The sequence below is a fragment of the Echiichthys vipera genome (genome assembly GCF_963691815.1).
Source record: "Echiichthys vipera genome assembly, chromosome: 21".
Lineage (NCBI taxonomy): Eukaryota > Metazoa > Chordata > Actinopteri > Perciformes > Trachinidae > Echiichthys > Echiichthys vipera.
Window position 1 is genome coordinate 1,760,872 of NC_139846.1, and position 274,406 is coordinate 2,035,277.

At 42.0% G+C, this 274,406-nt stretch overlaps 2 protein-coding genes across 2 annotated transcripts; one reads left to right on the forward strand and one right to left on the reverse strand.

Moving 5' to 3' along the window:
• Positions 1-315: 315 nt before the first annotated feature.
• vopp1b (VOPP1 WW domain binding protein b) lies at positions 316-49,134 on the reverse strand. The gene is made up of 5 exons (XM_083935848.1): positions 48,979-49,134; positions 23,314-23,372; positions 18,340-18,417; positions 8,326-8,459; positions 316-973 (listed from the first exon to the last, which is right to left on the reverse strand). The coding sequence occupies exons 1-5, from the start codon at positions 49,027-49,029 to the stop codon at positions 777-779; spliced, it is 519 nt and encodes a 172-aa protein (XP_083791974.1). The 5' UTR covers positions 49,030-49,134; the 3' UTR covers positions 316-776.
• A 64,048-nt stretch (positions 49,135-113,182) lies between these two features.
• LOC310963283 (dual specificity calcium/calmodulin-dependent 3',5'-cyclic nucleotide phosphodiesterase 1A-like) lies at positions 113,183-218,042 on the forward strand (the record flags this gene model as incomplete). The annotated part of the gene is made up of 17 exons (XM_083936025.1): positions 113,183-113,267; positions 114,138-114,188; positions 120,754-120,913; positions 124,796-124,909; positions 136,144-136,326; positions 140,646-140,712; positions 146,042-146,158; positions 147,832-147,972; positions 153,332-153,432; positions 154,145-154,273; positions 155,961-156,062; positions 177,923-178,043; positions 195,134-195,215; positions 195,424-195,544; positions 208,877-209,040; positions 215,303-215,560; positions 217,882-218,042. The coding sequence occupies 17 exons, from the start codon at positions 113,183-113,185 to the stop codon at positions 218,040-218,042; spliced, it is 2,157 nt and encodes a 718-aa protein (XP_083792151.1).
• Between the last annotated feature and the right edge of the window lie 56,364 nt (positions 218,043-274,406).

Here is a 274,406-nt window from a genome sequence, read left to right on the forward strand (position 1 = left end):
CAGACAGGAGAATGAGCCAGTGACTCCTGGAGCAGCTCATTATATTGTTACATAACTGGAGTACACATGCCGTCATAAAAAATGTATCTCGAACGCATCATTAAATAAAGAGCCAATCTTGCAGTAAAATGCTGAATGGAAGATAAGCCTGTCAGCTTTGAATTGCTTTGAAGAATGGTTTGTACAGAGAAAGTCATTTTCAAAATGTCTTTTTATAATACTGTGTTTCACTTTAATACATTTTCAGCTCTTCAGTTGAAAATATTTCTAAACAATTATTAAAACACTCTCCATTAAGACAAACAGTATCCCGCATTTTAATACATTATGGGTTTGACTGTCATTTTCTGTTCTCTGCTGCACAGTTAGAGGTGTAGTTGCATTGGGAGGGTGGAGGAGACAGGTTCCAGTGGGTGAATCCAAAACCTGAAAAGGTGCATCCTCGCTCATCTTCAGTTCAACAAGGCTGGCATGATCACTGAACACATAGATCCACATAAATCAAGAGTAAATGAAGCACTGCAGAAGAAGCAGTGTATGTGAGTGAATGTGTGTGTGTCTGTTCATCTAGATTCTGGTTACTGTGCCACTTTTGGTCTTTTCCACAGGACAAAAGCTTGTGTGTTTTCCAAGTCTTATATCCACAAGCAGATCTGTTACAAACAATTGGCAGGCTTTCCCCTTCCTCATCTTCATATGAACTTCCTGATAATTTTCCTTAATTCTCCTTCCTTCACTTTTTTCTTGTCAAGTTCCATCTCTTTTAGTTCCTTGCATTACTTCTTGTTGCTGTTTTGGAATATTTGTTCGTATGATGGAGGTGGGTGGTTGCAGTAGGACGGAGGGGGAGGGTAGGAGCCCATCATCATATGGACAGAGCCAGGCTGTGCAGGGTATGCCATGTGTGCCGTTGTAACCCCTGGGTCGCCACTGGTCATCCCGAAGCCCTGCATACTCCCTGGCTGCTGGGAAACTGGAAAGTGGAGGAGAAAACAGTTATTATTTAGTATCAATTTACTTGCTTATAAAATGCAAGGCCTATGGCTTTATACACAACATAGTTCATCGTTTAATTCAACTGCACACAACAGTTCTTCAAAAGAGGCCAATGTTGTTTCGTAGTGGGCAAAATTATAATCCTAAAGATTCTAGTCCTCCTTGATTTGGTGGAACCTGTTGTTACAGATGGTCACAACTCATGCTCTGGCATGTGTAAGTGATTCATTTTGCACTTGCAAATGTCTCAACCACTGGGGCAGGAGACTCACCTTGAGCAGCTACTTGCAAGAAGTGCACAAGAAGAACAGAGGGCTTTCAAGACTTTCTCTGTAAACCAAGAGTGCTATCTAGTGGGGTCAACAAGTATTACTAATGTTTCATGAAGGTTCATTTGGACTTCACTCGTAGCCACCCGCTTCTGGCAGAATTCTAGTTGGATCTTCCATTACCTTTCATGGCCCGTTTGCACATATATGAGCACGAGCGTGTGCACGTGTACGAGCATGAGCACGATGCCTACGCCGGTTCTGACGTCCTTTATGTGCGCCTGTTCGGACATAGAAAATAGAAGGAGGGACCATGCGCGGACATTTAACAACAACAACAATGGCGGCGAAAGGTTAACGTTGGTGTGATGCGGAGGTGGAGTGTTTACTGCAGATTTTGGTCAGATGAAAATATTAAAAAACAGTCGTACAAGACGCACAATAACTCCGAGGTCTATGGAAAGATTTGTAACCAAAGCGACGCATCGCGATGACGTCAATCAATGCGTATGACGTGTTACGGCGTGATGAAGTATGGACAGCAAGAAGCATTTGCGCGAGGCCCAGGCAGTGTGAGTACAAATGGGCCTGGGGCAGGGGGGGGAGGGAGGGGGGACAAGTACCCTAAAGCCCGGGGCGCAGTGCGGAAGGACAGTGTGAGTGCGCCCTTAGTGCTGCTAGTGTGATCAAAATGATCCCCCTCCAGGTCCGACCAGATACGCTGTCAGCCATATCCGAGACATACAGTTTAGCATTTGAGTTCTTCATAGCACCATTAATTGAAAAGGATATACTTAAGAGGACAAACTTAGAGGTGATTCTCATTTATGGGGACAGTTGGAAAGACTTGGTCCACTTGCAAGCCTACATTGAGTTGCTCATTTTGGCAAGAGTGCACAAGTCAAAAGGTGTAGCAACAGCAAGCCTTAGGAATGCTGACAGCATGGTTGGCGATATTTCTTATGTCTCTGAAGACTATCCATGTTTTCTACTTGGCGCCGTACAGTTGTACTCACACTGGTCAAACAAACAAGACTTTAACCGTGATTCACGCTTGGGCACGGTATGAATGGTAAGTGTGAGTAGATACTAAAAAGCACCTTCAGTCCATTTACCATTTAAATGGTAAAGACTCAAAAAAGCAACATGTAGTCCTCTTTTTAAGGATTTATACAATTTTTGAACTAGACATGTTAAAGTAAAAAAATTATGATGCCAATAGAGCAACCACTATCAATGTTTTTTTACCTTCACCTTTGTTTGAGCCTTACAGAGGATGCAACATTGTCAACATGTCCAACATTCTTTTGCATTATGTGAAATACCTGACTGCATTGGTTTAACATGTCCAGTACATTCATTCATAATTTCCAGTAAATTGTACACTATTTCAATCCCATTTATAAATGTAATTAGAAAAGAAATCCACCAGCAACAATCAAAGTATACAATGTAAATACACTGAACGCTTATTGCAGAAAAACATGATGGCCTTACATTGTATCGTTGTTTGTTTTTGTTTTTTTGTTGCGTTTTAAGTTGTCCTTCCGTGATCTGGTACACTCGGGAGGAACTTTTACAGTATGGACAGTCTACCGGACACAATTTTCCAACATTTTTCACCGATTCTGGATACTTTTCGGAACTTCTAGTCGGAGGAGCAGAGGCTGTCTACGGGATGTTCAGGCGACGCAGACGGGGCAAACGGGCCGGCGCGCTCATTAAGCTCCGACAGCGGGGATTCCGAACAGCGCTCCCGTCGATTCACCTGGCGAACGTCCGCTCCCTTAACAACAAGATAGACGAACTGCTGCTCCTCAACAGAAGGAATTCGGACTTCTGCAGATCTGCCGCCCTGTGTTTCACTGAAACTTGGCTCAGTGAACACCCCAGACTCAGGATTACATCTACCTGACTTCCAGCTGTTACGAGCGGACCGGGTAACGGAGCTCTCGGGGAAGAGCAGAGGAGGCGGAATCTGCTTCTATATTAACGAAGGTTGGTGTACAGATGTCACAGTGTTGAAGAAATCATGCAGCCCCCACTTGGAGACATTTTTCATAAACTGTAGACCGTTTTATTCACCGCGGGAGTTCTCCTCGTTCATTCTGGTTGGTGTGTACATCCCACCTCAGGCCTGTGTCACTGAGGCCCTGCAACACCTGGCTGACCAGATAACGGACGAGGAGAGGAAGCATCCAGACTCCCTGCTCATTGTGCTGGGGGACTTTAACAGAGCAAACCTCAGCCGTGACCTACCTAGATACAGACAACAGGTTAAGTGTCCCACCAGGGACAAAAACACTCTGGACCATTGCTACACTGTTTTAAAGGACTCCTATCGCTCTGTTCCCCGTGCAGCTTTGGGGCTCTCTGATCACTGTATGGTCCATCTTGTTCCAAACTACAGGCAGAAACTCAAATCTGCCAAGCCTGTAGGGAGGACTGTGAAGAGATGGACCACAGAGTCAAAGCTGGAGTTACAGGCCTGCTTTGACTGCACTGATTGGACTGTTTTTGAGGCTGCTGCTACAGATCTGGATGAACTGACTGACACTGTGACAAGCTACACCAGCTTTTGTGAGGACATGTGTGTGCCGACCAAAACCTTCTGCACATACAACAACAATAAACCCTGGTTCACTGCAAAACTCAGGACGCTTCGCCAGGCCAAGGAGGAGGCCAACAGGACAGAGTCCTGTACAACACGACCAGGAACACACTGACAAAGGAGATCAAGGTGGCAAAAAGGTGCTGCACTGAGCAGTTTCTCAGCTAACGACCCTGCGTCAGTGTGGAGAGGTCTATAGGACATAACCAACTACAGGAGACCATCCCCCCACACTGCAGTGAACCGTCAACTGGCTGACGACCTGAATGTCTTCTACTGCAGGTTTGAGACGCCAACTTTCACACCCATCACCCACTCCACCATCACACAACCCTCATCACCCCTCCCCCCCCCCCCCTCCACCGTCACTCAGGATCTGTGAAGAGGATGTGTGTCAGCTCTTCAAGAAACTAAAGACTAAGGGCGGACTCACACTGTCCTCCCGGACCGAGACCCGGACTTTAGGGTACTTGTCCCCCCTCCCTCTCCCCCCGCGCCCCAGCCCCGTTTGTACTCACACTACCTGGGCCTCGGCCAATGCTTCTTGCTGTCCATACGCCATCACGCCGTAACACGTCACACGCATTGATCGCGTGTGTGTGGCTTTGTTTACAAATCTTTCCATAGACCTCAGAGTTTTTGTGCGTCTGGTCGACTGTTTTTGAATATTTTCATCCGACCAAATCTGCAGTAAACACTCCACCCCCGCACCACACCAACGTGAACCTTTCACCACCATTGTTGTTGTTGTTAAATGTCCGCGCATGGTCCATCCTTCTATTTACATGCCCGAACAGGCGGACATAACGCTACTGCCGTAGGGCTCGTGCTCGTACACGTGCGCACGCTCGTGCTCGTACATGTGAAAACGGCTCCGCTAAAGCCCACCTATTTCAAGCGGGCCGTGGAGGGCCAGCTGTCCGCAGTTGAGCGCGAAGCGGGTGCGCTCACACTACTTAAAGGTACTAGACTTTAGCTGAAAAAACGGTTTTGGCCACGGCCAAAAGGACAGTGTGATCACGCTGCAAGAAAGCTCCAGGCCCAGACGGTGTGTCACCCTCCTGTCTGAAGGTCTGTGCTGACCAGCTGACCCCCATCTTCACCCAGATCTTCAACAGATCCCTGGAGCTGTGTGAAGTCCCCTCCTGCTTCAAACGCTCCACAATAATCCCGGTCCCCAAGAAACCAGCAATCACAGGACTAAATGACTACAGGCCTGTGGCCCTGACATCTGTGGTCATGAAGTCCTTTGAGAGACTGGTGTTGGGCCACTTGAAGGACATCACAGGACCCCTGCTGGACCCCCTGCAGTTTGCATATCGGGCAACAGGTCAGCGGATGATGCAGTCAACATGGGACTGCACCACATCCTGCAACACCTTGACACCTTATGCAAGGATCCTGTTTGTAGACTTTAGCTCGGCTTTCAACACAATCATCCCGGACATCCTCCACTACAAACTCTCCCAGCTCACCGTCCCAGCCTCCACCTGTCAGTGGATTACTAACTTTTTGACTGACAGGAGACAGCAGGTGAGGCTGGGGCGGATCACATCCAGCACCCAGACCATCAGCACAGGCGCTCCCCAGGGGTGTTTGCTCTCTCCATTGCTCTTCTCCCTTTATACAAATGACTGCACCTCGAGTGACCCATCTGTCAAACTCCTGAAGTTTGCAGACGGCACAACCGTCATCGGTCTCATCCGGGACGGTGACGAGTCTGCTTACAGACGGGAGGTGGGACAGCTGGCCCTCTGGTGCGGTCAGAACCATCTGGAGCTAAACACGCTCAAAACTGTGGAGATGACAGTGGACTTCAGGAGCCGCCCCCCCACACTGCCCCCCATCACCATCCTCAACAACACCGTGTCTGCTGTGGAAACCTTCAGGTTCCTGGGATCCATCCTCTCCCAGGATCTGAAGTGGAGCCACAACGTGGACTCCATAATCAAAAAGGCCAAGCAGAGGATGTACTTCCTTCGTCAGCTGAGGAAGTTCAACCTGCCCCAAGAACTGCTGATCCAGTTCTACACGGCAATAGTTCAGTCTGTTCTCTGCACCTCCATCATTGTTTGGTTTGGATCGGCCACCAAACAGGACAAGAACAGACTGACACGGATAATCAGGACTGCAGTTAGAATCATTGGTGTCAAACTGCCCACTATCCAGGACCTGCACTCATCCAGAGTCAGGAAAAGGGCAGTTCACATCTCTGCAGACCCTTCACACCCTGCACATCACCTCTTTGAACTTCTCCCCTCTGGCAGGCGTTACAGAACTCTGTACACAAAAACAGCCAGACATAAAAACAGTTTCTACCCCCAGGCCGTCACACTGCTGAACAATTGACCCCACCTGACACATCACACACACATGCCAAAGACAAATGCACCTTTTGCACCTTATGTATATCATTGTAAATAACATAACAAAGATATTTATAACAGCCTGGTCACTTTACTTTGCACAATTATTTTATCTTTCTATTTTAAATTTCTCATATTTACTTGTTAACCTATTTTTAATATTACCTCTATTTTTTATCTTAAATTATTGTTCTGTGTTGTTCTGTTATTGTTCTGTAAATGTTATTGTTATTGTTATGTTTAGGTTTGTCCTGTTAAATGTTTGGAAACTGCGAGCAAAGCATAAACCGGAGTCAAATTCTCTGTATGTCCAACATACTTAGCAATAAACCTGATTCTGATTCTGATTCTGATTCTGATCTGGATCTCTGAAGCAGATAGAAACACTGTGGAGACATGAGAGCCAAACAAAGGGACATTTGCCAGAAGTTTATAGCTGATAACAAGCATTCATAACAAGATGACCTTATTTGGAAAACTCGTACAAAGATCAGGAACAAATCTGGAACAAGAAAAGGTGACGTCTATGCATATCTGTAAGATAATTTTAGAACACAATAAAACTGAGAAGAAATGTCACTCGGATCCACTCCAAAATATAATGGGCTCTATCTTGGCCCCCTACAAATGAAAGTCTGGGAGTTTTACACAGAGGTTATTATTGGAGCGCTCCATACAATTTTCCGCTTGGTTGACTAAAATTCACATTTTATAAGGTGCCTTCCTTTCACCCCAAATTTTGAGTTTTAAATGAAGAATCTCGTAGGGCAAAAATGTCAATCACAATGAACAGGATCATATTAGTCTGGGAGATTATTCTGTTAACGCTTTCATCTGAAAATGACCAAACATCACATGCTTTAAGACACTGTCCTCAACATTCAGGACATTGATACAGTAGCCAACAGCTGTGTGCTTTGTAAAGATATGGTGATGTAATGGTGTCCTGAGCAGAGAATGAAGTCACTCTTCCTCTGTGAGAGTTGGAATCTGAGTTTCTCTGTTCTTTGTTCTGTTAGTGCAAGTGAGTTTCGGGAAGGCAACCATTGGTTCTGAACTAGAGAGTTTTTCTCTGTCCAAGCCTGGTCTGTCCCAAGTTCCTTTCACAGGAAGGTTTACGTTGCCACTGTTTACACGTTGCTGTTTCTGATACTGCTGCTATGACTTTGCTCATGCGAGAATAGTTGGGTCTCGGTAAATCAAAGAATGCCGTCTAGACCTACTCTATATGCAAAGTGTTCTTTTGTTATGATTTGACACTATAAATTCAATTTAACTGAAACCGGATAACTTTGAAGCTATTTAAAAAACATGGTATACAGAATTTATACCACAGCTAACAACCCATCAGATTGCTTAATTTGAGCCATCCATTTTATAATGACATGTAATGCTCAAACTCTGACTCGGTGACTGTGTCTATAGAAGCACTTACTTGGCCTTTAAAATCTAGACCCCAAAAATATGAAGACCCCCAGTTTTTCAGGTGGATTTCCAGGAAAAGACACTGTCTTAAATTCCTGGATTTCCAGGAAAAGACACTGTCTTAAATTCCAGAGAATACAGTATGTTATGACTTATTCACTAACTCACAGTTTCTTTCTCATCAATCCACAGGGAACCAAATATTCCACCTTTTGACTATTTCAACACTTTTAGAAATGCTGGTGATCCGATTTTAGTGCACAGTGGCCTTGAAAGAAATGGCAGGTGTAGGACGCTGTATTAACTGTTCCATCAGACGGAGAAGTAAAACATGTCTGCAACATGAGAAACTCTGTTGACATCTGGATCAGGATTTGAACTGAGCAGTTTGAACCTTAATTTTAAACATTGCATACCTGTGGTTCCTGCTTTTCTGAGAAATTGTTTCTTTAAAAGAACTCATCATTATTGTTTTTGCTTTTTTCGTTAATATACCTTACCCAAAACGATGGAACATACCCTGATTAAGATGGTCCAGCTGCCCCAGTCTCACACAATTTTACCTGTAAAACATTTTATTATATATATATATTCTAACCTATTTTAAGGTATTGTGTTTCCCCCCTTTGAATCTGTGTATAGTGTGACTCAAGTGTACCTGGTGTGGTGACAGGGTGCCTGGTGAAGGAAACGTTGAAAGCTGGCTCATCTCTCAGATGGGACGGATACATCCTTCTGCGGACAAAGAAGCCAGCACCGCAGCAAAACAATACTCCCATCATCAGCAGCACCCTGAATGAAAAACATAGGACATCTCAGACCTTTCACCAACCCAACAGTACCACACGCATGCTTGTCCAGCAGAAAGAGTCCAGTAGGTAAGGAGGACGAGACGAGAGGAAAAGACCAGGCATTAGTCTAATGATAACTGAAATGTTTATGTTATTATCTGCAACACAGAAGCAGACACACAGGTACCATCATGACCAGCTTACTGCTACTCTGTTACCTTTGGCTGTAACTAGTAATCAAACAGCCTGTGAATATTCTCATTTGACCAGGTCATTGTTATCACCAAAGCAATTTCAGTCAAAAGCAACTGAACTTGGTTATTTGACTAGGAAGACGTTTCACCTCTCATCCAAGACGCCTCATCAGTTCGTGTACGCATCTGACCAGGCTGGGACTGGTCCGACTAACTGGTGTGGATATCCAGGTATTTAACCTCTCACATGGCCGATGATGTCACTGAAACCCTTTGTGCTCCAAGTGCGATCGTCGTTTAGAGTGAAAGTCGTTGGTGGGAAGTAGGTTTCGGCTTCGTTAGTGTTCTATTGAGTCTTACCAACATTAGTTGGAGTCACAGGAGGCCATTTGTGAACAGTTGTTTTTTGAGGTTAGTTTGTTGAATCCCCTGGGAAGGGGTGAAAGGGCTGCATTGTAAATTGGAGATAAGTGGTGTCTCAGACCTCCTCCTCTGTTTAGCGATGGTTTCTCTACTTTTGCAAAGATGGCTTATTTTACTTCTCTTTCAGACCACCTGTCCTCTCTGCCCAGGATGTGGACATTTTTGTCATCAAAGGAGTGGGCTGTAGGTGCAACCGGCATCCCAAAGATGATTGTTCATTTCTGGATTAACGTGAACCTTCATTTGGATTATGAGAAGGCCTCAGCCTGCTCAGACAAAGGGGAAAGACTAGGCCCGAATGCCTGGGAGCCTTTTTCCCTGAGTGCATGATCACAGCTCTCCCCGACAGGTCACACCCAGGTGTGAATTCTCCAAGGGACCCCCAAACTGTTTATTGGCTGACCTGACCTCTGGTGATGACATCATCAGTGTCTATGAAAACTGTAGTACACTTCCTGCTCTTTCTCTTTCTCTTGGCCACTTTTCCTTGGACTCTCCTCTTGCACTCAACTCGACGCTCTCCTGCTGGATCCAGGTCCCAGCTGCCTGCTGTCCCTCGGCCCTGAAAATGGCCTGTATGGTGTAGGATCACCAGCAAAGGTTAACCAACAGGTAACCAACTCAACTGAGCAGAACAAAGAGTGATCTGAGTCCTCTTTTGCCTTAGAGCAACAACTAAGACAAGAACCTTTCTTCAACCAGCCTCCTTCACAAGGACCAGCCACTGGCATCACACACACACACACACACACACACACACACACACACACACACACACACACACACACACACACACACACACACACACAGACACGCACACACACAAACAAACACATTTGCTGTTAGCTTTAGTTAGTTTATTGTGTTTTGTTTGTTGCATTTATTAATTTGTTAATAAATGTTTGTGTTTACCAAATGTCTGTTTATTTAATATTACACAAAGATGAATGAGCCAGCCTCTATTAAGAAAATAACTTTTAAATCCTACGACTGATTAAACTATTACATTTATTGGTGTTCAACCCTTAATTAGTAGTTTAATATATTTAATAAGACTTTTATATTAGTTGTCACTCCGTCTATGACGGTGGTGCCCCGAGGAACTCTGGTTTAACTAGAGTAATTTTTATTATTATCTTTTATAATTATTGGTGATAACTAATATTTACTTGATTCACGATAAGTTTATTGAGAATACTCAATCTCATAATCTGAACGTTAGTCAAGGCCCTACATTTAATTGGTTCTCTGTGTGAAGTTTTTAATAAATTAAAGTTATTAATTTTTATCAATTTGTCTTTATTAATTTCCTTTTTCAAATATTTCATTTGATAGTCACACTTTTGATCCAATTCATCCTTAAGTACTTACATTGGTGCCCCTTGTGAGGCTTAATTATGTTGGCTGTTGGCAATAATTCATAATTGTGTGATATTAATCTTCATCATATTTTTGGACATTTTACAATTTTTGGATTTTTCATCCAAAATTTTCCAAAGTCGTTTCATTGAACACCACTTGTCTTCCACAGGAGTAGACATTCAGCTGTACTTACAAACAAGTATAAAGTGGTGTTATTTGATTAATTCTCCAAATTTAGCTAAAGCAATTTGAGAATATTGATAACCTCTGTAAGCCTGATACTTACCCTTAAGATTTTGCTATTGCTGCTAGCTATTCAAGTTTGGTTTAGCATTTGGAATATCACATATTCAATGCAATCTAATGAGTCTTGTCATAGGTTGTTGCTAAATTAAGTGCTCCTTCCTGTTAACTCATGGTGTGCCCCCGGCCCTATGAACCAGAGAGCTTGAACTGTTGGAACTGCCTTGCATTTCAACCTGAGTGGAGATAGATAGAGCCACAGTGTGCTACCAGCCCTGTGAAATAAAGTTACATACCCAGCTGTTTCTTCCACGTGTCTCAGCTTCAGTAGTACTTATAGTAGATATTATTCCCTGACTGACTGCCCTGCATCTCAGTTAGTGTAAATTCTGGTCCCAGAATCACATGGTGCTGTTGCTGCCCCTCCCCGTGCAGGAAGCAAGCTACCCACATAGTGTAGGCCAGAGGAACTGTTGTTTTAGGCTAGTGTACTGCCCAAGTCACATCACAAGGTGTCTGCCAAGCAACACCAGAGCCAAAACAATTGCATTGTTGTACTAGACAACAAGTTTTAATCTCACCTTCCATTTTAACACAATGGAGTCCCCACGTGTAGAGAATTTCATTTCTTCCCCAGCACAGAGCCTCGAGCCTGGCTACCCTGAGTTCAGAAACACATTGAAGTTAAGTGAGTGCAGTAAAGAAATAGACTCACGTCTCAGAGACACATCTAAAGGGTCAATGTTGAGATATTTGCTCTTGAACTTTCACCAGCAAACTAACATTGTCTGTCAGAGCAAAACAGCATTAGAAAAGGAGATAGAATCCCTTAAAGCTCAAAATGCTAGTCTCATTAGTGAAGTTCAGATAGCAAATCATAAAGTCCTGTGTTATTTAGAAGATTTGCACTCAGCAGAATCAGAGCTCTTCTCCCACAAAAAGAAATTGTTAGGGCTCGGATCAGAAGCTCTTGCCCCACCAAAGTCATTCAGCCATGCTGATTCTGGCTTTTCAGTTTCAAATTTCTCCCTCAATGAGAGATTGACGCCCTCTCCAGAGTAGACCAGGAAAGTTCAGTCCTGCTCTACCTCCTCACTGCATCACTTTGAGAGTGATGACAGAGCTAGCAGTCTTGCCTTCACAAACGGTGACCTCACAATGACCCCACACGCACACACACGCACACACAAACACATTTGCTGTTAGCTTTAGTTAGTTTATTGTGCTTTGTTTGTTGCATTTATTAATTTGTTAATAAATGTTTGCGTTTACCATATGTCTGTTTATTTAATATTACACAAAGATGGATGAGCCAGCCTCTACTTAGAAAATAACTTTTAAATCCTTCAACTGATTAAACTATTACATTTATCGGTGTTCAACCCTTAATTAGTAGTTTAATATATTTAATGAGACTTTTATATTAGTTGTCACTCCGTCCATGACGGTGGTGCCCCGAGGAACTCTGGTTTAACTAGAGTAATTTTTATTATTATCTTTGATAATTATTGGTGATAACTAATATTTACTTGATTAACGATAAGTTTATTGAGAATACTCAATCTCATAATCTGAACGCGAGTCAAGGCCCTACATTTAATTGGTTCTCCGTGTGAAGTTTTTGATGAATTAAAGTTATTCATTTTTATTATTTTTTCTTTATTAATTTCCTTTTTCAATTATTTAATTTGATAGTCACACTTTTTATCCCAATTAATCCTAAAGTACCTACAGGGCTTTCTCATTGAGATGTAAGTGAACAGCAGAGTCCAGGCCTGAGGAGTTAGCTCTCCTGTGTTGGGCCATGCATTTATGCAGTTGTTGTTTTGTTTCTCCGATGTAGAGATCTTTGCATTCCTGGGGCCTGTTTCACAAAGCAGGTTTAGTAAAAAATCTGAGTCTGTTAACCCTGAAATGAGGGAAACTCTGAGTTTTCGGTTTCACAGAGGGAGGTAACTCAAACTAGAGACAGAGGGGTAACTCTAGCCTGTTTCACAGAGAGAGGTAACTTAACCTCTCGGTCAGTTACCATGGTAACATGCTCTCTGAACCTAACCTGGTCGGGACCAGGTTTTTCTCAGAAAACCTTGAGTTTCTCTCCGTCTCCGCCCTCTTTCAGCCACACACGGTGTTTGATTTCCTCATTCATTCAGTCAGCACGCGAGTTTTGGCGTAGTATAGTTCTGTCGTCAGTTTTTTCAGAAAATCATTGCAAAAATCAGTCAGTAGGCCTACATTAGAAGTTATATTAGGTGGCAACTATTTCACTACCATGGCATGTCCTTTTGATAATGATCCCGTGGATGAAGGTGCAGAATTACTGCACAGAGAATTAAATATTCGTCTGGAGATGATTATCAAACTATTGATTATAGATGTTCTTGCATTTCCAGGCAATTCTCTTTTTGAGCGGTACTGTTTCATATCACAGCAGATATTGTGTGTTGCGCTGCGTTTTTTTGCAAATGGGAGTTTTTTTATACAACATATAAAACAGCCACTTACGGTAATATTTACTTTACCATGTAAAACATTCTCAAAATGAGGCGTCACCATGAGATTGTGCCGATGTTTTACCTGTTTGAACAATGTTTTTATGATTCATCTTAAGCTGCTGCCAAGTGCGCTTCTCCCCCGCGGGGTTGCACCTAAACGAAATAAACTAAAAGGCTCCCACTCAAGCAGTTCCCCCTGTGATATTACTGTGATTGCAACAGGACTACATTTAAACTTATGCACTGACCCGAGCAGCAATGTTCTCCCACGCCGTCTCCCTCTCTTTTGCTGCTGCAGCGGTGTAAACCTGCTCAAACTCACCGTATGAGCGCATTAATATTTCCATTTCCAGTGGTAGCGTAGCCCTCCGCTTCCCCGTTGCTATGGTGACTCGTCGAATCAGGGCTCCATTGATGCTGTCTTTTTTTACTTGTGGTGCACGCGCTTAACTCCAGGTCAAACTACTCCGAGTTGATCAACCTAACGCAAATCTGCTGTTCTGAAACCGAAAACTCAGAGTTTTCTATCTCAGAGTAGATCAACTCAGAGTTCAGGGTTAGACTCAGAGTTTTTTGAACCTGCTTTGTGAAACGGACCCCTGGTTGCATTGGACAGCAAAAACCAGATTGCTTTTGTGGGTGTATGGTGTACGCAGACACTGGAATTAGAACACTCTGCAAAAAGGCAACAAGTGCTTTCATCAGTGGGTTACATGATCAATCACCTTTGTTTTAACTCACTATTTGCTAGATATGAACCTAAAAGGCAACTCAATAAATAGATTATGACTTTAAATGAAGTAAATGGACCGTTACTGAAAGGCTTGTTGCTTCGTTATCATCTCTGCCAGGCGTTAGCACTAACTTTTAAAAGTGCTTGGCTTGGTTGAAAACTGAAAATTTGGAAGTCTTTTTTAATCACCTTATATTTAGGATAATTAAGACACTATGCTGTTATATGTTAGCTTAATAATAAAAACGTGACAACATTTCAGTCTTACAACTGAGTTTGCTTTGCTGTCTTGTCTCAAACAAATGCCTGTTTGCATGCAAGTAAATTAAATGTGCAACATGCTCTGGTTCAGACTGTAGAAGAAATATTTTAATACCACTGACAAATATTTAAGACATTTTTATTTTGGGACGCATGTTTGCTGTCCCTATTTTTTACATATTACATTGTTCTTACAGGTGCTGGAAATCCTTGAAAACACTTGCATTTTAATGTAGTGTTTCCAAGTTTTAAAAAATGTATTTAGAATAGAGTACTTGAAACTGCTTGAAATTTAAGTTATATAGGGTATAACTCTATAAACTCTACTCACAAACGCCCTTTTGTAGTAATTATCACTACACATATTGTGGGTTTTTTATAGCACAATAACATCTGATTAACAGTTTTTTACGATTGTGTTAAAAAAAATTCAATACTTTGAACAATTTTCCTAAACTCTTAACGCACATTAATTTACAAGAGCAACAAAGTCACATGTAAATGTGCCAGATTTAGCCAATCAGGCCAATTTTCATCTGCACTCCCTGGCCGGTTTATATATATATATATATATATGTATAAAGGTCTATACAGCATATGACTTTACATACTACTCTAAACAAATTGGTCAGTGGTTCCCCATGGTCTGTCACAGTAGTGGGGAAAAAAGAAAAGCACTGCTTTGCCTAAGTCACTTCCTCAGAAGTAATTTGGCCAAAGTCACCAGGCTAATAGATTTGATCACTTGAAAAAGAAAATTGAAACACAAAAACTACACTTCGAAGCTGAAAGTTCAGTTTTGATCTTGAACTCAAAAACAAGTGGAGAAAAGGGTTTTTTCACCTGAAATATAATTTTGAATAAATTATTTATTTTCATTTTCACTTTCATATATATTTTAGAAAGGTTTGGTTTAATTTTTTTCAGTTGCATATTTTATGTTTTCAGATTCGTTTTTTTATTTTTTCAGATTCAAATGTTATTAGTAAGTTCCTTTTTTCACTCTCAGATCGTATTTTTTTCACTTTCAGACTTTTAATCTTCATCTGAGATCCTGAATTCTAATGATTGGTCATTTTTGTAACATATGGTCGTATATAAAGAGAAAAGCATCATTAAGTGAGGAACTTCCCAAAGCTGGAAATTAAGAAAAGGGTGATCCTTAACTAGCTTCTAGTGTTTGTAGTTTTAAACTGCTTACAATGTGCAGCTCAAGTTTCTGCTTTTAATGTGTATTGTCTTTGGCAAAAACTGTGTTTGCCATCTGCACAAAGCATTATAAATGTGCTCACACAGAACCTCTCCCTAAATATAATAATAGGTAATAACTTGGTAATGTTATTGTCACCTTTTTATTGTTAGTTTGCATAGCATTACCTTTGCAGTCCTCTTTGATGTTGTGTTCTGATACATTAGTTAGGTTATGGGAAACACTTTCCAAGTTTGTTCACTTTGCTTCATATTTTAAGTTATTGCTCGTTGGTATCATTGTTTAATATGTTTGTGCGTTTTACTTAAATAATTTAATCATGCCAGCAAAATAATGTCAAGTGATGTTTGTTTAATCTAGAAATAAACAAACATTTCCTATAACCTAACTTATGTTAATTATTGCATAATACCATGTGTGACATGGAATGGAGCAGGCAGCCTTCAATGGTGTTGGACAGCAGCTGAGAGGATTGCAGGAGTCCGGTACAGCAGCTCATCTCCAGCTTGACTCCACATCAGGAGGATGATGAAGTGTTGTAGGGAATTTTTTTTTGTAGACTGACCCAGAGTCCGCCCTGGTTCACGCAACAGAAAGACCACAGGACCTTCCTATTGGATTTTGGATTATTGGAAATATGCTCTGTGGCAAACAAAAGTTTATGTTACTTACCTAAAGCATAAATGCAATCAACAGAAGTAAAAAGCTAACGTTGCCCTCAAGATTGTTAACCTCAGTCCTCATTTCTGTGTCAAATTGACTGAAATGAATTATATGGTGATCCTTTTCACCTCCGGGAACCATCACCTTATCATGGTGGAGAGGTTTGTGTGTCCCTGTGAACTTGACGGCTATGTTGTCTAGAGCCGGTGACTCCTGGTAGGGTCTCCCATGGCAAAGTGGTCTCAGGCAAGGGGCTGGACTAAGAACGGTCCACGAAGACTCTATGGACGAACGAGAAAAAAAAGAGACCCTGCCCAGAGGAAGCCTTGGGCCCCCATATGTAGCCAGGCCCAGACGGAGGGCTTGCCTGTGAGCGAATGGTGGCTTACCATGGAGCCCGGCCAGGCACAGCCGAAAAAGTGATGTGGCACCTCCTCCCTCTCCATCCTGTGGCCCCTCACAGGAGGAACCGCTGGGAGAGTGTGAAGACAGTGAAAGTGAGGGGCCTCGACGGACCAGACACGGGCAGCAGAGGCTGGCTCTGGGGACGTGGAATGTCGCCTCTATGTGGGGGAAGGAGTCAGAGCTTGTGCGGGAAGTGGAGCGCTGCCAGTTAGATCTGGTGGGGCTTACCTCCACGCACAGTCTCAGTTCTGGAACGGTACTCCAAGATAGGGGTGGTAGGGGGGAGAACTCTGACGGTTGTTTGTGCATATGCACCGAACAGCAGTTCAGAGTATTCAGCCTTCTTTGAGACCTTAAGTGGAGTCCTGCACGGAGTTTCAGTAGGGCACTCCATAGTTCTGCTGGGAGACTTCAACGCGCACATGGGCAATGATGGAGACACCCGGAGAGGCGTGATTGGGAGGAACGGCCTCCCTGATCTGAATCCGAGCGGTCGTCTGTTATTTGAATTCTTTGCTAGTCATGGATTGTCTATAACAAACAACATGTTCGAACATAAGGATGCTCATAAGTGTACGTGGTACCAGAGCACCCTAGGCCAATGGTCGATGATCGATTTTGTGATCGTATCATCTGATCTCAGGCCGTATGTTTTGGACACTTGAGTGAAGAGAGGGGCAGAACTGTCAACTGATCATCATCTGGTGATGAGTTGGGTCAGAGGATGAGGGAAGATTCTGGACAGACCTGGTAAGCCCAAACGAGTAGTGCGTGTGAACTGGGAACGTCTGGAGGAGGCCCCTGTCCGAGGTTTATAACTCCCACCTCCGGCGGAGCTTTTCTGGCATCTCTGTGGAAGTTGGGGCCATTGAACCGGAGTGGGCAATGTTCACAGCTTCCATTGCTAAAGCTGCTGCGGTGAGCTGTGGCCTTAAGGTCTTAGGTGCCTCAAGGGGTGGTAACCCACGAACACTGTGGTTGTCAGGGAAGCTGTCCGACTGAGGAAGGAATCCTTCCGGGATATGTTATCCCGGAAGACTCTGGAGGCAGTTGCAAGGTACCGATGGGCCAGAAGGGCTGCAGCCTCTGCCGTGTCAGAGGCAAAGCAGAGGGTGTGGGAGAAATTCGGAGAAGTCATAGAGAAGGACTTTCAGGCGGCACCAAGGTGCTTCTGAAAGGAGGGGGAAACGGGGAACTGTCCCAGCTGTTTACAGTAAGGACGGGACGCTGGTGACCTCAGCTGATGAGGTAATCGGGCGGTGGAAGAAGATGAGGGGGCCACTTCTGTGGGCCGGATTTGTTCTGGGTGGGGGTTGGCCTCCGCCAGGGGTGCACTTTGTCACCAATCCTGTAGAAAGAGAGCTGAGCCAGAAGGCAAAGCTCTGGATCTACCGGTCAATTTTCGTTCAGACCCTCACCTATGGTCATGAAAGCTGGGTCATGACCGAAAGAACGAGGTCGTAGAAGCGGGCGAAATGAGTTTTCTCGGGAGGGTGGCTGGAGTCTTGTTTTTTTGGATTTTTTTTGGCAGTTTTCCAAGCCTTTATCATATAGGACAGACAGGAAATAGGATGAGAGAAAGAGAGGGGGAGACATGCAGAAAAGGCCCGCAGGTCGGAGTTGAACCCGCGGCTTCGAGGACCTTCAGCCTTTTTACATGGGGCGACTGCTCTAACCACTGTGCCACAGCCGTCCCATAATACTATACTTTTAACTGTAAACTTAAAGTGATTGCATTTGAAAATGCTCTATTTCCTCAAACAACAATGCATTACTTTAGTGTAGAGCATGAGATTGGATTTACAAACACACCCAATACCAAACAGCCCAACTTCTCATGACATGATGTCATAATCTCAGCGCCCATGGACTCAGGCCAAACTGTAACTCACCAAAAGTACCATAGTCTCTGGATGGACAGGGCTCTCACACAGCAGCGAGTCCCACAACAGTCCTCATAGGAGCGACATCTGCAACATAAAAGCATATAGCATATAGGTCAGCAATCACAGAATTAGCCCTAAAATATATCAAAATGAAGGCTGAGTTCAACGAGCAAGGGAGCCAGGAGTTAGGGGGTAGAAAGTAGGGAAGGGGCCATTGACCCAGCACTTTTCACCTGTCCTGATTTGGTGTTGCAGCTGGCGTGATCCCATCACAAGATAGTCTCCTGTTGGGCTTTGGGTTGTCTTTTCTTTGAGTATGCAACAGCTTCACACCGTATTTTTCATTCACCCTGACACTTCAATACACCACTGATTGGTCACACCGTTTTTTTTTGTTGTTGTTGATAAAACTAGGGCTGAAACAGATAATCGAGGAACTCGAGTTAGTCGATTACAAAATTAATGATTCATTCCTATCTCTGGCGTTATGCGGCCTGTTCAGCGCAGGGATCATTGTTCCACACAGACCATTTTTTCGCATGCACATCACTACATCCACAAAAGGCAGATGATAATTTATATTAGTGCGTCAGGAAAAAAGGGTGAAAAGGGTTAGGAAAAAAAATGGTGAAAATAGCATTCTTTGCTTTGGACACCCGTGAACTAAGAGCATACATTGATATTTACACCTGCATGTAAATAGACTTAAAGCTTTTGTAGAGATATTGTCAATTTTACTTCATGATCACAATGTATAAGGGCCAGTGACATGGCATGCATATTTCTGTGTTCTGCAGTATAACTTTACTTAAAAATAGTTTTAATCAATTCATGACATGCATCAATTTATTATTTAAAACCTATGTAGTCTGACAATATTATCAGTACGTTATAATAATATATATATTTTATGTTTTGGCATCTCAAACCCCCAAAATGTCAGATGGCGCAACCATCCGAGCAAATGTACAGACCAAGAAAAGTGTTACAAATATTGTATAAATTATAATAAATATCAAAAACAAATAATGTGGCATGACTTAGTGATTGAGACCTTTAAAATATATTACATTTAGTAATAATAATGTTTTTAAAGTTGTTGCAAAACTTGAACAAAAAATTGTCCAGGAATTCTCATGTACTCAAATGTCAAGGGTGGCACAACTGCATAAATTACGCTTTTATTCTGAAGGGCACAGGGACCACCGTAAACAAGATATTGCAAAAGCCAGGGGACCCCTACTGATTTTTATGGATGGTTAAAAAGGTTTTTTATATCTCTCTGAACTAAAAATCGCTAGTTTTAACTCATTGGTAAGCTGGTACACTTTACTTGTCAGGTGGTACAACCAAGATTTAACTGGAAACATTTTATTTTAACATTAAACTCTTTATTTTGTTAAAATAATATATGTATTAACTTGCTAGCAACCACTCACTTTTATACCGGTGTCTAAGTAGAAGCCTGTGTAATTTGAAATTAGAAAGTCAGGTGGTGCAACTTCAAGGAATGTCACTGTATGACATAAATGATGGTATCTAAAAAAAAATGTAATTGTTCATTTCTACAGTGTTCATTAGTTGTAAATTTAATCTATTGTAATTTAAAAAAAAAAAAACGTTTTTTATTAAAGTATATTAATACTTTTTCAATCAGTTCATCTCATCTCATCTTCAACCGCTTATCCGTGGTCAGGTCGTAGGGGCAGCAGCTTTAGCAGGGGACCCCAAACTTCCCTTTCCCGGGCCACATTTACCAGCTCTAACTGGGGGGTCCCGAGGCATTCCCAGGCCAGTGTGGAGATATAATGTAACGAGCTTTAGGTGAGCTGCATGCAGCAGTTGGGAATAAAAAATGTGTTTACTTGGCTTCATCCTGCTGACAAAATATTCTGTTGCACAACTGATGTTCTCTAAGTGATCTCAGAACCAGAGCCTCTTAATTCAAGGCACACTAAACTAAGCCAAGCAGACTGGGATTGCTCTACTAGGCACACCTGAAATTAGAAAGTAGCCCTCTACATGTGTTGAACCAGATCCTCTTAATTCAAGGAACAAATGGCTAACCTAAACATACTAGTATTGGGTTAGGATTATGGTTAAATATTGTGTCAAAAGTTGATTGTTGCCAAAACACAAAAGTTTTATTTTGTGTGTAAGTTATAGTTTACATTCCAGTTGCAATGCATTTAATGTTTTAAAACTACTATTAATTAATTAATTTTTATACATTTGAAAGGACATTTTTCAGTGGCCCTAATAAGATGTTTTAAGGGTATCAAATGTATCAATTCATTAATCAATCTTTTACACTGTAGCTGTATTCTATTGAAGTTGCTATGAATTTGAGGTATTTCATAAATGTTACTATTTCAGGTAATGTTTTAAATCAGTTTACTACTTTTGAAATATTGTCATAATTTTTTTTAAATCAATAGTTAATAATTAATAGACCATTGACAAAATAAATGTTTTATTTGTGAAATAAAAGTACAGTTATTGAATGCATTTCCTGTCATTATTTATGCTGTCATCAGGTGCAACTGAATAATCAGGTGGTGTTTAATACTGTTTAAGCCAAAAAATAACAAATTAAAGTGAAAAAAGTTTGGGAACTATAAAGGTGAAAAGGTAACGTATGTCATAGATTTTTTTTTTTAGTTTTTCTGTCTTTTAATTCAAAATTGGATGATAAAAATATTGAATTCCTGGCCAATAGACTGCAATAATCTTAGATTGTTATTAATCCAAAACTCAACTACAAAATAATGATGTGTCAGGCATTGTTGACACATCAAGCTGTACCTGCCATTAATGTAATTTTCAATAAAAAGAAGAAATATAGAGATATTTTTCAAAATTTGTGATTGTGCCTACTGACATTTTTCAAATCAACTTTATTAAAATGCCTTTTTAAAAGCTTTATTTATCATTGACCCATAAATGTTTTGATTTAATGACATTGCCAGTAACATGCTCTTGAGTCGGCGATTTGCCATGCTGGAGAGAGGACATATTGTCACTGTACTGATACAATTGTGTTTGAACCTTTGTCCTACAGTCAGACGTCAAAGAGCCCCCAGTCTTCAGAGGGGATGGATCAGACAAAAACACCGTCTGTGAGTGGCAACAGCTAATGGAAGTGTACTTAAAGAACAAGCTATCCCTCTGAAAGAGCAGTATTCTGATATTATATCTAAACTCATGGGCAAAACTAAAAATATTGTAGGGGGGACTCTGAGAAGCAGTCCATCAGCAAAGCCCTAGGATGATCCTAAAATCATCTACGACATCCTTCGTCAACATTTTAGTGATGTGACATATTCACCCTCCCTCGCTGCTGTTTTCAAGTTTAAAGCCCCTGGTATATGGACAACCAGTGAGATTCAAGAATACATTGATCGCTACATATTGAAGTGAAAGAGCAAGCATCCTCCAAATCTAAGCTCACTCAGTCCATGATGGTTCATGCTCAGTCTTCCTGTTCCCAATCCAGAAACATGTCACCCAAATAAGCCACCTGTGCAATGTGAAAACAGTGCAGCTCCCAGCCCCCCTTGTAATTATGTCAGCTTGAAAGTCTTGATCAGCCCTTTTAATCAAGCACAGTTGCAGAACAGATCCGAGAAATACAATCCAAAGACTCCGGATCAGTTCCAGCATAAATCCTGCAAAGTCTGCCAGTCTCTGGAGCACTTGACTCTCACACACTGTAGGCAGCATCGCCTAGGTTGCTTTAAGCCCAACCACATTAAGAGGGACTGCCCTAAGCGCCACCCAGGCCCAGCATCTGTCCACCCGAGAACACTAAGCCTTTAGACTAGCTGGCCCACATTTGGCGAGGGGATGTGTGGGTACAGGTGAAGGAACCCCTAACAGTTATGATGTCAAGACAGCATTATATTAAATTGTGTGCTGCTGCACCAGCTGGTGCTAAGGTGATTGTTCACAACACACAGCGGGTTGGCCCCATTGATGACCTGTTTTATACCCCTGTCATCATTAACAACACATTTTAAGAGCAGGGGATGCTCGACTCTGGTTCCATGGCCTGCACACTGAGTGAGAGAGCAGAGCTGGAGATGCTCAGTAAAAAGTTAAGCCCATTCTATTCACTCAAGATATGTTGCTATTGGATGTATTGGATGGATCATTGAGCAAACCCAAGTGTATGTATGAGGTGGAAATTAAACTGCATGATGAGAGCTGCGTTGTCCCTGTCCTTTATGTGCCTGGACAGTGCGATGATTCAGTGGCAATCTTCTTCCAGAGTGTGAGCGGCTTCATGACCTCTTGGCAAACTCCTCCTAGTGGAGAGGTGATGAACTTCCTGATTAAATCAGGACTGTTAACCTCCAGCAGTCAGTCACTCTGTTGGCAACACTTGATCTGAAGCTTTGGAGACGCAACTCCAACTCCACAATCTTAAACTGAGCCCTAAAATCTGTTATCTTATGAGGTCCTCAGTTAAATTCTTGGGTCATATCATTGATGCCAATGGAGTGGCTGTAGACCATGCAAAAATCAAGGTCATTTTAAAAATGTCAAAGGAAGATCTTGGAAACAGGAAATGTTGTCAAGACACAAGCAGGCAGGGTCAGTAAAAAAGTAAATCAACTCATTGAATCAATTGCCCAAAAGCCAATCATTTCCAGCAATCTGGCAAGTTCATTTAGAATGAAGGCTCAGTCAATCCTTACACTGTTTTCAATTGGTCTGCTAGCATACATTTGTGTTTTGATATGCGTGTACAATTCACTGTAAATATGGGACAGAGCAGAGGTGGTGTGATGCACTTGGCCTTCTATCTCAAATGTAATGGATGAATTGTGTTTTGGTTCTTCATATATTAGACTGTGTAACCAAACAGTACTGACTCTCAAACTTGTACGTAGTGGCTATAATAATGGACACACAAGGTTTTTGTCTAGATTTTGAAGTTGGTTTAAAGTTGTAGGAGTGGAACATTGTGGTACTTACATGAAGTAGATGGGGTATCTACCTTCAAAATACCAGCAGTACTTTTTGGCTTCTGCACACTGTAAAGAAGAAGAAGAAGAATTCCTTAATTCGTCCCGCAATGGGGAAATTCAATTTTCACTCTATTTTTTCATTTAACACACATACAGGCCTGAAATACACACACATGCTCAAACAGGACCTATATACATGCAACTAATGAAGAGATGTTAGAGCGAGGGGGCTGCCAGTGACCGGCGCCCCGAGCAGTTGGGGGTTCAGTGCCTTGCTCTACAGCACCTCGGCAGTGCCCAGGAGATGAACTGGCTTCTCTCCAGCCACCAGTCCACGCTCCACTCGTGGTCCACACAGGGACGCCAGAGCATTTTCCCCCTATGCCAGAATGATAAGCTGGTGGAGCCAGACCATAGTCTGAAGATCTGTAGGTCTGGCTATGCAAGACAAAATTTTATACTAGTCTTCAATAACATGTAGTGCAGAGCTCAGCACCTTTATGTATGAACCCTCCTTTTCCCAGTACTGGATTCAGTTAAGAGTGCACAGAGAACCGATACTGGCCCACTGGAGAGCGCCTTTAATTAACTCTTTGAAATGATCTCTGTGAAAAAACCGCCTGCTTTGAAGTGGCGTATAGAGGATTTTCCCTGCCATCATTGTATGCCCAGGATAGACTGAGGGTGTTAAGAATAAAGAGAGAAACAGAGAGGGAAGGTGAGATAGGAGAGTAGAGAGTAAAGAGTAGGCTGGAGGCGGAGCGAGGAGAGCGCGCTGTAGTGAAGTGAAGTTAATCAAACTGCAGGGACACGCCTTGCCTCAGGATGGCAGGCAGCATACGCAGCATCACTTTCCATTAAGGTTGAGATAACTTCTCAAAGATATCAAGTACAGAAGTGGAGTCTCAATGCAAATTAAAATGTGCAGTTTTGAGATATGGTTATGAAATTGATATGACATTCACTCATATCATACATTGTTATACACTGAACTCTATTAACTACTGGTAGTTATAAAATAGTACTCTGTAAAAAAAAAAGTAGCACAGTGAAGTGCTATTTTTCTTTTGTAAGGAAATGTAATGTTTCAAGTGTAGGTAAATCATCCTCTCACTCAGTTTCAAGTGTAATTCCGGCGTAAAATCATCCCATGATCTTTTTCAGCACTTACATACATCAAATAAGTGATCAAGACAGTTTTTGAACTATTAACTGAGAAATTCCGGAGAGTCACAGTCGCTAACAGCCGGACGTGGCTAACACTGATTAGCTCGGGGCAGTACGGTGAAAGCATTAAAACGGCTTTTTAACCACAATAGAATAGAATAGAATAGAATTACTTTAATGATCCCAGACTGGAAAATTATTTTGTAACAGAAGTAGTGGGTCAGCAAATAAACACTTTGTACATAACATAAATAGAATATATACATAGTGTATATGTGCACAGTGTGCTATAAACAATAAACAATAATAATCTATACAACAAAATATGCAAAATACACTATAACAATAATAATATATACAAAACAAAAACAAAATCATCAAGGGGCTCCTTCCTTTTGGATTGACTTTGGTAATCCACTTGAAGGGACTTTACTATGAGAGGAGCTGGTACAGGGGCCAGTAGGTAAGTCTTTAAAACACTCTTTTAATAAACTCTGGGTTCACTAACTACGCCGTTGCTGCTTTGTTTTCTGTGTAGGGACTCTTCTCATGCTACTGCAGAGGTTTGCTGTTATTTTGAGCAGTATTAGTGGTTAAAAAAGACGTTTGAATGCCTTCACCGTACTGCTCCGAGCTAATCAGTGTTAGCCAGGTCCGACTGTTAGCAACTCTCCCGGATTTCTCCGTTAATAGTTGTTACGTCTTATTTGTCGTGGGTAAGTGCTGAAAAAGACCATGGGATGATTTTAAACTGGAATTACACTTTAAGCAGCAGTCAGTCTGCAATGCAATAACAAAGTGGTAATTCTCTCACTGCAGCTCTGTCAAAGCACATTCTTCACACAAAGTGTTTAACAGATTATGGATGTCCAGAAGCTTATTATTTTGACATCATTTTGAGTTTGAATTTCATTTGTATTGTTGTTACAATTCTTCATTTTAAGCCATACTAGCAGCAGGAAGCCAATGACGATGGGTCAGACTGTCAGTTTGTCTGGGGGCCCACCACTTTGTCCCAGACTTATATGAAATGACTAAAAGAATTTAAGCGGGTGGATTGCAATAACATTAGGCAGTTACATTGTACGATTGTTTTTTTTTTTCACTTCAGTTTTTAATGTTGTTTTCATTTAACAGACATTGCAAAAACACTACCGACAATACCCCCCCCCCCCCCCCCCCCCAAAAAAAAGGAAAAAAAACAGTAGAGGGTGTCACTCTTGAATATATCAGTCTTCATTTCCCACGTCCTCGTGTCTATCGCTGTTTGAGTTCTTGTATATAGTCCATATCTCCCATTTTTGCTCTCCTTGCACCTCTTGCACAGGAAATGTAATCTTCTCCATTGTGTATATTTCTTTGACAATTGCCATCCACTGATCCTGGTTAGGTGGGTCTACCTTACACCAATTTCTATCTTTACCAAATATCTATCTCCAATATGTATATGTCCTTCATCCAGGTCACACATGTACAGAGTCTCACAGGTCATGGGTATCTTCTGCATGACACTGTGTACCATTCCCCAAAACCTTACAATTTTATTACACTGCCAAAAAATATGGGCATGGCCTGCTTCTAACTCGCCACATTCTCTCCAACACAAGTAATTCGTTTTTGAATATTTATTTTTAATTTTAGGCGTAATAAAGAATCGTATCAGGTTTTTCCATGAGAATTCCCTCCATGACTGTGAGCTGGTGGTTGTTTGGTGTGTTTTCCACATCTCTTGCCATTGTTGATCTGTAATGTCTATGTTGAGTTCCGGTTCCCATTTTTCTTACATATTTGGTTGAATTTTTATGTGCTGTCAATGCTTTGTATAATGCTGATATCGTTCTAAAAGGAGTTCCTGCATATGATTTGATTATAAGTTGAGTTACACCCCACACTTCCATGGAGGGATCTCTTCTGATTTTCTTCTTGTAATAGTCCCATAGCTGTAGATACCTATGAAAATCATGCTTCCCCAGATCGTATTTATCCTTCATATTTTGAAAACTCTCCACCTCCCCCTTCTCCTCTTGGGTGCACCATGCTGTGATTCCCTTAGTTAACCATGTTTTGAATACCCTGTCATATTTGTTTGGTTTGAAACTACTATCAAATGCCAGCCATTTTAGTTGGTTTATATCATTTATCTTGTATTTTTGGACCACTTTGAACTGTGAATGAGGTAATTTGGTCTATTTTTTCCTGTATTTTTTTGTAAGTTTCCTTATCCCCAATGATGCTCTGAATTGGGTACCCAGCAATTTCCTTTTCCATGTCTTTCCACTTAGCCAGGTAGTCCAGCCTACACCAGCACACTATTGATCTAAATTTGGCTGCATGGTAATATTCTTGGGAGACCCATACCTCCACTATCTCTTGGCAGCTGGAGAGTTTTGTACCTTACTCTGGGGCTTTTTCATCCCCAAATAAATCTTGATAAAACTCTATCCCAATTTACAAATTGAGTTTGGGGGACCTCTATAGGTAAAGCTTGGAACAGTGAGCTGAAATCTAATGGTAAAGTAAAACATCTTTCTATGTCCCTTTGAATATCCTGATTGATATTGTTGTAATTTGCCTTATATAATTTGGTTAAACTTTTAGTAATGCAAACCCCCAAGTATTTGATTGTTTTCTGCTTCCAGTTAAGATTGTAAGATTCTTGTATCAGCTTTGATGGGGTATAGTGTAATGTTCAAACCTGTGTTTTTGATATATTAATCTTATAACCTAAGATATATCCGTATGTTTCGAATAAATTCATTAGTGTAGGGAGAGAGTCATCCGGCTGACTGAGGTAGGCCATGATGTCATCAGCAAAGAGCCCTATCTTGTGCTCCATACCATTTATAGTCACACCTTTAATTCCTTCATTCTGTCGGACTGCTTGAGCTAGTGGTTCGATAAAGAGAGCAAATAGAGTCGGCGATGAGCAGCAACCTTGTCTAGTTGATCTTTGTAGATTTAACCTATCCGTCAGGCTGCCATTGATTTTGATTCTGGCACTGGGTTGATGGTAGAGTGCTTTTATACATTGCACTGATTTGCTATTAAATCCGAATCTTTCTATTACTTTGTATAAGAATTTCCAGTTAACAGAATCGAAAGCCTTTTCGGCGTCCACACTTAATAACAACATATTCAGTTTTTTTCTTTTGGGCTTGATCCACAATATGTATAATTCTCCTAATGTTATCCTGTGCTTGTCTATTTCTTATGAATCCCGTTTGATCTTCTTCTATGATGTCTGCTACAAATGTATTGATTCTGTTTGACATAATTGATGTGTATATCTTATAGTCTACGTTCAATAGTGAGATTGGTGTATAATTTCCACATTGTTTTTTGTCCTTCCCAGGTTTTTGGAGTATAGAAATTATCGCTTCATCCCATGAGGGAGGTATTTTATTGTGTCTTAGTGGCAAATTGAATGATGCCAAAAGTAACGGTGCCAGTTCTTCCCTGAGTACCTTGTACCATTCGGCAGGGTAACCGTCACTTCCCGGGCTCTTTTTTATTTTTCAACTTTTTAATTGCATCTGTCACCTTCTCCATTTTAATTTCAGTTGTTAATATTTCATTTTGTGACACTCTCCCACACCGATGAAGAAGTAATCTATCCTTGAATGTGTTTTATGAGCAGCTGAATATGTATATTCCCTTTCCAGTGGATGTAAATTCCTCCACACATCTATCAGGCCCATCTCTTCCAGTAATGTATTGATAAACCTTGATAATTGTTTTCTATTTGTTTTAAGACTCGTTGTATCACTTCTGTGGCATGGCGTCACATTTATATCACCACCACAAATTGTAATTCCCTCTGATTCCTTAGCTATGACATCAAATAAGTACTTGAAAAAGTGCTTATCACTTTCAGGGGGTGCATAAATACTAATCAATGTTATTGTTCCATTCACTATCTTCCCCTTTATTAAAAAAAAACCTTCCTTCTTTGTCTTTAAGTTCTTTCTCACAATCAAACTGGATTGAGTTTGCCAGCAATATTACTACACCTTTTTTACGTCCACCATTATATCTACTATGATATAAATTCTTATAACCAAATTTCCTGTGTTTTTCATGTTCTATCTGTGATAAGTGTGTCTCTTGCATCAGTATAATTTGTGCCCTTTCTTTTCTTAGTTTTGCCATAAACCTTCCTCTTTTTGCCGGTGTACTCAAGCCGTTTACATTCAGCAATATTAATTTAAGGCTATCAGCCATTTTTGCCTTCTTTTAATGTTTTCAGGTGTACTCCCCAACAAGTGTAAACTAAATCACTAAGAACTAAATAACTATGTACATGTAACACACAAACATAAACAAAATCCAGAAACCGGGAGGTTTTCATACTCCGGGGTGATTTTCCTTGTTCCCCAGCGCCCCTGTTGCTGGGTGGAGAGGAAGTCCTCTGGTGAGAGGGCCTCTCCCTAGACCTAACGTTATATTGCCTATTTGGTCTAGACATACGGCTGAACTGCCCAATTAACCCATCCTCCCCTTATGTCGGTCACTATTGCCTTTGGCTATTCCAAGTGGTTTGAAATATTAACACTGAACCCACTGTGGATTAAAAGGGGGAAAGTAGCCCTTTGCATTTTCCCATTTTACACATTTTTTCCTCGCTATTAATCTAACTTAACATTAACCTGGATTTCAATTAGTCCACAGTTGTACTAGGATCTCAATTAGTCCACAGTTGTACCTCTAATTTTGAGAGTCTTATGTTCTTTTAAACTCTTGCAGTCTCTCCTTTATTCGCCTTGCTGTCTGCGGTCAGTCTCTCCTGCCGCCAGCTCGCTGCCACCCCGCTGTTCCATCAGCTCCTCGGTGTTGAGTCGGGTCTCGCTCCAGAGCCGGTGCGCTGCTGCTCCTCCTCGCTACCGGTGCTTCCCCCTCCTCACCAGGATCTTCTATCGTATAGCCCTTCGCTCTCATATCAAGCGCTGCCTCTCTGGCATCTTCATATACTTTAACTCCGTCTTCCCAGTATATTCTTATTTTAGCCAGTGGGGTCTGGAACCTGATTCCTTCTTGTTTTAGTCTCTTTTTAATACTTCCATATGTTTTTTTGATTCTGGATGACTTCGGTCGCATACTCATGATCAAAGAAAACTTGTTTGTCTGCGATATTTATCGTTTTCTGTTCTTTGCCCCATATCTTTTGTAGGATCATTTCTCTAGTGTCGTATTGCAGAAAGTTGGTGATTACTGATCCGGGGGTCGCCTCTGGGCCAGGTTTTGTCACGAGGACTTAGTGACAGCGCTGAATGTGGAGCTCGGTTCCTTCTGGCAGTCCGAGTGCTCCACATAAGTCCGTTAGCTTCTCTTGGAGCCGGCGGGTCTGCTCCGACATCTCCCACGTCAGTGTGCCCGAGTCTCCCTGGCACTCCTTAAGTTCTGCTATGCGTGTCTGTGCTTCCTCTATGCTAGCTGCCTGAACATGCAGCTCTTTTTGATTTTCCGAGCATTTGTGGTCGACCTCCACTCACATTGCGCTTATCTCACCCTTTATCTCTCCTTTGAATGTGGCTAGGTCACTGTGGAACTCCCTTCTGAGCCCTTTTATTTCGTCCTTGGGGGTTAGCCCGGCTCTGAGCTCCTCCGTGCCATTTCAGTTTTCTCGTTAGCTTCTTTGTCTGTGTTGCCGTTTCTAACTTGTTCGGGGTTCATTTCAGATTTTCCCTCTTGTTTATTTCTATTCCTTTGCCTTCTTAGTGCTGTCGCCTTGTTCATATCTTGCCTTTGGCTGTCGAGTTACATATATTATACGTATTTTTCCTGCCAACTCGAGGGAGCTGGTCAAGTGTATGTCCACTCATTCCGCCATCTTGAAAAAAAACCCACTGTTCGATTGATTTAACGCTGACATGCTGACCGGCCTGTAAAGACGTTTGTTGATCATTTTCAAATTTTTTCAATAACAAAGAAAGAATGAAATGTGAACAACAGAAATTCATCATCATACAAATGAAATTTCTCTGTTCTTCAAAAGGATTCCTGTGTTGCTATACTCAGGCCCAAAAGGATACAACAATATCACTGACACCATGTGGAGAGCAAAGCTGCAGGGTGACATAACAGGTCTAGAGGGAAATGGTTTACACACAGCAAGTGTGTAATCAAATCCCAGTGACACATTTGAGCCAGGCCACTCAATCTTTTGTCTCCTCTCATCTTTCTTAGTTTTAAACACATAGCAGCTTTACTGATGGATCTGTTTTTTGTAACATTTAGTACAGAAGTTCTGTTAAAATAATTTCAGCCTAAACCAAAAGAGTCAACCTGAGTCTGTTTTTAGTGATGGGGTAAACATCAAGGAAACATCTAAGTCCTGAGGATTCACGTAGGATCCACTATTTAAAAACTTCTAATCTGGATCTTTTCTCAGTCAAGGATCAAAATGATCTCACTGACATTGAAGTGATCCTGTAATAGGTAGGGATTTCCAAATCTTGAGTCCCAGCGCCTGGATCTGAACAGATAAAACACGGATATAACATTGTATACAAACAAAACATTGTATAAAAAACATATACAAAAGTGATAGCACAGATTTTGTGTCCAATGTTGGTATACTGTTGTCAAATGGCATTTGTAGTTGTAAATTTGGGTGGGAGAAGTGAAGCTATCTTTTTTCCTAAGGAGCACATGTGATCCTAAGCTGAAAATTAAAATGAATCAAATAATGTGTTCTTCTTATATAAAGTGATACAAGCAAACTGATTTAATTTGTTTGGATGCAAAAAGTAGCTACACTAACTTCTTAATGATTTCTGATTCAAACTCTTATTATTATTATTACTATTATTATTATTATTATTAATTTTATAAAACTGATTTAAACTGTGTAACGTTGAAACATAGCCTGTATAATAGAGATGGAAGCAGCTACTGTGATGTCGTCCATTGGTTTGTGGACTACCATTTTGAAGCCTGGAGGTTGGCATTTTGACTGCCACTAGTGTCAGGCTTTTCCCTGCACTACGGCTAAATGCTAAAGAGGGAAACTGATGTTATTTTAGCCAGTTGATGCAATTCATTCAGTGGACTATTGCTGGTGGGTGAGCCCGGAGCTCCAGTCACCTGCATCGTTTACTGCAGTGACAGTTTCCCTTAAGTTACTTCCTAAGTCTAGTACTAGGGAGCTTACATTAGCATTGTTAGCAACTTGCAACCAAACACTGGTCATGACATTTTAAGGTGACCACAATGTTCCAATGAACTGTTTTGAAGTGAAAACACACTAAGATTGTCAAAGTCATCAGAATTTGACACAGACAACGCCTAAAAACAAGTTCACTAAATGGGACCATAATTTACTATAGGAACATTCTGCTGTATTGAAGAAGACTTGTGAAACTAGTGATAGAGACCATAAACTCATTACGAAAATGTTCACTGGGTAATAAATCAAGCTAATTTTCTTATTGACTTCTATAGAATTAGACCTCCTTTTGAAACCAATGGCACACGTTATATAAGCAATTTCCAACAACTACAGTAATGGTAGGACTTTTGTTGGCGAAATATATAATATGCTATGATATCTTTAATATGTGGATTTACATGTGTCAGTGGAGAGATGTCTGTCTCCTCTCTAATGTGTGTAGGGGATGTATATATTATCATATTGGAAAATAAAATTGAAGAATTATATTGTCGGTGAAGAAAACTCAGACTAGAATATCAGTACATCTCTTGATGGCCTACAAAAAAGGGAACAAATAGCATCAAAATATGTCCACTAAAATCCACTAAAGACAGACGGGTGTCTTTTTTCCTAGCCGTCAGTGGAATCTGAAGAGTCAATTGAGATAAAAATGTGAAAATAACATCAAACTAGCTAAATATCCTTGTAAAACAGTTATGTCATGTCTGGCCTGATTCACATCCATATCCTAGCAAAGATAAACTTAAAACAACAATTAATATCTGAAGGTCTATCTTGAGAATAACTTAACAATGAAAGCAGGCTCAAAATGCTGACATTCAGATCCAAAAATTACTGCTAACTCAAAACCTACATCAGCACAGTACATGTAAAGGGAAAGATGTACTGAAAAATACTTTTTTTTAAAAAGAATTCATTGAATAAGAATATTTTTGGGAAATTATTATATCCACAGACTAATATCTAAGGGATAATACAAGTTTTCCATATCACATTCAGATTTCTCCCTGTCCAGTTAAAAGTAAACATTTTTTTTATCATATTTTCAACGTAAATGCACTGCATCAGTAATCCAACTTCCAGCTCTACCTACACCTGCTTTACTCATTGCTACAGCGAGTAATTTATAATAGTATTTAAAAAAAGGAAAGTTTAAGACAAAATAATAAAAAAACAAAGTCCAACACATGCAGAAAAAAGAGGGAAGATCACATTATGAGGTCACAATGGTTTTGTTCAGGGATAACTGCAGTAACACATTTATGGTATATACTGTAGGTGCATCATGTGTTTGCAAAACAACAAAGGTAAAAAAAATAAATAAATCAGACACAAGCCACCTAGTGATAATGTCACCAACATTTTGAGAAAGGTTGCTGGCAGGCAGCTACGGGGGAAGAAAAAAATAAGGCGTAAGCCTAGAAACTTGAATTTAATTACTTGCACAACAATAATAATGCACAATAATAATAATAATAATGATAATAATAAAAAAGAACTTACATGATGTATGACCCCTATATGAACCCTGGGTTGTCCTTGGTTCAGGACAATCCATTTACGAAGCGATTTTGCAGAAATATACATTTTTCAAATACATATCAGGTCTGTTCAATTGGTACTGCTAATACACACATCTTATTTGTGTATTTGAATACAAACTATGTCATCACCCATTGTGGCCGTGAGCCCTAGCTATAAGCTTTATCAAAGAGGAAAGTTTTGAGCGTACTCTTAAAAATGGGGACAGTGTCTGCCTCCCGAATAACACTTGGGAGTCGGTTCCATAGAGAGGAGCTTGGTAGCTGAAGGCTCTGCCTCCCATTCTACTTTTGGAGACTCTAGGAACGACAAGTAGCCCTGCATTCTCAGAGTGCAGGGATCTAGTCGGGTAATACGGTACTTTGAGCTCTTTAAGAAACGACGGAGCCTGACCAATAAAAGCGTTGTAGGTAAGGAGAAGGATTTCAAATTCTATTCCAGATTTTACAGGTAGCCAGTGCAAAGAGGCTAATACAGGAGAAATATGTACTCTTTTATTTTTATTTTAGTTAGTACACGAGCTGCAGCATTTTGGACCAACTGGAGACTCTTACAGACTTATTGGAGCAGTCTGATAATAAGGAGTTGCAATAGTCCAGCCTAGAAGTAACAAATGCATGGACTAGTTTTTCTGCATCTTTCTGCGACACACTGGCCCTAATTTATCAATCTTGCTTGAAAACAGGCGCAGATCTGAGTGCAGAATTGGTCGTACGACAGGACACGTGTGATTTATGAAACATTCGTATCTGACCAATCTCAGCGTACGAATGAACGGGCCTTGATAAATGTGGCGGCTGAATACGATCGTCATTAACATGTTACGCCCTTAAATATTCCTGGTTCGGAGGCCTCGTCCACTGAGGTCAAACAAGGAGAGAAGAAACACTGGTAAGAAAAGAAACTTTTCCGACACAGAGATCGGCATCCTGATATCCGGGATGGAGCAAAATAAAGATGTGCTTTTTGGCAGTCTTAAGAGTGGAATAAAAGGGGCCCATAAAAACGCAGCACGGAATAGAATAACGGAGGCAGTCAACAGCGTTGCCGTAGAGGAACGTACTCCGGCTGAGGTTTGAATACAATTCTCAATAACTTAACCTATGCCTAATGACTTAAATAAATGTTTTCATCCGCAGCCTAAAAGCTTATGCCTGCTAATCGATCAAGACAATTCTTTACATTTAGATCAAGAAATAATGGTCGGATTTAAAGCTGGCCACCAAAAAACATGCAGACTGGAGGAGGCCAACCAGACTCCAGCCTGACCCTGACAGGGACAGAGGAAAAAATTGCCTCATTGATTGGGTCCGAGTCGATGTCTGGCATAAGTGGTGGAGGTGACACAGACGCACTCGTGTCAGACCTAGAGCAGAATGGTAACTATCAACCCCCTTTTGCGTGCATTGGAAAAATCAAACTCCGACTGTACACCATTTCTTACAAACAATTAGGCTTACACATGCTACATGGGTGACATTTTTATTGTCCTTTTGAATGTTTCAGAGCCAGGCACCAGCATGATGTCTGCTAGGTCTCCTCCCCAGAGTGGTCCCACTGCTGCTGAGAGTGAGCGCATGCCTCCCGTGCTGCGCCAAGACTAAAACTCATCATGGTAGAGGTCCTGGAGAGACAAGTGGAGTTATGCAGGTTACTGACCTCAGTTGTCGGCGCACTTGAGGCAATAAATGATTCACTAAAAGAAATAAATGAAACTCTAAAATAGCGGTAATAAAATGTGGAAATGACTAAATGTTCATTGTCTGTGTTTATTATATTATATATTGCCATTAGCCAATTTCACCAACAATACTTCACATTACTGATTAAATACTGCAGAGCATTTGCAAGAGTTCAATGTAGGCTGTACTTTACGTTTTAAAAGCGGTACCGGTTCCGGCGCTGTGTAAAGCGGCAGCCAGCAACAGTTGCTCCCTCTCCTTTCCGCACTTTTTTGCTATTTTATCTTATTTTACTGTCTTTTTATTAGTACTTTTTCCTGTAAGTCGTAGTGCTAACCTTAGCCAACTATGTTCGTGAACTTTCTTACGTGTTTTTTGTCCGTTTGTCTCATTCTTGGGACTATTTTTGCCGACCGCGTCTCCGTCTGGACGCAACAATGCGGCGGCTCCATTGTTTACACCCGTGAACAGCTGTTGTCGCTTACACCAACGGCGCTAATGCGGGAGAGGCCTGAAATCCCCAAAGAACTGAGGAGAAAGTACAGGGGATGTAAGGCTGGACGTAAACAACGGGAAAAGAAGAGGAGATATAAACCATCTCTCCCTTCCATCACCATGGGGAACGTGAGGTCGCTGGCTAATAAGATGGACGAGCTGGCGGGCCTGGTGAAGACTCAGTGGATGTATCGTGTGAGCAGCGTGCTGTGTTTCACGGAGACGTGGCTCCACGAGGACATCCCGGACTCGAACGTAACTGTCGACGGCTTTCAGACTGTTCGGGCGGACAGGAGTCACCGTGAGAGTGGCAAGAGGAGAGGTGGGGGACTTGCTATTCTTATTAACAACAAGTGGTGTCATCCTGGACACGTTACTGTAAAGGAGTGTGTGTGTAGCCCGGACATTGAGCTGCTTGCCGTGAGTCTGCGGCCATACTACCTGCCGAGGGAGTTTTCACACGTGATCGTTCTGGTTGTTTACATTCCTCCGACTGCAAACGCGGCGCGCGCGAGTGACGTCATCCACACCATCGTCGCGGGACTTCAGACACGGCACCCAGACGCATTCATTGCAATATCTGGGGACTTCAACCACATCACTCTGGCTGCAACACTGCCCACTTTCAAGCAGTTTGTGGACTGTCCCACCAGGGAAAACAAGACACTGGACCTGCTGTATGCTAATGTTAAGGAGGCTTACAGCTCCACTGCCCTTCCTCCTCTTGGAAGATCAGATCACAACCTCATCCATCTGCAGCCCCTGTATAAGCCCCCAAGTCCAGCGGCTTCCTGTGACCACCAGGACTGTGAGGAGATGGTCACAGGAGACTGGCGAAGCTTTACAGGGTTGCTTTGAACTCACAGACTGGGATTTGCTCTGTAATTCACATGGGGAGGACCTTGATGATCTCACGGACTGCATAACAGGGTACATCAGTTTCGGTGTGGACAGCGTTGTTCCTACAGAGACTGTACTCTGTTTCCCAAATAACAAGCCGTGGGTCACCAGAGATATCAAGGTCCTGCTGAATGCGAAGAAGAGGGCCTTCAGAGAGGGGGACAGAGAGCAGATGAGGCAGGTCCAGAGGGAGCTGAAGGAGAGGATCCAACAGGGCAAAGACACCTACAGGAGGAAGCTGGAGCACAAACTCCAGCAGAATAACTTAAAGGACGTGTGGAGCGGCATGAGGAGCATCACTGGCTACAAACCATCTGGTAGCCAGACGGGAGGAGGTGGTACTGAACGTGCCAATGAGCTAAATCTGTTCTTCAACAGATTTGATGAAAGGGCTCTGGACCACCTCCCCACGGCTCCTCTACAACCACCCACCTCCAAACCTCCAACCCTGCTGACAACTCCCCCTCAATTCCTTCCTGATTTTGCACTACCTGTCCCCTCCCCCCCGCCATCACCTCTCTCCACCCCCACCAACACACACAGCAGACAGACCTTCACTGCAGAGCAGGTGAGGAAGGAGCTGTGCAGACTCCGCCCAGGCAAAGCAGCGGGTCCCGACGGTGTCAGCCCGAGGGTCCTCAAAACATGTGCGATCCAGCTGTGTGGAGTCCTGCAGTACATCTACAACCTCAGCCTGAGTCTCGAGAAGGTCCCTGTGCTGTGGAAGACATCCTGCCTGGTACCAGTACCAAAGAAGGTGCGTCCCAGCACCTCAGAAGACTACAGACCGGTGGCGCTGACATCGCACCTGATGAAGTCCCTGGAGAGGCTGGTTCTTTCACTTCTTCGGCCCCTGGTCAGCTCATCACTGGACCCTCTACAGTTTGCCTACCAGCCGAGACTAGGAGTGGAGGATGCTATCATCTTCCTGCTCAACCGTGCCTGCGCCCACCTGGACAGAGCGGGGACCACAGTGAGAATCTTGTTCATGGACTTCTCAAGTGCGTTCAACACCATCCGGCCTGCTCTGCTGGGACGGAAGCTGACGGCGATGCAGGTGGACCCTCCCCTGGTTTCCTGGATTACGGATTACTTGACGGGTCGACCACAGTATGTCAGACTGCAGGACGGAGTGTCTGACACCGTGGTCTGCAGCACTGGAGCTCCACAGGGTACTGTTCTTTCCCCATTTCTGTTCACCCTGTACACCTCAGACTTTCAGTTCCTCTCTGAGTCCTGCCACCTGCAGAAGTTTGCTGACGATTCTGCAATTGTTGGCTGTGTCAGTGAGGGGAAGGAGGAGGAGTACAGGGGCGTTGTGGACTCCTTTGTCGACTGGTGTGCAGCTAATCACCTGATTCTAAACGCCACCAAGACTAAGGAGCTAGTGGTGGATTTCCGCAGGAGTAAATCTGCCCCCACACCCATCTCCATCAACGGCGTGACTGTGGATGTTGTCCAGGATTACAAATATCTTGGAGTATACCTGGACAACAAACTGGACTTTTCCAAGAACACTGAGGCTGTCTACAAGAAGGGCCAGAGTCGTCTCTATTTCCTGAGGAGGCTCCGGTCATTCAATGTTTGTAACACCATGCTGAGGATGTTCTACCAGTCAGTGGTAGCCAGTGCCATCTTCTTTGCTGTTGTGTGCTGGGGCAGCAGACTGAGGGCAACAGACGCAAAGAGGATCAGTAAGATCATCAGGAAGGCTGGCTCCGTCCTGGGGGTCAAACTGGACTCTTTGGTGGCGGTGTCTGAGAGGCGGATGCTGTCTAAACTGCACAGCATCCTGGACAATAACTCTCACCCTCTCCACCAGCTGCTGACCTCCAGCAGAAGCACATTCAGCCATAGACTCATTCTCCCACGGTGTAACACTGAACGCCGGAGGAAGTCTTTTCTTCCGGCGGCCATCAAACTTTATAATTCATCTCCCCCCGGTCAGGTAAGGAACAGTGGAGACACTGTATCCTGAAAATGTCACTTTGTCACTTTATACCATCACTGCACCACTTTATTCAGTTGTACTTTATTCAGTTGTACTGTCACTTACTTCAGTAAGTAATGCTGCTATACTACACTGTCACTTTATATCACCACTGCATCACTTTATTTATTTATTAATGGTTTACTGTAACTATCTGCTGATACACTTACTGTGCTTTAGGACATGCTGCTACATTTCACTGTGGTTTACTGTAACTGACTGAAGTACGAAATGCTGCTACACTCCACTGTGCCATACTGTCACTTAGTTCTGTAGGACATGCTGCTACATTTTTAACATTTTTAACACTTATAACTTATCGCTCCTTCTCACTTATCTAGTTTGTACTTATTTTATTTCAATCTGCTGCTAAACTGCACGCTGCGTATTGTTGTATATTGTATATACCTACGCTTAACCACAACGTCTGTTGCACTCTGTCACACTTGGTTCATTGCTTGATTTATCTGACGTTAGCTTTATTTTGATTTGATTTATGTTTATGCTTATTGTTACTCTGATCCTTTTCCGCCTTTGTATCGAAACTGTTGCACAATAATTTCCCTCGGGATAAATAAAGCTTCTTGAATCTTGAATCTTGAAAGAATAACAATAACAGAGAAGAATAATCTTTATTTATATTGTCATATCATTATGTTCTATTTCCTAAGCACTAGCGTGCGATAGAAGAGAAAAATAAAAATACCAGTTGTAACCTATGGTATACTGGAGAACTTCATACTGGAACAAGTAACCGGCCCACACTTCTCCAGAGTTTCTTGATTCTTTTGTTCGGGCTGATGGGCCATTTACCATCATGACATATGTTTCAACAACCCCCACACACCTACAGTAGACTATCACAAGTTTAACAGCAGATCTCAACAAAGGAACAAATCAACGGCTGAGTTCCTCCTGCTCTGTGGCTTCACGTCTTCAGGGCAGATAGACAGGTTCAACCACGGACCTACAGTATAAAATGGACCTACAGTATTAAATGGAGAAAAAAAGAAAAAGAAAATACTAAATAAAACATTATTTCACAATTGTGGCTATTTAAACTGAGATTACACATTGTGCTGTCTGCACAGTCACAGCGTTTTAAGCTTAAAAAAGGACATGCAGGTGTTATATTCTGAGCTGATCAGAGACTTAACATGTGCATGACTGAACAATGACTTTAAAAAAAATTATCCAGTTTTAATCGGGCCTTAAAACAAACGGCCAACTGGACACAAACCAACAGCTGATATAACCTACCAACGGATGATCGTGTGCATTTATCCTCAAACTAGAAATATATTAAATTGGGGTTATCTGTAATTATGAAAATTAAATGTGGACTACTCAGTAAATACACGTATACAGTTGCATCTGGAAATATACTATATTGTTCGGAGAAAAACAGCTGAGCAAATGCATTTAAATCTACTCTGTGACACATTAATGCTAGCTGAAGAGCCCATTTTGGTGGACAAACAGACTGTTTTAAAACATAGTAAACAATGATGAAAATTCCAGACAACAGGACGGTCATGTCTCGCCTTACCGTTGATTCAGCTCCACAGTAGAGAATCGTCTGAATAAATAAGATGAATATCAGTCCACCAGTCAACATCAAGTCCTGTGAGTTTGAGCCACCAGAAACATGGCAAGACACGGTTCCCTCAGAATTGGGTCATTGTTTTCAGCTAACTGTAGCCTCTTTGCTGTAGCTGTCAGTGTCAAGTTCAGCTGCTTATTTTCTTTGGATTCAACGTGCAGAAATACAGACAGTGCCACTCTGTCATTGCAACCCACTTTGTGATCGGAGGGTGTATGTTCCTTCAATCCTGTCAGCAGATTTCAAGCATATTGCTGCCCCCTAGTGTCTACGGTTATCAATTCAATTCAATTCAATTTTATTTATAGTGCCAAATCATAACAAAAGTTATCTCGGGACACTTTACACAGTAGGTATAGACCACACCATATGACTTATTTATGATTTACATAAAGTGCAGTCCCACCTGCTTACCACCGCAACTCACTACTGTGGAGTGACGGGGGCGGCTGGATGAAAGGACAAAACATCTGTATGTGCCCTGTGATAGACTGGCGTCCTGTCCTGGGTGTACCCTGCCTCACGCCTGTCAGGGACAAGCCGTTGCAGATGATGGATGGATGGATTATAATAAAACTATAAACTTGCCTCAATAAAACAGCTGTTCTTTAATATCGACAGTCGGTTTTTTTGTTTTTTTTAAAGTATCGTTCAAGCACGGAAGTATCGGAAAAAACCCAAACGATACCCAACCCTAGTTGTGACTGACGGCTCACCATGAAAGGAACTGGTTTTACCGATTTGTGGCGCCATCTGTCTGTATAGTGACATAACGCTCACACTCACTCGGTGACTATGTCCATAGAAGCACTTACCCCCGAAAATATATAATACGGTAATACTGATGAAAACAGAGATGTTGGCTATGTATGTTATTTGTATGTAAACATTGACTTTTGCTGCAATTGTACCCCTGTGGTAATTGTAAATGGCTGGGTCTAGGGGGTTATATATGTTATATAGGTGAACAGAGCTCTTTAAATGCTGCAGTTTAAGTGTTTTCTTTTGGCTACACTTCTAGTCCAGTCATTTTATGAAAAAACAAGTAAAAATAAGTACTTTTGAGCAGGGACTTGCATTGCTGAATGTATTCCACTCCTGTAGATGACTGAGAACTATAAATGCATCCTGCACAAGATACAAAAAACTAGAGCTGGGACTTTAACGCGTTAATTACAGAAAAAAATAATGCGACAAAAATATAACGCAATTAATCACAAAAAAAATGTTGCTACTTGTGTCAAATATTGATATGCAATTAATCACGATCAATTAATTACAAAGCCTCTAATTAATTAGATTAATTTTTTTATTGTGTCCCACCACTAAAATGACACAATAAACATAGACATTATTTTAGCTCCTTTTGTCTTCTGCATTCTCCTGTTATCTCCTGTTCTTATCTCAGACTCAGAAACAGTCCCACAGATCCAGCCCGAACCCATCTCTGCAATAATCATTCATAATGGCTGCTATAAACTCCTTCTCCCTGCTCCATTTATTAATCCTCATGGGTAGACTAAATGGGTTCATTCAGACCTGAACATGAAGTATTTTACTGTTCTATGTCAACAAAATTCAACCAGACATTTTCACATGTCTATACCCAATGTTTAGATCCGTTTGTATTTATTAAATTAGCACATACGCAATGAGGTAATGCCCTGTTTGCCCATGTGAACTAACAATTAAAAATAAATTGTAATACATTTTGTTTGTCTTGATGTATACAGTGCATCCGGAAAGCATTCACAGCATTTCACTTTTTCCACATTTTATTACGTTACAGCCTTATTCCAAATTGTTTTAAATTAATCTCTGTCCTCAAAAATTCTACACATAATGCCCCAATATGACCACGTGAAAAAAAGTTTTCTTGAGAGTTTTGAAAATGTATTAAAATTAAAAACAAAGAAATCCTATTTACATAAGTATTCACAGCCTTTTCTTAATACTTTGTAGAACCACCTTTGGTAGCCTCTACAGCCTCAAGTCTTTTTGAATATGATGCCACAAGCTTGGCACACCTCTCTTAAGGCAGTTTTGCCCATTCTTCTTTGCAGTACCTCTCAAGCTCTATCAGGTTGGATGGGAGACGTCTGTGCACAGCCATTTTCAGATCTCTCCAGAGATGTTCAATCGGATTTAAGTCTGGGCTCTGGCTGGGCCACTCCAGGACATTCACAGAGTGGTCCTGAAGCCACTCCTTTGAGATCTTGGCTGTGTGCTTGGGGTCGTTGTCCTGCTGAAAAATGAACCGTTGCCCTAGTCTGAGGTCAAGAGCACTCTAGAGCAGGTTTTCATCCAGGATGTCTCTGTACATTGCTGAATTCAGCTTTCCCTCTATCCTTACTAGTCTGCCAGTTCCTGCTGCTGAAAAACATCCCCATAGCATGATGCTGCCACCAGTATGCTTGACTGTAGGGATGGTATTGGCCTCGTGATGAGCAGTGCCTGGTTTCCTCCAAACATGACACCTGGCATTCACACCAAAGAGTTCAATCTTTGTCTCATCAGACCAGATAATTTTGTTTCTCATGGTCTGAGAGTCCTTCAGGTGTCTTTTGGCAAATTCCAGACAGGCTGCCTTGTGCCTTTTACTAAGGAGTGGCTTTTGCCTGGCCACTCTGCAGCAATCCACCAATCAGGCCTGAATGGCAGAGATGGTTGTCCTTCTGTAAGGTTCTCCTCTCTCCACGGGGGAACGCTGGAGCTCTGACAGAGTGACCATCGGGTTCTTGGTCACTTCCCTGACCAACGCCCTTCTCCCCCAATTGCTCAATTTAGACGGCCGGCCAGCTCTAGGAAGAGTCCTGGTGGTTCCAAACTTCTTCCATTTACGAATGATGGAGGCCACTATGCTCATTGGGACATTCAAAGCAGCAGATATTTTTCTGTATCCTTCTCCAGATTTGTACCTCGAGACAATTTTGTCTCTGAGGTCTACAGACAATTCCTTTGACTTCATGCTTGGTGTTTGCGCTCTGACATGCAGTCAACTGTGGGAACTTATATAGACAGGTGTGTGCCTTTCCAAATCATGTCCAATCAACTGGATTTACCACAGGATTTCCGGATGCACTGTATAATCAACTCAGTAATTTTCACACCATAGTAAACAATGATGAAAATTCCAGACAACAGGACGGTCATGTCTCGCCTTACCGTTGATTCAGCTCCACAGTAGAGAATCGTCTGAATAAATAAGATGAATATCAGTCCACCAGTCAACATCAAGTCCTGTGAGTTTGAGCCACCAGAAACATGGCAAGACACGGTTCCCTCAGAATTGGGTCATTGTTTTCAGCTAACTGTAGCCTCTTTGCTGTAGCTGTCAGTGTCAAGTTCAGCTGCTTATTTTCTTTGGATTCAACGTGCAGAAATACAGACAGTGCCACTCTGTCATTGCAACCCACTTTGTGATCGGAGGGTGTATGTTCCTTCAATCCTGTCAGCAGATTTCAAGCATATTGCTGCCCCCTAGTGTCTACGGTTATCAATTCAATTCAATTCAATTTTATTTATAGTGCCAAATCATAACAAAAGTTATCTCGGGACACTTTACACAGTAGGTATAGACCACACCATATGACTTATTTATGATTTACATAAAGTGCAGTCCCACCTGCTTACCACCGCAACTCACTACTGTGGAGTGACAGGGGCGGCTGGATGAAAGGACAAAACATCTGTATGTGCCCTGTGATAGACTGGCGTCCTGTCCTGGGTGTACCCTGCCTCACGCCTGTCAGGGACAAGCCGTTGCAGATGATGGATGGATGGATTATAATAAAACTATAAACTTGCCTCAATAAAACAGCTGTTCTTTAATATCGACAGTCGGTTTTTTTGTTTTTTTTAAAGTATCGTTCAAGCACGGAAGTATCGGAAAAAACCCAAACGATACCCAACCCTAGTTGTGACTGACGGCTCACCATGAAAGGAACTGGTTTTACCGATTTGTGGCGCCATCTGTCTGTATAGTGACATAACGCTCACACTCACTCGGTGACTATGTCCATAGAAGCACTTACCCCCGAAAATATATAATACGGTAATACTGATGAAAACAGAGATGTTGGCTATGTATGTTATTTGTATGTAAACATTGACTTTTGCTGCAATTGTACCCCTGTGGTAATTGTAAATGGCTGGGTCTAGGGGGTTATATATGTTATATAGGTGAACAGAGCTCTTTAAATGCTGCAGTTTAAGTGTTTTCTTTTGGCTACACTTCTAGTCCAGTCATTTTATGAAAAAACAAGTAAAAATAAGTACTTTTGAGCAGGGACTTGCATTGCTGAATGTATTCCACTCCTGTAGATGACTGAGAACTATAAATGCATCCTGCACAAGATACAAAAAACTAGAGCTGGGACTTTAACGCGTTAATTACAGAAAAAAATAATGCGACAAAAATATAACGCAATTAATCACAAAAAAAATGTTGCTACTTGTGTCAAATATTGATATGCAATTAATCACGATCAATTAATTACAAAGCCTCTAATTAATTAGATTAATTTTTTTATTGTGTCCCACCACTAAAATGACACAATAAACATAGACATTATTTTAGCTCCTTTTGTCTTCTGCATTCTCCTGTTATCTCCTGTTCTTATCTCAGACTCAGAAACAGTCCCACAGATCCAGCCCGAACCCATCTCTGCAATAATCATTCATAATGGCTGCTATAAACTCCTTCTCCCTGCTCCATTTATTAATCCTCATGGGTAGACTAAATGGGTTCATTCAGACCTGAACATGAAGTATTTTACTGTTCTATGTCAACAAAATTCAACCAGACATTTTCACATGTCTATACCCAATGTTTAGATCCGTTTGTATTTATTAAATTAGCACATACGCAATGAGGTAATGCCCTGTTTGCCCATGTGAACTAACAATTAAAAATAAATTGTAATACATTTTGTTTGTCTTGATGTATACAGTGCATCCGGAAAGCATTCACAGCATTTCACTTTTTCCACATTTTATTACGTTACAGCCTTATTCCAAATTGTTTTAAATTAATCTCTGTCCTCAAAAATTCTACACATAATGCCCCAATATGACCACGTGAAAAAAAGTTTTCTTGAGAGTTTTGAAAATGTATTAAAATTAAAAACAAAGAAATCCTATTTACATAAGTATTCACAGCCTTTTCTTAATACTTTGTAGAACCACCTTTGGTAGCCTCTACAGCCTCAAGTCTTTTTGAATATGATGCCACAAGCTTGGCACACCTCTCTTAAGGCAGTTTTGCCCATTCTTCTTTGCAGTACCTCTCAAGCTCTATCAGGTTGGATGGGAGACGTCTGTGCACAGCCATTTTCAGATCTCTCCAGAGATGTTCAATCGGATTTAAGTCTGGGCTCTGGCTGGGCCACTCCAGGACATTCACAGAGTGGTCCTGAAGCCACTCCTTTGAGATCTTGGCTGTGTGCTTGGGGTCGTTGTCCTGCTGAAAAATGAACCGTTGCCCTAGTCTGAGGTCAAGAGCACTCTAGAGCAGGTTTTCATCCAGGATGTCTCTGTACATTGCTGAATTCAGCTTTCCCTCTATCCTTACTAGTCTGCCAGTTCCTGCTGCTGAAAAACATCCCCATAGCATGATGCTGCCACCAGTATGCTTGACTGTAGGGATGGTATTGGCCTCGTGATGAGCAGTGCCTGGTTTCCTCCAAACATGACACCTGGCATTCACACCAAAGAGTTCAATCTTTGTCTCATCAGACCAGATAATTTTGTTTCTCATGGTCTGAGAGTCCTTCAGGTGTCTTTTGGCAAATTCCAGACAGGCTGCCTTGTGCCTTTTACTAAGGAGTGGCTTTTGCCTGGCCACTCTGCAGCAATCCACCAATCAGGCCTGAATGGCAGAGATGGTTGTCCTTCTGTAAGGTTCTCCTCTCTCCACGGGGGAACGCTGGAGCTCTGACAGAGTGACCATCGGGTTCTTGGTCACTTCCCTGACCAACGCCCTTCTCCCCCAATTGCTCAATTTAGACGGCCGGCCAGCTCTAGGAAGAGTCCTGGTGGTTCCAAACTTCTTCCATTTACGAATGATGGAGGCCACTATGCTCATTGGGACATTCAAAGCAGCAGATATTTTTCTGTATCCTTCTCCAGATTTGTACCTCGAGACAATTTTGTCTCTGAGGTCTACAGACAATTCCTTTGACTTCATGCTTGGTGTTTGCGCTCTGACATGCAGTCAACTGTGGGAACTTATATAGACAGGTGTGTGCCTTTCCAAATCATGTCCAATCAACTGGATTTACCACAGGATTTCCGGATGCACTGTATAATCAACTCAGTAATTTTCATGGTGATATATGAAGGTTGTTTTTTTTTCCCAGATTGGTGTGAGAAAAAAATGAATAGGCAAATGTGTAGGGTAACTTTCCCCCATTGGGATTTTCCAGGGCTTTTTCCCCCTTACTCAGGACAGATTGAGGATACAAAATCAGTTGAGTTTGCTTCTGTTGCAATTTGTTCAACGTTGACCCCTATTTTGGCTTAAAATGACTGGATGATTCTGGGGCTGTTTCTCTTTTAACTCAAGTAAGAGCTTTTCCTTTTCGAAACCTTGCAGTTCTTCATTATTCCCCTAATTAGGATACATACTGAGTAGTATTAAGAATGCATATTGTTCAAAAATAAAAAAAAAATGTGGTTAATTGGAACAAAATGTTTTCACACACCCCATGTATATACAGACACTTTGCCAAAAAAAAAATTCTGATCGGCTGCGAGATTGATTGAGTTTTGATATCACGATTATTGGCAGGGGATATATCGAGGTTTCACAGTTTCCATGATTATTAATCAATGAATTTATTTTTGGACACTATGAAAGGAAAAAGAGTTCAGAGCGTCTTCATAGAACTGGGGTTACATCTAGGCAACTACTACATATCCCCACCAGATGATGGCAGTAAACAGGAAGAGGTTGTTAACTTCTCCAGCCCAGTTTAAACTGGTTTGGTCCAGCTTGGTAACATTATTCACTAATTCACTTTTCTTTAATCTTGACTTGAGAAAAAAGGGGCAAAGGTGCACCCCAATGACAACCGTCAAGTCCAAAAGTGACTAAAAACATTGATCATGATTATGAACAGAATCTCTCATCCCCTAGCCTAAGCTAAATCCTAAACATATCCTGGTTTCACTGAAGACTCGTCTCCCAGTGTCTAATTGCTGTGTCAGAGGCCTTTTCACCATGACAGACACGAGATGACTTACACCTTTGAAAGTGCTGAAAATGAAACAAAACATTAGCAGTCGCAATGCAAATGTAAAAGTTCTAGAAGCACTTAACACAGTGAACACAACAGCACCAATACAAGGTCTAAGGGCTTAAGTCCCTCTATGCTGCCTGCTCACATTCAAAATGGATGTGCTCACCAAGTCAACTGAATCAAATAAAATAATGATGAGGATTAATAATACATGAATAGACATGAGTGCCAGTGGTACTGGGCGAGCAGGATGAGTGGGGATCCTGACCACATTGTGATACCTTCAGAGCCCTGTAGACCTACAGTAGAAAGCTCATTGCCATTCCCACGTTGTCCTGAAATGGTCCTTAAATCCCCAATGGCATGCAGAACTGAAATGGCATCAGGACTGAAAATAATTCTCATTTTGGAACGTCAACACGTGAAACACTGAGGATAGGGACATCAAGATCAAACGATCGGTTAGGTGACAACTCTTAATGGTTGAACATGGAGAATGAGCAGAACACCGCCATCTAGTGTCTCAAGATCGTAGTCGTAACAGCAAAAACTAATTCCTGGAGTCAGGTTGCCAGGATGGTCAGACCTGGCCCAGTAGCCTACAGGACACCGGAGTCTGTTTGAGCCTGTTTAAACCCATCCCCTCCAGAAAATCACACCATAAAAACAAGTATTGGGAGTTTGACTGACAGTTAGCATTAGCCTTAGCCGTTCCAGCCAAGTAAAGATGAAAGTGATGTTAGCTACCAAGGAAAAGCGTAGCCATTTGGGCGTGCATTTTAATGCAGTTTCTCTCCTTTCTCGCAGTCCATGAAGTGAATGCTTGGCCTATATTGACTCTGGTTTTTGCCCGTCTCCGGTCACTCAGCTGCTGGGACAAATAACGCCCCCTTCACTGAGGCTTCGAAGCAGCTGCAGGATTGGCAAACTATTTCACCCAGTGCCAGCCTACAGTAGCTGCACCCAACAACAGACACCCCTGGCAACCAGCAACGCAAAAACGCTATTGACTGCTACCATACAGAGCCGGACAGAAAGTCATTGTCAAACCTGTCAAAAAAAATTCAAAATAATAATTCAGACTAAATATACGTTTTGTGGAAAAGCAATACTTTCATTCTTTACCCCTCAAAACGCCCCGTGGGTGGATTCTGTTTTTTTTATTAATGTATATATATAGCTTTTAATAAAGATTCAACCTATTTAATCCTTAAATATTACATTAAAGTAAAACATGATAAATGAATTTAAAAATGTAACATCATTGCCTGCAAGTGGATTCCTCCTAGTAAGTGTGTCCCTGCAGGCCCAGTCAGCAGGAAGTACTTCTGGGCACAAGGACAAAGGACCAGAGAGTCACAGAACAATCCATGGCTTTATCCTCACCTCATTCCAGCGTGCATACATTATGCCACCAGCATCACCTCTAATGATAGATGTGTTCATACATCACAATCGAGATGGAGGCAGGGAACAGTGTGCTGCCAGTAGGCCTATAAAAGTTCTGATTTTTGGATATTAAGTGTTTATTGGTAAATCACTTACAAGCACAAGTTACCAGACGAGTCCTTACATTTTATAAAGATCTAAATTTGTCCTCTACAATGTGTGTTATTTTGGCGTTAAGAGAAGGAATACTGAATTATATTGTTTTTTTAATTTGACGAACGAGCTCTCAAAACAATACCAGGCAGCACGCATCGGAGCTACATCACAGGGAGCCTGCTAGCAGCCCGATAATCCTCCAAACTAACCACTACATGTTAAACAGACTCAAAGGAAACAGTATCCCTTCAAACAGACTCCGTTATCTATCAAATGGTGGTAGTAATAATAATAATAATAATAATAATAATAACAACAACAGCAGGGATCGCTCACCTCCAAACAGAGCCAGAGTGTCAGGGCTAAATCGGACAGTAGGTTCCTCATATCTCCGTCTGTGGGAGAGAGACAGCCGAGCTCCGATGGTGGAGAAGAGAAAGACGAGTAGGAGCTGCTCCCTTATCACAATGTCGCTTTCATCCCGCTACTGGAGACACCCACACATCAAATCCAACCGCTGTGGCACGGAGTCCATCTGCTGACAGGACGGATGAAGGCAATCTGGGTGACAGTCAGACGGTCCGCAGACGGAGATTAACGGCATGCTGGGAAACTGCTTGATTTATTCCACGCCCCTTTACCAACGCCCCCCCGCCCTGCACACTCGCGCGCGCACACACGCACACATGCTTTTATCATATTGTAGGCCTACCAAAGAAGAATACCTAAATATACTGTTAAATATCAGAATTAGAGAACAGTATTAATTCTAGATTTATTCCCAAATTCTGTTAGTTTTTATTGTTCATTATTTGATAGAATAGCAGCTGTGTCTACTGTATACCACTGCTGTTGCACTGCAGACCCGGGCAGGAATGAGGACTCAGATGCGGAGGTTCGCCGATCAAAACTGAAATTATTTTTTTGAGTCAAGAACGTGGCACAGAGCCAAAAAGCCACAAACAATAAATCACTCCGTACAGGAAGAACAAACAATAACCGACGTTAAAGAACGAGGTACAAAATAAAGTCGCTCCATCCAGGAGGAAAAAATAAACTGCAAAGTTAACAAATTAAACGCTAAACTAAATCGCTCCGTCCAGGAGGAATAACAATAATTAAAGTGAACGAAATAAGAAACAAAAACAGATTCGCTCCGACCAGGAGGAAAAAATTAATGGGAAAAAGGAGCATTCAAAAAAAGATTAAACTAACTATGAGAAACAGGGAATACAAACACCTGAGCGAGAATACTAAGATCTCTATGACGTGAACAAGGCTGTGAAAAAGTGCTGGAAACATTCGACGTAAAGTACGAAATAATCTGGCGACGGGACAGGGGGAAATACACGAACCTTATACACATGAAGGGAGGGGAACCTCACAGGTGGAAACAATCAAGGATCAGGGGATGACGTCAGACCGGTGACACAAGAGGAAGAGCAAGTGACCTGGAACGAGAGGAGAGTTATCATTCAAAATAAAACAGGAAATTCACAAGACAAAAACCCAAAGACAGGACAGACCTCACTGCGGCGTGACAGCTGTACTTGCATGTTTTTTTAAATAACCAAGGCACTTCAACAAAAACCTTTATTTTGTGAAAAAAGCAGTGATTAAAACACTTTCAGATCCCTTTCAGTTATTGGTGTAAATTTGGCACCTGAGGACAGTTGACTTCATTATTGGACACACCCTATTTATCTGCAACTCTCCTGGGGCCTCATGTACTAAGACTTGCGTGGATTTCTTACTGAAACATGGCGTACGCTAGATGTATCAAAGTGTGCGTATGCATGGATCCAAGCACTTTTCCTTTGTACATCCCAATCAAAGTGGAATTGAGCGCACATGTAGAAGTGCTAAACTCCTCCCTGCCCACGCCCCCATTTAAATATGCAAATAAATTTAAATAGGGCCTGCACCAGGGATTCCCTCTCTGTACCATCAGATTTGAACGATGAGTAAAGGTAAGAAGCGCAACTTCAACGAGTCTGAGCTCCAAATTTTATTAAATGAAGTGGAGACCAAAAGAGCTGTTTTATTTGGTAGCCTCTCTTCAGGGATAAACACAAAGAAAAATAAATTTGAGTGGGAGTGTGTGTGTGAGGCTGTGAACGCTGTGGGGTCGGAGCAGCGCACACCCACTGAAATTTTAACAAAAATGGTCCGACGTGAAGGTGGAGGTGAAGCGGAGGATTTCGGCCCACCGCCGAACTATCACCGCAACGGGCGGGATGAGGAGGGGGGGAACTGACCCCCTTTGTTCAGAGAGTGGCGGCTATTGTGGGGGACACAGCTCTAAGCGGAGTTGTGGGGGCCCATGAAGGCAACACAGATCATCCTCAAGGTAAATGTGTTAAACTCAGAAATGTCATTAAACTGGTCGTACAATAGGCTGCTCACATTACACATGCTCATGCATTAAGTTGCCAGGATATAAACACATTGACTCATGTTTAATTACTTCATTTTTTTATTATTATTTCTCAATAGAAGATGAACAAGGAGAGGGCTCCTCCCTCTGCACCGTGCGCCCTGGCGTCTCCACCGGCACCTCCAGCACCACGCACCCCGGCGACTCCACGCCAGCTGCTGATGTCCGCCCGACTGGCCGTGTCCTTTCACAAGCTGTGCTGGAATCAAAGGAGGAAATAGTGAGAGCAATCCGTGGCGTCAGTGATCGTCTGGATCAAATTGTCAATGCACTGGTATTTGTCATGCAATAAATGCACTTACAAGGTAAATTGTGTCCTTGCCTCTTTACATCGTTGAAATCAGATGCTGCCGGGCCCGTATCACTTAGCTGGGTGGGTCCAGGGCATCCGGTTCCTCTGGTGGGGGGATGTGCTCTGGCAGTGGTATGCCATGGCAGTGTGCCAAGTTGTGCAGGACACCACAGGCCAGCACGATGCGGCACACCTTCTCAGGTGTGTACACCAGCACCCCGCCCGACCTGTCTAGACAGCGCTAGCGCCCCTTCAATAGGCCAATTGCCCTATCCACCACTGCCCGAGTTCGGAAATGGCGGTCGTTGTACCTCCCCTCTTGGTCAGTGCCGGGGTTAGTGAGAGGGGTCAACAGCCACGTTCTCAGGGTGTAACCACTGTCCCCTGGAGTAAAATAAAGGAAGAATACAACATGTGAAATAGATTTAATTTCCTTTGTTCATGCACCACTTGATTAAATCATTACTTTTCTAAAGATATATATATATATATATATATATATATATATATATATATATATATATATATATATATATATAAATAATCACACTACTGTTCGTGGGAAAACAAACAGGACAAAACAACTTAATTACAAGGATTGACAAGACTGATCACACTTATATTAATGACTGCAGAGGTTCGCCGTGGCTACTGCAGTGTGACATTTCCAACTTTACGCACGCGTTTATTGAGACAAATACTGAACACAAGGAGACAAAAAAAGGTTTACTAGATAGCTCTGCAACTCTTTTTTCACCAGGGAAAAAACAAATACACATATTTGAATGCACGTGCCCAAACGGGCAATGTGCTGGTTTAAATTTGGGGCGCAATTAAACGGATAAATTATTTAATTCAATTCATTTTCAATTCAATTTTATTTATAGTGTCGAATCATAACAAAAGTTATCTCAGGACACTTTACAGAGTAGGTAAAGACCACACTCAATGACTTATTTATGATTTACCTAGACCCAACAACTCCTCTGTAGAGTACGGTGGCAACGAAAACCTTCCCTTTAACAGGCAGGAACGTCGGACAGACCCAGCTCTGTGGAGGACAGCCATCCGTCTTAACCGGTTGGGGAGGAAGAAAAGGAGAGAGAAAGAGAGAAAAGACACACAGATGGACAGAGAGAGACAGACAGACACTTCCAGAGATCCAAGCAAGCAGAGCCTAACAGTAACTATAATAATATCTATAGTAATGTGAATATGACGTATATGTTAGGACAGTTAATACAACAGAATAGTAGAAACAAGCACAGCTAAGGTGATAGAATATGACAATGATAATAATTATGGTGGCGGACAAGATCAATGATGAGTAGTGGCAATAGCAGCTACGGTACAGCGAGACATACCACTGGTGGTGTTTTTATGGCTACAAATTTTATAGTTTATTAAACTTGTGATAGTATATATGAGTAACAGTGATAATAGCAGCAGGAAGCGTCACGCAGGACCACGGCAGCAGGTACCACCACGATCAGCAGAGACCTGCGAGACGACAAAGCACAAATAACTCATTGTCCACGTAAAACAAGTGCACGAGAGGACAGGATTATGAGAAGACTCTCAATGGGGAATCAGTTCAACACTGCAGCTGGAGTTGGTCTCCAGTTCAGTGCTGAACAGGACAAGGATCTGTTTCTGCACACTGTGTCTCACAGTTTAAGACTTTTTGGAGTGAAAGCCCATTCTGCAGTGAACAAACCTCTCATCAGAAGAAAGAATAAAAAGGCTAGACTTACCTTTGCTCAGGAGCATGTTGTGTGGACAGAGGAGAACTGGTCAAGAGTGACTTCAGTGATGAGAGGAGGTTCAGTTTATTTGGGTCTGATGGAAACATTATGTTGGGCGTAGGACTGGGGAAAGACTAACCCAAAATATCTATTCATTTTTAAATCCTATAGCCCTTCTGACACAATGGTTAATGTTCTCTAATTTTGATCACTGTTTTTGTCACAAAATAAAGATTTTTGTTGAAGTGTGTTGGTTATTTTAAAAAGACATGCTAGTACAGCTGTGGTATAGACACAGCTAATATTCTATCAAATTATGAAAAATAAAAAATAACAATATTTCAGAATAATTCAAGTATTAATAATTTGTTCCCTAATTTAGATTTTTCCAAAATAAGGTTCCATGGGGTTCTGCACTTCTCTATTGTTTCACCTTGAGTGTGTGTGTGTGTGTGTGTGTGTGTGTGTGTGTGTGTGTGTGTGTGTGTGTGTGCGCGTGTGCGCATGCGCAAGTGTCAGTAGACATAGCACTAATGTGTGCTATTTGTCCACACAAATATTTTGCCTTGATAAACAAATGATTTGAAAAAACATATACTTATACAAAACATTTTGACTTTTAAGACTCATCACCAGGGGGGCGCACTACAAAGCTCCCTGAACATACCCAGGGTTTCTTTGGATAACCCGGATCGACAAATATGAAACTCTCAATCAGAGTTAAACGGTACCACGAAGCTCACTTAAGAGTTTATTTGTCAAGCCAGGGTTTCCACTTTAGTTTCAATGCATGTTCTTATAACAAGGGTGTGTATCGCGTCATTTGACTCACCCTTTGGATAGATCAAGGGCGTCATTTGACTCACCCTTTATATAGATCAAGGGCGTCATTTGACTCACCCTTGGGATAGATCAAGAGCTTCATTTGACCCATCCTTTGGATAGATCAAGGGTGTCATTTGACTCACCCTTTGGATAGATCAAGGGCCTCATTGCACTCACCTTGTGAATAGATCAAGGGCGTCACTGGACTCACCCTTTGGCTAGATTAGAGGGGTGCACTACAAAGCTCCCTGAACATACCCAGGGTTTCTTTGGATAACCCGGATCGACAAAAATACAAACTCTCAATCAGAGTTAAACAGTACCACGAAGCTCACTTAAGAGTTTATTTGTCAAGCCAGGGTTTCCACTTTAGTTTCAATGCGTGTTCTCATAACAAGGGTGTGTATCGCGTCATTTGACTCAACCTTTGTTGGCAGTATTTAGAACAAAGAAATTAAGAATGGCTTAAAATCGGATTCCCTGATTCTTTCAGGACAGAAACGATGATGAGACTCTGTTGACCTCCATGTGTCTATGGAGGTGATTTTTCTTAACAATGGCAAGGCAAGGCAATTCTTCCTTTAATCCTAATAAACCTATAATCTGAATGTACGGCATAAAAATGCATATTGTGTGACTGACATAGCTGTGAACCTTCTAAAAAGCCAAACAACCAAGCAGTGCTGTAACTGCATGTAACTGCTTAAAATGACTTTTCCTTTACATAAGTTATTATAACAAGGGATAAGACGTTAGGTGAGCCTTCCACCTCCACCTCCACCTCCACGTCATCAAGGCCTTCTCATGGGATTGACAAGGTTTTCATTTAGGTTATTCCTTTTGTAAGGTGCACCAGAAGGCTTTGACTGTGGTAAGTGAGTTTTAACCCATCATTTTCTATAAGTTGGAACAGACACTGTAAGGGCGCTGTATAAGCTTAACCTCGAATTGGACAATGAAACTTCAGCTCCTTGAGAGGGTAGGCTATTCTTTTTATTACCTAAATTTTCTTTGTTTAAGCTTGACTGACCCTCTGAAATAATGTTTGTTTTTTCTACTTTCACATCATTGTATTCATTCTAAAGAAATACAAAAGATTTATTTAAGAAAAGTTCCAATAATTCAATTAAATTCAATTTTATTTTATTTATAGTGCCAAATCATAACAAAAGTTATCTCACTACACTTTACAGAGTAGGTATAGACCACACTCTATAACTTATTTATGATTTACATAGACCCAACAATTCCACCATTGAGTACACAGTGGCAAAGAAGACCTTCCCTCTAACAGGCAGGAACGTCGGACAGACCCAGCTCTATGGAGGACGGACATCTGTCTGCCCCGGTTGGAGAGAAAGAAAAGGAGAGAGAAAGAGAGAAAAGACAGACAGATGGACAGAGAGACAAAGACAGACACAATAACAGACAGACACTTCCAAAGATGCAAGTAACAACAAAAGTAATAGTACTTATAATAATATCTATAGTAATGTGAATATGACTTATATCGTATGGCAGTTAATATAGCAGAATAGTAAGAAACAAACACAGCTAAGGTGACAGAATATGACAATGATAATAGTTATGGTGGTAAATATGATCAATGATGAGTAGTGGCAATAACAGCTGCGATACAGTGAGATATATTACTGATGATGTTTTTACAGCTACAATTTTTATAATTTATAAAACTAATGATAGTATATATGAGTAAAAGTGATAATAGCAGCCGGAAGCGTCATGCAGGACCACGGCAGAAGGCACCACCACGATCAGCAGAGTACTGCGAGGCGACAAAGCACAAACAACTCCCGGGAAGAAGTTGAATTAGTCACATGCATTTATGAGGCATGAATGATACAGACAGAGAGGAGAGAAGCTCAGAGTACCAGGAACAGTATTATCCCCCGGCAGACTAGGCCTATAGCAGCATTATTAAGCAGAACAACATTGGAAAAAACACTTCTTTCTAGAGGCAACCTAAATGAAAAAAAATAAATATCCGCCCAAAATGAAACAAAATCTACACAAAAAGTGATCAGTGATCGCCTGCCTGACAGACACTGCTGTGGGATGATAAATTCTAATCAGGTCCACAACAACATCTGCAACCAATGGCACACGAGGGGCTCTCTCCTTCCCCATTGTGGCAATGTTATGGACCACACATGCCGTGATTATTTGGCTTGCCCTCTCCAGCTTGACTGTCAGTCGATCCTCAAACTGACGCATTCTGAGGGCCCTGTTGAACGAGGCCTATGATTGACTCTGTAGGTCATTGTTGTTATTATTGTTATTAGGGATGAGCGAGTACAGCATTATCTGTATCTGTTTACCACCATCAGATCAATGGTTTTGTTCACGACAACAAACAAACTATTTACACAAGTTTACAACAATGAATACAACACATGAATGTAATGAACAATAGTTTACATACTCAACTTTCTGATCTGAAGCTCAATGCTGATGCTGTCCTGGAAAGTTTTTCTAATCAGCAATACATAGAATTATTTCTTATCAATTGCATGCTTAAAATAACATACGGGTTAAAGCTCTGGCCATTTCAAGACAACTAGACCCACTTCTGTGTTAAATCCCGCCCACTCCGAGTACAGATACGGATAATTCATATGGTAAACAGACACATACATACATACATAATGCTGTACTCGCCCATCCCTACTATTCAGCTAACACTGCAAGTATCTGAATTGCACTTGTAGGTTATATCAGCATATACACTGTACATAGTAAATGAAACAAATGCCTAGTCTAATGTAAAGTTCATTTGAACTGTTCTTATTTGTTTACTTTTGTATGTAATAGTGCTTTTCTATGGACCTTGAGTCCTCTGCTGCTAAGACATTCATTCAATAAAAAAAACCTTAATGTTTTATAAATGTTTTTTTTGTTGTTGCATGGTTTGCTTTTTAATAGCCTCCTTTCTGTTGCAGACAAGGAGAGCTGAGGTAAAGGTAGCAGTGTCGGTAGCATTGTGCCATTTGCAGTAATCGATCACTTCAGCCCATTGCTAAAAGAATGCTTCAAAGATTCCCCTTCTGCACAGAGCTTCACGTCTGCCCGCACAAAAATGTCTTGCATAATAAATGAAGCAGTGTCTCCTTACTTTAGAAAGGAACTGGTCATAAAGATGAAGATCAATCCTTACACGCGGATCACAGATGGATCAAATGATACAGGTCATTAAATTTTCCACACTTTCCAGCACCCATTTTAGATATAACATATTAATAAGAGAACAAACACACACACTCACAATTTAAGTCTGATGTGTACCTTAAATCTGACATATATGATACTGTATATTAACTTTCGTTATAGGACGTGAGAAGATGAACCTTCCACTCTGCGGGTATATGACAGTGACCTCAACAAAGTTGTCCACAGGTTTTGGATGTGCCCCACCACCGGGCCAAACTGCGGCACAGCAGAAATGATCTATAAGAATATGGATGAGGCCTTGCAGACAAATGCCATACCTTGGAGAAACTGTGTCAGTCTGTCTGTTGATAATGCACCTGTCAATACACGAGCAAGGAACTCCATTGCATCAAGAACTCATCAAGAACATGCCAGCAGCTCCCATCCTTGTGAAAATGTTCAATGACTCCTTTACTAAAGGCAGACTGCCAGCGACCTTGTATGAGGCATCTATTTCATTGCTCCTGAAGAAGGACAGGGATACAGACCAGTCTCACTCTTAAACGTAGATTGTAAGATCCTAGCTAAGGTGTGATGTCATCATTGATTTTGCTAGAACAGGCAGGCTTCATATGAGGGAGACATCTATTCTTCAACACCACAATGCTGCTCAACATCATATTCTCACCTGGATCTGACACTCCTGACGTCGTAGTGGCGCTAGATGCGGAGAAACCCTTCGACCGGGTAGAGGGGGGCTTTCTATTTTTCATTTTGGAGAAATTTGGCTTTGATTATAAGTTCATTTCTTGTATTAAGCTTCTGTATGTAACACCCTCTGCATCTGTAAACATTAACGGTGTCCGCTTAGCATATTTCCCTCTCAAACGTGGGACCCGGCAGGGCTGCCTGCTCACACCCTTGTTGTTCAACATAGCCACCGAACTCGTTTTGGTCTAGTCCACAAACTTAACTTAAATGCAAATGACCTTCTCTTATTTATTTCAAACCCCACAACCTCCCTACCCCCAGTTGGATCAATTCTGGATCAGTTTGGGCCTCTATCGGGGTATAAGTTGAATATTCAGAAAAGTTATTTTAACAACTTGGTGAGCTAGGTGGGCCTCCCACTGTCCCTTGCAGGCCGTGTTAATCATATTAAGATGGTCATTTTTTGTATCTTTTTCAACACCTCCCAAACAAATCATTTTTCACTAATCTAGACCAACAACTTAATGCCTTTATTTGGCAGAATAAACCAGCCCATATCAAAAAACAAATTAACCCGAAGGGGGACTAGCGCTCTCTACCTTCCACCACTACTTCTGGGCCTGCAACATTAATACAATTTTTATATTGGCTCCGTGGTGGAATTCATACTGGGCTCATACACTGCCCATAAGGTCTCACCCAATACAGTTGTCAACAATACCAGTAAAATTTGGATCCACTTCAGAAAGCAGTACGGCTTGCCCCATTTTTGAATAACTATGCGTTTCTCCCTTCCTCCACCGACCCTGCGTTCCCCATATGGTCAGATAAGGGCCTCAAAACTCTTAATGACCTGTATGACCAAGGTGTTTTTGTGTCCTTTGCATCTATGTCGAACAAATACAGCCTGCCTAATAGACACTTCTTTTGGTACCTTCAAATGAGACATTTTATCCAAAAGCAATTCCCACATTTTCTGAACCGCCCCCCTGAAGCTGAGATGAACCAAATCCTGGCTCTCAACGTACAACCCAAACGACTGATATCTGTCATTTAGAATAAGATTGCTCTTCTGAGCCCAGTTCCCACTGCCTCACCTAAAAATGCATGGGAAAAGGACTTGGGGGTAAACATTACTGAGGTTCAGTGGAGGCACATTCTAAAACTGGTTCACTCATCCACGATTTGTGCCAGACACGGCCTATTACAGTGGAAGTGCTTCATACAGCCTATTTCACCAATGCTAAATTGGCTAAGATATACCCTAGTCACAGTGACGCTTGTAACCACTGTAAGAAGTCCCCAGTCCGCCATACACACATATTCTGGATGTGCCCGAAGATCTTTGAATTTATGTCCGATATATTTCAAACCCTCAAACAGCCTCTTAACACAAATTTGGAACCAAATCCCCTGACTGCTCTTTTTGGACTTCCTCCTACTAAAAATCTGCCCATTACTACACAGTGTGTTATGGCTTTTACCACCCTGCCCCCCTTAGACCTAACATTCTCCTTAAATGGAAACATGTTTCTCCACCTGTGGTGATTGCCCTAAGACTGCTATCCCTAAAATGTCACCCAAAAAAGTGTGAAATATGTACTGCTGTGTGTACATTTCATTGACTAAATACGCGCTAGAAAGCCTTCATCTTTTCTTCAGAATCAGATACTTATCACAGGTAACCGGAGCAACTTCCTTCTCATTCATCCCCACAGCGCCTCAGCGCTTTACACAGTCGGACACTCAGCTTCTACTGAATTCAATGGGGAAGCTTAGAGCAGTTGGTTCCACTGCAGCCAAACTACATGCTCATTGGATAAAAGCTGGGCTTTGTCCCGCCCATCAGACTCTCAGAGTCTCTTGGGGTTGATGGGACAGTGGGCTGGCTCGGACGCTCGGCTTCTGCATGATGATTGGATGAGCTGTCTGAGGCAGAATCCTTTTTTGATTGACAGCTAAATGAGCGAATCAGTGATCTTGAAGAGAGATGGAGACTTCATTGACCTGGAGTCATTGAACTGGCTGTTGAGTCCTGCACCGACACCACCTCCTGACAACAACCCAGTGTTGGGATCAGGATGCAGAGTCAAAGTTTAATACAGCTCTCTGCGCTACCATTACCACAGACGCACAGCAAGCAGAGCTGCACACTTACACACCTCTCTGCACTCCCTGTAGATCACCTTCCAGCTCAGTATCCTATTCAAACGCTGTGTGCCTCACGATCATCTATATTAATTAAATAAAAAAAGAACAGAAGAGGAGCTACACGGAAAAACTTGCGATAATGTAACAAAATCAGAAAATAAAATGTGGACTTTTAAACATCAGATCTCTGTCATCTAGCTGCATTAATAAATGATTTGATATCAGATAACAATATTGATCTACTCTGTCTGACTGAAACCTGGTTGTGTCATGAAGAATATGTAAGCCTAAATGAATCCACTCCTCCCATTCATATTAATACTCATATTCCTCGAGGCAGTGGTCGAGGAGGAGGCGTTGCCGCTATTTATGACTCAGGCCTATTAGTGAACCCTAAACCTAAACTAAAGTAAAATGAATTTGAAAGTCTTGTTCTTTGTCTTTCACATTCAACCTGGAAAACTGTGTAGCCAATTATACTTGTTAGTGTGTTCCGTGCTCCTGGTCCATACTTTGAATTTCTATCTGAATTCTCAGAGTATCTGTCCAATTTAGTCCTTAAATCTATTAAAGTAATCATTGTAGGGAATTTTAATATTCACGTGGACATTGATAATAATAGCCTTAGTATTGCGTTTATCTCTCTATTAGATTCTATTGGTTGTAGTCATAGTGTACATAAACCTACTCACTGTTTTAATCACACCCTCGACCTTGTTTTGGCTTATGGTGTGGAAATCAATGACGTAATAGTCTTTCACAGAATACTATTTTATCAGACCATTATTTAATAAATTTTGAATTCATATTACACGACTACTCACCTCTGGGCAAAAGTTTCTACACTAGATGTTTATCTGATAGTGCTGTAACTAAATTTAAGGAATTGATTCCATATGCATTTAATTTAATGCCTCATCCTAATATTCTAGATTCCTGCACTAACGTTGGTTCTCTGAAATTGATCACCTTGTTGACAGTGTTGCAGACTCACTACGAACAACACTCGACTCTGTTGCTCCTTTAAAAAAGAAAATAGTGAAACAGGGGAAGTTAGCTCCATGTTATAACTCACAAACCCGTGAATTAAAACAAGAATCGCAAAAATTGAAAAGTAAATGGCGTTCCACTAAATCGGAGAAATCTTGCTTAGTTTGGCAAGAAAGTCTAAAAACATATAGGAAGGCCCTCCATATTGCCAGATCAGCCTATTACTCATCTTTGATAGAGGAGAATAAGAGCAATCCTAGATTTCTTTTCAGCACTGTGACAGAGAGTCACAGCTCTATTTAGCCATGTATTCCTATAACCCTCAGTAGTAACGACTTCATGACCTTCTTTAATGACAAAATTATAACTATTAGAGACAAAATCAACTCGCTGGGCACTAATTTTTCCTCAAACCCAGGAACGTTAGAAACAACTGTATGACCTGACATATTCTTGGACTGCTTTTCTACAGTTGACCTTAACAAATTAAACTCTACTATTTACGCATCAAAGCCTTCTACTTGTCTCTTAGACTCAATTCCAACTAGGTTACTTAAAGAAGTGTTACCTTTAATTAGCACTCCTGTATTAGATATGATTAAAATGTCTTTATCAGCAGGTTATGTACCACAGTCTTTTAAAGTAGCTGTAATTAAACCTCTTCTTAAAAAGCCCAGTCTTGAACCTGAGGTACTAGCCAACTATGGACCTATATCTAACCTTCCTTTTCTCTCTAAGATCTTCGAGACGTAGTCGCCAATCAGCTGTGTGACTTTTTACATAATAATGAGTTCTTTGAGGACTTCCAGTCAGGACTTAGAGCGAATCATAGCACTGAGATAGCACTGGTGAAAATTACTAACAGCCTTCTAAAAGCTTCAGACAAAGGACTTGTGTCTGTACTTGTTTTACTAGATCTTAGTGCAGCCTTCGACTATTGATTATTGACCATCGCATCCTGCTACAGAGACTGGAGTATCTAATTGGCATTAAAGGAACTGCATTAAGCTGGTGTAAGTCGTATTTATCAGATAGATCTCAGTTTTTACATGTTAACGACAAATCCTCCATGCAAACTAAAGTCAGTCACGGAGTCCCACAGGGTTCTGTCCTTGGACCGTTTCTATTCTATATATATGCTTCCCTTAGGAAATTTTCATTGTTATGCTGATGACACACAATTATATTTGTCGATCAAACCAGAAGAAACCGATCAGTTAGCTAAACTTCAGATGTGCATTAAGGAAATAAAAAGCTGGATGACCTGCAATTTTCTGATGTTAAACTCAGAAAGTTATTGTACTTGGCCCCAAAGGCCTTCGAAACTCATTAGCTAAAGATATTGTTAGTCTGGATGATGTTGTGTTGTCCTCCAGCACCACAGTAAGGAATCTGGGTGTTATTTTTGATCAGGATATGTCCTTCGATTCTCACATAAAACTAACAACAAGGACTGCCTATTTTCATCAGCGTAATATTGCGAAAATTAGGAACATTGTGTCTCAGAGAGATGTGGAAAAACTAGTCTATGCATTTGTTACTTCTAGGCTGGACTATTGCAACTCATTATTATCAGGCTGCGCCAATAAGTCTGTTAAGAGTCTCCAGTTGGTCCAAAATGCTGCAGCTTGTGTATCAGCTCTCCTGTATTAGCCTCTTTGCACCTACAAAGCTCCTATTGGTCAGGCTCTGACGTATCTTAAAGAACTCATAGTACCGCATTACCCGACTAGATCTCTGCACTCTGAGAATGCGGGGCTACTTGTCGTTCCTAGAGTCTCCAAAAGTAGAATGGGAGGCCGAGCCTTCAGTTACCAAGCTCCTCATCTCTGGAAAAAACTCCCAAGTGTTATTCGGGAGGCAGACACTGTCCCCATATTTAAGAGTATGCTCAAAACATTCCTTTTTGATAAAACTTACAGCTAGGGCTTACGAGCCCTCAGCTACGTTGTTATTTTTAAAGCTGATTTTGTTCTGCTTAATGATGCTGCTATAGGCCTAGTCTGCCGGGGGATAATACTCTTCCAGATACTCTGAGCTTCTCTCCTCTCTGTCTGTATCATTCATGTCTCATCAATGCATGTTAATAATTGAACTTCTTCCCTGGAGTTGTTTTTGCTTTGTCTTCTCACAGGTCTCTGCTAATCGTGGTGGTGCCTGCTGCCGTGGTCCTGCATGATGCTTCCTGCTACTATTATAACTATTAGTCATATATACTATCACTAGTCTCATAAATTACAAAATTTGTAGCCATAAAAACACCATCAGTGGTATGTCTTGCTGTACCATAGCTGCTATTGCAGCTACTCATCATTGATCATGTTTGCCATAATTATCATTTTCATATTCTATCACCTTAGATGTTCTTGTTCCAGAAATATATGAGTCATATTCACATTACTATAAATATTATTAAAGTTACTGTTACTCTTGGTTGCTTGCATCTCTGGAAGTGCGTCTGTCTCTCTGTCTTTTGTCTGTCTTTGTCTTTCTGTCTCTTTCTATCTCCTTTTCTTCCTCCCCAACCGGTCAAGACAGATGGCCGTTCTCCATAGAGCTGTTCGACGTTCCTGCCTGTTATAGGGAAGGTTTTGCACTTAGGGCGCACTCACACTGTCCTTCCGTACCATGCCAAAACAGGTTTTACGGGTAAAGCCTAGTTTGTTTGACCAGTGTGAGTTCAACCGCTCCGTGCCTAGCTGCGGCCAGCTGGCCGTCCACGGCCTGTTTGAGAGAGGTGGGCTTTTGTAAAGCATGTTTGCACATGTATGAGCACGACCGTGCGCATGTGTACGAGCACGAGCACAGGTTCATGTTGGTGTGATGCGGAGGTGGAGTGTTTACTGCAGATTTGGTCGGATGAAAATATTTAAAAACAGTTGGACAAGACGCACAAAATACTCTGGAAAGATTTGTAAACAAAGCGACGCATCGCGATGACATCATTTTATGTGCGCCTGTTCGGACATATAAAAAAAAAAAAAACAGAGGACGGACCATGCCCGGACATTTAAAACAATGGCGGCGAAGGTTCACGTTAGTGTGATGCGGAGGTGGAGTGTTTACTGCAGATTTGGTCGGATGAAAATATTCAAAAACAGTCAGACAAGACGCACAAAAACTCTGAGGTTTATAGAAAGACTTGTAAACAAAGCAACGCATCACGATGACGTCAATCAATGCGTGTGACGTGTTACGGCGTGATGTCGTATGGACAGGCAAGAAGCATTTGCGCGAGGCTGTGGAAGATAGAGAAATGAGCTGCTCAGTCATGTGGCTTTTGAAACGGCTAAACTGAAGTTGGTGCACAGTGGGGTCATGGTACATAAACCCCTGGAATGAGACTAGTCCTGGCTGGTTGAGCAGATAATAACTTGCATCACAGAGCCTCACAGAAAAGAGAGGAAGATAGAGATCTCGTGCTCTCTCACACATCACCTCGTTATGATCCTAAAAGAACAGAGGAATGCGCATTTCCTCATTTTAGGCACACACACACATACTCATTAACTAACAATTTCGTGTGGTGTAAACACAGACACATCTGTTCTCTCTAGATAGCCATATAGGGACATGCACTAATTTCCTTCTCTCAGCTTTTAGTGTTATAATGTGTTGCCAGGCAGATTAACGCCCATTGCCGCCTTTTTTACCTTTAAGGCGTTACCATCGACAGAAGGGTATTTAAAGCCCTAGACCACAACAGACTCGTCTGATGTATGACCTGGTTTGAGTTGTATCAGAACTTGTCTCCGCTTTGCAAAGTGCTCCAATAAAGATATTGGTGTGATCTCAAGCCATCGTCTCAAGATCTCTCCTTCTATCCTCCGATCAACGGACCCGGGGAGGTAACTGCAGGTTGATCTCAACAAGGCCCAGGCAGTGTGAGTACAAACGGGCTGGCCAGCGGGGGGAGAGGGAGGGGGGGACAAGTACCCTAAAGCACGGGGCATGGTACGGACGGACAGTGTGAGTGCGCCCTTAGGTGTGAATGGTTGTCTGTCTCTGTTCGTCTCTATGTGCCCTGTGATAGACTGGCGTCCTGTCCAGGGTGTACCCCGCCTCACGCCCGATGTCAGCTGGGCTGCCTGTCCAGTATCTCTTCAGTTTTTAGCTCTTTTCAACTCTTTTACCCTATTTTGACCTCTTTTTGATAGAAGGGAAGGAGGGGGAGCCCCTCACTGGGCAATTAAAAATCTACTCTTACATACCTGGACACTTATCTTCTTTTCTTTCTTTATCAACTACTTAAGTGCAATAATTTAAACGTACTGCTCATTTCTGTCATATACAGTCATACATATTTTATCTTATACAATTCTTCTAGATTTAACTTATCTGATTTCTCTATGAAGTCTATTTCTGTCTATTTAACCAATCACTGATATGATGAAGAACCTTAAAGGCATGCTTTCAAGCTAGCTATTGTGGTTTTTGATGGTGACTGAAGTGACTCTACACAGTTTTATTCCTGTGTCATACTGACATGTTGGTACATACAGCATCGTTAAGGACCTTCATTCATGGTCTAATTTAAAACACAGTTTTCATATCTACTCAAATTTCAGGGAAGAAATTCTATCTTTTCATGTAAAGAACACTGAGGCTAAGTTATAGCTGAACCCATAACATTGTTATTGAGGACATATGAACGCAGCCATCCAAATCAATTTTTGGGGAGGGACTTCAGAGATGTCAGTGCTGCAGACAGTCAAGCAACCTCTGTGTAGAAATCCACTTAAACTTACAAGCGTCTTCGAACAATGTCTATTATTTCCTGCTTTGCTTCTGTATTGTCTCATACTTTGAAAACGTCTCTCCCCATTGCTCTCGAAATTTAAATCAAATTCAAATCATTGAATTGGTCAACTAGTCTATTCAATTCAGTTCAATTTTATTTATAGTGCCAAATCATAACAAAAGTTATCTCAGGACACTTTACAGAGTAGGTATAGACCACAGCAACCGGCAGACTAGGCCTATAGCAGCATCATTAAGCAGAACAAAATCAGCTAAGGGCTCGTAAGCGCAGTTGAAAGAATCATTTCGATGAGAAGCTCAGGTTCGGGGGAACCTGTCTGCCCTGACGGAATGTTTGCAGCTGGTTACACGATCGACTCGTGGGAGCAGTGGAGGGTCATGTGCCTGGTCATTCCTTCCGTGGAGGATATTGAAGATATCTACATATTCGGAACCATGATAACAGGCTTTCTGCTGATTGGAGTAGGCACTGGCCTGGTGTATCAGAAAATTCGGAAGTTGGTGACAGCAGTCAAAAGCCCCATGGAGCTGCCCGGCATGATTGATGGATGGAGTGGAGCTGTTAGTGCGCAGACTAGGGCTATTAACCGTTATTTGGATGCCACCTTGGAAAAGGCTATGAACACTTTGACAGTGATTTTACACCATAACCTGGGAACCATCTTGGAGCAGTGCACAGACGGCGGTTATTGAACACCGAATGGGAAAGGTCATGGAGCAGTTAGCAGCTTTGCAGAGGCGTATGGATCATATTGGTGACCAATACAGCCATTCAGAGTAGTCGTGTCTATTGAAATAAGGCTGCTCGTCCTAACCTAAACAACCACAATCTAATCTGCATTCCGTACCCTATCTCAGTAGCTGTCCTGGCCAAGGACGCTTCTAGAACAACTCCTCCAGGTGAACACTGCTGTGTGGCGCTCTCATTGCTTCCTCCCTCCCTTCTCTCACGGACACCTGTTGATTGTTGACTCTAACTGGGACCAAATCAAGAACATCTCCATAGCAGCTTGCTGTGATATTGCATTGACACTCTGCGGACTGAGACACTGAATGGGTAGCTGGTCGAGGCGACTCTTTGGGCTGATATCACACAGGCATCCATAGACACACATGCAACACAGCCTCCAACCTCCGATCCCACGTCTTTGCCACTTACAACCCCCGGTGCATAAGGCGGGGCCCACTGGCGGGGCCCACTTGCGGTGCTGAAGATGGCTGCGGCTGGGTGCCTATCTGCACTTGTACACCTTCTTACCCTTTTTTCACCCTTTTTGAGTTCTTATGTTGTACAGTGTGCCTATATGTGCCTCTGAGGTTTTTTTCCTGTTCCCACACTGGAACGCTGTGGCGCGTCAGCCAATCAGTGTTGAGATTGCTGTAATCGTCGTAACATCTGGGCGACCACAACAACCGTCATTGTTGCAGTTCTTGACTGCATGAAGGAAACCGGATAGTTCCTATGGATCTAATATAATGGATACAACTCTGACCTGGGGATGGCAGCAACGTGCCTTTTAGGCATCAAGTCTGCTGGAAATCCAGAAGAACAGGGAGATGAGATAAACACAGCTCCACAGGATCAGCCTGCGTGCCAGCATGTGCAACTGACGAGAGCGTAACCCCCCTTGACGGTTGATATACACCACCGTCGTCGTATTGTCCATCCTCACCAGGACATGATAACCAATAAGAGTCGGGAGGAAGCTTTTCAGGCATAGGAGCACCAACGAAAGTTACAGAAAATTTATGTGAGACCGCTGGAGGCCCACATCCCAACGGCCCCTCATCAATTGGCCCTCGTGGATTCCGCCCCACCCTGAGAGACATAAGCTGAATTGAACAGATTTTCCCGGAAGGAAAAGCGTGAGACATGCCCTGAAAGCTTTTACTCATTCCGCCGAGAGGCGGGCTGTGAAAGTCACTGAGTCCAGTGATAATCCCAGAAAGATTATTTCCTGTGTCCGGGACAGCATGCTCTTTTCCGCGTTTATCACAAAACCCAGATCGCTTAATCAATGAGTAGGTGATCGAATGTGGAACTACGCGCCTTTCAGATTGACAGAACCAATCGTTCTGTCGAACCAGGCGCAGCAGGGATGCGTGTGTAAGCATCCTGAACTTGTATTTCCTGAGATATTTGTTCAGAGCACGTAGATCCAGAGTAGGGTGAATACCGAATACCCCCGTTTGGGAACCAGAAAATACCTGGAGTGAAAACCGCTCTGACACTGTGCAGGAGGAACGACACAAATTGCTCCTTTGTTTAACAGTAAGAGGATTTCTTCCTGTAAAACACGAGCTGACTCTCCCTGAGTCCGGCGTGTATTATGCCTGTGAATCTTGGGGGAACAGCGGCAAACTGCAGCCTGTACCCCCTCGAAATCGTCCTCAGCACCAAGGGTGGAGCTGCGAGCGCGGCTCATCTCTCCCACCTGCGGAAGAGAGGTGACACACGATGCAGCTCCTCCACCATGAGAGAGCCCAACTGCTGTGCGGTGGTGCCCTCTCCTGGTTGAACACTGACATGACCCCCCCAGGTCGCTGGGGGGAGACAGCAGGTGCTGTGCCGGCCGTGCCGGCGAAGCTGTAGCTGGGGTCGAGGGCTTCTTAAACCAGCCGGACCGACTGGACACAGTGGGTGGGGCGGGCTGGGGCTTCGATAGTTTTGGTCTAATTTTGAACTGTGAAACCTGGGAAGCATGTCTTCCTCCAGCGGGGGACCCATGGCTAGCCTCCTAGCCACTGCAGCAACCCCCACCTCCCCTCCACCGTCGACGGCGGCGCCGTCGGAAGGGAGATAGGGGTCATGTCCAGACAATAAAAAATGTCAGATAAAAATGTGTCCGTCTTTTTTTTTTAGCTATGATCTCAGTGCCTAATTGTAATGTTACGACGGTAATATTTTGTAATTTTTTTATGATGTGGACTCTGAACATCCAACGATTATTTTAGAGTGAATGCTTCAGAATGCTTCAGTCCAGAATATCAATCAGTAAATATCAACACATTTAGTTTTCCCATGTCTGTTGTTGTTATTTAGGATACAATGTCAGCACCATTGACATCTTTGAAGTCCATCCCCTAAAATCAATTTGGATGACTGTCTTTATGTGTTCCGTCAATAGCAATGTTATGGGTTCAGTTCAAAACAGAAGCATTCACTCTGAGATAATCTTTGGATGTTCAGAGTCCACATTATAAATAAATTACAAAATATTACCGTTGTAATATTACAATTAGGCACTGAGATCATAGCTAAAAAAAAAGACAGACACATTTTTATCTTTTTTTCACTTGATGGCTTTTGATTTTTGTTAGGAGCATTAAGTATCTTAGGGCGCACTCACACTGTCCTTGCGCACCGCGCCCCAGGCTTTAGGGTACTTGTCCCCCCCTCCCTCTCCCCCCGCTGGCAAGCCCGTTTGTACTCACACTGCCTGGGCCTCGCGCAAATGCTTCTTGCCTGTCCATACGTCATCACGCTGTAAGACGTCACACGCATTGATTGACGTCATTGCGATGCGTCGCTTTGTTTACAAATCTTTCCATAGACCTCTGAGTTTTTGTGCATCTTTTCCGACTGTTTTTATAAAAAATTTCATCCGCCCAAATCAGCAGTAAACACTCCACCTCCGCATCACACCAACGTGAACCTTTCGCCGCCATTGTTGTTGTTGTTATATGTCCGCGCATGGTCCGTCTTTTGTCCGAACAGGCGCACATAAAATGACGTGAGGGCCGCCGTAGGCCTCGTGCTCGTGCTCGTACACGTGCGCACGCTCGTGCTCGTACATGTGCAAACGCGCTCTACAAAAGCCCACCTCTCTCAGGCGGGCCATGGACGTCCCGCTGTCCGCAGTTATGCGCGGAGCGGGTGCACTCACACTGGTCAAATGCACTAGGCTTTAGCCGAAAAACCGGTTTTGGCCCGGTGCGGAAGGACAGTGTGAGTGCGCCCTTAAAGAGCTCATAGTACCGTATTACCCGACTAGATTGCTGCGCTCTGAGAATGCAGGGCTACTTGTCGTTCCTAGAGTATCCAAAAGTAGAATGGGAGGCAGAGCCTTCCGCTACCAAGCTCCTCTCCTGTGGAACGAACTCCCAAGTGTTATTCGGAAGACAGACACTCTCCCCATATTTAAGAGTAAACTTAAAACTTTCCTTTTTGATTAAGCTTACAGCTAGGACTTACGAGCCCTTAGCAATGTTGTTATTTTTAAGCTGATTTTGTTCTGCTTAATTATGCTGCTATAGGCCTAGTCTGCCGGGGGATAATACTTTTCCAGATACTCTGAGCTCTCCTCTCTTTCTGTATCATTCAATATCTCATCAATGCATGTTACTAATTCACTTCTTCCCCAGAGTTGTTTGTGCTTTGTCGTCTCGCAGGTCTCTGCTGATCGTGGAGGTGCCTGCTGCCGTGGTCCCGCATGGCGCTTCCTGCTACCATTATACTCTATAACCTTAGCTGTGCTTGTTTCTACTATTCTGCTGTATTAACTGCCATAACATATAAGTCATATTCACATTACTATAGATATTATTATAGTTACTGAAAGTGTGTCTGTCGCTGTCTTTGTGTCTGTCTTTGTCTCTCTCTGTCCGTCTTTTCTCTCTTTCTCTCTCCTTTTCTTCCTCCCCAACCGGTCAAGACAGATGGCCGTCCTCCACAGAGCTCGGTCTGTCTGACGTTTCTGCCTGTAATAGGGAAGGTTTTTGTTGCCACCGTACTCTACGGGGGAATTGTTGGGTCTATGTAAATCCTAAATAAGTCATAGAGTGTGGTCTATACCTAGTCTGTAAAGTGTCCTGAGATAACTTTTGTTATGACTTGGCACTATAAATAAAATTGAATTGAATTCCAATTAATAATTTAGCCTCAGTGTTCTCTACATCCATGTTTTGTGATTTTCTGTTTGAAATAAATTCTAAACCGTCTGAATGTGTCGGTTGAATGTTGAAACACAAGCAAATGTACAGATATTCAATTTTATTTTATACATGCAAAGATAGAATTTCTTCACTGAATTTTGAGTAGACATGAAAGCTGTTGTTGTTTTTTAATCAGTTTTTTTTATAAATTAGACCATATCAGGAAGAGTGAATCTCTAACCTGTATGCACAATGACAGAAATGTTAAAATGATAAGACACCTTGTCAATTACCATCACTCCTCTGGTATAATGTATCATTCATCCATTAGGATCTATCCCACTTACTATATCCTTTGTGTATCGAAAAAATATTTACCTCTAAAGCAAAAAATGAGCCTATCATCCATCCTGTCACCGCGCATGTGCAAACAACGGCACTAAGAGCAGCAAAACTAACAAGCTAGTCTATGAGTTACCTCAAATTTTAAGCCCTCGCTTTTGTTCTTATAAAATAAAAAAAACTTATGATCATCAAAAATGAGTGGGGGAGCTGGACCAAGTAAAAAGACAAAAACCTATCACTTTCATGGAATAGGAGGTGGACTTTTTTTTCCCACAATGTCATTTTCGAAGTGCGTTTGCCTCATCTGGTAAACGCCCGGTAAATAATGTGGGCTTCGTAGATAATTGGCAGTCTTTCTGGGGAAAACCTGGTCTTATTAGGAGAGATGGTATTCATCCTACTTTGGAGGGTGCCGCTCTCATATCTAAGAACCTGGACGCAGTTGATAGCGGTCTAAAACCATGACAACCCAGTGTTGGGATCAGGAAGCAGAGTCGCAGTTTAATACATCTCTCTGCGCTGCCCTTATCGCAGGTGCCCAGGAAGCAGAGTGGCAGTCTTACATACCTCTCTGCGATCCCTGTGGAGCATTTTCAAGCTCAGTTTAGTATACAAACACTGTCTGCCGCACGATCATTTAAATTAAACAGATCAAAAATGAACAGAAGAGGAGCTATAAAGAAAAACTTGATACAAATCAACGCAAAATCTGCGACAATGCAACAATATCAGAAAATAAAATGTGGACTTTTAAACATCAGATCTCTGTCATCTAAAGCTGTATTAGTAAACGATCTGATATCAGATAACCATATTGATTTACTCTGTCTGACCGAAACATGGCTGGGTCCCGAAGAATACGTTAGCCTAAATGAATCCACTCCTCCCAGTCATATTAATACTCATATTCCTCGAGGCAGTGGTCGAGGAGGAGGCGTTGCAGCTATTTATGACTCAGGCCTATTAATAAACCCTAAACCTAAACTAAATTATAATTCATTTGAAAGTCTTGTTCTTAGTCTTTCACATTCAACCTGGAAAACTGTGCAGCCAATTATATTTGTTATAGTGTACCGTGCTCCTGGTCCGTACTCTGAATTTCTGTCTGAATTCTCAGAGTTTCTGTCAAATTTAGTCCTTAAATCTGACAAAGTAATCATTGTTGGTGATTTTAATATTCATGTGGACAGCGATAATAATAGTCTCAGTATCGCATTTATCTCTCTATTAGATTCGATTGGTTTTAGTCAGAGTGTACATAAACCTACTCACTGTTTTAATCACACCCTCGACCTTGTTTTGGTGTGGAAATTAATGACTTAATAGTCTTTCCACAGAATCCTATTTTATCAGACCATTATTTAATAACTTTTGAATTCATATTACAGGACTACTCACCTCTGGGTAAAAGTGTCTACACTAGATGTTTATCTGATAGTGCTATAACTAAATTTAAGGAAGCGATTCCATCTGCATTTACTTTAATGCCTTATCCTAATATTCAAGACTCCTGCACTAACGTTAGTTTTTCTGAAATTGATCACCTTGTTGACAGTGTTGCAGGCTCTCTAAGAACAACACTCGACTCTGTTGCTCCTTTAAAAAAGAAGATAATAAAACAGAGGAAGTTAGCTCCGTGGTATAACTCACAAACCCGTGAATTAAAACAAATATCGCGAAAGTTGGAAAGTAAATGGCGCTCCACTTAACTGGAGGAATCTCACTTAGTTTGGCAAGAAAGTCTTAAAACCTATAGGAAGGACCTCCATAATGCCAGAGCAGCATATTACTCATCTTTAATAGAGGAGAATAAGAACAACCAAAATGCTGCAGCTCATGTACTAACTAAAACAAATAGAAGAGAACATATTTCTCCTGTATTAGCTTCTCTGCACTGGCTACCTGTAAAATCTAGAATAGAATTCAAAATCCTCCTCCTTACGTACAAAGCTCTTATCTGTCAGGCTCCGTCGTATCTTAAAGAGGTCATAGTACTGCATCAACCAACTAGACCATTATTTAATAACTTTTGAATTCATATTACAGGACTACTCACCTCTGGGTAAAAGTGTCTACACTAGATGTTTATCTGATAGATCTCTGCGCTCTGAGAATGCAGGGCTACTCGTCGTTCCTAGAGTCTCCAAAAGTAGAAGTGGAGGCAGAGCCTTCAGCTACCAAGCTCCTCTCCTGTGGAACAAACTCCCAAATGTTATTCGGGAGGCAGACACTGTCCCCATATTTAAGAGTAAACTTAAAACTTTCCTTTTTGATAAAGCTTACAGCTAGGGCTTACGATAAGACTTTATTCTGCTTAATTATGCTGCTATAGGCCTAGTCTGCCGGGGGATAATACTTTTCCTGATACTCTGAGCTTCTCTCCTCTCTGTCTGCACCATTCATGTCTCATCAATGCATGTTACTAATTCAGCTTCTTCCCCGGAGACGTTCCTGCCTGTTAAAGGGAAGGTTTTCGTTGCCACTGTACTCTACAGAGGAATTGTTGGGTCTATGTAAATCATAAATTAGTCATTGAGTGTGGTCTTTACCTACTCTTTAAAGTGTCCTGAGATAACTTTTGTTATGAATCGACACTATAAATAAAATTGAATTGAATTGAATTGAAAAATCTGCCAGTCTACCATCGCAATACCAAAGAAGGGATATGTGGGAAATTGTTCCGAGTCTTTAAAAATAAGGCAGAAATATTATCAATCAAAGCTCTGTAGCTGTCAAGAAGTACAGTTACACAGCGTTGTGAAGTCATGGCTAAGGATTTAACCCAGAAAATGTCGAAGGACATCAGAGATTGAGAGTGTTTCTCACTGCAGAATCTATGGACGTAAGTGACACAGTCCAGATGTGCATTTGAATTTGTATGGTGTTTTGTGATATCACTGCAAAAGAGGAGGTATTAACAGTACTTTCAATGAAACAACAGACGCGAGGAGAGGACATATTTAAAAAAAAACTTTATTGAGAAAACTCAGCTCCCAGTGTACAAATTGGTGTCTATCACCATGGATGGAGCACCCGCAATAATTGGCGGCATGGATGGATTTATTGCCAAGTGCAGGCAGGACGATGCTTTCCCAGACTTCTTGAATTACCATTGCATAATCCAACAACAAGTGTTATGCGCTAAAATGCTCAACATGAAAGAGATCATGGATGTGGCAACAAAGTTCGTCTGTTCTATTGGAGCCAGATCTCTTCAAAGACGGCTATTCAGTGCACATCTGGAGAAGGCTGACTGCAACCACTCTGAGTTGTTGCTACATACTGACTTGAGATGGCTTAGTTGAAGGAAATTCCTGCAAAGATTTCAAAAACTCTTTCCAGGGATTAAGGAGTTTTTCTGTGTAGCTGGACATGCAGAATACAAGCAACTAAATGACGGTCAGTGGCTGTTAGACTTGGAATTTTTAATCAATCTGACAAACATGTTGAATGACCTTAATCTAGAGCTGCAAGGAAAAGACAAAACAGCGATCAATATGATTAGCTCAGTTAATGCTTTCAAATGAAACATGCAGCATCTCTCCTCAAAGCTGCAGCGCCATGATTTGGCAAATTTCCAGAACCTAGCGTGGGAAGGCCTGTCTGCAACTTGACAGTGCACGCTACACGGAGCAGATTGACAATTGTCTGTCTGTTAGACAAACGCTTTCAAGACTTTTCTGTGATTCACTACCTCCTTGACTGCATTATTCTGCTCCACTCATATATGTGAGTCAGCCTTTTCCCACATGAAGATCATTAAGTCCAAGTACCATTCCACCATGACTGATCATTTGGAAGTGGGCTTGAGGCTGGCTGTCAGCAGTCTGATCCCCGTGTGATTCAATTCAGGGCAAGTCATCAAAGTAAACTCAGGTAATTACAAAAAATGTTCATAGTTAATTATGTTGCGTTGTGCAATATTGACTCATGCAAGGTTATGCAAGGTACATCAACATACATTGTACATATGAAGAATCCTCAATAAATTCTAAATCCTCAATACAAACTAAATATATGTTTTGCATTTTTGTAGTGGGTAGATCATTTTGGCCTGTTCTAAAGACTTCAAATCGCCATCATTGTTTCATTTATGGTGATAATTGTTATTTACACCTTTTCAGATAAACCATGTTTTTCCAATTGACTTTGATAGAGCTTAATAGGGATTGAAATGAATATGACCCCCACAACTACTGCTGTCCTTTTGAACAGGATGGGGCATGGTTGCTCCTCTCCACTTCATAGTCCCAGGTCATTCTTTGTGTGGCAGATCTTTCTTGTCTTCAGGAAATCACTTTGGAAACCACATGCAATAATAATCTCAAGGTCAGTTTTCAATATAATAATAATAATAACAACCTTCTAATCAGTAAAGTTCTAGGAACCAAATAAGCCAAATAACAGCTTTAATTGACAGTTTTTTGGGACTTATTCTGATAATTGCAACATTTCATGTAAAAAAGTTGCATGATATGATACCAGCTGCTCGTATTTTCATTTTAAGTTTCTTATGTTTTCTCTTTAATCAAAGGGCTTTTTTTTTTTTTAAATAATGAAAATTGATGTGATTCAACCTTAAATTACCAAACCAAGACATTAATGCTGTAATTGTCAGGTTCTGTACGTCTTGTTTCTTTTGTTTGTTTTTCTTTTTGTTGTCAGTTTCCTGGTTTATTTGGAAGTTATCTCCTCTTGTGCCCTGTCTTCCTATCTGTGATTGTCTCCCTTCTCCTTATCTGTTCCACCTGTGTTGCCCTCCCCAGCTGTGTCTTGTCTGTTATTAGTCTGTCTTTATGTACCCTGTTCCCCTGTTGTTCTCTGTGAGTTCATTCTGTCACGGTGAAGCAGAGAGCAAGGACCTAAATGCAAGAAGCAACCACAAAACTGACTGAATATGAAATAAGTTCCACAAAACTGACAACAAACAGACAGCAAACAGACAATAAACTCACAGAGAACAACAGGGGTCCATTTCACCAAGCAGGTTTAGTGAAAACTCTGTCTGTTAACCCTGATATGAGGGAAACTCTGAGTTTTCCATTTCACAAAGGGAGGTAACTCTAACCAGAGAAAGAGGGGTAACTCTAGCCCAGGGGTGTCAAACGTACGGCTTCCAGCCCGCAAGGGTGTTCAGTGTAGCCTGGGGGATAAATCTGCATTATTAAAAAAGAAGGAACTTAATTTTCTTTAAAGCCTGCAGGTCCTATATTGTCCGCTAGGGGTGCTGTGTTTGAGTCAGAGCAGACCACATAATGCAACACTAATGCGGCACTGAGCTTCACAGTCTGTAAGCGGCGTTTGGTTCTATCGCATTAACTGCTTTTTCTATTGGCCCTCGCACCCTTATATATTAGCCTGACGAGAAATACCGTGGCGGAGCTATCGGCAGATTTGGACAGACAACTGAAACGCAAAGCGTAGTCATTTCTGGCATCTTCTGTTGCAATCGATCAGAGTACTGATATTATGGATGTCGCTCAACTGCCCATATTCATTCGTGGTGTTGACATGACTTTTGACTGTCACAGAGGAGTTTCTCAAGTTGGTGTCTATGACCGACACAACGACAGCTGAGGACATTTTCCGCTCAGTTGTTGGAGCGCTGGACAGAGTTGGGTGGTGCTGGTTTACTGGTCATGCGACGTGAGCCTGGCTACTGATGGTGCTCCATCAATGATCAGGAAAAGGCAGGTGTTTGTACAAAGTTCAGACAGAAAGTACGAGCCGCAAATGGAGGGGGTGATTTTTGTACATCTCATTGCATTTTGCATCAGGAGGCATTATGCTGCAAGTCGTTGGATGGATCATGTCATGGAGGTAGTAGTCACAACTGTTAATTTCATCCGAGCCAGAGGTCTCCATCATCATCAGTTTGACAGCCTTCTCTGTAGTTTAACTGTAACATTACCCAGGGTGTGCCATACCACACTGAAGTGAGGTGGTTAAGCAGAGGTGCTGTGCTGAAGCGCTTCTTTGATCTACGTGGGGAAATGGGCAATTCATGAAAAACGGTAAACTTGTTAAAGAATTACATTGCCCACTATGGCTGCAGGACCTTGCATTATGTTTGATATTACAAAGCACATGAATTATCTGAACAAAATGTTGCAAGGACGCAAAAAAATTTGTAACACAGTAGTATGACAGCATACGATTATTCAAATTAAAACTCCTGTCATGGGAGACGCAGATGGAAAGTGGTGACCCTGCTCATTTTCCCTGTCCAAGAGATGTGTGCGAAGCAAGCGTTAATCCTGATGTGAAACAGTACAAATACAAGATTTCAGGGTTGCTGAGGGAGTTTGAGAAACAATTTCCGGTCTTTAGCACCATTCACAGTCAGAGCTTCTGATGTGCCCATTGAAATTCAACTTGAAATCATTGATTTGCAGTGTGATATAGAATTGAAGGACAAATTTGCCTCTGTGGGCTTGGACGCATTTATCTACTACCAGGCTATCCTACATTGACAGCACTGGCTGCAGATATTTTGTACCTACCTTTTGTGAGCAAGTTTTCTCACTAATGAACATTTATAAAACAAAGCTGCGCTCAAAGCTCACACATAAGCACTTACATGACATTCTGAAATTGGCTGCTACTCAGGACATGATGCCTGATGTCGATACACTTGCACATGCCAAGTTTCAGGAGCAAATACTGAGCAAGACTAAATTCTATGGAATGCCGCTTTCAACTTTGCACTATAAAAATAAACAGCTGTGAATATTTGCTGTAGTAGTTGCTGTGAAAGTCAAAACAACAGAAGGGTTTTGTTGATTAAAATATTTCTTATGTATGTGAGGTTTTTTCATTTGTATATATTTTATGCATTAACAAGGAAGGGGACAAATTAACTTTATCATTTAAAACAGCTGCCATTTAAGATTTCAAATGTGTGGGGTCAATACATTTGTTCACATTGCTTCCCTTATTTGGGATTTTGATGTGTTTGATGTTGTCTGGTGAGCCTGCCCCGGAGCGACATCCTCGCTAACGCGACTGCTGCCGCTGTGGAGCCGAGCTGGACCTGGCCCAGAGTTCCAGTTGGACTGTGGTGGTCCGTGACATTTCTCCACAGACGAACATGACCCGGGCGTATTATTGTTGGTGGGGGAGGGGGGTGAGAGATGCGGAAACGTCACCATCCGTGTGGGATCCGCTGTCGGAGGAGACCGCTCTGAGCCGCCTGCTCAGCGGGGCGGAGGAGCAGCGTGGCCACGCGGCTCTGGGGACAAGAGCCGCCTGGACGACTTTTGATTAAATCACTACCTGTCTGTTTGCAAAGCCATTACCACGGTAAGATGAAGTGATACTTTTCGACAAAATAAGCCTCAAGTGAAAACGTGTGCTTTATGCGATTTTCAATGGAGCTCTATGGATAAATGTTTTGCCCCTATCAGGAGATGAGATCCCAATGGGATAAACAGAGAATTATAAGGTGCAGACAGGGGATCTTTTAGGAGCATGATGTACCTTGCAAAAGCCACCTCTCTGCAACCTATGAACATTATTACATGATCACAGCCAAAATAAATCATCTAAGCTAACCATTCTATCCTCCTCTGTCTTGAGCCCTGTTTTATATGCCCCGATTATAAAGTGTCCGGACTTCTTCGCCTGGAGAATTGAATTGCTTACAGGTTTCAGGTCTGGGATTTTGGCCTGCACAAGCACTTGCAAGTGTGTTTATGACCTCTTCATTATTTAAAATAGCTGCAACCAAAGCATGCGCTGACCGCATCTGCATGGGTCAAAATACAAGATGGTGACGGTGCCTTGATGACGTCAGTCAAGTTTCATTCAATATATTCAGAGTTTCATTCAATATATTCGGAGTTTCATTGTATATATTCGGAGTTTCATTGTATATATTCAGGGTTTCATTCAATATATTCAGACTTCCATTCCATATATTCAAGGTTCATTAAATATATTCAGAATTTCATTCCATATATTCAAGGTTAATTCAATAGATTCAAAGGTTCATTCAATATACAGTTGAAAAATACACTATGCAAAACAACACATAACACGTTTTTTCTCACCATCCAATGTTAAATCAGACTAAATCTCTCCTGTTTCACCTCGTTTAGAATTACCAAAACTATTTCATTTTGGTAAATGCCACAATAATGAGTGTGAGATTTTTACGTTACTTTCTTTGAGGTCAAAAGTTTACATACAAAAAAAGTACTATGTCTTTGAATAACATGGGGAACCCCAGATGATGATGTCATGGCTTTGGAAACTTCTGATAGGTTAACTGACAACATGTGAGTTAATTGAAGGCACACATGGGGATGTATTTCAAGGCAATACCTAAAACACTCTGCTTTCTTGTTTGAAATCATGGGCATATCAAAAGAAATCAGCCAAGAAATCAGGGAAAGAATTGTGGAACTCCACAAGTCTGGTTCATCCTTGGGTGCAATTTCCAGATGCTTGAAGGTGCCGCGTTCATCTGTTCAAACAATTATACGCAAGTATAAACATCATGGGAATGTCCAACCATCACGCCGCTCAGGAAGGAGACAGGCTCTGTGTCCCAGAGATGAACGTGTTTTGGTCCGAAAGCTGCGAATCAACCCCAGAACAAAAGCTAAAGAACTTGTGAAGATGCTGGCTGAAGCTGGTAAGAAAGTGGCATTATCCACAGTGAAACGAGTCCTGCAGTGACATGGGCTGAAAGGCTACTCAGCAAGAAAGAAGCTGTTACTCCTGAAGAAACGTAAAAAAGCCAGATTACAGTTTGCAAAAAGACACCAAGGCAAAGATCTCCACTTCTGGAGACATGTCCTATGGTCTGATGAAACTGAAGTGGAGCTGTTTGGCCATAATGACCACCGTTACATTTGGAGGAAAAGGGGGGGCGCTTGTCGACCTGAGAACACCATACCAATTGTGAAGCATGGAGGTGGTAGCATCATGTTGTGTGGCTGTTTTGCTGCAGCAGGACCTAGAGCTCTTCATAAAATAGATGGCATCATGAAGAAAGAACATTATGTGGAAATATTAAGGCAGCATCTCAAGACATCAGCCAGGAAGGGTGCAAATGAGTCTTCCAAATGGACAATGACACTAAGCACACTGCCAAAATAGTTAAAAAGTGGCTTGAGGACAACAAAATCAATGTCTTGGAGTGGCCATCACAAAGCCCTGATCTGAATCCCGTCGAAAATTTGTGGGCAGATTTATAAAGGTGTGTGCGAGCAAGGACACCGACAAACCTGGCTCAGTTACACCAGTTCTGTCAGGAGGAATGGGCCAGACTACTGTCCAAAGCTTGTGGAAGGTTACCCAAAACGTTTGACCCAAGATATGCAGTTCAAGGACAATGCTACTAAATACTAAGGAAATGTATGTCAACTTTTGACTTTGAAGAAAGTAAAAAAGAATTATCTGAAATATACTCTCTCTCATTATTGTGGCATTTAGCAAAATTAAATAATTTTGATAGTCCTAACTGACCTGAAACAGGAGAGGTTTAGTCTGGCTTAACTCAGACAGTGAGAAAAAAAGTGTTGTGTCTTTTTGCACTGTGTATGTAAACTTCTGGGTTCAACTGTATATTAATTTCCTGAATGTATGGCATGCCATATGGCATATATTGAATGAACCTTGAATATATTGAATGAAACTCTGAATATATTAAATGAACCTTGAATATATTGAATGGAACTCTGAATATATAGAATGAAAGTCTAAATATATGGAATGAACCTTGAATATATTGAATTAACTTTGAATATATTGAATTAACTTTGAATATATTGAATGAAACTCTGAATATATTGAATAGAACTCTGAATATATTGAATGAAACTTGACTGATGTCATCAAGGCACTGTCACCACCTTGTATTTTCACGCTTGCAGATGTGGTCAGCTTGTGTGAGGAGCTGCTCATAATGCAAACCTCAGCATGGCTTCAAACACGGCCCCGGTTTACAATCTCTGCCCGTATAAAAGACAGGGCTCAAGACAGAGGAGGAAAGAAGAGGGCTCTCAGTAGAATATATATAAAGGTTGATGCCCTATAAAAAGGCATGTTAAACAAATATATATCATAGTCTGTATGTACGTCCGAATGGTTAGATTCAAGATTCAAGATTCAAGAAGCTTTATTTATCCCGAGGGAAATTATTTTGCAACAGTTTCAATACAAAGGTGGGAAAGGATCAGAGTAACAATAAGCATAAACATAAATCAAATCAAAATAAAGCTAACGAAAAATAAATCAAGCAATGAACTAAGTATGACAGAGTGCAACAGACATCGTGGTTAAGCGTAGGTATATAATATATACAACAATACGCACTGTTCAGTTTAGCAGCAGATTGAAATTAAATAAGTACAAACTTAATAAGTGAGAGGGAGCGATAAGTTATAAGTGTTAAAAATGTTAAAAATGTAGCAGCATTTCCTACAGAACTAAGTGACAGTATGGCACAGTGGAGTGTAGCAGCATTTCGTACTGAAGTAAGTTACAGTAAACCACAGTGAAATGTAGCAGCATGTCCTAAAGCACAGTAAGTGTAGCAGCAGATAGTTACAGTACCATTAAATAAATAAAGTGATGTAGTGGTGATATAAAGAGACAGTGTAAAGTGTAGCAGCAGTAAGTTACAGTACCACAAAATAAGTGATGTAGTGGTGGTATAAAGTGACAGTGTAGTGTAGCAGCATTTCTTACTGAAGTAAGTGACAGTACAACTGAATAAAGTGGTGCAGTGATGATATAAAGTGACAAAGTGACATTTTCAGGATACAGTGTCTCCACTGTTCCTCACCTGACCAGGGGGAGATGAATTATAAAGTTTGATGGCCGCCGGAAGAAAAGACTTCCTCCGGCGTTCAGTATTACACCGGGGGAGAATGAGTCTGTGGCTGAAGGTGCTTCTGCTGGAAGTCAGCAGATGGTGGAGAGGGTGAGAGTTGTTGTCCAGGATGCTGTGCAGTGCAGACAGCATCCGCCTCTCAGACACCGCCACCAAAGAGTCCAGTTTGACCCCCAGGACGGAGCCAGCCTTCCTGATGATCTTACCGATCCTCTTGGCGTCTGCTGCCCTCAGTCTGCTGCCCCAGCACACAACAGCAAAGAAGATGGCACTGGCTACCACCGACTGATAGAACATCCTCAGCATGGTGTTACAAACATTGAATGACCGGAGCCTCCTCAGGAAATAGAGACGACTCTGGCCCTTCTTGTAAACAGCCTCAGTGTTCTTGGACCAGTCCAGTTTGTTGTCCAGGTATACTCCAAGGTATTTGTAATCCTGGACAACATCCACAGTCACGCTGTTGATGGAGATGGGTTTGGGGGCAGATTTACTCCTGCGGAAATCCACCACTAGCTCCTTAGTCTTGGTGGCGTTTAGAATCAGGTGATTAGCTGCACACCAGTCGACGAAGGAGTCCACAACGCCCCTGTACTCCTCCTCCTTCCCCTCACTGACACAGCCAACAATTGCAGAATCGTCAGCAAACTTCTGCAGGTGGCAGGACTCAGAGAGGAACTGAAAGTCTGAGGTGTACAGGGTGAACAGAAATGGGGAAAGAACTGAGAATTTTTAATTTGGCTGTGATCACGTAATAATGTTCATAGGTTGCACAGAGGTGGCTTTTGCAAGGTACATCATGCTCCTAAAAGATCCCATGTCTGCACCTTATAATTCTGTTTCTAACATTGGGACCTCATCTCCTGATAGGGACAAAACATGTATCCATAGAGTTCCATTGAAAATCGCAAAAATTATATTATCATGGTTTCATCATATTTTTTTAAATACCACGTCAAATTACCATGGTAACAGCCTTGCAAACATACAGCCAGGTACTGTTTTTGGTCAAAAAAATATTGCTGAAATTACACATCATTCATTAGAAGAGAGCTAACAACTAATCAACAAAAAAATAATTATAATTGTAATACCTATTTTTACTTTATTGTGGTGTGTGTTTGAAAACAGGTTACAAAATTGTCCCTATGAGTGAATGAATGACAATATCCATAGACAATCTGGGATCGTTGTAACACTTTTTGCCTCAGCTACCATAACTTGCAGGGTGTTCATGACAAAAACTAAAAAGAAAAAAACTGTCAGGAACGGTACAGGGATAGCACAAAAAGGTGGACCCAATGCAGACACAGACAAAAAGTAAAGTTACAAATTAAACGTTTAATATAATAGACGGACAAACGCAAAACACTACAGAGAATACAAATACACATGCAGGGAAACACAGACAGAGGGAGACAAACTCACACAAAACAGAAGAGAGGAGGGCACTGACAGACACAGATCATGACAGTACCCCCCCCCCCCAATGAGCACCTCCAGGCGCTCTACCGGGCCTCCCAGGGTGAGCCCGGTAGAAATCCCGGATCAGGGACCGATCTAGCATAAGGGCTCGGGGAACCCAACTCCTCTCCTCGGGACCGTAACCCTCCCAATCCACCAGGTACTGGTACCCCCGGCCACGACGTCGCACGTCCAAGATCAAACTGACCGTGTAAGCCGGATGGCCGTCAACGGTACGGGGGGGTGGTGGGGCGACGGCAGGCGGGCACAACGTGCTGGTGGTTACAGGTTTGACTTGGGAAACATGGAAGGTCGGTTGGATTCTGAGGGACGCAGGAAGCTTCAGGCCAATGAAGGGAAGGGTCCAATGAAACGAGGGGCGGATTTCTTAGACGAGACACTCAGGGGAATGTCACGAGAATTCAGCCACACCTTTTGTCCAGGTCTGTATTTGGGTGCAGGGGTGCGATGACGATCTGCCATCTTGCAGTTCTGCTCTGCCGTTCGGAGCAATGCCTCACGGGTCTCCCTCCAAATCCGACGCACTCTTCGGAGATGGTGCTGAACGGATGGCACCGCTATCTTGGCTTCCTAGGCCGGGAACAAAGGGGGTAAGTAGCCCAACGAAGCTTCGAAGGGGGACATACCTGTAGCGGTGCTGGTCAAGGAGTTGTGGGAGTACTCGACCCAGGAGAGCTTTGAAGACCACGAAGAAAGGTTGCGGGCGCAGATGCAACGAAGAGCAGTCTCCAAATCCTGATTCGCCCTCTCCGTTTGGCCATTCGACTGGGGGTGGAACCCCGAGGATAAACTGACCTTGCCCCCTAAGGCCTGGCAGAAGGCCTTCCAGACCCGGGAAGTAAATTGCGGACCACGGTCGGAGACGATGTCCGCAGGTATCCCATGGAGGCGAAACACGTGGTCCACAAGGATTTGTGCCATCTCCATGGCCGATGGCAACTTCGGGAGAGGAACAAAGTGCACCATCTTGGAGAAACGATTCACTATCGTAACGATGGTGTCTTTACCTTGAGACACGGGGAGTCCGGTAACGAAATCCAGTGCGATGTGGGACTATGGTCGACCTGGGGACCGGGAGAGGACGAAGAAGACCAGCTGGAGGTCGATGAGATGCCTTCCCTCGGGCGCAGACGGTGCAGTCCAGGACAAACTCCTCCATATCCGGCACCAAAGGCTGTCTTCCACTCGTCCCCCTCCCTGACCCTCACAAGGTGATATGCATTGCGGAGGTCGAGTTTTGAGAAGACGGTTGCGCCATGCAGCGGTTCGAATGCAGAATTACTTAACTGTAAAAGGCACTTATTTTTGATGGTGATGTTATCAAGTCCCCGGTAATCAATGCAGGGACGCAGGGATTTATCCTTCTTGGCTACGAAGAACCCCGCTCCCAGTAGGTAAAGATAGAGCCTTAGTCTTGCTGAAAACCTTGGCGAGATCGTGATACACGGGCGGTACGGACAACAAATCAGGCGGATCAGGGACAGCGGAACTGAGAGCACTAGGACAACTAGGAGGAGCTGAGCAGAGACAGGAAGAGTGACAATGGCTACTCCAACTCACAATCCGAGCCGTTATCCAGTCAATGACCGGGTTGTGAGTGATGAGCCAGGGAAGACCAAGAACTACTGGGGCATTAGTGGAAGGCATAACATGAAACGCTATAGACTCAGAGTGATTACCAGCCAGAGACATATTTAAGGGCAAGGTCTCAGCAGAGATCTGAGCGAGTTCGCTCCCACTGAGACTGTTAACACTTAAGGGAGTCTCCAGCTGGTTCACGGGGATAGCGTTAGCGGCAACAAAATCACAGTCGATTATATTAGTGTCGGCACCTGAGTCAATCAATGCTGAAGGGAATATTCCCTGCCCTCACAAGTCCACAAGACCTCCAGATTTATCCGCTGACGGGGATTGTTTGGGACCACTGAACGACTCACCAGAACCCCGCCTGTAGACTGGTGAGTCTGACCGTTTAACCGTCTCCGACAATGAGCTATCTGATGATCTGGACTTCCACAATAAATACAGCCTATTAAGAAAACGCCGCTCATGTTCAGCGGGAGTCAAATGGCTACGACCTAGCTGCATGGGTTCCTCCTGGGCAGAGGCGGGGGACAGAGGAACCCGACTACTCACAGGTACAACATGGATCTGCTCAGGAAGACAACTAGGAGGACCAGGAGTTATGGGGAACACTGACCGTCTCTCGCGGCGTCTCTCACGGAGACTGTTGTCAATCTTGATCGCTAGGTTAATGAGCTCCTGGAGATTAGCAGTCTCGGATCTGCCCACTAGACTGTCTTTAACCTCCTCATTAAGCCCCTTAAAGAAAATGCTCTGAAGAGCCCGATCATCCCATCCTAATTCTGCCGCTAACGTGCGAAACTCAACGGAGTTATCCGCCGCACAAGCGGAACCCTGGCGTAAATCCAGCCACCGGTTGCTGGAATCGCTATTAGCGACGGGATGATCGAACACAAACAAGATCTCACTGGTGAACTGTTGGAACGTTGCCTGCCGAGTCAGGGGATTGTTCCAAAACGCAGTTCCCCAGACTCGAGCCCTACCTGACAACGTCCAGCACTCAACATTCACAGGAGCGGCAAGGAGAGGTCCGACCTGTCTTGATTCCAGGCGAACAACGCAGGCAGTCAACTGACTGAGACTTGTCAGAATTCCTTCCAGCGTCTGTGAATGCTTACCGAGGAGTATTCCTTGGGAAGTGACCGCGTGACGCACGGAAAAACCCGGGGGTTCGGTTCGGTGAAGCGTTTAATATAATAGACGGACAAACACAAAACACTACAGAGAATACAAATACAAAGACTAACTAAACGAACACGGGAATAACAGCAACAGGAAGACGACGGAAGATCAGGGGGACGGACGGGAACACGGGAAACTACGGAGAAAAACATAAAACAAACACGATTAATCAACTTACTTCGGAGAGCGTGAAAACCCCAACTAGAAAGGGGATGCCAGTCCGGGGGGAATAGTTTTACCAATACAGGGTCGACGACGGTCCGGCGCTGCATGCCTGTCAGCTTCAGGTATTTATGGTGGTGGAGTAATCAGCATAACAGGCTGCAGATTGAGGAAAACGCCTCCCGGACCTACACACAGACAAGGGAGAGACACATGCAGGGAAACACAGACAGAGGGAGACAAACTCACACAAAACGGAAGAGAGGAGGGCACTGACAGACACAGATCATGACAAAAACCCATGCATCTATGTAAGTTAACTGTGTATGTTGCAACACTGAAGCATCTTCCTGTGGTTCAGTATGGACAAAAATGACTCATTACTGAAAGAGAACCGTGGACATTGGTGTGGATCCTAACATTATAAAGCTGTCTTAAAGAACATATTCTGATAATGCCAGTGAATGGTGAACATGTATGAATGTTAAACTTCAGCAGGAAGTGGCTTGAAATTAACATTGATGAAATTACTCATATTTTACCTAAGAATCTGCTCTCTCATCTTATACAAGTTATCTAATTTAAAAAGTATCGATAGTAGTCAAAATTTAGGCTTGGTCGAAATTATTAGATTAGATGTAAAAAAAATTTTTTGCCTGTAAAACCACTTATACACACAGCCATGAAAATGCACATGCAAGGTCAGGGAACAGTGACGTTTCCAGGACATTTTGACAGGGGTGGCCAAGGTGGGACACAGAGCTTTAGTGGGGTGGTCATGGCAAAGCGAACCTGAATGAATGCCATGTGATATACGTTATTAATTAATGCAGACATGATTCATAATTTTAAAAAAAATTCTGCTGGCATCCATTGTAATGTTTCTAGACCTGATTGATACAACCTAGATCAGCACTGACATGCAGTTACCAAACTATTCACACTTTTCTATTACACTTTACATAACACAGTCATCGAGAAGCCTTGATTATTTGATTAATATTTTGAATCAGTACTTATGTTCAGGATTGGTTATACATTTGATCTGTTTCCAGTTAAGTAAAGCCTTGATCACGTATCACTCATCATTTAGCTTTGATACATCATCTGCAGGAGCGTTCACAGCTTGTTAAAGCTGTTTTACAGTTTATATACGTCTACAGCTGCTTGTATCTGAATCAGACAGTCAAAATACGAAAATATTAACTTTATATACGTCTATAGCTGCTTTTATCTGAATCAAACAGTCATAATGTGAAAATAATAACTATATACCTCTACAGCTGCTTTTATCTAAATCAGTCATAATGTGAAAATATCAACTTTATATACATCTATAGCCGCTTTTATCTGAATCAAACAGTCATAATGTGAAAATAATAACTTTATATATGTCTACAGCTGCTTTTATCTAATCAAAAAGTCCTAATTTGCAAATAATAAGTTGTGTCTTTGTTGTTACAGGTGTCTCTTACAAATATTGTAACGGACTGTGCTAACTGTTCTTGTTAATGTTTAAAATGTTTAGAGAGTCACTGTCCAGAGTGGAACAATGACTTGGCATGCCTCCACACCTATGTCTTTCCATTGCATCCAGTTGAAAGACTCTCTGTAGAAATAGATATAGTTTTGTAAGTGATTCAGAAAGTGATTTGGGCCACTACAGTAAATCACTACTTACAGTAGTCAACATTGAATGTGTCTGGATATATACCAACCTGTACATACTGGGATCTTTGCTCTTTGACTCTGTCTGAGTTCCGATCAAAGGGCACTCTGTACAGCTGTTTCATGCGCAGTCATCAGATATTACTGTTCTTTGTCTTCGCTGACCACCTTGACCACCTCGACCTCCTCTCTAACTCTTCCTCTCAGATTTCTATCCATTGTAGTGCCTCACAAATCAGTGCTCTCTGAACTGGCTTTATATATTCCCTCACATCGTTACCCACAAGTGTGATCAATTTTGAGTTGTTGTGTTCAAGTGGTGACACCTGTGCTTTAATTGTGTTTGACTTTTGCCACCTGTGGTCACCATTATACAGCACAGGTGCATCACAATGAAAAAATGTGTTGGGAAGTTGTTTCTAAACGGGTGAAAACTACTCATGGTTTTGCCAAAAGATTGATTGAATCAATCAGTGGGTTCAGGCAACAGATAAATTGGTTCAGACAACAGGGTTTAGTGTTTTAGCAATTGAGAAAAACTGTAAGTCAGCGTTGGAATTCTGGTGTGACTGTGATGATGGAAAAGTAATGGAAACAATAACATCAGCATTCCATTCAGCTGTGGAGGGATGCAGGTAAGTTTTGGAATTGTTTTGAACACATGTGGCTAAAGGCCTGCACATTGTCCATCATTGTATAATAGGTGTGTTCCACCCCCAGTCTGGCTTTCACCATTCCTGCCAGAACAGGTACCGGCTCCACACAACCAGCGTCCTGGACCCGGTTCCTGCGGGTCAGCCAGATGGCCAACTCGGCACACCGGACAAAACATTAAGCAGCTTTTCTTCTGAACAGTGTACATTTATCAGTGTCGGAAAAGAAATCAGAAACCTTCACAGATTAAAAAAAAAATTTCATCCAGGATCTGTTTTATTTCCTCCAGAGAGTAGAGAACTGTGAACCTCTGACTTCCCCAAACTGATGATGTATCCGACTCAGAGTCAAAATCCATGTCCTCTCCCTCACATGAAGGCGGGCTCTCCCTGCTCTGCATTAGTGTTTACATGCTCAACATTTACAGGTGTGTGTGCCCCAGTGACTGTGTCTGCTGGCTGAGAGCTGCTCAGCTCCTCTGAAGTCACAGAGGCCTGTTGCCTCTCTGGCTGGTTCTGTTCCTGCCTGTCTGAAACACTTTTTTCCGCCGCAAACCTCCGCTGATGAACTACCAGCCGCGGTCCCGGAAACGGTGTCAGACGTATCCGCAGTATCTGAGTCCGCAGTATCTGCGGAGCCCGTGGCATCCGCCACATTCAATTCAGAGGCAGCCGCCGCTGCCCGCTGCTTGTTCTGCTTGTTAAACCGTTTGTGACCAACATCTCCACATTCAAAACTCATTCAAAACTCTTCATCTGTCAAAAGGGGAGGTCTAAGACACCACTTATCTCCAATTTACAATGCCCTTCCATCCCTTCCCAGGAGATTCAGCAATCTAACCTCAAAGAACAACTGTTCACAAATGGCCTCCTGTGACTCCAACGACTGACGTTAAGACTCTATAGAGCACTAACGAAGTCGAAACCAACTTCCTACCAACGACTGGCACTCTAACGACGGCCGTTGGCACTTGGAGAACATAGGGTTCCAATGACATCATCGGCCTTGTGAGAGGTTAAATACCTGGATCTCCACACCATTTAGTTGGACCAGTCCCAGCCTGGTCAGATGCGTACATGAACTGATTAGGGCTCTTGGATGAGAGGTGAAACGTCTTCCAAGACAAATAACCAAGTCCAGTTGCTTTTGACTGAAATTGCTTTGGGGATAACGATGACCTGGACAAATGAGAACATTCACAGGCATCTTATTTGTTTTATTTTGTAGTAAATACCATGACCTATTTGAGGAAGCATACCTCTCTGATGACCCTGATCTCCAGGAATCCCTCTGCAGGTCTTTAGATTCCAACCCAAGTGAAAGGTCAGTGTTGAAATCCAAGATAACGTTTTTTCTAGCCTTGAGAAAAAATAGTAAAAAGCAAGCTGCAACCTACCGCACTTTATCTGTCATCCAGTCATTTCTGTGGACATATTTGTTTGACAACATACAATCTTTTTTTTTTTAAATAATGGTGTAAAACGTCTCTGAATGGAGATAACCCTATATACCCGATATAACATAGAATAGAATTACTTTAATGATCCCAGACTGGGGAATTATTTTGTAACGGCAGTAGTGGGTCAGCAAATAAAAATATAATCCAATATATACATAGTGTATATATACAATGCACAGTGTGCTATAAACAATAAACAATAATATATGCAAAATATACTATAACAATAATAATATATACAACAAAACAGTAGAGAGACCAGAGTTCTCTGTCAGGCAGAGGTGAGAGAGTTATTATATACAGTGATTGTGGCAGGAAATATTTCCTGTATCTGTTGCTACGACAGCAAAGCTGAAGCAGCCTTCTGGAGAAGGTGCTCCGCTCTCTGACCAGTGTGAGTTGGAAAGGGAGGAGAGGATTATCCATGATGGATAACAGTTTTTCAGTGTCGTCCTCTCCACCACAGCCTCCAGAGAGTCCTGTTTGCAGCCAATCACAGAGCCAGCCTTCCTGGGGCCTGTTTCACAAAGCAGGTTCAAAAAACTCAGAGTTTAACCCTGAACTCTGAGTTGATCTACTCTGAGATAGGAAACTCTGAGTTTTCGGTTCCAGAACAACAGATTTGCGTTAGGTTGATCAACTCAGAGTAGTTTCACCTGGAGTTAAGCGTGTGTACCACAAGTATAAAAAGACAGCATCAATGGAGCCCTGATTCGACGAGTCACTATGGCAACGGATAAGCGGAGGGCTACGCTTTTCACCCAACTAGAATTGGAAATATTAATGCGCTCATACGGTGAGTATGAGCATGTTTTTCGCCGTAAGTGTAACACCGCTGCAGCAGCTAAACAGAGGGAGACGGCGTGGGAGAACATTGCTACTCGGGTCAATGCGTAAGTTTAAATGTAGTCCTTTGCAATCACAGTAATATCACGGAGGGAACTGCTTGAGTGGTAGTCTATTAATTAATTTCATTTAGGTGCAACCCCGCGGGGGAGAAGCGCACTTGGCAGCAGCTTAAGATGAAATATAAAAACATTGTTCAAACAGGTAAGAACTCGGCATAATCTCATGGGGGTACCTAATTTTGATCATGTTTGACATTATAAAGTAAATATTCAGAATCAGAATTAGAATCAGAAAACCTTTAATGTCCCGCAGACGGGGAAATTCGTTTGTCACAGCAGCAACAGAATATTACAAGCAGAAAAATATTACAAAATAAGATAAAAAATAAAAAATAGAAATGGCTGTTTGACTGTACAGTGTTTTTATCCCCAACATAATGCTAATTTCACATACATAAATGTCTTCTCATCTATATCATGTTCTGTTAAATAATTAAGCATATTTAAATTAACACAGACTTCTACTCAGCCAACAGAAAGAAAGCAGACGCCTGTAAAACGGGTGGTGGCCCAGCTCCTCCACCTCTAACGCAGGCAGAGGAGCTGGCCCTTAGCCAGAATTTAGGAAGGCCAGTGGCTGAGGGAATCCCTGGAGGAAGCTCATCCTCTGAGCTCACCCCCTAAGACACAAGTGCTTTTATAAAATGTAATATGCCTAGACCTATATCTATCTATGTATCTAACAAGCCTATTCATAAAAATATTTATTTCCCTTTCATGACTTTTTTTTAAACTTTTGTTCCAACAGATTCTGATGGTCTCCCTGGTGGAGCCCCCTCCCGCCACAACAGACCTTGTTATTGTAAGTAGGCGATACATCAAAGATTTTGTCAAATGGTAGTTTAAATATACTGAAAAGTATCACTCATCTAGGATGAAGAGTACGAGGAAACTTTGTAGGCCTTTCTGGATCCCCCTCTGTAAAGGCAGCAGATAGAGGTAACATCTTGATATGTTACTGATAGCTCTCTTCCGATTTACATTTCTTAACATTCTGGTGGAATATAGAGTGACATATAGCCTACACTGAAGTATTTACACATTCTCATCCTTTAACAGGGCATGGCTGGGCAGCAGCAGGAGGGTCCCTCAACTTCCACTGCACAGATTGACACAGTGAGATGGATGTTCAGTAGACACCAGAGATTCGTTCTGTGGAATTCATGTGCAACTGTATAATGTCCTCCTTGTATGTATTCCCAGTTACCGGTCAAAGACATTTATAAAATTCACCTCCTGAAAAAAAATACAAAAAAGGGACAAAGAAATGCAGTACTTGGACCGGCAGATTAGGAAGGCAGACCTAGAAATTAAAATACTGGAGCACAAGTTAGAGGTAGGTGCATGGTCACATGTGAATCATGTTAAGTATGTTAACTATATTGGAACATTAATTAAACTAGCTCTTGCATTTGCAGGAAATAAAGAAGACCAAATGAAATGTGTAGTATATCTTTATTTGACTGCTGTGGTGGTAGTGATGGTGGTAGTGATGGTGGTGGTGGTGATGGTGGTGACGGTGATTCAATCCCTAAAGTGATGGCGGCATATGATGTCTCTGAATGCTCTAACGTCCTGCATAGCTGATAGGTGGATGGGGTCATCATCAGGGTCTTCAATTTGTAGGGCAGGGTGTTGCTCTCCTCTAATAGTGGCAATATTATGAAGAACAACACATGCCACAATAATATCACAGGCCCTCTCAGGGGTCACCCTGAGGTGACGTAGGCACTGGAAACGGGCTTTCAGCAGGCCTATGGTCATCTCAACCCGGGCTCTCGTCCTGCAGTGAGCCCGGTTGAAGTTCTGTTGGGGGCCTGGTTCAGGGTCAGGGTAAGGGGTCAGCAGCCTTGGTAGGCATGGGTAACCCCTGTCAATCAGCAGATGGCCATCAAACTCTCCTGTAATGTATAGTGGATTCATTAGATTATATTAAACGGAGGGAGACAAGTGAAGTATTATGCAAATCTTTAGGCTGCTTACCACGTTGCAGTCTGTTAATCAGGTTAGACTCCTGATACATCCTTGAGTCATGAACAGACCCAGGCCACTTGGCTTCCACATTGGAAATGATGTATGCAGCATCACTTACAATCTTGACAGTGCAGAGAATGACAGAAGTTGAACTATGATGCAGTCTTTAACATTTTGAAACAGTAGTCAGTCCACATGTACCTGCACATTTATGCTGTGAATGGACTTCCTATTCACATAATCTGATTCATTTTGTGATGGAGCTGTGATGGGGATGTGTGTGCCATCAATGCAGCCTATCACACTGCTGAATCCTGAAAGAAATTAAAATGAATAATCCCAGTCTAAGGTTGCAGCACAACGTCATTAACAGAATATCATTTGATATTAATTTAATAGATCTCTACGTCATTCATCTGCAATCCTGTGGAACTCCTCCTTGATGGCTCTGACAGGTTTATGTCCAGGGAACGTTACAAAGATTGGTAGTAGCCTTTTCAGGGCGAGGCACACTTTTCTGACCGCTCGGCACACAGTTGCCTTACTCAAGTGTTCTGCATCTCCGACGTTGTACAAAAAACTCCCATTTGCAAAAAAACGCAGCGCAACACATAATATCTGCTGGGATGTGAGAGAATGACTGCGGCTGGTAATGTTTGAAATATAAGGACGGATAAGGTTATGTGTGTAAATGATGGACTGTGATGTGAAACGGTACCGCTCAAAAAGATAAATGTCTGGAAATGCAAGAACATCAATGCGCGGTCTGATAATCATCTCCCGGCGTATATTTAATTCTCTGCGCAGTATTGCTGCACCTTCATCTACGGGATCATTATCAAAAGGACACGCCATGGTAGTGGAAATAGTCGCCACCTAATATGACTTCTAATGTCTGATTTTTGCAATGATTTTCTGAAAACCAGACGACAGAACTACGCTACGCCAAAACTCGCGTGCTGACTGAATGAATGAGGAAATCATATACCCTGTGTGGCTGAAAGAGGGCGGAGACAGAGAGAAACTCAAGGTTTTCTGAGAAAAATATGGTCCCGACCAGGTTAGTTTCAGAGAGCATGTTACCATGGTAACTGACTGAGAGGTTAAGTTACCTCTCTTTGTGAAACAGGCTAGAGTTACCCCTCTGTCTCTGGTTTGAGTTACCTCCCTTTGTGAAACGGAAAACTCAGAGTTTCCCTCATTTCAGGGTTAACAGACTCAGAGTTTTCAATAAACCTGCTTTGTGAAACAGGCCCCAGATCACTTTGTTGAGTCTGTTGGTGTCGCTGGCTCTAATGCTGCTTCCCCAACAAACCACAGCAAAGAAAAGTACACTGGCCACCACAGACTGATAAAAGATCTCCAACATCTTGCTGCACACGTTGAAAGATCTCAGCTTCCTCAGGAAGTAAAGTCTGTTCATCCCCTTCTTGTAAACAGCTTCAGTGTTAGATCTCCAGTCCAGTCTGTGGTTGATTGTAACACCCAGGTACTTGTAATCCTCCACCGCCCACATCCCACATTGCCCAGAATGCACAGAGGTTGGAAAGCCGTCATCCTCTTCTTCCTGAAATCTATCACCATCTCTCTGGTCTTGCTGATGTTCAGCCGCAGGTGATTCTGTCCAGTCCACTTCACAAAGTTGTCTACCAGTGCCCTGTACCCCTCCTCCTGTCTCTCACGTATGCACCCAACAACAGCCGAGTACTTTTGCAGGTGACACGACCCAGTGTTGTACTGAAAGTCAGTGGTGTATAAGGTGAACAGGAAAGGAGACAGTACAGTCCCCTGTGGAGCTCCTGTATCACTAACTACCATATCAGACAGAACACTGCCCATAAGGACAAACTGTGGCCTGCCTGTCAGGAAGTCAGTAATCCAGGACATCATTGTGTCATCTACTCCCATCACCTGCAGCTTCTCCCCCAGTAGCAGTGGCTGAATGGTGTTGAAAGCACTAGAGAAATCAAAGAATGTGATTCTCACAGTACCTCCTCCACCATCTAGGTGCAAATGTGGTGTCCCAAGTGGGGCTGGTAAGCAAATTGCAGAGGGTCTAGCAGGGCTCTCACCTGCAGCCTCAGGTTGACCAAAACCAGTCTCTCCAGCACCTTCATGACGTAAGATGTGAGGGCCACTGGTCGATAGTCATTTAGGTCTGATGGTGTCGACGTCTTTGGAACAGGAATCAGGCAGGAAGTCTTCCAAAGCACTGGTATTCTCTCCTGACCAAGGCTCAGGTTGTAGAGGTGTTGTAGGACAGGAGACAGCTGGCTGGCACATGTCTTCAGGATCCTGGGGCTGATACCGTCAGGGCCTGCAGCCTTATGCTGGTGGAGTCTCTCCAGCTGTCTCCTAACCTGGCCTGCAGTCACAGTCATGCGGGGGAGGCTGCTGGTGTCTTCAGTGGAGGACGAGGAGGTGAAGGTGGAGAAGGAGGAGGCAGAGGAGGAGGAGGTGGAGGAGAAAGAGAGGTGCTGCACAGGAGAGCTCACAGCAGGGCATTGAGGGGGGAGGGGAGGAAGCATTTTGGGCAGTGAGGGTGTGTGGGGGTCTGGAGGTGTCATGGAGACGACAGAAGGCTGTGAGCTGAACCTATTGAAGAATCTGTTCAGCTCGTTTGCCCTCTCCAGGCTGCCTGTCTGCCGCTCACCTTACACCCATTGATCTGCTTCATACCAGTCCACACAACCCTCACATTGTTCTGCTGGAGTTTGGCCTCCAGCTTCCTCCTGTAGATGTCTTTACAGGTCCTCAGCATATCCCTGAGTTCATGCTGCACTCTCCTCAGTTCTTCCCTGTCTCCAGACCTGAACGCCCTCTTCTTCTTGTTAAGAAGGGCTTTCAGGTGATTGATGATCCATGGCTTATTATTAGGGAAGCGGCGTACAGTCCAGGTTGGCATGGTGGTGTGTTCACAGAACCTGATGTATTCTGTGATGCAGTTGGTCATGCTGTCCAGATCCTCTCCATGTGGCTCAACAAGTGCATCCCAGTCTGTCGACTCAAAGAAGTCCTGTAGTGCGTCAGCAGCCTCCTGAGTCCACCTCCTTACGCTCCTAGTGTGGACAGGCTGCCGCTGAACAAGGGGAATATATTTAGGGGTCAGCAGAACCAGGTTGTGGTCAGATCTTCTAAGAGGGGGGAGGGCTAACATGCATTATATATTGTGTATGTATGGCCCCCTTTACACCTGGTATCAGATTGCAGTCAGATAGTATTTGACCACATACATTTACATTTAGTCTCTGGTGCACCATCTGCTATCTGATCATGTGCCTTCCCACTGACAGACATTTCCAGCAACAGACTTTTAATGTGATCATAATGCGTTCCCAAGCACCTTCAGAAGTTCTGTCAACTGTCAGCAGTCAAGCACTATCGGGTTGTAATTCAATCACAAAAAGGGGATTTCAATATAAGACTTTCTTTCATTTTTTATTATCTTCAGAGCATTCCACCTGAGAAGAAAGTAGATGTCACGTTTACTGATGACTATGGAATGACTGAGATGATGATGAGTTACATGTAACTTCAAAGGTACTTGCGATTAAATGGATACTCAGTTAGAATTCCTTGTAATGATTTTTATCAAAGTTTTCAAATTTATTACCCTTTTGGAAATTTTGATGAAAATCAACCTGAATATTTCCGATGATTTCACATCTGATGTTTAATTTCATTTCATAACAGCGATGAAAGACAATGGATACTTCCATGCTGGCTGGATTATGGCAATGTCACTTGCCCATGGAGGACAGAATCCATGTTTCCTGTCTCAACTCTTGTATGAGTGTCTTCAAAAAGGTCTGGACAATGTGAAGGTCGAAACAAGATCACACGTGCAGTCGGTGAGCATATTTTCCTTTTATTCTGTTGAATTTAAAAGAAATTATTCATTTTGCATTTACTCATTTAACATACAAACAGTAAAGCTAACAGTTAATAAAAGTCAATAAATATTTACTGTTGTCATATCTTAATGTTATTTTAATAATTTCAGATCATAAATGCTGAGACCGAATCACAACTGTAAGATACAGTTGTACAGGCAGCCAGCTTGATCAGTCTTGCAGGTCACAATGTTCGCATTAACATTGCAAAACAAACAAGAGACTGCTATGAACTTGGCTCACTGGTATGTCCTCCAGCAGACCTGTGCACCTTTTGAAAGGTATGTTTATGGTTGCTGACATAGAAACTGTTACATTTATACAAAGAATTTCAAAGTTTCATTTTATAGTGAACAAGTCTTATTATCTAATTTGATTTTGTTTGAAATTCATTGTGTGTGTGTCACAAATTCAAACATTAAAAAAAACACAACAAACAAATTCTAATATGTTTCCCTTTTTATAGGTTTAGAGAAGGCTTACATTCTCTAGGTGTCCTGGAGGCTGTACAGACATACCCTGGACAGATGAAGTGCCTTTTTGTGAAGGGTACAAGGCATTTGACAGCAGCTGATGTTGAGGACCTCTTCCACATCATACACTCAGAAAGAGGGAGCAATGCCTTTGAGGAAGAGTGCTGTACCCTTGCCTTCTGGCAGGACTACCTTCAGGATGCTGAATGTCAGTTTGGCATTAGGGACAGTGTTTCAACAAGACATTATTCTTTAAACAGTTTTGGCTGTATCATAGCTCATGACATTGGTAAAAAAAAGTATAGTTTGATTCAAATGATACCCTATGTAAGCCAGTTTATATAAATTATAAATAGATTAATTGGGGCATTTGTAGTGTTTGTCAGCAGATTGAATCTAGCTCAGACCAAATATCAAGTGTGGACTAGAAGCAACAGAGGTGCCAGTTCGCTTTCTGGGTACAGCCAAAGTACTTGCTCAAGGGCACTGAACCCCCATGCTCTTTGCATTTTGTGTGTTATATCAGTAGGCTCAGTAATCTGGAAAAGCAAGAAAAAATTTAAACTCTTTCCCTTATCCCTTTGAGCAGTGAGCAGCCTCTCATCCTGTGACACATTAGAGACCCCTTCACAATGACATCTCTCTACAGTGTGAAAAAGTTGTATTTCTCCTCAAAAATGATTAAAGTAGCTTCTAGTAAGATTTAATATACATTAATTGTGGCTACATATAAAACATGCAGTGGGGTTTTTTGAACCTGCCTATCCTCTGCCATAGTTTTATAAGGTTGTCCTGATGTTTATACCATATTATTTACTTTTCCAAAGCATAGCCCAGCCCAAAACAAAGGTGTTCTCAGGGCTACCAGGGCTTCCTAACTCCTCTAAAGTATACCAGATCTGATTTTAAAACATCATATTGGGTACATTGAGTGTTTAGGCAATTTTATTTTTACAGCCCATTTTTACAAACAGTGTCTCAAAAATCCTTGGAAAAACCCTTCTTAACAGGGAAAAAATGAGAAACCTCAGGGGGAGCAACAGGGGGTCCCTCCCCCAAGATGGGCAGACGGGCAATATGTTACGGACAAGAAAACAGTTTATAACACAGAATATGCAAAACATGGAAATGTTAACAGCATATTTGAGTATAAATAAAGTATATGATTGAAGTTTATAGTCTCTATAGCATTCTGAACTGTCTTTTCAAATTACTGTGTCATTTCGAAAATAAAAACTAATGCCTAATGCTGGTTTAGTGGAATTTAACTACTCGCCTCTCTTACATTACTTTGCATCACTGGAGTGGTATAGTACTTAATGACTTTATGAAAGTCCTGGTAGATGTAGTCATCATTTAATTGTGTTCAACTTTTTTATCTCTCACAGGTGAAAACAACGTCTCTCTTGCGGAGATTCTTGTTTTTCTCACTGGATGTGACAGTGTTCCAGCACTGGGCTTCTCTCCGAAGCCAGGCCTTGAGTTCATTATCCATTGCCGATTTCCACAGGCAAAACTTGTGAAAATATTCTTTGCATTCCAGTTCATGCAGTATACGTTGCTTTCAAATCTGATATGGATTTTACCATACGCAATTCACCAGGCTTTGGCAGAGTTTGAAAGGTAATATGGAGGGCTTTTAGGGCTTGAGTAATAAGGATATTTTTTTGTTTTATATAATATTGCAGTTACTTTTTGTTTTTTCCTAGAGACAGTTTAAGGCATAAAGAAATATAAGTAGAATATATTTTTGTTACTTTCAAAGGTACAGTAACTAAGTACATTTACACAATTGTTCTTCCTGTAAAGAGCCTACAGATTCAAGGTCTATTACTTGAGTATTTGGATTGTTTGAAACTTTATACTTCTACTCCGCTACATCTCAGTTTGTGTCACTTTAGGGGTCTTAGAAGTAAAAAAGACTGAACGAGTCAACCATTTATATATTTTTATATATATATTTTTTTTTATTAAACTAAAAGAACTGAATACTACATCCAGAAATTAATATAATATATGGCACATATCTATAAGGTTACATCCCATTTTGTTATGAAAGAAAAGTACCCTAACCCTAAGAAGTAAATCTTCAGTCCTAGGACCTGTACACTATGTATCACACACATTAGTACCCCTTAAACGGTAGAAACTCAAATTACTTTGTATTTGGGTCTATATGAACAGTAACAATGTATGACACCCAGTAGTTGAACAACTGGATTAATCAAGCTAGTAGACTAACTTTTTGTCAGAGCATGTGACCTGTTTGAGAGATAAATTCCATGATTTCCATCATCAGTAAAGGGTTTGATGGGCCTCAACTCCACATTTCACTGGTAATCATAAGGGGGTTGCACAGGCACATGATTGAGTGGCCTTTGATCCTGAGGAAGTTGGAGCATTCCAATCGTCCATTGTCTTCAAGCTGTGGTTGTTCCACTGTCTCACAAACTCATCCACAGATCTGTTTATCCGTGGTTGATAAACATGGTGAAGAGCAGTAATGTGAAGAGGGTAAGTGCTGTTTAAAACTAGAGGAAAAGGTCTTTATAGTATAATGACACAACCCTGTTTACTTCTGCCCACAGTCTTTTGATTATGCACACTACAACCAACCATGAAACTTCCTCTGTTTGTTCCTGGATTCTCAATCATGAACCTTGCAACATCGATGTTCTTGCTACCAGCATCACTCCTTACTTGTTCTGGCAGTCCAAATACATCAACAGCACCCTGAATTACCCTTCGTCCTCTCAAGGATCTCCCCACTGGATCTACTCTTATTAAACGCTCCCGTACCCGCCAACGCTGAATTCTGATTCCTCTTCCTCTCAAAACTACCAGTGACACAGGTCTCTCCAGAACCAGGGGTGTGTCTGAGAATCTCAGCAATAACTTGATCCAGATCAACATTTGCAATGTCGGTGTAACTTCCATAGTCCACCAAACCAAGTTGTGTGCCGTGGTATCGCCTACAGAGGTACACGAAAGACAATGAAGCCAGAAACAGACATCCAAGAACGGGTCTCAGGCAGGGGCGGAGTGAGACACAAGAATCCATTGTGACTGCACCGGCCCACAACGGGCTCCACCCATCCCCTCCACCAGGACAGGGGGGTGTCTGTGTGTGTGTAAAACTTGCGGTGCAGACCGTGATATGACGACACCGCCCCACTGAGGAGGAACTATGAAGAACTCAGCTCAAATATTTTGCTAATTCGCAACAATGTCAAAGCTTGAGCTAAACGTTTTCCTGTCAACTCACCTGCATCACTAGCTGACGCCTGGTTGTTTCGGAATAAATCGGTGATTTTTGACCATTTTGATGCATTCTCCTCCAGCATCTGCTTCGTCTTCATTGTGGCCTATTCAGCCCCTCCTTTCTCATCTTGCCCTCCATCAGGTGTAACTAAGCAAATCAAACATGCAAATCCGATTCCTTTTTGACTGTAAGAAAATCCACTCCTTCAACCTTGCCCGCTTTCTATCGGGCTGACAGCCGCTCATTCATCCCCATTTGTTCATTGGATAAACACGGAACAATCATTGGAGCGATAGCAGCTCCTATTTCCCATGAGGCTTTGCTCCGACCATTCTACATTCATTCATGAACAAAAAAACAAGTTCAATCGTTGGCCATTTTATATTTGTGGTCATGACAGTTATGTAACGTCTGAATAAAAATAATTAGAACAAGATAGGAGGCTAAACAAAAATCAGTAGGCTGGATTCATTAGAGTGAGTGTGACACTGTAGCAACCATGAGTGAGATGTAGAGACACAACAAGTGTTATATATAGTGGTTTCTAGGTTTATAGAGATTTCTGAGATTTTCACAGGAACGTGCTTGATTCTGAAGAGTTTTAACTCAATGGGCCAGTCATGAACATCCCATGGCTACGCAGGTCAGTCTGCCGACCGGTTCACCGGGATATCTCCTGGTTGTCCCGATGGCCACTCCGCCCCTGGTCTCAGGTATGAAAAACTGGACAGCACCCGGCCCGGACATGATCCACGCCTACTGGCTTAGGAGACTCACAGCACTCCATGAGCGCCTTGCAGCACAAATGAACCAGCTGCTGAGGAGACGGGACTCACCCAGAATGGCTAACCGAAGAGCGAACAGTCCTGATCGTGAAGGACCCCATAAAGGGTGCAGTCCCCTCCAACTATCAGCCTACTAACCTGTCTCTCCACAACATGAAAGCTCATGTCCGGCATCATTGCGGCTAAGATAAGTTGGCACATGAACCAATACATGAGCAAAGCACAGAAGGGCATTGGTAGAGAAACCAGAGGAGCCAAACACCAAGTACCTTGGAATACCACAGGCAAATGGCAACCTCGAACAGGCAACGAGGAAAGCGGCAACTGCCAAATACCTCCAGCGAGTAAGACAAGTCCTAAGAAGCAAGCTCAATGGCAAGAACAAGTCTCGGGAATAATCAGGTGGCCAAAGGACGAGATACAGACCACAGATGTTAAGACCTGGAAGCTCCTCACCATGCATGGCGGGTTCCATCCCAAATCCAGCACCCTGAGACTGTACGCAAGCCGTAAGGAAGGAGGCCGTGGACTAGTGAGCATGAGAGCCACTATCCAGGACGAAACATCCAAGCTCCATGAAAACATCAAGGATAAGGCCCCCGCATATGACGTACTCAGTGAATGTCTCAGACAATGGTGAGCAAATGAGGAGAAGCTGGAGGAGGAGCCAACATGAGAGGACAAGCCCCTACACGGCATGTACCACCGGAACATCACTGAAGTGGCTGATCTCAAGAAGTCCTATCAATGGTGGTGGAGAATGAGCGTGGGAAGATCCTGTGGGACTTCCCGATACAGACTAACAGGATGGTAATGGCAAACCAACCAGATATCCTGGTGGTGGATAAAGGACAGAGGAAAGCCATGGTGGTGAATGTGGCGATACCATGTGATGGGAACCTCCGCAAAAAGGAACACTAGAAACTTATAGCAGATTCCTGGAACAACCTTGAACATCTCGGCCCAGAAAAGTGCAGTGCTCTGAACAGCAAAGATACCTCGCAGAACCCTCAAGCTCCTTGGTCTCTGGTAGAGGACCCGAGCTTAGAGAGAGGGTCAACCACCTGCGCACTCACGGAGGGTGAGAAGATTTTTTATATATATATATATATATACAGTCAAACAGCCACTTCATATTTCCTTTAGAATGTAAAACATGCTCAAAATGAGGTACCTCAATGAGATTGTGCAGAGGTCTTACCTGTTTGAACAATGTTTTTATGTTTCATCTTAAGCTGCTGCTAAGTGCGCTTCTCCCCTGCAGGAATACACTTAAATGAAATAAATTAATTGGCTACCATTCAAGCAGTTTCCCCCTGTGATATTATTGTGATTCCAAAGGACTACATTTAAACTTACGCATTGACCCGCGCAGCAATGTTCTCCCACGCCGTCTCCCTCTCTTTTGCTGCTGCAGCGGTGTTACACTTTTGTTAAAAAACGTGCTCAAACTCACCGTTTGAGCGCATTATTATTTCTAATTCCAGTGGTGTGAAAACATAGCCCTCCCCTTCCCCGTTGCCATAGTGACCCGTCAAATTGGTGCTCCATTGCTGTCTTTTTCATACTTGTGGTGCACGCTCTAACTCCAGGTGAAACTACTCCGAGTTGATCAAACTAACTCAAATCAGCTGAGTAGAGCAACTCATAGTTCAGGGTTAGACAAAGAGTTTGTTGAACCTGCTTTGTGAAACAGACACCAGGGGACCAGGGTACATGAAGACAGACAAATAACAGACACAGCTGGTGTGGGCAACACAAGTGGAACAAAGACCGGAAGGGAGTGGGATAAGGGATTACCTTTCCTACTCTTAGCTGCTCAAGAAAGTGTGCAGGAACCCACAAGTCCTTTCAACGCAACGGAGCAGCGGCTTTACTCCGAGTTCCTCACGGATGGCTGAACTTCTCACCCTATCTCTAAGGGAGATTCCAGCCACCCTCCTAAGAAAACCCATTTCGGCCACTTGTACCTGCGACCTCGTTCTTTCGGTCATGACCCAGCTTTCATAACCATAGGTGAGGGTAGGAACGAAGTTTGACCGGTAGATCAAGAGCTTTGCCTTCCGGCTCAGCTCTCTTTTGTGTGGTAGAGCGACTGCAACACCGCCCCCGCTGCTCCGATTCTCCGGCCAAACTCACACTCCATCGTCCCCTCAATCGTGAACATGATGCTGAGGCAGGCCCGGAGTGGCTAATCGGGAGGACCGGGACAATTCCCGGTGGGCCGGTCTGACTTTTGGGCCGCGAGGGCCGGTGTTCAATTATCATTTTTATTTATTTTGTGCCGGTGTTCAGTCATGGCACTTAGTGGAGTGGGTATCAAGTGTATGCTGTTACCGCTGTCGCTGGTCATATCAGGGAGCTGGCGGTCTGTTAGATCATGCCAATGAAACTGGGACGCGGACGCAGGTTAAGGGCACGCCCACCAACAAGAAACAGACGCAGACGCAGCCTGATGTAACGTACGTGTCGTGCACTAGTCCGCACACTTCAGTGGTGTTTGCCTAGCTCCAACCACAGATGTACAAGGAAAATATAATATCATATAATAGTATAATATAATTTTATAAATAATATCACAACCAAAAGCTCTGTGCGCCTCCGGATGGCCGTAGCACGAGGAGCTCTCATAGGGATTGGGGTTTGTTTACCGGCGTTGCTGTGTGGAACCGGTCTTCCGCGTTCCACACAAGACCGGATTTTTTTTTTATTACTGGAAAAAAATAATACAAAATAACTCGGTGTTGGCCTCAACCACTGGTAATACCGCATACCGCGGCAACCCTGAATGTTACTAATAATTGGCATAATAATTTCTTTCGGTGTTTCGGTTTTAGGCCTTGGTTTCCTCATTTTCGGTTTCGGCCAAGAATTTTCATTTCGGTGTATCCCTAGTTGTAACATATAGCCTGTCTAACCTAACGTTACATAATTTAAATAATATTATGATGCAACGCCACATAACTGGCCACAAACTTTGATTTGTAGCCCCTCAGATAAAAGATGCATCACCAAGCACCAGCCATCAGCCCACAGGTCCAGAGTGTGCAGGTAGGATTGCTCATTAAGTGAATATTATTAGAATTAATATAATGAAGAGTATGGTGTAGACCTAGCCTGGTCCTACCAGACTCGTACTTCATTTCATTTGCACAGAGAGTCTGGACCTACTCAATTGATAAACGTTAACTCACTTGGAAGGCAGGTGTCTGTTGAAATTTAAAACTATTGGATCTGCCCAGTGCCACTCTGGATCTGCCATAACCAATCGCTAACGTTTGGCCGGGAATCACGCTGCGCGCAGGCTGTAAAGAAACCAAACACTGCATGAAGATGTAAACGAGAGCTGATTGGACCCAGATTGCAATTGATGATGATAGAGGATTCAGCACTACAATAATGAAACTGACTTGAATTTTTGACTTGAAAAAGGGGAGATTTGTGACGAGATTTATGAACATTTTTATGATTTAGAGTCAGAGGCAGAGCCAGGAGCCAGTGGTGAGGAAGAAACAGGTGAGCTAGTGTGTGAATAAGCAAGCATCAGTTCCAATAAAACCACTTTCTATGCCCAAATGATAGTAGTGGCCCGTTATACTTTTGATCATTAGTAATAGTAAGAATTACAGTAGGAATTACAAGGCTTTAGAGAACAGTGCACTATTGTATGCTTAACATGTAAATTTATAATTACATTATTTTAATATAATAGGTCGTGATCTAAAGTGGGCCGGTCTGAGGTATGAAACTCCAGGGCTGGAAATGAGTCCCACTCCGGCCCTGTCCTGAGGTACTTGAACTCCTTCAGTTGGAGTAAGGACTCATTCCGTACCTGGAGTAAGCAATCCAACGGTTTCCTGCTGAGAGCTATGGCCTCAGATTTAGAGGTGTTGATCCTCATCCCAGCCGTTTCACACTCAGCTGCGAACCGATTCAGTGACACGTCCTCCATTATTGAGTGAATGTATGTGTTAGACAGTGTGGCTTTCAAACGTATTACATATTTTTTTTTTTTATGAATTACGTGTTTGGGTTAGTTAGTGAATAGTAAATACTTGTTTGGGTTGATTTGGGGTTTTGTTTAGTGGGAATCAATAGTGGGGTTTGGGTTGATTTGGGGTTTTGTTTAGTGGGAATCAATAGTGGGATTTGGCTGAGGAAAAAAACCTGTTGCGTCTGTGCGGAGCATAGAACAGCAATAGATAGAATGTTCCCTAGAGACAATATTCTGCTTTGGCGGATTGTCAGTATGTCTAATGTGGAAGATAGAGAAATGAGCTGCTTGGTCATGTGGCTTTTGAAACGGCTAAACTGAAGTTGGTGCACTGTGGGGTCATGGTACATAAACCCCTGGAATGAGACTAGTCCTGGCTGGTTGATCAGATAATAACTTGCATCCAGAGCCTCACAGAAAAGAGAGTTCAGATCTGTAGAGTGTGCAAGATAGAGATCTCGTGCTCTCTCACACATCACCTCGTTATGATCCTAAAAGAACAGAGGAATGCGCATTTCCTCATTTTAGGCACACACACACATACTCATTAACTAACAATTTCGTGTGGTGTAAACACAGACACATCTGTTCTCTCTAGAAAGCCATATAGGGACATGCACTAATTTCCCTCTCTCAGCTTTTAGTGTTATAATGTGTTGCCAGGCAGATTAACGCCCATTGCCGCCTTTTTTACCTTTAAGGCGTTACCATCGACAGAAGGGTATTTAAAGCCGCTACCCCTAGACCACAACAGACTCGTCTGATGTATGACCTGGTTTGAGTTGTATCAGAACTTGTCTCCGCTTTGCAAAGTGCTCCAATAAAGATATTGGTGTGATCTCAAGCCATCATCTCAAGATCTCTTCTTCTATCCTCCGACCACCTCAGCTACTAACGTGATTTGTGTGTAGCTAGTAGCTACTAGCGTGATTTGACACGGACAAGCAGACACACACACTAAACTATTATGCCTACCACGCCATGTGAGGGCTACACAGTCCTTCAAAAGGCAAATAAAAAGATTGCTGATCTGAAAGAAGACATCCGTCGCCTCTCCAATGAACTGAAAAAGAAGGAATCACTCCTGTCGGGTTTCATGGAAGTAGCTTCACAGCAGTCCAAACAAATCAGTTTCATGAAAGTAGCATCTCAGCAGTGCAAACACATCACTTCCCTCAACGCAACTATCCAGGACACCACCATCAAATGGGACCCCGTCGCCAACCTTCAACATTCTTCCTGCTCAACTCCTAACCATAAAGAGTCATGGGCTGAGGTGGTGGTCCATGGTGGGACCTGTCGGGCGGTCCGGTCTGCATCGCCACCGCACCTGGACCTCTCCAACCGCTACACGGTACTGTCCGATGACGCCATGGCCCAACCAGGTGACCCGGCTGTCGCTCCGACATCGGCCGACACTGTCACCTCACCGCGGGAAATTCGTGTCCAGGCGGGCAGCCACTCCACCGTGAGGCCGGATCGACGGCCACTGACCAAACCAACATCGTCTTCTCGCTGTAAGATGTTAAGGGATGCCGTACTCAGACGGTCTGGACGTCTTCCTCGCACTGAGCCGACAGAGGATCCTCCATCTGGGTTCAAGGCCCCCGTCACATTTCACACCTGCCGAGACTGACCACCTCCAGCTGGTGACCACCTGCGTGCAGGCGGGTCGCGCACCTCGAGACCACGGGAGTCCTCCGCCGTCACCTACCCGTACTCGCCCCCTCTTCTCCCCGACCACACTGATAACCGGGGACTCCATCGTCAGGAATATTCGCTTCTTTAATGCTGTCACTCGCTGTTTTCCTGGAGCCGCCGTGCCAGATATCCTGGACAAGCTCCCGGGGCTGCTGCTCTCACTCCCTTTCACTATCAGTCGGGTGATAGTTCACGTTGAAACCAACGACTTAGCCCGGGAGCAGTCAGAGCTGACCAAAAAGGATTTGAATGGTCTTTTATCCTTTTTAAGTGCCTGTGGTAAGTCTGTTTTTATTTCTGGCCCAATCCCCACAGTAGTCCGTGGAGCAGGGCGTTTTAGCAGATTGCTCAGTCTCCACAGTTGGTTCCAATCAGCATGCACAGCCCTCAACATTGGTTTTATCGACAATTTTAACCTGTTTTGGGGCCGTTCAGAGTTCTTCAGGAGCGATGGCCTCCACCCCAACACGTTCGGTAGCCGCATGCTTTCGGCTAATATGCAGTACGCTGTACAATCTGCACAAACGACCCACTGACTCACTACTGATACACGTGCACACAGACTCTCTGCCCCACACTCAGCTTCACCCTCCCCCTCCTACACTACACACGCCCCCTCTGCCCCTCACTCACCTTCACCCTCCCCCTCCTACATTACACATGCCCTCTGTTCAGTTTCACCTGAGGCACAGAACAACATCCACACCATCAAAACCAGAATTTCACACAGACAAATTACACCCAGGACTGTTTTTAGACCACGCTGTGTTTTTAACATTCCTTTAGTAAGACATGATGAGCGCACGTTCAACACGCACTTTTAAACAAATCCTTTATCATTAACGATGTAATTTTAGATAATAACCTTGACAGCATTCTCCTTACAGAGACATGGCTTGGCACTGATGCACCTGTTGTTCTCACTGAGGCTTCCCCACCAAATTTTAACTTTTTATTTTCTACTAGAGGGGGACAAAGAGGAGGCGGAACTGCGTCAATCACCAAAGACACCATGTTGTCAAATTAAGTCTTTTTTAACAAATATTTATCATTTGAGTATCATGCCTTTGTTTTTAGCAGCCCCCCCATCCTCTGTATGACAGTCTACAGACCACCCCGCTATTCCACCTCTTTTAACAGTGAATTCTCAGAGCTACTGTCAATAACACATAGCATGTATAACAGAATACTAATAACCGGTGATTTTAATTTACACATAGATAATTCCTCAGATCCTATGTCGAGAGAATTTTTAAACCTTCTCCATTGCCTTGATTTTAATCAACATGTCACGCAGCCGACCCACAGCAGGGGGCGCACCTTGGACCTGGTCATAACCTATGGCCTGTCCATTGGTGAGCCTTCTGTTGTGGACCTGGCTGTGTCTGACCATTTTTGTGTGTTTTTTACAATCACCAGTTTTAACCAGCAGGAGGTGTTTATTGTTGACAATTTTAACCATAAAATAAAATCAACGCTGGACTTGGTGGCTCCACTCTCAATAAAAAGAAATATGACAAGACCGACACCCCCGTGGAGAAATGCAGAAACTAAAAAACTAAAGAGAGACTGCAGGAGTGCTAAGAGGAGATGGAGAAAAACAAAACTGACAGTTCACTATGAAATTTTATGTGGCCATCTCAAAACATACAATAACGCAATCAAATAGTCAAGAATCTCCCATTTCCATAAACTTATCAACGAACATAAAAACAACCACAAATTCCTCTTCTCCACAATTGACCTTTTAACAAACAAAAATTGTAATAGATCCTCCAAAACACCAACTGACGCCCTTTGTGAGGACTTTGCAGACCACTTCAGAAATAAAATCAATGAGATCAGATCGAGTCTTTTACGCCAACAGATTTCCAATGTTGACACACCTGGATCATTGATTTTACCCGAGGAAACACTGGAGAGTTTTGCCCTGGTTGATGCGGGGACACTTGGTCGAGTCCTCTCCCAAGTAAAGTCCACAACCTGGACTGGAGGATCAGCTTTTATACATGGTGAATTGCTCTCTTCAGACGGGGGTCTTCCCCTCCTACTTTAAAACGGCGGTGGTGAAGCCCCTTCTGAAGAAGAGCAATTTAGATCCCAACATCTTTAATAATTAGCGGCCTGTATCCAACTTACTGTTTTTAAGTAAAATTTTGGAAAACTTGTTTTCAATCAAGTAAATTACTTTTTAATCGCAAACAACATTTTTGAGAAGTGTCAGTCTAGTTTCAGGGCGAACCACAGTACAGAGACAGCCCTTTTAAAGATTTTAAACGACATCAGTTGCAACTTGGATAACAATGAACTCACAGTCTTGGTACTACTGGATCTAACCGCCACCTTCGATACAGTAGACCATCACATTTTATTAGATAGACTGAAGAACCTGGTCGGCCTCTCTGGTACTGTTCTTAACTGGTTCATTTCCTACCTCACAGATCGACACTTCTTTGTAAGTATGGATACATGTTCCTCAGAAACCCACAAAATAAAGTGTGGTGTTCCCCAAGGGTCAATTTTAGGTCCAACTCTTTTTAATCTTTACATGCTTCCCCTTGGGGACGGTATTAGCTTTCATAGTTATGCTGACGATACGCAACTGTATATCGCCGTGTCTCCTGATGACACAGGACCTATTGATGTACTTTTTAACTGCATTTTAGATATCAAGACATGGATGGCAGGAAATTTCCTACAGCTCAACCAGGACAAAACAGAGATTTTACTCATCGGTCCTGAGGGCCAGAAAGAGAAACTTTTACCAAAGTTACAGAAATTTAAACTATCACAATCTGTAAAAAATCTGGGTGTGATTTTTGACTCTGAGCTCAGTTTTATTCCAACAAACAAAAATAGGTTTTTACCATCTTAAGAACATAGCCAGAGTCCGCCCGTTTCTCTCTCATACCAGCTGATGCATGCTTTTATCTCTTGTCTTAAAGACTACTGTAATGTCCTGCTCTCTGGCCTTCCCAAAAAGAGCATTTCGAATCTACTATTATAACAAAACTCAGCTGCACGAGTGCTGACAAGGACCAGAGGGCGGGAGCACATAACACCAGTTTTAAAGTTGCTGCATTGGCTCCCCGTGCGTTTCAGGATTGATTTTAAAGTTATTTTACTAGTTTTTAAGTGTCTTAACAGTCTTGGGCCCTCTTACCTAGCTGATTTGCTTTTACCTTATCGGCCGCCGCAGACCCTGAGGTCCTCCGGCATCGGCCTTTTAACCATACCACAGGTAAGTTCAAAAAAGCACGGGGAGGCGGCTTTCAGTTGTTACTGGCCCCGACTGTGGAACAGCCTGCCGGAGAGCCTCAGGGTCGCGGAGACTGCTGAGGTTTTTAAAAAGAGGCTTAAGACCCATCTTTTTAACCAGGCTTTTAGTTAATTGATTTCTTTTAGGCAGTGCTAATTAGAGCACGTTTTTATAATTTTTTACTGTTTTAATCTCTGTGTTTTAGCCTTCATGCTTTTATTTATTTTTATGGCCTCATGTCTTATGCTCTTATGCTTTTATTTTCTATTTCATGTTTTAGCCTCTATGCTTTAATGCTTTTATGTTTTAGTCCCTCGGTCCTTTACTGTTTTAGGCAACAGTTTTTAATCTCCAATGTTTCCTCAGGGAGCCTGCCAGTTTGGGAGTTGTCTCTGGTCTGGCCGCGGGGGGTGCTGTCCCGTGGACAGTTCTGGCCCGGGCAGCTAGAGGACTCTGCACTTTGGTGCAGAGGCTCCTGTCTGCCTGGGTCGGGGTGGTCTCAGCGCGGTGCTCCCTGTGACCTTGGACTGGGACCTCTCCCAGTGTGGTTGGCCCCCCAAAAGGTAGCTTCCTTTAGACTCCTCTGTACCTCAGGTCTCGCTGCCCGGCCATGTCTCTGTAGTGACAGCTAGTGTTTGCGTAGGTGTGAGTGTGTGTGTCTGTGTGTCTGTGTGTCAACGTGGCTGTGTGTGTTTATGTGAATGTGTGAATTAACGTATATACATTTGTGTATGTCTCTGTGCATGATTGTGGGAGGGTTGGGTTCTTTTAACATTCTTCTGCTGATTTTATTTGATGTTTCTCTTTTTCTGTACATCTCTGTAAGGCACTTTGCGATACTTTTCTGTATGAAAAGCGCCATATAAATAAAGGTTGATTTGATACGATTTGATTTATTATCGTCATATCGCCCACCCATACTTTCCTCTATAACTTTACTATTGTTTGGATTATGAAAATTATTTTGATAAATTTTGATCGTAGGGTTAAACAGATTATGTGTGCAAAATGTTGGTGCTGATGAGACTCTTGGCCTTGGACGAGTTCGCAAAAGTAGGTTTTGAATATTTTTCGCATGTTTGTGTATTTTTCAATTATGTGCAACAGCACCAACTAATGTCTTATTGACCTCTCATTTTGCACAGAGCCTGAAGCTTCCATGGAGGACTATTAGTCAGAATTTGATGTTATTCGGACTAAGTATTGCGAAGATATACAATACTTCCTGTTATGAGTACAACCTACAGGAAGTTGTTTCTTCATGACAGACACATGTTTTGGACTATTACAGTTCTTTTGATAACTTTTCATAAAAATGATTAAAGGATCATTCCTGCAAAGTTTCGTGCTGATCGGACTCTTAGCCTAGGAGGATTTAAAAAAAGTTTTGTGTCAATAACTTGTACAGTTAATCCTCCAGTATGAGTGATATTCAAAAAAGCACCACCTACTGGATGATTGATGTCTTATTTTTCTCAAAGCCTCAGACGAACATCAGAAACTATTGTTCTAAGTTTCTTGTTAATCTGGTTTATAATTTCTTTGATATGATGAATTATACATAACAGCGCCACCTAGTGGTTGGTTGGTGTGCAATTTTGTAGAAGGCCTCAGTAAGACATAGGAATATACATAGATTACCAAATTTTGTGTCGATCCGACACAATTTGAGGGAGATACGCAGCACTTCCTGTTTTAACTGTAATCTACAGGAAGTTGTTCCTTTATAACTTTGGCTTGACTTTATAAGAGCATCAAAATTATTTTAATAACTTTTGGTTAGGACCATCCAATCATTCCGTGTATCAAGTTTCATCTTGATTGGACACTCGGCCTAGGAGGAGTTTGAAAAAGTAGCTTTGCATATAACGCAATCCTGCAAAAAAAAAGCCTAGGCAGAATTTTGAATGTAAAAGGTAAGATTTAGGAGTTATAGGCAAAAGGGCATTCAACATTATAATAGCGCCACCTGCTGTTAAACATGTGGCATTTTTGGTGTCTGCCATACATGCAGGGGTGTGAACCAAAGTTCAGTTCAGTGCGGAGTTTTACCGAAAAAAATAATAATAAATAAATAAAAATCTTTGTGAAAACAATAGGGTTCCCAGCACCGCTGGTACTGGGAGCTACACTGCTGCTTGCATCACGTAGCCCCCTCGGACTTGGACCCCTAAAAATAAAAATCCTCAAGAAAACAATAGGGTACTGGGAGTCAGGGTTTTTTTTGTGTAACAACTATTAACGGAGAAATCCAGGACAGACGCTAACAGCTGGACGTGGCTAACACTGATTAGCTCGGGGCTGTACAGTAAAGGCATTAAAACGTCTTATTTAACCACTAATACTGCTCAAAATAACACCAAACCTCTGCAGTAGCGTGATATGTCAAGGTAACGAAGCATCATTGGGCTCCTACCCTTTGGATTGACTTTGCTAATACTCTTGAATGGAATTTACTATGAGAGCTGGTACCTGGGCCAGTAGGCAAGTCTTTCAAAACACTCCTTTTAATAAACTCCAGGTTCACTAATTACATTGTAGGGACTCTTATGCTGGGAAAGAGGAGGAGACTAATCAACTGGCTTTAGCATAGAAGTGAGGATAGCAGGCCACAGGGGAGAAAGCCACAAAGCTGCTGCTGAGTCAGCTGTGAATAATGGAGGTAAGAAAGAAACAGGAAAGAGACAGAGTCAGAGAGCTGGTATTGTGAGTGCTCCTGCAGCATCACAGTGGCCTTGAGAGATGAAGAACAAGAGGGGGGGCAGCATTCCTCCTGAACATGACTGTCCAAAGCTCCACAGCACCTCCACCCTCCAGCGGGATTACAAGCACTGCCAGGGTTACAGTCATTTAGAGGGGAACAGCCTCTGGGTTCACTCCTCTCCTGGGAAACCGCTCTGCTCTCCACACTCATCCAGACAGACAGAGCAGAGGAGTGCAAACCTAGAGCAACAATGACAGAACCAACGTCTAAAAAACAGGGATTTAAAAAGTGTCGGAGTGCGACTTTCAGCATTGATGGCTTCAGCTTCACCATTGGTAAAAGACTCTTTGTTACAGAGTGATGTGTGTGTGCGTTTGTGTGTGTGTGTGTGCGTGTGTGTGTGTGTGTGTGAGAGAGAGAGAGAGAGAGAGAGAGGTACTTCTTGGTGCTATTCTGTTTCCCTCTGCCTGTCTGTTCTTCAAGAGAAAGAAAATTTAATTGAAAATATGCTTCTGCACTGACACCTGTAAAACTATTCAGTCTTGACTGTCCGTATCCAAATCCATAACATGACCTAAATTTGACATACATTGGAGATTCAAATATTAATACCTGATTTATTCTGAAATATTGTTTGTTTTTTTATTGTTCAGAATTTGAATAGAATATCAGCTGTGGTTATACTGCTGCTGTCCTAGCATGTTTTTTAAATAACCAAGGCACTTCAACAAAAACCTTTATTTTGTGTATAAATAGATGTGTCTGTGTTTACTGACTTAAATGCTGTCACTATGGGAACCAGAATAGATTGGGGAAAAAACGTGACATCATTATGACTGGTGCAGCGCGTGTTGTCAGTTGTTAGGGTGCTGGGCTCAGGGAGTCATTATCACTAATGAAGTGGCCGTTCTTTATTTCCTTCTTCTCTGCCTGATTCCAGTCACAAACACACACACACACACACACACACACACACACACACACACACACACACACACACACGTTGTAATCCTTTGCTCTTTCTTGTCCTTCCATTAATTCTATATTTACCCTGTATGGGAATAGTAAAGATGCAGGTTATCTCATGTCAACATGGTCTGAAGAGGTCCGATCAGGCACAATTAGACTGGAAACACCCATGTTTGAGGTCTTTAAACATCTGACTTACTTCAAAATGAAAGGAATTCCAATTCTTCTCTTCACAGTTGCCAATGAGGCGGGGGAAAGTAACCGCCGTCCACTGGCCCGCTTTGCACGTGAGTTCGCCCATTTACTAATTCAAGATATCGTTGTTGTTGTTGTTGTTGTTGTGTGTGTGAGGTAGATATTATCTAATGGTGCCGTGGAAGCAAGGGTGTAGTTTTGTTTCAGCATTGGGGGTAAGGGTGCACACATATCTATTTATCGCATAAAGTTTTCAAAAACATATTTTAATGTATGGTTTAGCTGTAAAGTGAGACAGTTTGTCTGGCTGGTTGGCGCACGCACACACACACACATACATACACACACACACACACACACACACACACACACACAAACCTAAAATATGTTCCTAAAAACCCTATGTGAGAAATAGACAATACACTGACAGATTGTCACAGGATTTGGAAAACCAAAACTCTCTAAAATCTCACCATTTTGTAGCTTATTGTCCACACAAATATTAACTTCACTGCCTCCTATAAAGTGCAGCTCAGGGGCGCTATCGAGCAAAGGGCCAAGATGGCGGCTTAATGTGGAAGCTCCTTACAACTTCACACAAATTAACTTTAAAAGCGTAAGTCAACAATACCAACTAAATTGGGACTATGTCCAAAGCTGCTACAGTCAAGCACAGTGACTTTTTCACTCAAAAAACGCGGTTCCCAGAGGCTGAAAATCAGCGTTCCGTCGACTGAACAAGGCAATACAAGTAACATGGCAGACCTGTCGGCGATACTTGCTGAAACTTAAGTCACTTTACTCTGAGTTTGGATCTGAACTAGAAAGTATAGATGACCGCTTGGCGAAGATGGCCAACTCTGTCACTGCTTTGGAAAACAGTATGTCAGAAGTGAAGCGAAATTTAGCTGCTAACACCTCCCTACTGGAAGACGCTGAAAAGTGAATAATGTCGGCAGAGGAACAGATGGAAAAAATACAGCTGACTAGACTAATGCTATGAAAAGAATCTCCTATCTGGAAACCAAGACCGAGGACCTTGAAAACCGAAGTCGAAGGAATAATCTGCGGCTGTTCGGTCTACAGGAGGGCACTGAATGCAACCAAACGCTACTGGAGTTCATACCGAACATGCTGCCTCGATGGCTGGAACTGGACACCGACAGAACCTTCATCCTAGAGAGAGCTCACCGAGAGTGGTTCTCCTTTGGTTCCTGAAATTTCAAGACCGGGAGTTTGTTTTTCGCTCTGTTAAGCAAGGTAACATCATGCACAAGGTCAAAAACTTTTCTTCGTCCAGGACCTCTCAGCCAAGACCATGCAAATGCGCTTTGGATTCAACGCAATAAAGAAAATGTTCATTGACTAGGGAACTTTTTGTGGGTTTCAGCTTAACCTGTGGAAAATAAGAATCCTCCATAACAGGAGGATACACTCATTTTCATCACCAAAAGATGCAGAAGACTTCCACAGTAAACACGTCTGAGGGATTGGACGAAGCCAGTGGTAAGGTGTGAGACCCTTTTACTACCTTCACCATGGAAATCAAATGACAGTGCTTGTTTAGGAGGTATGGTGTAACCCTGAATGGTGTAACCCTGAAAAAAGTCCCAGGAGAGTTTTATTTTATTTTTAACTTATACTCTTATACTCTGTGTATATTCTTACTCTAATTTAAGTTAATGATTATTATTATTATTACTTTATGGACCCGAATGAGTATGTATGACAGGCAATACTGACATACATACTCAGTGTCTACTTTATTTTTTTTAATTTTTTTTTTTTTTCTCATTATTATTATTAATTATTTTACAATGTAAGTTGGCTATATATTGTTGAAATTTAAGGTGCGTGGTTTGCAGATTCCTTTGGTAACCTATGGAGCTAGTTAATGTAGTTTAGCTGCTCCTTCATAGAGTGGCTCGGCATAAGCCTCCAGGTTCGGTTCTGAGTAAGGGAGGGGAAACAAGGTGTTTAAATGCTGATATATGTAAATGTATATGTGTTCTTTTTTATTTCCGTATGTCGTGCACACAACATTTCTTAACTCTTTTCCCTGTACAACTTGTACATGTACCACATTGTATATAGAACAGATGGTCACTCAGAATATCTCTGATATAAAAGTGACAAGCTGGAATGTTAGGGGGCTACAGAAGTTGACCAAAGTGAAACAGGTTATAAACAGGATCAAACAGTTTAAGTAAAAAAAAAAATTAATCTTCAAGAAACTCATCTAATCATTTCTGATATTAAACCGATACAGAATATGGCCTGGTAGAGTGATACATGCATCATATTGTATCCATCACAGCACTATGGTCACTTTATTTTTCAGTATTCATCTGTTACACAGAGCTAGCATATACTCAGACTGCTGTTTTCCTGCCATGCACCACTATCACTTTATTATCTAGCTTATAGTTATATATTATATTTATACTCTATTACTGCTCTATAGTTCTGTTTACGTCTGCTCATTACACACATGTATCATGTCTGACCTCATCTGAATCCGATCACTGTCCACTTATATCTTTTCGGCACTACAGTTCTGTTCATACCTGTTTTAACAGTCTACTGCATGTTTTACATTGTTTACATCATATACACCCGTTCACATGTCTGCTAACATCTGATACACACATGTCTTTCTACATCTCACGCCGACGATGTTCTCTGTATCTAACCTGTACTAACACACTAACATCCTGACACTTATTCTACCTGTACTAACACACTAACATCCTGACACTTGTTCTACCTGTACTAACACACTAACATCCTGACACTTACTCTTCTCTTACACTTTATTCTTGTGTTAGGTGAAAATGTTTTTGTATAATTGCACGGTCGTTATTTGCTGCTCTGTGTGCCCTGAATTGCCCCCCGGGGACAAATAAAGTTTTTTGAATTGAATTGAATTGAATTGAATATAAGTATGCAAGAGGTGTACTTATTTTGATTCATAGAAGCATACCATTCCAACCTATAGACAATATCCAGGACGAGCTCAGAGATTTGTCATTACGCAAGGCAACATCCTTTTCCTTTAAATTTAGTTTAGTTTACTGTATATGGCCCAAATGAGGATAATCCTCTTTCTATGTCTACTTTACGGTGCTTCTACATTATTAGAGGAGACTTTAATTGTACTGTAAACCTGGAAATGGATCGCTCTACAGGTTGTGATACTTATAAGGCACAGACAAGAAAATTACTAAAGCAATATATAAATGACGTAAATTTGGTTGAAGTTTAGCGACAGCAGTACCCTGGTAAAATAGAATATTCGTGTCACTCAAGTGTGCATAAATCTCTGTATTGATTACTTTCTTGTCTCAAGGGAACTTTTATCAAAAATTAAAAAATGTTGGTATGACAGCATAGTTATAAGCAATCACGCTGCTATTTCATTAAGTATGCATATAGAGATATTTGTCCACAATCCCCCTAGTTGGCGATTGCAAGTAAGATGGTTACCCCCCAGGACCCAGACTTTGTTAAATATGTGGGAACTAAAATAGATGGTTATTTTGAGTTAAATACAAATCAAACCAGTGTCAGCACCAGATGGGAAGCGTTTAAAGCGTACATTAGAGGAGAAATCATCAGTTATATGAGCTCCAAGAGCAAACAACAAAGGATGACAATGGAAACATTGGAAAAACAAATTCAATCCTTAATATAAGTCTAGATAAGTCTAAATGTAAGGGGCGATTCAAGGGAACATAGACTTGCTACTTCCGAGGGCTGCATATAATAAGTTCTGTTGATAAAGTTGTAAAAAGCTTAATGTGGCTCAAAAAATCTTATTACGATCAAGGGGATAAAGATGGGAATCTTTTGGCATGGAGAATTTAAAAAAATACAGTCTGGGAGAGCAATTAAAAGTATAATGACCTCATCGGGGAACCTATCAATAGATCCATTGGAAATTAATAATAGTTTAAGAAATTTATGAAAACTTATATAGGTCAGAATGTGCCTAAACCACAGTAGAACGGGATACATTTCTTGACTGGTTTCAATTCCAGACACCGATGGAAGATGCTAAAAATGAATTAGATGGTGATTTGACAACTGAAAAAAAGGCTATCCAAAATATTAACAGCAGCAAAGTTCCAGGACCTGACGGTTTGCCAATTGAATTCTACAAAACATTTAAAGAAAAACTATTAATCCCACTCATTAATATATTTGAAGAATCTTATTAAACAGGAACTTTCCCACCCTCTGTTAGAGAAGCAATGATAACATTGATTTTAAAACCAGGGAAAAAAACCCACAGATGTTCCTCATTTAGACCAATAAGACTTTGTAAATCCTTAGCAAGAAGACTGGACCCTTATATCCCATGTATAGTTCAGAATGATCAGAATGATTTTGTCCAAAAACGGCAAGGATTTCATAATAATAGACGGGTTCTTAACATAATTCTTGAAATATTTAATGTAAATATACAGCAGTACTCTCACTGGATGCCCGGCAAGCTTTTGATCGAATAGAATGGCCATACTTATTTATCCTGGTCATAAAAAACCCTTTTCTAATGCAAAGGAAGGATTCACCTATCTTCGGTGTTAAGATTACCCCCAAAATTAAAATGATCATCCAAGCAATAAATGAAGTGAGTGAGACATTGGGTCCATGGTTGACATTACCCATATCAATGATTGGCCGTATACATTTGATTAAATTGAGTATATTACCAAAATGTTTATACCTGTTTCAATCACTCCCTCTTCCACTACCAGGTTGAATTTTCGACAAGCTCATAAGCACTTTTGGTAAATTAATTTGGAACAACAAAAAGTCTAGACTGAGGCTCAGATTCCTGTACCTGCCATATGAGAGGGGCGGGCTACGGCTACCAAATCTGAAATTGTATTATTTGTTGACCCAGTTACGTTCTGCAATGTTTTATTTCTCACTGGAGGCCCCTCCAGCCTGGGTGTATATTGAGCAGGCATCAGTCCCAAACCTCCCATTAAGGCTGTTTACGGTATATATTCTGCAGATCCATAGAAGCTAAAAAGGTTAACAGAGAACCCTTTCCTCAGAAACACTGTTGATGTCTGGTACATAACACATTAACATATTGGCGACACTCCTTCAATCTGTCGTTTCTCCCCCAAATGGGGCAATACATATTTCAAAGCGGGGAAGGGCAGATGGTGGATTCAAAATTTGGGAAGATAATGGTGTGTAAAAAATAGACCTTTATATGGATGGTAATCTTTCATTCGATATGTGCCAAGCATAATTTATTCCTTGAAAACATTTTCTGCAATTGAAACATTTTATTTTATCTAAACATGAGAATGTAGTAACTGAACCACCACTATCACATATTGAAGACCTTACGCTTCAGCACCTAGAGGGGAGGAAACAGATCTCTTTATTCTATACAGCTTTGATGTCATATGATAAAGAGATCACCATCGACAGGCTAGAGGCATGGAGACTGGATATTCAGGAGGACATAAAAAAGACTGATTGGGAAAAGGCATGTTTTAAAGCCCAAAAACAATCTCAGTACAATATCAGTACTAGAATGAAATTATTACAATATAAATGGTTAATGAGAAAATACAAATGGTCCCCTGATGTGCCATACACATGCATTAAGTGTTTGAAAGGAAACGGTACTCTACCACTGTGTATGGGATTGCCCAAAAATTAAAACATTTTGTAAAGAAGTTGTTCTGACTTTATCTGGAATTATTGGAGTGGAGGTACCTCACCAATATGTATACTTGGTATATATCCAAAAAGCTTTGTTGTTAATCCTAAAGAGTTAACTTTAATTGACTTTGGAGTCCTGCAGGCTAGGAGGATGATTGGCTTGTCTTGGAAAATATGGATGTGCCCTCGATACATATGTGCATATGCAGGTGACACGACCCGGTGTTGTACTGAAAGTCAGTGGTGTATAAGGTGAACAGGTAAGGAGACAGTACAGTCCCCTGTGGAGCTCCTGTATCACTAACCACCACCACATCAGACAGAACACTGCCCATACAGACAAACTGTGGCCTGCCTGTCAGGTAGTCAGTAATCCAGGAGATCATTTTGTTGTCTACTCCCATCACCTGCAGCTTCTCCCCCAGTAGCAGTGGCTGAATGGTGTTAAAAGCACTAGAGAAATCAAAGAATGTGATCCACACAGTACCTCCCCCACCATCCAGGTGCAAATGGGCTTGTTGCAGCAGGTAGATGATAGCGTCATCAACTCCCAAGTGGGGCTGGTAAGCAAATTGCAGAAGGTCTAGCAGGGCTCTCACCTGCTAGACCCACTGCATCAGGTGCATTAACTGCATCCCATACCGCACAAGGATCATCAACATCAAAGGAGTTAGCATGCTAATCCTGACAACTAGCCTCTGAGGAGAACCCTCCTTCTCTGCCCATCACTCCATGTTGGTAGGGTACATTTTTTTAGTAGAGGGATAAGACATCCTTATTTCACCTCCACCTAGGCAGGGGTTCTTGATTGGAGGAATTGTTGCTTCTACGAGTTGCGTTCTAGCAGTTCTTTAAAATACTGCTATTTTCATGTTTGCTTGTGTTTTAAAAATAGAACAAATGCAATGTGTTTGTGTGTATATGGAAAAGCAAGCAAGGATGTTTGTTTGTATGAAAATTGTTCAGGCTCACGGTCCCAGAATGCACTATGCACTGCTGTCACAGTCGCCGTTGGTATGACTGAACACAAAGGAATTGTGAGTGACCCGCGCAGCACAGAGGAGATCCTGGCTGATGAGCTGCCAATCCCTGATGCTCCTGACGCCATGGAGAAGACTGCTATCAGGTCACACATGCACACAGAAACACAACATACACAGAAAAGTACAAACATTAAATGGCCTTTGTATCTCCTTATCATTATATATTGTTGCTATATAAACGTACCATACACAGTTGCTATATTAAGTTGTGATGAAGAGAAATGCTCTACAGCCTAACGCATTCTGGGTTAAAAATAATGAAAGGAATTACAAAACAAAACCACAAAAGTTTACAGCCATGCTTACATGTGCTCATAATGACAATGCTAACATGTGGGTGTTTAGCAGACCATTTGATGACTTGGCATCAAAATTGCCAATTCACACTATCTGCACTGGCTGATTTTTTTTTGAGGTGCACACATTCTTTTGCCAAGTTTGTTCTAATTAGGGATGCAAATTATCAAGTAATTAATTTATCGATAGTTGTGTCATCTTATCGATCGATGATCGTTTAATTGATAAGCGCCAATTCTACTGAGAAGCTGAATTTCCCTCTCAATTGGTTAACTGTATAGACCTTTTTAATGGAATTTTATTACTAGGCAACAGCCTTTGTCCTGGTCTATATGTAACATAAAAGGCTATCTTCCTTATGATGTAAAGAAAAAATACAAATCATATTCCTTAATCACTCACTGGAGGGCAGGGAATAACATCTTGGTATCATATTAAACATATTCTGAATAGAAAATATCTAAATATTACACAGGCTACTAAACATGAGAATAAATTGAGCATTCTCTCATTTGCGACAGTGGGAACATGAATAGCAGCAGCATGAAAAAAACATTCCTGAATAGAAGAATACATTCAGGGCTCAAGACTCACTTTTTTCACCAGAAGCACTGTGGCCCCCAACTGAAAATTTTAGGGGCGCACACCGTAAATCAATAATAGATGCAGAAATTACATGTGCTGTTTCTAATTCAGTGTCACATTTTTATTGTGCTCTTTTGAAGAAGTCCACGAGAACGAGACAAGATTTTAACACTAAAGTTTAACACTAACATGTCAGCCATTTCTTTACAGGGGGTTGATTTCAGCAGAGAGCTGTGGTGGTCCTGCAGGTGTCTTTGCATAGTACTTGTGTTAGCCACGGTGTAGCCTACGGTACTCACAGAGGTAAAGTAACCCGGCCCCCACCCCCACCTTACCCAGGCCACTGCGGGGGAGCCTCCACAGAGAGCGAGACAAGAAGTGGTGTGACGACTGTCACTCGCTCATCTCACAGAACAGATAGGTTTCCATTTTCCAGTTAATGAAACTGTGGGAGCTCACGTCTTAAAGTGGGTCCATAGAGCCCTGCTTTGCTTCTTTTCCCATGTGTGCGTCAAGTACGTCTGGCGTCAAGCGCACCCTCACGTGGGCTGGCGGGGAATTACGGTTTCAAAACGCAATTAATTGTAATTTAATTGCAATTTATTTATTTTAATCGAGTAATTTCTTATCGACAATTAATCTATAATCGCTGAATTGTTTGCATCCCTAGTTCTAAATTATGTGTGAGAAAAAAAGTTATCTCAGAACACTTTACTGAGTAGGTAAAGACCACACACTATGACTTATTTATGATTTACATAGACCCAAGAATTCCCCCGTAGAGTACGGTGGCAACGAAACCCTTCCCTATAACAGGCAGGAACGTTGGACAGACCCAGCTCTGTGGAGGACGGACATCTGTCTTGACCGGTTGGTGAGGAAGAAAAGGAGAGATAAAGAGAGAAAAGACAGACAGATGGACAGAGAGACACAAAAACAGAGAGACAGACCCACTACCAGAGATGCAAGCAACCAAAGAGTAACAGTAACTATAATAATATCTATAGTAATATAGGCAGTTAATATAGCAGAATAGTAGAAACAAGCACAGCTAAGGTGATAGAATATGACAACGATAATAATTATGGTGGCAAACATGATCAATGATGAGTAGTGGCAATAGCAGCTACGATACAGCGAGACATACCACTGATGGTGTTTTTATGGCTACAAATTTTATAGCTTATTAGACTAGTGAAAGTATATATGACTTATAGTTATAGTAGTAGCAGGAAGCGTCATGCAGGACCGCGGCAGCAGGCACCACCACAATCACATCTAAAATATTTGACTTCACAGAATCTAAATTGAGTAACTTCTTATAACCTGATTATTTTATGTTAATTTAAACAATAATACTGCACTTTAATTCTCAAAGATTGATCCAAATTATTTTCTTAACATTTTAGTTATTGAACCAAACTAATAAATTGAAATGGAACCAAACAAATGTATCCACTTTTAACTGAAGTAACATGGAATTAATGTTTGCATTGACACCAGTTAATTCATTTACATATATCTAAACTATAATTTCACATTTTGTTTGACTTTTTCAATCATTTGTGTTTCCCACTTTATAAATTTAATAAACAAGACAAACAGATTACATTAAATGTATTTATTAATCTTTAACATATGAACCATATGCAACATATTAACATTAGGCAATCGGCCTTCATTTGTTTTATTCTAAAAGGGGACATATGTGTGCGAGTAACCCTGGCTAGCCACAACCAAAGCTAGCTAGCTAGCCATCCTAAATTGGGCTATTCTTAGCAATACACAAAACACTAAAACTTTAACTTTACGTTTATTTTTGGACAAAATCCACCCAGGACGTAAACGATATCCACGATGTCAAGCCTGCCGAGATAGAGCTACAGGACTTAACATGTGCTCTGACTGTGCATTGCACAATTCACATTCGACTCAAACTAAAAGTATTGCCTACAGGTCATGTAGAAAGTTTTCCTTTGAGAGAAATCAAAAACTTTTGGGTCCTTTGGATGTATATTTAGCTCAGTATAAATCAAACTTGATGTCTCTAAATGCAAAAAGAATGAGTTTCACAGTCAAATCAATAATTGTGTCCTGTTTTAAATGGCAGTTATTCATTTGAATTAACAACTGAATTTCAGCATTTGAGCTCAGTTCTTCTTATCCCCTCTCTGTCTGTATCAATCATGTCTCATCAATGCATGTTACTAATTCAACTTCTTCCCCGGAGTTGTTTGTGCTTTGTTGTCTCGCAGGTCTCTGCTGATCGTGGTGGTGCCTGCTGCCGAGGTCCTGCATGACTGCTTCCTGCTACTATTATAATTTATAACCTTAGCTGTGCTTGTTTCTACTATTCTGCTGTATTAACTGCCATAACATATAAGTCATATTCACATTACTATAGATATTATTATAGTTACTGGAAGTGTGTCTGTCTTTGTCTTTGTGTCTGTCTTTGTCTCTCTGTCCATCTGTCCGTCTTTTCTCTCTTTCTTTCTCTTTTTCTTCCTCCCCAACTGGTCAAGACAGATGGCCGTCCTCCACAGAGCTGGGTCTGTCTGACGTTCCTGCCTGTAATAGGGAAGGTTTTCGTTGCCACCGTATAAGTCATAGAGTGTGGTCTTTACCTAGTTTGTAAAGTGTCCTGAGATAACTTTTGTTATGATTTTGCACTATAAATAAAATTGAATTGAATTGAATTGAATTGAATTACACCTTTTTCAGTTCCATTTTACTACAGTTTGAACTACAGTTTGGCTACCTAGCATCTAACTCACCCTGGAGATAAGGACACAAGAGTGTATTCAGCAGTATATGTAACACCTATTATAGTTAAAGGTATTTCACATTTTATATTAAAAGGTATTATAAGATTAGACACTCAAGATCTTTACATTATGGATGAAAGGTCAAAGGTTGAAGCCATATCAGTTGAAGGGACAATTGTTATACTGTAACAAGCAGTCTGTCTGGTGTATTTCCTTCTCCCTCTGACATCTGAATCTAGGCTCCAAATGAAGGATGTGGCTTCATTGAAAGAAAGTGGTGATGCTGATGTTGGTGTGATGGCTGATGTGTTGCAGGTTGCGATGTCTTGTCAAGCAGCTGGAGAGGGGGGAGGCATTGGTGGTGGACCTGAAGAAAAACCTGGAGTACACCGCCTCACTCCTCGATTCTCTATACATTGAGGAAACCAGGCAAGGAGATTTCAGCTCAGTTCTTCTTTTATCAAACTATAGTCAAACATGTACTGTGTCATACCAAAAGTTAATTAATATTCGGCTCTTGAATGCTGCTTAGACCTGTCTTAGCGGTTATTACATAGATTTTTTAGTCTATATTTGAAGTCAAGATTAAATAAAAAATATCTGTGTAAGCCACATCTAGTCCACCACCTAGTCATATTATCTACTTATGTAAATAGTCGTGTGATCAAATTTTAATCTTATAAAATATGAATCTGTTACTGTATTGTCTATTTTCATGCAATAAGTTTTCCCTCTTCCTATCCTGATCAGCACTTAACAGTTTGATCAGAGTTCAGAGCAGTCATCGACACAGCGTCAGACTCCTCGGCTCTGATTGCTGTTGTGGTTGTTGTTGGTCGGGTCCAGTGGAAACTAGCACATACCATTAGGAGCAGACAGCAAGAGACAGAAATACATTACTTTTTCACAGATTCCCTGTCTCATTGTGCTGTCAGGATATAGTGAGAGTTTCACTAAATAAGACAAAAATAATTTTTCATAGAATATTTCATATCAAAATAAATAATAATTATTTATTAATTTAAGGGAAACTATCGATTTCCTACCAGCTCTGTGTCACTACAGCACAGGCAGTATTGCTATATGCAGATGAACGGTGCAGTTTTTCTGTGAGTGGAGGAGCTGGCAGCATGGAAGGAGGCCCAATCCATTTAATCTGCCTGTCTATCTGCAGTGACACTGAGCCTGTTGAAAATCAGCAAATTATTCTTTCATTTCTCCCGTGCCTTTTTCCTGATCTAATTACAACAACAACAACAACAGGTTAGGGATGTACAGTATGTGTGGAGTCATTGCCATCAGTCATCTGTAGCTCCGTATTGGGCTAGGTTCTAATCCTGCTTATTTTGTTGCCCAAACTTGCCACACACAACAGTCACACCATAGATAGTATATAAAATGGATGTAGCCTCTACATTGATGTCAATTATTTCAATTCAATTCAATTCAATTCAATTCAAAAAACTTTATTTGTCCCCGGGGGGCAATTCAAGGCACACAGAGCAGCAAATCACGACAGTGCAATTATACAAAAAACATTTTAACCTAACACAAGAATAAAGTGTAAAAGAAGAGTAAGTGTCAGGATGTTAGTGTGTTAGTACAGGTAGGATAAGTGTCAGGATGTTAGTGTGTTAGTACAGGTTAGATACAGAGAACATCGTCGGCGTGAGATGTAGAAAGACATGTGTGTATATGATGTAAGCAGACGTGTGAACGGGTGTTTATGATGTAAACAATGTAAACATGCAGTAGACTGTTGAAACAGGTATAAACAGAACTGTAGTGCAGAAAAGATATAAGTGGACAGTGGACAGTGATCAGATCCAGATGAGGTCAGACATGATACATGTGTGTAATGAGCAGACGTAACAGAACTATAGTGCAGTAATAGAGTATAAATATAATATAATATATAATAATATAAATATATTCAAGTTGATCCAATCGTACTCGCCTATGGCAGTCGCCATCTTGTCAGATCCGCTTTATTTCCTCTGACCAAAAAAGGGCATTAATGTAACATTGGGGGGATGTATACCGAATGAGCAACATTAGCACGACCGCAAGGAGTTGTTTAACTGACTTGGTTGTGATTGGCCAGTGATGTAAATAAAGCTTGACAATGGTGTCAGTCCATGATACTAATTGGCTAATCGTTAGTCCCCCCCTGGGCATTCATTGGCTTGTCTGGGTGATCAGATTAAAACAATCCAAGCAAAGTACCTGTAAATTAGCTGTCAAGTAAAGAAAAATATATTTCCTTCAATGTAGTCGAGTAGAATGGAGCAAAACCTGTTTTCTCCAAGTGAGAAAAACAGATTAGTTGCATTGAAAATCTTGTTGACATGTTCAAGAGCCGATCATTATTAAAGTTTATGTCATTCAAGAAAGACGATGAAAACAAATAGTTTGTTGTCATTTTGACATTGAAGGTGGCTCGATTGAATCACAACATCAACTCATAACATGAACTAACATGAAAGAGAACACTCAATTTCAGGTAGCTGTCAAAGAACGCTAAAAGACTGAATGACAGTGGCACTATTCACACCAGCAGAGATGCGAATAAGCGACAAAAAAAGTTTGAATATTCACATCAGCTCAGAGGAAGTCCCATGTCTTATTTCTGCAGCTGAGTGAAGTGAAAAACCTAACTCCAGAGACTTCGGCCAGAGAACAAAATAAAAGCCTCCTGTGATTTCTGACCAAGGCCAGGAAGCTGAAGCAGGAAAAGCTCAAACTGAGCTACTATAAGATATTTAATTGAGTTTCCTTTTAGTGAAACGCTCTGTATTAATTTAAGTTCCCTCTGGTGAACAGTTAACTATGTAGCGTGAGTCTAGAGCTTTTATTGGGAAAGGTAGTAACGGAAGATGTAAAGCTATCTGCTTTGCCTTTATCGAGGCTGAAAGTCAAATCTTTTTCCGTCTGATCCAGAGATGAATGAGGTATAGCAGCAGACCTCTGTGTTGTTGATTTGTATAGATTCAAGATTCAAGATTCAAGAAGCTTTATTTATCCTGAGGGAAATTATTTTGCAACAGTTTCAATACAAAGGTGGGAAAGGGTCAGAGTAACAATAAGCATAAAAACATAAATCAAATCAAAAATAAAGCTAACGTAAAATAAATCAAGCAATTAACTAAGTGTGACAGAGTGCAACAGACATCGTGGTTAAGCGTAGGTATACACAATATACAACAATACGCACTGTGCAGTTTAGCAGCAGATTGAAATGAAATAAGTACAAACTAAATAGTGAGAAGGAGCGATAAGTTATAAGTGTTAAAAATGTAGCAGCATTTCCTACAGAACTAAGTGACAGTATGGCACAGTGGAGTGTAGCAGCATTTCATACTGAAGTAAGTTACAGTAAGTTACAGTAAACCACAGTGAAATGTAGCATGTCCTAAAGCACAGTAAGTGTAGCAGCAGATAGTTACAGTACCACAAAATAAAGTGAAGTAGTGGTGGTATAAAGTGACAGTGTAAAGTGTAGCAGCAGTAAGTTACAGTACCACAAAATAAGTGATGTAGTGGAGATATAAAGTGACAGTGTAAGTGTAGCAGCAGTAGTTACAGTACCACAAAATAAAGTGATGTAGTGGTGATATAAAGTGACAGTGTAAAGTGTAGCAGCATTTCTTACTGAAGTAAGTGACAGAACAACTGAATAAAGTGGTGCAGTGATGATATAAAGTGACAAAGTGACTTCCTCCGGCGTTCAGTATTACACCGGGGGAGAATGAGTCTGTGGCTGAAGGTGCTTCTGCTGGAAGTCAGCAGATGGTGGAGAGGGTGAGAGTTGTTGTCCAGGATGCTGTGCAGTGCAGACAGCATCCGCCTCTCAGACACCGCCACCAAAGAGTCCAGTTTGACCCCCAGGACGGAGCCAGCCTTCCTGATGATCTTACCGATCCTCTTTGCGTCTGCTGCCCTCAGTCTGCTGCCCCAGCACACAACAGCAAAGAAGATGGCATTGGCTACCATCGGCTGATAGAACATCCTCAGCATGGTGTTACATACATTGAATGACCGGAGCCTCCTCAGGAAATAGAGACGACTCTGGCCCTTCTTGTAAACAGCCTCAGTGTTCTTGGACCAGTCCAGTTTGTTGTCAAGGTATACTCCAAGGTATTTGTAATCCTGGACAACATCCACACTCACGCCGTTGATGGAGATGGGTGTGGGGGAAGATTTACTCCTGTGGAAATCAACCAATAGCTCCTTAGTCTTGGTGGCGTTTAGAACCAGATGATTAGCTGCACACCAGTCGACGAAGGAGTCCACAACGCCCCTGTACTCCTCCTCCATCCCCTCACTGACACAGCCAACAATTGCAGAATCGTCAGCAAACTTCTGCAGGTGGCAGGACTCAGAGAGGAACTGAAAGTCTGAGGTGTACAGGGTGAACAGAAATGGGGAAAGTACAGTACCCTGTGGAGCTCCAGTGCTGCTGACCACAGTGTCAGACACTCCGTCCTGCAGTCTGACATACTGTGGTCGACCCGTCAAGTAATCCGTAATCCAGGAAACCAGGGGAGGGTCCACCTGCATCGCCGTCAGCTTACGTCCCAGCAGAGCAGGCCGGATGGTATTGAACGCACTGGAGAAGTCCATGAACAAGATTCTCACTGTGGTTCCCGGTCTGTCCAGGTGGGCGAAGGCACGGTTGAGCAGGAAGATGATAGCGTCCTCCACACCTAGTCTCGGCTGGTAGTATATTTTTAGTATATAAAAATTTGTGGTGCAGCTCTGAAAAATCGACCTTGAGACAAAAAAAGTCACTCTTTCGCTTTGTACTATTAACATTCCGTGTGAACCTATTGTGAGAAGCCTATTCATGTGAAAAACAGTTTGATTAAAAATATATTAAAGTGAAAAATAATGCACGATAAAGACTCCCCCGTTGTGTAAATACCTTTATACAGTTGACTCATAATAGGTCTGTGTAGTAGTTACACAACTAAGAAAAAGGTGTAATCTTTTTAATAATGCATATGTGCACTCTGGTAGTATGATGATGGTAAAACTAGTCAAGCAAACAAGTAAACACACACTAGTAAAGTACCCTAAAACTGTGCTTAAATACAATGCTTCCCTAAGCACACTTTCGCTACTATTTTTTTGGTAAAAGATTGCTCTAAAATATACACACTGATGCAGGCTTCATGCTTCAAGGGATGGTGGCGACATGTTGGGGACACTTGCAGAATTAGGACACCATAACCCTGTGCATGAATATTGTCATCAAATTGGGAGTAAAAAAAAAGTATTATGCAAAATTATAAACAATGTTTCACATTCCCTGCCTATCTAAGCTGGCTTCCTAGGTGCACAGGCGCACATTAATGAGGCCCGAAAATAAATAACCTCGAAAGAAAGTGTCCCTTTGCAGGATTACTCAGCAGAGTGAAAGAAAATGAAAGCTTCCAAAGTCCATGAAAGTTGTCAATGAAAGTTCTCGGTGTGTGTGTTTCTTGAAGTATACTGTTCTTTCATTACCCGGGTAAGGCAAGGCAAGGCAAGGCAGCTTTTTTGTATAGCACTTTTCATACACAAGGCAGACTCAAAGTGCTTCACAGAATTCAAATGCATTACAGGAAGACAAAGAGAATAAAAACATAGACAATAATCAAAACAGTGCGGACGTTAAAAGTGCGAAGATTTAGCAGAAAGCTAAGGTGAACATAAAAGTTTTCAGTCTAGTTTTAAAAGTGGTCAGAGTGGGTGAAAGTCTCAAATCTTCAGGAAGTTTATTCCAGCTGTTTGTTGCATAATGACTGAAAGATGCTTTCCCTTGATTTGAGTTTACTCTGCGAACCACTAACAGATTGGTCTCAGAGGATCTTAGTGATCTAGAAGGCTTATGTAGTGGGAGCATATCAGTGATATACCTCGGCCCTAGACCATGAAGTGATTTATATGTGAGCAGGAGGATTTTGAAATCAATTCTCTGACGTACAGGAAGCCAGTGTAATGATTTAAGAATTGGTGTAATGTGCTCACATTTTTTGGTCTTTGTTAGAACTCTAGCAGCAGCGTTCTGAACAAGCTGTAGCTGCCTGACAGTTTTTTTGGGAAGACCTGCAAGGAGACCGTTACAGTAGTCTAGCCTACTGGTTATAAAGGCATGGACAAGTTTTTCTAAGTCTTGAGCTGACATGAGCCCTCTAAGTCTTGTTACATTTTTAAGGTGATAGTAGGCCGATTTTGTTACTGATTTGATGTGACTGTCGAAATGTAAATCAGAATCCATAATAACCCCAAGATTTCTGGCTTTATTTGAGGTTTTCAGGGACAGTGATTGAAGGTGTTGGATGACTTTAGACCTTTCTTTCTTAGCACCAAAAACAATTATCTCAGTTTTATCCTCATTTAGTTGAAGGAAATTTTGGCACATCCAGTGTTTGACCTGCTCAATGCACTGGCACAGTAGATCTATGGGGCGATAGTCATTTGGTGATAGCGCTACATAGATTTGGGTGTCATCGGCATAGCAATGGTGGTCAATGTTATTATTTTGCATGATTTGTCCTAGTGGGAGCATATAGATATTAAATAAAGTCGGCCCCAAGATTGAACCTTGGGGGACTCCACACGTTACGTTGGTTTGTTCTGATACAAAGTCGCCAATGAAAACAAAATAGTTCCTATCTTGTAGATATGACTTGAACCAGTTTAGGACTGTGCCTGAGAGCCCCACCCAGTTTTCCAACCTGTCCAAAAAGTATTGAGTGGTCGACAGTGTCAAATGCAGTACTGAGGTCCAATAGCATTAGTACTGAAGTTTTGCCAGAGTCTGTGTTAAGACGGATGTCATTTATAACTTTAATAAGGGCCGTCTCTGTGCTATGAAAAGGTCTAAATCCTGACTGGAGGTTGTTGTGGCAGCCAGTAGAAGCCAAGAAGTGAGTTAGTTGTTGGAGTACAACTTTCTCAATTATTTTACTTATGAATGGTAGATTTGAAATTGGTCTGTAGTTGTTGATAATAGAGGCATCTAGGCTCCGCTTTTTTAGAAGAGGTTTAATGACTGCAGTTTTGAAGGCCTTTGGGAAATTGCCCGATTGAATAGAGTTATTAACTATTTGCAATACGTCTGTTGATAGGCAGTCAAAAACATTCTTAAAGAAGTTGGTAGGTAAAGCATCGAGACAGCAGGTGGTTGGCTTTAGATCGGTCACTGTTTCCACTAGAGTTTTAGAGTCTATGGCATTAAAGCTTGCCATCATTGCTGTGTTATTTTGGCCTAAACGGGGTGGTGATCCAACTTTTTTGTTTGAGATATTGATGGCACGTCTGATGCCTTCAATTTTATCAGTATAAAAGAATGCAAACTCATTGCATTTCTGTGTGGAATGGAGTTCGGCTGGTATTTGTGTTGGGGGGTTGGTCAGTCTGTCGACAGTTGCAAATAGGGTTTTGGCCTTATTAGTGTTGCTGTTTATGATATTGGAGAAGAATGTTTCTCTAGCACTTTTTAAGACTAAATTGTAGGCATGGAGCCTCTCTTTATAGATGTCATGGTGAATATGAAGTTTTGTATTTCGCCAGATTCGTTCAGCCTTCCTGCACTCTCTTCTCTGGGCTGTAACAACAGCAGCTTTTCTCCAGGGTGCCTTTTGCTTACCAGAAATCGTTTTAACTGTAACCGGTGCAATGACATCTAAGATATTCACAATTTTGGAATTAAAGTTGTTTACAAGATCATCAGCATGGCATGGGTTTAGAGGTGGTAGCGAGGAGATGGCATTTTTAAAGAGTACATTAGCATGTTCATTGATGTAGCGCTTTTTGACATTCTTTGATTCTGTTTGTGTTTCCGGAATTAAAGAAATATTAAAGAAAACACAGAAGTGATCAGACAATGAAAGATCAGTCACAAGAACATCAGAAACATTGAGACCTTTTGTGATAATCAGGTCCAGGGTGTGTCCTTTACAATGAGTAGCCTCTTTCACATGTTGAGACAGGTCAAATGTATCTAAAATAGTAAAAAGTTCCTTTGCACCCTTGCCATTCGAATCGTCAATATGAAAATTAAAGTCACCAGTTATAACTAGGCAGTCAAAGTCAGTGGAGATACTAGACAATAATTCGGTAAAATCATCGAAAAAATTTGCTGAGTATTTAGGTGGCCTGTAAATTATTAACAGAAGAATTTTGGGAGAGCATTTCAACACAGCACACAGGTATTCGAATGATGTAAAATCACCAAGTGACATCTGTTTCCCCTGAAATATGTTTTTAAATATAGCAGCAACCCCTCCCCCCCTTTTCCCAGATCTACATACATCAATAAAGTTATAGTTGGGGGGTGATGTCTCGATCAGAATGCTTGCACTGTTTTATTGCTCCAGCCATGTTTCAGTTAAAAACATAAAATCAAGTTTGGAAGTAGTATTAAAATCGTTGACTAAAAATTATTTGTTATTCAGAGACCTAACATTGAGCAGACCCATCCTGATGGTGTTATTGACAGGCTTCGATGTTGACTTTGATTTGGAGAGGATAGGAATGAGATTGTTTAGGTTAGCAGGGTGTCTACGTTTCCCAATGTTCTCTCTCTTGGTAGTCACAACAGGAATGTAGAAGGTGCCAAGCTTTGACGTAGGCAGCCTTGGGCCCAGCTGATAATGTGGTCTACTGCTGAACCCTGTTTTGTATCAATAATATTCAGGACTGCTGTCAGGGCGGGGCGGGGGTGGCCATGAGGGGGGGGGGGGGAGGAGTGGGCAGCGTCAGAGCTGAAATGAACTACTGGAGGTGGACGTTGAGGGAGTAGAGGGGGTTTACGTAAGAGGGGCGGAGTAGGGCTGAGGGTTTGTGAAGCACACTTTCGTGGAGGGGGGGGGGAGGTGGGAGGGAGGTGCCACTGAGATGACGCTGAGGGGGGGATCGCTGAGGTCGGTCAAGGGGAGTAAAAATAGGAGTAGGGCGGGGAGTGGGTGGGGGTAGCTCCCGGAACTCCAAAGGGGATAAGGGGGGAGAAAGGCTTACTTGAGGAAGGGAGAAGGATGGAGACCTGGATTTAGGCTTGGGGGGTGTGGGGGAGGGATCTTCACGCGGGTAGATTCATGTGTGATCTTATCTGTATCTCGAATGACGAAGCAGGGTGATGATGTCTTCCAAGGATGGCACAGCTGGCCAGGCTCTTTGTCCATTCAGTCAGCGTCTACGGTTAGCTCGCTACTGACCGCAAGGGTCAGGTTCTGGATGATCTTTCCCTTAATAAAAAACAATCTATGCATACAGTACAGAATGCATTAGTTACTATTGTTTAATTTCTGTTTTTAAATATGATCAACTTATCTCTATCATTCAAATGTCCAATCGAGTAAGTACTCTAATCATAGTGTAAAGGAATAGAGACACATCACACCACATGAGATAGGTCAGTTCCAATGAACAAGCAATCAATCGATCATGTGCTTCCATCTTAATCATGTAAGTTCCGAAAACCGGATATTTACATTTCTTAACCATTTAAATCTATGTATTCATCTTAAGAACATTTCATCACATCACTATTGTAATCAGTCATTTGAATATAGTCAGTCTTTTATAAGTAGAGATGAACTTATGCTTCTCATATCAATATTAAACACATATATTGGCAATTAATAAACTAAATCACCATCATCTACGTAGTTTAGTAAATACTGCCTCAATTAAATTACTTCTAAGTCAGCAAACAGAGAATAAGGCACCTTTAGTAGTGTGAATGCTATCAATGATCTGCTGCTACAGTGTCTTAGTTGAGCTAGCAGCAGAGTTCAAATCAGAAAAAATCCACATTTAATGCTAACGATTGCCATGCTAGCGATTAACACGCAGCTAGCGTGATTACCCATCTTTTGTGAGCTTTTACAACAACATAAGACAATCTGAATCTGCATGTATGTGATATAAAACAGCAAGTATCAGGGTAACAACTCCACCTGGCTTTAAAAGAACAGTATTTTACAACATAGCATCCTTACCGGAGGCATCTTGAGGAGCTTACAGATCCATGCAGCTCAACTCCCACAGCTTTTTATGCTTTCTGGCAACGTCTTACATTAAGAAAAGACAAGTGAGCGCCTTTTTTAGAAAGTCCCCAAGGGTGTATGCGGCACCCTCCGACAGAATAGAGGATTGCACTCAAGTAACCCTGTGTGGGTTACATTTACAATCCAAAAGAAAGGGTTAATAGAATGAATTGTGTCTAGTTTGAATGATGCTCCATTGTTTAACTCATTTAATAGTGAGTACAGCAAAGTCAGAAGAAATAATCAAGACAGAAAGTATGCTGTTCTGACAAAGTTACGTCATCAATCAACAGTTCTGGAGAGAAAGCGTGATATGTAGGATGTATTGCCCTATATGTTGTTATCAAAGAAAGGGGACACTATTCGTGATGACACCCCCAAATGTCAGTCTGATATATCAGAGACCCCTCATGACAAACAAGAAACTCGGCATCTTGGCCGAGCTATGATCTCTACCGCCCTTCTAGACTCTCTTGACCCTTTGTCCTTTGAGAGGAACTGAAACTTATTATAGCTCATAAATAACTGATCTGATCTTTCTACAACCAATAATACCAAAGTTACAAATACGTTGTGATATTAAACATGATACTATAAGTACTAACATGAAGAAATCATGTGGGAGCAAAGAAAGAGGGTGTTACTTCCAGCAGATCCAAGCTGTCTCCTTCGTCTTTTGTTTTGTCTTGTAGTCTAGTCTTCTGCATCCTCTGTACAGTGTTGTTGTCATATATTATTTTGCAACATCTATCTAGTATGGTCTTTTATCTTAGTAAGTAAATTTCTGCCAGACTTTGTTTTATTTGTTTAATAACGTTTTATTAACCAGTCAAACGTCCTTTTAAGTAGTTTTTTTACAACAAGCTAATTTTATCTTGGCTGGTTAAATTAAGCCTTAGTCAACAGCGCAAAGTTACCCTTTAAGTTTATATTAAATCCAGTATCCGCCAGTAGCTTGAAAAGCAACTGACTCTCATTCACCTAACTCAAGCTGCCCCTGCTGAGGTATCCAGAAAGACTCTTTTTGGCTTAATAGCTGAAGAGTTAGGGTTGACAACAAAGTAACCCTTGCCGCTTTTAAACCTGTTGTCAAGGAAACTGTATGAGCTTCCCCTTCTGAGAGACTGTTGTGTGCCGCCTGTTGGACAGCCGGTCCACTCTTTGGCCTCTGACGAATCCTCTGACAATCTAGTTCTGCCACCCTGCACCTCGGGAGAGACCCTGTGTTCTGCACGTCTGGAAACTGCTCTGGAGCTGTGAAATACATCTCCTTCCTCTTGGTGATATGATGTGTCATTAGTACTTTAATGAGCAGATCATGTGACCACTAGCCATTTGATATCAAACTTTACTTTCCATTCAGGTATGATTATGAAATAGTATTTCCATATCATAGCTTGGCCATGCCCATACATTTAGCCTAATTAATAATTAAAAGGTGATTAATGAATTTATTAAATGCTTAATTTATATGGTAGGATATCTCCTATATACCTTTCTAACTTTCCCTACAGATACATCAACAGTGCAACAGCACTAAGGCAGATGATTATTTTTGTTTTCACTCGGTAGCCTGCAGATATTTTACACTGTATGAGGTATTTGTGAATGTGCCTCTCCCTGCAGGCGGCTGGCAGATCCAGAGGATGAGCTAAGTGACATCCAGTCAGACTCAGTACCGTCAGAGGTTCGGGACTGGCTGGCTTCCACTTTTACCCGGCAGAGGGGACTGAGGCTGCGGCGTAATGAAGACAAACCACGATTCCGCAGCATCGTCCATGCAGTACAGGCTGGGATCTTTGTGGAGAGGTTTGTTTTGTTTGTTTGTTTACTTGGTTGTTGGCCCTTAATAGTAATGTTTTGATCATGAAGTTTTCCCATTATCTCACTATGTCATTTTTTATTGAAATTATTAATATATTTGATAACCTAAAAAATTAGGTTAGTATAAAGTTTTTGTGGAAAATTGAATGATGAAGCTAATATTTCCCCATACTTACAGCTTATCATCAGTACCAGCAGTAATACTGGTGTATCCTACACACAGGGTTATTTCCTCTCTACTTTAAATCACCCCCTATCTCTTGACTGAAATTGCTTTGTGGGCCTATCTCTGGTGTTCCCAAATTGATAGAACTGCTGGTCCATTAAGGGCGCACTCACACTGTCCATCTGTAATGTGCCCAAGCACGTTTCACAGCTAAAGTCTAGTTTGTTTGACCAGTGTGCTTGCTGGCCACGGCCCATTTGGGAGAGGTGGGTTCTACGGTCTATGGCGGCTCTGACGTAATTTTATGTGCGCCTGTTCGGACACAGAAAAAAGAAGGACGGACCATGCGTGGACATTTAAAACAATGGCGGCGAAAGGTTCACGTTAGTGTGATGCGGAGGTGGAGTGTTTACTGCAGATTTGGTCGGATGAAAATATTCAAAAACAGTTGGACAAGAAGCACGAAAACTTTGAGGTATATGGAAAGATTTGTAAACAAAGTGACGCATCGCGATGACGTCAATCAATGCGTATGACGTGTTACGGTGTGATGACGTATAGGCAGGCAAGAAGCATTCGCGCAGAGGCCCAGGTAGTGTGAGTACAAACGGGCCTGGGTGCAAAGCAAACATCACAGTAGTGTTGTTTTTGGCGGCCTGTTTTACTTTTAGTCTAGTCTCGTTTTAGTCGACTAAAAGTCTGAGCATTTTAGTCTAGTTTTAGTCAAAGAAAATTGTATATTAGTCTCTTTTTAGTAATGCAATTATATTGCCAATATAATAAAAGTACCTAGTAGTATTGACGAAACCGACATTTTCTTTTAGCCAAACCCATGCAGATATCTTTAGTTTACATGCATGTACAGATCTAGAATAAGTAATCCAATTTATGTTGATGCCAAATTCAGTTCAGTGTGATTTGCTCTGTGAAATACAAAACTAGTGAAAGTATTTGGCCAACAAGGGGAAGTTAAGTGCACTTCTAGAGTGAGTCAGGTAGGAACTAAAAACACACACACACACACACACACGTTCTCAGCTCCAGTGGCTAACGTCTAAACCTAGCGTTAAAACCCGACACATTAACCGTAGCCTCATGTCCCATGAGCTTTCTAAAACAGAAAGTATCGTTACGTTATGACTTGACTTACCTAAGTTGTCGCTAACCCTAACGCTAACGTAAACCCACAGCAGCGGCATCTTCCGAATCTAAATAATGCGCGTGTACGGATTGAGGAAGTGACGTCGCCCAGACGCGAGACTGAGAGAGAAACTTCAAAATAATAATAATAATAACGTGACTAAACAAGACGAAACAAAGTTATTCTGTCTCGTTTTCGTCAACGAAAATGAAGAGACATTTCGTCTCGTTTTTATTCGTCAACGAAATTGCATAATATATTTAGTCATAATCATCGTCACATGCCGAGCATTTTTGTTTCGTCTCGTCTAGTTTTCGCCACGTAATAAAGGTTCATTGACGAAGATATTTCGTCATCATTTTCGTTGACGAAAGCAACACTACATCACAGAATGATTATATGAATAAGTGATGATCCACAATAAGCCTATTTGCAAGTTGGGAGACCTGACGCCAAAGGGAGCTCTGATGGCTGAGCCAGACTGCTGCATGAGCAGTGCATGGTGGCTGAAACTATTGTGCCTCGCACACCTGTGACAATTAAAAGAACATTCATTGTATCCCTTTTGCTGCATACTGTGCATGTTTAGGAGAAACTTCAAATTCCTAGAAGTTCCTCAGCCAAGCCGTGGCTGAGCCGAATTGCTCAGGTGGGCATTGTGGCTGCTCTAACCTGTTAACATGGGTGCTGAAATAACAAGCAAGTTCTGCGACTCACACTTACTGCTGATGCGAGATGTGTGTGTGGCTACAAATGCCATCAGGACCTGGGGCCCGTTTCACAAAGCAGGTTTAGTGAAAACTCTGAGTCTGTTAACCCTGAAATGAGGGAAACTCTGAGTTTTCCGTTTCACAAAGGTAAGTAACTCAAACCAGAGAAAGAGGGGTAACTCTAGCCTGTTTCACAAAGAGAGGTAACTTAACCGCCCTCTTTCAGCCACACACGGTGTTTGATTTCCTCATTCATTCAGTCAGCGGGCGAGTTTTGGCGTAGTATAGTTCTGTCGTCTGTTTTTTCAGAAAATCATTGCAAAAATCATTCAGTAGGCCTACATTAGAAGTTATATTAGGTGGCAACTATTTCACTACCATGGCATGTCCTTTTGATTATGATTCCGTGGATGAAGGTGCAGCATTACTGCGCAGAGAATTAAATATTCGTCGGGAGATGATTATCAAACTATTGATTATAGATGTTCTTGCATTTCTAGGCAATTCTCTTTTTGAGCGGTACCGTTTCATATCACAGCAGATATTGTGTGTTGCGCTGCGTTTTTTTGCAAATGGGAGTTTTTTATACAACATATAAAACAGCCACTTACGGTAATTTTTACTTTACAATGTAAAACGTGCTCTAAATGAGGTGTCACCATGAGATTGTGCCAATGTTTTACCTGTTTGAACAATATCTTTATGTTTCATCTTAAGCTGCTGCCAAGTGCGCTTCTCCCCCGTGGGACTGCACCTAAATTAAATAAATTAATAGGCTACCACTCAAGCAGTCCCCCCTGTGATATTAAACTTACGCACTGACCCGAGCAGCAATGTTCTCCCACGCCGTCTCCCTCTCTTTTGCTACTGCAGCGGTGTTACACTTTCGGCGAAAAACCTGCTCAAACTCTCCGTATGAGCGCATTAATATTTCCAATTCCAGTTGTGCCGTAGCCCTCCGCTTCCCCGTTGCTATGGTGACTCATCGAATCAGGGCTCCATTGATGCTGTCTTTTTTTACTTGTGGTGCACGCACTTAACTCCAGGTCAAACTACTCTGAGTTGATCGACCTAACGCAAATCTGCTGTTCTGGAACTGAAAACTCAGTTTCCTATCTCAGAGTAGATCAACTCAGAGTTCAGGGTTAGACTCAGAGTTTTTTGAACCTGCTTTGTGAAACGGACCCCAGGTGTAACAGGAGTGTTCAATGGTTCACTGGTGGATGACTAAATCCCTGGGCAAACATATCTTCCAGCTAAGTATTCTCACATTTCTCCCATGTCTTTTTCCTGATATAACAACAACAACAACAACAACAACAACAACAACAACAACAACAACAACAACAGGTTAGGGATGTACAGTATGTGTAGAGCCAATGCCATCTGTAGCTCCGGATTGGGCAAGGCTCTAAGCCTGCTCACTTTGTTGCCCAAACCTGCAACACACAACAGTCACACCATAGATAGTATATAAAATGGATGTAGCCTCTAATGTACGTTGACGTTGTCAGTTATTTCAAGTTGAACCAATCATAGTTGCCTATGGGAGTCGCCATCTTGTCAGATCCGCCTTATTTCCTCTTACCATTTTGGAGAAGACAGGACTTCGACGTTTGGCGTCTGGGAGACAGAGTCTGTGAGGGCAGCCCCAAACTTCGCACAAAGTTCTGCACTTATATAATCATTTCTGCAACAGAAGATATGAGATATGGCTTGAAAATATAATGGCTCCCACTGATGACGGTGACCGGGACAGCTGCGAGTGTCTGTTAGGTGTGTTTTTCCTCCGCCTTTTGTCTTCCCCCAGTCCCCAGTCCGACAATCTCTATAAGAAACTAACCAGTGTAGCAGTGTGCAGCGACATGCGAGAAATATGCCGCCCGTGGTGTCGATACCGTGACCACCAGGATAAGAACAATCAGCCTCTACACATGGGGTCACTGGCCGCCCCAACTCAATGGCTATTTAATTTCAAAATCCTATGACACAGATTTACTTCCATACTATCTAGACTCACTGCCAACTTTCTAACCTATTTTTTAATGTAGTAGAGAGGAGATAGTTGCCTAAATTTGCTTGATGGAACTTTTCTGAGTTTTGTCTTTTAATAATGAATTTATAACTATCATATTTACCAATTCGAAACACTCTTTGCAAAAATAATGTATGAAAAGATAACAGAAAATAAATAAATTGTAATTGTTACCATACGAGTCAGTGTAGCATTCGGTGTGTTTGCTTGTTTTCACATTGTGTGTCTGTGTGTGATTTATCTCTGTGACAGGATGTACAGACGAACCTCCAGCATGGCCGGTCTTAGTTATCCCCCAAATGTCCTCCCTGTGCTCAAGGTATTAATGTTTGTGTGTGTGTGTGTGTGTGTGTGGGTGTGTGGGTATGCTCATTTGACTATGCTGAAAAGCTTATATAGATTAATAGCATTTAGACGATATTTCATGTATCTCTCACTCTTTCACAAATGTAAATTGTATTTTGTTCATAGGTTTTATTGCCAAGCAAATGCTGTGATCTCAATCCATCCATCAATCCATTATTGAATTGACAGGTGGAGGGATGAAAACCTTATATTTAGGTTCATAAAATGTACCTGAAAATTCAAAATATTACACTCCAAACTACACTGGAATTGGACCTTCTCCAGAGTAGGGCCAAAGTGCTCCTGACCCAAGCAGACCACTGTGCTGTCAACTGACAGCAGCCAAGCTATGATCAACCCTCTTTCTCTCCAAACAAGTGTGTGTTCTGAGTCTACACTGTACTGTATAAAAAGATGGATGGCTGGGCAGTGAAACCAAAGCAACTGGATTGTTAAAGCTAGTTAAAGATTATTAAAGCTGCAGTCAGCAAGTCTGGCAGATTGTGTTAACTCAGTCAAATTTCGAATGTTTACAACTCTCATGCCCCTCCTCCTTTACCACCAAGCCCCTCCACTCCCTCCCATTGAGTGCTCGTCAGTGCGCGTGCACCAGATGAAAAACGCCTGTGTCTTCTCTCATCAATAAACAGCATGGACTACATGGAGTTAGGCATGTGATATTGTAACATGCACGAGGGGGGTGCGATGAATGGACAGGATGATTCGGGCCTGGTGGATTTTTGCAAACAAACAACAGGCTCTAGGTGCACGTGGAGGCACATTTTTTTTTCTAAAACCGGATCATTTATGTTGTTCTATCGGAGCAGAGTGTCAGTTTCAGTGAATATGATCAAAGAAATATTGGCGACTGCAACTTTATAAAATTGGCTTAGTGGCAGTTACTGGTAGGCAGTAAGGGATTGTTCAGGGTTGGGAGGTCAACAGGAAATAGAGTTAGCTTGGCTGGGGGGACAATGGTAGTGCTATCCAAATGAAGCTTCATGAAGCATTTTCATTATTGTCTGAGTCCACTAGATGGAGCTCACTGTTCAACAAAGGGTTGAAAACACATTGAATCACGATTCATTGAGCCTTTCTCTTTAAACCAAGAGCTCCATTTAGTGGGCTCAACAAATACTAATGCCTCATAAAGTTTAATTTGGACATCACTAGACAATGCCACAGCTTGGACACATGTTCACTTAACATTCGCAGTTTAATTAAGTTCAATTTTATTTTATTTACAGTACCAAATAATAACAAAATGTATCTCAGGACACTTTCCAGAGTAGTAAAACCACACTCAATTACTTTATTATGATTTACATAGACCCAACAATTCCCCCTTACAGTGGCAACGAAAACCTTCCCTTTACCATGCAGGAACGTCGGACAGACCCAGCTCTGTGGAGGACAAACATCTGTCTTGACCATAGACTGTATAAAAAATGGATGTGGCCTCTCCGCCGGGGTCTGTTCTCTCAACTTGATCCAATCATATTCTTCTGTAGTCTTTCTGGGTGACGTTTACAGAATTAGCCACATTAGCTCCACCGCCCAGGGGCTAGGCTTACAGAAGATGTTGCTAGATAAACGGGAGTGGGAGTCCAGTGTCTCTAGCGGAGACTACTTTGGCTCCGGGAGTCAAGTACTGGCAGGAAGCATTTATGATCTCTGATTTAAACCGATATTCAACACAGTCCTGTGCTCATAGACTGTAAAACAGCGACCCTCACGGCCGAATCCTCACGCTGCTCCAGATTAGCATCTAGTGTATGTGTCATACATAGCGACTGTACTGCAAGTCATGGTGCAAGTGCAGCTATTTAATTAGCATAACAGTTAACATGGTGTGTTCCTAAACCATCTGTTTGTACAGTGGATTAAAGAGCAAACCAACTTGTCACTTATGGAAACACCATCACACGAATGACCGCAGTCCAGGTCGAGATGACAGAGTTAGCCTGCTAATGATGCTAATCCTGACAGCTAGCCTCCGAGGAGAAGTGACGGTCAGAGGCTAACCGTCACTCAAGAGGCCACACCCCTAATTATTCATAAACTTCATCCTCCAATAAAATAAAAGCTAGCCTGTTACAAAAATATTCTCCCTCCTAAGTGTTGTCATGGAGATATGACTTAAACATACAGATGAGAAAATAAGCCTGTTTAACATGGGGGTCAATGAGAAACTGCTATTGTGCAAAGCCTGTGAATGTTCTCATTTGTCCAGGTCATCGTTATCCCAAAAGCAACTGGACTTGGTTATTTGTCTAGGAAGACGTTTGGCACTTGGAGCACAAAGGGTTCCAGTGACATCATCCGCCTTGTGAGAGGTTAAATACCTGGATCTTTACAGCAGTTAGTTAGACCAGTCCCAGTCTGGTCAGTTGCATACATGAACTGATGAAGCCTCTTGGATGTGAGGTGAAACGTCTTCCTAGACAAATAACCAAGTCCAGTTGCTTTTGACTGAAATTGCTTTGGGGAACTGCAGTATTTTGCACTTCGCTTCGCTTGGTCTTGACCGGTTGGGGAGGAAGAAAAGGAGAGAGAAAAGACAGACAGATGGACAGAGAGAGACAAAGACAGACACAAAGACACACTTCCAGAGATGCAAGCAACCACAAAAGTAACAGTAACAATAATAATATCTATAGTAATGTGAATATGACTTATATGTTATGGCACCTAATATCGCAGAATAGTAAGAAACAAGCACACCTAAGGTGATAGAAAATGACAACGATAATAATTATGGTGGTAAATATTAGAGATGAGCGAATAAACCACTTTTGCAGAGTACGACTATGATACAAGTAAAACGTGTCAATATCCGTGCTCGGATTGAATGAAAATCCTCATTAGCGGACTGTCTCTTTCTCACTCTCACACACACACACACACACATACGCACACACACACACACACACACACACACACACACATACGCACACACACACACACATACGCACACACACACACTCCCTCTCGGTTGTCAGAGTTTGTTTTTTTTAAACCGTCAGCTGTCCACTCACTCACTCACACATTCTCTTTCTCTCTCACTCACACACACATAAAAAAGAACCAAAAAAATTAAAAATCACACTGATAAAAAAATCAAGTCAAAAAAACGGATACAGATAATGCTCATCTCTAGTTAATATGATCAATAATGAGTAGTGTGATACAATGAGACATATCACTGACGATGTTTTTATGGCTACAAATTTTATAATTTATAAGATTAATGATAGTATATATGAGTAAAAGTAATAATAGTAGCAGGAAGCGTAATGCAGGACCATGGCAGCAGGCACCACCACATCAGCAAAGACCTGTGAGACGACAAAGCACAAACAACTCCGGGGAAGAAGTTCAATTAGTAACATGGTTTGATAAGTCATGGATGATACAGACAGAGAGGAGAGAAGCTCAGAGTATCAGGAACAGGATTATCCCCCGGCAGACTAGGTCTATAGCAGCATCATTAAGCATAACAAAATCAGCTTGTACATGCAGGCTATAAAAGAAAATGAATGCCAATAACAAGAGAGCTAAGGGCTCGTAAACCCTAACTATAAGCTTAATCAAAGAGGAAAGTTTTAAATTTACTTTTAAATATGGGGACAGTGTCTGCCTCCTGAACAGCACTTGGGAGTTGGTTCCACAAGAGAGGAGCTTGGCAGCTGAAGGCTCTGCCTCCCATTCTACTTTTGGAGACTCTAGGAGCGACAAATAGCCCTGCATTCTCAGAGTGCAGCGATCTAGTCGGGTAATACGGTACTATGAGCTCTTTAAGATACGACAGACCCTGACCAATAAGAGCTTTGTAGGTAAGGAGAAGGATTTTAAATTCTATTCTAGATTTTACAGGTAGCTAGTGCAAAGAAGCTAATACAGGAGAGTATGCTCTCTTCGATTTGTTTTAGTCAGTATACAAGCTGCAGCATTTTGGACCAACTGGAGACTCTTAACAGACTTATTGGAGCAGCCTGATAATAAGGAGTTGCAATAGTCCAGCCTAGAAGTAACAAATGCATGGACTAGTTTTTCTGCATCTTTCTGAGACACAATGTTCCTAATTTTCCCAATATTATGCAGGTGAAAATATGCATTCCTTGCCGTTAGTTTTATGTGAGAATCGAAGGACATATCCTGATCAAAAATAACACCCAGATTCCTTACTGTGGTGCTGGATGACAACAAAACATCAACGAAAGTACCAATATCTTTAGATCCCCAAAGCAATTTCAGTCAAAAGCAACTGGACTTGGTTATTTGTCTAGGAAGACGTTTCACCTCTCATCCAAGAAATATTTAAAAGTAAACTTAAAACTTTCCTCTTTGAAGTTCACATACGCATCTGACCAGGCTGGGACTGGTCCAACTATCTGGTGTGGAGATCCAGGTATTTAACCTTTCACAAGGCCGATGATATGAAGTGCCACCGACTGTCTCTAATAGTTATAATTTTGTCATTAAAGAAGGTCATGAAGTCATGACTACTGAGGGTCTGAGAGCCTGCAACACTGTCAACAAGGTGATCAATTTCAGAGAAACTGACATTAGTACAGGAATCTTGAATATTAGGATAAGGCATTAAATTAAATGCAGATGAAATCGCTTCCTTAAATTTAGTTACAGCACTATCAGATAAACATCTAGTGTAGAAACCTTTGCCCAGAGGTGAGTAGTCCTGTAATATGAATTCAAAAGTTATTAAATTATGGTCTGATTAAATAGCATTCTGTGGAAAGACTATTAAGTCATTAATTTCCACACCATAAGCCAAAACAGGGTAGAGGGTGTGATTAAAACAGTGAGTAGGTTTATGTACACTCTGACTAAAACCAATCCAATCAATAGAGACATAAACGCAATACTAACGCTATTATTATCAACGTCCATGTAAATATTAAAATCTTCTACAATGATTACTTTATCAGATTTAAGGACTAAATTTGACAGAAACTCTGAGAATTCAGATAGAAATTCAGAGTACGGACCAGAAGCAGGGTACAATACAACAAATGAGGAGGCTAACCATGAATGAAAAAAAAGGCAATAAAACACACACACACACACACACAAACACACACACACACAAACACACACACGATTTTTCTACATGGATATAAATAGTAAATGGACATGAGCATTTAGACTAATATGACATGGGTATTTTTATGTTTTCTTATGGATGATACCAGTAGAAATTATGGAACCATAGCAATTAACAAATGAACAGCTAAACTGGTATTCATGCCCTAATGAAACTTGTTTGTTTGTATCTATTCTAGCGAGTGGACATGTGGTCATTTGATGTGTTTGCACTGAATGATGCTAGTGGAGACCATGCTCTGAAAATTGTCTTCTATGAGCTCCTCACCAGATATGACTTGATCAATCGTTTCAAGGTATGCCAACAAACTTTCACTGCCTTGATAAGTTACTTCAGATATGTGATTGTGTGCATCATATATGTATTACAGTTTCTCAGTTGCTTTGGTAAATTTGTTAATCATCCTTAACATTTGCAAAACAGCAAGTGCATTACCTAAAGCCTGGAACTTGCTCTAAATCTATAGAATCTCTCTTTTTTTGTATTTCATATATCAGTTTTAACAGTACAAAAACTGATTGCAAGATTTTGGACAAGATACACAGTCAGACTGTTTGACAGCACAGCATCACACAGAAAAAAATATTAATTCAAAATGTAAATGGAGGAAACAACCCCTTAGGCAGAACTGTACATGCAGTGCTGTATGTAGTCTTTCTACATCTCCTGACATTCTTGTCTGTCGGACCAGAGATTCTCATCCACATCACAACTTACTGAACTGTATATCACTATACATTTTGTACTGTTTACTATGAAGTAACATTACTATATGCACAGACATGTTTTGACTGCTGGTACCGTAACTCCTTTGCTCTGTCACCATTCCTTTCAAATGCAGATACATGTACAGCTGTCGACACTTGAGATGCTAACAGCTTAGATGTTTTCAAAGTAGGGCTGTCGAAATTCCTCTTAACGGCACTCATTTTTTTGACACATGACTAAGGCAGGTAATGCCAAAGCCTGAATCTGGAAGGAGCCAGCCAGACCGCTCCCAGCTCCATGGGTAATTACACATGGAAGTAGATGGTGTTTATCTTCATTACATCTCCTGAAAACAACAGCAGCCTGTACAGTTATAGCACAGAGACCAGATGGCTCGGTTATAATGTGACTCTGACATAAGTGTCTCTATGTCTCTGGCATGCACAGGTTGCAGTGAAATTCATAAATTAGTGGCTAACATTTTTTTCGGGATCGTACTTTACAGCCTGTTACACGCATTCAGTGAATACGTGTGGACAGAGAGCATCTATGTGACGCGACAGTCGCATGCTGTTAGGACATGAAGTAAATCCTCCGTTCTGTTTTAATTTTTAGCCATAAATTCCCGCTACTCTTTGAATCAAACAGGATGGGGGGTGAGAAATCCTTGTCCCTGCCTGTAGTTCGCTAAGATAGCTTGATTAGCGTGTCTTTAGGGTGGTGCATGAGGCAGACTACCCAATAGTGTGATTTAGCTGAGGAGTCTTAGAGTCATATGTTGGAAAAATACAGTAATGCAGCACAAAATTTGGATTTTTATTGAGATTTCTATTAAAAAAATATTGTTCCTATTTGCATATATATATATATATATATATATATATATATATATATATTCTATAAAACGTGTTATGAAACATTACAGTATACAGTATCACAGTGCAGTGCACATTGTTGCATTACATATATATTCTCTCTCTCTAGAATTATCGAAGACAGTCATTCTCCCAATATTTGACTGCAACCTTCGACTGGATTCGGCCATTATAAGGCCATGATTGAGAACATGGTCCACAATTCCCTTTTTGTGGCCCCTATTTCATCTGGAAACAGACAAATTCAACTTTGTGAATTATAATCATAGTTTTGGCTTATAAATCTTGGAATATTCTGAATTAAGTCAAGATTTTGGCTTACATAAGATCTGCAGTATTTGCCACTGGTTTCATTGTTGTTGTTACATTGTCTCCTCTATTGCAGGTCCCTATTTCTGCTCTGATATCATTTGTGGACTCATTGGAGGTGGGCTACAGCAAACACAAGAATCCCTACCACAACCTTATGCATGCTGCTGATGTCACACAGACCATCCATTACCTGCTGCTCAAAACTGGCATGGTGGTAAGTGTTATGTTGGGTTAATGCAAATGCAACCTTTTTCAGATGTGAATGCAGACTTTCTCAGTGAATCCTACAAATCACTCACAATTTTATTTAAAGTTGTACTCCATAATAATTTAGATATGTTGTTTCTAGCGGCATCTCTGGCAGTAAGATGTAACTGCAGACAAGCCTGTTCTTTCAGAGCCTCCATCTTGTTACTTTTACGCTCACTATGTGTGTTGACTTTTTTTTGGGTCTTTTGTAAACTTTATGAAACCCATTCACCTCTCTACTTCTGGTCCGTCCCCTATATGTTCCCCTCTTAAATACACACACACCAGTGGCGGCTGCTGGTCTTTCAGGGAGGGGAAGCTCATTTTTCCGGCCTACATCATAAATGTGTTTATTTATATGTAAATTCTACCCTTCGTTCCTTTTCAAGAAAATGATCTGTGACCTTGTCGTACCAACTAGGCGTCTTTTCCAGGGACTTGATCAGTGTCCTCTCAATGGCCAGCAGAGCTAGGCTGCTTAAACGGCCTTGGTCCAGCTGGAGCTGCTGCGCCAGGCTACTGTGATTGTGACGGGGGGAGAAGCTCAGAAACTGCAGAGTGACAGAACAGAGTCGCAAAACACAACGCTAGTCATTTTTTAACAAAGACAAAGTCGTTGTGGATCGGTAAAGTCTCCGGATCGGTTCAGAACAACGGAATGAAAAACTTGAAAATGCTCCACTGGTTTTTTTATGCTACAAGATTGCTGATTCGCTCATTTAGCTGACATTTAAAAAAGGATTCTGCCTCAGACAGCTCATCCAACCATCATGCAAAAGCTGAGTATCCAGGCCAGCCCACTGCCCCATAGACCCCCAGAGACGCAGAGCATCCGATGGGCGGGACAAAGCCCAGCATTTATCCAATGAGCGTCTAGTTTGGCTGCAGTGGAACAACCCGCTCTACACTTCCCCATTGAAGTCAGTAGAAGCTGAGTGTCCGACTGTGTAAAGCGCTGGTTACCAGTGATAAGTAGCTGATTCTGAACAAAAGATGAAGGCTTTCTAGCGTGTATTTAGTCAATGAAATGTACACACAGCTGTACATATATTACATATATATTTTTGGTGACATTAAAGGGGAAGCTTAGCTTCCCTTGCAGTCTTAGAACAATCACACCACACACACACACACACACACACACACACACACACACACACACACACACACACACACACACACACACACACACACACACACACACATACACATACACATACACATACACATACACATACACATACACACACACACACACACACACACACACCTTTACTACAGGCCTGACTCAGAAGTTGAGGCTCCCGATTTCCTGATTCCTGACTAGATAACTGTTAGTGACAATCTGGACCGACAGACCAACCGCTGTCAGCAATGTCGCCAACAAGGGGCCACATGCAGCAGAGGGCCACAGGTCGGACTCAAAGCTGGTGCCACTGCATCAGGGACTTTCAGCCTCTGTATATGGACTGCTCTACCACTGAGCCACCACAAAACCCTTTTTTCTTTCTCAGAAGCAATTCTGATACCTTAATTTGCATATATATTATTATTATTATTATTATTATTATTATTATTATTATTATTATAGGAGTTTTCATGGATCTGAAAAAAAACATTTGGCACCATTAACCATGATATTTTGGTAAACTGAGGAGATATGGTATAAGAGATATAGTACTGGCATGGGTCAGGAGCTACCTACACAAGATCTCAATTTGTTAAAATGGGTGACAACACATCAACTTGCTTGGACATAGTCTTTGGGGTCCCACAGGGGTCAGATGATGTTGTCCAAAGCTGCCAACAAAAGCCTCCTTCACAACCTATAAATACTATTCAAGACAGGAGGGCAACTATCTGAGAGGGAACATGATTTTCAGGCAGAAAAAGATACGAACTACATTAAAATCTTTTACTTTGTCATGTCAGGATGTTAGACAGTGGAATGATTTAGAGGAGGTCAAAAATAATCAGCAAAACTGAGTGTCTTCAAAAAGAAGTATGTAAATACGACTAGTAATCGTTACAGAATGACCCAAGAAATAGGCCTATGTAGACCCTAACACTACTCCCTAACCCTGACCCTAGACGTTACCTCTAACCCTAACAAAATGCTGAATTAAATTAGCGAAGGCATAGGCTTATGCGACAGTGGAACATAGGACCCTTTTGGGGAAAAAGGGTCGGGGTAACATTGAACCCGGGAACATAGGGATGACCCTGTTGCGATTACATTACAGCTAAGGGGTGTTATTCGGTAAAAATTGTATTGATAAAATAGAAGGACCAATAGTTGGAACAAGCTCTTTTAAAAACTTAGTTGGGATACAGTCTATCAGGCAGGTAGAATAATTAATTTGAGAGATTAGTTTACCGAGTTCAGAGATGTCAATGGTTTGAAACTGGTCGAGGGATGAAAGAATATTGCTGACAGAAGGTGTAGTTCTAGGATCTGCTGAGATTTCGGACGGAATACCCTCTATCTTGCCAAAAGACTAACGCATTTTTCTGTCCAGTCATTACGAGGTTCAAGGTCTGTACTGTTAGGTCCATTCAAGACTGAACTGATGACCTGAAATTAGAGGTTGACTAATCGGTCGACCTCCAATTTCAGGCCGATCGGAATTGGCGGGGATAAGAGTCTCCCCCTTGGCGGTGATGAGCCAGTGATGAGCCAGGGAGGAGATCAATGACACAATCATATGGGCGTTGTGGACGAAGCAAGCAGTGTGGTTAGCTAATATGCCCAGACGAAGGGGAACATTGCAGTGGGTTATTGTGCAGAGGAGGAGCCCATCCAGGGTTGTAGCCTCATTCGGCTCGACCAAGGGTTCCTGATTGATGTCCAGCTGCATGGCAAGACCACGATCCAGAAGGTTAGTGTCAGCCCAGAAGGTTAGTGTCAGCCCCTGAGTCAATAAGGACAGACACTGTGCGATGGTCTATTGTAGTTTAGCTGAGCATTAAGTAGAGACCGAGAGGGCATTTCAGATTTTGTGATGTGTCTCACCAGCACCCTCTGGATTCCTGGTGAGCCCTGTCTTTTACTGGACAGGAAGACACATAATGACCCCCCCTGCCCACAGTACATATAGCAGTTCTCTCTTCGGTGCCACTGTTGTTCGGCAGCTGACAGCCTGGTCATGCCAAGTTGCATGGGCTGACTAGGTCACTAGGGACACCAGTGGGAGGAGAAGACATTGGAGTGATTTGATGGAGGAGAACATGGAAGGGCCTGGGGAGTACTATTCAGCGCTCTCTCTCGTCTCCTTTCCTGTAGACTATGCGGATGGCCGTGGCGATGAGAGCATCTAAACCTGTCGGAGGGTACCAAGCAACCAGCTCGTCCTTGATGCTATCAGAAAGCCCGTTGCAGAAAGCATCGGTCAGGGAGGAAGAGTTCCAGTCGCTCTCTGCAGAAAGTGTCTGGAACTCAATGGAATAATCTGTCACTCTCCGGTTTCCCTGAGTCAGGTTAAACAACCCATGAGCAGCCTCTCGACCAGGGGTAGTGTGATCAAACACCTTCCAAAGACCCTCAGAGAAGGCATCCCCAGAAGAACAGCAAGCAGACTGGTTCTCCCACTCAGCCACGCCGCAGTCCCAGGCCCGCCCGGTAAGCTGGGTGACTATGAAAGCCACTCTCGACCTCTCAGTGGGAAATGTTTGAGGCTGTAGTTCAAAAGTCAATGAGCACAAAGTCAGCAAAGAGCTGCAGGTGCCTGGAGCTCCAGAAAAGACTTCTAGAACACTTAAGACGAGGTTCTGGACCAGAGACGGCAGGAACAGAAGGACTGGCGGGTGGTGAAACTACTGGCGATGGGCTGGCTTGCACGAGCTGCTGGAGCTGTCCGCTCAGAGTCTCCAAATGAACTGTTTCTCATGTCGGTGTATCAGTCCGCGTGGCAAACAAAACCAGTGGGAGCAGGCAAAAGGGGTAGTCAAAAATCCAAAAGGCAAGTCGAAACAAGCAGGATTACAGGAACACTGGAGAATTAGGTGGACACACACTAGACAATCTGGCAGAGAACTTAAGAAAATGGAACAGTATATACCTGTATACTCTGAAGGGGCTGATTAGCTGATTAGGAGCAGGTGAGTTTGGTAGATGGGACAGGCCAGGTGAATGCAATCAGCAGGTAGTGCAGAGCAGAGGGGAGTAGCAGAGTCTGAAATGACATGAGTTGGTTTTGGAAAAAACAGTAAACAGACAGATAAAAAACTAAGGCCAGCTGAAAAAGCTGTGACAGGGGCAACAAAAGACTGGGAAAGTTGAGGAATGCTCAAAAACACCTGTTTGGAACATTCTAATAGCTAATATCACAGTTACACTAACATTAATGTTATGTGGTCAACAATAAACCTGTAATGTAAACTTGCCTTTAGCTGACATTAATAATTAACGAGTATATCTCCCGGCTGCGTTAGCCAGCAGATGGAGGCAGCACCAGCAAGAAAACACTTTTCAAATATATGTAATTTAATGAACACCAAACTAAAAGTTAACATCTCACAAAGCTAGCATTTGTAGCAAGCTAACGTTGTTTATGCAGTTGAGCTTAACACAGACGTTGCATTCTGTGATTCTTTTGTTTCGGCTGTGCCTGAAGTTATTAAAGCCTGCAGCAGCAGCAGCAGGTGACATGCTCTCCGTGTCATCTGTGGAGTGTGGCCGCTCAAACATCTCTGTGGGAGACATTGACTTTCTGCTCCTGATGTTTATGCTCCAAAAAGTAATAGATAGGAATAGGAATAGATAAAGATTGTGCATGAGTCTCAAATGTGGAGTCCCCATCTCTGCTGGACAGACAGCTAGAAATGCTCCACAGTGACACTAGTGGCTGGCCGACCTAATAGCGCCCCCTGCAAAGCGAAAGGGGAGGAAATGGGCATCGAGCAGAGTGCCCAGGGGGATTTGGATGGGACTTAATGTATCGATACATGCGGCCAAAAATCGATACTTTCTGTGGAAACAAAATATTGATTTATATCGCAGAATCGATAAAATCCTACAGCCCTAGTAACAAGGTGGTAAACTGTCCCAGCTTTTTTGGAACGTGTTCAGGCATCAAATTCAAAATAAGTGAATTTTTGCAAAAAAAACAATAAAGTTCCTCAGTTTGAACATTTAATATATTGTCTTTGTAGTGTAAGGATTTGCGTCTCAACTTCTGTTGTCTTGGGGTTGTATAAAACCTAAATGAGATTTCAGCACAGAGTCCAGTTTCAGTTTCCAGTCTGTGTGTCTGTCTGCCTGTCTGCCTGTCTCTCTCTTTCTCTCTCTCTCTCTCTCTCTCTCTCTCTCTCTCTCTCTCTCTCAGCATTGGCTAACTGAGTTGGAGATCTTTGCCATCATATTTGCAGCTGCCATCCATGACTATGAACATACAGGGACCACCAATAACTTCCATATTCAGACCAGGTAATTTCCACCCAGCATCATTTGTATCATTGAAGTTAGTGGTTAGTGTTATCAACCACAAATACATTTTCTTGATTTCCGGCTGCCATTCAATATCAGAAGTGACAGTGAACAAATGTAATTGTCAATGTGACAGTTGACAGTTTACAGCAGTTAATGATTGTATTGAAAATAGAAATACTTAATAAAAAATGTGGTTTATTTATTTACATTTACCTGTTGTTTTGCTCTTTTTACCCTATAATTCTGACTGATATTGTGACCCAAAATACCCATAGGGGTACGCATATCCCCATATGAAAACGACTGATTTGAATCACTGCAGTTGATGATGACATGGAGGACAGCTTAGAATGTACGAATGTACGAATGAATTAATGAATGAATGCCTTATTTCAAACATGTGAAAAATATATTACACTTGAAGCACTAGTCATTAAAACCCTTTGTATGTTTGAAAAGGAGTTTTTTTTGTTTTTGTTTTTTAATACGCTCACCAAAAACAAACAATAACCAACAAACAACAAAATAACAAGCTTGTGTAAATATAAGTAAATGACAAAGTATGGCAAAATGTGAGAACCCTAGTGTTTGTCATAACCCTCTTCTTCCCTGTACCTTGTAAATACCATCTGTTCAGAATAGGGTCCCATAAACAGAAAGTGAAGATGATAATTCTCTTATAAGTCATTTTTCATACATACGCATACAGGTCTGACACAGCCATGCTGTACAATGACCGTGCTGTCCTGGAAAACTACCATGTCAGTGCTGCTTATCGCCTTCTACAGAATGATGATGACATGAACATCCTTTCTAATCTTTCCAAAGATGACTGGAGGTGAGAGGAGACAGCTGCTGTTGATATGTCATTATTTTCATTTTTTCATATTTGTGTTCTCAATTTATTAATGTGTGACTTCAAAAGGGGTTTTGTTGTAAGTGCGTGGATCCCCAGGGGGTTTCTTGTAGAAAAAAAAAGAATTCTGCATAAAAACAATTAGCATAAGACAATTTGGTAGCACTTGGTACAATACAGCCTGATTTGACACTGAAAATGACAGCAGGCAGCTGCAGAGAATGAAACAGGTTTAAAATTTGCCAGCAACAAGATAATTGGCTGACAGTGGTCTGAAAGAGAGCAGGGGTCCGTTTCACAAAGCAGGTTCAACAAACTCTGAGTCTAACCCTGAACTCTGAGTTGATCTACTCTGAGATAGGAAACTCTGAGTTTTCGGTTCCAGAACAGCTGATTTGAGTTAGTTTGATCAACTCGGAGTAGTTTCACCTTGAGTTAAGCGCTTGCACCACAAGTAAAAAAAGACAGCATCAATGGAGCCCTGATTTGACGAGTCACCATGGCAACAGGAAAGAGGAGGGCTACGCTACCACTGGAATTGGAAATATTAATGCGCTCATACGGTGAGTATGAGCATGTTTTTAGATGAAAGTGTAACACCGCTGCAGCAGCAAAAGACAGGGAGACGGGTCAATGCGTACGTCTAAATGTAGTCCTTTGCAATCACAATAATATCACAGGGGAAACTGCTTGAGTGGTATCCTAGTAATTTATTTAATTTAGGTGCATTCCCACGGGGGAGAAGCGCACTTGGCAGCAGCTTAAGATGAAACATAAAAACATTGTTCAAAAAGGTAAGACCTCGGCACAATCTCATGGTGCTCATTTTGAGCATGTTTTACATTGTAAAGTAAATATTACCGTAAGTGGCTGTTTTATTCGTTGTATAAAAAAACTCCCATTTGCAAAAAATGCAGCGCAACACATAATATCTGCTGGGATGTGAGAGCATGACTTCAGTTGGTAATGTTGGAAATGTAAGGACGGATTAGGTTGTGTATGTAAATGATGGATGCTCAAAAAGATAAATGTCTGGAAATGCAAGAACATCTATGCGCGGTCTGATAATCATCTCCCGACGAATATTTAATCCTCTGCGCAGTAATGCTGCACCTTCATCCACGGGATCATTATCAAAAGGACATGCCATGGTAGTGGAAATAGTCGCCACCTAATATAACTTTTAATGACGGATTTTTGCAAGGATTTTCTGAAAAAACAGACGACAGAACTATACTACGCCAAAACTCGCCCGCTAACTGAATGAATGAGGAAATCAAATACCGTGTGTGGCTGAAAGAGGGCGGAGACAGAGAGAAACTTGAGGTTTGCTGAGAAAAACCTGGTCCCGACCAGGTTAGGTTCAGAGAGCATGTTACCATGGTAACTGACCGAGAGTTTAAGTTACCTCTCTCTGTGAAACAGGCTAGAGTTACCCCTCTTTCTCTGGTTTGAGTTACCTCCCTTTGTGAAACGGAAAACTCAGAGTTTCCCTCATTTCAGGGTTAACAGACTCAGAGTTTTCACTAAACCTGCTTTGTGAAACGGACCCCTGGTCTCAATGATTGAACTTTGCTAAGCTTATTTTGATTCCTTCTTAAAGGAACATGAATGGATGGCAATTCATCTAGTAGCTGTTGAGATGTTTCACTCTCACTCACTCTTTCAGAGAGCTGCGGACCCTAGTCGTGGAGATGGTGTTGGCCACAGACATGTCCTGCCACTTCCAGCAGATCAAAGCCATGAAGAGCCTCCTGCAGCAGCCTGAGGCGTGAGTAATGGATTGCACTTCTGAGTCAGCCGGTTACGAGGCAAAGTTGGGTTTATTATTTCTGATATCACTACAGAAAAAGGTTTTTGTGATGTAGCCACTAAATTCCCTTGCAGTGGTGTAATTTCAGCTGAATATAATCTGATCTGACTTGCATTGACTTTTTCTACCAGCTGAGCGAAAATTGTTCTTCCGTGAGAAAATAGATTATTTTGGCCCTCTAAATATTACCTTGATTGTACAGTATATTTCAACAGAATCGATCATTAATACTACTAATACTTGCTAAAAATAAATACAAATAAAGAATGTCACATTTGATTAAAAGTGTAATTCCGGTGCAAAATCATCCCATGGTCTTTTTCGGCTCTTACATACATCAAATAAGCCATCGAGACGGAGAAAACCGGTGGAGTCGCTGAAAGCTGGACGTGGCTAACACTAAAGGTGAAGGCATTAAAACGTCTTTTTTAACCACTAATACTGCTCCAAATAACACCAAACCAAACAAAGCACCAATGGGCTCCTTCCTTTTGGATTGACTTTGGTAATCGCCTAGAATGGACTTTACTATGAGAGGAGCTGGTACAGGGGCCAGTAGATAAGTCTTTAAAACACTGTTTTAATAAGCTCTGGGTTCACTAACTACGTTGTTGGTGCTTTGTTTTCGGTGTAGGGACTCTTCTCATGCTGCTGCAGAAGTTCGATGTTATTTTGAGCAGTATTAGTGGTTAAAAAAGACATTTTAATGCCTTCACCGTACTGCCCCAAGCTAATCAGTGTTAGCTACGTCCAACCTTTAGCGTCTCTACTGGATTTCTCTGTTAATAGTTTATTCACGAAAAAAATTGGTCTTAAATGGCTATTTGATCTAAGTAAGTGCCGAAAAAGACCATGGGATGATTTACACTTTATCAATTTAATGTTAAATTACACTTTAATGTTTTATTTTTTGCTTTATGTCATTTTGTCCAGTTATTTTATATGTAAATCTAAACCACAACACAACATAATGTTAACTAATGTGATTCAACCTGACCTAAGAAAGTAAATTGTACTTAACAATGGGAGTTAACTTTGTGCACACTTAGGGGGTGATTCTTGCACTTTTTGGGTAGTATTTTCCATGGCTGAATGCACTTACTGTAAGTCTTTGGATAAAAGTGTCAAATTAATTAATTAATAAATTAATGTTATGTGATGTAAAAATGAAATGTGACGCCAGAGGAGAATTTGGTCACTCAAGTAACGAGCCAAAACAGTCCGGGGCTTTTTCAAGGATGGCTGACTTTGAGGGGACAACAGTATAGTTGCTCATTTGATGTGAAAATTCATGGATGTGGAGCCAAGTGAGTATGTGTATGTGTTTTTTCACATTCCCGTTAGCTTGTTAGTGTTTGGTTATTGAAAATGTTACTGACTTTGTGGTGAGACCAGGTTTTATCAGTTGCAGTCCTAATATAATCAAATCTTTTCAATAATAGATTTTCTGAGAAGCGCACTGGATTTCTGTTCTAAATGTTCCTGACTATGATCATGATCACACATTTGAAGTACCTTTAAAGGCATGTAACACATTGATCATTTTCTCATATTACAAAGTTTTTTTGAGAGGTCTGTTGTTGAACTTTCAGTGGAGTCCCGTAACTTTGAAGTTATCTTACTGTAGAGTCCGTCTTGGAGGTGCATCTGATGACTCGTAGGAGTTCATGTAGAGCTGGTGTTAAGTCAGTTGGAACAGGGACAAGGGCTGAAACCCCCCCATCACTCTTTTTCCATCTCCATTTTTATGGCAGGAGTTCATCACGGTTTGCTTCCACTGCTGCACAGGCCAGACTAGATGAATGAACAGAGGCAGCTGCCTTGCTGAAACTGCTGCTGTGATACCTGGCTTCTACACTGAGTTTTGCCTATGATAATGTGAGATTGAGTGTTAGGCCAAAATGCATGATAATGTATGCAGAGTTCGGAAAAAGTGGCTCCAGTACTGAATGACATTTTTTCGCAATTGAAAAAATCCCAGTCAAACCAAAAACACACGTACAGTGGAAACAAAACATAGACCCACTATATAGTATAGTAGTACAGTAGTATAATAAATAGTACAGTTATTTTTACTTTACAGCCACTCCATAGCAATGCAATTTATGAAACGTTGGCTCGGCAGATTTTAGCTATTAGATGGACTGTTCTGCATGTGATGACTGACACAATGAAATTATTCTAACATATTTTGGAGTAGGAGTGGGCGATGAGGTGATATCAGATTGTGAAGGATTAGAACTTGTTAACTGATTCAGATGTGTTCAGAAAGGTTATTTGGCCTTAATGCTCTGTTATTTATTTATTTATTTTGGGGCTATGTTTTTACATTGGGAGATACTTTGGTTGCACTGTTCAGTAACTTGCAAATTAGTTAAAAAATCAATGTCAAAACCGTGATGAAATTGTGTTCCTGATTTTACTGTTAAAAGAAATTGTGATATATTTTTGCCTTATCACCCACCCCTACCTCGGAGAGGTAAACTATTTAACTGAGAAGATATCTCAAAGACGCATACAACCAATGTTTTTTTTTTGCTTTGTGTGTGTAGCGCGGACATGATGTGTTATCAGTGAACTGTATGCTTCTTTTATATATAAGCATTCGGTGTGCATTACTCCAGGCAAGATTAACATGATATCTACAGTACCAGTACCAAAGTTTGGACTGCATCACGCATGGACATAGGACATGGACAATAACACAGGTAGTGTAGTGAGCCGTCAGACATAGATATTGTGTTCATCTTCTTAAATTGCCTGAAAACATAACACACACACACACATATATATATATATATAAACACAGGACAATGAAATTGTAAACATGACTTACAGTGTTGAAAATGTACCTGTAATTCATCTTGTTTGTATTTCCAGATACAATTTTCAAACCACCTGCATTGGAGAAGTAGGCCTATTCAACCCTATTGTTGCTTAGTAATGCATGAAGCACTGCTTTTTCATTGCGGGGCACAGTGCACAAGGGACTTTTCAAATTCTAATAGAGAAACAAGTCATTTCAACACAATTTATCACAGGCATCTCTTTCACCATGTAAGTCTTGGGGAAAAAGTATTGTTGGGGCCCAATGGCATCCCGCTTGACAGACCTGGAAGTTGTAATTCCACTGTTTGGCCGTTACGAAAACTGGCTTTAAAGCCCTGTGCACTTCCTGGGAGCTTTGGGAGGTCTGAACAGACCCCTGTTAAATTGTCCCAAATACATTTTCAATGCAGAGGCGGACTTAATCCTCAATTTGAGCATAGCGCTCAGACTTAAGGGAGAGGGAGGCTCCCTGTGAGTGTAGTTTCAGGGAAATCTTCTCGGCACTGAAGAGGCTAAAAACATATTTGAGATCAACAATGTCCCAGGACAGGCTGTCGGCCATTGCTACCATCGTTGTTGAACATCAAGTGAGGGGAACACTGGATATGGAAATAGTGAGAGGAAGGTTCGCTAAGGCCAAAGCTCGCAGGGTTATGCTGTGATCACACCGCCCGCGAATGACGCGATAGAAGCAGCGCGATTACATACAAAGTCAATCTACAGATGCGATTTGACAATGGGTGGCGTGTCCCTCGCTTTACTCGCGTTACCCACAACACGATAGACGTGAAAATTGACCGATATATGCCTCCAACATGCAAGTTGAAAATATTGAACTTTTCAGCTGAGTAGCATGACTCTATGGCGTGTCAACAAATCAGCGGTAAGCGTCTTAACATCCAGGGGATCCCCAGGGGCTCACCACAGCTGCCATTGTTGCAGTACTTGACTGCATCAAGGAAACCGGAGTGTTCCTATGGATATAATATAATGGATAAGACTCTGACCTGTGGATGGCAGCAACTTACCTTTAGGCATCAAGTCTGCTGGAAATCCAGAAGAAGAAGAAGAAAGCCGTCAGTGCAGAGTGAAGTGCATCCCATGAGGGTATCCTGGTCTGATCTACAGGAGAGCCGTGGAGGCAGGTCAGAAATCTCTACAGCTATGGAGGTTCAATCACTGACGACCTGATCTCACTGCAACACAACGGCTTTTTAAAGAGCCACACACTTCATCTGAGAGCTAATTTCTGTTCTTTTAAGCATCCAGATCCCTTGTTAGCACTAGCATCACTTCCCATTTAGCACACCAGAGTATAGCTGCAGGTAGCTAGCCACCAGCTGCTACTGAACTGCCTCGATGCTCTAAAGGCACGATTGGCGCGATGCTCCAAATATGATCCAGATATGATCAACCAGCGCGTTGCTTGCGTTTCCTGTGATTTCATCGCATCTAACGCCTGAGGTGTGATCGCAGCTTTAGACTTTGGTATGACAAGAGATCTCACTGTGTTACAACAGGAAGACTAACGCAGCATTGATAAAGGAAGAGAAAGAAAAGGCAAATCAAATATAAAAAAGAAAGACATTCCAGGGAAAGAGAAAACAGGAACTAAGAAGAAGATGAATAAACAATGATAAAGAAGAGCAGGGTGAATACAAGGACAAAATAGATAAGAAAGAAAGGAACAAAGGAGAGAAAGACATGGACATAATATTCCAGGGAGAGAGAGCCATAACAAGAAATAAGAGGAAGATCAATAGGGGGACACACGACAAGTGGAAAGAGGACAGCATTAAGACAAGGACAGAGATAGAAGGTAATCCTTTACCAGTACATTTAATATAATCTCTGCTCCTACTTGAATAACCTGCTGTTGTTTTTTGTTTTCTGTCAGTAAAACAGATGTCCATCATGAACTTCTACCAGAGAAGTCCTGCTGGACATCCGAGGTAATTGATGCCCATGTGAGGATATTTCATATTCATGTTGTTTATAATACAACAACATGACAATATGTAGGCAAGGCAAGGCAAGGAATCTTTATATATATATATAGCGCATTTCATACCAAGGCAACTCAATGTGCTTTACATAAAGACAAAACTTTTTTTTTAAATAGCATAAAATCAAAAAACACACTTAAAAGCAGGAGCAAAGAAGAATAAAAAAGAAAAAGTAAAATAAAATAGATAATGTTTAAAGTTATTAAAAAGAGCTCAGCTATAAACACATAAAAAGAGAAATGTGTTTAACCTGGATTTAAAAGTGGTCACAGTTGGGGCTGATTTGGATCTGCTGGTAGTTTGTTCCAGTTGTGTGCAGCATAACAGCTAATGCTGCTTCACCATGTCTAGTTTCCACTCTGTGCTCCACTATCTGACCTGAGTCAGTAAATCTCAGAGCTCTACTGGGCTTATACTCAACTAACATGTCATTCATGTATTCTGGACCAGAACCATTCAGTGATTTGTAAACCAGTAGCAGAACTTTAAAATCTTTTCTACAGCTGACTGGGAGCCAATGTAAGGTCTTAAGAACTGGGGTGATGTGATCTGATCTCTTTGTTCTGGTTCAAACTCCAGCTGAAGTGTTCTGAAAGCAGCTGCTTTTTTAGGGGAGTCCTGTCAGAAGACCGTTACAGTAGTTTAGTCTATTGGAAATGAAAGCTCCTGGGACATAAAACCCTTAATTCTGGATATGTTCTGAAGTGGAAAAAGGCTGATCTGGTGACCGATTTGATATGGCTGTTGAAGGTCAGCTTTGACATATCCGTTGATTTATTCCTAGGTGATGTTGGGGATTGCATCATTGTATTATTTTGCTGATTTGTGTGGATATTTAGCCTTATAGATCTGATTTTTTTCATCATCGAAAAAGCAAGCAAATTCATTGCATTTTTCTGTGGAGGAGAGTTCTGAAACCATCTCTTTTGTTGAGGGGGGGGGGGGGGTGTAAGCTTATCAACCATAGCATAGACTTTGTTTGTAGAGGTCATGGTGAATTTGAAGTTAAGTTTTTCTCCATTTATGCTCTGATTTCCTGCATTGTTTTCAGAGCCTTTACCATCACAGTGTTACTTCATGGTGTTCTCTGTCTGGTCAAGGTCATCTTAGTTTTAATCGGTGTAATGGTATCAATTACATTTTTTTTGCAGTTAAAATTATCCAGGAGTTCCTCAACTGTCTTTACACTAACACTTGGTGACATTGCTATAGCTTCCCTAAACTTAACACTGGTATTCTCATTCATGCACCTTTTCTTAACAGACACAGAGGTTAACTGAAAGATTGGAGTTATCTGTAAGTCAAAGAACACACAGAAATGCCAAGTCCTTGGTATTAACAGAAGTAATGTCAACACCTCTAGAGATAACCAGATCCAGAGTGTGTGTCATGAACGGTGCAGGGAAATAACACAAAGGAACTGGACCCAAATGCAGACAAGGACACAGGATAAGGGAATAAACAAATATTTCATTACGAAGACAAAAAAGGAACCAATAATAGAAGAAAAGTACAAAACGGACGAGACGGTCGAGGGTAACAGGAACGGGTAATAGACAGGCATTCGGGGATCTGGACAGGGGAATGGGATCTCGGGGAACTACGGAGAGAAACAAAGAAACAATGATAAACAAACAAATTACAAGGAGCGGGAATGCAAACGAACGAGATACGGGAGCCAACCGACGAGAGGTTACCACGTAAATGAGAACAACGGCGCTGAATGTGTGTCACCACTGGCTTCTTATACCCAGGGAGGTTATCAGCATAATTCGATGCATCTGCTCCGGACCAACAAAACACACAGGGGAGACACATGCAGGGAAAAACAGACAGAGGGAGCAAACTCACACAAAAGGAAGAGAGGCGAGACCGACAGAACCTGGATCCTAACAGTGTGTCCTTGAGTGTGTGGGCCCTTTCACATGTTGGAAGAGGCCAAAAGTGTCAAGAAGAGAACCAAGGTCTTTGGCATTTGTGTCCATGTTATTGTCTATGTGGGATGCTAAAATCCCCTGTTATGATAAAACAAAAGTTAAGTCAGTGCAGATAACTGACAGCAGTTCAGCAAACTCATCAAATAATTTTCCTGGGTATCTTGGTGAATAAATAAATAATTAGAACTTTTGTCTCCCTCTTTAGTAAAAAACTGAGATATTCAAAAGAGTGAAAATCAAATATTTTGGTTTCTTTGCACTAAAATGCTGATTTCTCCCCCACTTTTTTTACCACTTCGACACTTATTCATAAAACTGAAATTTGTTGGTGCTGCCTTATTGAGAATGGTACCACAGCTACATTCAGTCAGCCATGTTTCAATAAGAAATTAAAAGTCTAGATTATAGGTAATAATGATGTAATTTACTAGCAAGGATCTGTTGGCTAATGATAACAGGAGACACTAGTGAGTTTCAAGGTTGACAAGCTATATTAAATAGATTGGTAAATTTAATTTAACTCTTTTTATTTCTCACCAGTTTAAAAACCTTTCTGTTACCCGTCACCATCACAGGGATTGAGAAGGCTGCCTGAACTCCATAGGGCTTTTCCTGGGGAAGAACATTCTTGATATCAGTATTTCAGCCTGGACCCGGCACATATCAGTTAGACTCAATGATATAATGATTCAGAGGAGATGCTTGGTGACTTTTGGTCGAGGATTGTTTCCGAGGTGGTGGAGGGGGAGGGGTTGGATGATGTGGGAGGTCAATGGGGGAAAATATGAAATCCTGGCATGGTGTTAGTTGGATTCCAGTATTGACGAGGCTCTTCATCCTGTCGGGGAAATCCAGAAATGGGGAGTCAAGACTAAATGGAGAGAGTTGGGGACTGGGTGGAGTCTGGGGGGGTTAAGTTTGTGAGTCTCCTGTTGGGGCTTGGTGAGACTCCCCTTTTTGAGGATAATCCACTTGTTGGGGTGAAGATGGTGCCGTTGCAGGTTCTTTCTGAGTCCACTGTCCTCCATGGTTAATCCTTATTTCAGCGCCCTAAACTAAGCGCCATGTTTTGTTTTGGATTTTCTTGTCTCCTGTCCTTAACAGGGACTTCTGGTGCCTGACACAAAAAATAAAAATGTTGGAACTTAGCAACGGTAATCCTCACTTATGTAGAGTGAAGGCATTTTTTTGTCCCCTGCTGTTTTTACTGCTTCCTGGGCATCAAACTCCTGTAACCTAGGTCCCTCCATGCTGATTCGAATCAAGTCTTCCACAGTGTCTACATGTAGGAACCCCCTAACATCAGATTTAATCCTCTTCTGAGCCGAAAATCCCCTTTCACATACAACAGAGGAGACCGGGAGGGCCAGCACAATGTGCACAAGACGAAGGATGTTCGACAAAGAATCGATAATTTTTGATCATTATCAAAAACGAATAATTGCTAACTAAATTATATGGGATACGCTTATAATAAGATACCTTGTAATCAGAGCATAACGGCAACTCTGTTACCATCATCTCCCATAAGGCATGGTAGGACTTGTCCACGTAGTTGCTGAGGATGAATGTCTTCATGGATCGATACTCCTTTCTAGCCAGATGGAATCACAGCCAATTCTGAAGAGTGAAAGGAAAAACTGACCAATCTATGTTAAGGATCATAGATGTTTTGAAATGTTACTCTGTTATACTTTTTATATCTTTGTGATCATTTTAAGAGTCACTTACCTAGAGGGCAAGTGGTCTAGCAGGAAGTGCAGCTCCTCTGCACCATAGTCTGTCAGCTGATCTCGCTGCTCTGGCCAGGAATCACGACTGAATATCCTGAATGACTTCACTGCCTTCGCTGATGCTGATGTAGACTCTTCATCTATCAAGGAATAGACAGACACAGTTGAGATAAAGAGAAAGATGAATGTGTCATAATTATAGGTTATCCTCACCATTTAAAAAAAATATATAATTCTGTGGTTTCACTTACGGAGCAGAAAGCTGAATCTTTGCTCCACAATGGTTGCTGTCACTGCTTGTTGCAGCTTAGGTGTGCTTGCCAAAGAGAGTCCTTCCTTTTCCAGCCCAGCAACTTCACCTTTGATGCTGATCCCCTGAGTTCACACAACATTCAACATTTAGACAAGACTAATAAACGTTTTTGACTCTGAGCTAAAATTTACATTAAAAAAAATAAAACCTGCTCACCTGATACTAGTACAAAAGGTGAGCCTCACCCGCACCCTCTTGTTGTCTTCTCTGGGCTTGAAGGTCTGCCAGTCAATCTGCCAGCCTACCACCCGGTTTACATCTCACTGACAATAGTCGCAAAGAGATTTCCAATCCCATTCACAGCCTGTAAAACATTTTCCTTGTGAATGAAGGAGGAAAGGACATGGACATGAAGGGGAAAAGCTACATATGCTTTGGTTAAAATTGTGGCCTACTCTGTTTTTTATAAGGTTCAATTATATTCCTATTAACATGTCAACATTACCTGAGGCAACATACCATCATTTCTTTGTAGGAGAAGGCTGTATTTGCTTATGGCCTCAAACAAATCAGCCAAGGAGGGACAGAAACCCACAAAGCTTCCATCTTCCATCATCGTCTTGACCTGCAAGACATAACCAATCAGTAACCACTAATCAACAATACCAGTTGTTTCTAGGCCTCCCAAATATGAAATCATTTTAAAATTAAACGCAAACCTTCCTTGATCTTCCAGCAATATCAGTATTAGTGGATGATGCAGTCAAATGATCAATGTGGTAGTAAACTGCTGTGTACTGGCCAGGGTTTATCCTTTCCTCCAGGTTTCAGCAAGGTTTGCAGGGCCTGGTTCTCATGCGGAAGCCAGCGTGTCCCACTGACACTACCTGGTACATTGACACACACACCCAACTCCTCTCCAAGTGCTCATCTTTCTCTCATAGACTTGCAGCTGAAGTGTAATATCTTCCAAACGATGTTGAGGAGATTGTAGACATGATCCACCATGGAAATTTTCCTTTGCACAGATAGCATTGCCAGCTCCAGTCTATAATTAAAATGAATACAACTTAAATTTAAACATGCATTGTGACTACTACCCTGTCTTTATTATGAAAGTTCACATTAAACCTATCTATGTGGCATGCAATGAAATGGGACAATAAAAATCCTGCCTCAGCTTGTAAGAGGGCTATTACCCCTCCTTTATGCCCAAGATTGACAGCTGCACCATCAGCTCCCATGGCAACTGTCTTCTCTAACCACCCTGTCTCTGTCCCTAGATGCTGGAAGGCCTATTTAGTGGCATAATATACACCTTAAAATGAAAGCACATGTTATGACTATGGTGTACAATTATGTCTTATATTCACTGGACGAAAACACTAGTTGCCTGAACAATTTCCCCCCCTGTCATCCTAACACCTCACCTAAATCCTTATGGCACGTTAAGTTAGTTGTTAAAACTACAAAGAATATTAACAGTAAAGACTGCTAAATAAGTTAGTAATGGGTCTGAACATGATTTGAATTAAAACATACCTTGAGCATGTGCATGTTTCACTTCGATGTGGCCAATCAAAATAGTCCTTGGTTTCCCTTTGTTTAATTCAATTCAATTTCAATTCAATTTTATTCATAGTGCCAAATCATAACAAAAGTTATCTCAGGACACTTTACAGAGTAGGCATAGACCCAACAATTCCCCGTAGAGTACGGTTGCAACGAAAACCTTCCCTATAACGTCGGACAGACACAGCTCTGTGGAGGACAGCCATCTGTCTTGACCGGTTGGGGAGGAAGAAAAGGAGAGAGAAAGAGAGAAACACAAAGATAGACAAAAGACCGAGAGACTGACACACTTCCAGAGATGCAAGCAGCCAGCGAGTAACAGTAACTATAACAATATCTATAGTAATGTGAACATGACCCACATGTTATGGCAGTCTACACAGCAGAACAGCAGGAACACACACATCCAGGGTGACAGAACATGAAAATGATAATAATTATGACAAACATGATCAATGATGAGTAGGGGCAAAAGCAGCTACGATACAGCAAGACATACCACTGATGGTGTTTTTATGGCTACAAATTTTATAATTCATAAGACTAGTGACAGAGTAAATGACTAATTGTTATTAAAGTAGCAGGAAGCGTCATGCAGGACCATGGCAGCAGGCACCACCACGATCAGCAGAGACCTGCACACAGGACCAGGGCAGCAGGCACCACCAACATCAGCAGGGACCAGCACACAGGACCACGGCAGCAGGCACCACCATGATCAGCAGAGACCTACACACAGGACCACGGCAGCAGGCACCGACACCATCGGCAGAGACCTGCACACAGGACCACGGCAACAGGCACCACCACCATCAGCCGAGACCTGTGCGTAGGACCAGGGCAGCAGGCACCACCAGCATCAGCAGAAACCAGCACACAGGACCACGGCAGCAGGCACCACCACCATCAGCAGGGACCTGATACACAGGACCAAGGCAGCAGGCACCACCACCATCAGCAGAGATCCACAGGACCACGGCAGTAGGCACCACCACGTTCAGCAGACTGCGAGATGACAAAGGACAAACAACTCTGGGGAAGAAGTTGAATCAATAACATGCATTGATGAGACATGAATGACATAGACAGAGAGGAGAGAAGCTCAGAGTATTAGCAAAAGTAATATCCCCCGGCAGACTAGGCTTATAGCAGCATCATTAAGCTGAACAAACGCAGCTTTAAGAATAACAACAACAACATAGCTGAGGGCTCATAAGCCCTAGCTGTAAGCTTTATCAAAAAGGAAAGTTTTAAGTTTACTCTTAAATATGGGGACAGTGTCTGCCTCCCGATAACACTTGGGAGTTGGTTCCACAAGAGAGAAGCCTGGAAGCTGAAGGCTCGGCCTCCCCTTCTATTTTTGGAGACTCTAGGAACGACAAGTAGCCCTGCATTTCAGTGCGCAGCGATCTAGTCGGGTGATACGGTACTATGAGCTCTTTAAGATACGACGGAGCCTGACCAATAAGAGCTTTATAGGTAAGGAGAAGGATTTTAAATTCTATTCTAGATTTTACAGGTAGCCAGTGCAAAGAGGCTAATACAGGAGAAATATGTTCTCTTCGATTTGTTTTTGTTAGTACACGAGCTGCAGCATTTTGGACCAACTGGAGACTCTTAACAGACTTATTAGAGCAGCCTGATAATAAGGAGTGGCAGTAGTCCAGCCTTGAATTAACAAATGCATGGACTAGTTTTTCTGCATCTTTCTGAGACAGAATGTTCCTAATTTTCGCAATATTACGCAGGTGAAAATATGCAGTCCTTGTTGTTAATTTTATGTGAGAATCGAAGGATATATCCTGGTCCAAAATAACACCCCAATTCCTTACTGTGGTGCTGGTGGACAACACAACATCATCCAGAATAACAATATCTTTAGTTATTGAGTTTCGGAGGCCTTCGGGCCAAGTACGATGACTTCAGTTTTATCTGAGTTTAACATCAGAAAATTGCAGGTCATCCAGCTTTTTATTTCCTTAATGCACATTTGAAGTTTATCTAACTGATCAGTGTCTTCTGGTTTGATCGATAAATATAATTGTGTATCATTAGCATAACAATGAAAATTTATGGAGTGCTTCCTTATAATATTTCCTAAGGGAAGCATATATAAGGATAATAGAATCGGTCCAAGGACAGAACCCTGTGGGACTCCGTGACTGACTTTAGTGTGCATGGAGGATTTGTCGTTAACATGTACAAACTGAGATGGAAGTCCTCAAGTAACTCATTATTATGTAAAAAGTCGCACAGCTGATTGGCGACTAATTTCTCAAGGATCTTAGAGAGAAAAGGAAGGTTAGATATAGGTCTATAGTTAGCTAGTTCTTCAGGATTAAGACTGGGCTTTTTAAGAAGAGGTTTAATCACAGCTACTTTAAAAGACTGTGGTACATAACCTGCTGATAAAGACATGTTAATCATATCTAATACAGGAGTGTTAACTAAAGGTAACACTTCTTTAAGTAACCTAGTTGGAATAGAGTCTAGGAGACAAGTAGAAGGCTTTGATGGTGAAATAGTAGAGGTTAATTTATTAAGGTTGACTGTAAAAAGGAGTCCAAGAATATATCAGGTCGTACAGTTTCTAAGGTTTCTGGGTTTGAAGAAAAATTTGTGCCAAGCGAGTTGATTTTGTCTCTTATAGTTATAATTTTGTCATTAAAGAATTTCATGAAGTCGTTACTACTGAGGGTTATAGGAATACATGGCTCAATAGAGCTGTGGCTCTCTGTCAGCCTGGCTACAGTGCTTAAAAGAAATCTAAGATTGTTCTTATTCTCCTCTATTAAAGATGAGTAATATGCTGCTCTGGCATTACGGAGGGCCTTCATATATGTCTTTAGACTTTCATGCCAAGCTAAGCCAGATTCCTCCAATTTAGTAGAGCGCCATTTACTTTCAAATTTTCGAGATATTTATTTTAGTTCATAGGTTTGTGAGTTATACCACGGAGCTAACTTCCTCTGTTTTATTATCTTCTTTTTTAAAAGGAGCAACAGAGTCGAGTTTTGTTCGTAGTGAGCCTGCAACACTGTCAACAAAATGATCAATTTCAGAGAGAAAAACGTTAGTGCAGGAATCTTGAATATTAGGATAAGGCATTAAAGTAAATGCAGATGGAATCGCTTCCTTAAATTTAGTAACAGCACTATCAGATAAACATCTAGTATAGAAACTTTTGCCCAGAGGTGAGTAGTCCTGTAATATGAATTCAAAAGTTATTAAATAATGGTCTGATAAAATAGGATTCCGTGGAAAGACTATTAAGTCATTAATTTCCACACCATAAGTCAAAACAAGGTCGAGGGTGTGATTAAAAGTGAGTAGGTTTATGTACACTCTGACTAAAACCAATCGAATCTAATAGAGAGATAAACGCAATACTAAGGATATTATTAACAACGTCCACATGAATATTAATATCTCCTACAATGATTACTTTATCAGTTTTAAGAACTAAATAGTCCAGTTTAGGATCCTTGCGTATACTATTTCACATTCTTTTGTCGAAACGTCTGTGTCCCCATCGATCATAATTGATACATACGGAGCATCTTTGATCTTTGTGTAGTCTTCCCCTTCAGAGTATCTGCAATAACTCCAACGAATTGTGTGCATGCTGTATCGTTGTTTCATTGAGTTTTATGGCATTCTTCCTTTGAAGGTCGAGCTGGCTTTTAAATTTGGTGAAGGGTAATTCCTCCTTAGCAACGAAGTAGCCCGTGCATCATTTCTGCCTCATCTGCGCTATGATTTGCAGCCTCTTGTCTTCTAAAAGCAACCGGCAGCAGCGTTGCTTTTTATATATATTAACATGTCTTGGCATACTTTATGCTTGAGGCTAAGATTGTGTTTTGTGTAAGTGTATTGTGTTTAAACTGCGAGGTGCCTGCACTGTCGGCAAACTTTGTGTTCCCTGCATTTCTGGGGTAGCTCCTGCAACATTCGCAGTTCATGGAGTTCGTCTCCTTACAGTACCTCAACCAGCTGAATTCTTGCAGCCACTCTTCCCGAAAATTGTGGGTTCTGAATTTTTTCATCTCACAAACCTCTGACTCCGAGACATCATCAGATACAGGCACTGGCACACTAGAAGCTGCAGCTGATGGTCGGAAGAACGTGTCAACTGGCGCTTGCTCATTGTTTAAATCAGTGAAGTGCGGTCAGGGGGAGGCAGTGCCTCACCTGCGATCATGCAAAGAAAGAAAAAATATAATGATAAATTAATTTTAATTGCTAAAGTTTTAATTTTTAATTTACATTCACCAATTTTGATTATTTTTTCTTCAAAATCGCCAAATTTTCACAATTTTCCGTTCAAATGCTTGGAAGTGAGCCGTTGAGGCAGCAGAGGGCTGTGCCTCCCCTTGGATTGCGTAATCCCTCGTTAACTGCTCTGTCTGCCGTGCAGTCAGAACACGTTCCTGTCTGGTTCAAACACGTTTAATATATGAACTGATTTTCCATAATTTGGCTTACGTATATAATGTACAGTGTTTTTTGACACCAACTGTGTGTGTGTAACATGTTTTGTGTGCTGCTGAGCGATCAAAATAACTGAGAAAAAAGTCAGAGGTGAGGCAAACAGTTCTTTTGCCTTATGATAGGGGCGCTCATGATCCCAGACATTCGTTTTATGTTACACCACGACCTCAGAGTAAGTGACAGCGACAAACTCGGCTTTACGGTGCCGTAAGCGAGTCAAGTGCAAGTGTTGCATGCACCCTGACTTTCAACATCGATGACTATTTTCACAGTTTTCTAATAATTACTAAAGGAAGAACAATGCCGGAGCTGAATGGTTTGTTATAATCAACAGGACGGAAAGTCTCCAAACGGAGTGGTATACGCGAAAAGGCCGGCTTTGTGGATGTTCTGCTTTCCTCAAATGCGATTTTGTGACCTAAAGAAATTGCAAAGAAGCCTCACCAAACATGAGTGGTCGGCCGCTCATATTCAAAGCCAGATTGCGCTAAAAACGTTTTCGATGACGAGGATAGACTTGGCTTTGGATGAACAGTGGCGACTCAACATCAGTGTCCACAATGCTAAGGTAAAAGAGAACCGAGAGATTTTAAAAGATCTCATCACTGCGACCTGCTTCCTCGCCAAACAGCATCTAGCATTTCGTGAAAATGATGAGAGTATGGGCTCTGCTAATCGCGGCAACTATGTTGAACTCTTACATGTCAGCTGAGAAAGATGAAAGACATCCACTGTATTTTCTGGCTTGTCGAATAGAATACAGAATGATATCATTAGAAATTATATTAAAAAGGACATCAGTGCAGCCCCATTTGTTGCTGTAGATGTAGATGAGATGTCACAGATGTCACAAGCAAAGCTCAGATCTCTGTTATATTGTGCTATGTGGCTAAAACTGTCAGGTGAACAAGGCGTTTTTGGGCTTTGATGATGTGAGTGCGAATAGACACGCTCCTGCCATAGCTGAGTATGTCTTCGGAGTGAGAAATATGGCTGTGTTGATAAGCTTGTAGCTCAGACATACGATGGGGCAGCTGTAATGGCATCAGAGCTTAATGGGGTGTAGGCTTAAATTAAAGAAAAGGTGCCTGAGGCCATGTTTACCCACTGTTACGCACACAAGCTGAACCTAGTGCTATTACACTTGTCAAAGTGCATGCCCAAGTGTCGCATATTTTTTAAAACAGCTGAGGGACTAGGGACATTTTTCAGCAAGTTCACAAAGCGCACTCACTTGTTGGATGGTGTTGTCAAGCATCGTTTACCCAGAGCAGGGCCTCCAAGATGGAGTTCTAATTCTAGGCTTCTGCAGACAATAAGCATGCACCAAACTGATCTCCATGCCGTGTTTCATATCATTATGGAAAATCCGGATAGCTGGGATAACCACAATAATAATATGATAATGATGGCAGCAGGATACAATCGGTGGCTGTCAAAAGCATCAACATGCTTTCTAATAACTGCGTATGAGGGCATTTTTATCGAAACTGACACACTTTACAGAGTGCTGCAGAACAAGGTGATGGACATTGAATACTGTCTTGTCTCTTATCGAGTGCATGAGACTAGAGTTTGACTGTTTCCACGACCGATTTGAGCAGAAATGTGGCGCACTTGGTTTGACAGAGTGTGAAGACAGACAGTCGGTTAGAGAGGAACAGAGACGCGTGTTCTGTAACATTCTTGACGACATCAGTGATCAAATGAAGGCTAGGTTTGACCATTTCGATGAACTTGCTTTCCTAGGTTTGGTGGATTGCGCAAAATTCAGTGAAATGTCAACAAAACTGCAGAGCCTGTCAAAGTATGCCAAGTTCTTTGACTCTGTCAGACTAAAGACCGATCTCATTGGACTGTATAGCTCAAAAACGGTGAGGGATGAATGTAAATCTCCTGGACAGCTCCTCAACTTTTTGGCCAAGAAGGATCTTATTTCAACTGTTTCTGAGGCTACAAAGTTGCTCCAGCTAGTGCTCACTGTGCCAGCTACTAAGGCGTCAGTGGAGTGGTCATTCTCGGCACTGCAAAGACTTAAAACATACAGCCGGAACAGGACTGATCAAGGAAGGCTCTCTTCACTGGCAGTGATCTCCATTGAGACAGACAGACTTTTAAAACTGAGGGTAGATAACTTTGATGACTTTTACCAGAAAGTGCTGGATATTTTTATGCAGAAGGACCGGTGCGAGGACTTCATTTATAAGTAAAGGTAAGACAGTGATAACTTTTTTTTGTTTTTGTTTTTAATGAAATGTGCATTTTGTGGGCTACAGTTTGTATGTGTAAAGAATGCAGAAATGAAACATACCCCGTAAACTGCTGCCAATAAAATGGCAAATAATCTGTGCTGAGAGCATATATTTGTAAATCTGATTCTGATAACGTCAGTGCCTCACCAGCTATAAATTTCACCGCACGTTACTGCTATTAACATATAGCTCTTACTTTGCCTTGCTGCACTTCCTGGTCTCAGTGTCTGTGGCTTTTAGCTCCGCCCCTGCTGTCTAGCAGCTCTCACTTTCTCTAATCTCCAGATTTGTTTGTGAACTGCCACGGATAACGTCTCTCCCTTTATATTGTAATAATAGGCTGCAGTGAATCCTGTTCTATCGTCCTGACATCTCACTAACCCAGAATAAGACTTCAGAATGGCTTTCTTACTCACTTCACTTCTTAGTGTATATAAATTAGAGCGTACCAAGCGTATCAAGCTTCAAAGCAACTTTACACACAGTTGATGGGCTCTTTAACAACTCTCTGAAGAGCATAATCAAAAACAGCAATTCACAAAAGCAGCCACTGACAAACAAAAAAAACCAAACAAACAAAAAAACCCACCAAAATTCCCTTTTACATGTACATTTATACTTCATGCCTAATCACGCATAGACAGTCGTGACATAGTAGTTCTGTATAAATATCATTCCTATGCTCTCTGGGCCTATAGCTAACTGCTACGAGTGAAAATTGAATTTCCCCATTGCGGGACGAATAAAGGAATTCTTCTTCTTCTTCTTCTTCTTCTTCTTCTCTCAGCTGATGCTATCTGTTACACCCAGCCTCCTCTATGACGGCCTTCCAAGTCACTCCTGGCAGGAGAAATGCCACAAATTCCTCTTCTCCACTATTGCACGTTCAACTAATAGTGATTTTAAAAAATCTTCCATAGTTCCAACAAACCATCTATGTGAGGACTTTGTAGACCACTTCAGAGGTAAAATCGTTGGTATTAGGTCCACTCTCACAATGTTGCTTTTAACAGACCTTAACCATCACTTTTATCTGAGGAGACAATGGAGCATTTTGTCCTGGTTGATGCAGTAACACTCGGGTAAACTCAGGAGAAAACTCTACCAACAGCCTGTCTTTTAGACCCAGTTCACACATCACTCTTAAAACAATTGTATGCGTTCTTTGAGTTTGAACTTTTAAACCTTGTGAATTGCTCTCTCCAGACGGGTGTCATCCCCATTGCCTTTAAAACAGCAGTGGTGAAGCCCCTTCTGAAGGAGAGCAATTTGGATCCTGACGATTTTGTTACCGACCTGTATCCAACTTACCCTTTTTAGGTAAAGTTTTAGAAAAGCTGGTTTTTATCCAATTAAATTATTTTTTAAACAGCAACGCGATTTTAGAACAGTGTCAATCTGGTTTTAGGATGAACCACAGTACCGAGACAGCCCTCCTGAAGATTGTTAATGATCTCAGGTGTAACGTGGACTCTCAGTCGGTCCTGGTGCTACTGGATCTAAGTGCTGCTTTTGATACAGTAAACCACCACATATTGTTAAATAGAATCAGACACCTGGTGGGCCTCTCTGGCACTGTTCTTAACTGGTTTTATTCTTGCCTCACAGATTGTCACTTTCTTGTAAGCATGGATACATGTTCCTCAGGAACGCATGAACTTAAGTGTGGGGTGCCCCAGGGGCCAATCTTAGGTCCAATACTTTTTAATTTATACATGCTCCCCATTGGGGACGTCATCAGGAGGCTACACTGATGATACACAGCTCTACATTGCTGTGTCTCCTGATGACACAGGGCCTATTGATTCCCTTTTAAACTGTAATTTAGATATAAAGTCATGGATGGCAGAGAACTTCTTACAGCTCACCCAGGACAAAACAGAGGTTTTAATTTTTGGTCCTAAAGGCAAGAGAGAGAAACTTTTACCAAAACTAAATTCTTTTAAACATTCACAGTGCATAAAAAACCTGGGCGTTCTTATCAACTCTGAGCTTGATTTTATTCCACGCAAGACCAGAAGGCGGGCTCACATTACACCACTTTTAGAATCGTTGCATTGGCTCCCTGTGCATTTCAGGATTGATTTTAAGGTTCTTTTATTAGTTTTTAAGTGTCTTAACGGCCTTGGGCCTTCTTATCTGTCTGAACTGCTTTTACCGTATCGGCCCTCGCAGACCCTGTGGTCCTCCGGTACTGGTCTTTTATCTGTTCCCAATGTGAGAACCGAAACCTGTGTGTGTGTGTGTGTGTGTGAGAGAGTTTTGTGTGTGTTACACGATTGAAGAAGTTGGGATGTCAAGGGGGTTTGTTTTATCTTATGTTAATGTAAAGCACTTTGGGCTGTATTTTTATATGTATGAAAGGTGCTACATAAATAAAGCTGATTTGATTTGATTTGTAATGAACAACAGTTTTCGCACTCAGCAGAGCTCTGGTTTTTATTCAAGCCTTTTATTAGATAGAAAGGAAATGGGGAGAGACATGCAGCAATGGGCCGCAGGTCGGAGTCAAACACGCAGCCACTTCCCCGAGGACCCCCAGCCCCTCCACATGGGATGGGTTCCACCAGCCGCCCCATAACTTTCTTTTTTAACTTTTAATTTTTTTTATGATCAGTGTGATTTTAATTTTAATTTTATTTTTTATGTGTGTGTGTGTGAGTGAGTAAGAGAGAAAGAGTGTGTGAGTGAGTGAGTTAGTCTGTGTGTGCTTGTGTGTTGACAACTGACAGTTTAAAAAAAAAAAAACTCAGACAACCGACCGGGAGAGGGAGTGTGTGTGTGTGTGTGTGTGCAGCTTAATTCATTTGCCATATTAATTCCACGACTACCTTTCTGGTCTGAACGAACCCACGTTTACAGAACTCTGCTGTTAATAAGTGAGTACAAACCGAAGTTAAAACAAACCTGAAGCTGAAGAAACTTAGTTAGAGACCGGCGAGTCTGAGTGAGGGAGAGATGGAGCAGGTGTGTGTGTGTCTGTCTGTCTGTGTGTGTAGCGGAGGGGGACACAGCAGCGGAGCAGCGCTGTGTAAAGCATATCACAGAGGGCAGACACAGTCCGCTAATGAGGATTTTCATTGAATCGAGCACGAATATTGACGCGTATTACTCGTATCATAGTCGTACTCGGCAAAAGTGCCTTATCCGTACCAAGTATCTGGCTCATCTCTACCACACATCTTTAGTATCGGTTAGGCCAACCATCCACACACAGCCCCCAGAGATGTTGAACGCCCCCCGGGATGTTGTCGTCTTGACGGCGAAACCGCATACTTTTGTTAACTGATGATGCCATCGCCCCACCTCGGACCACTAACCCCCGTGCTGTCACATAACAACAGTGCTTCTGCGTGTGTTACACCACTCAGACATGGACGGTACTAGTAGTGTAGAAATATTTAGTTTTATTCCTTTAGAGCAACACTTATCACCAAAACAAGTTCCAGAGTACATCAGCATGTGTACACACACACACACTCCTTGTTATATTAAAGGCTCCGACTCCCGCCTGAAAACGTCTTATTCTATTGTATCTTACAGTACCTTGTAACAACAATTCACTGTAGCCACCGAGTTGGCGAGTTGAAGAAATGCAGTCTCAATGCATTGTTAAACAGACAACAGATTACATTAGATATTGTCGTGTAGACAAACAAGTAATACTTTTTATAGGGGTATTTCTAGGTGCTACAGGTGGAGAGAGACATGGACCCATAGACTGTATACTGAACTGGACTCTGAGCGACATGCATGTGAATGAACAAGGCCGACCATATATTTCTCCCTTTTCCCTGATGATCTGAATAAATCACTAGTCTATTTTTAGAAATGAAGTTGAAGGTCGCAAAGAGTAGCAAGACAGTGCCCGCCTATGAGTGCTTTGCGACGATGAAGGGGCTCACAGCAGCACCCTCTGCTCGTTAAGGACACTAACTGCAGAGTGATTGGTGCATCAGAGTCCAAAACACCACAAAAGCCTCCACTAACACCAGAAACACAGATTTCTCTCTAGGATGGAGGAGGATTTGGGAAGTCTCCAGATTTGGAGAAAACAGTGGCTCCCCCTCTCTTCTTCTCTTTTTTGGTGTCTTTCTGTTGCAGTTACAGCGCCACATCCAGACCTAGCATGTGTACTACAGCGCTTTTAGTCGCTGTAGTACCCTAAGTCACTGGCTCTGTAGTGTCTACTTAACGTCTGTTGCTTGAGGTTTCTACTGCTGAAAAAGAGGGAGTGAGTGTGAGCCCAGGGCTTAAATCTCTTCCCCTCATCAACTGATTGGTTGCAGGTGTGTCCAGTGCCAGGTGCCCAGTGACTGCACCACCTCCACTGGGGAGAACACACCCCCTGCTACATCCCCTAACCGGATCCTGTGTGTTCTTCCTGGTTGGGCGGAGCCTGAGGCTTCTCCTGGGTTGCCACAACACACACACACACACAATTTATTTCTCTCCAGAAATTTAGTCTTCAAGGGTCCTTTCTATTAGTCGCCATTACTTTAAATACCGTAGAGTATCAAATCTTTACATTACGTTACAATTATGAAGCTGATTCTTTGATCCAAAGTGACTTGTAATATGTGCATTCAACCATATAGGTACACCAAAAGAAATTTCAAGAATTGTACAGACACATTAACTTTTTCAATCTACGTACATGATGTACATATTGTTACACAACTAGCAATATTTCTTTGGCAGTTGGACAGCAGCATGTTGTGTCATTGACTGGACTGTATTTGCAGGATTGACAAACCCAAGGCCTTATCCCTGCTGCTGCACACAGCTGACATCAGCCACCCTGCCAAACGCTGGGACCTCCATCATCGCTGGACTACATCCCTGCTGGAGGAGTTCTTCAGACAGGTAGCCACCTGGTTTGGGATCTGTTAGATTATTAGTCAGTTGGCAAGCTAAGCATGCATGTAAGGAGAATGGTATGTCTGGCGAGCAGGGTGGCAAAGGCCATGACTTGTGCCGCAGCAATGGGCAGATTTTAAGACAGAGAGCAGTCAGAGGATTGGGTTTCAAATTTGTGTTAAGAGTCTGTTTGAGGGTTTGAAATATATCAGACCAAAATTCATAAAGCTTCAGGCATGTCCAGAACATGGGTGCGTTGCTGGCTGGGGACTGCTTACAACAGTTACAAGCATCACTGTGACTAGGGTATATCTTAGCCAATTTAGTGTTGGTGAAATGGGCTCTATGAAGCACCTTCCACTGTAATAGACCGTGCCTGGCACTAATCGAAGATGATTGGACCAGTTTTAGAATATCCCTCCACTGAACATCAGTAATGTCTACCCCCAAATCCTTTCCCAATGCATTTTTAGGGGATACAGTGGAGGCTCAGAAGAGCAATCTTATTATAAATGACAGATATCAGTCGTTTGGGTTGTACATGGAGAGACAGGAACTGGTCCATCTCAGCTTCAGGGGGCAGTTTGGAAAGTGTGGGAATTGCTTTTGGATAAAATGTCTCATTTGAAGGTACTGAAAAAAGTGTCTATTAGGCAGGCTGTATTTGTCCAACATAGATGCAAAGAAAAACACCTTCGTCATACAGGTCATTAAGCATTTTGAGGCCCTTATCTGACCATATGCGGAATGCAGGGTCGGTGCATTACATTACATTACATTACGTCACATTTTAGTTAGCTGACACTTTTGTCCAAAGCGATTTCCAATAAGTGCATTCAACAATTAGGGTGAAGAGCAAGTTATTAAGTAAGTGCTGTAGCTTCAAAGAAGCCGATCTATATAGTGCTACATATAGGTGCTTTTTTAAATTTTATTTTATATTTTCTTTAATTATCTTCTTAGCCAAGATGCATTTTTATCCTACGGCGGAAGATGTGTAGATTTTCTGCCTTTCTAATGTCTATGGGGACGTTAAACGGTCGTGACTTAGTCAAGTGACTTTGTGTTCCTCTCAGTGAGGGAGCTGCAAGCGATAGACAAAAACATTTGAGTTTTCCCAAACGCGACACGTTGGATGTCCAGCCAGGTCAGCAAGCTCCTCAGAGCCTGCGATGCTGCCTTCAGGTCGGATGACAGAGCTCCGTAGAGGGCTGTTCGAGCCAATCTGAGGAGAGGAATTAGAAAAGCCAAGGCAGACAATAAGTGGAGCATAGAGTCACACCTGTCAAGCAATAATATACGGGAGGTATGGCGGGGCATACAAGGCATAACGAACTACAGAGGCTGTGCCGCGACAACAGAAAACCTGAGTGCACCGCTGGCAGAGGAGCTAGAGTGCTTCTTTTCCCGTTTTGAGTCATCAAGACAGCAGCACTTATCTGCTTCAGCCCTGCTCCCACCCTAACCTGGCTCCTACACTACTCCACTCTCGGAAAGGGAGCACAATGTCAGACGGGTGCTCCTGGCAGTGAACCCCAGGAAGGCTGCTAGCCCAGAAGGAGTACCTGGTAAGCTGCTTAGAGCTTGCGCCCACCAGCTCACCGCTGTGCTCACCACGTGGCCCTCACCCTGGAAATTATGAAGTGCTTCGAGAGACTGGTCCTCCAGCACATCAAGGACCATCTCCCTCCAGATTTCGACAACCACTAATTCGCCTATCGCCCAAACAGATCCACAGAAGACGCACTGTAGCTCTCCACTCTGTGCTGAGCCACCTGGAGCAGGGGCAGAGCTATGTCCGGATGCTCCTCGTGGATTACAGTTCAGCTTTTAATACCATCATTCCTGACATTTTCATAAACAAACTGGTCACTCTCAGCCTTCCCACCCTCACATGTATGTGGATAAAGGACTTTCTCACCAACCGCACCCTTCCAGTTTCTCGGCGTCCTCATCTCCGTTGAAATCTCCTGGACGGACAACACCACAGCGGTCATCAAGAAGGCTCAGCAGCGGCTGCACTCCCTGAGGGTCCTCAGGCAACACAACCTTGACTCCAACTTGCTGCTGACCTACTACTGCTCGTCCATTGAGAACCTGCTGACATACTGCATTACAGCATGGTACGGCAGCTGCACCATAGCAGACAGAGATCGGCATCAGAGGGTAGTTAAGGCAGCACAGAAGAACTCCGGCTGCCCTCTCCACTCCCTGATCGACATTTAAGCCTCCCGCTGCCTCAGCAGGGCAAAAAACATCATCAAGGACAGCTCCCATCCTGCATCTGTCCTGTTTAACCTGCTGCCCTCAGGGGGGAACTACAGATGCATCAGCACAAAGACAAACAGACTCAAGAACAGTTTCTTTCCCAAAGCCATTACCACCCTGAACTCACCTGAACACATGCACTGACTTCATACTGACTTCTAACCCCTGTTCCTCCGGACTTCCCTCTATCCACCTACATTGCAATTTGTTTTTAATATGTGCAATATTCAATACTGTTTTCATATTTTTTAATCTTCAATATGTGCAATATATTGTGTATAGGAATCCTTTATTTTTTTTAAATATATTCATACAGCGCCACAGAACTCTGAACCTTTTTTTTGTCTTTTGCACTATTTATTAAATTTTATATCTTGTTTTTTTCTGTTTATTTTTTTATACCTGCATACATGTCTGCACTGAGTAGGAGCTGTTTTTAATCTCACTGTACTGTGTATAGTGACAATAAAAAGGCATTCTGCATTCATTCATTCTGATTGGCCGATGCAGAGTGGAGAGGGCGGGCTGGGGTGTAAGGTTTAATCCTGTCCTGGATGTAAACTGGGCCTAATCTGTTAGTAGCACGATAAGCTAGTGTTAGTAAGTGCTAGTGTCTTGAAACAGATGCAAGCTGCTACAGGAAGCCAGTGAAGGGAGCGGAGTGTGAAAGAACTTAGGTAGGTCGAGGGCCTGAGCCTGGACCAGAACCTGTGCGGCCTTCTGGGTCAGGAGATCCTCTTGATGTTGTGCAACATATATCTGCACGATCTGGTTATTTCAGCAATGTTGGCGAATTGTCACGGGTGGTAGGTAGGTAAGGTCTTTAGTGGGAGAGCCTTTTCCAGGAAGAAAAAGCAACTCTGTCTTGTCTAGGTTTAATTTCAGGTGGTTTGCGGACATCCATTGAGAAATGTCAGTCAGACAGGCAGAGATCCGTTCTGCTGCGAGTGTGTTGGACTGAGGAAAAGAGAGAGTAAGTTGGGTGTCATTAGCATAGCTATGATAGGACAAGCCATGTGAGAGAATAACAGAACCAAGGGAGTTGGTGTACAGAGAGAAGAAGAGAGGCCCTAGGACTAAACCTTGAGGTACCCCAGTAGTAAGATGACAGGGTTCCGACACAGAGCCTCTCCAAGTTACCCAGTATGGGCTTTTTTTTAGGTAGGATGTGAGCAGGGACAGTGCAGAGCCTGAGATACCAGAAAGAAGGTCCAAAATGATGAGTGCAGAGGAGAGAGAGGCTGCCCTAGCCATGTGAAGTAGATTGGTGACAGCAAGAAGAAAAGTTTCAGTTGAGTGGCCAGCCTTAAAACCAGACTGGTGAGGATTGAAGAGGTTGTTCAGGTTAAGGTAGGAAGAGAGTTGGTTAAAGACAGCACGCTCCAATGTTTTGGAGAGAAACGGAAGAAGAGAGACAGGTCTGTAGTTATTTACTTCAGAAGGGTCAAGGGTAGGTTTGTGAGGATGGGGTTCACTCTTGCCTCTTTAAGAGAGTCAGGGAAAAAGCCAGTGGATAAAGATGTGTTAATAAGATGGGTGAGAAAAGGAAGGAGGTCAGGTCCAATAGATTGGAGAAAGAAAGAAAGAAATCAGGAGATAGGGGGGTGAAAGAAGATAGCAAATGGGAAGAAGATGACATTGGTGGAAGGGTTAGATCAGGAGGTGAGGTGGAGAATGAAAAGCGTATGTCATCTACCTATTTTATGAAGTAGTTGACAAAGTGGCTTGGTAGAAGGGAGGAGGAGGATTGGGGAGGGGGGTGGTCAAGGAGGTTGGAGAAGACGGAGAAGAGTTTTCTAGGATTTGAGAAGGAGCATTTAATTTTAGTCTGATAGAAGGACTTTTTGGCAGCAGAGATGGATTCAGTGAAGGAGGAGAGAAGAGATTGATAGAAAAGCAGGTCATCAGGGTGTTTTGATTTCCGCCATTTCCTTTCTGCTGCCTGTAAAGTGGCTCTCTCAGCACACACTGAGTCAGACAACCACAGGGCTGGGGAGGACTTACAAACCTGCCATGAAGTAAGGGGACAGAAAGAGCCGAGAGAGTGTCTGTGGCAGAGTTAGGATGCATGAGTGAGAAAGAGTTAGTTGAAGGGAGGGCTGAAAGAACAGATGAGGCCAAAGAGGAAGGAGAGAGGGATCATATGTTGCGACAGACAGGTACTGTATCTGTTTATGAGAATGGGTTGTCAGATTGGAGCGGGTGGGATAGAGAAAGGTGGAGACATTATGGTATTGTTTTGAAAGAGTACGAGGCTTGTTGTATCAACGAGATGACACATGAACAGGAATAGAGAAAATGCATGTCTACAAAAAGGAGAGGAGCAATGACAAGAAAGATACTTAGCCTACTTTGCCTCCCATGAAGACTCCTGCGTAGACTCCTTTGTCTTTGTCTTCCGGAGTCTTTTTCTTCCTGAGTCTTTGTCTTCCTGAGTCTTCGTCTGAAGAGGCTGCCGCTTCAAACAATTGCCAGATTTTTTTAAAAACAGACTTGAAGCTTGTTGGCTACAGCTGATCTGACCACACTGTTTCAAGATAGTCAATTTACAAGCAAGTAGAAAGTAAATCTGAACTTGGCTCTAGTCTGAGTTAAAATCAAAACAAGGTATCCTTAATGCTAGCTGCTTCTAGCTAGCTTACAAATCTGAGTAAAACAGTCCTGGATCAGAAATAGCACAACAGAGCAGACAAGTAAACCTTAGACAGCAGATAAAGTAACAGTCGAGACCTAGTTCAAAAGTACTTAGTGTAATTTCAAGCAGTCTGTAGTCTGAGCCAGAAAGTCAAATGCACATTGCAGGAAGGGATAAATGCATATTTATATTATTATATTATTTATTCCAAACTGGGGCAAGGATCAAAGCCCTTTGCTTTGATTGGGTGAGACCTTGTGGGCAGTTATGCGGAGCTGTGAGGTAATGGTAGAATGCAAAGAGCAGGAGGAAGATGTTATCCCAGTATGAGCCCAGGGCGGGCAGACATCTGCAACTCCACCGCTTGATATCTTGATATGGGCTGGTTTATTCTGCCAAATGAAGACCTTAAGTTGTTGATCTAGATTAGTAAAAAAAACGATTTAGTAAGACAAATTAATAGGTGTTGTAAAAGATACAGAAACTTTGGTAAAATTACCATCTTAATTAGATTAACCCGGCCTGCAAGGGACAGGGGGAGGCCCGACCATCTAGACAAGTCTGACTTGCATTCATCCAATAGCGACTGGAAGTTCTTTTGGAAAGGGTCCCTGAAGCTACTGGTGATAAACACCCCCACATATTTTAACCCCCTGGTCAGCTGTTTTAAAGGGGAATATATAATATATAATAAGAGAATGTCATCGGCATATAAGGAAAGTTTGTGGACCAGACCAAAACAAGTGATGAACTCATTCTGGTTTTTAAGCCAGATGGCTAATGGCTCGATGGCTATGTTGAACTACAAGGGTGAGAGCGGACAGTCCTGCCGGGTCCCACGTTAAAAGAGAAATATGCTAAGAGAATACCGATAGTGTTTACAGATGCACATGGGATTACATACAGAAGCTTAACCATAAAATAAAATTAGAATCAAAGCCAAATAATAGAAAGCCCCACTCCACCCGGTCGAAGGCTTTCTCTGCATCCAGCGTCACTACGACCTCAGGAGTGTTCGACCCCGGTGAGCAGCCTTCTGGTATTGAAGAAAGGATGTCTCCCTAATATGAAAGATATATAAAAAGACTTGTTAATAATCACTGGATAAGAAGTGTTGCTGCCATCCGGTAGTTGAAATTCCACCAGCCTAGACTGTTCAGCCCTTCTCATTTTAGAAATATAGGATATCACTTGTCCCTGAATAGTAGCCTTAAGTGCTTCCCATAGAGTGTCGCTGCTGACATCAGGGTTGTCATCGAACTCTATGTAAGAGCAGATTTGAGTCGCAACAAAACTTTAAATAAAAACAAAAAAAAATTCTTTAACCCTCCTGTTCTCCTAAGGGTAAATTTGACCCCATTTTGATGATGTTTAACATCTCTAAATGATGTCATTTTTTGTTTTTTTGATTTATATTTATGACTTTTCCTCATTTTATGGGGACAACTCATAAAAAACCTAAAATTGTCATGATTATATATATTTTTTTATTGTTCTTATCGTACATGTACTTGTCACATCAGTGTTCCTTTGGGTCAATTTGATAATCTGGATGATTTAATCATTATTATTATCGTCTATTTAACAATTCAAATATTATATGAGGTCAAATTCATGCTGCTGTCCTTGATAACGGACGTTACTTTCATTCCAGATATTACAAATAACACAAAATAGCACTTAAAATAAGAGACTTACTTTAAAACACACACACAGAAATCCCTCCATGCAATTTAAGATCAGTGATATTTTTCATTTAGTTAAATAAATACATAAAGTACCCGACTTAACTTGAGTAACAAATTGATTATGATCATTTTCCAGATGTTTAAATTGCTGCGGTCAAATTGACCCCTAGAATAAATGGTGTTAGTAAAATTTGAGGGCAACAGGAGGGTTAAACTTACTATCAAACAGTAAGTGTGAGCTGAATCTCCATGGTGAACGTGGAATTGTATCCTGTGGAAAACTAATGTCAACTGTGGTAGGAGCGTGGTCAGAAGTGACTATTGTCAAGGAGGTTGTTATCGAGTAAAATAAATCAATTTGAGAAAATGTGTGGTTTACATGGGCAAAAGAGGAGAAGGCTTTACCATGGAGATTTCTAAACCTCCAAGGATCCTAAATTCCCAACTGTGATGCATATGTTTGAACTATTTGTGCTGATTGGATAGCGTAACCTGTGTAAGAGAAGATCTGTCAAGAGTCACATCCTGCACCAGGTTGAAGTCCCCAGCCATGATAATGCGGTGACTGTCAGCATGTGGGATTCTCGCTAATAGCCTTGTGAAAAACTGTGCATCGTCCCAGGTAGGCGCATAAAATGAAACTAAGACCACTGGTGTGTTCTGAAGTGTGCCCGAAACTATGACATACCGGCCGTCAGTATCTAGGATTACGTTTGTTGGCTCAAACGGAACCCTTTTATGAATGATAATAGCTGCCCCTCTAACTCTATCTGTAAATTTGGAATGAAATAAGTGACTGATCCACGCCCTCTTAATACGTGAGGTGTCAGCTGATTTGAGATCGTTTTCCTGCCGAAACATCACATCCTCCTTAAGGTGCTGTAACTGTGTCAGGACCTTACCAATTTTGATCGTGTTGTTCATTCCCTTAGTATTCCAGGAAATCAGACACACTACAGTACCTGTCTTTACAGCATTAGCCATAGGGACAATAATAATAACTTAGAATGACACTGCATGGCCATAGGGTATTCTGTAGTAGTGGAGCAAGAGAGTGGGGAGGAAGGGTAAGATAGAACAAAAAAATAAAATAAAAAAGAATAAAAAAAAGGCACAAACACACATAAAGCAGAACAAGACATCATGAAACAAGACAATGACATTGTGATCAATCAGTCTGTGTTATGGTCTCCTCCCATAACTAACAGTGTTTGACCCCTTAAGTCACCACAAGAAAAGAGAAAAAATAATAAATTGAAATAAAAGATAGATATTTTACAGCTGTAAATTAAATTAAATAAATTAGCCAGCAGAGTGTGCCGAGATGCCTTCGGGCAGGCAGGCATTCTACTTGTCTTATCTGATGTAGAAAAATACCCTGATGCCATGAGGGTTAGAATGCACAGGCTGTATCGATACACGTCATCTCTGTACATCAGTCTATGAGTGTCACGCTTCAGTAAAGTCCTTTTACCAAACAGAGAATAAGAATACTTCAGATAACCCTGTCGAGGTGGGTGATAAAAATTTAAAATAAAAGAAAATAGAGCTGTGAAGAAAATAAATAATAACGAACTGAAATCCACATGTGGACGAGCTTCCAGTACATGGCACGAAGGCCGATTAAAGATAATCTGAATTCACATAATAGTGTGAGCAGGCACAGAAAGGAAGATGAAAAAACGTGAATTAAATAAATATCAGAAAACACCGGGTCACAAGTCAACATGTTCATCGTGTGTTAAAATGTCCATTTAGCGATTTCTGTTCAAAACTCTTTAACAGACAGAATATCTTCAGCCCGTCAGGACTTTAACTATTAGTGTGGGGGAGCCTCCGGACTGCAGCATGCCTCTCCTGGCGCGGGTTTCGCGTACGATTTTCTCCTTCACCTGGTACCTTTGCAGCCTGATGATGACGAAGGAGGAGGCTGTAGGCCGCAGCCCCTCCGCTGCTTCAGGTACGCCGATCACTCTGATGTTATTGCGCTGGCTCCTGGACTCCAGTTCGCTGACTTTAGCTAAGAGCTTAGCGTTGCTCTGTTAGTGTGGCACAGGAGGCCTCCAGCGTTAGCAGATGCTCGTCTTGTAGATTCGCATGTCATTCAATGTTGTATTCATCACATTTTGCCTCAAATTGGTCACCGATTCTATCAGCTGCGTGTGCCTTTGAAGCGCTCACAGGCCAAGAGATTGGACTTTATCTGTATCCTCTCTGCCTCTTTATCCAGTGCACTGTGACACTGAGGAATTCCCTCATCTTTTGGTCAGACCAGTAAGGTAAAACATTAAGATTTTCAAAGGTGTCACTTTTATCCGACATGGACTTTTGTTTCTGTATGTAAAAAAGAAAAACAGAGGAGAAAGAGGCTGGGAGAGCTCCTCAATGTAGGTGGTGTCAAAAGTTTGACTTCATGCTGAGCGACGAGGGGCTTCTCTTATTCAGTCATGTCTTGTTCTGTTGTTCAAAGACCACCACACCAATTATAGAACAGGATTATAGAACAATCCTCGGCGGGAGTTTACTACTTGTAAATCCCTTGTATTTTAATAAGAAATGTATTTCTTTCTTTTCTGTTTCATAAACTTAGATCGCTCATTCTATTAACACAGTGATCACAACCTCTGCTTTAGAATGAAAGAGTCAAAGACAACAACTTGGGTTTTGTACTTTAATTGGCTAACTATGGATTATATATATATGATTATAATATAACATGAATAATATGCAACATGAAAATAACACAACATAAATAGCTAAAACAAATCAAAGAGAACATATTTCTCCTGTATTAGCTTTTTTGCACTGGCTACCTGCAAAATCTATAATATAATTTAAAATCCTTCTCTTTACCTACAAGGCTCTTATTGGCCGGACTCTGTCGTATCTTAAAGATCTCATAGTACCGTATTACCTGACAGATCGCTGCACTCTGAGAATGCAGTGCTACTTGTCGTTCCTAGAGTCTCCAAAAGTATACTGTATATTTGTAGCAGCCCCTCGGATCCATTAATTAAAACGCAGAGAGTTTCAAACGGGTGTCGATTTATTTCTTCGTTCTGCGTGCACCATGCACGATAAGCACCGTGAAAACTACAGAATATGAAAAACTGAAAAAATACAAATCTCTGTAGTTTCTCAACTAATTCACATATCCGTCATGTTCACATATTCATTTTGTTTACACCCAATACAACTCATTCAACCCAACTAAGTTCAATATATTGTAATATTTCACAGAATATATATTGCCTTTATCCTTTTAACTTGTGTAATTAATTTCAAACAAATAGAATAATGACATTAATTATTATACATTAAAATAAAATCTCCTCTGATAGTAATACACCCTCCACATTTTCCTACCTCATTCCGCTCTCCAAGGGCGCTAATTACAGGATTGTAGCCATCAGCTAGCTTACTCTCTAGCTCGATGCACATCTCATTTTGGAGTTCTAATAACGGGTACGAACAATTAGAATAATAAAATAAATCACAACAAACTCTTTCGTTGCAAGATTTAAATGGATAAAAAAATGATAAATAACTTATGTGTACGTTTTACCGTTCTGACTATCTGCAAGCACACTGTGAACAGGAAGTTTAGCGTCACAAAAAAAAAACATTAGTAGAATAAAAGCGCTCCTTCAAAATAAAAGCAAAACTGACCACAATGTGACACTGACATTTACACTCCCACCAAATCCTAGCACAATGAATGAACAAATAGACAACAAGGTGAATGAATTGCATAGGATTTTGACTCCATGAAATAAATAGCCTCAAGTTAAGCTATCTGAGTGATAACTACATAGGTTAGCATCACACATAGCAAAACACTGTGTGCTGGGTTGTCTATCGCTTTGTTCTTATCATTTTTCAAGGAGAACCAATTTTTTTGATTGGTCTCTCAAAAACTGAGGGCTTGGAAGGAGGATCTTGTTTTTTTTTGACGAACTAAGCCATCTCCACTTTGAACAGCCTCAATCACTCGTCCAAGTTGCCACTGATTTCTTGGGAGGTTGTCATCTTTGATAATAACAATATCATTCTCTTTGAGGTTGCGCTGACGTAACTGCCATTTCTGTCTTGTGGATATGTTCATCAGATACTCTTTTTTCCAGCGGCTCCAAAACTGTTCGATAAGATACTGAACTCTTCTCCACCGCTTTGTCGCGTACAGGTCCTCCTTGACAAATGCTCCAGGGGGAGGAAGAGCAACTTTAGTTTTCATCATAATGAGTTGATTCGGTGTTATAGGCTGCAGTGCCTGAGGATCATTGATTCCATCCACTGTCAATGGGCGGCTGTTAACAATAGCCATAGCCTCATATAGTAGTGTTCTGAGGGATGCATCATCAATCGAGCTGGGCACTGTGCAAAGGTAGCGTTCAGCACATTCCTAATGGTTCTGATCTGTCATTCCCAGACACCGCCTGCGTGACTGTCAGAGGGAGCATTGAAGACAAATTCACACTGCTTCTCAGTCAGGAAGATTTCCAGTAGCTTAATGTCACATTGTTTAAGTGCTTCCTTGAGCTCATTTCTAGCGCCAACGAAATTAGAGCCTTGGTCACAGCGTAGTTGTTGAACAGCTCCTCTCAGGATGATGAAGCATCTCAGTGAGTTGATGAATGAGTCTGTTGACAAATCTTCAACCATTTCAATATGAACAGCTCTAGAGTACAGACACGTGAAAATCAAGCCGTATCTTTTGTATTCTTTGCGGGCTTTCTTTACAATGGAAGGGCCGAAACAGTCCATGCCGCTATACGTGAAAGGTGCTGAGGCTTCAACGCGTTCTTTGGGAAGATCGGCCATTTGCTGCCTCTCTGTCGGCCGTCGAAGTCTCCTGCAAAACACACAAGTGTGTATCACCCTGGCAATCAGCTTGGTGATGTGGCTGTTATTTGGTAAGATAACTGGGTGCTTGACTTGGTGACAGAGCGATGACTGTTTCAATGTCCCACCGACATGGAGGAGTTCTTCGGACCACATGGGGTCGAGACTGAAAAGAGAGCTTGAGTTTGGAAGGTCTTTTTCACCCTGAAGGATCTTTTATTTCCTTGGAGAAGGCTTGCTGCTGTATGATCTTAATAACTTCTTCGGCAGCCTTCTCACGCTCCTTAACAGTCACATGCTCACTGTGTTGTTTCTGTTTAGACCCCAGCCGCTTGATTCTTGCAACAACCTTAAGAATTGTTGTCCAGGAGGGAAACTGACGTAGGCGCCTGAGGATGTCACTGCAGTTTTTGTCTTTGGTTGCAAGCACCTGAATTGTCTTTACTTCAGGATCACCAACGAGTAATTCTGTTGGGGCGCTGGGTGTTAGATGTAATTCACTCTCCCAGAGAAACTAAGGTCCTCGCAGCCAGTTTGTTGAATGAATATCTGAAGCAGGAAGACCTCTGGATGCGTGATCCGCCGGGTTTTTCTGTGGTGTCCACATAGTGCCACTGACTGGGATCAATGTAATCCCTTATCATTTGAACATGATTCGCTACAAATATGTGGAACCTACGAGCATCATTGTTAATGTACCCAAGCACAACTTGCGAATCTGTCCAGAAAACCTCTTCATCAATCTTTATGTCAAGTTCACCTTTTAACACGACACTGTCTTTTGTAGAAACCACAGCTGCCGCGAGTTCTAGTCTCGGGATACTTGTGTCCTTTGAGGGTGCAACTCTTGCTTTCGCCAACACAAGACTGCAATGGACCTCATCTTTGTCGTTTTTGTACCTGATGTAAGAACAAGCACCGTATCCCATGCAGCTGGCATCAAAAAAAGGCTTCAACATTCAGTTTGTCCATTACGTCTTCTAAGACAAAGGTTGAGTCACTCTGTGTGTCCAGTATTGCATATGTAAGTACTTCTCGGTGTGGCTCTTGTATTGAAGACACAAGGACTGGGACAATACTTGAGGTAGCAGAAGCACGTTGTGTGAATGTATGGGATACGACATTGTGCATTTCTAAGCTTGCATGTTTTTCTGTGGAAGTGGAGCTATTCGTTGTTGCTTCCACAGTTCTTTGTTTTCTGTCTTCGTGCAAGCAGGTTCGGTGACGACGGTTGCATATGTTGCATGTATGTCGCCTCCTACACTCTTTGGTCATATGACACTTTCTCAGGCACCCAAAGCAGAGCCGATTCTCATGGATGAATGTCTTTTTGTCTTCTGCACTCTTTGCTGCAAAGGTGGGACACTTGATGATGATATGAGCTTCACTCTTACAGACAGAGCAAGGTGATTTTGGTTCACTGCTGTTTGTTTCTTGTTTCTCCTGAGCTTAACTCCTTGTTTGTGCATTTGTGTTGAAAGCTTTGTCTCTCTTTGGTGATCTTTCATCTGTCGCCATGAAATTTATCAACAACGGAGAAGCAATAGGGTTGCAAGCTATCTGTGCCTCTTTGCTCAGGAACTTTGTAAAGCATGCAAGATCTGGATAGCTTCCAGCTGTGTCAAGTTCCTCTACAACAATTCGACTCCACTTACGCACGATCCATTCTGGCAGTTTTTTGAGCAACTTGTGATTTTCTTCACAATCATAAAGGATAGCTAGTCCTTTGATGTGTGGGATCGCCTCAGTGCAGCCTTGGAGGAAGTCAGCAAACTCTCGTAGTGCTAGTGAGTCGTTTCTGTTTATCTTTGGCCATCTCATAAGCTTATCTCGGAAAGCCCTTTGTATGATGAACGGATTCCCATACCTATCCTGTAAGACTTCCCATGCTCCATTGTATGCATTCTCTGAATCTCTATAAAAGAAACCTTCTACAGCCTTGCGCGCCTCTCCAGCAAGATCATTTTTGAGATAAAACATCTTCTCACTTGGTGGGAGGGGTTTCCTGTTAATAAGAGCTATGAATGACATCTTCCAATCTGTAAACTTTAAAGGGTAGCCACTGAACGTGGTTGGTTCAGGGACCGGCAGGCAGTTCATGCTTAATGAGCTGGCGATTGCTTGGGCTAGGCTGACAGACTCCTGGGTCATTGTCACTTCATGTGCTGCTTTGTGAGGTTGGAACGTTTCAGCATCTGGATTCAATAGAGGTTTAGTTTCCATTCTGTAGGAAGCAGAGTCAGTTTTGTCATCAATCTCCTCCTCAGTGTTCTCAAAACCTTTAAAATCATCATATGCTCTCACACGAGCTGCTGCTATAGCAACGTCTTTTCCTTCTTGTAACTGCTGCAGTTTTGCCCACCTTGTTCCAACTGTTGTTGCATTTCCACCTCTCTTTGTTTCATTTCTGACAACATTTTTGTCTCTTTAAGTTTCCATTCACCCTCTAACTTGTGAAGATGTGCTTTCTGTGCTTGGCTTTCTTTCAAAGCTTTTGATTGTTCCAGCTTAGCAGCAAGCTCTGCTTGTGCATCTACTCTACTGTTGTGGGTACTGGTTGAGCTGGATTGGTTACTGGATTTCTCTAATGACTCTGGTGAGCTTATCGTTTCAGTTTTGGTGTGGCCAAAGATAGACCCATATTCGTTTTTGTTTAATATTTCTGTTATCCTTTCCTTCTCAAGTTGGTCATTATAACCTTGATTAATAGTCTCTAGACGGTTACTTATGGGGTCACAAATATCCTTTGTTAGTGTAACACAGGCATCCATTTTTTTTTTAACAATCTCTGGTGTGGTGTTACTGTTACGTAGGATAGGTTCATACTGCTGGCTTACGTCATCATGTTTTGCTTGGATGTTTTGCTGTAATTTATTAAGGTCTTCTGATGAACAGAGGGTTTTTTAGTTGTGTCCTTGTTTCCCTTGCTACCAGCTTCCAACAGTCTTAGGTTTTGTTAAATGCTTTCTCACGTTTCTTGGTGTCTTGGTCATGCATCTCTTGGCCTTTCTCTGTTAGCTTTCTTTCACGGGAGCTGAATTGTGTGTTTTCAGGATTGTCTCTCTTCCCTGACAGGAGTGACATCTTGTTTGTTTTTGCCGCTGCTTTATGTCGAGTGTAGCTTTTGATTGTCCTATGCCTGAATTTACACTTGTAAGCTGTAGTTATCCTTTACCACAGAGTAATAGTTATGTCAAGCATTAACAGATTATGGACATCGAAAGGGATTTTTAGCATAAAACAGTAACAACAAAATAGAGAGAAGACAGTAATTAATAGCTTAAAGCACTTCACACTTCAGGCCTTTTCCTAAATAATAAATCAATTATTATTATTAGTCCACAAGCACATGAGTCAGTTTCAGTCTCGAAATATTCACCTATTTAAGAAGTGTTAGGAACTGAGAATTAGCTCGTAACTTAATTTTGACCTCACAATACCATGTTATTATTTAAGTTATCCCATCAGCTTGTGTGTAAAATTGTCTCTTTTTCAGTCTTTTTGCTCCTTGGCATGCAGTGTTTCTTTGTGCATCTGTTGTTGTACCTTAATCATGCTGTCCATTTTTGGTCTTGCCTGGGCGTAGGAGTTGAAGTAATCTGGCTGGTATCAGGATGGTAGTTGGACCTTGGATGTGATGGCGTCAGCTTCTCACCAGGGATGGCATGGTTGGTGCAGCGATGAGTTTTCACTGTAGCCGCCCCTCGGATCCATTAATTAAAACGCACAGTTTTAAACGGCTGTCGATTTATTTCTTCGTTCTGCGTGCACCATGCACGATAAGCACCGTGAAAACTACAGAATATGAAAAACAGAAAAAATACAAATCTCTGTAGTTTCACAACTAATTCACACATCCGTCATGTTCACATATTCATTTTGTTTACGCCCAATACAACTCATTTAACCCAACTAAGTTCAATTTATTGTAATATTTCACAGAATATATATTGCCTTTATCCTTATAACTTGTGCAATTAATTTCAAACAAATAGAATAATGACATTAATTATTATACATTAAAATAAAATCTCCTCTGATAGTAATACACCATCCACATTTTCCTACCTCATTCTGCTCTCCAAGGGCGCTAATTACAGGATTGTAGCCATCAGCTAGCTTGCTCTCTAGCTCGATGCACATCTCATTTTGGAGTTCTAATAACGGGTACGAACAATTAGAATAATAAAATAGATCACAACATACTCTTTCCTTGCAGGATTTAAACGGATAAAAAATGATAAATAACTTATGTGTACGTTTTACCATTCCGACGATCTGCAAGCACATTGTGAACAGGAAGTTTAGCGTCACAAAAAAACATTAGAAGAATAAAAGCGCTCCTTCAAAATAAAAGCAGAACTGACCACAATGTGACACTGACATTTACAATATTATCATTAGTCTTATCAATTTTAAAATTTGTAGCCATAAAAATGCCATCAGTGATATGTCTCGCTGTCTCTGTCTGTCTTTGTCTATCTCTGTCCATCTGTCCGTCCTTTCTCTCTTTCTCTCTCCTTTTCTTCCTCCCTAACCGATCAAGACAGATGGCCGTCCTCCATAGAGCTGGGTCTGTCCGACGTTCCTGCCTGTTTTCGTTGCCACCGTCCTCAATGGGAAATTGTTGGGTCTATGTGAATCATAAATAAGACAGAGTGTGGTCTTTACCTACTCTGTAAAGTGTCCCTAGATAACTTTTGTTATGATTTGGCACTATAAATAAAATTGGTTTGAATTGAATGTATTCAAATTGAATTTAATTTAGTAATTATCACCTTTTATGAATGGACAAGAGCAATGATACGGAGAGAAAGAAATTAAACCTAACGAAAACTGAATTTTACGCTGATATTTCCATTACAATACTTTAATTTTTTTTATTAAAGGGAAAGTTTCATATCAAATACCAACAGACCTGTTCATCCAAGGATATCCATTAATTCATCTTCAACCGCTTGTCCCTGTCGGGGTCGCGGGGGGGCTGGAGCCGTTCCCAGCTGACATCGGGCGTGAGGCAGGGTACACCCTGGACAGGACGCCAGTCTATCGCAGGGCACATAGAGACAAACAGAGACAGACAACCATTCACACCTACGGACGATTTAGTGTCATCAATTCAAGAACGGGGTCGTAGAAGATTCGTTCAAAACAGCAGAACGGCTGTTCAACAGGGCTCACACTCTCTTGAGAGGGGATGCTCATTAAGTTGCTTTGGCAATGGGTGGTCAGCTTAAAGAGGCCCTATTATGCTAGTTTTCCGACCCATATTTGATTTTTTGGGTCAACTACAATATATTTACATGCTTCGATCTTTAAAAAACACATAAAATTTCTCATTTTGTCCATTGCTGCAGCACCCATGCAGCACCTCTGTGTGGCAGACTCTGTCTGAGCTTCTGTCCCCCCTCACGAAAAGCCCAGTGTGTTCTGATTGGTCAGCTGGTCTCCTCTGCTGTGATTGGTCAACTGTTAACTCAGCAAATACAACTCATGCTTCATGAAGCTTCATTTGGACATCACTAGCTTCAAGGGTTAATAGTTATTTGGATAACCAAAGTCTTCAACTATTTAGCTGAGGTCGCTACAATGGAATCATGTGTAAGGGAACCTGCCCTGGTAAACCTGTGCTTACCGAACCTTAATGCTGAATTTCTTTTCAGGGTGATAAAGAAGCAGAGCTGGGTCTACCTTTCTCCCCTCTTTGTGACCGCAAATCCACCTTGGTGGCCCAGTCCCAGATTGGTAAGTTATACAAATAACACCAATAATCCAGTAAAGTTAAATTTATTCCTCAGGGTTCATAATGTTGTTTACTTTACTTTTGTCTGTCTAGTAAATCTCTTTATGTGACAGTCCACCTAAACAGATTATATAAAATCTGTTTAGGTGGACAGAACAAGCTGAAGGTACAAACTGAATGTTAATGGGACATGGCTACTGTTTCCTGCAGGATTCATTGACTTCATCGTGGAGCCAACATTTACTGTGTTGACGGAAATGATTGAGAAGATTGTAACACCGCTTATTGAGGAGGCATCTCGCTCCGAATTGGCTGGCTTCAGACGCTCTAGGTGAAACACAAAAGACCCTCTTATTACTGCATGGCACTCCTAACACATGTTGTTAAATAATACTGAGACTATTCTGAAAAAACACATCTAATATCTTTTGTTTTTTTATGATGATGTTGTCAGTAAAGAGGTGGGGTCAGAAACGTCCGATGCACAGTGAATCTGTCCTTGAATTTGCCAATGAAAACCAAATTAAGATAATTCAATTTTATTTGAATTTGTTTTGTAAATTTTTTTTCAAATAATAACTCCCTTACTTTCCCTGGTAACACTTAAGGTTTGACTAATACCTGAAAGAATCATACCCATTCCATAAGGTTCTTATGCAATGGAAACGTTGATCACTGCTCAAGCAGTAGACCACCTTCTCTTCCTCTCTCTCTCTGGAACACACACACACGGGCACCGCGGCCCAGTCAGCCCTCTGGCATTTCCAGACTTTTTAAGTTCTCATCAAGTTCCATGAGGCTGTGAATGACCCTAGAGGTCACAACAGATACTTTTATACAGTGAGTGCAAGTTTAAAAAAATGCTCTCCCTGGGCCGGCCGGTGGCACAGCGGTTAAAGCAGTCGGCCCATTTAAAGAGGCTGAAGGTCCTCCAGGCCAGGTGGTTCATGTTAAAACCAACTCAGCCTTTGACAAGAAAGCATAGTCGACAGAATAAGGAATTCAGGACTTCAAGGAAACCACTGCTATTTGGACTTAAATAACAGAATCAGATCAAGTAAGACGGCCGACGAAGAGAGAAAGAGGGAGAGTGCGCGGGACTGTCCTCTGCAGCTGACACCGGAGGAGATGCTTTTTATATTAGCCCGCCAGAGAAGTTTGTCTGCAGAGACATCCAAAATTGGCCAATGGATTAGATGACTTGAAAGGTACAGAGCAGCGTCTGGTTTGGATAAAAAGGACGAGGCCTTCTAGGTCAACACATTGATATATTCCATGGGCAATGAGGCAGAGGATATCTTACATGCATCAGCGATAATAGAAAGGGACAAGCTAGTCTACGAGAAAGAAGAAGAGTGTTTCAATAAACATTTCTTTGGAGAACATAACTTCATTCTCGAGAGGGCCAGGTTAAACATGTGAAAACAAGTACCAGGGGAAATGACAGAGTGCTATGTTACTGCAGTCCACAAGTTGGCGCAATATTGCAAGTTTGGGGCTCTTGAAGATTAACTGATAAGAATAAGAAATATAAAACTTTCTGAAAAGCTTCAGTTCAATTTAAAATTTCAACTACCATGACCTTAATAAGACAAAGTGAAACAGCAAGTGGTGCTGCGCGGCGTGGGAAACCACATAAACAGCGAGCCCAGGGACGATGTGCATGCGCTTTCGCCAGCTTGAAGAAAGGAGTGGAATGCAGAACGGAGAGCAAAGCATAATGCTAATGGAACATCAGGGCCATGCCATAAATGTGGGAGAGTGCCATGTCATAGTTGGAAAGACTGCCCGGCCTGGCCTGGAGGCTAAATGTAGGAAATGTCACCGAAGAGGACATTTTGCTGCTGTCTGCAAATCCAAGCAGCCTGTGCATGAGACGACGTCTGAGGAGGATCAACTCTATCAGGACAGCCTTTTCCTGGGTGAGGTGAAGGCAGAGAGGGCTGGTTGGTACTGAGACATCAAAATAAATGGGAAAGATGTTTCTCTTAAACTAGACACAGAGGCAGCAGTGACAGCGATACCCACTAAATTATACAAATGTAGTAGAGATGGTCCTCTGCTTCAAACCTCAAAAAGACTGTATGGCCCTAATAACAGGATACTGCCTGTGGCAGGACAGATACAGAGGAGGCTGGAAAGTAAAGATAAAAAGGCCACTCGGTCTGTGTTTGTCATTGACAACTTAGCCAGGCCACTTACAACACTGCACCTCATTGAATGAGTGGATGCAGTTGAAGGACAGGGAGAGAAAGGAGATTCAGTTCAATTAAATTTTATTTATAGTGCTATATATGTATGATAATAATTATGGTGGCAAAACATGATCAATGATGAGTAGTGGCAATAGCTACGATACAGCGAGACATACCACTGATGGTGTTTTTATGGCTACACATTTTTATAGTTTATAAGACTAGTGATAGTATATATGACCAATAGTTATAATAGTAGCAGGAAGCGTCATGCAGGACCACGGCAGAAGGCAACACCCTGATCAGCAGAGACCTGCGAGACGACAAAGCACAAACAACTCTGGGGAAGAAGTTGAATTAGGAACATGCATTGATGAGACATGAATGATACAGACACAGAGGAGAGAAGATGTACGAGGAAAAGTATTTTCCCCCGACAGACTAGGCCTATAGCAGCATCATTAAGCAGAACAAAATCATTTTAAAAATAACAACATTGTAAAGGGCTTGTAAGCCCTAGCTGTAAGCTTTATCAAAAAGGAAAGTTTTAAATTTACACTTAAATATGGGGACGGTGTCTGCCTCCCAAATAAGACTTGGGAGTTTTTTCCACAGGAGAGGAGCTTTGTAGCTGAAGGCTCTGAGACTCTAGGAACGACAAGTTGCCCTGCATTCTCAGAGCGCAGCAATCTAGTCTGGTAATACAGTACTATGAGCTCTTTAAGACCAATCCTGACCAATAAGAGCTTTGTAGGGAAGAAGAAGGATTTTAAATTCTATTCTAGATTTTACAGGTAGCCAGTGCAAAGGAACTAATAAAGGAGAAATATGTTCTCTTTGAGTTGTTTTAGTTAGTGCACGAGACTCTTAACAGACTTATTGGAGCAGCCTGATAATAAGGAGTTGCAATAGTCCAGCCAAGAAGTAACAAATGCATGGACGAGTTTTTCTGCATCTTTCTGAGACACAATGGCCCTCATTTATCAAACGAACGTACGGCACAAAAACGTGCGTACGACCATTTCCTGGCAAACGTCGACATTTATCAATTTGGACGTGAGCGGGAGCTACGATCAAATCTCACGTCTGCTCTGAGATCGTGTATGCACATTTGAGCCTGTGTATTTGCGGTGCAGCACAGCAAAATCTGGCTGAAAATAATTAACAAACCTCAGCTGTCATTAAGCATAAGCAGTCACATATAAAGAACAGTTAAAAACAGATTCTTAAAACGAATAAAAAAAATAAAAATTGTGGTTAGAGCAATTGATTGTACTCATGCGCGTCTGAAGGCACCATCCATGAATGATTACACATTCATCAATCGCCAAAACTACCACTCGATAAATGTACAGATGATTTGTGATGCCAAGCTGTGGCTTTTAAACGTGGCGGTCAGGTGGCCAGGGGGAACACACGATTCTTTTAAATATCAAAACAGCTCGGCTCCAGCCCCCCGCGACCCCGACATTGAATTAATGAATGAATGTGTTGGCGCGTGGCTGCAGCAAGACGCACTGCGGAGCCAAAGTCGTCTCCTTGGTTAGTGGCTACCGCAGATAAATTGCATTAAATCAAACAAGGAATCAGATGATTAACATCTTGGTATGGTTCTTCTAGGTGACAAAGGTATCCTCTAACGGTATACCGAATAACCCCGCTGGCAAACCCCGCTACAGAGCAAGAGCGCAGGTGTTGTGCCGTATTCAGCACCCCTGCCGTGAAATGCACCCCCTTGCATTATAGGTGATATTCTGGATCAGAAGGCTGTTGTTTCGACCTATAGGGGTAGTTTATATACCGATAACCCACAGCGGTCAGAACATTGGTTACTTACAGTCTTTAAACTATTTTAAGAATTTAAAATCACAAACTTGGATAATAGCGAACACAAAACAACACTTTTTGTATGTTCTGTGGAAATATACTGCAGCCATAATTACAAAATGAATGCAATGGATCTTTTGAGCAAGTTGAATGTATTTGACTGAGCGTTTCCTAAATATAATCCCATTTTTTCTTGCAATTCATAGGTTCAAAAGTGTGTGCTTTTAATTGGGTTACCTGTATATAAACTACTCCTATAGGTGGAAACAACAGCCTTCTGATCCAGTATATCACATTTAATGCGAGGGGCTACCTGTAAAATCTAGAATAGAATTTAAAATCCTTCTCCTTACGTACAAAGCTCTTATTGGTCTGGCTCCGTCGTATCTTAAAGAGCTCATAGTACCGCATCACCCAACTAGATCTCTGTGCTCTGAGAATGCAGGGCTACTCGTCGTTCCTTGAGTCTCCAAAAGTAGAAGTGGAGGCAGAGCCTTCAGCTACCAAGCTCCTCTCCTGTGGAACAAACTCCCAAATGTTATTCGGGAAGCAGACACTGTCCCCTTATTTAAGAGTAAACTTAAAACTTTCCTTTTTGATAAAGCTTACAGCTAGGGCTTACGATAAGACTTTATTCTGCTTAATTATGCTGCTATAGGCCTAGTCTGCCGGGGGATAATACTTTTCCTAATACTCTGAGCTTCTCTCCTCTCTGTCTGTACCATTCATGTCTCATCAATGCATGTCCGTAATTCAGCTTCTTCCCCGGAGCTGTTTGTGCTTTGTCGTCTCGCAGGTCTCTGCTGATCGTGGTGGTGCCTGCTGCTGTGGTCCTACATGACGCTTCCTGCTGCTATTATCACTGTTACTCATATACCGTAATTTCCGGACTATAAAGCGCACCTGACTATAAGCCGCACCAGCTAAATTTAGGGGAAAATACAGATTGCTCCATATATAAGCCGCCCCCGACTATAAGCCGCAGGCGTTTTGATGTGTAATTACCGTAGTATATAGGGGTTCCTGCTACCACGGAGGGGATTGTCGGGACAGAGATGACTGTTTGGGAACGCAAAGCGTCCCATTCATTAACAATAAATCTTTCAATCATTCAATCAAACTTTCACATCTTTGACATGGCGAACAGCATTCGTGCAGAGTACAAATAATACAACGGTGCAAAGTAATACAAAGTGCTCGCCTGTAACACGGCAGTAAAAGTGCAGTCCCGCAGCCATTTACGTTATCAAAATAACCAGCCATTCATTGATGTCAAGGGTACGTGCAGCAGCTCTATTTCCTTCTTTGACAGCCAGATCGATTGCCTTTAACTTAAAAGCAGCATCATATGCACTTCTCCGTTTGTTTTCCATATTGAGGGTGTTTGCATGAACACTTCCTTAGCGAAAACTGTTGCTGACGCTCTCCTACTCTTTGTTTTGCTCTCGTTACCTGGCGCCAGATGTCTGCCTCGGTCTCGCGCATCCTCGGTAGTGCACGCCCCTGGTTACCGTAAGCCGTAGAAAAGCCGCACCGTTGTATAAGCCGCAGGGACCAGAACGAGGGAAAAAAGTAGCGGCTTATAGTCCGGAAATTACGGTATACTATCACTAGTTTAATAATCTATAAAATTTGTAGCTGTATCGTAGCTGCTATTGCCACTACTCATCATTGATCATGTTTGCCACCATAATTATTATCATTTTCATATTCTGTCACCTTAGCTGTGCTTGTTTCTACTATTCTGTTGTATTAACTGTCTTAACACATATGTTATATTCACATTACTATAAATATTATTATAGTTACTGTTAGGCTTTGCTTGTCTCTCTCTCATCTGTGTGTCTTTTCTCTCTTTCTCTCTCCTTTTCTTCCTCCCCAACCGGTCAAGACAGATGGCCCTCCTCCACAGAGCTGGGTCTGTCTGACGTTCCTGCCTGTTAAAGGGAAGGTTTTCGTTGCCACCGTACTCTACAGAGGAATTGTTGGGTCTATGTAAATCATAAATAAGTCATTGAGTGTGGTCTTTACCTACTCTGTAAAGTGTCCTGAGATAACTTTTGTTATGATTCTACACTATAAATAAAATTGAATTGAATTGAATTGAATTTCACAGCAGGGGTGCTGAATACGGCACAACACCTGTCCAACAGTGCGCACAGGCGCACTCGGGTCACAGTGGAGCACTGCTTCGAGTTGACTTCCTCCGTTATTCTTTTCCATACAGCGTTTTTATGGGCCCCTTTTATTCCACTCTTAAGACTGCCAAAAAGCACATCTTTATTTTGCTCCATCTTGGATGTCAGGATGCCCATCTCTGTGTCGGAAAAGTTTCTTTTCTTCACAGTGTTTCTCCTCTCCATGTTTGAGTGTCTCAGTGGGCGAGGCCTCCGAACCAGGAATATTTAAGGGCGTAAAATGTTAATGACGATCGAATTCAGCCGCCGCATTTATCAAGGCCCGCTCATTCGTACGCTGAGATTGGTCGGATACGAATGTTTCATAAATCACACGTGGGTCCTGTCATACGACCAATTCTGCGCTCAGATCTGCGCCCGTTTTCACGCAAGATTGATAAATGAGGCCCAATGTTCCTAATTTTCACAATATTACAAAGTTGAAAATAAGCAATTTTATGTGAGAATCGAAGGATATATCCTGATCAAAAATAACACCCAGATTCTTACTGTGGTGCTGGAGGACAACACAAGATTATCCAGAGTAACAATATCTTTAGCTATTGAGTTTCAGAGGCCTTTTGGGCCAAGTACAATAACTTCAGTTTTATCTGAGTTTAACATCAGAAAATTGCAGGTCATCCAGCTTTTTATTTCTTTAATGCAAATTTGAAGTTTAGCTAACTGATTGGTTTCTTCTGGTTTGATTGACAAATACAATTGTGTATCGTCATCATAACAATGGAAGTTTATGGAGTACTTCCTTATAATATTTCCTAAGGGAAGCATATATAAGGTGAATAGAATCGGTCCAAGGACAGAACCCTGAGGGTGTCCGTGACTGACTTTAGTGTGCATGGAAGATTTGTCATTAACATGTACAAACTGAGATCTATCTGATAAATAAGACTTAAACCCGCTTAATGCGGTTCCCTTAATGCCAATTAGATGCTCCAGTCTCTGTTGCAGGATGCGATGGTCAATAGTGTCGAAGGCAGCACTAAGATCTAGTAAAACAAGTACAGAGACAAGTTCCTTGTCTGAAGCTATTAGAAGGTCGTTATTAATTTTTACCAGTGCTGTCTCAGTGCTATGATTCGCTCTAAATCCTGACTGGACGTCCTCAAATAACTCATTATTATGTAAATAGTCACACAGCTGATTGGCGACTAATTTCTCGAGGATCTTAGAGAGAAAAGGAAGGTTAGATATAGGTCTATAGTTGGCTAGTACCTCAGGATCAAGACTGGGCTTTTTAAGAAGAGGTTTAATTACAGCTACTTTAAAAGAATTCAGGGGAGAGATGCAGGGAAGGTCATAAAAAAGAAATGTCCAAAGGTGTTCAGTGAATTAGAGTAACTTAAAGGTGATAACCAAATCTGCCTCAAACCACCCCTTGTCGTGTACCAATTCCCTTAACTGACAATGTCAAGAAAGAGCTGAAAAGAATGGAAGAGATGGGTGTCATCTCAAAGATAGAGTAACCCACTGATTGGTGTGCAGGAATAATATTGGTCCCAAAACCCAACAGTAAGATAAGGATCCGTCTTTACCTTACTAAACTCAATGAGGGAGTGTGCAGAGAAAGACACATATTACCCTCAGTAGATCAAACATTAGCTCAGCTGAATTTTGAGCTGGTGTTCACTAAGCTGGATGCACGTTGTCGTCCCTCTTAGTTGCTACCTTGCCGTGGTGAGTAGGCTTGTGTATTTCCATGACCCTGGAGGCTATACCAGCGGGGGGTTATACCCCTGATTGGTCCGGGCAGGATTCGGGGTAGACGTCCGACAAAAGGCAGCACCTAGTCCTCCAGGTTGGGGGTTGGGTGTGGGGCTAATAACCTCACCCCATAAAACAATACCTGTTACAGGTACGCAAACAAAAGAAAACCATGATATCCCCCCCAGGGGAGAAGATGGACCTTCGTCAGAAGGATTTATGACGCAGGTTGGTGAAAGCCGGAAGCACCCGGAATCCACTCTGATGAAAATCATCCTTTCAACCAGGGCTACAACCAGGTACATGGAACGTAAGGACCATGTTCAAAGCTGGAATGGCCGCACAAGTTGCCATCGAGATGAAGAAGTACAACCTAACCATACTCGGAATCCCTGGCACACACAGGGAGCTGCTGCTGTACTCGGGCCATGAGGAGGACAACGCACATCACACCCAGGGAGTCGCTCTGATGCTGTCTAAGGTTGCTCAGAGAGCACTTATGGGATTGGAGGAGCATGGTCAGAGAGCAATTGCATCCTCCTTCAAAACAGAGAATGAAAGAATAAACATGAGAATCATTCAGTGATATGCCCCAACCAATGATAGTGATGAAGAGAGCAAGGACAAATCCTATGGCAGGATACAGACCATCATCCAGAGATACTTAGGAAGAGACATGACCATCTTAATTGGAGACCTCAATGCAAAAATTGGAAGTAACAACAGAGGCTATGAGAGAATAATGGGGTAGCATGGTCTTGGAGAGATGAATGAAAAAGGAGAGCGATTCATAGAACTATGTGCAAATAACAACCTTGTCATAGGAGGAAGTGTTTTCCCCCACAGGCGAGTACACTAAGCCACATGGATATCACCGGACCTCTTCATTGAGAACCAAATAGACCATGGATGCTTCACAAGGATGTTTAGGAGGTCCCTCCTAGATGTATGAGCAAGAAGAGGAGCTGACGTAGCATCAGACCACCGTCTTCTCATTGCCAAAGTTGAACTGTAGTTGAGGAGAAACTGGACAGGTGAGAAGAACCAGAGAAAGAAATTCAATACTGCACTATTAAGAGATCCAGCAGCAGCAGCAGCAGAGGAATTCAAGATCACGCTTTTAGGTACTTTAGGTTTAATTGGATCAATAGTGTGACTATCAAATGAAATATTTGATAAAGAAAATTAATAAAGAAAAATTACTAAAAATGAATAACTTTAATTTATTAAAACTTCACACGGAGAACCAATCAAATGTAGGGCCTTGACTCACGTTCAGATTATGAGATTGAGTATTCTCAATAAACTTATCGTTAATCAAGTAAATATTAGTTATCACCAATAATTATCAAAGATAATAATAAAAATTACTCTTGTCAAACCAGAGTTCCTCGGGGCACCACCGTCATAGAGTGACAACTAATATTAAAGTCTCATTAAATATATTAAACTACTTATTAAGGGTTGAACACCGATAAATGTAATAGTTTAAATTGTTAAAGGATTTAAATGTTCTTTTCTTATTAGAGGCTGGCTCATTCATCTTTGTGTAATATTAAATAAACAGACATATGGTAAACACAAACATTTATTAACACATTAATAAATGCAACAAACAAAACACAATAAACTAACTAAAGCTAACAGCAAACGTGTGTGTGTGTGTGTGTGTGTGTGTGTGTGAGAGAGAGAGAGAGACAAAGATGAGAGGTGGGGGCTTGGACCCCTGCAGAGAAGGTGTGAACATTTAAGTTACACAAAAGCCTGCAGGCTGGAGATCTCAGTTCTTATGACAAAGTTACAATTGTATCTAGCCGTTCATAAAGTCCTATAACATGTAGTAATGCCCAGTTGGTGATTAGTTACCAGTCCATGAGAATGGAGATGTTTTGCGTTGCTTGATGCCAGTGGCTGGTTGAAGAAAGGAAGCTGGTTGAAGAAAGGTTCTTGTCTTGGTGGTTGCTCTTAGGCAAAAGAGGAAACTCAGATCGCTCTTTGCTGTGCTCAGTTGAGGATAACCGGTTGGTTAACCTTTGCGGTGATCCTACGCCATAGGCCAGGTCCAGGGCCGAGGGGACAGCGGGCAGCTGGTCTCGTGGATCCGCAGGAGCGCGTCGAGTTGAGTGCGAAGGAAGAGAGGCCAAGAGAGAAGAGCGGGAGGAAGAGGAAGTGCACGTTGTGTGCTACACTTTATATAGGCCCTGGTGATGTCATCGCCAGAGATCAAGTCAGCCAATGAACAGTTTGGGGGTCCCTTGGAGAATCACACCTGGGTGTGATTTGTGGGGGAGAAGGCATGGCAGCCCTTTGTTTGTGGCCATGCCCTCAGAGACAAAGGCAGCCAGGCTTTGGGCCTAGTCGTCCCTTTGGCCGGAGCAGGCCGAGGCCTTCTCATAATAAAACTGAAAGTTCACGTTAATCCAGAAATGGACAATCATCTTTGGTTGCCGGTTGCACCTACACGCTAAAGAACAAGTTCCAGACCCTGCAAGAGCTAGATGGGTGAGGAAAGAAACAAAGATGGGATGTGTAAGATGGTAAAGGAAGCTGTAATCACAACCCCTGATGTAGCACTGGGACCACAGAAAGATAACCACAAGCCGTGGATAACTGCATTCAATTAAGAAAGTGGAGAAGAAGGCAGCCCTAAACAGCAGTCGTACAAGAGCAGAGAAAGTAAAGGCACAAACAGAGTACAGGGAAGCAAATAAGAATGAGAAGAATAGCTTGAGAACAGACAAGAGTAACTACATAGAGGCCCTTGCATTAGAAGAAGAACAAGCAGCGTGACACCGGAATCTGAGAGACCTGTATGACATCACCAAAAAGCTGGCAGGAAAGACCAGTAAACCTCAAAGAGCGGTAAAGGACAAAGAGGGAAAGCCAATAACTGGGGAGGAAGGACAGGAGAAGAGATGGGTGGAACATTTCATGGAAATACTTAAGAGACCAGCCAAACAAGAACCATCACACATCCAACAAGCAGACAGAGATCTGCCAATAGATCTCAGTGCACCAAGAAGAGAGGAGATTAGGGAAGCCATTTAGAAGCTCGAAAACGGCAAGGCAGCAAGACCAGATAGCATCCCAGCACAGGCACTGAAGACAGACACAGATCATCTGAGAGATGCTCCCCCGCTATTCAAGGAGATGTGGGATGAGGAAAACATCCCGTGCGAATGGAAGAAGGGTTATCTTGTTAAAATGCCAAAGAAAGAGGACCTGAGCGACTGTGTAAACTATAGGAGGATCATGTTTCTATCCATCCCAGAAAAGGGATGGTCTTAAAAGGTCTTCTACAGGATCTTACTGGACAGGATCAAATATGCGATTGATCCCAAGCTCAGGGACCAGCAGGATGGCTTCTGCAAAGACAGATCATGCATAGACCAGATTGCCACACTGTGCATCATCCTAGAACAGTCACTAGAGTGGAACTCACAGCTATTTGAAAACTTCATTGACTATGAGAAGGCTTTTCATAGTGTGGACAGGGAGACCCTCTGGAAGCTTCTCAGACACTATGGAGTGCCAGAGAAATTAACCAACATCATCAGATACACCTATAGGGGAATGACCTGCAGAGTGATTCACGGGGGACAACCTACTGCCTGCGTACAAACAGGAGTGAGGAGTTAGCAGAATTGTCAACAAGCAGGGTGGCACAGATAGAGATGTGAGAGTCATGGCAAGAGTAGCATACCTCCAACTTAAAAAAACACCTGGAGCACAAAAGACCTGGCCATCACAACAAAGATCAATCTTTAACAGCAGTGTGAAGTCCTACTCTACAGTGCGGAGAAATGGAGGACTACAGAAGTACTACAAACAAAATCCAGTCATTCATCAATATCTGTCTGCAAGGAATCCTCCAGATCTACTGGCCTAACACCATCAGCAACAAAGAACTGTGGAAAAGTACCAACCAAAAGCCAGCGGACGAAGAGATCCTCCCGCTGGATAGGCCATACTTTCCGCAAACAAGCCACAAACACCACAAGACAGTCCCTCAAGTGTAATCCTTAAGGGAAAAGAAAGAGAGGTCAACCACGAAACACCTGGCGCAGACAGTGGGAGGCGGATGCCAAGAAAATGGGCTACACTTGGGTCAGCTTGAGATACTGGCTCTGGACCAAGATGCTTGTTTTAATGTTCTTTCTTTCGGAATTAAATCAGGGCCAGAACACTTTCAGAGGCGCATGTATCAGCTCTTAGAGGGGCTAAGTGGAGTGATATGCCATGCAGATGATATCCTCATATGTGGAGAGAATAGGGTACAACACGATGAACAGCTCACAGCTGTTTTTACACATCTCTAGGAGTCCTGTTTGTGGGACACAAAATCAGACTGTTAGCCGTAGGACCTGACCTTGGGACCTTTGGGAATGATCACATACATTGCAAAGTTTATCCCTCTGTTTGCAGACACCACCAAACCGCTCAGAGATTTGCTGTCAAAGAACATGCAACGGACGTCATTTGCAAACCTCAAAAAGGAGCTGGCATCACAAAGAGTGTTGGCTCAGTACAGAGTTCAGCGATTCCATCTCAGACTGCTGAGGTTCACTTACAAAATAATGTTTGTGCCAGGGAAGGCTCCAATCACAGCAGATGCACTCTCCAGGGCCTCCATGAAACGCCCACTGACTGAAGAAGAGGTGCAGCTGGAAGGAGAGGTGAAGTATTCATCAATATGATACTCGAAAACTTACCCGCATCCCAGTCTAAACTTCAACAGAGCACAAACAGTGGGATTCCATCTGCGGTCAGCTAATGTCCCAGTGCAAGAGAGGGAGGATGCAGAGGGCCCACCTAAGGAAAGGTGAAATCCCTGGAGTGGCTTAAATACTTTGTAACATAGTATTATATAATTCATAGCATAGACACTGCCGTGTTCATGTTTCATCAGTCTGATGTCTTCTATTTAGGTTTAATTTTTTTTACAATAGAATAGGTGACCTACAGTAAAGGCAATCCTGCCAGTGTGGACATTTTCATTAAAACCGAAGCATCAACAACGTAGTAAGCAAACCCGGAGTTTATTAAAAGAGTGTTTTGAAAGACTTACCAGCTCCTCTCGTAGTGAAGTCCATTCAAGTCGATTACTTAATGCAATCCAAAAGGAAGCAGCCCATTGGTGCTTCGTTTTATGTGTAGGGACTCTTATCATGCTACTGCAAATGTTTGGTGTTATTTTGAGCAGTATTAGTGGTTAAAAAAACCTGTTTTAATGCCTTCACCGTAATGCCCCAAGCTAATCAGTGGTAGCCACGTCCGGCTGTTAGCAACACTCTCGAAATTCTTCATTGATATTTGATACATGAAAAATACTGTCTTGATGGCTAATTCGATGTATGTAAGTGCCGAAAAAGACCATGGGATGATGTTGCGCTTGCATTTAGAGCCAATCAGAGCATTGATAATACGCTGAATCAAATGTAGTGTGTCATATGAAGTGCAGAGCGTTTTAGCCTATTTGATAGCTCGAACACAAACACATGATATTTTGATGTGTTAAGGTTGACACTTGAATAGCTATTCTAGAAATAACTGGAGCCAAAGGAACACAGCAGCAGTTTATCCCAACACAGTTAATAGATGGTTTTCATGTGCATGTAAATGACTGAATGTGTGTGTGTGTGTGTGTGTGTGTGTGTGTGTGTGTGTGTGTGTGTGTGTGTGTGTGTGTGTGTGTGTGTGTGTGTGTGTGTGTGTGTGTCTACGCGTCTGTATTTTCCAAAGTGTCAACAGTATCAGTGGAAGTGATGGAAAGCAGTCCAGTGTGAAGAGTCCAGGCTCAGAGGGCAGCTGCTCTCTGACCACAGTGGACTGCAAGAGCTTCAAGGTTGCATGGAACCAAGAGATTCATCACAACAGGGAGACATGGAAGGCCGAGGCAGCCAAAGGTAGCCACACTGACACTTCATATCTCTCACTAAATCTTTATGTGGCTCTTCCCCATCTTACCTGGGATCGACAGTTTCAATTACAGATCTGAGAACTAGCTGTTTTAACAAAGGCTTTGGGCAGGTACAGGCGTGTTCATGGGCTTGGTAGACTGCTGTTTGTGCAGTAGTTCATCACACATGCACCACAGTTATTACAAGAAAAAGATGCTGAAGAAGTTATTAATAGTGTGATATATTGAATAACACAAATGCAGGTCCGCCCTGTTTACCTATTTAAGACAAAATATAATACAAAATCACCTCCTTAGCCAGATTAAAACCTTAAAACGAGATTTTGCAATGATTACAGTATGGTCACAGATGGTCACAATGTAGGGTTGGGCCAACGGGGTGGCAATGGACGATGCCTCATGTGGTCAGTGTGAAGGCAGTTCCTGGATGATGAAGGCAATGATGCTATTGATCTGCATTGATTGGCCCTCTCATTTCTCTGACCTAAATCCAATTCATCACCTATGGGAGTTATGTATCGGTGCATCCAACGCCACCAAGTACTGCGACAGATTGTCCAGGAGCTCATGACCTTGATCCAGGTCTGGGAGGAGATCCCCCAGGACACCATCCACTGACTCATCTGAATCACATTATGAGTTGCTAAATTGATAAAATTGAGTTGATAAAGTTCACACAAGTTGGATCAGCATGATTGAAATTTTTCATTTTGATTTTGGGTATGATTTTGAAACCAGCCCTCAGTGGGTTGATGCTTTTGGTTTCCATTGATCATTGTTAAGTAATTTTGTTCTCAACACATTATACAATGAACATAAGCAAAGACTTTCAACTTCAATTATTAATATATCAAGATATTTCTTTCTTTCTTTCTTTATTAGGATCTTCATTAGCACCTGTGGCAGCATCGGCTATTCTTCCTGGGGCCCTACATACACACAAGATACACATAAAGCTTCACACTTACACATAAGAAACCTATATTTATAAATAACACAACAAGAACAAACACAGAAGAAAAAAAACCTGACAGACATTTGACAGATACCACAGACATCACCATTTCTCTACACTCAGATTTCATTATATACCTCAGTACCTTAAATAAACTTGTAATATACGCACACAAAGTAAATAAATACAAATAAAAAATAAAAATGAATCACATTAATAAGCATTAACTGTCTAAAATGACCGCAAACATGCAGGTTTCCAGGCAACCATAGCTCTGTACAGAACTGTTCTTTGTATTATACCTGTTCTCACTCTCTGCAATATGAACCTCCCTTCTGATGTACTTCTTGTTCGATAACTATGTTGGGCAAAATGTGAATGTAATCTGTCATGCAGTAATTTTGATACTTGTGTCACAAGTGTATTTCTTTAAAAATTCAACAAAGCATAGGCAGACCTATGTCTTAAAGATAGCCAACCCAGCCATCATACATGCTAGTCACACTGGTTTGATAAGAACATAACAGAGCGCATCGTGCAACTTTATTTTGTGCTACTTGTAATTTATTCAAGTTCTTAACTGAAGAACTTGACCAAATTATTAAACAATAGTCGAAGGACTGAGGGAGAAAGAGGCTCTCTTCGGTGACTGAGGCTAAAGCCTTCATAACATCCATCCGCACGGAAGAGCCCTGCTGACTACGGAGGGCTGTTGATTTCACTGAAGACAAGCCAATGTCACACTATCTGAATAACAGGCCACGGCCAGACGCTCCAGAAAAACGAAACGATATGAGGTAACTTTAATCACACGTTTTTAGATGATACTGTAAATCAGGATAAATCTCTAGGAGGAGTTTGTTAAAGTATGACTAGTGCAAATGTCGGAAAATGGCCAAAAAATCCAAAATGGCCTACTTCCTGTTAAGTTTAGGATACCGCTCCATGAGGCTTTTTTGTACGTCTGGAGGTGTTATATATGTCCACCGATTTTCATAAAAGTACGTCCATCCTGGAGAAGGGCCTGTAATCAGGTTAAATCTCTAGGACGAGTTCCAGAAAGTACGGCATCATCAAAAGGCCAAATATAGACTAAATTTGCATATTCAACTCAAAATGGCTGACTTTCTGTTGGGTTTAAGATATGTCTTCTTGAGGGTTTTTTACGTGCATCTTCTCACTCTCTATGGGCCTACTGATTTTCGTAACTCTAGGTGAAACCTCATAGATGGACTCAATTTTAGCAACTTTCTACTGAGGCATCTTGCCATGCCCATGCATGAGACCCATAAAATCCCTCAATTTAAACCAGACTTGACAAGTTTGCAAATTTTGGGAACTTTTTAGATATGTTAAGGCCCTCAAAAAGGCAATTAATTTGTTAAAATAATAATAATAATAATAATAATAACAATAAGCTCGGGGGAACCAGACAGACTCCAGCCAATGTGGCCACGTGTCCCAGTGACTGGCAAACACGAACGGCGTGGCGCCTCAGGTAATCTGTGGAAACTTTTGCCTTACTTCCTGCATCCACCGTATGGCACTAGAGAGCACCTGCCAAAGATGCTTTGCTTTGCTGTATATCAAACTAAGAACACACATTGAAAAATTGATGTAAATCGGATGGAGTTTGTCATATTAGGCTGACTTCCTCTTGCCAACAGGTGTTGCCGTGGCTGTGAGTTAATATTGAGATGTTGCTGTGTTCAGGCTGGGGGTCTTGTGGTTCCTCAAAAATTGACAATGTATGCCAAAGTTACAGCAACTTCCTGTTTCATAACCTGCCCCACTTCCTGCATCTACTTTGTGGTGCGAGAGAGCACCTACAAGACATGCTTTGCCTTGTTGTAAATCAAACAAAGAACACACATTGAAAATTTGATGTAAATCTGATAAAGTTTGTCATATTAGGCTGACTTCCTGTTGTCAACAGGTGGCGCTGTTGCTGTGAGTAAATATTGAGTTGTTGGTGTGTTCAGGCTTCTGGTCTTGTCATTCCTCAGAAATCTGGTAAAGATTGGACAATGTATTCGAAAGTTACAGCAACTTCCTGTTTCATACCCTGCCCCACTTCCTTCGTCTACTTTGTGGCGCAAGAGAGCACCACCAAGACATGCTTTGCCTTGTTGTAAATCAAACGAAGAGCACATTAATAATTTGATGTAAATCTGATAAAGTTTGTCATATTAGGCCGACTTCCTGTTGCCAACAGGTGGCACTGTTGCTGTGAGTTAATATTGAGTTGTTGGTGTGCTCAGGCTTGTGGTCTTGTCATGCTTAAGACATTCAGTGGCGATTGGACAATGTATGCTTAAGTTACAGCAACTTCCTATTTTATAGCGTGATGCCAATATTCGCCCCAAGACAACGGCCACACGCTCCAGAAAAACGAAACGATATGAGGTAACTTTGATTACTAAGGTATTTAGACGGTACAGGTTGATTTTGAAGGTGATGGGATTCAAACTCTAGGAGGAGTTTGTTAAAGTATGACACCATCAAAAACCCACATATTTTCTTTCGCCAATAGGGGAAGCTCTGACTATGAGTGAAAATTGAGATGTGTTTCTGTTCAGGACCGGACTCTCATTAAGCATCAGAAGTTTGGTGAAGATTGGACAATGTATGCTCAAGTTACAGCAACTTCCTGTTTTATAACGTGACGCCAATGTTCACCTACACAGCAAGACCACATGCTGGTCATAAATGGCCATAAAATCCAACATGGCTGACTTCCTGTTGAGTTTAGGATATTGCTCCAAGAGACCTTTTTGTACGTCCGGAGATGTTTTATATCCCTTCCGAATTTTATAAAAGTACATCCATCCTGGAAGAGGGGCTGTAAGGATGTGCCAGTAGGGGTCAATCTTGTCATCAAGGTTTTGTTCAGGGCGGGGCTCTTGTCATGCATGAGATATTTGAGGCAGATTGTTCAACTATTGCTCAAGTTAAAGCTACTTTCTGTGTTCTGATGTGACCCAAATTTTCACCGCAATGCCACGGCTACACCCTCCAGTAAAAAGAAACAATATGAGGTAACTTTGATCACACCTGTCTTGAGATGGTACAGGCCGATTTTAAAGATGATGGGATTTAATCTCTAGGAGGAGTTTGTTTAAGTAGGACACCTTCAAAAAGCCACATATTTCTTGTCGCAAATACGGGGCGCTCTGACTATCAGTGAATATTGAGGTATGGATATGTTTAGGGCTGGACTCTAATCAACCATCAGAAGTTTGGAGCAGATTGGACAATGTATGCTGAAGTTATTAGCTACCAATATTCACCACCACGCCACGGCCACAAGCTACAAAAATAGGTTACAAAATGAGGTTACTTTGATCACAAAGGTCTTGAGGTGGTAAAGGCCGATTCTGAAGATGATCGGGTTAAATCTCTTGGACTAGTTTGTTAAAGTACAGCACCATCAAAAGGCCAAATATGGACTAAATTTGCATATTCGGCTCAAACTGGCAGACTTCCTGGTAGGTTTAGGATATGGCTTCTTGAGGCTTTTTTGTGCGTCTCCTCACTCTCTATAAGCCTACTGATTTTCATAACTAGGTGAAACCTCATCGAGGGGCTCGATTTTAGCAAATTTCTAGGGGGCGCTACTGAAGCATTTTGCCACGCCCATGCATAAGACTCTAAAATACCTAAATTTACATCAGAGATCATCAGACAAGTTTCAAAATTTGGGGACCTTTTACATATGTTGAGGCCCTCAAAAAGGCAATTCATCTGGTAAAATAATAATAATAATAATATTAATAATTCTTGGGCCCTAATAAAAATAGGGAAAAATAATCCTAACAAAAACATTAGGTTCCTCACTGACACTGTCGGTGCTTGGGCCCTAATAAATAATAATAATAATAATCACTAGGGGTACAATAGGTCCCTCGACGACGACTTTGTCTCTGCTCGGGCCCTAATAATAATAATAATAACAATAATAATTATAATAATAATGATAATAATAATAATAAAAGCTGCAAGTAACGATGAACAGGCCCTCACACCCGGTGCATGTCGGGGAGGCTGCTGGTCGCCGACATTAACGGCATTGTGCTTTCAATATTGAGAATTTCATGTAAATCTGATCAATTTTGTCATATAAGTCTGATTTCCTGTTGCCAGTAGGGGGCGGTACCATATGACTAAATATTGAGAATCAGATATGTTCGGGCCTGGACTGTAAAGAATCATGAGAAATTTGGGGCATATTGGACAATGTATGTTGAAGTTACAACCACTTTCTCTTTCACGGCAAAGGATGGTTGCCACGATAACAGAATTTATTGAAAAGCAAAAAGCTACTTGATGTAGCATCATGAAGTTCTTAAGTCTGGGCTGACAGGATTTGAGGTGGATATGTTCAACCGGCTAGGAATGATTCCAGACATACCAGAGGCTCACTGGGACACTACAGGTGTACATTGGCTGTGTGTCAATGAAACCCCAGAGGGATCAGAACCGGTAGGGGACTGTAAGTACAATATCAGCATGGACGGATGGACAAACTGCTTTGACACTCAATCAGTTTCTCTATCTCAAAAGATAACTTTTGTGGATATCTGAGCTCCTGGTGGGAGGGCTTCACTATAATATTCTCCACCAGCATTGGAAGCATGTACACCCAAACACAAGCTGACAAAATCAAATTTTTGTATGTGCACCATAGCCTACTAACTTTTTTGGGCAACATTCACAATACAGGGCTTAAAGCTCAATTCAGATTTATCCCCCAAATCCTCCTATGTAGGAGATAAACTTGGGTTTGGGCCAACAATGCCTGAATTTTTTTCTTTTCACCTTACCTTTCAGGGATGTATGATCCTGTGATTTGTGTGAAGGAAATAATTTGTCCCTGTACACCAGGAAGAAAAACTAGCAGCCTTCACATTATGAGAATGAATTAAAATTAGATTGACTATCAAAGCTCTGTTCTCAGGGGGTGGTGCTCCGAGCTCTTAAAAAGTCTGTTCTGCAGTAGAAACGTTTTCTCTCTGATCAGATCTGTCACATGAGAGCAAAAAAAGTTGGATTTGGGCCACATTTGCCTGTAATGTGAACACAGCCTTAGTGCCACTTAGAAAATATGAAATGATGACTGACTTATCAAGTGATGGATATCAAATGAAGCAACATTAAAAAGAATATATGCATCTATAATTGCAAATGCTTCTAATTAGTGTGCCTGTGTGTGTGTGTGTGTGTGTGTGTGTGTGTGTGTGTGTGTGTGTGTGTGTGTGTGTGTGTGTGTGTGTGTGTGTGTGTGTGTGTGTAGACCTGGAGGAAAAGGTTAAGAAGGAGGGAGAGGAGAGTGGTCAGGAAGAGAAGGACACAGATGAGAAACAGTCAAACAGAGCCAACACAGGAGAGGAGGAGACGAAAACAGATGTGGAGGGACAGGAGGAGGTGGAGAATCAAAGGCAGCAGGAGGAGCAAGAGCCTAAACTGGAGGAAGGACACAAAAATGCAGATGGAGCTACAGCAGACAAGAAGAAGCCTGATGGCCACACAGAGAAGCAGCAGCGTCACAATGGTATGAATCCCAACAACTTTTTCACTTGTAATCCTGCTGTGGGAACACAGTGTAAATGTAACTAAGAACATACTCGGTTTTCACTGTGACTGAAAGATCCAAAAATGGAATATAGGAAAAAATGAAAAAACTTAATGTTGACCAAACAATACGTATAGTTGCGCACACTACAACTCGCACAGGCGAAAGCCAGAACAAGCACCTCTAGCCTAGAACTCAGAGCAAAATGCCCATATTTCTGGTATCTTATCTGAGTGACTGTGTGTTAAGGTGGTGACAGACCCACCGCTTCATTGGGTTTATTCTTGGTTTGAGTTGTATTTGTTCCGGTCCTGTTAGCATAAAATGCTTCCTTTCTTCCTTTCAAAACAGGTCGTCTACATATTATATCAAGTTCAGTTTGGCTCTGGTGAAGACAGGGAAACTTGAAAGCAGATGAGCATCACATCTGTTTGGTTGTCGATGAACGACAAAATTCCATTATGGCCTTTTTAACATTTTATTCTTCACAGGCTGTGGCAGCCAGTGAAGACTCAAAGGCCTTTATTTCAGGCCCATCACAAAATTAAAAATTATGACTAGAAACAGATATTAATACATTGAATATATTTTTACATTCTGTTAGTTAAATCTGGTGTAAGGTATGTTGGCTTTCATTTGTCATTTTTAATTTAAAATTGATTTATTTCAAATAAGGGACCACACACAATAAGACATTCATAATGTACAACAAGAAGAGATATAAAATGCCAGGTTGTAGCTGTTTGCTATTTTCCACCCACATTAATGGAAAACTGATTCAACCACCTTAAAACCATATCTTTATTAAAACCATACATACCAAGTTTTCATTCAACATGAACTGTGGCATTTTCCATTTCAAACTCTTCCCCCAATCTTGTGAAAATCATCTGGTGTTAGGAGGAGGCCTAAGTTTGGGTGAAGTGTCTGATACCTGTTTATTTCAGCTGATTTTATGGATGTTCTTGATCTCAGCTACTTTGATCAGAGGAAAAAACTCATTGTTAATCAATTCATTGGCAATTTAGAAGAAATAAGACGAGATAAACTGCTTTATGAATGGTATGGGCAGTGTCCCCGTTTTAGTTTTTCAAAGACAAAAACACTTTTCACATGTTTTGGAGGTTTTTATGTCTCTGAACCGAAAATGTCCCCTTATTTTGTCTCAGAAACATGGTTACCTTACTATATAAACAGCAGAGGTCTTGGTCCTGTTGATTTCTACATACAGCATCAGGCTACATTGTAAGTTCAGTGATCTGAAAGTCAATTCCGAATACTGCAGGGCTGATGAGGGAAAGTGGAAACAGGTGAGCAGATGGGTGGAGTAGGTCCTGGGACTGGGCCCTAGGTTGAATAGTCATTCTTGCTTGAATGCACAGGGCTTAAATGTTGAATATGTAGAATCTTTATTAAAAGCTTTTTTTAAAATATATATATATATACCCATGGGGCGGTTTGAGGGGTACAAAATGAAAGTATTGCTTTTCCATAAAAAAATATATTTAGTCTGAATTAATATTTAAAGAATGTTTGAGGGGTTTGACAATGACTTTCTGTCCCGTTCTGTTTCCGTTGTAGCAGCCAATAGCGTTGGGCGTTGCTGGTTGCCAGGGTTGTCTGTTGTTGCTGCAGAAACAAGAATAATTTTAAGTTGAGAGCTAGCTAATGAATTACACAGCACTCAAAGAAAGACTTCCAGTAGAAAACTGGCTAACGTAAAATACTGTTGTTCAATTAAGTGATTAGTCTAAATTAGTGGTAACCCTGTATGATTTGTCACTGACATGGAGCAGGCTGATCACTGACACACTCGGCAACAAGCCTGGCAACCTGACTGATGGAATTATTTTTTGTTGTAGCGACTATGATCTTGAGACACTAGATGGCGGTGTTATATATACTAAAAATATATACACCATATTCAACCTTTAAGTATCCAGATTTGCTTTTTGTGGTCCAGCATTGAAACTTTTACCACGGCAAACCCATGTCAGTAACACCGAAGTTGAGTGTAAGTGTAGTTGTAGTTGAGTCTCTGATCCCTGTGGTTGTCTTTTCCTTAGGCAAATATATAGTTTATAGAATTTGTCATCCGTCTCTAATGATCCTTTTTACAAAAGCTTTACAAAAACCGTGATAGCTAGTCTAAATTGGGTATGATGCGGATTTTTTAAAATGTTGTAGATTTAGAAGTTATACATTTAAAATATGATTTGATATGGCAGCCGTTCACACACAGGCACATCTCAAAGACTAGAATGTGATTCCTTGCTAACTTAGATATGCTATCTCTGCAGGCCCTCAGCCTGACTGCCCTCTGATGCATTACTGCAAGAGAGCCAGCTACTCTGCCAGCTCCTACCGGCTGCTCAGGTCAAAGGTCACTGAGATGCGGGCCATTGATGCCAGAGGGAAAGCCAGAAGACTGCAGCGCATCTCCCTGCGTCGTCGAAAGTGACCTTAAAATATAAAGTATCATCAGCATGATGTCACACCATAAAATACTATCTTGGGATAATCAGTCTTTGTTTATATTTGCATATTGCAGCCTTGTATTCCAGTTGAACTTCGGCTTAATTTCAATCTTGTATCTGTTACTGTTTCTGCATCATATTTAAATTTAGTAATGTGTAAGATTAGTATTTATTGAATTTTACACCATCACCAACTACTGATGTCCAAATGAATCTTCATGAAGCATTTTATTTTACCGAATTACCATTCATTGAGCCTTTCTCTTTAAACCAAGAGCTCCATCTAGTGGGCTCAACAAATACAACTAATGCTTCATGAAGCTTGATTTGGACATCTCTAATAACAACCCCATCAGGAGTTGAGTTAATGTTGTATAGGATATAAATAGTACTGTATAGTATTGTATGGATCAGCAAAATAAGCCACAGGATGTCTGACTGATTAGTTTGTTTGTGAATGTCATGCATCATTTTTGGTGAGCTCTGGCGTCAATACCTTCTTCTCAAGCTCAAGAGGGAGAAAAAGCTGTTACCCGGTTGGTTTGGATGTTTAATGATTCTTTTAGCCTCATTTTTTCAGCCCTTGCTGTAAATCAGGGTAGACCACCGACTGTTTGATCAGTAGTGATGTCCAAATTAAGCTTCATGAAGCATTAGTTAGTATTAGTCTGTATTTTATTCTGCAGATTTCCTGTACGTCTGTTTGTGTTTAATCATGTAACATTTCAGAAGTTTGGGTTGTTTTGTTAAATGTAAGATGAGGATTCAATGTGGATGGAGCACTCTTATAGAATAAACACCTGGATGGAGATGGATACCTTTCTTCACTTCACTGTTCTCTACACGTTTTCAGCTTCACATCAACCATACTTCCTAATTTCATTTTAGTCAATTTGCAGATGAAGCATTTTTTTTACTTAAAAGACAAATCGGTAATTGGAAAAGCTTTGAACGTAATGTCAATCCATTGCTTTCCATCTTTTTGAGTTAAGCATTACTTGTAACATTCACAGAGACTAAATAATCATTCTCATGTTTTAAAATGATGTGCAAATATTATATCAAAACCACATCTCAATAAAATAACAGTAGGCCTATCTTATTATTTTCATTCAAAATAAATAATAACAGAATCCTAATTAACATATAATTAGTTATTGCTGTTGTAATCATATTATAAGTGATATAAAATATCCAAATATATTATGGGTTCTCATTCTATATACAATGTATTTTATCCATAATGTAGCTTGATCCTTTAACCCACTACCTGACTGATTATTGTACTCTACTATTACCGATATATATTGCTTCCTCTATCTTAAAAGCAATTTCAGTCAAAAGCAACTGGACTTGGTTATTTGCCTAGGAAGATGTTTCACCTCTCATCCAAGAGTCTCCATCAGTTCATGTACGCATCTGACCTGGGACTGGTCCAACTAAGGGCGCACTCACACTGTCCTTCCGCACCGGGCCAAAACCGGTTCGAGAATGAGTGTGCGCACGTGTACGAGCACGAGGCCTACGGCAGTAGCGGTATGTGCGCCTGTTCGGACATAGAAAATAGAAGGACGGACCATGCGCGGACATTTAACAACAACAACAATGGCGGTGAAAGGTTCACGTTGGTGTGATGCGGAGGTGGAGTGGAGGTGGGACAAGTACACTAAAGCACGGAGCACGGTGTGGAAGGACAGTGTGAGTGCGCCCTAACTGGTGTAGAGATCCAGGTATTTAACCTCTCACAAGGCCTATGATGTCGCTGGAACCCTTTTGTGCTCAAAGTGCCAACGACCGTCGTTAGAGTGGCATTCGTTGGTGGGAAGTTGGTTTTGACTTTGTTAGTGCTCTATTGAGTCTTAACGACAGTCGTTGGATTCACAGGCCATTTGTGAACAGTTGTTAGATTGTTGAATCTCCTGGGAAGGGATGAAAGGGCAGCATTGTAAATTGGACATAACTGCTGTCTCAGACCTCCTCCTCTGTTTAGCGATGGTTTCTCTACTTTTGCATAGACAGCTTCTTTTACTCCTCTTTCAAACCATCTGTCCTCTCTGTCCAGGATGTGGACATTGTTGTCATCAAAGGAGTGGGCTTTTTCCTTGAGATGTAAGTGGACAGCAGAGTCCAGGCCTTAGGAGTTAGCTCTCCTGTGTTGGGCCATGCGTTTATGCAGTGTTTGTTTTGTTTCTCCAATGTAGAGATCTTTGCATTCCTCGTGGCATTGGACAGCATAAACCAGATTGCTTTTGTGGGTATGTTGTGTTCTGTCCTTGGGATGTACTAGTTTCTGTCTGAGTGTGTTACTGGGTTTGAAATACACAGGGATGCAGTGTTTGTTGAAGATCCTCCTGAGTTTCTCTGATACCCCAGCCACATACAGAATGACTATGTTGTTTCTCTTGTTTTCTTTTTCTTTCTCAACCACTTTGGTTTTCTTTCTGGAAGCAGCTGCCGTTTTCACAAAGGTCCAGCTGGGGTAACCACAAGTTGTGAGGGCGCCTCTCAGGTGCTTGCGTTCTTCCCCTTGGGCCTGTGAGCTGGTGGGTACGTTATCAGCTCTGTGTTGCAGTGTGCTGATAACTCCAAGCTTGTGTTCCAGGGGGTGGTGAGGGTCAAGCAGTAGATATTGATCTGTGTGAGTGGGTTTTCTGTATACACCAATGTGGAGGCTCCTGTCATTCTCCATACGGACGTCACAGTCTAAGAGAGGTAAACTATTGTCCTTGACTTCTTCACTGGTGAACTTGATGTTTCTGTCCACAGAGTTTATATGTTTAGTTAACGTTTGCGCCTCTTTGGATTTGATTTTAACCCATGCGTCGTCCACATATCTGAACCAATGGCTCGGGTTACTCCTTTGAGCCTCTTGGATGAGAGGTGAAACGTCTTCCTAGACAAATAACCAAGTCCAGTTGCTTTTGACTGAAATTGCTTTGAGGATAACGATGACCTGGACAAATGAGAACATTCACAGGCCTATTGCTTCCTCTGTTTTCGTGTGTAAGTGTCCCTCTCCTCATCATCTATTATAATTGTAATGGTTTGTTGGCTATCGCTATTTTATTTTTAATTCTGACTCTTTTTCATTGAATGTGTTGTATGTTAAGCACTTTATGATTTTTATCTGTGAAAGGTGCTATATAAATGTAAACAGCAGACAAATGTTTACAGCAGACACTAGTTTAGCTAAATTTTCCAAAAAACATTAAGCCAAAAAATTACAATTTGTCATTTGAAGTACCAGCAGTCATACACCTTAGGGCCTTAACCCATGTGTTGTCACAGGTTGATTTGTTCATGGTGTTTCTGTGTCAAAAGCATGTTCATGGGTGACGTGGTTATGTTTTCCAATCTGCAGTTTATAAACACTGATTTCCATTTATCAAACACAATAAATTTTACTCTCACACTTTTGTCAGGCACAAAGCCACAGAACACGACTCTGAAGTAATGTTAGCTGGTAAACAAATGAGACACAGATAGACCAAGATATGCAGGGGGCGTACCTATGTTCCCCCGGTCCTATGTTCCCCACTTTGTATGTGACCGGGGAACAGCGGACCGTTTTTTTAAAAAAGGATCAGATATTCCCTGCTTTTCACAGAAAGGGTCCGATGTTCCCCGGTATGTTATTTTTTACACAATCAGTGCTGAATTACATGGTAAATAGGCTGACCCTAACCCTACTCCTGACCATTTTTTTAATATGCTGCTCAATAAAGGGTTTTGTGCATCGATTCTTTAGTCCTGTTGCAATACGAACACCATAAAGCTACCCAGCTTTCCAAAGGCTCTACTGGCTTGAGATTGGAGGTCATTAATCTATGTCCAAAATAAAGTTCACACAACAAGTTTCAAGTCATTTGGTCTATTTTTGTGCAAATGGCGAGCACTTTATGTTTCCAAAAGGCGATTGCTTGAAGGCCCACCTATAGAAAAGTACAGGTTTGAGAAACACCAAACCCATGCCTTTCTGCTCATTCTAGACCACTGAACAACATATTAAAAAATCAGACTTCTAGGACATTCAGAAAACGGTCTGCCACAGACAAATAAAAAGTTAATACCACAGAAGTCCCCCAGACAGGTTCAATGGCTAAAGACTTTTCTTTTGAGGTCTGTGATCTTGTTCTTTACATGGAATTTGACTGCTCTGCAGTCACACTCTTTTAATGCTTCCCTGGTTCGCATTGATGCAGGCAATGCAGTCATTTTTCCCTGGCACTACAAACTTCTCAATGAATTTTCCGCCCATGCTTCTTTCAACAGCCGATGTTTCTTCTTTGGTCCAAGGATTCTTCGTTGTTGTGCGGCAACCTACATGAAAATTGGGAACAGTTTAGGTATTCTTTCTGTTTGTCATATGAGCTCCAGTACCAAACCCAGCTGTTTATGAGAGGCTCACAGTAAATGATTCCACTGAGCACATCTTGTATGTATTGTTCGTAAACAAATGCTGTCCCTCCCACATACACAAATTAATTAAAATGTCAGTGCACTTGATTATTCATTGTGGGTTGAAGATATTGTGGTAGAGTTTGAGATGACAGCGACAATACAGCTATAGTAAATTTGACTTGAGACCTAGAACCCCATTACCTGATTTGATCAAAACCTTGAATATTTCCGCACCTTTTATAGAAGAAGAAATACCACTGGATGACATCTCCATTTGGTTTGGGATTTCAGGGGGCAGGGTGTTTCTCAGTCTGGTCTCTACAAATAAAAAACATTTAAAAAGTTTAATAAGTCATCTACTTAACAATACCTTATAATTAGTGCGTGGAGTGCCAAGCTCTTTGGAAAAAGCAGTTCTCAACCTTGTGAATGTCAAGGACCAAAGCATGAATAATTTTGGGATCCTGTTAATTTTAACTGTGCCGTTCATGCTTTTTGTTAACCAAGTAGATTACTTTGAAGAGGGGCGCAGAGACATGACACTACAGCACTTTATAGTGCAATAGAGCACTTTGGAGCTGGAACTATAATTATAGTATATCTTTAGGTGTTTGTTTTTTTATTTATTTACAATTAACTTATATGGTTTGTTTTCACAGTATGTGAGAGCAGCAGAATCAGTATAGTTGCATCTATCTATCTTTCTATCTGGACAATAATTTGACTGACTTACTCTTTTTTTAATTTCATTTTATTGGACATTTTAACCAAATGGATTACTGTGAAGTGAACTGTCACTGAAATTCAATTTTTTAACTTTTATTCAATTCAATTCAATTCAATTCAATTTTATTTATAGTTCCAAATCATATCAAAAGTTATCTCAGGACACTTTACAGAGTAGGTTAAGACCACGCTCTATGACTTATTCTGTTGAACACTTAATTTCATTGTACACTTGTAGGTGCTGCTATATTAGATATTGTTGCTATAAATTAGTACATTGTTACACCCGCTACATCCCATCCCCCAGTCCTCAACAGAGTAAATGGAGTTGAATTTGCACATCGTTTTACCACTGTTAACCTGTGATGTGACAAAGTTTTCCAATTCTGATTAATAAGTTTTGTCCATTCATAACATTTGTCCAAATGCATGATCTGTAAACAGCTGTTAGGAGCAGCTAGCATATTTAGGCTAAGTTAGTCACTGTAGGAATAGCCACGTCTCAATGCTTGCGTTTCCTATAAAAGTTACTTATATCCGACAGCACATACCTGAAATGACCTCTGTCTCGCTGTCTTCTCCTCCCCTGATCTCACTGTCTCCTTCTCCCATCTTGTCTTCTCCTTGCACCTTTTCCTTGTCAGGCTTTAGTGTCGGTACAGACTCTATGGGATAAAAAAAAAGAAGATTAAAGTAACACAAGTTAATCTGTTTTGTTAATTTAAGTGTTAAATAAAAAGTGCATTATTTGTGATAAATTGCTTTGGTGTATTTGTTCAGGGGTCACCATATCTCTGCAAATCTAAACAAAAAAATATTTTTTTTTTAGTTTGGGACACCAATTTCATCCTATCAGGAGAGATAAATCACACAAGATACAGGATAAACAGGTGAAGTTTGAAGTGATAACACAAAGACCTTGAACACTACAAAATGTAAGCTGATAAGGAGTAGTAGCTGATAAATGGGTTCTCTTACCTGTTAGGCAGAAATTGGCAACCCACCTGAAAATGTACTCTCTGAGCTGGAGAGCTGTTAAAGAACAAAAACGCTATAGCGATTACAATTACATTATAGAGCTTAAGACTTTTAAACAAACAAGATGTTTTTTTAAATGACACACTCGTTTTTTGCACAGCAGTCTAAGTGCTTCTTCAGTCTGTGGGGTTAGTAGTCAAGGAAAACCTTGGCTAAGCTTTCCTGGAAGTTCAATCCGTGTGAGATGAGAACATACTCATCTCATTGGCTGTGAGGTGCTGTTTGACTTCTTCAAGGCACTGATTTCTTTCTTGACCGAAAAAACTTCAACTCCATCTTTGAGACCATCACCTTCCCTTCTGCGGTTGAACAGTATAACATTTGTCAAAGTATCCTCACACCTCGACTGTTTACAGTTAGCTGTTGAAACCACCTCTTTCAATTCCTTGGGTTACCTCTTTAGATGAGCATGAAGAAGTCTAGCATCATCTGTAAATGGTAATCGCGCGGGAGCATTAAATTTAGACTCCCTGCCATACTGTTCAATCCATTACCCAATTTATCATTAAGGCTTGGAATTTCAGACTTTGATGTTGTCTCGTCAAATCCGACTACATGATGGGCAACTTTAATGGTCTTCTTGAAATTCTCAGGGCTCACTAGGTCTTGGGTTGTCTTCATAGTTGATAGGTGATCTCTCTTGCTGCCTTTATCATCCTACCAAGACCTCTCAGCTGTTGTGTGACAGTCTTCTTATTGCCAACTGTGTCAGTGCAACTACCCATGACCTTGTTCATGAAATGGCAGCCAAAACCCCTGATTGCTGGATCAGTTTTGACAATATCAGTGACATCATCATGACACATGATCTTGGTCAGATCATTAAACATTTCAGGGGTGTGAAAGTTGTTCAAAAGCCAAGGCAGTGGGAACACTGCACATATTCTTTCTCCCAACTTTGTGTTCTGGGGCGCTTGTTTGCGATAAGGCACTCTTTTCCACTCTTGAGTACAGTACATTGTGCATAAAGTTGCCACTGCTTCTCAGCAAATTCAAATTACATTTTCTTTCCTTTGAACCCTTCTTGTAACTTAAAGCCATGGCAACTTTGGCCAAAGCACTGTGACGATGCTCCAGATGTCTTGCATATTTATTTACTGAAGTGTCACAAAACTGGCAGTACTGTTTTTTGTCATATACCCTTTAACCACCTGACTTTTGAGAGACTGCAGAAACAAACACAGATGGAGGAGACAGTGGTATATCACCATTTTCCGTCAGAGGAGGACTTTTTGATGCGGTAGGGATGCTGCTTCTTGTTTGCCATGAACCTGGTGCTCTGCACCTGCTCTTTGATGACATTGTATGGTCTTTCTTAGTGGTCCTCTTTGTTTTGGCCTTCGGTTTGGATATCAGGTCAATTGTGTCATCAAAGAATTCTTCGATTCCATTTGAATCATCTGTGCAGTCTTCACATTCACCTTTGGGGCCGTTTATATTCGTCTCCCATGTCTTTACTGGAGGAATCCCATTCTGATTCATCCCCAAACTGGTCCACTGTGCCATCTGGCTCCAACTCGTCTGAAGAACGATCCATTGACGTCTCATTTTGCTTTTTAATGGTCTGCTACCAGTGCTGTGCTGATTTCTTCCGCTTTGTCTGTGTCTGTGCTGCAGTGTTGTTGTCCAGACATTTCTGCAGGGGGTAAAACAAGGAAAGAGAAACTCATAACTAAAAGTTCTTCCAAGTCACAATATGTCAGAGCATGTGAGTAGCGCATGGTGAATCCTAAACAACCACAGTGCAGGAACTACTTTACAGTTTGTTGTTTAGGCATTATCACTGTAAACTTGGCATCACGGACTTGGTGAGGAAATCACAGACTGAGGCTCTTAAGGTTTGCCTTAATGAAATATCCAATATAAAATCAATCAAAATTAACAGGCTATGAAAAAAATGACTGAGGCCCACCCATATAATCCACTTAACACTAGGTCTGCAAAAGCTTCTGAGGTTTCGAAGTGTGTCCTGTTCTGGATCTGTCTTAAATCTAATAAGAAAGACTGGAATCACACAAAGCCATTGAGAACCATGACCCAGGGCTCTTGCAAAGGGGACATGTCTTCCACAGTAGCTGGAGGAGTTCAATTCAATTCAATTTTATTTATAGTGCCAAATTATAACAAAAGTTATCTCAGGACACTTTACAGAGTAGGTATAGACCACACTCTATGACTTATTTATGATTTACATAGACCCAACAATTCCTCCATAGAGTACGGTGGCAACGAAAACCTATAACATTCCCTATATTCAATTCAATTCAATTTTATTTATAGTGCCAAATCATAACAAAAGTTATCTCAGGACACTTTACAAACAAGGTAAAGACTACACTTTATGACTTATTTACGATTTATATAGACCCAACAATTCCCCCGGTGGCAACGAAAACCTTCCCTATTACAGGCAGGAACGTCAGACAGATCCAGCTCTGTGGAGGACCACCGTCTGTCTTGACCGGTTGGGGAGGAAGAAAAGGAGAGAGAAAGAGAGAAAAGACAGACAGATGGACAGAGAGAGACAAAGAAAGACACAAAGACAGAGACAGACACACTTCCAGTAACTATAATAATATCTATAGTAATGACGTATATGTTATGGCAGTTAATACAGCAGAATAGTAGAAACAAGCACAGCTAAGGTTATAGATTATAATAGTAGCAGGAAGCGTCATGCAGGACCACGGCAGCAGAGACCTGCGAAACGACAAAGCACAAACAACTCCGGGGAAGAAGTTGAATTAGTAACATGCATTGATGAGACATAAATAATACAGACAGAGAGGAGAGAAGCTCAGAGTATCAGGTAAAGTATTATCCCCCAGCAGACTAGGCCTATAGCAGCATAATTAAGCAGAACAAAATCAGCTTAAAAATAACAACATTGCTAAGGGCTCGTAAGTCCTAGCTGTAAGCTTTATCAAAAAGGAAAGTTTTAAGTTTACTCTTAAATATGGGGACAGTGTCTGTATTCCAAATAACACTTGTGAGTTGGTTCCTTAGGAGAGGAGCTTGGTAGCTGAAGGCTCTGCCTCCCATTCTACTTTTGGAGACTCTAGGAACGACAAGTAGTCCTGCATTCTCAGAGCGCAGTGATCTAGTTGGGTAATACAGTACTATGAGCTCTTTAAGATACGACAGAGCCTGACCAATAAGAGCTTTGTAGGTATGGAGAAGGATTTTAAATTCTATTCTAGATTTTACAGGTAGCCAGTGCAGAGAAGCTAATACAGGAGAAATATGTTCTCGTCGATTTGTTTTAGTTAGTACAGGAGCTGCAGCATTTTGGACCAACTAGAGACTCTCAACAGACTTATTGGAGCAGCCTGATAACAAAGAGTTGCAGTAGTCCAGCCTAGAAGTAAAAAATGCATGGACTAGTTTTTCTGCATCTTTGTGAGACACAGTGTTCCTAATTTTTGCAATATTACGAAGGTGAAAATATGCAGTCCTTGTCGTTAGTTTTATGTGAGAATCGAAGGACATATCCTGATCAAAAATAACACCCAGATTACTTACTGTGGTGCTGGAGGACAACACAACATCATCTAGAGTAACAATGTCTTTAGTTATTGAGTTTCGGAGGCCTTCGGGGCCAAGTACAATGACTTCAGTTTTATCTGAGTTTAACATCAGAAAATTGCAGGTCATCCAGCTTTCTATTTCCTTAATGCACATTTGAAGTTTATCTAACTGATCTGTTTCTTCTGGTTATATACATACAGGCAGGAATGTCGTACAGACCCAGCTCTATGGAGAACAGCCATCTGTCTTGACAAAATCAGCTTAAAAATAACAACATGGCTAAGGGCTTGCAAGCCCTAGCTGTAAGCTTTATCAAAGAGGAAAGTTTTGAATGAACTTAAATATAGGGACAGTGTGTGCTTCCCGAATAACACTGGAGTTAGTTCCACAGGAGAGGAGCTTGGTAACTAAAGGCTCTGCCTCCCATTCTAATTTGGAGACTCTAGGAACGACAAGTAGCCCTGCATTTTCAGAGTGCAGCGATCCACTTGGGTAGTACGGTACTATGAGCTCTTTAAGATACGACCGAGCCTGACCAAAAAGAGCTTTGTCGGTAAGAAGAAGGATTTTAAATTCTATTCTATAGATTTTACAGGTAGCCAGTGCAAATAAGCTAATACAGGAGAAATATGTTCTCTTCGAGTTGATTTAGTCAGTACTCGGGCTGCAGCATTTTGGACCAACTGGAGACTCTTAACAGACTTTCTAAGGTTCCTTGGTTTGAAGAAAAATTGGTGCCAAGTGAGTTGATTTTGTCTCTAATAGTTATAATTTTGTCATTAAAGAAGGTCATGAAGTCGTTACTACTGAGGGTTATAGGAATACATGACTCGAGATCTTCAACTCACACCTCCGGCGGAGCTTTTCTGGCATCCCTGTGGAGGTTGGGGGCATTGAACCGGAGTGGACAATGTTCAAAGCTTCCATTGCTGAAGCTGCAGCGGTGAGCTGTGGCCTCAAGGTCTTAGGTGCCTCAAGGGGCGGTAACCCTCGAAAACCGTGGTGGACACCGGTGGTTAGGGAAGCTGGCCGACTGAAGAAGGAGGCCTTCCGGGATATGTTATCCATGTCGAGTCTTAGTAGGAAACCGGTGGATTGCTTACTCCAGGTACGGAATGAGTCCTTAACCCAAGTGAAGGAGTTCAAGTACCTCGGGATCATGTTCATGAGAGAGGGGACGATGGAGCTTGAGTTTGGCCGGAGAATCGGAGCAGCAGGGGCGGTGTTGCAGTCGCTTTACCGCACCGTTGTGACGAAAAGAGAGCTGAGCCGGAAGGCAAAGCTCTCGACCTACCGGTCAATCTTCGTTCCTTCGTTCTTCGAGGAAGAAAAGGAGAGAGAAAGAGAGAAAAGACACACAGATGGACAGAGAGAGACAGACAGACACACTTCCAGAGATGCAAGCAAAGCCTAACAGTAACTATAATATTTATAGTAATGTGAATATAACGTATATGTTAAGGCAGTTAATACAACAGAATAGTAGAAACAAGCACAGCTAAGGTGACAGAATATGAAAATGATAATAATTATGGTGGCAAACATGATCAATGATGAGTAGTGGCAATAGCAGCTACGATACAGCTACAAATTTTATAGTTTATTAAACTAGTGATAGTATATATGTGTAACAGTGACAATAGCAGCAGGAAGCGCCATGTAGGACTACGGCAGCAAGCACCACCACGATCAGCAGAGACCTGCGAGACGACAAAGCACAAACAGCTCCGGGGAAGAAGCTGAATCAGTAACATGCATTGATGGGACATGAATGATACAGACAGAGAGGAGAGAAGCTCAGAGTATCAGGAAAAGTATTATCCCCCGGCAGACTAGGCCTATAGCAGCATAATTAAGCAGAATAAAGTCTCATCGTAAGCCCTAGCTGTAAGCTTTATCAAAAAGGAAAGTTTTAAGTTTACTTTTAAATAAGGGGACAGTGTCTGCCTCCCGAATAACATTTGGGAGTTTGTTCCACAGGAGAGGAGCTTGGTAGCTGAAGGCTCTGCCTCCCATTCTACTTTTGGAGACTCTAGGAACGACGAGTAGCCCTGCATTCTCAGAGCGCAGAGATCTAGTTGGGTGATACGGTACTATGAGCTCTTTAAGATACGACGGAGCCTGACCAATAAGAGCTTTGTACGTAAGGAGAAGGATTTTAAATTCTATTCTAGATTTTACAGGTAGCCAGTGCAGAGAAGCTAATACAGGAGAAATATGTTCTCTTCTATTTGTTTTAGTTAGTACACGAGCTGCAGCATTTTGGACCAACTGGAGACTCTTAACAGACTTATTGGAGCAGCCTGATAATAGGGAATTGCAATAGTCCAGCCTAGAAGTAACAATTGCATGAACAAGTTTCTCTGCATCTTTCTGAGACACAATGTTCCTAATTTTTGCAATATTACGCAGGTGAAAATATGCAGTCCTTGTTGTTAGTTTTATGTGAGAATCGAAGGACATATCCTGATCAAAAATAACACCCAGATTCCTTACTGTGGTGCTGGACGACAACACAACATCATCCAGAGTAACAATGTCTTTAGCTATTGAGTTTTGAAGGCCTTTGGGGCCAAGTACAATAACTTCAGTTTTGTCTGAGTTTAACATCAGGAAATTGCAGGTCATCCAGCTTTTTATTTCCTTAATGCACATTTGAAGTTTATCTAACTGATGGGTTTCTTCTGGTTTGATCGACAAATATAATTGTGTATCATCAGCATAACAATGAAAATTTATGGAGTGCTTCCTTATAATATTTCCTAAGGGAAGCATATATAAGGTGAAAGGAATCGGTCCAAGGACAGAACCCTGTGGGACTCCGTGACTAACTTTAGTGTGCATGGAGGATTTGTCATTAACATGTACAAACTGAGATCTATCTGATAAATATGACTTAAACCAGCTCAGTGCGGTTCCTTTAATGCCAATTAGATGCTCCAGTCTCTGTAGCAGGATGTGATGGTCAATAGTGTCGAAGGCAGCACTAAGATCTAGTAAGACAAGTACAGAGACAAGTCCTTTGTCTGAAGCTATTAGAAGGTCTTTAGTAATTTTCACCAGTGCTGTCTCAGTGCTATGATTTGCTCTAAATCCTGACTGGAAATCCTCAAATAACTCATTATTATGTAAAAAGTCACACAACTGATTGGCAACTAATTTCTCGAGGATCTTAGAGAGAAAAGGAAGGTTAGATATAGGTCTATAGTTGGCTAGTACCTCAGGATCAAGACTGGGCTTTTTAAGAAGAGGTTTAATTACAGCTACTTTAAAAGACTGTGGTACATAACCTGCTGATAAAGACATGTTAATCATATCTAATACAGGAGTGCTAATTAAAGGTAACACTTCTTTAAGTAACCTAGTTGGAATAGAGTCTAGGAGACAAGTAGAAGGTTTTGATGCTGAAATAGTAGATGTTAATTTGTTAAGGTCGACTGTAGAAAAGCAGTCCAAGAATATATCAGGTCGTACAGTTTGTAAGGTTCCTGGGTTTGATGAAAAAATAGTGCCAAGCGAGTTGATTTTGTCTCTAATAGTTATAATTTTGTCATTAAAGAAGGTCATGAAGTCGTTACTACTGAGGGTTATAGGAATACATGGCTCAATAGAGCTGTGGCTCTCTGTCAGCCTGGCTACAGTGCTGAAAAGAAATCTAGGATTGTTCTTATTCTCCTCTATTAAAGATGAATAATATGCTGCTCTGGCATTACGGAGGTCCTTCCTATAGGTTTTAAGACTTTCTTGCCAAACTAAGTGAGATTCCTCCAGTTTAGTGGAGCGCCATTTACTTTCCAACTTTCGCGATATTTGTTTTAATTCACGGGTTTGTGAGTTATACCACGGAGCTAACTTCCTCTGTTTTATTATCTTCTTTTTTAAAGGAGCAACAGAGTCAAGTGTTGTTCTTAGAGAGCCTGCAACACTATCAACAAGGTGATCAATTTCAGAGAAACTAACGTTAGTGCAGGAGTCTTGAATATTAGGATGAGGCATTAAAGTAAATGCAGATGGAATCGCTTCCTTAAATTTAGTTATAGCACTATCAGATAAACATCTAGTGTAGACACTTTTGCCCAGAGGTGAGTAGTCCTGTAATATGAATTCAAAAGTTATTAAAAAATGGTCTGATAAAATAGGATTCTGTGGAAAGACTATTAAGTCATCAATTTCCACACCATAAACCAAAACAAGGTCGAGGGTGTGATTAAAACAGTGAGTAGGTTTATGTATACTCTGACTAAAACCAATCGAATCTAATAGAGAGATAAACGCGATACTGAGACTATTATTATCGCTGTCCACATGAATATTAAAATCACCTACAATGATTACTTTGTCAGATTTAAGGACTAAATTTGACAGAAACTCTGAGAATGCAGACAGAAATTCAGAGTACGGACCAGGAGCACGGTACACTATAACAAATATAATTGGCTGCACAGTTTTCCAGGTTGAATGTGAAAGACTAAGAACAAGACTTTCAAATGAATTATAATTTAGTTTAGGTTTAGGGTTTATTAATAGGCCTGAATCATAAATAGCTGCAACGCCTCCTCCTCGACCACTGCCTCGAGGAATATGAGTATTAATATGACTGGGAGGAGTGGATTCATTTAGGCTAAAATATTCTTCGGGACGCAGCCAGGTTTCGGTCAGACAGAGTAAATCAATATGGTTGTCTGATATCAGATCGTTTACTAATACAGCTTTAGATGAGAGAGATCTAATGTTTAAAAGTCCACATTTTATTTTCTGATATTGTTGCATTGTCGCAGATTTTGCGTTGATTTGAATCAAGTTCTTCTTTATAGCTCCTCTTCTGTTCATTTTTTATCTGTTTAATTTAAATGATCGTGGGGCAGACAGTGTTTGTATACTAAACTGAGCTGGAAAATGCTCCACAGGGAGCGCAGAGAGGTGTGTAAGACTGCCACTCAGCTGCCTGGGCACCTGCGATAAGGGCAGCGCAGAGAGGTGTATTAAACTGCGACTCTGCTTCCTGATCCCAACACTGGGTTGTCATGGTTTTAGACCGCTAACAACTGCGTCCAGGTTCTTAGATATGAGAGCGGCACCCTCCAAAGTAGGATGAATACCATCTCTCCTAATAAGACCAGGTTTTCCCCAGAAAGACTGCCAATTATCTACGAAGCCCACATTATCTACCGGGCACCATCCAGACAGCCAGCGACGGAATGATGACATGCGGCTATACATGTTATTGCAAGTCAAGTTGGGCAGGGGACCAGAGAAAATTACGGAGTCCGACATAGTTTTTGCATAAGAACACACCGACTCCACATTAATTTTAGTGACCTCCGATTGACGTAATCGGGTGTCATTACCGCCGACGTTAATAACAATCCTACCATATTTACGTTTATCCCTAGCCAGAAGTTTCAAATAGGATTCAATGTCGCCCGCTCTGGCCCCTGGGATGCATTTTACTATTGTCCCTGGTGTCACTAAGTTCACGTTTCTCAAAATGGAGCTGCCAATAACCAGTGTTGTTTTCTCAGCAGGCGTGTCACTGAGTGGAGAAAACTTGTTTGAAACGTGAACGGGCGGATGGTTAACCATGGGCTTCGATTTAGAACTATGCTTTCCTCTCACAGTCACCCAGGAGGACCCTGGCTGCTCAGGGATTGCCGGGGGAGGGCTAGCAGGAGCTAACGCTACACTATGTGGCTTCGCACCGGCTAAAGTTGTAGGTGGCTGGCTAGCTACTGTAGCGTAAGACTGAGCTTCCATGGTGCGAAGCCGTGCCGCTAACTCACTGAGCCTCGCCTCCAGCGCTACAAATACACTACACCTATTACACTTACCATTATCACTAAAGGAGGCAGAGGAGTGGCTAAACATACAACACTCCGAGCAAGAGAGAGCAGGAGAGAGAGCGGGGGAAGCCATCACCAGCCGTGAGGCTAACTGCTAAGCTAAAGTGGCTAACAGCGTGTAACGATTAATTAGCCAGAAAGCGGCTGAAAGAAGGAGAGCTGTGAGTGCTTGAGTAGAACTAGTGGATGTTTAAATGTTAAGCGGTAGTTAGCCGCTGTGGTGAATATTATAGCAAAAACAGTTGAATTTAGTGAGAGCAGCTAACAGTGAAACAACAACGAGTGACCAACACACAAGCACCGGAAATGACGTAATACGTCACCGTAACATGTCAGCACGTACCAGAGCAGGAGGCGGAGGATCAAAACTCATCTTATTCTCATCTATTAAAGATGTGCTGGCCTTCCTATATGTTTTTAGACTTTCTTGCCAGCTAAGCGCGATTCCTCCAATTTAGTGGAACGCCACTTACTTTCCAATTTTCGCGATATTTGTTTTAATTCAAAGTTTTTTGAGTTATACAATGGAGCTAACTTCCTCTGTTTCATTATCTTCTTTTTTAAAGGAGCAACAGAGTCAACTGTTGTTCGTAGTGAGCCTGCAACACTGTCAACAAGGTGATAAATTTCAGAGAGACAAACGTAAGTACAGGAATCTTGAATATTAAGATAAGGCATTAAATTAAATGCAGATGGAATCACTTCCTTAAATTTAGTTACATCTAGAGTATAAAACTTTTGCCCAGAGGTGAGTAGTCCTGTAATACGAATTCAAAAGTTATTAAAGAATGGTCTGATAAAAAAGGGGTCTGCGGAAAGACTATTAACACAAGGTCGAGGATGTGATTAAAACAGTGAGTAAGTTTATGTACACTCTGACTAAAGCCAGTCGAATATCATAGAGAGATAAACGCAATACCAAGGCTATTATTATCAACGTCCACATGAATTTCAAAATCTCCTACAATGATTACTTTACCAGATTTAAGGACTAAATTTGACAGAAACTCTGAGAATTCAGATAGAAATTCAGAGTACGGACCAGGAGCACGGTACACTATAACAAGTATAATTGGCTGCACAGTTTTCCAGGTTGAATCTGAAAGACAAAGAACAAGACTTACAAATGAATTATAATTTAGTTTACGTTTAGGGTTGATTAATAGGCCTGAGTCATAAATAGCTGCAAACCCCCTCCTCGGCCACTGCCTCGAGGAAGTATTGGCTGCTCCTAACCAAGATGAAGGGTCGGCAAGAGCCACGACCGGCTGTATGGACGGATCCCGGGGACGAGCTGAAGCGTGCACCAGGCGTGGGAAATCCTGCAGGCTTAGGACGCCATACATGTTATCCAGTGGTAGATCCTGAGGCGGAGAAGGGAGAAATGGGCGAGCCCCAGTGCCCCTGTTCACCACTGACCAGGGTTCACTCGGCTTGAGTGGAGTTGAGCTCACCAGAACCGGAGCCACCGCTCCGTCCTCCCTGAAGGAGCATTGCCACTCCACGGGGCAAAGGCAGGAGATGGAGGGTGCTGATGACCTGGGCTTGGCTCCCTGGTGGTGCCATCGAGAGTCGGTGAGTGCTGGTGCCGGAGATCCGGTGGTGATGGAGCCAGTCAAAGGCAGGGTGGTGTTGTGGGCAGCCATCATGGTCCAGTCACCTACGCGGGAAGCCCTAAGATGGGCGACGAGCTTCACCTGGGTCGTGGCAATGGTGGAGAAATCCAGGAGGATTATGTCTCTCTCCATGAGGTCAGCCTTCAGGCCAGAGATGTTCTCCCTCAGTTTTGAGAGCATGGGGAGACAGGACTCGCACACAGCCCGATTTAAATAAATAAATACAATAAAAGCTGGGCACGAGTGATTCCAAATATAGTAATATTAATAATAATAACTTGTGTTAAAAACAATATTATCTATCTTAATACTTATAGGCCTGGTCGCAAATAGGCAAATGTGGCTTTTGCCATCCACCTCCACCAGCCTCATTCTACTGTTTGGGTTCAAGTGGTCATCATTAACCAACCTGCCCAGAGACCCATCCTCTTTGGCACCATCAACACTAAAACAAACAACATCATCCAGTTTCTGAATAAGCGATGGCGTTAAAGCAGTAAGGTCAAATGCAGTTCTAACCTACACAACCAACAGTACAAATTGGAAAGAAAGCTGTAAACCAACCATAGAGACTTTCCAGCAAGGTATAAATTGAAAACATGTTGGGTTGGTGTGTACACCTCTCTCCTCCTCTGTGCTTCAGAGTCAGAAATGAGGTCGCCTCTCACAAAGTTTATGCAGAGGTCCGGGGAAAAATAATATAACCTGGCTCCCTGACTTCAATATCATTGCTGAGGCTCAAAATCATTGATTGCTATGCTAGTAATATTAGATTTAACCTTTGAGACTCAAACATATAAGTACAGTGCCTATCATAATTATTCACCCCCTTGGATGTTTTACCCTTTTATTGCTTTCATAAATCAATCATGGTCAATAAAATTAGGCTTTTTTCACAAAAAACTTTATTGGAAAAAATTCTTTAATGTCAAAGTGAAAACAGATTTCTACAAAGTAATGTTAATGAAACAAAATTATATAAAGAAAAATAATTGTTGCATAATTATTCACCCCCTTCAAGTCAGTATTTAGTAGATGCACCTTTGGCTGCAATCACACCACTGAGTCTGTGTGGATAAGTCCCAATCAGTCATCTGCACACTGCAATTTTGCTCCATTCTTCTTTGCAAAACTGCTCAAGCTCTGTCAGGTTGCGCATGAACAGCCCTTTTCAAGTCCAGCCACAAATTCTCTATAATTGAGTTCTGGGCTTTGACTCGGCCACTCCAGAACATTTACCTGGTTCTTTTTAAACCATTCCTGTGTAGCTTTTGCAGTATGCTTTGGATCATTGTCTTGCAGGAAAATAAATCTTCTCCCAAGTGTATTTTGCAGCATTCATTCTGCCCTCTATCTTTACAAGCCTTCCAGGGCCGGCTGCTGAGAAACATCCCCACAACATGATGCTGCCACCACCATGCTTCACAGTGGGGATAGTGTGTTTTTGGTGATGTGCAGTGTTTGGTTTTCGCCAAACATAATGTCTTGTCTGATGGCCAAAAAGCTCAACTTTGGTCTCATCAGACCAAAGAATCTTCTTCCACTTGACCATGGAGTCTTCCACATGCTTTTTTGGCAAACTCTAGTCGAGATCTAATATGAATTTTCTTCAACAGTGGCTTTCTCATTGCCACTCTCCCATAAAGCTTTGACCGGTGAAGAACTCGGGCAGCAGTTGCTATATGCACAGTCTCTCCCATCTCAGCAGCTGAAGCTTGTAACTCCTTCAGAGTAGTCGTAGGGGTCTTGGTGGCTTCTCTCACTAGTCTCCTGCTTGCACGGTCACTCAGTTTATGAGGGCGGCCTGATCTAGGCAGATTCACACATGTGCTATATTCCTTCCATTTCTTGATGATTGATTTCACTGAACTCCGGGGGATGTTCAATGCCTTGGACATTTTTTTGTATCCATCCCCTGAATTGTACTTTTCAATAACCCTTTCCCTGAGTTGCCTGGAGTGTTCTTCTGTCTTTATAACCAGTGTCTGGACCCTTCAAACACAGGCGTTTTATACCTCAATCACTTGAGACACACCCACACCACTCAGGTGATCTTCATTACACTATTTGTGAGACTATTGGCACCAATTGGATGGACCTCTATTCAATTAGACCATTACATTTAAAATGGGGTGAATAATTATGCAAACAATTATATTTTATTATATAATTTTGTTTCATTGGCATTACTTTGTAGAAATCTGTTTTCACTTGACATTAAAGAGTTTCTTCCAATACATTTTTGTGTGAAAAAAGCCAAATTTTATTGAACATAATTGATTTATGAAAGCAATAAAAGGGTAAAACATCCAAGGGGGTGAATACTTATGATAGGCACTGTATCTCTTGTCTGTGGTATTTCTTTTATTATAAAGCACTTTGAGTTGCACTTTATGCATGAAAAGTGCTGTATACATAAATATCATCATCATCATTATTATACCAACATCCATGACAACATAAAAAATTTGAAATTATGTTCTGGTATATTTTTGGTCAGTGTTTGGGAAATTTTTGTGAAATGTCAGACAACTCACCTTTCTCAGCATTTATGAATAATGCTTCAAGGCTGTCCTTCTTGTAAGTCTTGTTCTTCATATGCGATATTGCATCCGCTTTTGCCATCCTCTGAAAGCGAAGTGACAGGGTTGACTCCTCCTTAGGCCCCGCACCACTAATCAAACGTAGGAAGGAGAGAGGAGAAGTGAAGGAGAGCAGAGAGAAAGGAGAAAAGTTGATGTTACATTCATGAAAGATGGTTTTTCCAAATCAAAACAAAGCTTTTGTGACTACACTGATGCTCACACAAATTTTTAAATTATTATTTTTCAGTGATGTTGGGTTAGGTTTGCATTGAATGTTTTTGGAAGTTGCCACAATACATAATCAAGGCATGATGGTCTGTGTCATCTCTTTGTTTACTTTTTACCGAGATACCTAGCTTACCTGTCCCAGAGCCAGCTGAAGCTGCAGCTCACCGATGTATTCTATGGAGGACTAAACATGACTTAAATATAAATAAATAAATGCATAAATAAATGTATGGATAAATGCACAGATAGATTTCTGTATTCAATTCAAAATCCCTCCCAGTGTCAAAGTGCATACTGGCGAATGGACAATTTCCTGATTTTCAAGAATTAATTAAAATTATTCCATAGGAGGTTTGCTAATATTTTGTATGTTTTTTATCATGAATTCAATTCAAAATCCCTCCCTCTCTCAAAGTGCATATTGGCTGGATGGCCTCATGATTTAAGACAGAGGTTTGCTCATTTGGTTTCTTTATTGAAAACCCCCAGAAAGTCTTTAGTAGTCAAAAAATAAAATCCAACTTTCAAATCAAATTAACATATGTAAAAATTGCAATTCTTGTTTTTGATTTGATTTGGCCTATGACATTTTCCCGAAATGTTTATTTCTGATAAATGTCATAGGCCAAATAAAATAGTATCAAATTAGAAACAAGAATTGCATTTTTTTTTTTACAGTAACTGTCAAAGTGTCGACTTTAAATGCGAAACTGAAGCCTTTAAATGTTGTTTTTTTTTATTTTGGTTTAAACATAAATACATTTCAAATACTAAAAACTCTCAACATAGACAAAAATGTTATAAATGTTGAAAATAGGAATTGTAAGATCTGACAACTGTCAAAGTGTCGACATGTAATTCACTTTTGAGCACTTTGTGCTCCACCAACGTGGTCTCCTTGAATAAAATGTTCCACCTCAAGTACTATTGGTTTGTTCACATTTAGAACACTGCCAGATGTCATCATTCCCGATCACAGCTCATGTGGGATGATACCACTCTTTGCACAGTGAACACTGAACCATCAGATCTTTGTAATGAGCTGTTCTGCAAACACAGTATACTGGTACTGTAGTTTTGTGATCTTTGACTGAGCTTCTCTGCTTGGACATTCATTCCAAATGTGATGATGTTTCCTGTGAATGACTTTTACAGCTGTGCCCTCATCCTGCTTTCATTGAATATGCACTGTTCTGGTTGATGACCCTTGCATAATGCATATGCAAAGGCTATTGCAAACACCCCACAGTTACTGAAATTTGTTTGCTGCTGCACTGCTGGTTGCAAAACTTCAAAAGTGTCAGCCTGTGGCCTTAGCAGCCAGGACAGTGCCTGCAGTGTTCTTGGGTCCAGAGGGCTACACTCTGGCTGTCATAAACAGTGAGTTGATTGTCACTGCAAAACACATTGCTGACTGTTATCCAGTGGCTCTAGAATTGTGTGAATTACCTTGTAGTCCCCAGCAACAATTGTTTTCTTCCTCAACTTGAAATGTTCCCATTTGCTGCATAAGGACTTGGAGGTTGCTGTAGTGCTTTGACACACTGGCCCTCATTTATCAAACGAACGTACGGCAGAAAAACGTGCGTACGACCATTTCCTGGCAAACTTCGGCATTTATCAATTTGGACCCGAGCGGGAGCTACGATCAAATCTCACGTCTGGTCTGAGATCGTGTACGCACATTTCAGCCTGTGTATTTGCGGTGCAGACAACCACAACCATGAATGATTACGCATTCATCAATCGCAAAAACTACCACTCGATAAATGTACAGGTGATGTGTGATGCCAAGCTATCGCTTTTAAACGTGGTGGCCAGGGGGGACACACTATTCTTTTATATTTCAAAACAGCTCAGCTCCAGCCCCCAGCGACCCAGAGGGACAAACGGTTGAAGATGAATTAATGAACGAATGTGTTGGCGCGCGGCTGCAGCAAGACGCACTGCAGAGCCAAAGTCATCTCCTCGGTTAGTGGCTACCCTCGATAAATTGCATTAAATCAAACAAGGTATCAGATTATTAACATCTTGGTATGGTTCTTCTAGGTGACAAAGGTATCCTCTAACGGGATACCTAATAACCCCGCTGGCAAACCCCGCTACAGAGCAAGAGCGCCGGTGTTGTGCCTTATTCAGCACCACTGCCGTGAAATGCATCCCCTCGCATTATAGGTGATATTCTGGATCAGAAGGCTGTTGTTTCGACCTATAGGAGTAGTTTCTATACAGGTAACCCACAACGGTCAGAAAATTGGTTACTTACAGTCTTTAAACTATTTTAAAGAGTTTAAAATCAGAAACTCTGATAATAGCGAACCCAAACCACCACCTTTTTGTTTGTTCTGTGGAAATACGCTGCAGCCATAATTACAAAATTAATTAAATGGATTTTTTGAGCAAGTTGAATGTATTTGACTTAGCGTTTCCTAAATATAATCCCAGTTTTACTTGCAATTAATAGGTTAAAAAGTGTGTGCTTTTAATTGGGTTACCTGTATATAAGCTACTCCTATAGGTCGAAACAACAGCCTTCTGATCCAGAATATCACCTATAATGCGAAGGGGTGCATTTCACGGCAGGGATGCTGAATACGGCACACCTGAACACCTGTCCAACAGTGCGCACACACGCACACGGGTCACAGTGGAGCGATGCTTCGGGTTGACTGCCTCCATTATTCTTTTCCATACAGTGTTTTTATGTCACAGATGTCAGGATGCCAATCTGTGTGTCGGAAAAGTTTCTTTTCTTCACAGTGTTTCGTCTCTCCATGTTTGACATCAGTGGGCGAGGCCTCCGAAACAGGAATATTTAAGGGCGTAACATGTTAATTACGATCGAATTCAGCCGCCGCATTTATCAAGGCCCGCTCATTCGTACGCTGAGATTGGTCCGATACGAATGTTTCATAAATCACAAGCTGGTCCTCTCCTACGACCAATTCTGCGCTCAGATCTGCGCCCGTTTTGACGCAAGATTGATAAATGAGGGCCACTGTCTCCACTGCAAGGACTACAGAACAGGACTTTGGCACTGAGAATTACCTCATCCATCTCTTCTAGAGTTGTGAAACATGCAAGTAGCCCAAATATATGCATGGCCAGCTTGTTATGGTTTTAAACACTAAAAATAAAGCCAGAAAAAACAAAAACATTTAGTTAAATTTTTGATTGTACTATAAATAGTTCAAATAAAAAAAAAATACCTACTGCTTTTTGCACAGATCCTTTGCATTCTTCATGATGTGGCTTAAGCATCTGTGCAGAATGGGAAGGTTGAATCTTTCTGCTTGATGTTGGCCAGTGATGACTTTAAAGTACTTCTGCAGAAGATCCTCTAGACTTAGTCTGCAGAATGTAAAAGAAATGGACGGCAGAAGCACTAAAGAGCCATCACAAATGGTCATCACTGGCCTCTTCACTGCCCTTTTCCCAAATAACTACATAAGATCAGTTTGGAAAGCCTTGGAAAGTAGGTGACAGATGCAGTGATGTGGACACAAATCAGGTACGTTGCAACAGTAAGAGGAGATGCCCCCTTGGAACGATTCCGCACAACTAATTCATACACATAATATCAGGGGCAGAGTGGCCATCGGGACAACTGGGAGATTTCTCGCTCATGGTTGCTACAGTGGTTCACTCACTCTCATTAATCCAGCCTACTGATTTTTGTTTAGCCTCCTATCTTGATCTAATTATTTTTATTCAGACGTTACATAACTTTCATGACCACAAATATAAAACGGCCAACGATTGAATTTGTTTTTTTGTTCATGAATTAATGTAGAATGGTCGGAGCAAAGCCTCATGGGAAATGGGGGCTGCATATCGCTCCAATGATCGCTCCGCGTTTATCCAATGAAATAATGGGGATGAATGAGCAGCTGTCAGACAGAGAGAAAGAGGGCAAGGTTGGATTAGAGGATTTTCTTACAGTGGAAAAGGAATCAGATTTGCTCAGTTACACCTGATGGAGGGCAAGAAGAGAAAGGAGAAAGGAGGGGCTGAAAAGGCCAGAATGAAGAAGAAGCAGATGCTGGAGGAGAGTGCATCAAAATGGTAAAAAATCACGGATTTATTCCGAAACAACCAGGCGTCAACTAGTGATGCAGGTGAGTGGACAGGAAAACGGTTAGCTCAAGCTTTGACATTGTTGAGAATTAGCAAAACATTTGAGCTGAGTTCTTCATAGTTCCTCCTCAGTGGGGCGGTGTCGTCATATCACAAACTGCGCCGCGAGTTTCACACACACACACACACACACACATACACACACACACACACCCCTGTCCTGGTGGAGGGGATGGGTTGGGTCCGTTGTGGGCCGGTGCAGTCAGAATTGTCCCTGTGGATTTTTGTGTCCCACTCTGCCCCTGCATAGTATGGTGAACTTGCCATTTTCTTTTTTGAACTATATCCTCAAAGCAATTTCAGTCAAAATCAACTGGACTGGTTGTTTGTCTAGGAAGACGTTTCACCTCTCATCCAAGAGGCTTCATCAGTTCATGTACGCATCTGACCAGGCTGGGACTGGTCCAACTAACTGGTGTGGAGATCCAGGTATTTAACCTCTCACAAGGCCGATGATGTCACTGACACCCTTTGTGCTCAAAGTGCCCACGCCTGTTGTTAGAGTGACAGTCGTTGGTGGGCAGTTGGTTTTGACTTCGTTAGTGCTCTATTGAGTCTGAACGACAGTCGTTGGGGTCACCCGGGCCATGTGTGAACAGTTGTCCTTTGAGGTTAGATTGTTGAATCTCCTGGGAAGGGATGAAAGGGCGGCATTGTAAATTGGAGATAAGTGGTGTCTCTAAAAAAAGAAGCCATCTATGTAAAAGTGGAGAAACCATCGCTAAACAGAGGAGGGGGTCTGAGACACCACTTATCTCCAATTTACAATGCCGCCCTTTCATCCCTTCCCAGGAGATTCAACAATCTAACCTCAAAGGACAACTGTTCACACATGGCCCGGGTGACCCCAACGACTGTCGTTCAGACTCAATAGAGCACTAACGAAGTCGAAACCAACTGCCCACCAACGACTGTCACTCTAACGACGGGCGTGGGCACTTGGAGGACAAAGGGTGTCAGTGACATCATCGGCCTTGTGAGAGGTTAAATACCTGGATCTCCACACCAGTTAGTTGGACCAGTCCCAGCCTGGTCAGATGCGTACATGAACTGATGAAGCCTCTTGGATGAGAGGTGAAACGTCTTCCTAGACAAACAACCAGTCCAGTTGATTTTGACTGAAATTGCTTTGAGGATAACGATGACCTGGACGAATGAGAACATTCACAGGCTTTTTGAACTATACTTCCTGTTGCATCCAGATAAACAATGCCTTCCTTGCATCTTTGGTAAAAAACTGACAATGTCTTTTTTGACCACAGCATTATTCCTTTTGGGTGCATCATAACACTCTGCAGGACTTCACACTCAACTTGGGGCGACTGTGGCTAACTGGAAGAGTGGGTCGTCCTGCATTCAAGAGATCGGCGGTTTGATCCCCAACCTCCCCCGGTCCACATGTCAAAGCATCCTTGGGCAAGCACTGAACCCCGAATTGCTCCTCGTGCTGTGCATGGGTGTGTAAATGTGGTGTGAATGATTAGATTAGAGGGTATGTAGATGTCCACTGCCATCAGTGTGAATGTGACAAACACTGTGAAAGCACCTTGAGTAGTCAGAAGACTAGAAAGGTGCTATATAAGTACAAGTCCATTCATTGTCTGTTCCTGTTTTTTGATCAATAAGCATTTGGAGACTAAAAAGTTTGTTGGAGTGAGGTCTTTCTAGTTGTCTTTGGTTCCATGCAATGTTCCTTGGGACATCTTTTGTCGGTGCTTCGTCCCTGCAGCCTGATTCTATCACCATCTCAGGAATTTTCTGCACAGAGTAAAAAAAAGACTTCTTGGTAACTTCGTTTCAAGGGTTTCTCCAATTGATGAACGTGCATCTGCACGGACTGGCCTTCTTTTGAGTTCAATGGTACTGTGGCACACCTCATCTCCTGTGAATACCACATCTGCCTTCAGGGTGACCTCATCTCTTACTTTGACAGTAACAGCAATAGGGCAATCTTCAAACCAACAGTATCCATTACATTTGAAGATGGGTGCGCTTCCTTGTGACCGCAGGGTTTTTAATGCGTGCCGTTTAAAACCAAAGCTGCAGTATGGGTGAACTAACCTAATTCCACTGGCTTTCACATTTGTCCACTGTAACCCTTGAAAACATTTCCCTCTCTGAGATTTCCTCAGGTATTGCCATTCCTTTTTATCAAGAAAAAAGAAACATGGCTGCTGCGGCACACTACATGTGAAAAAATTATCTTCTGCCTCACTGCTCTCTGTTGACAGGTAAGCAGTTTCCGCCAAGTTGGATTCCTTGTCATTATCCTGGAACACAGTACATTTTCAGAATTAATATGAAAAGTTTTTGTGATATGAAATTAAAAAGGTTAAATGAGGGCCCTTATTTTAATAATTTGCCACTATACTGTATATATTACTAAAACAGAACTAGCTGTTTCATATCATGCTAAATCACCTCAAGAATAACACTGAAAATAGTGTCATTGTTATTATTTTTTTAAGTAAACCATTGATAATAGCAGAAAATATAACACTAGACATTTTTAGCTTTCTGTTTAATAAAAATTAGACAATTACCTATTTTTTATGGGCAAGATTGATTTGTGATAAATATTACTCTTGACTTCATCATCACTTCCCGGTGGAGTCTCAGAAAGTAAGCAAACACTTGAAATAAATGCAATTATAACATCACTTAAAAGGAAAAGGAAAAGTAGGAATACCTTTTCAAATAAAGATGAACATTCATCCTCTTGTTCTAAAGGTGGAGACAGATGAATTTCTCCAACATCACTGTCATCCCATGTAGTTAAAAAGGCACAGAAAATAATTTTAATTTATAGCCTGACAATCTTTATATAATGCAATCAGACATAAGACCATTCAGGTCACCGTAATTTAACATTAAGTTAATATGGCAAAGTGTCAGTACATTAGTAATAGTCAAATTTTCTGAAGTAGTAGGAACTGAAAACATAACTTCATGTTATGAACAGCAATATATCCTCTTATTGTTCTGCTAATATCTTACAATGACAGCACTGGATCTGACATCTGTAAGTTAACATTTCAGTATCACATTGGTGTACAGCCAAAGATAAATATCAATAATCAAATAGTGTCTGACTCACTGTACAGTGGCCACTCTAACAATAATTTGTATTCATTCAAATTCAATACGACAAAAGTAATGGCATGGGTAACAATAACAAAATGTTTTGACTGTAACATCAGAGAATTTACCGAGGTGGGGACCTGTTCCCTCTCCTCAGCATCAGCATCTGTCATTTTTAAGTTGCTCTTTATCCCTGAGGTGTCCTATAAAAAGTCCCAATACGTTCAGATTAATTTCTCTATCCTATTATCATTTGTAGCATATATGAACATTTTCAAAACAACATTAACACACTGATAATTTAAACTAAATACCTTCCAAAGATGTGCAGCGGCCTTATAAAGTTTTTGCTGATTCACTGATGTATTGGGCACTTCCAGGCTTTTGCAGACATCTCCCCAAAGGCCATCAGCATTGTAATAACTGCAAACCTTTATATTGGTCCCAGGTTGTGACAATTCTTCAATACTTTACAGTATTTGTTCCAGGCTTTTGGAAGTTCTCCTTGTCTTGAAAATGATATATATACACATTTCAATAGGATCACACACATTATTGTGTAATTGAATAGTCATTACAAGAGTAAAGAGCTAAGTGAAATACTTGCCTTTCCAAATGTGGCGAAGGTGCAGAATCTGGAAAAAAAATACATATATAGTTATATACGATTCAAGCCCTTCTTAGAGTGGTTAGAATTTTAAAGTAAAATAATAATCTTTGATTAAAAAAAACGTTTTGTTTTTTTAAATATTATACTGATTAGCTCTATTTATTTGATAATAATTAGTTAAACTAACTCAGTAACATTATATTGAATAGCTATATTAATTTATAATATTTAGTTGGACTAACTCAAGCCTAACCTATACTGGTGCACTCACTTTCTGTTATTCAGATTATATTGCTGTGTATTTTAGAGAAGAAATGTAATTGTAAAGTTATGTAGGTACTCTAGGTCAATTGAATAAAAAATATAACTATCAAATTAAATATTTTATAAAGAAAATTAATCAATTTAATTTTCTAATATCTTCGGGGCACCACTCTATACAGAGAACGAAAGCACACTTATTGATTCCAGTCTCTGTCTATCTTAGATTATGAACACCTAACTTAATCATTTAGTTGAGCATAATGAAAGTACATTTAATTACCAGTTTAGTGTATAAAGGTCAGCCTATCACTACAAACATGGTAACTTGAAGGTATAATTTGGAGTTCTTGGCTTAACAGACGTTGGCTTCTACACATTCTGTTACATGGGGTGATGGAGAATACACGGAGGATGGGACCCAATTGCAGACACGGAACTCAGGAAACGGTATTAACAAATTTATTAAAACTTATTTACAAAAGGTACACTAAACACAAAGGAAAAACACGAAGAGAACTGATACAAACTGACACGATGAGTGGACACAAGAGGACAGGTACACAGGGAGACATCAGGGTATGTAGAGGGTATGATCCGGCACTGAGTGAGGCTCAGTACCGGGTTGATATACAGAGTGGCAGGTGATTAGAGCCAACAAGAATCACCTGCCAGGAAAACAAACTCAAACCAGAAAACAGAAAGAAAGCACATACAGAAAAACACCGACAGAGGGAGACAAAAACAACGACTAAAAAGGAGAGAGAGAGACTGTCCAGAACCAATCACAACACATTCAAGCAAAACAAACAGGATTACTTCTTGTTATAACAAACAGAATTTATTATAAACTGTAAGTAACGATTAACATCAAACAACACTACCAATGACAGCAAATGGTGAAACTCATACAGGTTGTGTGGGCTTGTGTGTGTGTGTATGTGTGTGTGTGTGTGTGTGTGTGTGTGTGTGTGTGTGTGTGTGTGTGTGTGTGTGTGTGTGTGTGTGAAGCATGCGATATGGCTATCTCATAAAGAAAAGGGTTCACGGAGAATTAAAACACATTCAGCCAACATTAACCGCAAAAACAACAAACATTAGCATAAACAGTTCTAACTACATCTGCCCAGACTGTCAGCCTTACTTTAGAGAATCATTTCGTAGATTCTATAGCTAGTCGCGAATTTCCTGTTGCAGTGAGCGGTCAGGAGTGGCACACGGCTGGTCCTTTTAGTCCAAACACTCTTCAGCTGAAGGGACACGTCCTGGTTGGACCCTTGAGGAAGAAAAGGAAACTGGTTGTCTTGAACTAGGAGCAAAGCTAAGTTAATCTTACTTCTCCCTGGCCAAGTGGTGAATAAGATAACTATAAGTGCTTTGTCTAAGAAAAGGAGGGAAAGTTCTTTCTCAAAGCTTCGGTATCTCCAACAGCAAGTCAGCAGTCCTGGGAGGCTGCTATTTCGCAAAGAGAGAGCGATTTGAATTTTCTACAAAGTTTTATAGGGTAAATTGTGTCACTGGTCCTAGGCCAGGTTTGACCAATGACCACTGAGGGCTGGTCTCTCAGGTGTGGCTTTGTGGGCTCCCCCCCTGGGAGATGGAGGTGTGATCCGGGTTTTTTGTTCTGTTGTTAAAATGGAGGTCACATGCGGCCTGTGACTAGGTTAAAATGGCTGCTTACAGACAAGAGCCCTACAGTTATGAAACCAAAACCCCAATGTATGTAGTAAAAATAGTCTCACAAGTGCGACGCTTCAATTACCACCAGACCGTTGTAGAATAAAAAGTGATTGACATAATGTGAAAGCCAATCACTACCCTGGAAAGATGCCAATTTGACCTTTTGACCTCCAACTCGTACATATTTAAATTAGATTGGAGACGCAAAACCAGCACAATAACAAACAAAGAAGTGGGGGCAGAGTCAACACCAAATCTACAATTTCTCCTCAGGGCAACATGGGCCCTGTTTCAGAAGCAGATATTTTGCTCCTGAAAAATACCCCAATTTTCACTGTGCTTATTTGTTAAGTTACAAAATGATAAAAATTAAACATTATAAATAATATATGTCTATGCACGTTTTGAGACGCTGGATGTGGCTGCAGATGCTGCAGTTATGGTTGCTCTTTCACATAGAGAAAATCTAAAACAGTCATAATAATGTTTTGATGTAAAACAACCATTCTGAAGATTTTTATTATGTCTTCATGTTTATTTTGATATGAAAATAAAAGAGGAACCTTAAAATCAAATGATCAATAAATCATCTGTCTGTAGACACCACAACATCAAGTCTGGCATTTCAGAAGTTATTCAAATGTGTGTTTGTAGCTGGTAATGGCACACCTGCCTTTTAAGCCACAGTCACTGTTTGCTGTAAAAAAAAAAAAAAGGAGTTCTCAGAAAGGGCTGAACCCACTGTACCAGTCCTGAAACCATATTGAAAGGCATGGATTTGGGGAATAAAGAGCAAGTCAACAGTAAACCACAACCAGTAACTCCAAAAATGGAGGACAGGATGTTGACCTGAGGAGAGAAATACATAAGTTAGAGTTAAAATCAACATCGTATACCCAATGAAGACTTAAAGTGTGTCACAGTAAACATACAGAATTGTTGAAATACACAAAGCAACAAACCATACAAACTAACAGAATACAGACGAGTGTGATCGGATGAAGCAATCAATGCACTAAAAAAGGCACAAAAAAGGAAAAAAACTGGCACAAAACTGGGACATAATATACCATAAAAAAGACATTGATAAAGTCACTTTATGATAAAAACTGTCCAATCGAAGAATATAACAGAAAACAAATACATACTAAATGTCCATGGATTACAAAGGGATTACAAAATGCCTGCAAAATAGAAAAAAGGCATTATACAGAGATTTCATGAGAAAGAGAACTAAAGATTCAGAAAATAAATACAAAAAGTACAAAAACAAGTTAATTTATTGTCACGCCGCATTGAGGTCTGTCCTGTCTTTGGGTTTTTGTCTTGTGAATTTCCTGTTTTATTTTGAAAGAGTAACTCTCCTCTCTTTCCAGGTCACTTGCCCTTCCTCTTGTGTCACCGGTCTGACGTCATCCCCTGATCCTGGATTGTTTCCACCTGTGGTCCCCCTCCTTTCATGTGTATATAGTCCGTGTCTTTTCCCCTGTCTCGTCGCCAGAATATTTTGTCCGTTACGTCGAATGTTTCCAGCACTTTGTCACAGCCTTGTTCAAGTCATAGAGATCTTAGTATCCTCGCTCAGGTGTTTGTATTCCCTGTTTTCTCATCATAAGTTTATCCCTTTTTGAATACTCATTTTTCCCCCTTATTTTTCCTCCTGGAGCGACTTTGCTTTTGTTTCTTATTTGTTCACTTTGATTATTGTTATTTTTCCTGGACGGAGCGACTTTGTTTTGTACTTTGTTTATTAACTTAGATAATTGATTTTTCCTCCTGTATGGAGCGACTTTTTGTTTGTGTTTTTTTGGCTCTGTGCCTCACGTTTTGGCTTTAAGAATAAATTTCAGTTTTGATCTGCGAACCTCATTCCTGCCCGGGTCTGACAGTATATTCTGGCCAGTATGGACCCAGCGGAGGCAGGTCACTCATCGGAGGCGCTGCGCACCCAGGAGGCCCGCCTCATCTAGCAAGAGGAGTTCCAGACGGCCATGCCCGCCCACATGGGTCAACTCTCCTCACAGTTGTAGGACCTCCAGAGGAAGTGCTGTTTAAGGAATTCTTTGTCTCTGGTTGTCTGCTCAGCGTCCCAGTAGATAAAGACATTTTTTATACTGGTGTCAATTGGAGATAAGGTGTTTTACAACCCCAAACCCTCCTAGGGTAATAAAAAAAAACAGAACTCCAGATAGAAGATCCCTTTTAACCTAAATCAACGTTAAATCTGACCGCAATTTGAACCGGAGGAGCTGTGCTTTGTTGGGAGACAGATGGACTTTCAGTAATAAAATCTACACAATAGAACTTTGTGCAGAAGTTTGGAAAAACAGTTAAAGTTCGATGTTTCATCGCAACTGGCTGCTCAAAGACATTCTTTGTGTGTAACAGTATATGCATTATTTGTATCTTGTTGTGATTATGTTTATGTGGTTTCAGAAGTGCAAAGTCTCTGTCTAATTCCTGAAATAATTTGTGTTTTAATAATAGGCCTGTCACTATATCCAGGGGAATGTGATGATGTGTAGTATCTGTATCTGTTAAAACTGTCTGCCTAAAGATTTTGGTTAAATTGGATATCAGAAAGCTTAATAATGGAAAATCAACCAAAGATAGTTTAATCTCAGAATTAGAATTCCGGCGTAAAAAGCAGTTGATTCGCTCAGAGCCAAAGGGATGGGTTAAACGAGACCCCACCTCTTCGTTCAACTGTGCGATAAAGGAACAAACAGAGGTGTCCAAAAACTCTCTTGTTCTCTTCTGCATCTGCTCTTTCCTGACCACTCGCTCTCCCCCCGCTCTTCACCCTCTCTCTTCTCTTCACCTCTCTCTCCTGCATCTCCACCTTTTCGCACCTCTGACCACCCCTCCTGCTGTTCGTTCCTTTGTTAACCTAAAGTTAGCAAGAGACGTACTTTATATTTTGTTTCTTACTAAAGTATTTTCGTTTGTTAATCTATTTTTATCGCGTGACCTTTTTTAAGTTTTCTACGACACGTTTTTTAAATCTTTTATAAGTAAAGTTAAACCCCTCGTGCTGTCTTTGCCTTTGCATCAAACTCGCGACTCCAGCACCACAGAACCGATCAGAACCCTTTTGTCAACCCGCAAACCACCTCCAGAGGCCAGCCACCTGAAGAGCCACGACGGGACCCGACGAGGCCCGCCAATCCAACCGCGCAGCTAACCCAGTCTACAAACCGAGCCGAGGTCCGCCAAACACCGGGACGCGGGCTCACGGAACCTGCATCGGTACTGTAAGACGCCAGGGCAACTGTAATATCAACGGCAAAGTAAGGTTGGCCTTTTAATGCAAAATAAATCATAAATTTTAACGAGTCGTGTTAATTCATAATTAATTCAGCGACTACTATATTCTAGCCATAACAAAAGTAGGCTTAATCTCCTACACAGTTACAGGACCTGCTGGGGAAACTCACTCGACCGGTGGCCACAGCTCAGCCTCCAGTCATGAACACCACCCCAGTGCCCACCTCGCCAGCCAGAGGTGCAAGTTGCAGGTTGGCTTCTCCCGCTCAGTATTCGGGAGAGCCCGGAATCTGCAAGATTTTTTTAATAGACTGCTCGCTTCATTTTGAACTCTTGCCCCATTCATTCCCGATGGAACGCTCCAAGATTGCCTTTATGATATCACACCTGTCTGGCAGAGCCAAAGCCTGGGCGGCAGCTGAATGGAGCCTGGGCGGCAGCTGGATGGAGCCAGGGCTCCGTTGTCTGTCACTCCCTGAATTTCAGGCCGGGCTTATCAAGACTTTTGACCCCGTTACCACGCACTGAGAAAGGGCGCAGGAACTCAGTGTTCTGAAGCAAGGCATCGGGTCTGTATTTGTCTATGCCATCCGTTTCCGCATCCTGGTGGTGGAGAGCGGATGGAACGCCACAGCTCTATACGATGTATTTTTGAAAGGACTCACAGCTCCAATTCAGGACCTCCTCGTTCCTCTGGACCTTCCCACTGATGTGGACGCACTCATCGCGCTCGCCATCCGAACGGATAACCTGCTCGCTCAGCTCAGACGACAGCGGGGCGGAGGATCTGCGGCGACGGAGCAACACTCTTGTTCTTCGCCACCGAGCGGACAACTTACCGCCGTTCACCGCCGGAGCCACAACCTCCCCTTCGCTCCAATCAAGACGAGGAGCCCATACAGCTGGGAGGAGCTCGGCTGACATCGGAGGAGCGACGAAAGCGGCAGCTGGAGGGGAGATGTTTCTACTTTGGGGAGATCGGCCACCTTGTCGTCTCGTGTCCAGCCAAGATATCACAGGTGGTGAGTCTCGTTAAACCGTCCCACCACACTCCCCGCATTCTGACCGTCAAAATTTTGCATCACACCGTGTTCAATCAAAAGGCGCTCATCGACTCTGAGGCTGATGAGAGTCTGATGAGTTGGGGTTTAGCTAAGGAGCTAGGCATCTGCTCTGAGCGACTAGCTAAACTCATCCGGGCCAGGTCACTCAACGGCAAGGAGATATTCGCTATAACCCACGTCAGTGAACCTGTTGGAATGCGGATTGACAACCACGAGGAACACATCCGTTTTTATTTATTCACGTCCCCTCTGCACTCACTGATTTTAGGACAACCATGGCTCGTACGTCACAACCCACACATAGACTGGAACACCGGAAACATCATTAGGTGGGAGAAGGGTTGCGCCAAAGAATGTGCTGTATCAAGCCATCCGACAGATGTTACCTCCATTAACCTCTTTTCTGCTAACCCTGCTACAGACTGTGAGTACCCGGACCTGACCTTGGTGCCGCCTCACTACCAACGCCGTCAGAGAGTCTTCAGCAAGAACAAGGTTCTCTCTCTCCCTCCGCATCGTCCATACGACTGTCCCATCGACCTCATTCCTGGCTCTCCCATCCCTAAGGGTCGCCTGTATTCCGTTTCTGGACCAGAGAAGGAGGCCATGAAGGAGTACATCTTGGCCTTTCTGGAAGCAGGACTCATCCGTCCCTCATCGTCACCGGCTGGAGTGGGGTTTTTCTTTGTAAAAAAAAAAGGACGATCCCTCAGACCCTGTATTGACTATAGTTCCGTCAATGATATCACGGTAAAGAACCGTTATCCTCTGCCTCTCATGTCTTCCGTCTTTGATCAGCTTCAGCAAGCCCAGGTGTTCACCAAACTGGATCTCTGCAACGCATATCAACTGGTTCGGATAAGAGAAGGTGACGAGTGGAAGACTAGATTTAACACCCCAAGTGGACACTACGAGTACCGGGTAATGCCATTTGGTCTCACCAATGCGCCGGCAATTTTTCAGGACATGATTAATGACGTACTTAGAGACTTCCTTGACCACTTTGTCTATGTGTACCTAGACAACATTTGAATTTACTCCCCCCACCTAGACATCCACCAGGTTCACGTTACCCAGGTTCTTGAGAGGCTTCTGGACAATCACCCTTATGTCAAAGCCGAGAGAAGTGTTTTTCATGCCGACACCGTATCTTTTCTGGGCTTCATTGTAGTCCCTGGAAAGGTACTAATGGACCCGGCTAAAGTGAGCGCTGTGGCCGATTGGCCTACGTCTGACAGTTGCAAGAAGGTTCAACAATTTTTGGGATTTGCTAACTTCTACAGGCGATTTGTCAGAGGCTTCAGCGCAATAGCAGCTCCTCTCCATGCTCCTACTTCCACCCAGGTGCAGTTTCGCTGGTCCACGGAAGCAGAGAAGGCCTGGCAGACCCGGGCTGCCAATTCGTGGTGGCGGTGGACGCCTCCAAGGAAGGGGTGGGAGCGGTCCTCTTGCAGCGTTCAGAGAAGGACGGCAAGATGCACCCCTGCGCCTTCCTGTCAAAGAGGCTGTCCAAGGCGGAGCGGAATTATGATGTCTGCAACCGAGAGTTGCTGGCGGTGAAGATTGCCTTGGAGGAATGGAGGCATTAGGGGGCAGACCATCCATTCATAGTCTGGACTGATCACAAAAACATAGAGTAGATCAAGAAAGCCAAAAGGTTAAACTCTCGCCAGGCCAGGTGGGCTATTTTCTTTAACCGCTTCTCTTTTTCCCTCTCTTACAGGTCGGGGTCCCGCAACGTCAAGCCTGACGCCCTGTCACGAGTGTTCGACCCTGTGCCTGAAGCCAAGGAACCAGAAACCATCCTTCCACTGAACTGTGTGGTTGGAGCAGTGACTTGGCCTATAGAAACTGAGATAAAGCAAGCTAATGGTGGAGCTCCATCACCTAGTGGATGCCCTGATAATGGCCTGTTTGTCCCCACCGAGTTGCGTCCACAGGTGATTCATTGGGCTCACACCTTGCTGCTTTCATGTCATCCGGGAGTCAGAAGGACTATGTCCGTCATCTCCCGGCGGTTCTGGTGGCCATCCATGGAGCTGGGAGGTCCGGGAGTATGTGGAGGCATGTTCGGTCTGCGCACGGAACAAGACATCTTCCGGGTGCCGCATGGGCCTTCTACAACCACTCCCGATTCCCTCCAGACTGTGGTCAGATATCTCCATCGACTTCGTCTCCCAAAGAAACACCACTGTCCTCACTGTAGTTGATCGATTCTCCAAAATGGCCAGATTCGTTGCCTTGCCCAAGCTACCATCCGCCAAGGAAACAGCGGAGGTCATGATGACTAACGTTTTCAAGGTCCATGGGTTCCCCAAAGATATGGTTTCAGACCGGGGGCCCCAGTTTGTGTCCTGGTTCTGGAGGGAATTTTGCAGGCTTATTGGCAAGGCCAGCCTATAACATCTACTTGTTTTTCTCCTTTTCACTGTGCTTTTGGTTATCAGCCACCTCTCTTCCCAGAGAATGAGCTGGAGGTGTCGGTCCCCTCGGCCCATGCCATGGTTCGACGTTGCCGCCGCATCTGGGCAGCCGCCCGTGAAGTACTGATTCGGCAGGGGGATGGAGTGAAAAGAGCGGCAGCCCGCAAGAGACGCCCTGCCCCAGCATATCAGCCGGGCCAGAAAGTTTGGCTTGTCAGCCAAGGACCTATGCCTCAGAGTCCCGTCCAAAAAACTGGCTCCAAGATTCGTCGGGCCCCTCCCAGTCGCCAGACTCGTTGGACCTGCGGCGGTCCAACTTCGCCTGCCCCGGTCTCTTCGCGTACACCCACCTTTTTACGTCAGCCAGGTGAAACCAGCAAAGGAGAGCTCCGTGCTGCCGGTAGCGGCACCCCCTCCACCCCCGGAGGTGATCGACGGGGGACCAGTGTACAAGGTTAAGCGGTTACTGGCGGTACGCAAGCCGGGGCCGGGGCAGACAGTTTCTGGTGGACTAGGAAGGATATGGACCGGAAGAGAGACAGTGGGTTCCTGCCTGATCGAAGATTTCTTTCAGGCTCATCCTGAACTCCCTGGGCCGTCAGGAGTCGGCCCTAGAGGGAGGGGTACTGTCACGCCGCAGTGAGGTCTGTCCTGTCTTTGGGTTTTTGTCTTGTGAATTTCCTGTTTTATTTTGAAAGAATAACTCTCCTCTTGTTCCAGGTCGCGTGCCCTTCCTCTTGTGTCACCAGTCTGACGTCATCCCCTGATCCTTGATTGTTTCCACCTGTGGTCCCCCTCCCTTCATGTGTATATAGTCCGTGTCTTCTCCCCTGTCTCATCGGCAGAATATTTTGTCCATTACGTCAAATGTTTCCAGCACTTTGTCACAGCCTTGTTCACGTCATAGAGATCTTAGTATCCTCGCTCAGGTGTTTGTATTCCCTGTTTTCTCATCGTTTTTTCCCCCTTGTTTTTCCTCCTGGTTGGAGCGACTTTGCTTTTGTTTCTTATTTGTTCACTTTGATTATTGTTATTCCTCCTGGTCGGAGAGACTTTGTTTTCGCGTTTTAATTATTAAATTTGTAGTCTGTTTTTTCCTCCTGGACAGAGCGACTTTTTGTTCGTGGATTTTTGGCTCTGTGCCTCACGTTTTGGCTTTAAGAATACATTTCTGTTTTGATCTGATCTCCGCATCTGAGTCCTCATTCCTGCCCGGGTCTGACACTTATATTATAAGAACAAGCAAGAAATGTTATTCTAAGAAATTATTAGATGTCACACTGGAGACCAACTCGTTAGCATTGGCTTTACATCCATTTTCTCATCAAATTTGTTCATTAACTTTATATTAAAATAAAAATCGTAAGAATTGACTATATATTTTGTGTTTTAACTAATAATAGTCAGCTGAATTCATTAAATTCAGAGTTTTTAAAATTCTAACTTGTAGTAAGCATATACAAAAACTCTAATAAATATATGAAAAAAATATATGAATATACATAGTAGTTACGGTTATATTCAAGATAGTGCTTAGGACAAGGAAGTAAAACTAATATTACTATTTTCTTTAGATGGTATTTTGGTACATTTTAGTCAGGGAATTAAAATTTAAAAAAGGTCACTAAATAATACAAATATCACTATGCTTGATTCAAACCGTATATATTGTTATTTTGGCTAATTAAAATACATACCTAACTAATGCCAACTTCTTATATGGAAAACATTTACTCAATCTACTAACTACCGAGCATAATGCTAATGATACTGCTTCGTTCGTTCAAGACAGAGACGACTCGTGCTTGACGCTCAGACATGGGCGTCCGATACGTGAAGATTTCTACATCCGGTTAGTCCTCCCGCAGCTTTCCAAAGGAATGAATGGGGCACCATTTTTGGTCTGCTGTCCGTTGGCATGTACCCCCCAAGTAGCGGTGAGTTGCTGATTTTTATTATCCACAGAAAGCAAATGCATAGTTTCTTGTGTTCTTTCTCAATATAGGTGCCCTAAAATTGAAGCATTATAGAAGTCATTAATGATGCAAATTATTCATTCATTCATCTTCAACCGCTTATTCATCGCTTATTCATCTTCAACCGCTTATCCCGGGGTCGGGGTCGCGGGGGTGCTGGAGCCGATCCCAGCTGACATCGGGCGTAAGGCGGGGTACACCCTGGACAGGACGCCAGTCTATCACAGAGCACATAGAGACATACAGAGACAGACAACCATTCACACCTACGGGCAATTTTAGACTCATCAAATTACCTAACACATGCATGTCTTTGGACTGTGGGAGGAAACCGGAGTACCCGGAGAAAACCCACGCAGACACGGGGAGAACATGCAAACTCCGCACAGAAAGGCCGAGGTCGGGATGCGAACCTGTGACCTTCTTGCTGTGAGGCGACAGCTAACCACTACACCACCGTGTAGCCTGATGCTAATTATTGAATATTAAATGTCGGTGTGGGTTGTCGTTGTCATCACAAAAATGAAAATGTGTCTTTCTGAACTGACAAACGGGATATGTGAGACAGCCAAGTTACCAATATGATGCAACACTAGGGCTGCCCCCAAATAGTTAATTAGTCTATTGGTCGCAAGAAACAAAACAAACAAACATTTGGAGCCAATTAAGTGAAAATCTATGTGACTGGCTGCTGACCTAAAAGGCTGGAGGGCTTTTAATTTGATAGAGGAAGTCGTGATACTGACTCTCTGTCAATGTTTTTTTTCACGGCAGGTCCCTTCAACATCGCGGTTACACAATTAACAATTAATAGCCAATCATGTCGCAAAAGACATCTAAAATATGGGATCACTTTGAAAAGAACAAGGATGACCCTAAGAAGGTCACATGCAAACTTTCCAAGAAAAATCACTCATACACGACGAACATGACCTACCACCTTAAAACATGTAAGTAACATTAACCTAGCTACCTGCCATAAGAGCCCCATTAAGAGGCTAGGGGAGGCTTAGCTTCCCCAAAATTGTCACAGGAAAAATAAATCCCCAAATAAAATCACAATTTTTTAATTCAATTTTATTTTAAGATGAGGTTAAAGAAACATAAAAACGCACTTTCAATGCATGCGTCAATGCCTGCGTCATTACGTACGTAGCCCACTAAGAAGCAAGCGGCGAGACAGCAAGCTAACCGTTTTGCTTTGCTAGTACATATTCAGAGACAGCATGAAGAGAAAACAGCCTATGAAAAGCGACATTAGACATTTTTTAATGTAAAAAGGAAAAATGCCCGACTAGACCCCTCGACCGAGACCCCCCCCGGATCTTACCGAGGGTCCCACACCTGCCGCCTCCTTCAAGACACCGACCTCAGTTCAGACACCCACCGCCTCTCTGTAGACTCTGGCCGCCCTCTAGACACCTGTTGCCCATAATTTTTGGGGAGTAAGGATAGCGATCCTGAACAGCCAATTTTACCAGAATATCCCAAAAGTGAGGTCAGTAAACAGACCTGAGCTTTTAGCTCTGAATGTTTCAAGACTTATTCATGGTTTGAGTATAGCAAGCAGGTTGATGCCAGTTCAGACTCTAAAGAAGCACTTCTCTTCCGCCTCTGTCTTGGTCCAGCCTGATCCTTCGTGCCAATTCACCGTGGAGGTGTACGCTTCGGACCTGGGAGTGGGTGCAGTTTTGTCACAGCGAGCTGCGCCTTCTTTTCCAAGAAACTGTCTCCGGCTGAGAGATACTACGACTTTGGGAACCCTGAGTTACTGGTTGTCAAGGTAGCCTTAAAGGAATGGCGGCACTGGTCTGAGTGGGCCGAGACTCCGTTTGTGGTCTGGACTGACTACAAGAATCTCTCGTATATTCAGACGGCAAAAAGACTGAATTCCCATCAAGCCCGGTGGGCTTTGTTTTTCGAGCAAACTTCTCCCTGACGTATATTCCAGGAAGCAGAAACTTCAAACCAGATGCCCTGTCCCAACAGTTTGGACCAGCCGAAGAGGAGGAGGAGACTGGTTCAGATCACATCTTACCCTCTTCCTGCGTTGTGGCTGCCCTCACCTGGGAGATAGAAACGACGGTCAGACAAGCACAACCCACTGACTGAGACCCCGGTGGTGGTCCAACGGGGCATCTGTTTGTCCCTGCCATTGTTCGCTCCCAGGTAGTCCAGTGGGGACATTCTTCTCGTCTTGCCTTTCATCCCAGAGTCACCAGGACTCTCTCTGTCCTTCACCATAACTTCTGTTGAAAGACTAAGACTAAAGATACCCGGGAGTTTGTCCAGGCCTGCACTGTCTGCGCTAGAGGCAAGGCCTCTCATCGTACTCCAGCGGTTCTTCTCCGTCCTTCCTACCGTGCCAGGTCGTCCTTGGTCGCACATCGCGTTGCACTTTGTTACCGGTCTGCCGGCCTTCCAAGGTAAAGACAATATTATGACTATCGTTGACCATCTCTCTTGGTGGATCATGTATTACGTCTCCATGGGATCCCTCTGAACATTGTCTCGGACCGGTATCCCCTGATCACTTCCCGGGTCTGGAAAGCCTTTTGCCAGGAAACACAGACGGAAAGGGCAAATCAGGATCTGGAAACTGCTCTTCGTTGTGTTTGTGCCCGCAATCCCTCATCGTGGTCATCTCAACTGTCCTGGGTGAAATATTCACATAATTCTCTCACCTGCTCTGCCACAGGTATGTCACCCGTTGAGGCCTAATTAGGGTACTTACCTCCTCTCTTTTCTGCCCAGGAGGCAGAGATCGCTGTTACCTCTGTTCAACACCACGTCCAGAGGGTCCATCGGATCTGGAGAGAGGTCCTAGGGGCTCTACTCCGCACAGCAGAGCAGAATCGCAGGATGGCGGATCGCTGTCCCATCCCTGCTCCTAAGTACAGACCAGTTCAGAGAGTATGGCTAAACTCTTTTGACATTCCCCTGAGTGTTACCTCAAAGATGCTCCCCGGTTCATTGGTCCCTTCGAGATCGAGGCGATCATCAACCCCAGTGCCATCGTCTCAAGCTTCCTGCTTCCCTCAGGATTCACCCCACATTTCACGTCTCCCAGCTGAAGCCGGTGTCCACCAGCACGCTTTGCCCACCTACCATTGCCAGAGTTTGTCTCCCTCTGTCTGTTTCTCCCTGCTTGTGTCTTTCCCTTTGTGTTTGTCTGTGGTTGCTGGTAGACGTGGTCCTGCCCAGCTGTGGCTCATCAGCTCGTCAGCACTGGAGGGATAAAAAGCCGGATGTGGCTCACATTCTGTGCCAGACCGTTTTCGCATTTACGTGGTATCGAGTCTCTCTTGGTTGGTTCCCAATTACCCATGCTCGTTTGCTATGTCCGTGTTGCTCTGTCTTTCGTAAACTGTTTCTTTGTTTCTTTTGTTTTAGTTTCCTGAGTTCCTGTTTTTCCGCCACCCGTTTGTGTTTGTCTCCTGATCTCCACGTTCGTCATCTACACCCGGACCCTGTTCCTGTTTTCCCCGTTCCCTGGACATGTCTGTCCGTGTCTGCATTTGGGTCCCGCTCCTCTGAGTTATTCCCCGCACCGTTCATGAGAGAGCTGTCTGAGGCGGAATCCTTTTTTGATTGACAGCTAAATGAGCGAACCAGCATTTTCCAAGTTTTTCACCGGAGCCGCTACCTCATCTTCGCACTGATCGTGAGGAGGAGCCCATGCAGCTGGGAAGAGCCTGACCTTAGAGGAGCATCATAAGCGGCTGATGGAGGGGAGATGTTTTTAATAATCGACTCGAAGGCAGACTAAAGTCTGATGGACTGGGGCCTAGCTAGGAAGCTACGTCTCAAATCAGAACCGCTAGCTGGGCAAGCAAAGAATGCATTGTGGTATTAAACTGCACTAACAAAACCAAGGGATATAACCTGAAACAATACAAAACTAGTTATTTACGACTGCATGTTAATGTTAATAATAATAATAACAATAACAATAACAATAATAGTAGTAGTGATAATAATGATAATAAAAAAACATAAATTCCAACAAGAGCATGGTAAGTGACCTCCAGTTTACATGAACTATCTCTTATTTTGTGTTTTTTTATAACAGGTCAGAATATCGGCAAAAAAAGATCACAGCAAGCAACTTTGGTCTGGTGTTGGCACTGCTCGGTGGGTCTCCAGATAGGGCAATGTAGGAAAACTGCATTGTGGAAGTGAAATGTCCGTGGTCAGCCAGAACAAAGACTATCCAACTGGCAGCAGAGGGTAGGGACTTTTTTCTTGGTTTGGACAAACAGAGGTCGCACTCACACTGTCCTTCCGTACCATGCCCCAGGACCTCACGGCTAAAGTTAATTTGACCAGTGTGAGTGCAACTAAGAGCGGTACGCTTGCCGTTGTGGGAAATAACCAGAGTTTTCCAACGTTCTTTGTCTTGTATGTTGATTAACACAACATTCAAGCTGTGAATGAGTGCTGGGGGGATTGCGGATAGGAGTCACATGGGTGGCAAATGGTGACATTTGGTGGTCGTAAAACTCTGATAACATCCACTGGGGTTATAAACATTGGGTAGTGTGTTTTTGTTACTTTGATGTCCTTGTGTTTGTAAGGTGCTTTGATGTAACTGTATAAATGTTGGAGTGACTTGGAGACAGGCAGAGATTGTTCTTTTTTAGCTCACATAAGACAAAATTCAAGTTATTGATTCACTGATTATTTCTTATAAAACAAACATGCCATTGTGGAATGTCTCACAGGTTTGAGTTTCTGGTGATTGATTTTAGAAAATGCAATATTGATGCATCACTGTAAATCCTGACTCATTATTCTGTGTTTTTTGGTTTCATTCTCAATGGTATTTGAATTTTTGGAATTTGATGGTACAGTTTTCTGGAAAACCTGGTTTAAAAAACTGCCATAGTGATGATGAAGTTTGAAAAAAACATACAACTGTTTTTTGCAAATTTAAGCATTAGATATAACAACAATAATAAGGATAATAATAAGGATAATAAGTGGGTCCTGACTGCATCCAGAGAAACTGGATGGGTTTAAAAAAAAATAGATGGATTATTTTATGTTTTTGTGGAGATCTCCCAAACCCCGTATAAAGAAACTTGGCCAATGACTGACTTTTTAGACTGTGACTTCTGAGGCAAACAGCCTGTACCGACTTAAACTGACCTACCTGATCGAGCTCTGATTGTTTCTTTTTAATTTTTGCATGATAGTTGTATGTCATGAGTTTTATTTTTTGATTAACAAATACTAACAAATTAACAGCTGACACTATTGTATTTTTAAGTGTGCACGTTCTGCATGATACTCATTGTCACACTAATGTTTTATGTCAGCCTGAAGCGCTGTACTGTCTTAATTTTTGAGCTTTTGATCCTACAGCTGAACATGGAGAACCATTCTTCAATGGAAATTTGGATCAAAACCCATGGGATGCATTGTTTGATACATAGTGTCTAATGATGATTCTGTTTTTCTTTATAGATGGTTCTGCGAGGAATCCATCTAACTGCTCTTTCTGTGTTTGCCTTTGAACTAAACTGCCAAATAACTCGTCTGCTAAGGCGACAGAGTTATTTGTATTAATCTGTGGTTTTCTTTCTAGGCGCAACAGATGATACAGTGTCATTGAGTCACAATATGCTTTAATATTGTCCATAACTTTCACACTCTGGGAACAACTGTGGCATTCTCACTCCTACAGGAAAACCTTTTGCTCCAACACTTTTACCTGTTTACAGTTAAAAGAGTTCACACTGACTGTAACAACTCAGTTTTCACAGGGCAACGCCATTGCAGATGATGGTGCTAAAGAAGAAAAGAAATGCGACAGTGGTAAAGACTTGTTTTCCGATGGGTTGCAAATGGTGACATTTGGTGGTCGTAAAACACTGATAACATCCACTGGGGTTATAAACATTGGGTCGTGTGTTTTTATTACTTTGATGTCCTTGTGTTTGTAAGGTGCTTTGATGTTACTGTATAAATGTTGAAGTGACTTGGAGACAGGCAAAAATTGTTGGAGACCCGGCTGTTGGTAGGACGTCTCTCCTGTTATGCATACAGTTTATAGTAAAGACATGATTTGAGAAACACTAAGGATTCCAGAGAATTTCTTTCACACCGTCCACGGCCCGTTTGGGAGAGGTGGGATTTTGTAAAGCACGTTTGCACATGCACGAGCGTCCGACGTGTACGAGCAGGAGCACAAGCACAAGTCCTACGGCCGTTCTGACGTCATTTTATGGGCGCCTGTCTGGACATAGATAAAAAGAAGGACGGACCATGCACGGACATTTAAAACAATGACGGCAGAAGATTGACGTTGGTGTGATGCGGAGGTGGAGTGTTTACTGCAGATTTGGTCGGATGAAAATATTCAAAAACAGTTGGACAAGACGCACAGAAACTCTAAGGTCTATGGAAAGATTTGTAAACAAAGCGACGCATCGCGATGATGTCAATCAATGCGTGTGGCGTGACGACGTAAAGGCAGGCAAGAAGCATTCGTGCGAGGCCCAGGCAGTGTGAGTACAAACGGGCCTGGGGCGCTGCGAGATAGGGAGGGGGGACAGGTACCCTAAAGCACGGGGCACGGTACGGACGGACGGACAGTGTGAGTGCGCCCTGACTGATACCCTGACACAGGGCTGGACTGGGACCAAAAAATGGCCCTGGCATTTTGGTCCCTGGTGGCCCACCATGGTTATTTATATGGTATGTGTAAGCAAACGCCATACCAGAGGATGTATGTGCACATTGTGAAGTTTCAAAAATTTCAATAAAGTACAGTAGCCTACATGGAAGAGAGTAACCATGTTTTTAAAAAATGGATACGCTCTTTCACTACTCACAGAGACCTTTTTCTTGGGGGAGACGCCCACAGTGCCACAATTCCCATCTTGAAGTGAAAGTGGATGCCAAAGAAACACTGCTAGAGATGTCTTTTCAGTGTTTAATTAAACATACAATTTACGCAAGACAATTAGGCCTGCAGTAAGAAAGAGAGGGAGGGAGATGCAGAGATAGGCAATGGTGAAGTTAATGACTCCATTGAGAGCCACACCAATCAAGGCTTTCAGTGTGGTCCGTCCTTTGTACTGGCTGTACAGAAGACTCTCCATGTAAAATCTCTCTGTGCAGTCAAGCACTATTCTGCAATTCAAGAAGGGTCTGAAGCAGTCTGGCAGTGATGTTTGATTTTTTTGCTGTGGAGGGGACGTTGTTCGCAAGCATACCGACATAAAAAATTTCATAAAGTGCACTAACAACAGTGGTAAAGATGTTAGACTTAGACTTCTCTTTATTGATCCTTTGGGATGACTCCCGCAAGGAAATTGAGATTCCAGCAGCTTACAAAAACACAAGGGAGGTACAAAAAAATACAGTAAAGGATAACCAGTAAACTCTTAGTAAATAAATACAGAAAGTATTAAAAAAGAAAGTATTAAAAAGCAATAAACAGTAAGCAATAAACTCTTAGTCAAATATATGTGAGTTAGATGTAAGAATAAAGGTCAAATAAAATTCACAGAAAGTTAAATCAGATAAGTTAAATGTAGAGGAAATGTATAAGATAAAATATGTATGACTGTATATGACAGAAGTGAGCAGCAAGATGACGGTGTGCAGGGGGTGGCTGGCATTGTCCATAATGTCCAGTAGTTTGTCCAGTGTCCTCCTCTCTGCCACTGTCACCAGTGAGTCCAGTTTCATGCTGACCACAGAGCCAGCCCGCCTGATCAGTTTATCCAGTCTGGAGGTATCCTTCTTGGATATGCTGGCCCCCGCCCCCAGCACACCACAGTGTAGAAAAGAACACTGGTGACCACAGACTGGTAAAACATCCACAGCAGTTTGCTGCAGATGTTGAAGGACCTTGATGTTGTGCCACTTCCCTTATACAGATGGGAGTGGACTGTAGAGGATGGCATCCTCCACACCCACATCTGGCTGGTACGCAAACTGCAGGCGGTCCTGGGCATGTTGTACCTGGGGTCTGAGGAGGCTGAGGAAGAGCCACTCCAATGTCAGGTGTGAAGTGAGTGCCACCGGTCGGAAGTCATTCAGGATGTCTTCCAGAGGGTTGAAGATCTGTTGTAGTGTTTCCCCCAGTTCTGCAGCGCAGGTCTTCAGTAGTCTCGGACACACTTTATCTGGGCCTGCTACTTTCCTGGGCCAGAGCTTCCTCAACTGTCCTCTCAGGGCGCACTCACACTGTCCATCCATACCGTGCCCAAACAGGTTCCACGGGTAAAGCCTAGTTCGTTTGACCAGTGTGAGTGAAACCGCACCGTGCCTAGCTGCGGCCAGCTTGCCGACCACGGACCGTTTGGGAGAGGTGGGCTTTTGTAAGCGCGTTTACACATGTACGAGCACGAGCGTGCGCACGTGTACGAGCACGAGGCCTAAGCCGGCTCTGACGTCATTTTATGTGCGCCTGTTAGGACATAGCAAAAACAAAAAAAGGCGGACCATGCACTGACATTTAGAACAATGGCGGCGAAGATTTGGTCGGATTAAAATATTCAAAAACAGTCGGACAAGGCGCACAAAAACTTTGAGGTCTATGGAAAGATTTGTAAACAAAGCGACGTATCACGATGACGTCGATCAATGCTTGTGACGTGTTACGGCGTGATGACGTATGGACAGGCAAGAAGCATTCGCGCGAGGCCCAGGCAGTGTGAGTACAAACGGGCCTAGCCAGCGGGGGGAGAGGGAGGGGGGGGCAAGTACCCTAAAGCCCGGGGCACGGTACGGGCGGACAGTGTGAGTGCGCCCTGACCTGGTCTGTGGTGATGTGAGGCGGGGATTGTGTTGAGGTGGAGGAGGAGGGGGGTGTTGTTGTGGTGTCGGGGGGGAGTGGTATAGAGGGAAGAAGGAGAGATGGCTGCAGTGAGGGTGGGGGTGGGGGGGACAAGGGCTGGTTAAACCGGTAGAAGAAGTCGTTCAGCTCGTTCGCCCTCTCCATTGTCCCCCCTGTAGCTCTGGTCTTTGTGTTTTGACCTGTGATGGTCCTCACACCTTCCCAGACCTCCCTCATGTTGCCCTCCCTTTGCTTCTGCTCCACCTTTCTCCTGTAGGTGTCCTTAACTTCCCTCAAAAAGTGTTTCACCTCCTGCTGTGCTAACAGCTAGTAGGTTCCGGCAACATTTTTTTACGGAGATATGTCCTGGGTTACACCAGCAGTTGTTCACATACATGATGAGTCCCCCACCTTTGCTTTTTCCACTCGCTTCTGTGTCTCTGTCGGCTCTCAAGGCAGTGAATCCCGGCAGGTCCACGTTAGCATTCGGTACGAGTTGGTTTAGCCATGTCTCCATAAAGATGAACAAGCTACTCTCACGGTAGATCTGCTGGTTGTTCAGTGCGGAAAGCTCGTCGATCTTGTTCGGCAGCAAGAAGAAGAAGAAGAATTACTTTATTAGTCCCGCAAGGGGGAAATTCGATTTTTTCACTCTATCATTGTTATTCATGTTACGCACACACAGGCCCAAAATACACACACATGCACAGACAGGACCTATATACATGCAGACCTATATATGTTAGAGCGTGGGGGCTGCCAGTGACCAGCGCTCCGAGCAGTTGGGGGTTCGGTGCCGTGCTCAACAGCACCTCGGCAGTGCCCAGGAGATGAACTGGCACCTCTCCAGCTATCAGTCCACGCTCCATTCATGGTCCACACAGGGACTCGAACCAGCGACCCCCTGGTTTCCAGCCAAGTCACCTATGGACTGAGCTACTGCTGCCCCCAAGCTCACATTCCCCATGATTCAAAGGGAATAGTTGGCTTGTAGCGCCTCGGATTCTCCGCTCACTCAGCTTTTAGCTTTTCCCTGGCCTTGCAGCCCCTGGGTCTCCTCCTCAGCTCCGCCGGGACAGGGTGTTGTATCCCAGCTCGTCCCTTTGTGTGCAGAACCAGCAGTTCCTCTGTCTCGTAATTGAGAAAACTGGCTCTTTGTTGCATTTTGAAGTTAGAAATATCCATAGGATATATATAAAACACACAATCTCTTCACAAGAAGAAAGAGAGAAAAACTACTGGAAAGGCAGCCGTCTCCTACAGCGCCAGCGTTTGTTACTGTGACAGTGCTACAATTGAATCTTGTTGCAAGGTCTTCATAGCCAGAATTAAGTCTAAGTTTTATTAAGGTCAGGAACAACTGATCAATTAGGGGCATACATTGGACAGTCCAATCAGAACGATATTGAAACTCAAATTTAGAAAGAAGTGATTCCAAAATCAGAACAGTTGCAGCATCAGGCAACCAGGTGAAATACTGAACTCTGTGGGGGTTGGATGAAATCTGATTGAATGAAAATATGTACTTTTGTTTGTCCAATTGTTTTTCATTCTCTTTTCTCAGCATATTCTCTATTTCAAGCCCTTTCAATATTTTTTGAAGTGCTAGGGGTCTGTGCAGATGTAATTACAGCATTGTGTGGCTGATCTGTGGCCTCAGTTTCATCACTGTTGGGAACCATTTGTTTCTTATGTCTGTGGGTATGGCTGAGGTTGTCTGTTGGGAAAGTCTTCCCCTCATTCCCAGCCAATTGTGACGGCCCAGCAGCTTTGCCATGTGGGGAATGCCAACTGCAAACCCTGGAGTTCCAGTTTGGGGTGAAGTGCTAGCCTATTAAAAAAAGAAAAGAGAGAAATTGATCATCATTACCTGAGTTCTTCATAAAACTTGCACTACAGAATATAATACAATGGTAAAAATATAAAAGCCTACTGTAGCCTACTTGTGTGGTTAGGACAAAAACACAGTATAAACTCCTAGCTTCTATTGGGGGTATCCGCAAGAATCGGGTTTGGCTTAATTCCAGTTAACTTTAACAGTTAACGTTAGCTAAGGTTAGCACTTGCGCTAAATTCATTTAAGAAGTGTTACCTTACCTTATCAGCTGCAGCCATTTTCTCTTCTCCTTTTCATCGATGAGAAAACAGTAAAATGACAAATCCGTTGTTTCATTTGACTTGTTTCTGTCCAAACAACAGGGAACATGGCACTGTGACATTGTAGAAATCAAATAGAAGTACGGGGCTTGGCCCCTAAAGTTTTATTTTGAAAGGGTGTTACGCCACGATTTAACAGCCGGATTATGTCTATGGTTCTTTTTTTCTTCAAAACTTTATTTAGAACATTTCACAATCATCAAAAACATTACAAACAATATTTGTATTTATATTCATAAAGCTCTATTGACAATACAATAAAGTACATACAAAAATAAAATAGAAATAAAATAAAGTATGCAGTTCATATATAATAAAGTACAAATATTTAAGGCTTTCTTTTTTCTTTTTTAAACCATACCCCTTATGTCTGTATGGCTGAGGTTCTCTGAGGTTGTCTGTTTTTTAAACAAGGGGGGGTAAACGGGGGGGGGGGGGGGCAGTTTAATTAGTCAGTGGACACAGTGGGGAAGTGTTAAAAGATGTTATATAATTTTTATTTAATTTTTTTAAATGTCTGTATTACCCTGCATGACAAAAATCTATGGTCCGTCGTCTCAATATTACTTTCCCAGAGTGAGCACATGTTATCATGTTTTTGACTGAAATTGCTTTGAGGATACACATGTTATCATCAATATTTAAGTGTAGCCTCAGTAATTCTTTAGAGGGATAAATGTCGTTCATTATCTTTAAGTTTATTTCTTTCATCTTGGGTGGTATAGGGAATGTTATGTACATAGTTCTCAGTTTATTTATTGAGTTTTTCTCAAATTTGTGTAGGATGTTTTTCTTTTTTCTCCCAGGGAATAATTTATCACTGAGGATGTTTCTTATTAAATTATTCTTGCATTTTCCGTCCAGAATTGAGATTCCCTGAATTGTAAGCGGGGACAGTTGCGGCTGTAAAGGTTGATGCACCATAATATTTTGTGTTAGAAATACAAATTCTTTGGGTAGTGCTTTATGCACTTTAACAAAGTCTGATTTCAAAGGGATGAAGTGTTGTTTCGTGCAGAACTGATCGTAGTCTAGTTAGTGACCCCTGTCATCCATTAAATCGGCCATGGACCTTATATTCTTCCCAAACCAGTCTCCGTAAAATAAGGACTTATGTGGGTACAGTATGTATCTGTTGTTCCAGAGTATAGTAGTATGAGGTGAGAAGTTATGTGCGTATAACATTTTCCAGTACATTAATATCGGTTTGTGGAACTCTGATAATGACACAGGGAGTTTATTAATAAAAGTATGTAATAAGAAGGAGTTTCAGTCCTCCACTTCTATTTAATATATGGTTTGGGATACAGTACCAAAAAGAGTTGCTATGTTTTATCCAAGATTTCAGCCAATTTATTTTCAAAGTTCCATTAAGGCGATACAAATCAATAACCTTTAGGCCTCCTTCTGCTATTGAGAGTGTTGTTTGTTTCCCCAAATAAAATAAAGGTTAATTTGGTTTATGGATTTTATTAATTTATTTGGGATGGCATGAGAGTAGGTTGGGTAAATACATCCTGACAAACTTTCCATTTTCGAGATTTCAAGATAAATTCGACCAAGTATTGATAAATCTCTCTGGAACCATAAATTAAACTTTGCTTTACATTATTTTAGTTTGTTATCCACATTCAATGATTGACCTAATTTTGTATCCTTTGTTAGGTGAACTCCTAGATATTTGATTTCTGATTTGATAGGGATATTGAGCTTTAGCGGTCAGTTCATTCATCTTGTTGCTCAAAGAGCAAACATTAAAAAATGTTATTACCGGGAGAGGATGTCTGCTGCCGCGCCTCCTTAGTCTTTCTCTCACTCCACCTCTCGATCCTCTTTTCTTTATTTTTAACCCTTTTCGCGTTCTGGTGTTTTTGAGTTGCAGATCCTTGACCAGTGGCTCCAGACCAGTGGCTCCAGACCAGGGTCTCCCGGTTTGATTGAGTGCCTGAGTGACAACAGCTGGTCCCGCGTGTAAGTGAGGATGCTGACTTTTCCGTGTAAACTCCATACTTTGGTGATTAAACTGCTGAAAAGGCACACAGCCAGCCAAAGTAACATGCCGACGCTGAGCTTCATTTTGCCATAAAGAGAATGCGGGCTCGATCGCCTAAAACAACAATAAAACATGAAAATGACGGGAGACAAGACAGACAGGTGAGACACTGGGTCAGCAGCAGAGCCGCGTCCCCTTTCTATATCCTAAACCAAAGATGGTCAACATTTATTTTATTAAAGACAGCCCCATCTTCTGCAAGCAGATCAGCACTTTTCCCCTTGTCGTGCCATCACGGTGAAAGGGCCAAGGGAGTTTGCCTCCAGTTTGCCACCCGTTCTCTGCTGACTCCGTACATTCTGTCTCCTCAAGTTGTCCCCTATTTTTAAGGCAGGCTTAGGAGCACCGTGCTTTAAACATTTTCTTGTCTTCTCGTGCTGCTTGCTCATATTGTCCTGAACAGTATGTTTTACTTCATCAAGGCGCTTTATGTCCTCTGACACAGCTTCCTCAGCCACAACACCCTCAACAATCCTGTCTACCTGTGAACACATGTTCAACATGTCCATGTTTTCAACAGTGCATTAATAGACCTAAAATTATATTGTGACATGTTTACCAACCATGAAGTGTTCTGGCACCTCTGTTGGGTACCGAGCCTCACGTCCAAACAGCAAAAAGAATGGGGAGAACTTGTTTGTAATTTGTGTTTTGGTCCGCAACCCAAACATGACCGCATCCAAGTACTCATCCCAATTTCCTGGTTTTGTAGCCACCAGCTTGCTGAGAGCTCTGAAAAAAGAAAATCAGAATTTGAATTTACAAAATGCATCTCCAAAAAAGATGGTCCCACTTGCATTTGCTGCTGTAAACTGAAGACAGTATGGTACATATGACAATAATGTACATTAAATATATAATTAATTCATGTTAAATCAACCATTTGCCTCACCTTTGTATAGTTCTATTCATCCTCTCTACCGTCTCTCTACAGTCCGTTGGTTTGAGGATGATATGGTGAACAAACTCTGGATCCCCAACTTTGCACAAACATTCTTGCTCATCTGTTAATATAAAGAATATACTGTATATAGATCAAAACACGAGTGAAATATTTCAGCAACAGTTTTTCCAAGTATTTTCAAACTTACCACATTCACAAACTCTCTTCCTTGATCCGTCAGGATTCTTTTTGGAGCCTCAAACTGATGAAATAATTTTATTATACATTCTGTCACCTCAGCTGCCGATTTTGTATGTAGAGGATAGGCTTGTGGCCATTTTGTCAGGTAATCGACCATGACACAGACATATTGATAGCCACTTTCTGTTGTTTTCAGTTTACCAATCAGGTCCATGCCAAGCAGCTCAAAATGATGTGTAACCTGAAAAAAGCAATACAAAATTACTGTAGTGTGGCCTCCCCATAAGATGGCAACTGTGCAGTGGAAACCTTTTAAAGGGATGTTAAAGCAGGTAGTAGGTGCTCAAAAGTTGTTTATTAACTGCTGAGAAGTATGTAAAGATTTGTATGTATTTTTATCTGTAAGGTAATATGTCATATGTGTTGTGATAAAACAACAGACATTAATATTGAGAAAGTGTCAACAAAAGCTACCATTTTTGGGGTATACTCCACTTCCCGTTTAATAGCATGTGCAGCTGACTGGTATACTGCAAATTCTGACGCCTGTTTAAAACAAATATACATGAAATAGTTAACCATCTGCTGGGATTTTTCTGTTGCTTCACATTTGAGTCTACCATTGAGAATAGGTTTTAAAATGTGTGTAATTAAGGAAAATATATATTCACATGCAAGTAATGCATATGTATGTTTAATGTGGAGAAACTAAATAAAAAACAATGTTCTTATTTTTTCTTCAATTGAAGTGCTTACTTACCCATTTATCTATGTCAACTGCCATCCCAGGCCTGAAAAACCTTTTCGAAATGGCATCTCTGTTTTTTTTTGTCCAGTTTGAGCACCTGTGGAGCTGTCATGAAAATGCCTAAAAATGTCATTAGCCTCCTCTGTGCCTCTAACCACTTCGGCTTTGATAACCTTGCCAGGATCTTTCAAATAGAAGAGTGCTCCATCTAGGAAATAAATTGTAACATAGCCCTACATTAACATCGACAAACGTAACAGCAACGCTAGCGCGTGGTGTCTATATTTCAAGACATCCATAACTCACCTTCTTCGACTTTTTTCTTTCTTGGTAATGTTAGGCAAATATTGGCCTTCAGTTTTGTAATCGAGAATAGTTTAATACAATACTGGATCCATATTGCTGTCAGCTCGTTGTCAGTATTGATTTAAAGAGTCTTAATGGTGTTCCCAAAAGTGTGTCGTCACTTTAGAGTAGTGTCATTTTACGAATTGGATAATATAGGCTATAATAAATGTAATCAGCATCATATATGTTATTTAAATGTATAGAGATTATAATAAAATGACTTGACCAAATATGGCTACATTGTAACATATTGATTGATCATATTGTGTGTGTGTGTGTGTGTGTGCGTGTGTATGTGTTGGTCACTCGTTGTTTCACTGTTTGCTGCTCTCACTAAATTCAGCTGTAATATACACCACAGCGGCTAACTAACATTTAAACATCCACTAGTTCTACTCAAGCACTTACAGCTCTCCTTCTTTCAGCCGCTTTCTCGCTAATTCCATAGTGTTAAACGTTACACGCTGTTAGCCACATTAGCTTAGCAGTTAGCTTCACGGCTGGTGATGGCTTGCCCCGCTCTCTCTCCTGCTCTCTCTCTTGCTCGGAGTGTCATATGTTTATCTACTCCTCTGCCTCCTATAGTGATAATGGTAAATGTAATAAATGTAGTGTATTTGTAGCGTTGGAGGCGAGGCTCAGTGAGTTAGAGGCACGGCTCCGCACCATGGAAGCTCAGTCTTGTGCTACGGTAGCTAGCCGGCCACCTATAACTTTAGCCGGTGCGAAGCCACAAAGTGTAGCGTTAGCTTCTGCCAGCCCTCCCCCGGCAATCCCTGAGCAGCCAGGGTGCTCCTGGGTGACTGTGAGAGGAAAGCATAGCTCTAAATCGAAGCCCATAGTTAACCATCCACCCGTTCACGTTTCAAACAAGTTTTCTCCACTCAGTGACACACCCACTGAGGAAACAACACTGGTTATTGGCAGCTCCATTCTGAGAAACGTGACCCTAGCGACACCAGGGACCATAGTAAAATGCGTCCCAGGGGCCAGAGCTGGCGACATTGAGTCCTATATGAAACTGCTGGCTAAGTATAAATGAAAATATGGTAAGATTGTTATTCACGTCGGCAGTAATGACACCCGATTAATCAATCGGTCAGTCAATCGGAGGTCACTAAAATGAATGTGGAGTCGGAGTGTGCATATGCAAAAACTATGTCGGACTCCGTAATTTTCTCTGGTCCCCTGCCCAACTTGACTTGCAATGACATGAATAGCCGCATGTCATCGTTCCTTCACTGGCTGTCTGGATGGTGCCCGGTAAATAATGTGGGCTTCGTAGATAATTGGCAGTCTTTCTGGGGAAAACCTGGTCTTAGTAGGAGAGATGGTATTCGTCCTACTTTGGAGGGTGCCGCTCTCATTTCTAAGAACCTGGACGCAGATGTCAGCAGCACGTTAATACACCTCTCTGCGCTGCCCTTACCACAGATGCCCAGAAAGCAGAGTGGCAGTCTTACACACCTCTCTGCGCTCCCTGCTCAGTATAGTATACAAACGCTGTGTGCACCACGATCATTTAAATTAACCAGATCAAAAATGAACAAAAGAGGAGCTACACAGAAAAGCTTGATACAAATCAACACAAAATCTGCGATAATGCAACAAAATCAGAAAATACAATGTGGAATTTTAAACATCAGATCTCTGTCATCTAAAGCTGTATTAGTAAATTATCTAATATCAGATAATCACATTGATTTACTCTATCTGACTGAAACCTGGCTGTGTCATGAAGAACATGTTAGCCTAAATAAACCCACTCCTCCCAGTCATATTAACACTCTTATTCCTCAAGGCAGTGGTCGAGGAGGAGGCGTTATTGGCTATTTATGACTCAGGCCTATTTATTAACCCTAAACCTAAAATTAATTATAATTAATTTGAAAGTCTCGTTCTTAGTCTTTTCACATTCAACCTGGAAAACTGTGCAGCCAATTATACTTATATAATATATATAGTGTACTGTGCTCCTGGTTCGTACTTTCTATCTGAATTCTCAGCGTTTCTGTCAAATTTAGTCCTTAAATCTGATAAAGTAATCATTGTAGGAGATTTTAATATTCATGTGGACGTTGATAACAATAGCCTTAGTATTGCGTTTATCTCTCTATTAGATTGGATTGGTTTTAGTCAGAGTGTACATAAACCTACTCACTGTTTTAATCACACCCTCGACCTTGTTTTGGCTTATGGTGTGGAAATCAATGACATAATAGTCTTGCCACAGAATTCTATTTTATCTGACCATTATTTAATAACTTTTAAATTCATATTACAGGACTACTCACCTCTTGGCAAAAGTTTCTACACTAGATGTTTATCGTATAGTGCTGTACACTCGACTCTGTAGCTCCTTTAAAAAAGAAGATTATAAAACAGAGGAAGTTAGCTCCATGGTATAACTCACAAACCCGTGAATTAAAACAAGTATCGCGAAAATTGGAAAGTAAATGGCGCTCCACTAAATCGGAGGAATCTCGCTTAGTTTGGCAAGAAAGTCTATATATATGGGAAGGCCCTCCGTAATGCCAGAGCAGCCTTTTACTCATCTTTAATAGAGGAGAATAAGAACAATCCTAGATTTCCTTTCAGCACTGTAGCCAGGCTGACAGAGAGCCACAGCTCTATTGAGCCATGTATTCCTATAACCCTCAGTAGTAACGACTTCATGACCTTCCTTAATGACAAAATTATAAC

What these genes read in the sequence shown, in the direction of transcription:
- vopp1b (XM_083935848.1), bottom strand. Translation starts at nt 49,029, where the DNA reads ATGAGGAACCTACTGTCCGATTTAGCCCTGACACTCTGGCTCTGTTTG. An exon ending in CACTCTGGCTCTGTTTGGAG is followed by an intron (nt 23,373 to 48,978) that starts GTGAGCGATCCC and finishes TCTTCTTTACAG; the next exon opens with TGTGCAGAAGCCAAAAAGTA. An exon ending in CAGAGACTATGGTACTTTTG is followed by an intron (nt 8,460 to 18,339) that starts GTGAGTTACAGT and finishes TTTTTCATTCAG; the next exon opens with GGTGCTGCTGATGATGGGAG.